The sequence below is a fragment of the Furipterus horrens genome, unplaced genomic scaffold (assembly GCF_987537825.1).
Source record: "Furipterus horrens unplaced genomic scaffold, mFurHor1.1.pri manual_scaffold_1, whole genome shotgun sequence".
Lineage (NCBI taxonomy): Eukaryota > Metazoa > Chordata > Mammalia > Chiroptera > Furipteridae > Furipterus > Furipterus horrens.
Genome location: NW_028327171.1, coordinates 3,066,941 through 3,351,732, shown reverse-complemented (window position 1 = coordinate 3,351,732; position 284,792 = coordinate 3,066,941). Strand labels below are relative to the sequence as shown.

The window sequence follows — 284,792 nt, the reverse complement described above, 5'->3', positions numbered from 1 at the left end:
GAGTGGGTAATTTGGAAATTAAACACAAGCTTACTGTTGAAAGAATGTCTAAATCTGAATAGAATTTCTAAACTCTTAGCTCGAGTCGATTACTTCAAAAACAAGAGATGAATGCCCTGCCTGTGTCCACAAGTGACATTTCCTAGTTTTCTTCTTTATCTCCTCTCATCTTTGGGGGTTTGCCTAAGGTCACCGAGTTTTGAGTAAACCGAGTAAGTATTCAACAGCTTTCTGCTTTGGCAGGGAATGTCTCTGGAGAAGGCAAGAATATTTCCTGAAATCCAAGAACAGACATTAACAATTCCATAATCACTCTTGAACAATCTTTGAAAAGAAAGTACAGGGTAGACAGAGGCCTAACATGTCTCTGAAATCATGTTTTCTCAAGTGACCTCCCAGGGCCCTCCAGTGTCAGTGGCTGAAGCTTTCCTCTCCAGGCGTCACCTGAGGCCCAGAAGCCCCTCTGAGGACCAGGGTCCCGCGTAAGCTCCACTCGAGGTCTGACGAGTCTGTACCAAGTGGAGAGACGCTTGGAATGGGTAGAGTCTAGGAACGAGACGAGAGGGGCTTCCTTGTGCCGTATTCTGTGTGACCGACGCACCTACCCGAACACCCTGCTGGAGTTATGTTGTTTGGGAGAGTAGGAAACTTTCTTCTCGGCCCAGTACATGTACCGGGGACATTTTAACCCAAGGAGCCGCATCCAGGCTCTCAAAGATATGAATATCTCGGGCACGGTCTCTGGCAAACCAGCTTCTCATCCACCTTCAGAGCTGTGTTAGATTCTGAGGCTGTGGCCATGGTTGGGGGGGGGGGCAAAGGGGAAAACCAATGGGCCAGCGGTAACAGCATAATCTATAAAATAGACTTTAAACAATTAGTGATTTCCTCTGTAGATACCAGGGTTGATTTTGCGTTTGGGGCATTAATTCACATAACTGGTCCCTATCTGCAATAATAGTTTAACGGTGCTCTCCGTTTGGGGCTTATTTAGTCCTTTTCTTCTGATGTTTCTTTATCATAACTGGATTTTTTAAAGTTTGACTCAAAGGAGAGGTACCTTGCAAGGTATTTCCATCGGTTTTGAACATGATAAACATTAGAGTGGCTGAGAACAGACCTGGGAGTTGGGAAGTGCTTATCTAAACAGAGGCTGACTCTGAAAACCTTACCACTCTCCTGTTGGAGCTTAATGACGGGTTTTTCTTTCAAGTGAGGAAGACTGTCTGAAGTTTCCTAAGCCAGGGGCGTCACCACTGACCAGGAAAGGAAGGCCTTTCCTTACCCCACCAAGCTGCTGTTTGGAGGACTAAGACCAGTTACGATGTGGACATTTTAAGTTGCAAAAAATAGGCTGACAAGGCTGGATATTGAAGCTAATGTGCCCTTGGAAAAAACAACAGCCTTTTTCTAGGAAAAGAGCTTCAACAAGCCTTATTTTAAAACATAATAATGCTGGATGTATAGCCGTCAGATACCTCTTAACAGATAACATTTGGGTGAGTTAACCACAAAGGTCCCAGCTATGCACTAAACTTTCCTCCAAATTAGAAACTCGTGGGTATAAAAAAATAAGGGGGGGGGAGATTCACAGCTTTTTCCTCACACTATAGAGTAAAAGCCACCCACTCAGTTTTGGGGTTCCGCACCCCTCCCCACCCGCCGTAGATCAAAGAGCTCGAAAACTGAAAGCTGACAATCTAGGGATATTTTTATGATGCAAGGGGGAAAAATCATTTTGCTGTTTCCATCCCATGTGGAAAAGTGAATAATTATATTGGGAGGGGAAAGCTCTAATATTCAAAGAAACCCTACTAAGTGCCTATATTACTTCTCACTTTGTACCTGGTACAAAGACCGAAGGGCTTCGTGGCAATGCGTGGGAAGGAAGCTGCATGGGAAATGAACATTTCCAAGAATCTGTTTCTGAGGTTTATAATTTGTGGGCTTTTACTGAGTTCTCCATGGTGGCCGGGTCTCTACAGGTAAATTCCTGCCTTTGTTATTGATACTAACTGGGCACCCGCGGACTTCAGAAAGACCACGAGACAAAATACCAAGTGTTGCCCTCAAAGACCATCAACAATGAGTCTATTTTGCAGAAACCCCACCCATCTAACAATGCAATCATTTCTATCGACTTTTTTTTTTTTTGAATATGCCTCCCGAAGATGAGGTTGTCCCAACTTGTAGAAACAACAAACAATCTTGAGAGATTAAGATAAATGACTGCAGGCTTCTTTTAATTTTCTGCACACCCTTGGTGAGAATAAAAGAATCACTATCCTTAAATAACTGTACAATTACATCACTGATCAACTATGTCCCTAGTGGATTAGAACTCACGGCGAGACAAGACGTGGGAAAGGGATTGCTTTGGGGTAAAACCCCTCAGCGATTAAAAACTCCAGACGGAGAGCCCCTCTCTCTGCCCCCTGCAGCATCCCACCCCACGCCCCCACCCCCGCCTGGGAAAACACCAGAATGTTTGGTTCAGGGAGCGTGGCGGAGCTCTGGTTGTATTTTCTGTCTCCCTAAGGTTCATCATGAGAACATGGGGAGCTGTGGGTTGGAAGTGGTTGGGAGGAAAGTGTTTTCAGGCCTTATAAATGCTGACTATTTTGAGAAAAACCACACTGGATTGAAAATTCATTCAAGCAGGGTTTTTTTTTTTTTTTTTTTCCTTCTGCTATTTTACGGTGAGCGTGGGTTCATCTTGGAGAGACCCCTGGGGTTGGTTGTGTGTTGAGGTACCTGCAGAGCCCTGCGGGGCAACATCATGATGGGAGAGCGAGCAAGTCACTCAAGGTGTGTTCTGCTCGGGGGACAGCGATGGTCAGGGGGCCAGAGCTGAAGGCTGGGAGCCTAAACAGCTTTTCTCTGGAGAGTGAAGCCTGAATGACAGCCAACCAATAGGATTCTTTAAGGTTTTCTTTGAGCAAAACGATGTTTAAAATTGTGCTTCCGGACTGATTTATTCCGTATGTCACTTTGGAGGACCGGGTGACTATTTGCACATCAGAGTGTGCTTCCTGTAAGGCCTGGGGATGATCATGACAGTGAGGATGATGATGAGCCACCCGTGACCCACAGATGGTGGCGTTTTCGGCAGCCCAGCCCGGGCTCTGCTGCTGCGCTCTCTGCCAGTGGAGAGGGGACTATGAATACCTACAGGGACATTTTGCAAACCTTCCTTGATAAATTAAATAAACTTGGGGACACACACTTCGATAAGGAGGAGCATGCCCACCGCGTCATAGTCTTGCTGAAGGCGTCACCCTCCGCGCAGAGCGATCTGTGGAACGGCAGCGGGAGCGTCCCCCTGAAAGGAAGCCTGTCAGGCGGCCTTACGTGGGGGTCCGCCCACGTGCGGTCAGCGCTCCGCCTCCTCGCGAGCCATGCAGCGTGTGGGGCGTCAGGTGTCGTTTGCAGACGCAGAAGGAGGTAAAGGGGTTTCCAAAGGCCGAACAGTGTGAGATTTCGGCAGCGTCTCTGACATCGAGGGCAGAGCCACACGAATAAGAAGTGAGGGGGACATTTCGGAAGCTGTAGCATTGAAACATGTATCCAGCGGCCTCGCGACAATCGCTTTCTGCTGGAAGGACGGCGGCCAGGTGTTCGCAGGGCACAGCCGGCAGGCTCCTGCCTCCTTTGGACGCCTCCGGCGCCTGCGCAGGACGGGTGGACAGCTGGCACCCTGCGAGGACGCTGGCACTTCCACTGTGCCGAGGGCCCCGGGACCCGCCTTCCGTGGCCCGCAGGCCGACATGCGCCGTTCTGTCATTCCCAGGGAGGGTATGTTTTATTTCTACCCCCCTTCCAGGACGTGGCCCTTCCCAAGGGGCCTGTGGCAACTTCTCGTCACCCGTCACCATCTCTAACCAAACCGGGCAGAGGTCAGGCTTGACCCGAAGCTGAGCCTTGTCAGGGAAACTTCTGCAAAGGGCCCTCTAGACCGACTCTCTCGGTGAAATGCCACCAACGCAAGCCTTTGACTTCAGCCTTAGCAGAGCAGCGGGCAGATGCCCAGTGGGAAACTTCCAGCGTGAGTGTTTTCAGACACGATGCGCTCCCTTTAAAGATTGTTCATAGGCTGCATCCTTCTGATTTGCGGGACGTGGTTAAATGCTTCTGGATCCAATTCTAACATACACTGAACTCATTTTGAGGGATTGCTGCTATTTCTATAAAACAAGGAGTGGGTTTTTGTTTACTCGCTTACCCTTTCTGGTCTTAGAGGTGGTGGTCATAGAAGGAGAAATTTCCTTGCTACCTTTGGTCTGGAATCTAGGTTTCTGCTCATGTCCTGCTGTAAATGTCAGGGACTGACATTCTATGAAAACACTATTTGGCAATCATTTGCTCTGGATACAAGGTTTTCAACCGTGGCTGCCCGTGGTAATCATCTGGGGAGACATTAAAACTCTGCACACTGGGGACACATCCCAGGCCCTGGAAGTCAATATCTCTAGGGTGGCACCCAGGCACCTGCGTTTTCTAAGCTCCCTGGGGATTCCAATGTGCAGCCAAACTTGAGGCCGTTCATCTGTGTGAATGCTGAGTTTTCCAGACGTGCCTGATGATTTCTCTAACTGCTCCCAGGACCCTGGCCTGGGAACTTGGATGTAGTAAGTCTGGGCTGGGTCCCGAGAACCTGTGTTATTAGCAAGCATTTTGACAGTTCTGACTCTCAAGCATTTTGGGTCACTGAGCTAGCTAGCCACGGCTGCTTCTGGCCTAACACTGAGTTATTCTAACGCGCAGTCTTGCTGGACGGGCTTCTCCCAGAAACGGCATTCCGAAGCTGACATGGTCAGTAAAACATTCAGTTCTGCCCGGGGATTAGCGCTCTGACACTTGACTAGCATCCGGAGCACAGTCACAGATTACTGAAACTGTGGGGAACATGGGGAGGATCTATTTCCAACTCCTGAAAAAAAAGGAGGGGGGCACAGTCATGCAGCTGTTGCGTAGCGAAGCCAGAGAGGGGACTCAGGCCTAGGGGTCCCTGATCCAGCCCTACCCCGTGCCTCAGTCTCTCTACCTGTGGGATGGGGGCAGGAGTCCCTGCTTACCTTCCTTTGAGGCGTGTTCTGAAAACAGATGAGGTAATGTCTGCGAGCCTTATGAGCGACCTAGATAAAAAGCCCCATGATAAGGTCATTGTCATGTCATGTCCAATGCTAATGTAAGGGTAACAATATAATATTGCTGCTCCCATGTTCAACACACATGAACGTCATCCCAAGGCTGCAACCATCAGGGTCGGGTAAATGAAGTTCATAAAAGCTTTTCCTGGTCTGTGGGCCTGTGGTTAATTTTTCTTTTCTTCCTACATGTCTCCATTTTAAAGTTTTCTGTAGTGAGCATGTATTGCTTTTATCATCAGAAAAAAGAATGTTTTATTTGTAGGGTTTAATCGTGACCCAAGAACTTGGCCGTCTGCAAGGTCAGAAGGACCCACAGCGAGGGGCCGTCGGGTCAGAGATGAGTCTTCCTCACACGGAACAGTTACGTCCGTGGGAAGATGTGGCAGTTAGACCCAGAGCAAAAATGCCAACGGCGGCCGGCTGTGGAGTGGAAATAATTAGTCCACCAACCCCGTGTTTTGTCTACGTGACACAAATAACTGTTTGGCTTGGTTTTTTTTTTTTTTCCACCCCATTGGCCAATTTAAGCATACTATGAATAGAACACTTGATCCCTCTAGGCTGTTTTTAAAACTCCAGTTTAGTGCAATGTATGGCTGAAACGTACTGTAAATATTCTTGACCTCCATGTGTACATAGTACCCACAGGAAGAAACACGCCACTTAAGCTCCTCTCCCTTCCAAGGGCATTCAGCACTCAGGACGTGTTTTCTTGCTCACAGCAAAGGCTCCTCGAGAGGGCGTGTTGTCTGCCCTCCCCCAGAACGTTTGTTTATCAGGGGAGAGGTTTTAATATATATGCAACGGATGATAATGAAGTGTGTCTGGCCAGAACGTAACCAGGCAAGATTTCCTGTCGCTTCCACAGCTGGGAGTGCCAGGCTGAAGCCATTTTTACCGGAACGCACATGGTCGGGCCCGTGAGGCAGCCGCCCACACAGGAAATGACTCGGAACACGTGGTCCCGGAGCTCGCTGGTCCTGTCTGCCTCCACCGGTGATGCTTGTGGGCTACTGAGTCACTGAATAATTATGAGCCCAAACAAAAGGCTCTCAGATAAGCCCTAAGTCAAGACAGAAAAAGGCAAGGTGTAGCTGGTGACTGTCTTGGCGTGCCAGCTGTCCGATCAGAGGTGACGAATGAGCGTTCCATGGGAGTCATGCCCCGTGGCCTGGGCGCCCTCTTGCTCTCCGAGCACCTGGTGGCGGCGTGACGGGGAGGGACAGGTGAGGGAAGGGCTGTCGCCCACCTCCGATCTTGACGAAGGTAACTGCATTAGGAAATCGACCTGGGGTCCCTGCTCACAGGGACCTTGAGCTCTCATTTCCCTGCCATGCTGGGCACAGACCCATTTTCTTTCTCTCCGTGCCTTCCCGATGGGGAGGGAGTTGGGAGACTTCGCCCCTCACAGCTGAAGGCACGAGGCTGAGGAGCCCCCAGCCTCAGCCTGAGTGTTCAGCAAGGGGGAGGTGTTATAGGCTGAAGTGCACCCCTCTGCAGAGACATTTCCCCGGCCCACCTGCTCGGCCCTCAGACGTGACTGTGTTTGGATGGGGTTGTGGCAGATGTCATCGGCTGAGCTGGCGGCTGCCCCACCAGACGCCCAGAGCCCACACGCTGCCCCAGACAGAGGGGGTCTTCTGTTTAACACGCACTTACCTGCACCCCCGGAGCGCTGGCCCGCCCTCTCGGTCCGCCACGGACGCTAGCGTGTTCTTTCCTCTCGGGAACACTTGGGGATCTATATGATCATTACCCGCTTGTGCAGGTGAGGGGGCCAGGAGCAGAGGAACATTAGGTTAAGGTCGCACCCCTCTTCCGAGTCAGTGCTCATAGCCAGACTGGAGCGGCGTGGCCGCAATCCACTGGGACCAGTGTCCTTACACAAGAGCTTCACGCGCAGAGACCGGCGGGGAAGCCCATGGGCAGACAAGGACTGGAGTGACGCAGCCACCAGCCCAGGAGGCCGCAGGTCACCCGCAGCACCAGGAGCTGCGAGAGGCAAGGACGGAGCCCTTCCGGGACTCAGTGGGGCAGGGAGGGCCGCCTGCCCCTTGCTGGCTAACGCTGGCCTCCAGAACTGCCAGGCACGCGTCTCCGTTGCTGGGAGCCTCCCACGGTGGCGCGTGGCCAGGAAGCCTCGGCAGGCTAACGCGGACGGGGCCCGCCCTCTGTGCCGTCCCGGGCCCCCCTCGCCGATCCCCGAGACCATGTCTGTTACGCCAGGGCTGCAGGCGAGGGGACGGACGAGGCTTTCGGATTCTGCAGGAAGCAGAACGCGGCCTCTCCCGTGGGAACGTAAATCTCCACAGGGTCGTCTTAAAAACACCGTGAGCGGAGCGTGAGGAGTCGTTGCCAGTTTGGGTGCGAGTGATGCGCACGGTGGTCGTGGACGTGGACAGTGGGCGGCCGGCAGGCAGGGCGCGGGGTGGCCGCCGGGAAATGGAGGAGGAGAGAGAAAGGGTCATCGTGCCAGTCCTGCAGCACTCCCTGGGGACAGCGCTTCAGGGCCCCAGGGAGAGCCCCCCCCCAGACTGTGATGTCAGACAGACAGTGTCCGTAAGGCCCCCTTCGCGTTTGGCACCAGTGACAAGTTCAGGGGCTTCTGAAAGCGCCCTCCCTTCCATGATCCCCTAGAAGGAGCCAGAGGCCTCGTTAAACCCTGTCTAGTCACAGTTACACTCGCTAAAGGGAAGGATGCGGACTAAAATCACTCAAGGAAAGAGAGGGTGGGCTGCAGGAAGGTTCTGGAAGCTGGCTTCCAGTTGTCCTGTCCCGTGTGTCCCGGCGTGAGGTGTGACAGTGTGCAGGGCATGACTGGCAGGACGTGCGCCAGACACCTGGGTCCCAGCATCTTTCTGGGGGCCTGTCGCACGCATAGGGCGAGTGAATGACCTCAGGTTCCAGCCCATCACGAGGCAGAGCCGATGCCCTAGAACCCAAACTGCCCCTGGAAGCAGGTCGGGGGTGCTCGCCGGGCCTGCTGTGCTCGGGGGACAAGATGAGGCTCCGCCCAGGAGGAGTCAGAAAGGCCAGGTCGTGAGGGATGGCGCGTGAGACAGTGGGACGCGGGTCTTGGAGGGAAACAGGAGGCAGCAGCCCTTCGGAAGCTGGACCCTCGGGGTCAAGGTCAGACCTGCAGTCCTCAGCAACTGCCCCTGTATTCAAGGTGCCCAGGGGACGAGGGTCCTCCCAGGGGTCAAGCTGGGGCTGGTGACAGGAGGCGTTCCTCTCACCATGCCTGCAACTGTCCTCAGAAGCCTCCGAATTACCCAGAAGGACGAGCGGGGGGCTTCCGACGGCGGCCATGTTTGTCCCCCCGGTTGTGGACCAGCCGGCTCCGCTTCTGAAGGTTCGGGGCGTCTTTGGAAGCACCGCCATCTTGTGCCCACACGGGCATTCACGTGTCGGCCTGATTTCTCAGATCTTACCACCAGACAGGGGGTTCCACATTTTCATCGGGCGTGCAGACATTTGGGGAGCATCGGAAGTATTTTTACAACGCCGACAAAAATTGCGGAGAGGGAAGGAGTTGCCTGAGCGACACCCTCTCCCAGCTGGCACCTCAATGCGACTCTTCAGCTTCTCCCCCTGCACCCTGGCCACCACCGTGTTTTTGATGCAAAATATGCTTCAGGCAGAAGGGACAGCTTTAAAAGGCCAAAAAGAAAAGAAACGGAAAGAAAACAGGAAATTAGTATCATCATTTACAGCCAATCGGAACTTTTTCTCCGTGGCTTTTCAGGAGTTTAAGATTCACTGCATAGTCAGTAACCAACAGAGAAATATTTTTTAAATAGAGCCCTATGAACAATAGACTGAAAGTTACAGACTTAAAGTTATCAAGCTTATTTCCATGGGTGCACGCGACCTACAGGATGAGGGAAATGTGCTTCGATCTTGAGTTTTGAGTCGCCATTTGAAATCCATTTCCGCCGACGTTTTCACACACCATGCCAAGGAAAACCGAGGCGCGGGCCCTTGCCCATCCTGCGCCCCGCCCCCCACCTCGCGCCCGCCAGGCCCTCTGGCTCTCCCGCCTCACCGTGTGGCCACTCAGGTCCTGGGGGTCCAGGGGAATCCAGAGCAGGTCATCCTGATGTCTGTCCTCCATTGAGAAGATCAGGCATTAGCATCACCCCCTGCCAGACTCTGCACTGTATCCCATAATGCATGAGGGGCCCTTTTCCTGAGTTTATTTCATATTCTGGCTGGATCGCACACTGTCTCCTAACTTCAAAGGTGGTTCTCTGCCCAAATAACTGCCCCAAGCTGAGGGGGTCAAAATATGAACCTTTATTCTAAACGGGAATTTACCCATCCAAATGTCTAAGGGAACCCAAAGGCGTAAAGTCCTTGATCAAGGAGTAAAGTAACATAAAACTTTAATAAGACCTTGGATGAAAAAATAAAGTGCTTGCTTTAACTTGGAAAAACCAAGCCACAGCCACATCCTTAGATGGCGGCTAATTACTAAGCCTCCGGGTGCCAGCCCCTGCACACCCGAATACCTAACGCTGGCTGTGAATTTTGGTTTCTAATCCCTGACCTGGGCCTTGCCCGCTGAGCCGGGGCCTCTCCCCTTGTGCACGGGTCCTGCCTTGTACGGGAACGCCGTGCGTAATGTCAACATTTGGAAAAGGTTTGTGACTGACAGGGCTGAAAGGCACATTTCCCCAGCAGCCCGTTTCCATAATCAAAGTCATTCTTCTTCAAGCCTCAGACCACCATATGCTTCCACTTTTTTTTCCTGGTTTTATCAGGGGACCCAGCACACTGGGTTTCGGTATAAATTTTACATATATTAAGACGGTGCTGAGCGCTGCAGCCCGCACGCCCGCCGCGCCGTGGGGAGCCCCCTTCGCGGACTCTCGTCTGCAGCTGAGGTCAGCCCTCGCCCTAAACATAATAGCTGCTCGTTATTGCGTGTTTACTGCACGCCAGGCTCTGTGCTAAGGGTTTAGGGGTGTTGGGATAGTCTGTCCTTCCAAGAACGCTCCAAGGACAGGTGAGAAGACTGTAGCATGGACATAAGTTGAAGATCATGCCCCAGACCCTGGGGTCAGTGTCACCGCCAGGCATCCAGCGTCCAAGCGTGAGATCTTCATTGTCACCCAGCTGGCCCCGCGCCACCACAGCTCACAGGTGCACAACCACACGTGCCCCCACACAAAACCCCTTCTAAATGCCTCCCTCCTGGACCTTTCTCTTCCAGCTGCAAGGGGGCCCTGCATATTTTCCATTCCACAGTTCACGCTAAGCCCTCGGGGGGAAGGGGTCTCTTTCTTGGGCTAGGGTCGTCACTGTCACATGCATCTGACCCCCAGCTATGTCTCCCCAGAGCTTCCCATCCACGTGGTAGGGAGCAATGCAATGCAAGGCATATTTCGTAGGCACGTGTTATTTATAACACTCGTATTACTGTGGCAGAGCCACATGGTCACAGGTGCCTGCCCCCGAGCTGCTCCTCACCCCCCCTCTCATGCTACAACGTGAGAAATTCGAGCTTCTGGGCCCCCAAGCCCCCCGAGGACATTCAGGGTCTGAATTAGAAAGTCAAATTGTGGTCTGGAAAGGGCCCTGAGTCATTCATTCCCAAGAGCAAGGACGAGAGGCATCCAGACGGGGCTGCAGGAGAGACAGAGGAGGCAGGAGGCAGGGTGCAGGAGGAGAGGACCGCGTGTCAGCAGGAAGTTGATGGTCTTCACCGCTCTCTGCAGAGCCTGAGGCTCCTTCCTCTTCCAACTGCCACCTCCCAGGCCCCCAAGTAGAGAGTACTTTGGTAGCTACCGCAACCCCAAAGAAAGTCTTTGGTTTCTATCCCCTTCAAATGCCAGTGCAAACAAAAGATGTTTGTTTCCCACCATGAAAACAAACCTTAGAATCTTTAAGGTCCTCTTTAACAGAATTTTCAAATGTGCAAAAATTCCATTTCGATATTGCAGACAAATCTCAGCCACTTCCCAGTATTTTGTGGGCACCAGCAGCCTCCGGGGCCCACGGAGACATGGCAGAAGGAACCAGGAACCGCCCGTGGCCACCCCCACACCAAGCGAACGAAAAATCACAGGGGCCAAGCCTCCCTAAAAGGAAACTCTGTTTCGAATCTAATGGGTTGGTTCCCGCTTTAGTTTGTTGCTAGGGAGATTGTCGTTTCCTTTCATGCACGGCTACCTCCTGCCCAGGTTCTGGGTGGCATGTGCTTGCATGTGCATTTCCTCGGAGGCCGGTACTCAGCAAACCGGCTTCTCTGAAGCCACCGCGTTTGGAAGGGGCCCGTGAAGGTTACTCTCTAAGGCGGAGGCAGGTGACCTGCATGGATGGCTCCCCTGCCTCCCCTGGGATTAGGGCCAACAGCCCTTCACCCCTGGCCTACTGCTTCCCCCAACTCCTAGGGGTCAGGCTTCGGGTCTTAGCCGCAGCCACCACCACCCGCACCCCCGTGAGTGAGAATAACTTGAGAGAGACCAAGCACACGCTCGTCCCAGGAATCCGCCTCCGTGGACAGTCGGGGGGTGTGCGCCTTGCCCCCTCTGAAGCCTGTGCTGCGTCTCCTTCCCAGCCGGGCACCAACGGCATCATCCCTGGGGCCCTGCTGAGCTCCAGGTGGAAGGGAAAAAGTCAGACAGTTGTGTGGACTCTGCCCTGTGGACCTCTCCAAGTTCGTTCCCATGAGAACGAAGACTCTGTACCTAGAAAGCCTTCGCGGTTTCTGGGTTCTTTCACACGAGCATCTGAAAACCTCATCTCAAAGCAGAGGGCGGAGTAGTCCAGTCCTGGGCCACTCTGTGACATGAGGCGTCCCGGGAATGCGTCCCTTAGGTGACGTCATCGCTGTACAGGTGTGTGGGGCCTCTAGCGCAGACCCGGCGGCCCGGCCACTGCACACCTGGGCTTTGACGCAGCCGTGACTCTGACAGCGGCACAGCCTGTCCTTCTGCTGAGCCCTGCAGACCGCGGGGACACAGTGCTGAGAGCTCTTGCATCTAAACGTATCTAACATAGAGGGGGGACAGCGTAAATGTGGCATCCAAGGTCAAACACAGCGCACGGGTACAGGGCGCGCGCCGTGGGCGGAGCCTGCAGGACCAGACGTGAGTGACGGGGCAGGCCTGTGGCGGTCTGTCCAGGGGTGCAGACTGTGTCACGCTGTGCACTTCAGCGTCGCTGCATTTACAGACAACATGGGAGTGCATCGAGCGCAAGAGAAGACGGTGCCACTGGGACACGCTGCAAACACGGGCGGGAGGAGACCGCGGCAGGTGTCACGCAGCGCACCGGGCACAGCAGGCTTGTTTTGTAAGCAGAGAGCACACTCTGAAGTGACGATGAAAAGCAGAGCCTCGTAAGCACACAGACCAGTCCCACCGTGTTTATTATCACCGTCCAGTAGGGTGTGCCGCATGTATCATACGTGCTGTGCTTCTGTACGGCTGGCAGGCCGTCGGGTCATTACCACCAGCCTCGCCACAGCACAGGAGTCATGCCTTGTGCCGTGACACTCAGGGGGCTACAGTGTCACCATGGGACAGGAACTTTTTAGTTCTCCAATAATCTTGTGGGACCACCGTCATTAGGCACAGCACGACTGTAGTATCTAAGGAATGACAGAGTGTTCCAGAATGCTCTCTGGAATTTCTGGTAGAACCACGAGCTGCCGTCCTATACAGCCAAACCAAAAAAGCTCCAAGTTCTTCTAGGTCTTTCTTTGGTCACCTTGTTAAAGAACCTTATCTAATGTCTTGACCCAAAGTTGCAAGAAGAGTCTGGAAATCCTTGGCCAACAGACATGTAGCAGCGGGGCCCTGAGTCATCATTCTTGCTGATGCGTGTTGGCCAAGGAGATGCTCTCCTGGTCGGTCAGTCGATATGTGTCGGGGAGGTGAACTGAGCTACTTCTAGCCTTTGTAAGAGTCTTCCTTATTCTGTCCCAAATTCAAGGCATGTCGGGAATCTTGGAGAAGACCATTTCCTGTGTAAACAGCACTCCTTATTTGTCCTGCCAGGATCCCGTGAAAATGTCAAGACTAATGGTAATTTACACCAGAAAGATTTGGGTTGAACATTATAGGCCAGGGGGCAGATGACCCCCCAGACCCATTAGATTCTGGACTGGAAGTTTGATAAGTCTCTAGGAAAGAAACATATCAGAAGATCAAGTTTAATTTAATTACACACACCCACACACACACCCCATCAAATAGCTATCAGTAGAGATAAGGCTTTCTGACATGTCAGAAATGAGACTCCAGCATCTGCAGCTGTTCAGTTGCACAGCCCTCCGAAGATTTATGCCCGTGGTTCTGTTGTGATCATTATTCTAGATGATCCGAGATTGTGTTATTACATTAAAGGCCAACGCGATGAAAACATCGGGGCGTTTAATGAAGTGCAGAATGCGTCTCACTTAAGAAAAGCCACGCTTTGATCCCAGGGGGAAGCCAGACAGAAAAATGAGGCTTTTTCAAGAAAGTTATTTGTTTTTGTTTAAAATTTGGGATGGCAGGATAAATCTGTGTCATTTTCACACACAAATATTGCCAAGTGGCAAAAATAAAAAATGAAAAATTAAAAAAAGTTGATTTCTTGGCTCCGTGCCTGACTTTCTACCTGAATGCTTCTTCATTTAACAAGATGCATCAGCAGAAGGCTGCTCACGAGACTGGGAGACAGAAGCAAAGACCTTTAGTGCCTCTCAGGGTTGGTTTGGGAGATAAAACACCTCTCGAGGCCTTCCAAGCTCAGACCCACTGCAGTTCTATCTCAACGAGCTTTCGTCTTAAGTTTGCTACGTAGCTACAGCTAAAATTCCACTTGTTCTTTTAAGAAATACTGTGGGTTTTCTACCCGACATAATTTATTTCTTTTTGGTTGTGGTAAAATACACACGGCATAACATGGATCACTTAACCTTGTGGAAGTGTGCAGCTAAGTGGCATTAAGTACATGGACACATTTCTGTCTTCGTAGAAAGATTGAGGTAAGTGTTAAGGAAAAAAACTGAGAAAGAAGATGCACATCGTATCGATGCTGCCGGGGAATCCGGCCACATCCATTCCAATGGTGACCCATGGGACGGAGTTCTGATAAAATAACTGCTTCTTGGTTGGCTTTGGTCATTAAAAATGTTAAGAGAAGAAGCGGAAACAAAATAACAGGCGCATGGAGACACTGGTCGGTGTACAGAGGAGTCATTCCAAACAGAGTTGCTGAGCGTCGGGCTGGACGCAGGACCTCTCCAAAGTAGGAATCTTGAACCGTTTGGCCACTCGTTTCTTCCTTACAAGAACCAAAGCAGCCCGCAGCGCCATCAGCCCGGCTGTGCTAGAGGCCGGCTCCCAGGAGGACATCGCTCGTGGATGACGGCACCCATGTGGTGGTGACAGTAGCTGGGCACAGAATGTGCTCAAGAAACCTTCGTTCATTCCAATGGAAGTCAGTCACAGTGTTGGATGGGCTCTTCTTCCTGGGGCCTGAAAGTCGCTGTTTCCCGTGCCCGAGCCCGGAGCGCCGAGTGCCCGCCGTTCCCCGCGCCCGAGCCCGGAGCGCCGAGTGCCCGCCGTGTCCCGCGCCCGAGCCCGGAGCGCCGAGTGCCCGCCGTTCCCCGCGCCCGCGCCCGAGCCCGGAGCGCCGAGTGCCCGCCGTTCCCCGCGCCCGAGCCCGGAGCGCCGAGTGCCCGCCATGTCCCGCGCCCGAGCCCGGAGCGCCGAGTGCCCGCCGTGTCCCGCGCCCGAGCCCGGAGCGCCGAGTGCCCGCCGTTCCCCGCTCCCGAGCCCGGAGCGCCGAGTGCCCGCCGTTCCCCGCGCCCGAGCCCGGAGCGCCGAGTGCCCGCCGTGTCCCGCTCCCGAGCCCGGAGCGCCGAGTGCCCGCCGTTCCCCGCGCCCGAGCCCGGAGCGCCGAGTGCCCGCCGTTCCCCGCGCCCGAGCCCGGAGCGCCGAGTGCCCGCCGTTCCCCGCTCCCGAGCCCGGAGCGCCGACTGCCCGCCGTTCCCCGCGCCCGAGCCCGGAGCGCCGAGTGCCCGCCGTTCCCCGCGCCCGAGCCCGGAGCGCCGAGTGCCCGCCGTGTCCCGCGCCCGAGCCCGGAGCGCCGACTGCCCGCCGTTCCCCGCGCCCGAGCCCGGAGCGCCGACTGCCCGCCGTTCCCCGCGCCCGAGCCCGGAGCGCCGAGTGCCCGCCGTTCCCCGCGCCCGAGCCCGGAGCGCCGACTGCCCGCCGTTCCCCGCGCCCGAGCCCGGAGCGCCGAGTGCCCGCCGTTCCCCGCGCCCGAGCCCGGAGCGCCGACTGCCCGCCGTGTTACACTGACAGCACCATGTCACTCCCTCTCGGGACGGGTGAGATGTGTCCTCTTTCTTACCTCTTCGCCCACTCAAGGCCCGGTGTGAGCCATGTCCGTCCTCGCGGCGAGGGGCAAAAAGTGGAAACACTTGGCCAGAATGGCATGTTCCTTGTGATTCGTTGCCTAGGCAATTAGCAGCAAAGCAGGATGAGGCGCTGTGGTCACAAAGGCGCGCTGCGCCCTCACCCCTGGCTGAGAACAAGGACTGGGCGAGGACGGGGCTGGGGGTCGCTTTCTCGTCCTCTTCCCCAACAGCAAACCCAGACGTGACGGACGTTGTCATTTGGGGTCGGTGGTGTTGAAGGTCGGCGTTTGGAAGCACCGCGCACCGTCTGACTTAAAGCCAGATGGGAAATGAAGGGTCGCCAACACCAAGTGAAGGGTGGCAATGGCTTCCAGTTTTTCGCATGTCATAGATGCTGAAAACGTCACTCTTCAGGCATGAATGCTTCGGAGCAGATGTCCCTGCAGGGAGGGACCTCCCCACCCACCCAGCCCAGGGGAAGGAGCCCGGAAGGAAGAGGCAGCAGTCAGCTTGCCCCTGACGTTAATTGGTTGTGGAAGTTTGGACAAGGACGTAAATTCAGTGTCTCAATTCCCCCATAAAACGAGGCCATGTGGGGGTCACAGGGGGACTCCAGCCCCTTCCGCGCTGCGACGTAAATCACAAAGAAGCATGGCTCATCTGTATGCGCTGGACCCTAAAACCCCTCCCATGGGAAGCCTCCTTCCCAAGGCCCCAGGGGACACGTGCACCTGGGGGCACCTGTCATCACTCCCAGAGCTACCCCTGCCAGACTCAACAGGAGAGGCCGGAGCAGCATCTCAGGAGGTCTGGGCTCAGCAGTGTATGACCATTGGGACACATGTGTCTAATGTCATATGTAGCCTTGACTGGCGCGCCCAGACGTTCGGCCAAGTGTTATTCTTCGTGGGTGTGAGAGAGCGTTCCTGGATGAGGTGAGCACTTGGATCGGAGACCGAGTGAAGCGGGCTGCCCTTCCTACTACAGGTGGCCGGCACCCCGTTTGCCACAGACTGAATGTTCGGGGCCCCACACAGTTCTCATGTTGAATCTTCGCCCCCAGAGTGATGACTTCAGAAGGCAGGTTCTCTAGGGGACGATTAGGTCGTAAGAGTAAAGCCCTGTGGGTGGGATTAGTGTCCTTATCAAAGGGACCCCAGAGGGCACCTTTGCCCCCCACCATGTGAGGCCACAGCGGGACGATGGCTGTCTGTGGACCAGGGCCTGCCAGGCCTTGATCTTGGAACCCCAGCCTCCAGACTATGAGAAATCAATGCTAGCGGCTGGATGGAGCCACGCAGCCCACGGTATTCTGTTACAGAAGCTTGAACAGATTACACGTGGCGGACCGGGGTATTTAAATGCCCTTTAATCCTCTGTTCCGGCAGGTTTTTAAGATTTAAATATGGTTATAATATGGCTAATATTAATGAAATGACTTCACGAAATTAACAATTCAGCTACTACTATCCTTAATTAATAAAAAAAAAAGCAAATGAAAAATTACTACTGAATGTCTAAATAACCTTTTTTAATTGTTTAAAATTACGCGATCAAATGATGAGAATTCTCGCCATCTGAACGGAACGTGTTAAGACACAATCCACTGAACACTTGGACAGAAAAGAAAAGTCTGAATAAAGGGGACTTCTCCCACCTTCCTGCTGAGCTAGGTCATTGGTCTTCCCCCTCCTGCAGCGTCTCCCTCAAAGGGCAGCTCTTCCTGCGCCGTGAGCCCCTCGCTGCTTTTGGACGGGAGCCCCCCCATCAGCTCTCCGGGGTCTCCACCTTGCCAGCTGCAGGTGATCGGACTTCTCAGCTTCCACAGTTGCGTGAGCCAGTCCCTGATAACAAAGGTTGTTTCTCAGACGAGACGCACGGTGCCAGCACTGCCGGTCAGCAGTCAGCAGAGGGCAAGTCCCAGTTCAGTGTGGCTCCTGCCCATCAGCTCCCTCCCAGGCCTGGCGGGGAGCCAGGGGTACAGTCGTCCAAGGGTCCGAGAACCTAAGACGAGAGCTTTCCGTTGCACCTGAACTCGGCTTAGCACAAACTACCTCAGAGAAAGAACAAAATCTCAGATTAAACAGGAGAGTTCTTGGTGTTCTTAGCAAGTATTTGGTGCTACCTTGAATGATCAGATAACTCAGGAGAACGGGATGGCCCATTAAAATAAAAAGAATTGCCATGATAATATTATAGACTGTAATCTTTTAAGTCTTGATTAAAGTGCTTTTTAGCCCTAAATTAATAAGTGTATATTGTAGAAACTTTAGAAATAACATGTAACCAAAGAAAAAGGAAAAAGTGTGTTCCATGATTTCCACAGGTAACCCTAGTTAGCGCTTGGTTTATGCCACTCAAGTCCTGCCGCCCTCGCTGGTGTGTTTGCATGTTTAGATGGGCATGCGCACACCTGTATGTATACACACATGTCTGCATACGTGCATATATACCGGGGTGGGCAAAGTAGGTTTTCACCTGAAGCAACCCACGGAGCAGTGACGGGGGAATCATGCGGGACAGAGCCTGGTCGAAGGTCACGGGAGGAGGCAGAGCCCAGTGGGCTGGAGCCCACCCCGCCACCCAGATGGGGGAAGCGGTGGCGGTTCGCAGGTGGGGATCGAACAGCAGCGCAGGTGCCGCGGGAGGAGCCGCGGTGGCAAAGGGAGGGGCGCGCGGGGCGAGGCCCGGGGCCCTCTGCTGGCAAGTGACTGCCGCCCAAAGAGGAAGCAAGGCAAGACCGCTGCTCCGGATGCATTCTGATCAACACGGACGTGGCAGGGACGCTGGAAATGAAACAGAGCAGGCTGCTCCAGAGCCCGTGATGGGTGGCCCATGGTGGCCTAGCTGGACATGCTCGGAAGCATCGCCTGCCTCTAGAAGGCCGAGCTCCGGCCGCTGAGAGCAAAGGCCGGCGGGGTCCAGCCCGTGAACAAAACTGCCGCTCGCCTCGGGAGGGACAGAGTCCTCGCTCAGAGCACAATCCCGACTGGGGAGAAAATGGGGAAGTAGCTGAAGAGGTGGCCAAACAGGAAATCCTCTGTGCAGTCAGATGTAAAAGCACTTGTACATGCACAGAACGAAGGAAGATGAACATAAATGAAAGTAAGAAGTAGTAGCGTCAGGAAGCCTTGTGCTTCGAAGACATTTGAAAAACACGTTAAGGCCTGAAATGAGTGCCAGAAAAAAGAATACGGACAGGCTAGACCTTCCGTAAGGGCAGCTGCCATAGAACATAAACAGGCAGCCGGGAGAGGGATGAAAACTCAACTCAGTTCAACGACACAGGCCTTTCCTGAGTGTCTTCTCTGTCACCCCCCACCAGTGCCTGCCCCCCACGAGCTCACAGGCCTGAAAAAGAACGTGGACAGGTAACTCAGTGATGCAGCAGGAAGATAAGTTTCCCTAGCGTTCGGACCCCCTTCGCCAAGGAAGGAGGTAGAGGTGGGTATTGAAGGGTGCTGAGAGAGGCTAGGGATCAGGGAGGACTAACACTTTAGGGGAAAGCCGAGGAAGAGGAAGCCGTAGAGCAGAGCGAGAAGAAATGGTCAGAGAAGGAGGAGAGACTTTCCAGCAGTCATGCCCCTGCAGAGGCTGAACGATACGTGTGGAACAGACACGCCGATGGGAAGGCCTGGTGACTGAAGGGCGGTTCAGGTCAGGTGGTGGGACAGAAACATGTCCCTGGCAGGCCTGCGAGGTGCGGGAGAGGAGGCCCTTACTTCCAGAAACGTGCCTATCTACGGTGGGGACAAAAGGTCAAGGGTGAATCCTGTGCTTTGTCTCCCATGCTAATTGCTGTTTGTGTGCGGGGTGGGGGTGGGGGTGGGGGGGTGGGGGTGGATAGCTGAGCATAGCGCCATGCTTAGAGGAAAGAGAGAGGAGAACGAGAGCTGCTGCAAATTAAAGATAGTCAGGAGGTAAGCAACACAGAAAGGCCCTGGAGGAAGCAGATAGGGGGCAGGAGCTCAGAGGCATGTGAGGACAGTAACTGAGAAGGGACTGTCAGCCCCCGGGAAGTTCCAGGGCTCAGAAAACAGATCGACCTACAATACAGTGAGTGCTCGGGGCAGAATACAAAGGTGTGACTTCACGTGGCCTCCGTTCCTTCCATAATTAAGAAGCGATGTCTTCCCCTAACAGGGAGAAGTGAGACAGTCCAGTTGCAAGGGGGTTGGAGACTGTAGGGAAACGGCCATTTAGGGGACGGAAGGAGAGAGTGATCGTGGGATTTGTAGAAGGAGAGCTGGGTAGACCTGAGCTCCTGGTGGAAGCCGGAGGCCATGGCCGTGGGGGACACCGATCTACATGGTATGTGAGGTTCGCCGGTACTCCAGGTGCAAGAACAGTGGGTGGTTGTGTTGACCAAGCATGAGGTTTGTTAGGCAAGTGTGGTGGAAGGGTAGGAAGGCCCGGGGATGGAAGATGGAGACAAAGGATGGATTGAAGGAATGAGTCATGAGATCTGGACTGCTTCGTGCTAGAAGTAAGACTAGCAAGGAATCCAAAACAGATCCTCCAAGAGATAAAAGCACAAAGGCAATTGGCATACCGAAGGGTGAGAGCGCAAATAATACTGTGGTTGGCAGAGAGAAGGACGCCTGGGTGTAAGTTTTCATAGAGGAAGACTTCCAGGTTCTATCAAGGTCCGGGGTGTAGCTCTGGGAGTGTGGGCCTGGGGTGGGTCGAAATGAATGGAGTTGAGGATGTCAAGAAGAGTTGACTGGAAATGTTTTTTAAACTGCATCGCTGTGTTTGCTTGCTCTGACACAGGGGAAGAAATTACACACACTTCTAGGCTAAGGGAAAAGACCTGGAAGGGAGAGTGAGGATACAGCAGAGAGGGGCGTGGATGGTGGAACAGGTTCTGAAGAACATGCTAGAAAGTGCAATTCAGAACACAGCTGGTGAGGCTGGCCACAATACCATTCCCTGGGAACTGAGGCAGGAAGCTGAGGGGCTGGTTGCCCACAGCGGTGAGGCCCTGCGCCGGGAGCGTGGAAGACTGTGTGGTGGGGATGCAGGGCTTGGAACAGCCACGCGTGTTTCCTGGTGGGCCTGGTTGGAGGGTCTCGATGGGCTCCATTGTGCTGACAGTGAATGCACTCACCACCAGCAGCTGCCAGATCTGGGCGACCAAGGGGCGAGGGGATCCCCAGTGAAAACCAGCATGTCCTGTAGAGCAGACATCCTATCTAGAGAAGAAGAGACGTAAAGCCAAGGTGAGTCCTGATGGGTTGAAGGAAAAGAGAGGAACCAAAGGCCCGGAGGGACTTCAGGGGACGGAGCGTGGGAGGCAGTAACTCCGAGGAGCACACACTGGGAGCCAGGGCTCAGTGGGACCCGTGAGGACGGCTGGGCGGTGAGCTTGCCTGGAAGCATCTCTGAGTCAACACCGAGATGAAATGGTGGTGATAGGAGGTGACCTCATTACACTTGAACATCACACGCACCTTCCTCCTCTCTAGCAAAGCCGGCGGGCCGGGCAGCCGCCTCGTTCCACCTCTGAGAGGCTGTGCGCAACCCCACCCGACGCACGCCAAAGCCCTGCACCCACACTTCCTATGAGCCCAGACACAGAGCGCTGGCCCCCCGGGGGCGGGGGCTGCGTGGCAGTTCTGTCACGCTCTGCACACTGTCCGTGTTCACCCTGCCTTTTTAGAACTCATCTTATTTGGGGGAAGGAGCAGCTGATCTCCATCCTCATTGGTCTTCTGTTTTGAGACCCCTGCGGACTAAAGGGTCGCAATAAACATGTTCCTCAGGTGACTCCTGTAGGGGTGAGTGATTTCACCTCGGAAATGAAGCTATTTGACAGCCCTGGGAAAGGAGGCTGTACGAAAAGGGCATTATTTATGATCTAGACGACTTTATAAGAATACCATCAGAAAAATAGAAAAAGCCCTGGCTGCTGTGGCTCAGTGGATTGAGTGCCAGTCTGCAACGCCAAAGGTTGCCGGTTCGATTCCCAGTCAGGGCACATGCCTGGGTTGCGGGCCAGGTCCCCAGTTGGGGGTGCATGAGAGATAACAACAGCTTGACGTTCCTCTCCCTCTCTTCCTCCCTCCCTTCCCTTCTCTCTAAAAATAAAGAAATAAAATATGTTTTTTAAGAAAGAAGATATTAAAAAATAAAGTATATTTTTAAAAAAGAAAAACGGAAAAACTATGATGAGTATACTTTTTGACTTAATTTAACCCAAACATATTGGCTACAGTTTTTCTTTATATGTTACTGAGTCCAATTTTACATTCTTATTTTTAAAAGAGGTTTATCTGCCATCTGGACAATGTGTCTGGTGAAAACATACCCCAGAGAAATAATATTATTTCTCTTTAAACTCTCATATATTACAGTAAAACCAGCAACTGAGCCAGAAGTGCAAATTATCCGTGAAAGACCAGTTTGAGTCAAGAGGACCACAGTGGGCACAGGGACTGGCTGTAAGTGACAGATGGGGTGTCATAAAAATCAAGCACATGCAGCCCCCCTTTCTCCCTTCCTCTTTTCATGGCCGAATGGTCACTGCTGGTGCCAGCATAAACCACTGTCCCAAAAGACCCAAAATCACCCCTAGGACGCCAGAGTTAAAACACACCACGAAGTTCCCTCTCTCTTAGCTACAGCCACATAGGAATTACCTCAAATGAGGTCGATGACAGATGGACAGACAGACAGACAGATGTGATGGACAGACACATGAACATAGCTTAAACAATTCACCAAGGGTCCAGCCCTTACCCGGAAAACACAGAGTCATCTGAGACTTTCAGAAGCTCCCGTTTGCTGCCCACCTCCAGGAAGAAACAACGCCTGTGGCCTTTCTTCCTTGGCCTGAAAGTTCTCTGACAATACGCAGTCCCACCAGAGGTTGGAGCCAGGTATGGCCAGGTTTGTAGGTAGCACGAGAGGAGAAGATTTCAGAGTCCTGCTTTTTATTTGACTCATGACCTTCCTGCCTCCTCCACACCCATGATGGTCCTGTCCCAAGGTGTTGGAAAGTGGATTTCCTTTGGTGCAAAGCTGGGTGTTAGGCCCCAGGGGGACAGAATTATAGTTCAAGGCTGACGCAATGAGGGAAGTCCCATCACAGTCTCCCTGACAGCTGGAAGCCTGGTTAGAAGGGGATTATAAACTTTAAATTAATGAACAAGTGAATGGATACAGACGATTCCATTTCCTGCTTCCTAAGCATCCGAACTCAAAATACCATTCAAATAAAATTAAACCACATCTGTTTCAGAAAAAAAATAGAATCTTCTGGAAGGATCTCAGTAACAGGAGGATTCTACCGTCCTGCTTGGGTGTCCTCGTTAAGGCCTCGGGTATGTCACTTATGCCACCAACAGAAGTGGACAGCGCAGTCCAAGTAATGACTTAAAATATTTTTATTTTAATGTATCTGGTGGCTATAAGGTGGACGTTACATATAGTTGAAGACATGAAAGGCGAAGGACCAAAGGCTGCACGTTTCTGTCCTTGACTGGAGGCCAAGCAGAGGCGTGCCAAGGGCATCCTGGGACACCCTAACAGAGAACCCCAGTGGGCAGGATGATGGGCACCAGAGCCCCAGAAGCAGCAGTGAAGGGACCCAGTGGCTTCAGTAAGACAGGCCAGTCAATAACATTATTCGTAATTAGTTTTCTAATTCGGGGGAATGTAGAATTCTAACGCAGGCCTTTAGAGGACCGCGTAAAGCCCGGGAAAGAAGATTTCCTCACAATAGAACGTGGAGAGCGCTGTCTGTAAAGGGCATCCTCAAGGAGGAAAAGAGTTCCGTGGCTAATGGACGTCACAGGCCGAGTGCAAACTGCGGGGACATTATTTCCCTGGGTCACACGCCGAGTAGACACGGGCTACTGTGACCTGGCTCCCTTCCCCCTGCTACCAAAATTAAGTACGAATCAGCAGAGAACCAAGTTTAGGTTGTGTGCATCTATGTCTTGTGTTTGCCCCAAGATCTCTGCATGGAAAGTCCTTCAGGCCGAAAGGAGTTACGTTCTCTGACTGAGTAAGCGCGGGCGGAGTCCTGCGTGCCAGGCTGCGGTCAGCGCCGGGAGCGGAAAGTGGGCCGTGTGGTCCCACCCGTAACAAAACGGACTGTCTGGCCCGGCAGCTCACCGCCTTCCCCGTGCTAAGTGGCTGTGAGCGGTGCGCCCACGTTCTTGCAGGGACCCAGGAGGGAAAAACCATGAATTCTCCCTGATGGAGCTACAGCAAGCTTCTCGGCAGGAGTACCCTAAAGGCTGAGTATGGGGGAGTCAGTGGCATTTTCTAGGCAGAGAAAAGAGGAGGGGGGAGAGGAAGAGAGAGAGAGAGAGTGTGTGTGTGTGCATGCGCACACACGTCAGGTGAGTGAGGAAGATGAGGGAGGATGGTAGACAAGGCAAGAATAGCACAGAAGCTTGTCCTGGCAGTCAGGTCTCATGGTGACTTCTCAGAGCACTGAAGCTCTGTGTGATGTCTCTGCCACCCCATGGCCCTGATGACACAAAGACTAACCTAACCTTGTCCTCCTGGGAGAGCCCCTGGCTGACCGAGGCCTATTCCACAAATGGCCTTTCTTCACTTGAGCATCCCTTGATATTCCTTATGTTGCCATTCCTTCTGGTGAGAGCAGGCTTCCGGATCACACCGGCTGGGCCCGTATCTGCTCCCTGGGGACAAAACCTTGAGTAGCACGTGGCCCCTGACCTCATGGGGCCGACACAGGCTAGAAGCAGCCAAGAAGTATGAGGTCAAATGACATGGGATATGCGTTACCCTAAAGGGAAGCACATTCATGGAGAGAGAGAGCATGCAAAATAGTGACACATCCGTTTATCCAGCCTTCAGACTCTTACAAAAGAACAGAGACAATGAAAACGGCACCAGAGAGATGCTATGAGGGGGGTTTAAGAGACTATGTCAGGATCTGGTGAGAAAGCCCACGACCAGGTAGTTTAATATGGGGACATCATGGCAAAGGTGTTGGCAGAAGTGAACCTCCGAGGGGATGACCTGGCGGCTCCGAGATGAAGAGAAGCCACTGCCACCCCAGAGGCTGGAGGGAAAAGAGGAAGCCGTGGAGTTAGCAGAGCCAGGGGCTGGAACCCCAGGGGTGACCCGCCATGAAAGCGGCGAGAGAGGGAGAAATACTGGCTTCTCCTTCCCCTCGTCCTGCATGCTCCAACCAGAACCCTCTTCTCCAATCACACTGTAAAACTTTCTTGCTCAAAAAGACACCACGAAGAAAACAGAAAGACATACGACAACAGATTGGAAGAAGATGTTTGCAACTTGCATATCTGATACAAGACTTGTATCTAAAATATAGACATAACCCATACAACTCACAAGAAGAAGACCAGTCAGTTTTAAAATGGACAAGGGATTTGAATAGATGTTTCACCAAAAAGGCTATCCAAAGGGCTACCAAGTGTGTGAAAAGATGCTCAGCATCATTAGAGAAGCACAAAGGAAAACCAAAATGAAATACCGTGTGTCATCCACTAGGATGGTTATAGGAAAGACGAGATAAATACAAGTGTTGACAAGGATGTGGAGAAAATTAAATCCTCATATTTATTGGTGGGAATGTAAGATGAAATGTCCAGCTTGTAAACAGCTTGGCATTTTCTTGAAAAGGGCAAAAGCCTAAGCTCGCCATGCGACCCAGCAGTTCCCCTCCTAGTTATGTGTCCAAGAGCAGTGGGAATGCTTGTCAACACCGACACTTGTTCGTGGGTGTTCACAGCGGCGTTTTATTCACCACAGCCAAGAACAGGGAAAATGTAAATGCCCTTCCACTGGCGAATGGACAGACAAATTGCAGTCCGTCCCTACAGTGGAATGCTACTTACTCAACGATGAAAACCAAACCGCTACTGGAATATGCACCAGCATGGGTGAATCTCTTAACAAGCTGTTCAGGTGGGAGAACGAAGCGAGGATCGAAAGGCTCCTTGCTGTGTTGTTTCGCTTATGACAACACGGGAAAGGCAGAGCTATGGGAACAGAGGTCAGACGCGTGGCTTCTCAGGGCATCAGGAGAGGGCTGGCAGCAAAGAGCCAAGATGGAGCAAAAGGACAATGGTGTCTGATGAGGATGTTCTAGATCTAGTTCGTGGTGGTGATTTCGCAGTTGTTTGGCCAAACTCATTAAGCGGCACACCTAAAGATGGTGAATTTTTGTGCATTTTAAAATATATGTCAATACCCCTGACTTGAAGAAATAAGCATTAGACCTGTGGCCGGCCGGCCAGCTGGGGGGGCCTCTGTGGAGGGGAAGAGGAGTGTAGAAAGGGAAAGGGTTTGATGAGGGGAAGCCTGCTGAAGAAAAAGGAACATGATAGAGAGAAGCTTCCTGGAAGCCAACAAGTTCAAGATTATAAATAGAGAAGGCAGAATGATAAAATGCACGCCTAGTTGTCGCAACGGAACTCGAAGTCGCCTCTCAGTAGAAGCAAATACCAGGGTAGAGAGGAGGGTCTGGTAGGTCTGTCATGACTAAGGGGCCAGGCAAGTACGCAATCACTCACTCACTCATGTACTCCTCCATATGTTCATTTGTTCATGCATATGCATGCATGCATTCCATATTTATTTTGTGCTGAGCATGGGGAAAGATCAGGGCAAACAAGAAGATTGTGAGCTGAACTACCCCTCTAGGGGCAGAGTCCCCGGGTGCAAGCCCAAATTCAGACTGGGTCTTTATGGTTTCATGGTTACCCAGTAGGGGTTCCATTCCATTTTTTTTTTTTTTCCAAAATGTTTGACAGAGGTGTCTTCATCCCCAGGAACTCAGGTCCAGCTTGAATTTAGGACGAATCCTGATTAGACTGAACCAGCCATGGACACCATAATTCCCTGGACTAGTGACCAAGCAGAGTTGGGAACATGTCTAATTCTTCCCCCGTGGGACATAAAGGGAAGTATGCTGGAAGACTTTTACATTCTGATTCAAAAGACAGCTTCTCGCAGCAAGGGCCTTTGTGCCGGTCCCTTCCTTCCTGCTGGAGTAGCTGGAATGAGCATGTGTCATCTGGAGCTATGCCAGCCATCTTATGACCATGAGGTGACAAGTCTGAGAACAAAAAGCCAGCTGGCCAAAGAGAAGGAAGGACAGGAGGAGCCTGAGTCCTCGCGGACATAAGCCACCAGCCACACCAAAGGGGGAACCATGTACTACCTGCAAACATTATGGAAGGTAATCAGATGACCGCGTTGCTTGGGCCACTGTTCAGTTACGTCTGTTCCTTCGCATCGTAACTGATACAGGCAGTGTGACCCTGGCAAAAGAGGATTCAGAGACTGGGGTCTCAGGCTGAGGACCTAGCAGTGGTCTGTGTGGTTGCACAAGCAGCGCTGATCCCCAAAGCTCATCAGAGAGGACAGGAACCTACAAAAATATGGAGCAAGGAAAGACCATAGAGTCCCAGGAAAGAGTCCAGTCCTGAAACAGGGACTAGTGGGGACGTGGAAGGTATCAGAAACAAGATAAACATTCATTCTAGTCTCTGGAGCAAATGGATGACGGTGAGAACCAGACATTAGAAAGAGGAAGAACCCATTCGGTAGGAAGGGAGAGGAAGGGAGGCCCAACTGGTCAAAGTATTTTTGCCACCCGTTGAAAACGAACTCAAAGTATCAAAAAACAAAAACAAAAAACCCAAACCCAAAGTATCCCAGCCAGTTCATCCTGCCGTCCCCAAGTTCCCAAGTCCCCAGATGCAAGTTTGTGATTTACAGTCATGCCGCGGCGCCATCCCCCGTCAGGGGCGGGCAGAGCCGGGGAGCCGGGGAGCTAGGAGTGCAGACCTGGGCAGACAGCGAGCCACAGGGGCCGGGCCATTGGAAGTCGGAGATTTTTGCTGGTGCCCTTGGACGCCCTGCAGAAATGAAGTTTCCTTCACACCATCCATCTCGTCCTGCTCCCAGGAAACAAAACATGTTCAGATGGCAGCTCTGTGGGTAATTTCCCAGAAAAGCGGGACTAGAAGGGAGGCAGGGAAGTGTTAGAAGATCGTAAACTTCGGTTTGATGAAACAGTGGGCCCTTTGATGAAACCGATGTGTCATCTCGAAACTGCGTATTCAGTATCTCGTTCTACGTAGTTTTCACATTCTTGTTTTCTTAATAAAAACGATGGTCTGGTGACTTTCCTTTTCCTATTTCTTGGCTTACAGTTTGGTTGTGGGAATCGGGGCCCAGCCTCGTCTCAGTCCAGCTCTGCAGCCATCTCAGCCTCACCCTTCTTTTTATCACCGTTCACCCCCGCCAGGCCTGGCCTGAAACTGCTGACCCTGTTTTCTTACCCCGAATCAGGGCAGGGAGGAGGAAAGGATGAAGTTAGCGGAAAAACACCGGCATCAATCAATGTCGCCACGCTTGCCTCCTGGCCTAGGTGTGCGAGGCAGCCCGCCCTCCCCCTTCTCCTGTCTGCAGGGAAGTCGCCTCTCTTTCCAGTCCCCGTGACCGAGCTGTTGCAGTGATGAATCAACATCGAATTGCCTCGGTTTTTGTGTGTTTTTTTTCTTCCAATAAAGAGGGTCAAAATTAAAGTGAGACTCTGTGCTTTGAACGCTAATGTTACAGAATCGTACATTATCATTGTTAGAGAAGAAAGTCCGGAGCTCTACAGTGAAAAGAACATTTCCGTAAACTGACTCTATTGTTCAAATGAAAGTTTTTTTTTTTTCTTTAAGGACCCAAATTTATCTTTTCTAATTCTTAGTATTCATACCCCACAAAGAGCCAAATCATGCGAATCAGGAAGTGGAACATTGTTGACACCCTCGTAGCCACCTCCCTCTGCTCCCCGAACATGGCAACTACCTGGCTACCCTCACTGTGAGGTGTTGGCCTTCCGTTGGACTTTATATAAATGGAATCACGGAGCTTGTGCTTTTTATTGTGCCTGCGTCTTCCTCCCAGAATTTGATTGTGTGCGTGGCAGTAATTGTGTGTTTGTTTTCATTGCTACGTGGCATCCGCTGCCTGAAGACATAGTTCATTCGTTGTAGGCTTGATGGATTTCTGAGGCTCCTGGGAGGAACGTTGCTATGAATATTTGTCCGTGTGACCTCTGTTGTTCTTCTCTGCAACTCGGTTCTGTATAGACTGCGTCCAATTTCTCGTCCCAGGGTCTGTGTTTAACTTTAGTAATGAGTCCCAAGCGCTGTCCCAAAGTATAGCGTGTACTGATTTACAGTTCTACCAACAGTGGGAGAAAGTGGCAGTTCCAATAAATCCTCATCCTAAGTATCACCCCGTACTGGCCGTTTTGTTTATTTGTTTGCTTCGTGTTTGTCCCTCCGGTGAGTGAATAGTGCCGCTCCATTGTCATTCTAGTTCGCATTGGCCTGATGCTACGGAAGCCGCCCATTTCTGTACACACCCGTTGGCCAGCTAGAGAGCTTCTTTAAGCGTTTGTTCACATCTTTGGCCCAGGTTCCGTTGTGGTTTTCTGTCTTCACTTTTGATTGACTTGTAGGAGTCTCTTGTCAATTACACTTATTACAAGTACCCTCCCCCAGCGCCTGGCGTGCTCTTCCACGCGCTGACCACGTCATGTCAACCACGGGAGTTCTTGGTTCTAACGCTCTCCAGCTCATCGGCTGTTTGCTGACTGGTGAATACGTTTTATGTCCTAGTTAGAAAACCTTTGCCGAAATCATGAAGGTGATGAAGATATTGTCTTGTGTTTTCTTCCAGAAGCTTTACCATTTAACCTTTCCCATTTAGAGCAGCAATCCACCTATGGTTAAATTGTGTGCGTGGAGTGAGGTAGGGGTCAAAATAATTTTTTTTCCATGTGGATATCTTTATGGATATTGGAAAGACGGTCCTTTCTCCACTGAATGTGTTCGGCTTTTTCTTGTTTTTCTTTTTTTTTCTTTTTTTTTTTTTTGCCATTCACCTGTTTTTCCAGACGGTGTTATACTCATTTGTACTGATACCGTATTATCTCAATAACTGCAGCTTTATAATAAACCTTGAAATGTGGTGGTATAAGTTCCTCAAGTTTGCTGTCTGTAAAGCTAGACTGGCGCCTCTTCACCTTTGAATGTCTACATACATTTTAATATCAGTCTGTCAAGTTCCACACACATAAATACAAACTGGTGATTTTCATTTAATAATATTCACCTGAAAATTCAGTTTAGGGAAAAAGAGTCATTTTTATAATATTGAGTCTTCTAATCCATGAAAATTATTTGCGGCTTTGTGTTTATTGTATTTATTTCCATTTTACTTCCTCACAAAAACATTTTGTTCTGCTTCAGTTTGGTTGTTTTCCACTAACATATGTTCCAAATAACTAATCTGCCCTTCAGCTGTGTAATCTGCTAAAAAGCATATCTACAATATTGTCAGTTGTCTCTCCCTGCCCCTCCTCTCTCCTCTCTCTCTCTCTCTCATTTTTCTTATTGCCAGGCCTGGTAATTTCTATTGAATTCCATTGCTTGTGAAAAAAAAATGTAAAATTTCTGGATGATCTTATCCAGCTTCAAAGAGAATGTTCTTTCACCCCTTAGAGATTACCGACCCAGAAGCAGACCCCTTAATCCCGTCGGGACTGGTCAGGGATGAAATGGTGTTTTAGTCTCTGTGAGGCTTTGTCTCAAGCTGGTCCTTCAGAGCTAGTAGCTGAAGCCCTGCTCTAAAGACTGACATACTGAACAAGAAAGTGCTCCTAGTAACTTTTCATTGAGTGTCCTTTTTTTCCCCCTTTAGACTAGCCTGCAAAAAGGGATCTGAAAACAAGTCTTGAAAATTCCAGATTTCCCAGCAGAATCCCATGACAGAGCCAGAAGCGCTGACACATGTCAGGCACAGAATGTGATCTGTGTTTAAAGTGCTTCCACATATGATACCAGGAATTCGCCAACTGTCGTAAATGTGGTAGTCATCACGGCTAGTTTCCAAATTGTCTAGTTCTTCCCCTCCTGGGCGCTTCCACTGCTGGAGGGCTGCCTGCCCTGCTTCCCTGGGTGGGGTGTGACTAGCGCTGGCCACGGTGTTGTGACTAGAAGTTAAATGTGTCACTTTCTGGCTGGAGCCTTTCCTTGCCCCATTGAGACCTTCCCTGCACCCCCACCCTGGGGCTCTTTTTCTTCTGCCACAGTGACCACGCATGGGCCCAGTAGTACTGTGTCCCAGAGTGAAGACCATGACAACATGGAACACAGCTCCTGCCCATGTCTCAGGGGCTGAATAGCATAAGCAAGAAATGAACCTGGATTTAAACCACTGAGATGGTGGGGCTGTTTGTCACTGTGGCAGAACCCAGCCTATGCTGACTGATACGTGAGGGAAGGTAAGAAATATCTCCAGTCCCATTTCACTGATAAAATGAAACAAGACCCAAATTCTTTCCCAGAAAGCTCCATGAACATGAAGAATGTCCTCCTTATTTCTGCTGGCCTTTTACCTAGTTTGGTTTAACTATCAACACAGAAGATGTCTGAAGAATTCTTTTTTTAAGTTTTTTCTTATTTTATTGTTGTTCAATAACAGTTGTCCTAATCTGAAGCATTCTTTAACTGACTAGGCGAATGACCAATTAATCCCTTTGTATGAATCGGTGTATATAACAAAGGAAGGCAGAATAGTATGACCTTAATAGGGATTTGGAATAAGATGAATATGGATTCAAATCCTGGTTCTACAATTACCTATGTGGCCCTGAGCAAGTAACTGAATTGCATTAAGTCTCTTCTTCCTGAACAGTGAAATGAGAAAAACAATACCAACCTCTAGGGGTTGTTATGGCAGTTAAATGAGATAACATTTTCGTTACCTCAGAAATGGCAACTATCATTACCATTAGTTCTCAAAAACTAGTGGGGAGAAAGAAAAATAGAGGTCGGGTATGTCATCCTTCAGAAGTCACTCACATTCTGTCCATTTTTACATCAAAGTCAAAGAAAATAAATCTGGAGAACAAAGAAAATCTAGATTCCAGAAAAAATAAACCAAAAGTGAAGTAATGGAATCCATTAATTCAGTTAAGGAACTATGAAATTAAAATATGAGGCGCTGACTTAGGTATGTGTGGATTAGATATAGAGGAGCTATGTATTTGAAGTCTGAGGTTTGTGATGCATGAGTAAGTAGACAGGGAGCTAGACCTACAGAGAGTAGCTGGAGGTTCAGAAGAAGGGGCGCACCCAAAGATTGGCAAAGGGCTCGTGAACAGAGTCCCCTTGGCGCACATGAGAAGAGCTTCTCCGAAGGCACTGATGGTTATTTGAACACAGACTCAGTAAAGGAAAAGCCTCCATCGGTTCTCCACACCGGTGATGCCGTGACCCTTTTAAAGATTCACCGAAAGACGCCATGATAGAAGCAAATATTTCTGACCACTAACATTAAGAGAGTTTTTCAGAAAAGCAACTCTTTGGTTCCAAAGGAAAGGATAATAAAATGCTCAGGCCATCTTCGGATCGAAGACTTGAGTGGGCTGGACAGCCAAGACGGTTTTCCCCCCTGGCTGGCCGCGATTGCCAGCTGTCTTCCGGGGTCACAGCTAGCACTGTGGCCTGGGCCGCCGTGTGGCCTCGTGTGGCAGCTGGTTTCTAGAGGCCCAGGCAGACAGTGCCGGTCTCCTCAAAGGCTCGGTCCAGAACGATCCTAGCTTCACCCCCACCAAGCTGCACTGACCAAAGGAGCAGGGCCACCTTGTATCAGGCAGAGGAGAAATAAACCCGCCTCCTGAGGTGGCAGGTGCCAAAGAATTATTTGCATTTATCTTTACTTTACAGTCTGGTGCCTACAAGGTACTTACAAATATTATTTTTAACAGGTTATGATTAAGTAGCTGGCTGCCCTAAGCTGTTCCCAATATGCATATTTGCTCCTCCTTTACCTCTGAATGTGTGGATTTCCTATGTTCCAAAATTTTAAATTCTTCCCTCCATCCTCCCTTTGTAGGTTTCTTGCTTTCCTTCCTTCTCATCAGTTTCTCTGTAAATCATCTTTCTTCATTGTCTACGCCCCCACACACGTGTGCACGCCTCTCGCGATGAGAGACGGTGCCAATAACAAGAGAAAGAGACGGAGACTCAAGCCCATGAAGTTGGTGTGGACGCTTCTGGAAGTCATGTGCTTTCCAGTTGGCAGTGCCCCCTTTGAAGCCTGGAAGAGAAAAGAAAGAAAACAGCAGACGCACATTTTTCTTCATTGTACAAATTTGTGGTTTCAAGTCTACACTTTGCAAAATACGATTTTCCTTTTTCAAATTAAAAAAAAAAAAAACCACGGAAAGATCTGTAAATCACAGAGGCATCATTGAGTAACATCTTGATGATTTCAGTGCAAATGGACAAGAAGCATATGGCTCCCATTCCACACGAGCACACACACTGGAAATGAGTTTGGGGAAGGCATCTGCTGAGACATGTTTCTGCTTCGAGAGAATCCGGACGGCTTGGGAGGTGTCGTTCAGGACGTGAGCAGCCCCGGTGCCAAGGGCGGGCTGCGTTCATGTCACCCTGTGGCCACGGCGGAGCTGGCGCTTCGTTCACTTTCCAAGGCACATCGCTTAGAGGTTTGCTTCTTCACATTATAGACTTGGCAAAATTTAAAGATTCCTTCCACTTTGGGATCATGTGAGCTCTGGGTCCTGGCATGAGGAACGTAATCTAATACGAAATGACGTAAAGTTTGAGAATACCGACAATTGGATCTCATGTTCGCTTTAATATGGAAAGGTTGAATAACATGCAATTACGACTCACTGCAGTTTTCATCTTCTCAATGAAAGGCGGGGGGCTGCCGGCGAGAGGTGAGCCAGGGAGGTTTCAGCGTGTGGGGAGGGGAGAGGTGGGGGTGGGGTTCTCCCGAGGGTGTGGACCATCCTGAGTGGGTGAAGAATGTGGGCATTGGACCTGGACATCATCATCTACCTCTCTTCCCTGTGGGGAATAAGTTAATTCACAAGACATGTTTAAAAGAAAAACCACTTGACTCTGATTTAGACATCAAATGTGTGAGAAAGAAGGATTACTGTCTCATTCTGATCCCAAGAATGAAGGCTGGGGAGGGGAAAGCCTGCTGGAAAGATCATCAGAGACGCTCAACTCCATGTAAAGTTGTCAGATTCCATCCCCACGGGAGATAAACGTGAATGCGTGCTCTGCCTGGTGGTCCTCTCCAGCGCCTGCAGCCATCTGTAAGCGGAACAGATGCCATCTTGGCTGACTTGTACCCACGCAGGTACCTTGTGCTAAGCCCCCTCACTGCCTCCGATGCCGGCCATCCTTCCGTCTCACAGGGACCCGTCAACCATCCGGGCCCTGACCGCCCCCTTCAATTCCCCCGCACACAAGACGCAGCCAGCGGCCTCTTCTCAGAAGGCAAGGCCACCCCCCAACTCCCCCAGCCTTCAGCGGCTCCCCAGTGCCCTTAAACCCAGGCGTGGCTTCTGCAGCGTCTCAGAGGAGGGCAGCCCCCTGGCTTGCCCCTTGGGCCTCACTCACCCCCCGTGACCCTGAGCCTTGCACCCTATTTTTCAGCCACCAGGACCTAACGTTACCCTCTCAAGCTCCTCCTGCTTTTCTGACTCCCAGTTTCCTCTGTGCCTGGGACCGCCCCCTTTCTCTGCCTCCCTCCTTTTCCCCAGTTCACATCTACTGTTCTCTAGGCCTGTAGGAAATTTTCCCCAATCCCCAGGCCTCAGTCAAGGTCCCCGAGAGAGTTCTCTCAGCTGTCCCCGTACACCGCCGATGCTGTGACTGCTGTGCTGGCTGCTCTAGAGCGACGGGTCAGCTGTCAGCGCGGTGACAGCAGGCGCCACAGGGTCCCACCCACTCCCGTCGTTCTAAGGCGCAGCACCACACCTGCCACTTCCTAGGTGCTCAGAAACATTCGAAGAGCAGGTCCGAGTTTTAAGTCCACGCACTCCAGTGCGTGGTTAATTTTATGTGTCAAGCTGGCTAGGCGCAGGCTCACTGGCGTCTGGTCGGACACCAGACGAGATATTGCTGTGAAGGTGTTTTTAAAGGCGTGATTAACATTTAAAACAGCAGACTTTGTGGAAAGCAGATTATCCTCCATAATGTGGGAGGGCCCCACCCACTAAGCTGAAGGTCTTAAGAGCAAAGACTGAGGCTCCTCAAAGAGGAAGGATTTCTCGAGACTAACATAGGAACTCTTGCCTGACTCTCCAGCCTGCTGGCTCGTCCTACCAATTTCAGACACGCCAGGCCCGCCATCGCATGAGCCAAGTCTTTAACATAAATCACTTTCTTTCCCTCTTTCCCCTAACAGTTCTGTTTCTCTGGAGAATCCTAACACAGTAAGAAAAGTCCATCTTCAGTTTCTGCCTTGACTCTCTGTTCCTTCAGTGGGACGGAACGCTCACGTCCTCCAATTCGGTAGCATCCTCTTGGCTTGAGTCACAGTTCGGGGCGCTGCTGGGCCAAGCAAGACACAGGGTGCGGAAGCAGGACCTGGGTCTTCCGTGATCGTCTCTCTCCAGGCCTGAATCTTCCAGGGAGGCCGTCACCCCACTTGGCCCTGGTCTCTTCAAGCATGGCCTCCCCTCCCCCCACTGTCTCTCTGACCCTTTGGAAGCCAGAGGCATCATTTTGCTGAATCCAGAGCTCAGGACCTCAGAGACAGCTTGTCTGCCTGGGGAACCCAAGCAGTTCTTTGGCTCTGGGCTCTTCCTTCCTTCCTAGCACTTCATCCAGGGAAAAAGGTTCTGCCCAAAGTCAAAACCCAGGAGCACTTGGAGACACTTTCTCAGGGACCCATCAATACCCAAACTACCTTCACAGTAGAAGGGTGAATGCTAGCCCCCTGAAATATATATGTCCATGAGCTAGACAAATGTGACCTTACTTGGAACAAGGCTCTTTGTGGGTGTCATTAAGTTAAGGACCTCCACAGAAATGATCCTGGATTATCCGCATGAACCCTCAGTCTATTGACAAGTGGCCTTATCAGAGACAGAGGGGGAGAGCACATGACGGTGGAAGCAGAGACCGGAGTGGTGCAGCCACCAGCCAAGGACGCCTGGTGTCACTAGAAGCCGAGAGATGCAGGACAAGATTCTGCCCTAGGAACTGGAGAGGGAGCGTCGCTCTCCTGGCATGTTGATATTGGACTCTGACCTCCAGCGCTCTGAGGGGAATAAAGTTCTGTTGTTCTGAGCCACCCACTTGGTAGTAACTTATTGTTAGCACCCCCAGGAAACCGCTATGCCCACTGGTGGCCTTTCCTTTGGGAGGATCCTTTTGCAGTCAAGGTGCGGAGCAGTGGGCTATTCTTACTCATCGTGAAATTCTTCCGATCTCATGTATATGTCAGGAATCTTTTCTGTTCCCCTCTGGGACAAAGCTCTGGCAACTCAAAAGGTCCTAAGACACTGGCTGACGAAGCCAGAGAAGGGCTGAGTGAAGAGGGTAAAGGATTAGTCCAGGGTAATCGTTTTCAAGGGGTCTCTCCTGCAAACTTTAAGAACACCGTTCTTTTTCTAAGTGTCCTGAGTTCTCTCTCAGAGGACACGCACGCAGTCCAACAGGCGCAAGGCTTTGGAAGTCATCCCAAGAGCTTCCTTTTTACAGACAAAAGCCAATGCATCTCTCGTTCCTGCACGTGCTTTGTATAATCACACAACCGCCTTTGCTAGACTTCCCTGAGGTGCGGAGTCCACTCTCTGTGACCAGAACAGCTCCTATTCACCTGGAAGTGATTTCTGAAGTGACAAATCTCCGGCCCAGAGGTTGTTCCTGGTCGTCACGGGTCACCTCTGCTTCCCCGTATCCCCAGCCCTTCCCGGTTCCATGGACTCTCCTCGCTGCTTTTTCCCAGTGACAGAGAAACTGCCACAACTCAAGAATACTCGGCTCTGAATGACGTGCTAACCCAAGGGCCTTTCCTCAGAGGAAAACAGTAGCTTGTGTCGCGCTGTCGTTGCACACGGATTCGAGTGCAAGCTTTGCCTTTGGGCAGGCCCGGACCCGAATTCCAACTTTGCTCTAGGAAGCGTGCGACTTTGAGCCTCGGTTTTCTTATCTGCGAAATGGGGGGAGGGACTATTTAGCTTGTAAGGCAGCTGTGAGGATGACAGCAGTTACCATAGGAACAGGAGTTAGCACTGACTGTATCATCTCTTCTCTGTGGAACATGTCATTCATTCCCGAAGGGATGCTGTGTAGCCGTTAAAGGTAACGCTTCACGAGGGTGTTCAATAACGTGGAAAAGGACTGTATCATAGGAAGTAAGAAAGATTATTAAGTAGTAGGCATGAGATGATCCCAATTTAGATAAGAAAATATACAAGAATCTCTATAAATCCCTACATAAAAATTTACAGAAAAATAGACTTAGAAGAATATATAGCAAAACTTTCATTATATTTATCTTTAATTGGTGGTATTTAAAAATAATGTTAATAAATTAGTAATATTTTCTTTTCCCCCCTATCTTTCAAATTTTCTATGTAATAACACTTATAACCAGAAAAAAAAAAATTGGTATGGTCATGGCTAAGTGACTTTGCCTGTTTTCTTATTGGCAAGGTGGGGATAATAACATCTTAAGAGCAATGGAGAAAATACATATTAAAGGTCCTTATAAACTACAGAAATCTTAATTTCAGAAATCAGTGTTTTCTCTGCCATCATGTGATGACAGTTACGGGTAATTGGTGCTGGGCTGAAAGGAATGTTTTAGCAGAAAGTGGAGCTCAGTTACCCCACGTGTGTGTTTGCCACGCACTCGAGGTGCGCGTGTGAGTCTGCTCGCTAAGGCTGTCAGGGCTGGCGGTGCGGGCAGGTGACCACCGTGCTTTTATGCTCAGAAGGGGCTCACACCTGGTTTAATGCTCTGTTGTTGCTATTTTGAGATTCTTAATGAGGTTTGAACAGGGGACCCGCCTTTGGACTTTGTTCTGGGTCTTGCAAATAATATACCTGTCTTGAATGTAGGTGACTATGTGTGTGTTGGGGGTTGGGGGGCAGCTTGTGTATTGTTACAGAAACTGAATGTTCTGCAATGAGAATGATAGATGATGAATACGAGGAAGGAAGTGTGTGCCTTGGCTGAGCCTGGAAGGAGCAGCAGGCAGAAATGAAGAAATCAGAGCCTACTGGGAACTAACCGAGTGGGGATGACAGCCGGTTGCCTGTTTGAAATATACAATCTGCTGGCGAGCAGAACTGGTTAATTGAACTCTGACGAACGGGCTTTCCCCTTTCAGTTCGTAGTAAACATTTGAGGATTTGTTCACGCTTTAGATAACATTCTGTAATGGCAGGGACACCTGTAAAAACAGAGGCTGCCTATTCTGGCCTTCATCAGTTGGCCCTGTCTATGAAAGAAACATACGAGCTCCAAAGACACCAAAGTTATGCTATCTACAGGCTCCATTTCTGCCACAGAAATCCTTAACGTGATCTCTTTATCCAGAGATGAAGGTAGCTCGGGAATTGGTGTAAGACCTGGCTGGACGCCCCAGCTCTGTTCACACCGACTCCCGAAGGCTCAGGTAATGGAGCTGGGCGATGGGGGATGGGTGGTCCTGATTGGCTGCGGCCCCTTTATCACAACCAACATGATTGGCTGTTTTGAAATTGTAGTTAGCATCCTGCCTCAGATCTTTGGAGTGATGTCATCTTGACTCACTGAGAGGAAGTTGGTTGGTATCAGTTTTTGAATTAATCAGTTCCTCTTTTAGAGAAGGAACACATTTCATACCAAGTAACTGGGGAGCTAAACCTTTGACAGCAGGGCCGCCGCCCCAAGCATTACTCAGACCATCATCTCCTTGTGAGCCAGAGAGTCTCCCTGTCACACCTGCTAAGTATTACCCTTATATTTTTAATCATAGCGGTTGATTCTTAACTGGAAAAAGATAAGACAGAACATGGAAAACATTCTCCCATGCCTGTATTTGTCTTTTTCATGCTGCCCGACATGCAGAGCTATTTTGAATGTCTTCATGAACATGCTCTGTCATTTGAGATCTGCACCCCACATACTTTTAGAAACTGAGCACCCCTGAAGTTCACAGCTCGAGATGGGGAGTGACCAAAACACAGGAAGGTCTGTTGGTTATTCAGTGGTCACCTTTGCTCCTTGCTCCCTACAGAAAATATAACTATGTCCACATATCAAACAGAGAAACTTTGAATGTTATGATTGTTACTCAGATTTTATACTAATAAATGCTTACTTCCTGCCCTGGTTCAAGGCAAAAGTAAAAATTTTACCCCCTTGTAGGTGGCAATTATTTGCCCTAACATGAAGCGTTCAGAAACTCCAATGTCAGAATTTTAAGAGCCCTAAAGCAGGTCACTAATTTCCTACAGGAACGACTGCAAAATAAACAGTGTTTTTCTCTGGGACAGTGGTTTCCATCCCTATAACTACAACTGTAATTTTCTTAAAACTAGATAGAGGTAAACTCTAGAAGTCTGCACTCCAAAAAAGAAAATGGCTTTGGATTTTTTGGTGGAGGTGATTTCTTTTATTCTTCTTTGCCTGACTCCGTGACTAACTGGCGTTTGCTCAGAAGGGCTGAAGCATATGCTCATTTCTGCGGACCCTGATAACGCTGTGTTCCAGAAGAAGACTGGGACATGCAAAGTGCCATTCCGGGAGTTTGCACAAAGTTCAAAAAATAAGCCAAGCCAATTCCCCGGTGGAAATCCCTCTGTGTTAGTTTCCAGTTGCTGCCAAAACAAGTCACCGCAGACTGGGTGGCTTTAAACAACACAGACATCTTCTCTGCAGATCAGAAATGGGGCTCGCTGGGCTCAAATCAGGCGTCGGCCGGGCTGCCTTTCTTTTCGGGAGGCCAAGGGGAGACAGCACCCATGTTCTTATCTCTTCCAGCTGCTAGAGGCCACCTGCATTCCTCGGCTTGTGGTCTCTCCCTCTCCCTTCAAACCCAGCAATGGCCTGTCTAGTCTTTCTCACAGCGCGTCACTGTGACAGGGACTTTTTGCCTCCATCGTGTGCCAACCCAGACACTCCGGAATAATCTCCCTGTCTCAGATGCCTTAACATAATCACCTCTGTGAGCCCCCTTTGCCGTGGAAGGTGACGTACTTGCCGGGTTGGGACCTGGAACGCGGTCTTCTTCCTTCCATGTTCACTTGGTCCTGCTTTGTCAGACAGGTGCCATGACACCTGACTGCTCACCTAATCCCATTTCCAGTGCCTCTTGGCACTGCCGCTGGTTTTGAACATTTTCATTGTTCTGTGATTTGGGGCTGGATTCGTATGATCGTTCACAAGGAAGTGGAGCAATGGCCCAAAATGCACCCCGGAAAAGTAGCTGTCACCACTCCTCCTTTCAACCCAACAAAACATTTTTTTAAAATGCAGTCCTCCCCAGCCAGTGGCCAGATTTCAGGCTGCGATCGGATGGGAGAAGTCCAATCCTGGGGTCAGCCCCAGGTTCCCATTTGTCCTTCTAATTCGCCCTTTGACCCCAGTGGAGTTAGAGGAAAAGGTTAGAAGCTTACCACACACCCCATCCCTACGCATAGCCGCAGTGAAGGCCTCGTGACTCACGTGTGTGGCCGTGGGACTGATGTGGGCACCACTGAGCTTACGGCTTCTTCTTCCCAGTGCCTTGCATGAGCGGGACCCGAGTCTGCCCAACTCAGAACTGGACCATCAGACTTCAGTCCTCATTTACTATTTGTTATTTTACTGAGCTTTGGGGCTGTTAAGGATGACTTTGACCCCTTCACTGTGTCACTAGTTCAGCTGAGCCAAAGGACTGTCATCTTTGTCAGTAACATTCGTGACCAGGGAGCAGAAGTCTGGGCACCTTCTCCAGGCCCTTCTGAGCCTTGCTAACGAGGAGCCAGGAAGTGGGAGGTGTTCCATTCGGAGCCTGCTTTGAAAATAGCAGTTTAGAACTCTGCCTGTTTGAATAAGAAAAGGATCTTAAAGAAATGATCTCAATTTACTTTTTAAAAATTCTTATATCTATTCAGGAAGGGAAAAGTATCTTCCGTTCTCCGGAATTCAAATGAAGTCCTTGAAAAGTGACAAGTAGGGGTCCAGGAAGTTGTTTCTCATTTTGTCACCCACTGAGGGTCTTCCTCCTCGTGCCTGTAAGCGGGTCTGTATTACCAAGCGGAGAGACAGCCAGAACCAAGCAAAACTGTCCTGTGGTTTATGCTGCATGAACTCACCACAAACAGTGGCCTTTCCAAACTGCCGACGGGTTAGTAAAACAGAGATCTGAGTTCCGTCCCTCCAAGAACCTCATCCAAAGAAGGAACGGGGCGTCTGCTTTCTGTGCTTTCCTCCCAGGCAGGTAGGTCCGCCCGGCTTCCTCACCGAGTCTCCGTGGCCTGTCTTTGCACAATCGTTAGGAGCTTATAATAGAAATCGTTTTGTCTGCCCGGACTGGAAAACGCCAGTTTAAACAGGATGTCGGAGTTCACCAGGGCTGACCCAGAACCCGGGCCAGGGCAGACATGAAAGCGGGAGCCGTCCTTTCACAACGGTTTTCTGGGAGCAGCTCCTCCTTGGCCTAAACAGTCACCCACAGGCCGCCTCCAGAGCGGACGCGAGCGCTTTGAAAGTCCTGCAGGGCCACAGCCCCCGTGGACGGCAGCCATGAGCGCGACTGGGAGTAATTACCAGCTAAGCCGGGGCTCCTCTGCATGCGGGGCCTCCTGCCAGCTACTACCCTTGAGAAGCTCAGGGGGAAGGGGGGGACGGGGGGGAGCCCAGGCCGCCCCGCGCCCGCTTGTTTTCCTTCCCTTCAGTGGGATGGTTTCGACTGAGTTTGATTACCCTGGCGCCAAATAAATGAAAACATTTCATAGACGTATAATCATCCATCACTGTGAAGAAAGGAGAAATGTTTCATGTTCGGTGTGTTTATAAATACACTTAATGAGGAAGGGACAGTGCCGTCCTTCCGCCAGTACATCGCTGATGCTGGTGGCCCTGTGGTCCCGCTCGCTGCTTCAGTCCCCCCTCCCGGGGGCCCCCGCCAGCCAGGCTGCCCTCAGACATCTCCCCGACAGCGTGATGGCACTCAAAGGGAGTCAAGAGGAAGGACCTGTCCCTCAAGGCCACAGGAGAAGGACGTGGGGCCAGGGGAAGGTAAGTGGCCTGTGCGTTGGGAAGGCAGAGCCAGCTGTTTTTGCATCTGGCTTAAGGCAGCCCCAGCGGATGAAGTATGCAGCGCCACTTCCGAAGAATAAATGCTCTGCCTGCAGAATGAACGCAGCCCGTGCCGTGCCTCGGGTCTGGTTTTAAATGAATGGCAGGCTGAGCTTCCTACAGCGTGGGGGGCATGTCAAGGCCAGGAAGAGGGGAAATCTGCGTGGCTGCTTCGCGTGCTGCCTGGGCCCGTGACGTGCCGCGCCGCCCAGGGGGATTTTGGTGGCGGATGTGTGTGTGCGCGGTGCTGCGTCCTTGGAGAACGAACTCGGAAGTGGCAAGGGCTCTCTCTCTGTCCTTTCGCTCGCCCTGGCGAGGGCTTTTAGTTTGGGATCCCGCCTCAGGCATCACGGAGGCCCCCGTGGCTAAGAGTCCTGTAAGCGTGGAGGATGACGTGGGCTGCCCCCTACGCGTATTGAATTAGTTTGGGCTCTTTTTCCTCTAAATGCTATTTCTCGCAATGTGTTAAATATTTGCATTCACATTTGACTTATAAGCAGGGCCAGACCACGGGGGGATGTAAAACACTCCTTGCACGTCATTTATGCAAAACACAACTCCATTTTAATCACAAGGGTTGCTGCAAAGTGAGGGAGTCCGTCCATTCAAACACGACAAAGTACCCTGTTATCAAAATCATCCGGGACTACATCTCCCCTCCACAAGGGCAGTGAAGTCAACCCAGGAAGCTGTGAGAGGGCAGGCCCCATGGTACCCTGATGCCACAAAATCTGGAAGAGGAGATGGTGTGACATTTCTTATTATAAGAACTTCTTAATCCTTCCTGCAGAAACAACCACAGAAGCCGGGAGTTGCGTGTGTCCCCTGCCAGTGGTGCGGGAGCCACCAGAGTGGGAGCAAGCGTCTGCTCTTCCAGAAGGTGTGAGTCACAGCCACGTGGTTGAAGCTCTCTGTGCTTCCCGTGGGCTCCTGTGACACCGTGTACACTAGGTAGCACCCACTCTGATGCTCAGGACGATCGGGTCTGGTCTTGGAGTGCAGCGAGAACAATGTTTATGGGATTGACACGTGCTCTGCAGGGGTGTTCAGGATCTGGCTGTACCTGGACGAGCCGGAAGGCTTTCCAGCCTCGTCGGCTGAAGAGCGCTGCCACCGCTCACACGCACGGAGACTTCCGCTCATAAAGCAGGTCCATGTGCATGTTCCCATCGGATTCTCACTGCCACCTTGGAAAGACGAGAAGCTGCGGTTGAGGACATGATGTGACATGATGTGACATGTTTTGGGGCAAGTAGCAATGGAAAGGATAGGGACCCCTGGACCAGCTGTCGCACCCTTTACCCTCTTTCTGCTCATGACACCATTTGACAATCATCCTCATCCGCTGATTCTCGTTGTGGCAGATGGGTTTCAAACGCAGCCCCAGTTCTCCAGCCCTCCTGCGTAACTGTCCTTTAGAACGTGACTTTGCGGCTCTCCTGTCCCTGGCATCAGAGCTGGCCCTATGACTTGTGCAGGCCAGAGAACACGGCAGGAATGACAACAGTTCCATTCCAAGCTCGGACCTCGAGAGACACTGCACATGTTTCTGCTTTCTCTTGCTGTCACCTCCACATTCGTAAGGACCTGCCTGGGCTGGCACCCTGGGGGATGAAAGACCACGAGCAAGATAGCCCAGCTGAGGCTGTCCTCGACTAGCTGACCCCAAACCGATGAGAGAGGCCAGCCCAGGTCAGCAGAGCCACCCAGCCAATCAGCAGTCAACAGAGGACACATGCGTGAGCCCAGCTGAGAGACGAGGAATTGCCCAGGGACTTGCGGCCAAGACGGAGGCCTAGACAGACACGCTGCATCTCCCTCCACAGCTAAGAAGGAACAACTACCGCAAAACTAGAGACAACCAGAAGTTCCAGAAAATCAAACTGCATGGAAGTCCAGCAAACAAAGACATAAAGAAGAAATACTCACCCAGACAGGTAGGAGGGGCGGAGCCGGGGCGGAGAGGACGCGGTGTGGTGGTGGCAGCGGTGGCGGCAGCAGCAGGCTGGCGGAAAGCACAGTTATATATTTTAAAAAGTCAGGAGGGACCCCTGGGGATTGTTCCCAGCTCCTCACCAGACCTCACAGCTCACGGTCCCAGCCCCAGGGATAATAAAGCCTCATTGCTTCTGACTGTGCAAACCAGTGGGGGTTGGGGCGGAGGCAGAAACTGCCGGTCTCTCAGCAGAGTCCGCTTGTTTAAAGGGCCCCTATGGTCCTAGAACGTCCGCAGACCCACCCTCTCTGGGAACGACGGCCAGGGCAGCAGCTAGAGGGGCACCAGTCTGGTGCAGAAGTGGGAGAGGTGCCTGGAAAGGGGTGAGTACTGGGCAGATGGCATTGTTCCCTCTCAGACCCCTCCCCCACATACATCGCCACAACGTGGTGAAACGAGTCACCCTGTACTGACGAATCCCTAAGGCTCCGCCCCTTACAACGTAACAGGTGCGACAGCTCTACCTGGGACTCGGAGGCAAACACACACAGGAGCCTGTCAGAATGAGGAGACAGAGAAGTATTGCCCAGTGGGGGGAACAGATCAAGGTTCCAGTGGGAGAACTAAGCAACGAGGAGATAGACAACCTAACAGACGTAGAATTCAAAACCCTGGTGATAAAGATGCTCACAGGCTTCACAGATATGCTTGTGTATGGCAAATGCATAAGAGAAGTGAAGGCTCTGCTAAGTGAAACGAAGGAAAATCCACACAAAACCAATGCTGAAGGGAAGAAAACCAGGGTTCAAATCAATGATTTGGAACATAAGGAAGAAAGAAACAATCAGTGCAGAATGAGGAAGCAAGAATTGAAAAAAATGAGGAAAACTTCCCAAATTTTGCAAAAGAGATGGACATACAGGTCCAGGAAGCACGGAGGGTCCCAGGCGAGCTGGACCCAGAGGGGACCACACCAGGACGCACCATGACTGAGATGCCAAAGGTGAAAGATAAAGACAGAGTCCTGAGGGCAGCAAGAGAGAGGCAGAGAGTTGCCTACAGGGGGGTGCCTATAGGACTATCAGCTGATTTCTCAGAGGGCACTTTGCAGGCAAGAAGGGACTGGCAAGCAGTATTCAATGTGATGAAAGGCAACCTGCAACCAGGATTACTCTCTCCAGCAAAGCTATCATTTAGAATGGAAGGGCAGATGAAGTGCTTCCCAGACAAGGTAAAGCTAAAGGAGTTCATCATCACCAAGCCCTTATTATATGAAATGTTAAAGGGACTTATTTAAGAAAAAGAAGATCAACACTGTGAACACTAAAATGACAACAGACTCACAACTATCAACAACTGAATCTAAAAAATAAAAACAAAATCCAACTAAGGAAACCAGAACAGGAACAGAATCATAGGTATGGGGATCCTTTGGAGGGTTATCAGCTGGGAGGGGGGAGGGGGAGAAATGGGGAAATGGTGCAGGGACTAAGAAGCATAATCGGTTGGTACAAAATAGACAGGGTGATGTTACGAATAATATAGGAAAGGGTGAACCCAAAGCATTTAATATGCACAACCCATGGACATGAATTAAAGGCGGTGGGATTGCTGGAGGGGGGGAGGGTACTGGGCAGAGGGGAGCAAAGGGGAAAAAAGTGGAACTACTGTAGCAACATAATCAATAAAATATACTTAAAAAAATAATTGCCCAGCTAACTGGTATACCCAAGAACAATAATAAATGTCCACTGTTAAATGCACTCAGGGTTTTTGGATGTTTTTAATGCATCATGGTTACAGCAACAGATAACTGATGGACCAGTCAAGAAAAAAAGTGATGGGCCCCTACCAGCTTTCTAAGTCCTAAAAGTACCCTAACAACGAAGGAGACGTGCACTTTGCCCTCCGGATTTCACAGTCTGTCAGGGAAGATGAGGCGTGGGCACAGGCAGTGACAATGTAAGGCCATATGCAAGATGCGTCACAGGAGCAGTTGAGAAGTGCCCGGGGCATTTGCAGGAAGGAAAGATTCAAAGATCATTTTGAGTTACTTCACCATCTAGTTCCCTGCGAACTCACGCCATCCCCCTGCTGAATGATCCGAAATGACCTAAGTGCATCCTGTGTTTTATGAAGACGTGAACAGATGCAGGCCTAGGCATGGTCAACTTATATTATCCCTCAAAAAAGCTATTTAAATCTCCAAAGGGAACACATGACCCCTTTGTAGTATAATTGAACACCTTGTAAATAAACGCATATTGTGGAGACAAGAAAGACAGTAAAACCTGAGTATTCCCTCCTACGGACCCTCTGAACTTTAGTGAAAATATTTCTCCTAACCTCAGCGAGGGATCCCAGTTCAGACTGACCAGGCAAGGGAAATCCAAGTTTCTGTTGAAACACATCTCCTCTTTCCTGCCTTGGCTGAGTCTGGATTAAAAGGGGAAACAGAGAGGGAAGGCGAAGGCGGGGAATATTGGGGTGTGACCCTTTGGCTCCCCGACTTGGTGTCTATGTGGCCTTGGAACTGCTGAGTCTCTTCACGCCTCAGTCTTTGATCTGGAACATAAAAATGGGTTTGTGAGGATTGCATCAGTGTGAGGCCCTTGGGGGGGAGGGTGACCAGTTATAGGTGGTGTGATTCTGAACCTTTAATAAATCCCGTCGTTGATGAAGTTAACATTTCTTGATCGTTTGTTCTTTTTAAAAAGGCAGTAGTTTAAGTTATCAAATATCATTAATTTGACAATTAAAATCAATAGATTCATTCTTTTTCTTCTCTGTTTGCATAAAGAAACATCTTTCTAAGTGAAAATATGGTCACCAAAGGAGGAAGAATAGTTTTGTTATTACTGTTATGTTATAGGATTTTGGTTCCGCTCCTTACTTTGGTTGAGATGCAAAAGTCAGTTTGTTCATGTCTACATGACAATTAGGTTTATTTATTTTAGAGCTTAGATCTACTACATGAGTTTAAGACTTAATAAAATAGAGTCATCTGGCAACAAAGAAGGGACGTGATGTACCCAGGATCCTGGAAACAGGGATAATGTGCTCAAGGTTAAGGACGTTTACCCACTTCCTCCTGGGTCCCACGCGTGCATAACCCAAGTGCAAATGGTGGGTGACAAGGACAATAGAGTAGGAGACTGAACCCATTATCTAGAAAGTTCTGGCCAGACCCTAATTATAAATCAGAAATATGTTTGCAGTGTTTATTACCTAGATATATTTTGGAAGGAAAACAGTAGGAAAAAAAAAAAAAAAACATTATCTTCCTTTCCAAAAAAGTAATGGGATGTCAAAATGTGGAGAGATTTTGGTGACTCTGGATATCTGGCCAAAAGCGAAAGCTATTGAGGTGTAAATAGCCAGTAAGAAGTAAGTGACATTATTAAAGAAATAGAGGAGACATGTGGTAAGAGAGAAATTTAATTAAATGCACATATTGAGCCTGGAAAGCTCAGAGGTGAGGGATGTAATTTCCTTTTAACCCTTTAAAGGCTACCAATCAGGGCAACGACTAAGTCAAGTCCAGCTCATGAAATGTTGGAACTCGAGGCCAGGGCTGAGAGCCTCTGGCAGAAAGAGAGCACAATGTTACTGGGAATAGCCTGTGGTGTCTAGAAAAGCAATTTTTCCACTCTTTTGATAAGCCCCTCGGGGACAGCAGCCTGGTCTCTTATGTGTCTGAACTGCCTGCTTGCCCCAGCGCCCAGCCCAGAGAGCGGTACAGACAGGTTACCTTTGAAAGGTCTGTTAAGGGAATATGTAACAGAATGGTGAACTAAGATAAATGTATGGGTGGACCCATGTTAATTTAGTAGGGACATGAGGGTGCTTTTCAATGCAGCCCTTACTTGTTAGTAGACACACACATCCTCATGCTATAAAAACCAACCAGTGAACAAAAAAATCCAAAGCCCAGGAATTGATATTGGAGAGAGAAAACAGTGAAGTTGGGTAGATATTGGCTGGAACCCACATCTGAGTCGGATGGGCTGGGTGAGGACCGCAGAGCACCCCTATCTCAGCACCCCTACATCCACAGCAGTGGGCTTCCCCTCCACGCTCCTGTGGCTGCCCTGGTGGAGTCTGCTCCAGATCTGCTGAATAAGCCATCTGTAGCCAAGACACTGCCAATCTCACGGCAGAAGGACGCGTGGAGGCAGGGGCCTTGCGATGGGGAGGCGCAGGGGAGCACAGAGCATACGCTGGACTATAATGTGGTCCAACCCTCCAGCCAGGTAATTCTGGTGTCTACTTCGGTGGTGGGAAAAGCTCCTTCTGAGCATTTCAACAGGGGTCCCGCGTCATTGAGGCCGTTCTGATGATTTTTGAAGACCTGACTAGAGGAAGAAATGCTTTTGACATTTTGGGACCAAACTAGAATGTGGCAAATACAAACAATTTCTGAAGTCATTCCCCCTCCGTGGGAGGGAGCGTGAACATGACAGTGTGTCTTCCCAGTCTACTCCTAACAGGTGTGAAAGGCAGTATTTATCTCCCTTTCCCCATCGTTCATGCAGAAGTTCCCACAAATGGCGCGTTAATTAGTGTTAAATAGCAACACAAGGTCACCATTGAATAAGAGTTGATACGTATGTACTTAGTACTTCGTATTCGCCAACAATCTCAGTGGTTTGTGGCCATTCACCCAATGAATCCTCACAGCCACCCTCTTAGGTAAGAAATGTTATTATCACCACTTCGCAACAACTGCATACAAAACATACATGTTATCCCCATTTTTCAGGTGGGAAAACCAAGGCACAGGTCAGTTAGGTTGCTTGCCCGAGCATCGGTAACCTGTGAGCGGCTGAGCTGAGATTCAGACGCAGGCAGCGTGGCTCAGAAGTCACGTTCCCAACCCTAGGTCTGCACTGCCTGCCTCCAGGACGTCCGTGGGGCGGGTGTTTCTGCCTGGGCTGCGCACTAAGGCGTGCCTAATACATAGAGTGTGCCCTCAGGTGTGACACGGGACAGGTGTCTTCAAATGTCTCTTCCGACCCTCGCCCCTCGGCCTCCACGGTCCCATGTCCCTTTGGGGTGCTCCTGCCAGAGCCATATGCGGGGGTAGCAGGGAAGGGATCTGCTTCTCCTTTTAACAGTTTCACAATTAAACATTAACAAACCGGTCACGTCCCGCCTCTTTGCCTGTGTTAAGTAGTCTTCCCAGCCCCGTGTGTGATCTGTCCCGTTGTTTACTCAAAATAAGCCAGGTGACAAGCTTCCTAAATGGCTCGTCTTTGGCGGGACTGGAAGCAGCGGACCCGGGACAGAATGGGAGAGGGTCCGACTCTGAGGTCCGGAGCCTGGCTGCTGCTGGGGCCCCTGCGCCAGGAGGAAAACCAGGAGCCAGCAGCAGCCCCCTCCTCGGGAAGCGGGGGGGTAGCTGTGAAAGCGTGCGCCGCCCGCCCGTGGCTGGTAATTGCGGGGTTCATTGTGCTCCTTTGTTCCCTCAAGTGTAGTTCCTAAACCAGCACTAAAAGAAAATGATAAGGGCCAGCGCAGGGGGGTGTTTAGGTTTCCAGCCCCGGCCAATTGCTTGAGACCTAAAACAAAAGTTGTGCAGATGGACGAGGGTGAGATGATACCACGGACTGCGCTGGAAACCCAAACCTCCCCTCCCAGGGCGCGCCCAGCGCCCAGCTGCCGACCACCCCCACTTAGCGTAGCTGCACCCAGCAATTAGCACGCCCCAGCTCTCCTGGGGAAGGGCAGAGGGGAACAATATCGCCGCAGGTCCTCCTGGCCCAGGAAGCAGGTGAGTCCTGCAGGGAAAGCCGCGGTAAACGATCCCTGTCACCATTGTTCCTTACTGTCGGACAAACCACTGGGCAGGTGAGCCTGGTATTAAACGCCCCTCCAGGGCCTTTGAAGGGCTGCAGGAGAAAGGGAAAAAAATAATCCACACCAGCTTGCAGGGACTGAAGTCCACGGGCATATTCTATTATCTCCCCCTGCATACTGAAATGAGCCCCAAAGCTGTCTGCTTCTCAGGCGCGACGCACGCAGACACGTCCCTCCCAGCTTGGCGGTCAGCTAGAACTCCTGGGAAAATACGGGACACCCAGTTAAATCTGAACCTCAGTGAAACAGTGAATAATTCTTTACTATAAGTATCTCCCGTGTAAGACCTGAAGCATTCTAAAAAGTACAGCGGTCCCTCTCTACATCGCGGTTCACTCATCGCGGCCTCACTGTATCGCGGGATTTTTTAAAATATTATATTTAATTATTTATCGCGGATTTTTCGCTGTATGGTGGGAGTTTGCGGTACTGTATATGTGTGTTGTTAAGGTTACGTAGGTTTAAGGGTGTAGAATAAACGTAAGGTTCCCGCTTCGCGGGGGCGTCTGGAACGTCGTACCCACGATAAGTGAGGGAATACCGTACTCATGTTTTGTCTAAACTTCAAAGTTAACAGTGCGTCCTTTTTTGTTTCGTTTTGCTAAATCTGGCATCCTTACCCTCGCTGCATCACAGAAGTGTGTCCTTGGTAGAGATAAACTTGAACTTGAGTGTGAGTGAGGGGCCAACAACATATGACTCCATTAGGCAAAGGCTGGAACTATAGGGAAGTCACCAAGTTGCTCCTAATGTTTCCAGCTCGTCCTGGTGCGAGGTGACATGAGGAACAATGGAAATCTTGGAGTTAAATGATGTGTATTTTAGTAGGTGAAAGGTTGTGAACCTGAAAGAGCTCATCACCTACTTCTCACCGTGTAAATAACCGGGTCCCACGTGGCCCAGGGCAGCACTGTCCCGGGAGTAGCACAGAACAGGGGACACTGTCGTCACCCCCAAATCCTACTTCCTTCTCTTACTCTGAATTCCCGTGGGCATCTCTGAAAAGGGTAACCTGGGAGGCACGCCATTCACTCCGGAAAGGGGAGTAAAACAACTTCCTCCGCACGGCTTCACGCTTCTGTCTGACTGACCCGGGGGCAGGAAGCCTGGAAGGCTGTCGGTGAGGGCTTGAGTGGATCCGGGAACAAGACAGGCGTCCATCTCTGCAGAGTAAGATGCTGCGGTCGCCCGCCTTATCCTTACCTGGCCTTCTGTGGGTCTGCCCTTCGTGTCGCTGACTAGCTACAGGGGCGTGGAATGCTGCAAGACGCTGCTCAGGCGTCCCATCGGTGCCACGTGAGGGCGGTGCACAAAGCGAAATCAACATCCTGGACTCGCGTGCGCCCGCGCGCACCCGTACCTGAGTGTGTGGATGAATGTAGTTTTTAAAGGAAAATATAACACAAGCTAGTTTCTTTGCTGGAAAAAAATACCTTACCAAATTTCATTTTCATCAACTCATTAACAAACAACTCTAGATTCTTCTAGAGCGAAAGGGACAGACTACCATGTTAAGTGAGGCCAGAGTCAGAAGCTTTCTGAAGAATCGTTTACCCAGGCAGTCTTCTGATTGCTGCTGATCATCATAAAAATATCTCCCACACGCCCTCAGAATCGAGCAGTTCTGTGGAATGCCCCGACAGAGAGCCCCCGAGCATTTGTTTGTTTTAAGTAATTTCCTTCTGTTCTATGACAGCAGATGCCGTGTGAATTTTTGTTGAATTGAATTGAAACAGAAAACGCCACGTAGCCAACCTAGATAAATGTGCACAAACAATAAGTAATTTCATAGTCACTTCTTAGCCAAGCCAAGGAGGAGCTGCTTGTCTGCATACCAGCAAAGCTGGATGTCACTCTTCTGTTTAGTCTGCGGAGGCGTCATGAAGGGACAGATCCCAAGTGGCTCTTCCTGGTCAGACCTGTTGACCTTTCCATCCTCCTTCTCATCTCTCTTTTCAGCATCTAGCTGTTCCTCTCCATCCCTTGGGGCTTCTTCCTCGCTCCGCTCTACCACGCTTCCTCTTCCTCTGCGCGGCTTCTCCTGTTGCCCTGCCTCCGGCTTCTCTGTTGCTCCCCTCCCCACTCGTGCGTTCCCCATCTTCAGCTTCCTACCTTCCTTCACTTAAAAAAGGCAGCCTCGCTGCCGCAGCCTGCAGCTCAGCATGGGTGCTTGCTGCGTCTCTGTCTCTTCCCCACCGAAAATGACTGTTAGGAGAATGCAATGTTTCAAACCACCCAAAACTGCACGGCTGAACACGGTTCCACCTATCACTGCTCGGACCTCACGGGGCCGGGGCAGTTCTGCTGCTCATGGCTGGCACTGGCTGGCTGGTCCTTCCTGTTTGGCTGGAGCGCTCTGAAGTCTCTGATGGGCACCTGGCTCCTGGCTGGCCTAGCATGACCTCAGCTGGAATGACTGGCTCTCTTCCAGGTGTCCCAGCTTCCAGGACACCAGTCAGGCCCATTCTAACGAGCAAGTGCTTCTCGAAGCCTCTGCTTTCACCCATTGGCCAATGCAAGTCCCACAGCCAAGCTCAGGGTCTGAGTAGGAGGGGACCTCAGTGAAAGGGGAAAGGGCACAAGTGCAGGAGGCGTGAAAAGCTGGGGCTGCTGTTGGAGCCAACCACTGCCCTTCACTCCCACCGCCCACGTCCCCAGTCAAAGCGCCTGTTACCCCCAGCCAGAGACTTCCAGCCTCTGGTTCTCCTGCTGCCTGTTCCAATAAAGCATCATCCATCCAACTACCCACCCATCCATCCACCCATCCACCATCCATCCATCCACCATCCATCCACCATCCATCCCCCATCCATCCACCATCCATTCATCCATCCACCATCCATCCATCAACCCATCCTTCCATCCATCCACCATCCACCATCCATCCATCCACCATCCATCCATCCACCATCCATCCATCCACCATCCATCCATCCACCATCCATCCATCCACCATCCATCCATCCACCCATCCATCCACCATCCATCCATCCACCATCCATCCATCCACCCATCCATCCACCATCCATCCATCCACCATCCATCCATCCATCCATCCTTCCATCCACCATCCATCCATCCACCATCCATCCATCCACCCATCCATCCACCATCCATCCATCCACCATCCATCCATCCACCATCCATCCATCCATCCACCATCCATCCATCCACCATCCATCCATCCATCCACCATCCATCCATCCACCCATCCATCCACCATCCACCATCCATCCATCAACCCATTCATCCATCCACCATCCATCCATCCATCCACCATCCATCCACCATCCATCCACCATCCACCATCCATCCATCAACCCATTCATCCATCCACCATCCATCCATCCATCAACCCATCCATCCACCATCCATCCATCCACCATCCATCCTTCCATCCATCCACCATCCATCCATCAACCCATCCATCCACCATCCATCCATCCACCATCCATCCTTCCATCCATCCACCATCCATCCATCAACCCATCCATCCACCATCCATCCATCCACCATCCATCCATCCATCCACCATCCATCCATCCATCCATCCTTCCATCCACCATCCATCCATCCACCATCCATCCATCCACCCATCCATCCACCATCCATCCATCCACCATCCATCCATCCACCATCCATCCATCCATCCACCATCCATCCATCCACCATCCATCCATCCATCCACCATCCATCCATCCACCCATCCATCCACCATCCACCATCCATCCATCAACCCATCCATCCACCATCCATCCATCCACCATCCATCCTTCCATCCATCCACCATCCATCCATCAACCCATCCATCCATCCACCATCCATCCATCCACCATCCATCCATCCATCCTTCCATCCATCCACTATCCATCCATCCATCCACCATCCATCCATCTATCCATCCATCCATCCACCATCCATCCATCCATCCACCGTTCATCCATCCATCCATCTATCCATCCATCCACCATCCATCCATCCATCCATCCATCCACCATCCATCCATCCACCATCCATCTATCCATCCATCCACCATCCACCCATCCACCCACCTATCCATCTATCTATCCACCCATCCATCTAGCCATTGCTTAATTCATTCCAAAATTTTCTACATACTGAGCAGTGTTAGGTGCTAGAGATATAATTATGACCACAAGTAGCCAAGAACCCAGTTCTCAAGAGTCCACAGATGAACGGGGTGGTCGCAGGGATGACTGCCAGCCCAGTTTTCCCCAGACTCCAGTTTCATCCCATCATGTTCCCGCTCCAGTGCTTTTGATGGCTCCCTACTGTATGCAGAATTCAAATTCCGCATCCTGGTCTTTCGGGTTCTCCTTTACTTGGCCCAAGCTTTCTCTTTCTAAATGGGTTCTTCTCTGGTCTCCTTCATCAACTCTTCTCTCCCCGCCACTCTGGGCTCCTCACTACGTCCCCAGCAGGCTGAGCTTTTTCCCCACCTGCCTGTGACCTCCGAGTCCTGCCCCAGTTGTATTGCTCTCCCGCCCCTTTACCTAGCAAAAACGTCCATGTCTAATGCCAACAAAACGAAGTGCGTATCTGTCAAGACCCAGCTCGAGCTCTGCTACTTCCTGACTCGCACAACAGCCTGTGCCCGGCTGTGGTCTGCGTTCAGTCCTGTGACACATCCAGGGTCGGGGCTGGGGTGAGGCAGATGAGGCCGCGAGGGAAGACCGTGGCAGGAAGCGTTCGCTCTTGGCCTCGCGCAAGTCCAGGGCTGGCGTGAGCGTCGGTGGGCCTTGATGTTCGCGTCCTCAGTCACGCCTTCCCACTCCCAGCCCCGGGACCTGCTGTGCGTGTCTTCTGGGAACGGCTCAGAAGGTCACAAACCTTCTCCTGAGCGGTACTGGTCCACCTCGCCCGAGGGCAGGAAATAAGTGCTCAGGCGAAGTAGGGTGTTCCTGAGATTTGGCAAAGCCTTAGGGGAAGATCAGAAGCGACAACAACGCAGGGGCGAGGGGAAACTGGTGACGTCTGCCGGAGACCGAGACACGTGACGTCACGCCGTGATGATGGAGAATAGCCAGCAAGCCATGCTCGTGTGATGTGGGGTGTCCTTGGTGGGCCGTCTGTGGCCTGGGCATGCAGGGGGATGAGAAGAGCCTGAGTGGGGTCGCCGACGGAAGAAGAGGACGCTGCGGCCTGAGTGTCTTCGAGAGGACAAAGCTACGTACGTGCACACATGCAGTAACGGCATGTCCACGGCGGCGGGGGGCGAGGAAAGAGAAAGGAGGCCCACTGAGCGCGGAACACGGACGCTTTGAGAGGAGGAGGAACTGACAAATGAGACGAGTCAGGGGGACAACGATGCGCTCCTGTTCGAAGACAAAGGCAGGGCAGGAGGAGGTTAAAGGTCACCCTAAAACGTGGTCAAGTGCACGCTCCCCGACTGTCTCTTCATTGGCAAAGGCGTTAACGTCGACATAAGAAAAGGCAGACTCAAGGAGCTCAGAGTTTTCTCTGAGGGCCCCAGATGGTTTGGGTGCCGTCCCAGGCCTTTTCACGCGTGTCGGGGTGTTTCCTAAACCCCCTGACCTTGGTTGAACAACCGCTCAGAGTCCGACTACGGTCTCCAGTCTCCGTGCCCACCAGGCGGTCCTTGGGGACAGGCACTGAGGCCCTGCAGTCTTCTCCCTTTGTCTAAGTCGGAGCGTGGCCAAGGAGCGGCGGTAAAACCTGAGAAGTCTCAGGGAGACAAACGGCGAAGGATGCCGCCGTCCGTCAAAGGCCATCGACACGCATGTGTCCCCAAGTCAAGGCCCCTGTCCTCTGATGATGGACACCCAGGGCAACTCTTCCTTCCCGCCTCCCAGCGGCCCTGGAGCTCCGTGGCCGCCGGCCTCTTCTCCACACTCCCTCGGCCCCGAGGAGTAGCCTCTTGGACATCCGTCCCGCGTGGGGAAGAGAACCTTCCGGCTGCCCTCCCCCGACGAGCCCAGCCAGTGTCTGTCTGCACCCGCAGCAGGAGGGGCCGGGGACTGAGGGAGGAGGAAAGTCAAGCGCACCCCGCACAACCCTAAGTGTGATAGTCTGTGTTCTCGGTCGGCGTGGCGGTGTTTAGTTTTGACATTTTGAGGTTCTGGGAGAATTGGCGGCCTGTCTCAGTCGGGCGGCGCGATGTTCTTCCAAAAGAACATTTTGTTCCAACGTGAAGTGATGAGCACTCCGGGTTTCTTCAGCATTACGGCGGAGGGGACTTCAGCTCGCCGGGACCCAGCCCTCGGACTGCGGGTCCCGACGCCCTGGGCTCAGGGTGAGTCCAAGGATTGAAATGTGTGTAGCATGTGCTTCCACATAGAAACATGGACCGCAGGTCTCTTTCTGATTCCTTTCAAAGCCACTTTGCATAGTCCAAAAGGTACTGATCCTCGCAGCACCTGGTGAAAAGGCAGGACTGTGCTTTGGTTTGGGAACAGTCGTGTGGACGTTTCTGGATTTGCCTACCACCAGGAAAAGGAGCAGCAGTCACAACGGAAGTCCAAAGTTCTCGCAGCCAGGTGCTTTGATCAGGCTGGGGACCCTCATGACGTGCCACATCAACTGAGTTATTGAAACTTCCCCTATCTAATCAATACAAGTTCTGGCTTCTCCAGCTCAGGGTCATTTTCATTTCCTCATTTCCTTTCGCTGTCCCTGCCTGGATCTCTTGCTAAAATTAGCCTCAAGGTTGGAGGAACTGGCTGGAAGGTTCAGTACCAACTTGAAATATTTTCCATCCTTGGACCCAGCCTCAAATGCTAAACATTTCTAGCATTCAAAGAGGGCTTGTTTGAGTTCCCCAGTTTTACCTTCCTGGTTTCAAATGGCAGCAGCAGCAGAGGTGCCAGGATTCTGCAAGGAGAAACTCTTCCAAACAAGACTCCTGGCCCAACGCAGGCTGAAAGGAGCCAACGGCTCTGAACGGAGAAGTCGAACTTCTGGGTGCCCGTGTAACGCGGTCCGCTGGACTCTGAAAGGGTTTGGCTGTTACAAGTGGGGACAAGGTAAGGCTGGGTCCCCATCTTTCGGAGCAGAGCACAGGGCATGACACTGGCAAGGTGGTGGCCGGAGAGCAGAGGCAGGTAACCCGCGGGGAGGACAGCCCATGACAGGGCTACCAGGACAGCTGCCTGGGAAACACGCGGCCTCTGAGGGAACTCACAGATTGAATGTGTTTCCAAACTGCGAACTAGGTGAAAACTGAGAACCCGATGCCCCTTGAGAAAAACCCTCTTGTGTTTCCATACATGTGGCGGCCACCAGCCACGTAGATGCAGCGCCCTGAAGCCTTCGCTCCTGGTGTGTCAAACGTCAAACTGTGAACCTGACCCAGACCCAGCACTTGAGACGAGCGTGCTGAGTGGCAGTCCACGGAAGCTCTACCTTGGAGGACGCGAGCCATGCCTCTTGGGGATCACTGCCATTTAGAAACACCCAGGACTTCCCAACCCATGCCAAGGCAGCAAGGTGGGAACGTTAGACCTTTCCGAAAGCTTTCTCTAAGTAAAACAGAGATCTCAGGAATGTAGAAACGTATCGTAATGTATGCTCTACCAAATTTCTGCCTGTGCCAGCCTTCCCTTGGGCCATGCTTCTTGGACTTGGGTGTGTGTAGGAACCATCCGGGGGTCCTGGGAAAACCCAACCTCTAGTTCAGGAGTTCTGGGTAGAGCCCAGGACACTGATTCCCAACAGGTCCCTGCGTGAGGCCCACGCTGCTCCCCCACGGGCCCTCCCTTGGGGCAGGGAAGCAGCTAAACCTTTATATTTGAAACAATGATCCTCAAACGGGTTTTCCATCATTCAACAGCCTTCATTTAATGAGTTGCTTTTATTCTTTTTTTCAATCCTATTTCCCCACAGAACAATGGACCTTCCCCTAGGGAGAGGTTAAGAGTAAGAAATGCTGAAACATTTGTCTGGCTATAAAATAAATTCTTGTGGTGATTTAAATTTGAATCAAACTGTTACCTGGAGAGGCAAGAGGCATGTGCTTAAGACAGATGTGCCGCGTGGCGGACACCTTCATGGGGTCCAGGAAGGAAGACCTTTCTGAGCGGGGCCTGCAGGACCCCCTGTCATTTATACCCGCCATCGGGTCATTGTCATTCCATGAAGCCCTGGCGCCCACATCAGGGTTTAATAATCATCCCGATGTCATCGCTGGCAAGACACAGAGGTCTCTAGATGGCACCTCCAGAGATTTGGAAAATAAAGAAAATGTGTGCCGTGGAGAATTTAGCAGCATTTTCTCCCAGGACTTTAGACTACTCCCAGTGTTTCGGGGGACCCTCTCAGGGGCCCTTTTTCTGGCCAGAGACCCTGCTTTGCCATAAACATGTTCGGAGCCGGAGCTCAGTAACTGTGGAAGGAAGACGCCCAGCAGAGTGTTTTCCTTGGACAGGCTGCACCCAGCTCTCCGCACGTTAATTACAAGGTTATGCAACTATGCATCTTCCCACCTCTGCTGGTATTTTTATAGAGCCATTAAAAATGACACCTGAGCTTGCTCCCACCCCCTAGAGCCCTGACATGTGGGAGCTGCAGCCAGTCTGAGCGAGGACGAACACCACCATCCGAAGGCTTGGCAGGGCCACAGTCAGCTCCAGCCGCTCGGGGACGGTTCCCAGGCGGCGGCCCAGGCTCTGAGTCACCTGCAGGAAGTGCGGCAGAGGGTGTGGGTCACTGCACAAACTTGAAGAATCCTAACTAGCCCCCGCTAAGAGAGCATTAAGTGTCCCTCTAGGTGGCTGATCGATGACATACGTGTCTTTTCGTTTTCACCTCCTGAGGAAGTGGTCAGGCCAAGTTCACCAGCGACCGGCTGACTGTCATGACTTGGAGGATGCCCAGAAAGCCTCCAACTGTCACCTCCCCAAGCCGTGAACTTCTGCTGCGGCTGTCGGGGCAGATAAACCGGAGGAAGGCCTCACCGGCAGGGGCCAGGCCTGCGTACTCTGCCCCCTGGTGCCCTGTGGAAACCCTGGCCTCGCCGGTTACAAACGGCTGCAGTGGAAGGTGAGGCCTCAGCAACCCCCAGCCTGACTCACAGGCATCTCTAAACCCGGCCGGTTCTGCAGCCCGGCGCTGGGAAGGAGCCCTGGTTGGCTGCAGCCAAGCCAGCAGAGACAGGCTGGGAATCTGGGCAGTTCGCAAGGCATCCAAACCCCACCGCGGGCATCTGGACGCCTCAGGCCGAAAGCATCTGGGGGTTTCTAGAACGAAGCATGGGAAGCATGTATCTGCCTCCCCACTTGCATTTCTCTGTCATTAGTAAGTCTGAGCTGGCTCTGAAGTGGCAGCTGCATGTCAGAGCATTCAGCTGTCACGACCCGCCCCGGGGAAGAGGGAGAGAGGAAGGGAAGGAACATGCTGTGGGGTGGAACCTGAACTAGGCTTTCCGAGGGACCACGGCATGCAGCGTCCTAACATGCATGACGTTTGCATGTCAATAAAATTCAGGAAAAAAACACACACGGCGATTCTTGTAAATATTAATAAGGTGTCACCACTGGGCGAAGCTAACTTTGCCCAAGTCTGGGAGAAAGCAGACTCTGGAGTTTCGATTCCTGCTTCGGTCAAAACAGGCATCAGTAGAAATCACGTCTGTGACTTTGAAAACACCTGTGCCATTTGTCCTTGAACGTGTTATCCCTGTGGGTGTGGGCGAAGCGGAGTGGCGAGGACGCAGCCAAGGGTGATTCTGGCCAGACGTCCGAGCGCCTTGGTCAGCCCGGGTAGCCGCAGCCCCGGCCGGCTGGTGGGGAGCCTGGTCCCCACTTCCTCTAAGTGCGTCCTGAGATTTCTGCGTCCGGAGCACCACGGAGGATGCCTGTGGAGCCCAGCCAAGCAGACGGACGCGTTAGGGAAGGGGAGCCTTCCTTGGTCTTGGAGCTCTAAGAAGAACAGTCTTTCATTCGTGGGCGGGAAAGAGAGAAATGCGCGTGCCCCGAGTGGCTTGCCCGCACGCGGACTCCCCCCGCTTGCAGCAGCACCTCCCAGGAGGCCTGCCTGTCCTGAGGCAGAGGCCGAGCTAGATCGTGCTCTGTCGTCCGTCCCCCGGGATGGGCTTGCTCCGGAGTGGCCTCTGCTCCCCCGTCCGCCCTGCCTTAGTCCCCGGACGCTCTCCCTGGGCAGTTTCGGAGGCGCCGGGCTGAGTTTTACCTCCAGGTGTGAATCGGCCCATGGATCCGAGTGGCCAGAGGCAGGCACGGCCAGGAACTACCACAGGTGGAAGCAAAAAACTAAGGTCCAGGGTAGCCCCTGCTTTTGCCCCAAATACAAAACTTCTCTTTCTTTTTCTCTAGCTTCCTAATTTGAGTGTGTGTGTGAGTGTGAGTGTGCGCAGGAGAGAACTATGATTTTATCTCTTCCCTGAAAAGATGTCGATGGAGGAGGTATAAAACCACGTAATTTTCTGTATTAAAATGGTCTCTTCACCACAAAATTAAAATGTTGTCCCTCTTTCAGGCTCTAAAATACTGGTGCGTTGCTAGAGCCTTCTAGGGGTCAGACTCTCGCCAGAACATGCCCTTTTGTTTTGGGTTTTTTCCCCGCTTTTACAGTGTCGGGCTGCCACAGGCTTTAGACTTCTCCTGCGCCGAGGGCCAGCGTCCCCAGTGATGGCAGCCACATCCTGTCTGAGCAGCAGCCTGGTGCCAGGCTAGAATTACTATTGAATAAGCAGCAATGAAATCTTAATCAAAATAATCAGGAGTTCCCCAAACCACAAATAACAACAGCAGGACCTGCGTCGCCCTCCATCCGCAAAGACCATTGACAGAGTGAACCGCCGCTCTCTCACAAAGCCTCCTCGGCTCTTTCCTTGCACAGCCGGGTGGGGTTGGGGGGCGGGGAGCAGCAGGAGGCAGGTGGAGGGGAAGAAGGACATTGCTCAGAAAGTAAAAAAAAAAAAAAAAAAAAAAAAAATTGACCTCATTGGAGTCACATGATTGGCAAGAACCAATTAAGAGGAGCTGTGGAAAGGGGAACAGTTAAATTTGTAATTTGGGTTGTGTGAAAACTTCTCTGGGCCCATAAACAACCACAGAACCACAAGTGGGGCAGGCTGGCAGCGGCGGGACGCGCCGCCGCACGGTGGTCAGCAGGCAGGGCGAGTCACAAGGGCTGCAAACCACAGGGTTTCGCAGGGCGGCGAGCTTCACCAACCCACAGCCAAGACGCCGCTTTTTTTTTCTCATCTTTAACAATTTGAATATCTGTTTTCGCAAAGGTACATTTTTCATAGGACTTGGGGAGCCCCAGAGGTGTCGAGGGAAAAAAGAAAAACAACAAAAGAGACGTAGGGAGCCGTGTCTTGGGGGGGGAGAGGTTCAGACAATGACCTTTCTTGGTCTTCCCTCCCAAGGTAAGAAGAAATCAGCGACCCCCCCGCCTTCAGAAGAGGGAGTCTTTGCAGGAGGAAACCATGGCTTCAGACAGCATATTTGAGTCATTTCCTTCGTACGCACAGTGCTTCATGAGAGGTGAGTACATGCCGGTCTTTCAAATCTGCTTTTGCTCAGCTTTGCAGAGAGTGCGGTAGCTCAGTGCGGATCGCCGGCCGGTTCCCTGTCTGTCCGGGGGGGAGGACCTCAAACTCAGGCTTATGATTACAAGGCTATTGGGTTACTTATTCATCAGACAACAGCTCTTCAGAAACGTCTGAATAAACAGTTAAGCTGTTGAAGTGTTAGTCGGTGCGTGAGAGCTTTGGCGAGTGCAAGGAAGCTGGCCTGCCCCCGGTGAAAGTCCTGCGGGTCGTACGGCTTGCGTGGAGCTCCCTGGTTTTATTTTTGCTGTCCCTCGCCCGGAGTGACAACGGCTGCGTTCTCCTGAACTCAGCGTGCTCTGTGGCCCACAGCGCAGCCTGCCCGGGCATAGAGCCGCCTGCATTGGCGGCCAGCAGGGCTGGGCCAGCGTCGGGCAGAGGCTCACAGACAGGCATGGGACCCGCCAAGGACACCAGGGATACAGACAGCGCAGGAGCGGGGCTGATGGATCTGGGCGGGAAGCACCGGGCTGCGGTTCTGTGTGTTGTTCCTTGTGGTCTCGGTGCAGAGGCAGCCGGCATCTTTCAAGAGCGAGAGGAAGCCAGTTCTGTGGCACAGGGAGATCTCTCTCACAGAGCAATAAAGACGTTCCCTGAGCCAAGCATTGTTGCCCCGAAGTCATTAGATTGCAGGCTTCCTAATGGAACAGCTAGGGTGGCAAATCTGTCTGTGCTCTCAGCCAGTCCCCGGAAGTGTGCAGAGCTGTAGAGGTGAGCTGTGAGTGTGTGTGTGTGTGTGTGCACATGTGTGAGCATGCATGCTCATTTGGTGTATCTTTGGGTGCTTCAGCCAATAAAAATGTCACAGTCATTGCGGAGTGTCAGGGCGTGCAGGCTGCCCGGAGCCTGCCCAGTGTGCCTCGATGGTTCAGCAGAGCCGGGGTGACGCCGATGGGTTGGGGGGTAATTCATTCTCTGCCTACAAACTCACGCGCGCTCCCAAATAGTATCTGTGACTCATGACTTATTCATTCAGCCAAGAGAGCCAGGGAATGCAGAGGCCTGCTGGCCCCTTGGTCAGGCCAAACGCCGTTGTGAATGCCACAGGCTTTCTGTGTCTCTGGGTCCCTGAAATTCAAACACTTGACAAAAGGGTGTGTGTGTGTGTGCGCGCGCGCGCACAGGGGGTGGTGGGGCAGGATCTCAGGAGAAGGAGAAGAAAGCAAGTCATTAACCAATTTAAAGCTCCAAATTAAAGGGTTTCCAAGGGCTTCTTTACTGGCAGCTGAGGACATTTTAGTGAAGTTGAGTCATGCGCTGTGTGTGAGTCACATATGGGGAGGGAGGCTGCAAACGGCCCCCTCCCCGGCTGCATTTCCTCTGGGCCGCTAACAGAGCAAAGGAAGCAATATTTGTCGAATAACAGTGCAAGGTCTTCCTGCCTTCACTCGCTCCCCATGGCCCCTGTGCACCGTGATCGTTTCCTATGCTGCCCACCCAGGAAGGCCGAGGCCGGGAATTTTAAACATCTCACCGGGCAGTGAGCTGGGTTTTGGCATGGGGTGCGGGCCTGCCTCTACCCTCACTGGTCAGGCAGCAAAGACAGGAAGGGGACCCGGTGACCTGCACAGACACCGGGGAAGAGAGGAGGTTGGCCGGCCCCGCGCACAGCCCCACAGTCCTGTGCCCAAGGACAGTCATACGCCCAGCCCAGGCTGGAACTCGGGGCAGTTAGCTGTCAAGGGGGGAAGTGTGGGGAGAGTCCTAGGACCCCCCAGCCCGTCGCAGAAGGGCTCATGACAGAAGGTGTTTCCATTCCATACTCTCAGAAAAGAAACTCAGGGCCCTTTATAATCTCTAACTCAGTAACAGGATATTGAGATTTAATTTCAGAGAACTGAAGTGGAATCTTGGCAATTTCCCTGTTAAGTTTATCAAGGTGACCCATTCACGGGCCGGTTTCCATGGTCTGGATTAGCACCGCTCCCTCGAGCTGGGAAGGGGACAGACGTCACGGCTTTGAGTACCCGTTGGGTGTTGCCTCCGTGCCGGGAGCTAGCACAGCCCCTGCGCTGTCTCCCATGGTGTCCTCCCTGAATCCCTAACCCCTGTCCCCAGCCCGGCCATCAGCATGCCAGGACTGTCCCCCTTTCCTATTGCCTGTCATTTATAACGTGTGTTCCCTCCCAGCTGCAGTCATCAGCAAGAGGGGAAAACACCTGGTTTTCTCCCTGGGTTGGTATTTGATCAGTTCATGCAATTCTCACCGAAGAAAGCCCAGAACTCCCTTTTGGTGAGATGCCCCTGTGCAAAGCAGGGGGACAGAGCGGCGGGGGCCCCGCCTCTGTGGCGCCGTCTGAGAGGCTGGCGTGCAAAGAGAGCGTGATCTACCGCAGAGCGCCCGCACCGCGCCCTCGGTTCCTCGCGGCAGCCCGGGCAGGCGACGGAATCAGAACTCCCTGCAGTGATCGCTCAGGCTTCGCGACATGAAACTCTCGCCGAACCCCCACTTTGGTCCCCGCACAAGGTGCCGCAGGCCGCCCCAAAGGCTGCGGTAGCAGAGGTGGAGAGGAAAACGGCGGCTCAGACGTCGCTTTGCAAAGTGCCTCCGCTCGCCTCGCTCTTAGAAGTGGCTTAGTGGTCGGCGCGAAGCCTGACGCTAATATGCCTCCGAGTCCCTAGAACCACGGGTACAAATCTCAGCAGGGCTGCACCACGGCCGGCCTGGGGGCGTCTCTCCCCGGGAATGACAGAGCGCGCCGGAGGCTGGGTGTGGCAAGGGGGCCCCTGTGAGATCAGTTTGCCCGTATTTTCAGAAAGACATTGAATGAAGGCATTTCTGGCTCCGCCGAAGGCTTAAGATCCCAGGAAGGTGTAGCTGAATCTGGGTGTTGTGCACGGTGTGAAGTCTGCGTTATTTTTGTGGGGCTGCCTAACGCGTACCAGAGCCTGGGTGGTTGCAGCAATAGGAATGTATTGTCCTGTGATTCTCGAGGCCAGATGTCTTATTAAGCGTCCTGAGACAGCTTGGTCATATTGCAGGCGTCGAGGGGTTGAGAAGGTTGATTTCCTCTGAGGCCTCTCACCTTGGTGTGTGGACGGCTGTCTTCTCCTGGGGTCCTCACCTCGTCTTCTTGGGGGGACACCAGCCACTCAAACGAATTGAGTTAATGACCTCCGCAGAAAGCCCACCTCTGAATATGGTCACGTTCTGAAATACTCGGCGTTAGGACTTCTACGTAGACATTTAGGGGCAGAGACGGTCCAGCCCGAAGCAGGCCATCTCCCCAAACCCGAGTGCCCCCCGCCCCCGGGCCAGGGTGCCTTTCCTGGGTGCTGTCCTGAGTGTAGAACCAGCCCCTAGCCCCCCCTGCCCCCCTGTGACATGCCGCTTTGCCCTCTGACCCGGCCCACACATGAGGAAACTAAGAAAAGGATGGTGTGGAAAAACCTGTCTAAACTCATAACGATACTCTTTACACGCCAAGAAACCTTTGAAAATGACAAAGCACTTTGGAAATGCTTAAGGTTTAAAAGAGCAAAAAGCTGTCCCCTAAAGAAGCCACCAGCTTGGCTTCATTTCCTCCAGCGCCCTGGTCCCTGTAATTCAGAACGCTCCCAAGATGCACCGTGCCACTGGGGCGGGCTATGGGGTGTGGGGGGGGGCTCACACCTGCACCCACACCCAGGGCAGCCGGGGAGCTGCCGGGAGCAGAGCAACTTCAGAAGCGGCAGCTGACCCAGGAGCGAAAGGGCAGGAAGCCACTGAGCAGCCAGGAGGCCCCTCTTCTTGGAATACATCTGAAACGTGTGCTCCAGAAGTGTCTGCCCCTTGGCTGAGAAAGAGAGGCCGGGGGTCATGCTGGGGCAGCGGGGGGCGGAGAGGGGGGGGCTCCAGGGCCCCTGCCCATGAAGACTTCCCTGGAGAAACCAGGGCTTGGCGGGCATCCGTCCGAGGCAAGAGCCCGGGCGTCCAGGAGAGCAGCCACCCCTCGCAAAGGGCAGGCAGAGGCGGTCCGTGCGGGGACAGCCACAGCCCGTGCGGGGGTGCCTTCTTTCTTGTCCCGTCCCCCTTCTGGCTTTAGTCAAATAGCATAGAGCAGCTCCCCTCTTGGGTCTCCGGCTCCTCCTCTGTCACAGCTGCCATTAGAGTAGCTGCGTGGACAACCTACACGGCCTGCGTCACGTGCGTTGCACAGTGGAAACATGGGGCCGTACCTAGTCCCATGGCTATTGGGGTTCTGTTAGCTAAGAGGACCCTCGGCCAGACTCGGTCCTCCCTGGGAAAGGAGAGGCCGCGGGGGCTGGGAGGACAGCAGGCAGGCCCCTGGAGAAGGTGGCACAGGGTTGGGGGAGGAGATGGGGTGACGAGAGGACACCAGAGGAGACGGAGGAGCCCTGGAGTGGGGGAACAGCCTGGGCGAAGGTAGAGCACAGGGACCCCCATGGGACGTGGGCAGGTGGTGAGTAAATCCGCCCACGTGATGACTTGTCAACCGCCCCTTGTAAGTGTCCGTGGAGAAGACAGAGAAAGAGAGGGGGCGCTTTGTGTAACTCAGCAGGGTCAGCTGTGAAATGCGGGCACGAACGGGGAGTGCGCCTCAGGAGGCTTCCCAGGGGCGTCTGGGGGGGAGTCGTGGGGACGATTCCCTTTCCTGAAGGCCCTTCTCGGTAAACAGGCCCTTCTGCCCGCTGGCCCACACGCAGGTCCTCCGGGCTCAGAGCGATGGCTGATCCCCACGTTTCTCTGCGACATTTTTGACCAGGTGCCGTGTCAAGCCTGGGGGGGGCGGGGTGCAGGTGTCCTGGGTGGCTGGTCTTGCTGGGGAGGGCACAGAGGCCTGCAACGGGACGCTCAGGCAGACTTTCCAGCTGCTCAGGTAACGTCTGGTGACCCAGATGAGTCATTCGATGTCTCTGCGTCTCCTCCGGGTTCTGTAAACCGGGTGAATGATGTCCTCGATGAGCTTGGCCCCGAATCACAGCGCTCCCGTCCAAGGACCCCGAGTGCCTCCGAGCGTGAACCTGAAACACGCCTGCCACGTTTTCATTTAGCGACATGAAGCAGCCAGTTTTTACTGTTTTATTTTCTGAAAGGAAATAGTTACCCTCCCAATTCACGCACGAATGCGGAGCGTTTTCCCACATCAACTCAAAACCTTGCTTCCAAGTCCCGTTCTTCAGAGAACTCTCGGGAAGCTGCTCTGGTGCCTGCACAGATGTCAAAACCTGCAAAACACTTTCCCTGCAACTCCCGTCCCTGCGTGTCTCTCCTCCCATCACCTGGATGCCACCACCCCCCTGCGGTCGCCTTTCTGCTGAGTAAAATAAGCCGCCAGCCGCGTGTCTTTCTCGGCCCTTTTCCCCCCTAAAATATGGTAACTGTGGTGCTCCAGAGTGTGGGCAGGGGGCATTTCCTTTAACAGCTTTGCAGACCATGAGCCTCATCAGGAAGTGCTTTCAGGGGACACAGCGGGGCGAGGGTGGGGGAGCCTGAACACAGAGCAGCCCAGAGCTCGTGGGCAGGCCTGGGGCTCCCACAGGCTTTGCTCTGTCCACTTCCGGAATCTCCACTCGTTCCTATCCCCTGCCCTGGTGAGGCCGGATGATACCTGGGAAGGGAGAGAAGCAGCCAAGAGGGAGAGGGGCACCCTGTGGCCAGAAGGTGATCAGAATGATGCATCTTTGACCGTGGCTCCCAGAGCACACGGCTCCCGTCGGGGTGGGTCCGTGAGGACCATGCCGGCCACACAGAAGGGAAACCCTGACTCCCGTGGCCCACGCCATGGGCCCTAGTCTGTGCCCTGGTCTGTGCCCTGTGACAGGCCGTTCTGGTACGGTGACAACATGCTGCCCCTGTGGCCGGGTGGCCTGCAGCTCAGATCTGTCCGGGCAGGAAGGAGAGGGCCAGTCCCCAGCCCTGCTCCTGGTGGGGCTCTGTTTTTGACGCAGGAAGGGCAGCCCTTCCATATCTCGTAGGCCAGAGCCATTGCACAGGCCGCTGGCTGGAAGGTGCCCAGGACAATGGGGGTGTCGCTCTCTGGCTCACAGAACAGAGGAAAGCAGAGGAAACGGTGGCTGGGAAGGGACATCCAGTGACAAGGTGCAGCATTCGCTGCGACAGAGAGCCCTGTCCTTAGGCAGACTGTGCTTTCCCGGCGATGTTTCGTCCCATGTGTTTCCTGTGTTAGCTGTGCTTTGAAAACACATGCAGAGAAATTCCTAGTTTCTCCTTCAGTCCTTCTTGGAAGTCACGGGTGGGTGTGGGAGGGTGGGGAGGGTGATACTTACCCCCGGCGTACTGAGAACAGGCTGGAGCCCGGGTGGGGTGCGGCCGGGAGCTGGCTGAATGGGAGTCACAGTCACACCCACGGGCAGCGTCAAAGCCCAGGCCCCCGTCTGGCTCTGTCACAGTGAGAGGGAAGCAGACGGCCCCCCATCAGCAGCACACGGCTCTGTACAAGCTGCCACGCCCGGGCCGCGGGCTCCACGTGTCTACGTGTAACTACAAATTCTTTCTTTCTTTCTCTTCCTCATCCTTTCAGATCCTCAAAACCTCGTGGCCCAACACCTTCAAATGTTTTTTCAAGGGGAATTCTTTTCTATAGCATTTCTGGAGTGAAACTTTTTTTCCACTGCCCTCCTTGACTTGGCCTGACGCTGCTTTCCCTCAGACAGAGGTGTGGCCATCGATCCAGGAGACAGAGCCCACATGCACACCTCACAATTCTGCAGGTTGCCGATGGTTTCTGCTTCGTAATTACCGGCCCTGTCTACGTCCTGAGTCTGGATGCAGACCTAGCTCTGCGCAAGTCAATGCCTTATTTAAAAAGAAAACTGTTTGGTTTTTCCCTGACATAAGAAATAATGTCCGCTTTTGGCTTTGTTTTGCGGCAGGGTTGGGGTTCACGTAGAGAATTGCTGGTTTTGTGTCTTGCCCTGCCTCCCAGTTCAGGATCCTTCTGTGTCTTTCAGATGGGCTTCTTTTTAAGCCGTGGGCTCCCCCAGACATTTTAGGGTCACCAAACATAGAAACCTCGGTTGGCTAGTTGGGCTTCTTTAATGGCTCTGCCGATTTCAGGACCAATATTCCTTTCTGCCAGCTTGCAGCCTGGGCTCAGCTGATCTAAGTCCGGGACTCAGTCTGGCCAAGTCTTGAGACCAAGTGTGTTGGGAGAGAGGTGCTTGGCTCTGATACTTGGCGGAGCTTCTGCTCCCCCGCCTCTGCCAGCCCCCCAGATGTCCTCTCTGAAGAAGGCCTGGGGCTCCTAGGAAGAATCTTTTCCGGTCTCTGACAGAGAACGAAATGAAAAGATGTGAGCGAGAAACCAGGTAGCCAGGAGAACCACCTCGACGTTCTATTGCTTCCGAAAATGTGTAGGATTTCAGGTATTGTTTTAGTAGGTCCTAAAGAAACACCTAGAAAATATCGCAGTAGCCCGCTTGCCAGACAGGGCTCTGAAGGTAAGAGCCAACAGCAGCGAGAACGGGGAACACAAGGCAGGGGACGCGCAGTCCCGCGCCGGCGGAGGTCAGGTTCCTAAGGGACGCTGGGCACGTCCTCGGGGCGGCTCTCCCCCCACTCGGTGCAGGGCGAGAAAGTTGAACACGTACGGCCTTTGATGTTATTCTTTACCACAGCCACAAAATGTTCAAAGGCCACCATAGATGAACTACGAACACTGGTCGGGGTGCATTTTCCAGCAGCAGTTTTCACGCCGACCACAGTTTGCTGCTCTTCAGTACACGGCTTCTGTCTGCACTTTGAACTCCGTGCACCCAGCCCCTCCTCCCACCCCACCTGCGGGCTGCATGGGCGCAGCCCCTCACCTCACCAACAGCCACCACTGAGCTTGACCCCAGCCTACCCGACAAGTCTGTTTTCTAAAATCTGAGCGTGCCTATAGGCGCCAACCCAGGCAAGGGTCTGGCCGCACGACAGGGAAGGGGAAAGGTATCCGTGGCTTCGGGAGCCCCTCTCCCTCTCCCTCTCCGGTCCCCGCCCTTTGCAGCGCCTGCGTGTGGGTCACGGCGGGAAGGGATGAGAACAAGGTGACATCAGACTTCCAGGAGGAACAGAAACTCACACTGCTGTTGCATTGCCATTGACCCCGCTGTCTGTACAGCGCAGGCTGGCTGCTGCCCTCAAAGCCCTCGGGGACAGGAACGATTGTTCAACCACCTTAAACAAATATCAGGACTGCGAAGGGTGTGGAGTTATAGAAAGAGGTGCACATGGCAACAATGGAAATGCTGTTCACCTGCCCGTCAGCCCGCATTGTGACTTCATGTTAAAGAAATAAAAATAGAGCCCTGCCTCCCATAGGCTTCCCTCTAGGTCACGCTCACAACAAAGAGAGAATTGTTTGGGAGAGCTGGGTGAATCTGTTTAAATAACAAATGAGCCATGAGACACTGTCCCGTTTCATACTTTCTAAGCTATCTGCGTGGGTGTGTTTTCTCTGTGTAGTTATATATAGTTTTATACAGTTCAGGTTAGCATCTGAAACCATATAACTTTATTTATATGTACATAAACTTTTATATATATATATATATTTTTTTTTCTGGGGTTTTGCCTGGGGCGATCCTAGATACTTCCTTGACACAGGGCAGTAGAGACAGTCTCTTGTCCCATGTCCCTCAGCGGCTCAGTCCCAGAGGCAGCATCACAGCCAGAGCCTGGGTCAGCTCCGCTCCCGCCCCCAAGCGTTTTGCAGACACTGGATTTAGGTGGCAGATTCCACTTGGGTCTTACTAATGAGCAGACAGCACCCCCCCTGCCCAGTGCACCCTTCCTCCGTGGGCAAACAGGACGTGGAGCTGCTTGGCTGGGAGCGGGGTCGCCTGCACACCAGCTCACCTCCCGAGGTCTGTCTAAGCCGTAAACCCAGCGCTGCCTGCGCTGAGCACCCGCCAGGGGCCTGCCGCACCCCTTAGGCAATTGTATGGTTAACCAGGTTGGTTTTGAGGAGCATCTTCAGTGAAATCTGACCGGCCAGAGGACAGCAAATGTGTGTGTTCATGCAGAGGGGTGCAGAGATGACTTTGGCTAAGGTGGCCGGCCTCCAGGGGAGCCCTTGGGAAGTGGGATGGCGCTGTCTTTGTACAAGATGGGGACCCAACAGAGGCATAGGTCCTCATGGCACTTCTGAGTCAAAGCTCTGAAGCTCAGAGGTGGTCTCTGTCAGGAAAAATAAAAGGCCTGCCCTCCCTCCCTCCCTTCTTCCCTCCCTCCTTTCCACCCTCCCCCCATCTTCTCTCTCTCTCGAACTCTCTCTCAGGCACACAGGCCAGCATTCAAAATTCACATGCCTTAGGCCTTAGAGAACCCGGTGGGATTTCTTCCCACGATGTCCCGAACGTGAAAAAACTGTTTCTAGGTGGAGCGAGCAGTAATTTCCAAACTCCTTTGATCATGTTGCATGTATGTAAAACTTATTCAGCTTGCCCCCAAAGCCGTGTGTATTTATTCATATATAAATTACATGCCTGCACTACTGTAGTGATATAATTATAGTATGTGCATTATAAAACACGCTCCAAAAATAGAACTTAAGATAAAAACTAAAACTGCAACTTGTGCTTATTTTTTCCTTTCCCTCCACGAAGACCTCAGTTTGACCTAGAAAAGTCCCCAGAGTCCTACGAGGGCCTTGCCTTGCTAACCAGGACTCAACTTCTAGCAGCGGACCTTTATTCCTTCACCTGCAGGCTTCGATCGATGTTGAAGGAGAAACTCCACTCCTGGGGGAGTCGTGTGTCCTGGACCACAGGTCCTTGCCTGTGAGCCGTCTGTTAGGCGGACCAGGAGGAGGGCAGGCCTGACCGGGGCGGGGCGGGGGAGCAGGAGCCCAGGGCCGTGCGGTCAGGCCGCCGGCTTCTCACCATCCCCTGCGCCGCCGTCTGTGTGAGCTGGAGCCGCTCGCCGCCCTGGCGGGGCCCCAGGTTTCTCGCCTGGGAAGTGGGCACAGTGGCCCCCACTGTGGCTGGCTGTCAGGGGCCCTGAGGTGAGAGCTACCAAGCAGTGGACACCTGGAGGGAGGCACTAAGTACAAGGTGACTCTGCAAAACGCCACCAAGGTGTGTGGAGCGGAGTCTGGGGCGGGAAAGGAGCCTCCGCTGGGCCCAGAATGCGGCCCTGCACCTGCGCTCGGAAGCAGGCGGGTAGCAGCGTGCAGCGCCGGGTCCACCCCTCCCACCAGGTAGCGGTGCAGGCGTGATCTCCGTGCCCTTGGCAGGGGTTGAGCTCACCCACGCTGGAAGTGGTCACATCGAGTGTTTCCTGCACACTCAGCATGGGCAAGGCCCGAGCACGATGCCGGCTGCTTGTGCAGCCTCATTAAAGCCTTCGCATGAGCCCGTGGGCAGGTGCCCTCGCTCTGAGTCCTGTCTGCTGAGGGCAGCGTGGCCCGCAGAGGTCGGCTACGCGGCCAGGAGACGAGGCAGCCGGTCCACGCAGCGGCGTCGGTGCCGCAGAGCCTGTAGGCGCCGGGAGGCAGGAGAGTGCGTGTCACCCTTCTTTCGGTTTGACACGCCAGGGAGCTGAGCTGTATGGAGTGAGGGCCTCGTCAGGGCCCCTGGACAGCAGGTGCTGCCGTGGGGGGAGGGCTGAACCTGAGGTGGCTTGGAGCCTGGGCGTCATCCACTATGGCAGACTGTCTGGGTGCGCTTGGTGGCTTTGGGTCCCCGCGTCAGTGTCAACACTGCCCCTCCCCTCCAGAGATATCCCCCAAGGGAGACAGTCACATGGTTCTAGGACAACCCCAAAGGATGCTCCCTTCGGCCTGCGGTGTTCAGACTGGAGCGAGCCTCAGAACCCTGTTCCCAAGGTAACGGGAGATGCTGGCTTGGGGGTGGGGGTAGGAACCCCCGCCGAACCTGCCCTCCCAACCACTCAGGCTGAGGGTCCGCCAGAGGTGACACAGGGTAAGGCAGCAAGGTGTTGCCCCCAAAAACCTTAGGGACGTCTCTCTCGGGGCCACGAAAGGTTGACCCTGTGTTTACGTGACCTTGAAGGACGGCCCCCTTAAATATCACGGCCTCAGTGTCTCCTTGCCCTGCCCTGGTCTGTGTCCGGGCCCCACGTAAGGAAGAACGCACAGATGACCCCACAGGTAACCCCCCCAAGCCCATCCCTCACTGCCTCCCCAGGGGAGCTCTGTGGCCGCACTGACCCTGGCCAGGGACGCTCCCAGCAGACGCTCAGGTCTGCTCACTCCTGTGGTTGCGATCACCATTCTACCCAGACACAGGTGATTCAGCTGTGATGGCGGCAGGAGGTGGCCTCGGTGCCACTGCACACAGGACCCCCCATGCCGCCAGGCCCCAGGTACACAGCTGGAGACGTGCTCACTGGGGGGCCTTCCACAGCAGCCCCGCCATCCTTCTGCAGAGGCATCTGCCATCTCAGGAGGCCGCGTCACCGGGGCTCCCGAATGCTTTTGACAAGTCAGCGGTGTGAGGTTTTCTTTGCTTTCTCTTTAACCGTATTTGTATAGAAGACATTTTTCTTCTGAGTATTCTACACCCAGTTGCCACAGGAAGTCCCTTGCCTTACCCCTTGGGCTCCGCGAGACCAAGGGACAATAATTCACGACATTTCCCCCAAAGCCAGCTCACAGCAGGGGAAACCCCGGCTCAGGGAGCACGCAGGGAGCCCGCCAGGCCCTACTTGTTACTATGCAAACATCTTCATGGGAACAAATTAAAAGGTGCTCAAGCTAATTATTCTCTGCCAAAGAAATAATAATAAACTAATAAAGCACCTTTGGAAAGGCTTCTGTGTTCCCCCAAAAGAGTTGCTTTCCTTATTCAGACTGTGCAACTGACAGCGACGTAAAAGCTCCGTGCTGGTCACTGGAGATTATATTTTGGGAATTCCTGTGACTCAGAAAAAGCCCTTTTCATGCTGACTTATACACCCCGGGGCCTGGCCCGCCCCAGCCCCCTTTCAGCCCCTCTTCCGTCTTCCCGTGGTGCTCTGCACTTGACCTTCAGTCAGGCTATGGTCCTTCGGCAGGGTCCGGCCCCCGAACCCAGGCTAACGGGCCCGGGATGACCTCTCTCCCAGGTGCTTCTAGCCACTCGGTGGGACAGGTTTCACCTGAAGCTCATCAGCCTGGGATCACACCCGTTGTTTACAAAGTCCACGCAGTCCCACGGAGCAGAAATAGAGAGGGGCCCCTGGTGTCTGTCGCCATAGTTCAGCCTGGACCCTTGGCTGCCTGGGCCTCTTGAGGGGTTCTGGACTGAGAGTCAAGGCCCAATGAGATGGGGAGGGGAGGGGGAGGGGAGGGGAGGGGAGGGGGAGGGGAGGGGAGGGGGAGGGGAGGGGAGGGGCGGGGAGGGGAGGGGGAGGGGAGGGGGAGGGGAGGGGAGGGGAGGGGAGGGGAGGGGCAGGGCTCCACCCCCAGGCTCAGTGGCCCCAGCGGGGTGAGTCCTTTGCGCTGTTCTCGGGGAGGGTCCCGGTTTGTTCATCCAAGTTAGGCCATGATTACGTTACTTTGTTGCTTATAAATAATGACAAGAGCAACTCGCGTGGGCCAAGGGCTAATGATGGGTCGGCCAGGCGCGTTCATCCCTTGTCATCAAAAGCCTTAGGAGCTAATGAGCGCAGCGCTTCATCCCTACTTGATACAAACGGAAAAGAAAGCAGCGCAGGCCGCACAGCCGGGAGGAGGCAGACGCGGGGGGCGTCCAGGTTCCGGCCGGCTCGCCCACGTGGGGCGCGGTGGCCGGGCGGCGCGGGGCTCCCGGCCTGCGTGGTCAGCTCGGCCCTTCGCGCGGAGTCACCCTGGGCAGACGGCCCGCCCTCTCTGGGCCTCCCTTTCCTCCTCGGCGCAGGGCGCTAACGAGGATGCCCACCTTGTGGACCGTGGACCGTGGCGAGGACCTGGCTAGAGCGCTGCCTGACACCCGGGGCCCCTCCAGTTGACTTTATCTGTCACATGGCTCTTCCTTTCCACCGGCTTGATTTTCCCCTTTTCCTCTTACACCCCAGTCCTGCCCTTCCCGCAGCCGCTCACGGGCCCCAATGTGTCCTCGTGGACTGGCCCATGTCCCCGCGGGCAGCGGGAGGCCAGTGCGCGCAGGGAGCGCGGCGGGGGCCAGGAGCCGCCGCAGGATGGCTGGGGTCTCGGCTCCGGCCTCAGCCCGGCACCCGGTTCCGCCCCTGTGCAGTGGCAGGCGGTGCCTGGGATCCTTCCGCGCCGGTGGCCTAAGTGAGGGCCCTCCGTTACCTCTGCCAGCGTTTCTCAGCCCCCCTGCGTTGAGGCCTGGATCGTCCTGCTGCAGGGACTGTCCTGTGTGACAGCCTGCCTGGCCCACACGCGCTAGGTCCCAGTAGCAGCACCACCGCAAGAGGTGATGATCACGGCTGTCCCCAGACATTGCCACATGTCCCCTTGGGGGTCGAATCACTCCTGTGTGAGAGCTGCTGTCCCAGACAAACCTTAGGAACCGGGGCGCTCGGGCTGATTCCCATTTATGCACGGGGGTGACTGGGACCCTCCTCACGTGTGCATCTCTCACACCTAGTTGGACCCCTGCTGCCACCCCCATCTCCTAATACTGGTTCAAGCTGTCCACAAAAACTGGCAGTCCAGGGGTCCTGAAGTTAGGGGGATCAGCCATTACCCCCACAGTGAGGAGCAGAAGGGAAAACACAGGAAAAAAATGATTATGTGCTGTGATTACTCTCGGGAGGAAAGCAGGCCTCTTACCTTGACCTTCAGTAGTTTTTCTAGGACACAGGAGGGAAGACTAGGTACTCCCAGGACAACGCCTCCAGGTGGCTTTGGTCGTGACACCCAATGATTAAGACTCAGAAGAAAGCAGCCAGCCCAGAGGGAAGGATGGGGAAGCACCGTTGGAGTGTCAAGCTTTGTTGGACAGGCCCTACTATGTGGCATTTACCACGGGCTGGGCCCTGTTGTGCGTGCCTTATAAAAAGGAACCCCTGTCATCATCGTCACCTGGACAGTGGGGACAATTAGTCGGGTCCTTTTACACATGGGGCACAGAGCGGCCAGGAGTCCTGTCCAAGGCCACGCGGCTGGGAAGCAGCAGGGCTGAATGGGACTCTGTTTTGGGGTCTTGAGGGCTTAAGCACAAAACTGCACATGCTCAGGGGATGGTGTTCGAAAGGGTGTGACCTGGGCCCTCGGGTCCTTGGGAATAAATCCAGGACAAGTGACCTTAGTCTGTCATTCGGACATCACAGGGAGGGTGGCAGGATGTGAGGTCGGCAGAGCCCTAACCTCTTTTAAACCTGAATTCGAATGGCTGTGATTCTGACCCCTGGCAGTGCCTGGTGTTGAATCGCTCCTTCCCTTTGCATGATGGGACTGCCAGCCTGCCCCGGACGAAGCCCTGCAAGTCTAGACGAGAGGGAATCCCAAGGACCAAATAACAGACACGAGTCAAGGGCCTGCAGGAAACTGAGGATTCAGGGTGAAATGTCAGCAACCCCAAAGCGTGTTCACTGTCACTTTTGTACATGCTGCGTTCACGTCCCCCGGGGAGGCTCCCTCTCCACCCTCTGCCCACTTTCCATTGCTCCATAGTTTCTGGTAGCGAGGTCATGCCGGCCACCCCGTGGGAAGTCACGGTGCAAGTTTATAGGGGCTGGGACATGTGTCTGCAAGGGGTGCTGGGGGAGCGGCGAGCAGGCCTCCCTACGTCCCTGTCACCAACGTGGATGCACCCAGTGTTGGCTCCCTGGAGGCGCAGGGGGACACTGAGAGCCGAGTCTTCCAGGGTGCCCGTGGGTAGCTCACGCTGAAAACCGTGTGCCGGTTCTGGCTCTTATCTGCTCAGTTCGCGTAGCTACTCGGCACTGACGAAAAGGCGATTCAAGTACGTGTCGCCTTCCAGAGGCTCTGAGTGCTTGGGGAGATCACCTCACGTCTCATTTCTCTCTTTATTCACAGCACGTGGCAGGGCGTGGGCACTCAAGTGTGGCATGGTTGGATGGAAGGGTGGATGGGCGGGCGGGTGGACAGATGGACATGGGACTGGATCGACGGCTGAAGCTCCGGCGGCCTGTGCTTCCTGCTGAGGTGGGGCAGTCCCAGCGGGCGTGGGCAGGGGCGGGCACAGTCATCTCTCCACACGCACAGCCGTAGCGGGAGTCAAGCAACGGGGCCTATGCCCAGACTTGCTCCCCCTTCACTCCTGTGACCAGCCGAGAATGGGAAGAAGGACGTGGGGACAGGAGAGCTAAGAGGAGCAGGAGGCACGGGGCTGGCTCCACTTCTGTCCAAAGGGGGTCGGGCTGGCAGCCCGATGGGGGTCCCTGGGGAGGCTTGGCAAGTGCGCAAGAAGCATGTGCAAAACCCCACGTCATCAGAGGGCTACTTCCTGTACCTGGGACTGGTCTGTGCTTAAATCAGACAACTACATGGAAAAATACATGTCATGGCCAGGAGAGGTCACGGTCACGGGACTGACAACGGAGCCCAGGGCAGCTCCCGCGGGTTACCTCCTCTAGGACGTCCAACAAGGAACAGGAAGCATGGGGTCTGCTCAGAGACCCTTCTTCGTGGGGAACCCCACCACAAGCTCTCCTGTTCAGGAAAGGAGATCAGTGGGAAAACAGAGAGGTGTGATGAGTAGCTTACGGCAGATCTGTCATTGGTTCTCGGTCTTACCTGTCTCCGTGAAGTCGCGGGAGGTGGAGGGGGCACAGGGACTGTCCACTGGGTGTGCAGCCCCCTGGGCCCAGCGTCCCCTCAGTTTGTGCCCAGCCCTCCCTTGCTCTCAGTTTAGGGGGAAATTTTCTGCCGTGAAGTGCTGGGCAGGCGACATTGTGTGTGTGTGTCCCCCTGCCATCCTGAGACCGTCAGCCTCTGCTGAACAGTCGTGGGAGCTCATGTCCCCAACTGCCCTGAAGCATCCCCTCAGGAGCCCCTCTTCACCTAAATCCCGCTCAGCCAGGCCTGGGCCTCAGTTGCCTGAAAGGACCCACCTTTGCCTGTGGTCACGTGGGATTCGGTGAAGGCAGGGCCTTATTCTCTTGTTCTATTAAGAAATGTTCCTTAGTGGATCCTCTGTCGCAATAAGTGCCTTCTTATCTTTGCAAATTTCATACTTTTTCTAAAGACTTGGTCTCCTAATTCCGTTTCCACGAGCCTGCCTATTCAATCTCCTTTTTTGTTCACATACATCGTATATGGGGACTTCTTGCCAGAGCAGGCCTTTCTCTTTACTTTTCCCATTTTCTTCTCCGTACTTATCACCTTCACATATTCTTAAATCAGTGGTTCTTGCCTAGAAGCAGAGGGTGAGCAGTGACGGGGGTAATTTTGCCCACGAAATGTCCAGACACATTTTTTGTTGTTACAACAGGTGGCAAGGGGTAGGAAGGGCATCCTGGCACCTAGTGAGTAGAGGCCAAAAAGGATACTAACACCCTGCCCTGCACAAGACAGCCCCCACCACAAAGAATTGGCAGGGTCAAAATGCGAGCAGTGGCGAGGCTGAGAAATCCTCGTCTGGGGTTACGGTTGTCAAGATGGTTGTTGCCCTTCACTCCCTCTTGGCGTTTTACTCTCTGGAAAGTGCAAGCTTCCCCATCCTCAGGAACTGGGGAAGTAATTGTGCATGTCTTCAGCACCAGTGCTGTCGAAGGGTAATCAGAGACCCTGAAAGGTCTTAGAAATGACACTGGCAGTGGTCACTTGGGGACCTCAGGGCCTTTCACGGTCCAGTATCTATTACAGGCCTATTAATATTGCAAAGGAGGATCCCAATTTCTGTGTTATGTGGAGGATGACGGAGCTATCACCTTTAACACGTGGTCCGACGTATCATAAAAACTTGGAGTGTCAGAGGAAAAGGAAGAAGGCAGATAGAATACAAGGGAACCCGGCACGAAAAGTCAAGGCTGGAGAGAGCACTGGAGAGAGGACATGAGGGGAAGGAGTCATGGGAGCAGAGTCAGGGGCCGGCACCACGCTGGTGAGGAGGGTGACCAGGTAGCCAACAGGGATGCACCTGAAGCCCAAGAAGGAAGCTGTTCCCACAGAGGCCAAGAGAGTCCTTCAGGGAGAAGCTAAGGATGAGAGGCAGCAGCGTGAGCCAGTGGGCACGTGGCTGAACTGGAAGCGCACTAGGCTGTGGGCCTAGCCCCCGCATGCCTGCTTCTCCCAGGCCACGGCGCACCATCCCGCTTACCCACCCGGCGCCTTCTGAGCTAACGTTGTTAAGCTGACTCGGAAAGTGGAAACATGGAGGCTCAGAGTTTAGATTTAAGAAAACAAACAAACAAACAAACAAAAAAGAAATTTGAACTTAGAAAGGTAAAGAAAGACCCAGGTTGCATGGCCACCAATCCGAGCTGTGTCAGGGCTACTGCTGAGCTACGTTCATAGCCTTCGGCTCAGTCCCTAACAACCCCCATGCTTGTGATCCGCCGTGTGTGATCCATTGAAGCTGCCCCCAGCATCAGCTTGGAGTTGGGCGTTTGGGTTGGCTCCCAACGGGCAAAAAGGAGGTGGGGAGGCTGGCCGGGGGAGGGGGGGAAGAGACCCCCCGTGGGAAGAGGCCCCCAGAGAGATCCATCGCTGGGAGAGGAGAGGCAGAGCGACACCTATCCTTTGGTTCTTGGACTTGGCGATCTAGATTTCAGTAGAATAGAACATATATTTACCCAGAAGAAATTCCTTCCCCAATTCAGACAGCAGACGAGGAGCTGGAGTCCAGGCCTCATTTTTCCACTTCCTCCGGGTCTTTCATAACCACTCTATCAGATCCTCAGCCCCCGCCCACCACCCCCATTTCCCTGCCCAGCTCCTCGGACCCTAGCGCCGCAGTGCGCCTGGTCAAGCACACTCCATGGGGCGTGTTGGTAAGGCCCTGTCTGTAAATGGCCTGCGTGGGCGATGCGTGCATGATCCTGTGTTAGAAAGTGGCCTGGAATACAAAGACCATAGGGTATGAAACAGCCCCCAAGGAGCAAGCTTACCATCTGGTATGAGAAATAGTGAACAAAACGAGAATGGAAAAAGCCCAAACACGAGAGCCATCACAGACCAGGAAAGTAACTGAGCGTTGCCTGAGAAGCCATGGTCTCTGCAGGGCTCAACGAGGAAGAAGAACTCTTCGTACAGGGCTGGGGAGGACAGAGGAGGTGCACGGGGAGGCCAGGCGGGCCGGCTGGTTTGCGGGGTGCTCAGGGACCACGTGGGGGCCGCCTCAGCTCGCTCATGCACAGCGAAACTGAAACCACATCTCTGAAATGCGGCAGCAAGCAGGCGGGGCTTGCATTTGCAGACCAGGGGTCCTAAGCTGGGCAGGCTGGTAGAAATCCCCCAGAGTGCTGGTGACAGTGCAGATTCCCGAGGGCCCTCTGAAGTCCTTGAGAGGCCCAGGGGCCCAAGAATCTGCACCTTTTAGAGCCCAATGATCTAGGTCGTACTTGAAGAAAGGCTGTAACAGGAAGCCTCTGACTGGGTTTGATGAAGTCAAAGAGAAATCTTCATGAAACGTCTGGGCTGAGCAAAACTGAGCAGAACTCATGTCTGCATCCGACAGCTAGCACCTGCTCTGGTGGCACCCGTACATTCTAGGTGTTGAGACTCCTTGTGATTTACTCACGTACGAAACATTTCCTAGTCTGCTTTCCCTGATCAAAGATCATGCCTGCCGTTAATGCAATGTGAGGCGAAAGCACATATTTTAAGGTGGATGCCACAAGATCTTAACATTGGTCTAGATCAAGTTGGGTCTAGAATATTCAAATACAGCCTCCTGATTCTGTACGCCTCCTGAAAAATGCAGACATGCGGGAGATCTTACTGCAAGAGGCGTACGCTTCCATCCGTAGGAGAGGCCCTGAGTGGGTCGGGGTTCTTGTGCGTGTGTGTTTACCTGTTTGGTACATTTCACCCTCTCCCACTACCTCTGGGCTCAGAACCTAATCTGGGGCCTCCTGAATTCCTGAAGATATTCCCAGTTGGGGTATTAAAGCCCCTTAAGGCTTTTGAACTTCCCTGCTCTCTGGAGCATAGAGGCATTTTCTTTTCCACTTGCCAGGGAGCTGGTGGGAAGCCAGAGCCACGGGAACACATGCATCTCCTAGTGAATGCTGGCAGGGCCTCCATCGGGATCCTGGGAATGTGGGACCCTCTGCACAGGGCTTGCAGACTGGACACGAACACCCAACAAGGAATGTGGGGAGAACGATAGGACAGGCCCCAGCCTCAGCGTGAGCACGCCCTGGCACCTCGGCAGGACTGCAGAATCTCCGGGCCCCGCCAGACCTGCGAAATCAGTCTGCATGGTCACAAAGGTCTCGGGTGATTTGCAGGCACATCCAAGTTTGAGGAGCATCCTCCTGAGTCTCCAAGCTGCCCCATGATTTGGGCCTCTCTGCTGGGAGGCTGCAGAGATGGGCCAGTGGAATCCCATCCATTGCGGGGGGGGGTGAGGGGGGTGGGGCAGGTCTCACCCCACCTCCTGCCCCTCCCCCAACACTTGTAGCTGCTTTCCCGGTGGAGCCTCTAGAAACAGACCCCCGCCCCTGCCCAGCCTCTAGGGTGGGGTTGCACTACCTCCTTTCTCTCTAAGAGCCTGGGATGCTGACAGCCTCAGATGAAGGCATCCTGTTTGTCGAAAAATAAACCGGCAGTTGAAGCCGGGTTGCGAGAGCGAGAAAACCACAGGCCTGCGCGCCGCTGATAACACGCCGGCGCGGCTTTTGCAGAAGTTCCGTCCCTGCAGCGCGGCTCCGGGGCCCGCGCCTCCGCCTCCTTTCCTGTCTCTGCAGCCCTGTCCCCCGTTTCTGGCTGTTGCTTGCTGCGTGTCTTTCAGTTACTTCACCCACTGTTTTTTCTAAAGGATCCCCTCACTTCTGTGCCGGGGGAAGGGACCGACAAAGACCCCCTGGGCGGGTACCCGTGGGTATGTGGCCGGCATTTAGAAGCTGGTGTAAAAAATGACCCGGTGTAAGAAAAGCCGGCGGTGCTTTCTTTTCGACAGTCTGTAAGGCTTTGACCCAGCCAGAAAAAAGAAAAAGAAAGAAGAGACACAGAAAAAGCAATCCAGACCAGGCCTGTGATACCAAAGTGTTGTGTAAAGCCAAAGGAACCCCAAAGTCCACCATCTAGATGGTTTTCTTCCTTGGAGTAGCTGACCTGGCCTGATTCCATGCGGTGAATAACTAATTACCAATCTTCCTCTTTTGGGGGATATTAAAAGCTCTTTCCCCATTTGCCTGTTATCAGATAAGCAGAGCAGATGAGAAGTCCGTGGGTAACCACAGGTACCACCACAGTATTAGCTGGAAACCAAACGACTTGACCCTCCGAGGCAAAGGGTGTAATTGAGAATTAACCTGAAAATAGTCTCCCACAAGCTGTAAAATGCCAGGTTCTCAAATCAGTAACATGGACTTCTCTGAGCCTAAAAAGAACAACCGTACAGAAGGAGAGAGAGAGAAACATCCCCAGGCTCAGAAAATGGCTGCAGGGCGGCTGGCTCGGTCCACAGGAAGGGGCCTGGTCGTTGCCGGCGCCTCTCCCATGAGCCATCCTCAGGGTCTCTCCCCAGAGTTTCAGATTTGCTTCTGCTCTTTTTTGTCCAAAATCGGAGGATGAGAACAGACCATGTGCGTTCCCCAATCGTCCTTGTTCAAAATGAATGATGACCTTGGGTGAGTAAGAACTACCTTAGTTTTATGGATTTCCGGAGACCCCGCTCATGTTCCCATGTCCTCCCCTAGAAAGCTCTCCAGATGCGCTCACTCTCCTGCCAGTGTCCTGGGGAACAGGCCCCTCACCCTTCTTCTTCGCGTCGGGAACCCGTCTTCCCACTTCTGTGACCCTCACCCTTCTCGTAGCTCACACACGGCTGCGTGCTGACCTGCCTGCCCTGTTCTCCTGCTGGGAGTGCCGTTGCGTGATCCCGTGTACTCTGACTTATCCTGGAATAGACTTCAATAATGAATAAGTCAATGTTATGATGAAATAAAGGAGTGACAACTCATGTCAAAGGATGGCTGACACTTTGGGAAGTAGGAGAGGAAGAGCCGGGGCAGCGAGGCCGGGTATGAGTGGCCAAGCGCACAGCCTAATGCGGAGCGGTGGCTGTCTCTCAAGACTGGTGTAGGGCATGGAGAGCCCATGGGAGACGGGAGGCCAGGCCAGAGAGAGCTTGGAATGCACTTACTAAGGGACAGAAGGGACAGAGATGATCCTTAGTGGGCCATGGCCCCAGTGAATGCAGGACCATTTTCGTTATTTACTTTGCATACCTCATTGAAATGTCCGTACGGGGCTTTTCTCATGTAAACATTATGGTAAGTGAATGAAAAGGCTGGGATGAGAAAACCCCAGGTCGGATTTTAACTGTATAATCTGGAGCTTAGCATCTGTCACTGCAGTGTCCTTCAGAGCGGCCCCCCGGGGAGTCCCCATCACGCCGGCAGCTCCATCAGGATGGGAAGCATTCCTGGAGCTGTCCCAGGGCCAGTTTATTGCTGAGACAGGTAAAACAGCCTCCTGCCTCTTAGGCCACACCTCATTTTTGACCAAGACGAGTATTACCAGGTTTCATGAACCACCTCATATTGCCACCGAGTCTCAGTCTTAAATGGCTTCTGGCTCTCTCTAAAATCAAGCCCATCGCTGGTGCTCCAGACCCTGTGATGATTCCAGAGAATATACGCCATTTTTGTCTTTTTAAAAAAGGAGTTCCAACCAGATGCTGAGAATTTCAGCATCCCCGCAATAGCATGTAAAGTTGCAAGGTATCTCGGTTGAGCAAAGCACGCACTATTATCAGCCTGTGGCCACTTACGCAGGGTTCAGAAAGTCAGCTTCAACCTGCAGCCACGCCTGGTTAAAAAAAAGACAGAAAATACAGCCAGCCCGGTGCACTAATATAAGGCAGTGCGTTGATTAGGGACTTAGCTATGTAACTGATCCTCACTATTTGAAGGGTTAGAAGAATAAGATGCAGAGAGTAAATTATAATTCTGTGAAGTCTTCTGGCAAATGCTGGGATAACTCTTACCTGAGACAGACCGTAATTGCTCATAGTAGGCAGATACATACATGGTGTGGTATCAGCAAACGGCTTTGACTGCTGTTGCTGAGAGACCCCAAGTCCCTGGGGCTGAGGGGAGACAGAAGCGCGCTTGCCTCTCGGAAGTCTGGGTTGGCAGGGATGGCAGCTTCCCCATCACAGGGAGCTGGGCCTCGTCTGCCCCAGTGGGCTGCCCTATGGGACACTGGCTCTGACCTCCTGGCTCCCCGTGGCTGCTGCATCCCAGTGTCACCCCCACCTTCACAGAGGGGAAGGTCTGCTCCTTCCCTGTAAGAGCAGGCTCTGACGTTTGCCCACACACTTCTGCTCACAACCCGCTGACAAGAGCCTAAACAAACGCGTGGGCCCCCTCGCTGCCAGAGGAGCTGGGAAATGTAGTCTTTTCCAGTGTAGCCCTGTGCCAAACTAAATATGTATATTTGTTTGTCTAAAATGACTTATATATGATATATTAACAGATAAATATAATATAAAATCTATAATATGCAAAATATATTATCTATACTATGAAAAATATCTATAATAATTTAATATATAAATGTATAGAACATGTTTAATTATATTAACATAAAAACAATTATATTTATAATAGAAATTGTTAATCTGTATAATACAATATCAACATACATAATTACATTTTATATATCATAAAAATATGTAAATTTATATTAAATATATTTTTATTTACTTATGGAAAATAAGTAAAATATAAATATAGAAAATGGTATAAGTTTATATAAATATATATATAAATTTATACAAATACACTTATATATTTGATATATTAACATATATGAATGCATTGTATTCATATGTTAATATATTATCTTTTTTAATATGCTTTATTGTTTATGCTGTTACATTGTCCCAATTTCTTTTCCCTTTGTTCCCCTCCACCCAGTGACGTCCTTCCCTCCAGTTGTCCCCCACCCTTAGTCCATGCCCATTGGTTGTGCATATAGTTCTTCTCATCCTCTTCCTGTCTACTCCACTCCCTATTATGCTTCTTAATTCCTGTACCATCTCCCTCCCTTTCCCCTTTCCCCTCTTCCCACTCCCCGCTGACCTCCCCCCAAAATGTTCCCCACACCTATAATTCTTTTCCCACTGTCATTGCCTACTTAGTTTGCCTTTGTTTCGGTTCCCTAGCTTCTGTTGTTGGTTGTTGTGATACAGTTTTCATTTTAATGTTCATAGTTTTGATCCTCTTTCTCCTAAACCAGTCCCTTTAACATTTCATATAACAGTGGTTTGGATCTGATGAACGCCTTCAGTTTTACTTTGTCCTGGAAGCAGGTTCTCTGCCCTTCTATTCTGAATGACAGCTTCGCTGGATAGAGTATTCGTGGCTGTAGGTTTTTGCTTTTCATTCCTTTGAATATTTCTTGCCAGTCCCTTCTTGCCTGCAGAGTTTCTTTTGAGAAATTAGCTGATAGTCTTATTGGGACCCCTTTGTACACAATTCTCTTCTCTCTTGCTGCTTTTAAGATTCTCTCTTTATCCCTAATTTTTGAGATTTTAATTATAATGTGTCTTGGTGTGGTTCTCCCTGGGTCCAGTTGTTTTGGAACTCTCTGTGCTTCCTGGACCTATAAGTCTATTTCCCTCCCCAAGTTAGGGAAGTTCTGCTTCATTATTTTTTCACATAATTTTTCAATTTCTAGTTCTTCTTCTTCACCTTCTGGCAACCCTATGATTCGGATGTTGGCCTATAGGTTTCTGAGCCTGTCCTCATTTTCCCCACTTTTTGTTTCTTCTTTCTGAGCTGGTTGACTGTTTGTTCCTTCCCTGTATTCCAAGTTATTGATTTGATCCCTGGTTTTCTTGCCCTCACCACTAGTTTCGTATGGGTTTTTGTTCATTTCAGCAGGACTAGCCTTCATTCCTTCCCCATCTTGTTTAAGATCTGCTGTTAGGTCTGTAAGCATTCGTATAACCAAAACTCTGAACTGAGCCTCAGAAAGATTTCCTATCTGCTGCTTCCTTAGATTAGATATTTGCTTCTGGTCAGCTGCGTCACCAGGATCTCTGTCATGATCTGTGCCATCCTGACAGTTTTGTGTTTACCTTTGCTTCCTGGGCGGAGCTGTCACACCTCCTATGCTATAGGGGGTGGAGCCCCATGCACTTGTCACAGCCAGGTGACCTGTCTCACCACACTGTGGCATATTCTGTCAGGGCAGGGGTCCAAGATGGATTCCTGCCGTTCACTGTCCGCTGAGAGACCTCCTCCGTCCCCACGCCTTCTGGGCCCCACAGTCTGAGGCAATGGGGGTCTGTCTTCCCCAGCTTTGGAACTGCGAACTGATGGGTCTGGTCTGCAGCCGGGGGTGCTCCCAGGCGCCTCTCGTCTCCCCCTAAATATGGGTGTCTGTGCTCACCGCCGTCCCACTGCCGTCACTGCTGCTGCAGCCGCCAGCACAGCCTGACTTCTCCACCCCGGCTTCGTCCCTCCTACCCGACCAGACGAGCACCACTTCTTTATAAGTTCATACGTTGGACTTCCATGTAGCTTTATTTTCTGGAGCTTCTGGTTATTTCTGGGCTTGCGGTAGTCATATTCCTTCTCAGTTGTGGAGGGAGACAGGGCGGGTCAGTCTAGGCCTCCATCTTGGCCGGAAGTGAATATATTATCTTATAATGAAGATGTCTCTATATAATATACAGTGTCTTAGTGTATGTTAACATACTGTGTATTAGCATCTAATATGTAAACACACAAGTAGCGTGTTTCTAACGGAGACTTCGCAAGCAGCATCTGTACACACAGAGAAGCCGCCGGGCCATCAGGAGCCTCTGGCCCGCTGATGCCGTCCTGGTCTCTCCCCACGCGTCTCAGTGCTGTGCACTGCCCGGCCGTCACCCTGCGCACCAGGCGACGCTGAGGGGACTCCCCTGCACCCCTTTTCCCCACACTAGGGCCCCAGGCTCATCCGCACCCAGAGGCACAGGCACCTGGGAGCCGCTGAGCAGGCAGCAGGGCCTTGCAGCGGGCCACCGGGCAGGGGAGCTCCACACTGGCCGCAGACCCCACTCTGGTCCGCACGACCCACCCGTGTGCCTGGGGCCGCTCTGCGGGGAGGGGAGCAGACCCGACAAAGCCCCCCTGCTGCTGCCTTGGCTGATCCCCTCACCAGACTGGGAGGGAGAGAGCAACGCAGAGGAGAAGGGAGTCACCGGATCAATTAAGTCAGGAACCTACGTGTTTTAGTAACTTTTCAAGCAAGAGTTCCACCAACGCCTCAGCCTAGCCCAGAGGGGATCCGTCCCAGCTCAGTTCTAAACCTGGGGTGGGGGTCGGGGTTCATGGGTCAAGAAGAAGGCAGGCAGTGGCAGGTGACCTTTGCAGTCTCGTCTTCCCCGTCCCGTCCTTGAGGGGACAGCCTGAGACAGCCGCCAAGGCCCAAGGCCTGCGTTCTCTCTGGTGAACGTGGAGGGTGTTCTTCATAACCGAGCCCTCGGGGTCCCCTGGCCCAGAACTTTCTCCTCCCGGCTCTCTCCTCAGCCAGGAGCTCCAGGGCGTCGGCGCCGGCTCTGCCTTCTCGATGGAGGACTCGGGAACGTCCCTCCAAAATCGGGATCTGTTCCACTTTTATTAGGTGCCACTTTCTAGATGGGGGCAAGCCAGACACAGACCCCAGACTGCTGTGCTTCCTCCCCGGTGCCGCTGCCCCGGGACTCAGGTCTGCTCTGTGGAACGCAGCCACACGTGCCGGAGGCGGTCCCGCGGGGCCCCCGGGCTCTGGTGGGCACGGGCCGGGGGACACGCCGGGGCTGTCTCCGGAGGAGAGGCAAAGCCATGCTATTTCTATTTTTACAAAACGTGTAGCTTTTCGGGATTTCAGGAACACTGTCTCGGTTCTGTCTTCGCTGTATAAATACAGCATCGGATCATTCGGGGGCGAACAAGACTCGTTTTGCTGTCTTCCGTGTTTGAAAAATCTGAAACTGGGAAAGGCCAGGTGAGCTCAGGTAGCCCGAGACCGAGCAGGCCCGGCACCCGCCGGGGGAGTTGGCCCCCTGACAGGCAGCCCCCTGCTCGGATGTCCCGGACGCGGGGGACAGCGGCTGCTGCCTCGCTGCGCACCAGCAGGCGGGCCTCCCAGGGAGCCACCCGCGCTGAGGGCCGTAGGAGCCGCCCGGAGCCTGGCGCTGGGCTTGGATTCTGCGGCTTTGGGGTCACGATTAGCCAGTCCAGAGGCTGGCGGTCAGGTGTCAGCGCCCCTCTTCCCGGAGGTCGCGGAGCGCCAGCTGTCCCTCCCCTCTCCAGCGCGTGGCGGCGCGCGGGGAGGTCCCGGCCTCAGGACGCCGTTCCTGCAATTCCAGAACGCTCTTCCCAACCGTACACACACTGACGGTTTTACAAAGGACTTACACACGGAATCATCGTGACCCCCCAGCAGCGGCATTTTATACCCAACCTGTCACAGCCTTGCGCTGTGCACGGACAACATCATCCTGGAGCTTTACAGACACAAAAGGGAGCCATGTCGCGTCGCCCCACCCCCACCCCCGGCGACGGCACCGTCGGGGACACACGCGTGTGTAATAGCCGCGCAGCGCCCTACAGGTTGGCAGGACTGAGACGCATGGGCGGTAACGCTGGGGCGGGTCGCAGGACGAGCAGGACAGAGGGTGACTCTGCTGGACCCAGACGCGGGCGCTGCGGTGACCGCAGTGGCCCTCCGTCCCCACCCGGAAGGGTTGGCGCCGCTTTATTGAGAGGGCGCATGTGCCCTGGCAAAGTGACTTGCCTCTCTGACCTGTAGTGAGACACACAGATGGCAGGGGCGGGGCTGGGGGCGGCCGAGGGGTGCACCTCAAACACCAGCTCTCCTCTGTGCTAGAGAACTCCTCACGGGGTGCAGGTCGCTGAGCGTCAGCTGCCTGCCGGGTGCCCCAGTGACCCCACGGGGAGGAGGAGGCGAAGGCGCGCCTGCCGAGCGCCGACTGGGTCCCAAGCCCTGGGCCAGAGGAGGGCCCTACCGGCAGCATCTCCCGTGAACCTCACGGCAGCCCTGCGGCGCAGGGGCTGTCGCCTTTTAGAAACGGCAACACTGAGGCTCAGGGAGGTGCGCCTGTCGCCCAAGGTCGGGAGCTTTTCAACAACAGAGCAGAGAGCTAAGTCCCGTCCTTGTGACTCCAGCACACAAGCTGTTTGTCGGACCCCACACTGTGCAGCTGGAGAGCAATTACAGAAGTCGGAACTCATGGTGTGCGTGCGTGTGACGCTGCTGTGAGCTTGCTTTTTTTTAAATTACAAGCGGGCGCCGGTGCAGGGTTGTTCAGGCCTCAGCACCGCTCCTGCAGCCCGGTCACTGCGTCACAGCTGTGGAAGGTGGCAGCCTGGCCGTGGGACAGAGCCGGGCCCCTGGGCGCACTGGCCACCATTTCTGCTTTGCGATGCTGTCTAGGACAGGCCCTGGGTAGAGCTAACTATACTATCATCGCTCTCCATCCACGATGCACACGGCACCGTCTGCCGAGAACCCCGCAGTCCTGCGTGGGTGTGACCACAAGGGCCAACGCCGCGGCTTCTTGTCAATAGCGCCTCTCCTGAAGAGCACTGATGAGTCAGGCGTTTGGAGGCTGGAACATTTTCTATTAAAATCGGGTTACACGTGGGAATTAGGTTTATGGGACGGCCCCTGTCCCAGGCGAGTGGCAGGAGTCATTGAAGAGCTGGGTCCCAGGATGAAGGAGGAGGAGGAAGGGGCAGCCCTCCCTTTCTGGAACCCAGGCAGACTGTAAGGCAGGTAGTGTGAGGCTCTGCCCCCTCTCTTCTTCTCCTGTGCTTCTCCCCCTGCCTGTGCCCCGTCCCGAAGGCAGACGTCCCAGGCCTCCCAAAGGAAGCCACTTCCCAGAAAGGTCCACTGCCTCCCCCATGCCCAGTCAAGGGATTTTGTAGCCCAAGTAAAGGGGCAGATGGGGACAAGCCTGCGTATTCGTACACAGGGATATCTTCTCACTCCAAGCGTTCCCTTGGGAAATGCACACGTTCCACCCAGCGATGACGTCTTCACGGCAAAGAGAAGAGCACGTCACAGCGCTTTTCCATTGAGTTTCAGTTCTGCAACTGACGAGCCGCGTGGGCCTGGTTAAGTTGCTTTACCTTCCGGGGCTCATGTCTCGCCTGCCGTGGGAAGGGGACCTCCCCAGAGTGACCTTTTTCCAAAGAATGTCTCTAAAACATCACTTCTCGAAGTGCTGATGTCACGTAGCTTTGGGCTGCCCACAGAGCTCCCTCCGAAAGAGTCCCCAGGCCCTTCTTGGTCCACCAGAGGCTCTGCCGTAATGAACTTCCTGTTCTTGTTTAACTCTGTTCCTCAAACCCTCCAAGGTTTTAAGTAATGCTCATCATTAATACCTGATGACGCACACACACTGGGATGTGCTGAGCAGATAATATGTAGGGAGGTCTGTGTATGATCCTCTCATTTGGAAATAAATCTACTGGACGTCCTCAGACAGGAGGGGAAGAACAGCTTCCTTCAAAAGGTGATTGATTTTAAAAGTTCTCTTAACTCATTTGGTTCCGAGAACGGACACTATAAGGAATCAAACAAAACTGAGCAAAACCGAGAAATGCCAACACCATCCGCGTCCTGTGTAACCCACAAGCCGCCTGCGGGGTAGACCAGAGGAGGAGCCTCCCACGTCACGGGGGCTGTAGCGGCATGGCCGGCCTCACCGCGGAGCCTCCCACGGTCACTCCTTCCCTTAGCAATTCCCCGAAGGGAAAAGCCATCCGATGCTCGTGTGTCCCAGCCCCTGTGAGCCCATCCGTCAGCTGGTTCAGAGTCCCCTGCCATCTGACATGGCCGACAACTCAGAATAAAGCAGGTGGCCCACGCTTGAGGTCGCTCAGGGATCAAGGGCAGGTTGAGGGTCCTGATTAAAGTTTGGTGTTTGAGATCAGGTGCTCTGCTCCCACAGAGTCAGGGAAGAGGCAGATATTGGAAGATCTGGAGGATTTTTTTTATAATTTATTTATTTGTTTGTTTGTTTTTAGAGAGGGGAAAGGAGAAAGAGAGGGAGAGAAACATCACTGTGTGGTTGCCTCTCACTCGCGCCCCCAACTGGGGACCTGACGTGCAACCTAGTCATGTGCCCTGACTGGGAATCGAACCAGTGACACTTGGCTCCCAGGCCGATGCTCAATCCACTGAGCCACAGCAGCCAGGGCTAGATCTGGAGATTTTTTTTTGCATGTTTGCTGCATGTTAAAACCCTGCCACACAGTGCAGACCAGAACTTGGGAAGCTGGCATGTTTGTCATTGTCACCTGACCTGCTTGGCTCCACCCCCTTGGTCCCAGTGCCACAAGGATCCTGTTCTCAGGGTCCTTCCATGCCCAGGTATCTGGTGACTCATGAGGCCTCGTCCTGGAAGCCACTGTCAACCTGTAGAGACTTCCAGCCCCTGGTGGCCCCGTCAGCTGTAGTCTCTGCATCCGTCCCTCAGCCTAGACCACACTGAGGGCCACCAGCTATGCCCTTGGTCCTCCCTCCATTCCCATGAGTGTCTGCACTTCAGCCAGGGGCCACCATGACCAGCGCCTGCCACCCCCGCCCGGGCGTCAGCCGGAAGCGCTGCAGGGCCCCAGATCAGGCCCCACACCCATCGTGCCTGACTCCAAGGCGGCCCCTCACTCCCCACCACAACCCTTCCAGCCACTCCTTGTCCCCCCGCCGCTGCCCCTCCCCCTGGACAGCCGGGCCTGCGTCCCCAGCTGCAGACACCCCCCCTGCACCCCTAGCTGACCGCCCCTCCCCCGTGACCCCATCCCACCTGCCCTCAGTCACCCCGGCCCTCTCAGCCCACCCATGCACACCAGCGTGCGTGCTGAGCCCCAGACACACGCCCAAACCACATAACACTCCTCAGTCCCCCTCTCAGCAGCGACAATGGCCCACGCTGATCGGCCACCTCTCCCGAGCACCTGACCCACGTACATCAGCGTGCCCGATCCCCCCAGCAGTCCCACGCGCCAGGTAGAATCAGGACCCCGCTCTGCAGGTGAGGAGCCTGCACTGCGAAGAGGTCAGGGTCCCCCTGCCCCCACTGGGAGGGGACGGAGTGTGGACATCTCAGGCGGTTCAATGTCGAGCTTCTGCTCCCACCCACTCCCCCCATTAGCTGCTTCCTCTCTTTCTTCCCCAAACCCGAGAAGGGTTACCTCGACTCTTCCTCGCGTCCTTGGTCCCCGTAGGAGGGCTGTGTGAGGTGTGTGGCATTCTCTCCACTGCCCAGGTCCTGGGGTGCTCTCAGGAACCCCCTCCCCCACCGCTCTGGGTGGCTAAGGAGACACACGCGTGCACGCACAGGACAGTGTCCAGGCCAGGGCAGCACTTCACGAGCCCCAGAGCAGCTGGGGACCAGAGCCGTGGTCGGAGGGCAGAGCTCCAGGGACACGCTGGCCGTGCCCGCAGGAGGCTCACGTTGCTGAAATGCATCACTGTGGCCAAAAGCCTGTGTCTTGGTAACTCTTGGCCCAGTGTTCCCTACCGGCGTCGCAGCCGTAGCATGTCATGGCTCTGGTCTTTCAGTGCCTGGTGAGAGCGCACCAAGCCTGACGGCTCTCTGCTGCAGGGCGGGGCTGGAAGCTGGTCAGGACACTTGAGAGGCACGGTAAGAGGGACCAGAGACATGACCTCCCAGACCTTTTGGGGGCTGGTGAGCTGGACTGACTGTCTTTGCCCGTTCCTACCACCACCTGGTGACCGAGGCAGCTCTGTCAGGTGCCGGGGTCTCCCTCCCGCCGCAACGGGTCGTGTTCTCCGTGCTGAAATTTTGGGCAAATTGTAATTACCTGGGCTGGAATTTGGCCAGGAGGAGGTTGAGTTTACCATTTTTACCCTCACAGACGGATTCAAGGACAACATAAGTCAGGGTCCTGGAAGGGAGTTCTGATTTCCAATGGTCCTCATCAGAGTAAAACCTCCATTAAATAGGAAGTTCAGGGAAAGAAGAGTCTGGCAGATTGGATTGCACAGTTGACTCAGACTTAACCACAGAACTCCTTCTGTGTCTGCTTTATGTTTCTCTCTCTCTGTCTCAAATCGTGAAGTTCATGTCTCTGCCTCAGTAATTATACAACACTGTTGTAGTTGAGAACGCTCATTTTTAATTCTACATCTTTTTTTACGTTTGTATACATATCATGGTTGACCTTCCTGGCAACTCTTGGAAGGTAAACTGAGTGAAGACGATTGAGCTGTTTTTATAGGTGTGGGACCTGAGACTCGGTGAGTTATGACATGTGCCCGAGGCTGCAGGGCCGAGTATTGACCCTGGACCGGAAGGCAATCTGTCTGATTCCTAACCAAGTCCGTCTGCCTCTCCTGCCTCCCTGGAGCAGGACGGGTCCCTGTGGAAGTCCGTAGCGGCCCGAGGCTGGGCTGTCGGACTGATTCCGTGTGGCGCCCAGTGACAAAACTGGGCTCTCGGACCCCTTTAAAAAAACCAGTTCATGAAAGTTCAGCTACTTCAGTTCATCAAGATAGTGCTTTTAAACTAACCTTTGCTCTTTTCTTTCTTATTTCAAAAACTTTAATTTGAAAATCATAAAAGTGTAAATAAGAAGCTTGCATCATCCATAATTCTAATAATTATTCCAGCCCATTGTTAATATTCTGGTGTATTTTTTCTATACTTTTAAATTTTCACTGACACCATATTTAAAGTATTGTTTAATAATCTACCTTTTTCGTCTTAAAAAAATATTGTCAGCACTTTCATGCCATAAATAATTATTCTACGATGTTATTTTAATTGTTGCATAGATTTTCATAACACAGGAATTTAGTTATCCAACTTTAAGTCTTTGGCAATTTAGATTTTTCCAGAGTTTTGCTCTAAGGATCAATGCCACAGTGAACACACCTGAACGCCATCTTCGGGTGCATTTGTAACTCTTTAGGATGAATTCCTGGACTTGGAAACACAGGGTCAGAGGCCATGGGCATGATTAAGAGTTTGGATGGTGACATGTTGACCTCTGGGAAGACTGTGGCCACGTGCATTCCAGCCCCCAGTGGCGTGGAAGTGGCGGTCCCCCAGCTCTCAAACCATCACTGGACGTGGCTTTACCTTGTTCTATTCTTTCTTGAGGATAAGCCATCTCCAGTTGGGGGGCTGAGGGAGTTTCATAAACTCTCACCTCCTGTTGGAGCTCCTCAGAGAAGTCTCTGATTGGGGCAGCCATCCCTTCCTGTTGGTGGACCTGAGGGTGGGTGTGTCATGAGCATAACAGTTGTCGTGGTCTTTTCTAGACAAGCCTTTAGAACATGCGAGCGCAAACTCCGCTGTACCTGCGGGCCTCCGTGCAGGGTTCCCTGTGTATGAGCAGGTGTGTGGGCAGAAGGCAGGGCATCTATGATGCAGAGCATCGATGCTGCTGTGGTATTGCTGCTGGGATAACGTATTTGCAAACACGCTCCCCTGCGGGCACTTGCGTTGTGCAGTCCTGGTGGGAGTTACTATTCCTATCAGGGGACAGCAGACGGCGGGCTGTGGACCAAATCTGTTCTCCACCTGACTTTGTAAATAAAGTTTTATTGGAACAAATGTGCTCATTGCCTATGGTTGCTTTCTTGCTACAATAGCAGAGTTGGGTGGTTTTGATAGAAACCTTATCCACAAAGCCTAAAATATTTATTGTTTGACACTTCATTAAGAAAGTGTTCTGACCCTGATTTATATCCTACTTTGGGATGTACAGGGTTATTTTTTGGGGGGGTTGTTTGTTTTTTACCAGAACAACCTCCTTTATTCCTCTGTCCTGCGAGAGACATTGGGCACTATCATGCATCTCAATGTATAGATGTGTATAGAAGTCTCTTCAAGGTTAAAGTATTGTCCAAGGTTATGCTTAGTTTCTGTGCGAAGGAGCTAAAAGTCTGAATTTAGACCCTTAGACTTGGAATCTGGGGTTTTATCACTTCTAGGTGCAAACGGCTACCATCTTCTGTGCCATCTTTAGTCTCTTACCAACACATGCCCGTTGTTCTCTCCCCACACTCTCCCTTTGGCGAGTCAGGCGGTGCGGTGCTGATCACTGCCTGCCCACGTTCTCCCCAGCCCACAGCTTGTGTGCAGACTGGGAACGTGTAGATGACCAAGTCTGATTCACTCGGTCCTCAGTGTATTGCGGGAGTCAGCGCCCCTGAAAGCACATGCCATCTGGGTTCCTCTTTCCTCAGTCAATCCAGAACCCCAAACAGCTTCAGAAATACCTGCGAGTCCCCACTTAGATATCTGCTCCTTCACCATGGCCCAGAATTACATGCGGGGGAGGCTGTTCTGAATCCCTATAGACCTTGTATCATCCCTTAAAAATCACTTTTAGAAGTCCCCGCTGTCATTTTATTAGTATTCCGCTTGGTTTCCTTTCATAATTACAGAGAAGGAAACATAATGTGGATGTTGGAGCTTTCGGAAAGCTTGTATCCCAATAACTAGAAATGTACTAGAAATTTCACCATGAACACTAAAACGTAACTCTTAGAGAAAAACTGAGAGAGACCTGGACACGAATAATAGATGAACAGGCAACCAATACTTTTCAACCTCACCATTAAACGTGAACCTCATGTTAGACACGGGGGATTAAGCCAGCGATCGTCTTTACTTGGATAAACTATTTTTTTTTTAAAACCCTCATTCAGAGTTTGTTTCTGACCTTCATCCCAGGCTCCTGCCAGAAAGCATCCCATCACCCACGGTTGAGGTCAGAGAGAAACACCCAGAAGACAAAGCCCTGGCTGGAATGACTCAGGTTACAAGCCAGCTGCTTTCCAGAATCCGTTAAGCTTTAGGGTCCAGATCTCCTTTTGTGGCTTTTTACAGACTTGATTTGAACAGAGAAATTACAACAACCTTGCCCACATAAAAGCCGAGGAAAGAAGCTAGTTGGGGTAGAGAGGGTGCCCAGCGTTTTACTAGACTTTCAGACAAGATGGCCAGGGCGTGAGCAGGTTCCCTCTTTTGTTTCACGGTCACGAGTGCTCCTTTGCTTCCACCCACTCCTGAAATGATGAGATTTTCACGCAGTAGATTCCACTGGACAAGCAATGGAGACTTTTTCCTCAGGCGGTGACTTGCTAGGCCACTAAAACCTCATCTGGCACTTTTTCGGTGAATGTAGGTTAATCACCTATCTTTCTCCGCTTCTTTTGGCCAATGCCAAGTTCTTTGGGGTTCTTCTTTTCCATCTCAATCCACTGCAGGATCTGACCCCAAAACGTGATCCTATTCTTTGCCAGTGGGAAGCAGTGTCTCATCCGGATGCTGATTTTACCCCAAGGGACAACCCCTAAGTCAGTAGCGGCCGTCTCGGTGCCTCGGAGCTGGGAAGAAGGGTTTGGGGCAGGGAAGTTGCCAGAGTCAACTGTGATGTGGCCGGGAAGAGAGAGAAGGCCCAAGGCAGGGAATTATTTCAGGCATCCCTGAACTGCAGTCTCCTGAGACTGCTTTTCCCATAGGGCTGTGTGTGTGTGCATGTGTGTGTGTGTGTGTGCGTGCGTGCGTGTGTGTGTGTGTCCGGCCATCTTTTACATCCATTCACTCACTGACTCATTTAACAAAGTCTTGCTGAGCATCCTTCTCTACCAAGAAGCCTTCCAGAGGCCAGGGATAGAAAGAAATCCAAGATACAATCAGATAAAAGACAATCTCATAAACTAAGGCTGTGCCTTTATATGATGTGCGTAGTAGAAATGTTCTCAGTAATTGAATTGTTGGTGCTTTGGGCTTCTGCTTATTTAAACATTAAGATGGAAAAGATGCTGAAAATATTAATGAACAGATTAAATTCCTAGCAGTGGTCATCAGTGTCTCCAAATCTGTGGTTTGGGGTATTGTTTAAAAAATGATTTTCCTGAAGTTTGTGGGGCAATAAGGCCTTGTTATTGGTCTCAATGTAGGCGGAAGGGACCTGCAACCAGACCCTGCAATATGGGTTTCATGTCCCCTGAAGCCAGAGAGGGGACAGCTGCCAACCTAACGTGACCAAGCGATCTCCAAGCTGTCGCATCCTGAAGCGCTTTCCCTGCGCGTCACTCTTCATGGGACTCCGTGCGAACACTCAGGAGGGCCTTCCATCCGGAATATTTATACCAGGGTGTGGTGTGTCTAACGTCTCCGCGTAAACTCGTAGGTCTTGAGGTCTGGAAGTGACAGGCTCTCACGCTCACGTACGGCACACAAGGGACCTGAAGCACGGGACTGTGACATTATTTGGCCAAGACCCACATTTAGTTAGTGTCAAAATCTTAACCCAACCTGGAAAATAAGAACCGAGAAAGGGTCACCCTTGAAGCATTTAACTCCCTTTTTTTTTAACTCGATAAGCTCCATTCTGTGTAACCCAGAAGTGCCACGTGTCCCTGTGGCCGACGCAGACCAAGACAGGGGTGGGCAGAGGCCCAGCCACACCATGATGGCCGTGGTGGCATGACCATTGCTCTCCAGCCGGCCCGCCGAATGGAGCGCGTGGGCCGGCTTGGTCCCCTGACATCCCCACGGGGCAAGTTCAGGTGTCTGTCATGCTCATCGGTAACTGGGCCGCCCCCAGCGATAGAATGAAATGTAATTCATACTGCACTTGCCTTGACCAGGTGCCGTTTTCTTTGAAGAATCAGACCAAACTCTGTGGTCTTGTACCTCAAGATCATCACTGTGAACAACACGTGGTTGGTTTGTGCAAAAACAGTTGCTTCCTTGCTGTGGCTGGTCTGCTAGACAGAGGGGAAGATGCTGAGTGGGATTTGTTTAGGTCTTCACATCACTCAGCGTGTCCAAGAGAAATGTATCCTCACGTCAACTGTCCACAGCGACTGTGAGATGTCCCGCCTAAAATACATCATGGAAATAAAATGCACCATCAACCCAGCAGAGCTGGCGCAGGGCTCAAAGCCGCGGCAGAATTTCCCTTCTGATAGATCAGATCTCCCTTTGATGCAGCTCTAAATTCTCCAGGGCCCATGAGGACACCCCCGATAATTGCCTGTAAGTCAGCGTAGGTAATAGCCCAGAGTTTTTTAGGTTCTCCTTTAGCCTTTATTTCGACCTCTTTGGAATGGTAGCTCTTTTCAGGAGCAGTATGTTTGACACCATCATGGAAGTGTAATTTCATCTTTCTCCAGAGCCTTCCATGCTCACGGCCTCTGAGGATGACTCCGTGGTGGTTGTGGCTGGAACCGCTGAGCGCGCCTCGGCCTCTGTCATATCTGTAATGAAGGAAATGACATGTATGTAGTGGCTCTTCAAGGCTCATCCTGGGCTCACGGCTCCTGAAGTTTGGTCTTGATATTAGATATTCTTGCAATGCACTCTCTACAAATATTTGGACACACAGGCAGTCTGCCTAGAAGGAGGTGCACGACCTGATTTTTTTTCCTTTTTCGTCTTAAATGCTGCCATCCTCTGGCCCCTCGTTATCCGTCCTTGAGGAATGCTCGCAGGCAGAGTCGTGGCAGCGAGCCCCCCAAAACACTGGATGAGCTCACATCTGACGTTGGCATGACTCATCCTCACCTACTGAGCACCTTTCAAATGACTGTTGCAAATTGGGGCCCGTTGTCCACGGGGAAGGGAGAGCTGGGTCAGAAGATGACTGAAGAGCCTACATATTAAAGACGTCTACCTCTGGGTGGGAAGGAGACGCTCACATGCGTGACAGTGAAACAGAACCCACTGAAATGTGCTCATCACGGCGCCAGGAAGGAAGTGCCTTTGGCTGTGGGAGGGCAGGTCGGCTGTGTCTGGGGCAGCGTTTGGGGAGCGCAGATCCTCACTGCACCCTTGAACCACACAGGCCTGTCCAAGGCAGGCGAGGGAGGGGAGGTGGGTCTCCGCTGGCAGCGAGAAGCGCTTCCGATTGCAGGCCGAGAGGCGGAGGGCACCAGTGTGTGCCACCAGCATGGCCCAGGGGTGAGAAGTGGGGGTGGGAGGGGTGGAGAAAGCGCAGGGAATGAAGCCGGAGCCAGAAAATGGGGCTGGAGTCTGAAGGGCTTCGGAAGCTGGGGCGAAGCCCTTGGACGGGAGGACATTTTTAAAGCTGGGCCACGAGCTAGCTCTGGGTTGTAGAAAGGCCTCACCGACGCTGCATGGAGAGGGTCTGGCGTGTGGCGCAGAGGGGCGCGAGGACCGTTTGGGGAGTGTCATGCAATAGCTGTGTAAGGAGAGCAGGGCCTGAACAAGGGCGGGGGTGTCAGGGAGGGAGGAGAGGTGGCACGAGACGTGACCCGGGAGCCTGGCAGTTGATTTGCTCTCTGGAGAGCAGACGTGAGGGCCGGCAAGAGGACAGGAAGGCCTGGAGTCCGGCGGCTGACAGAGGCGTTACCGGAAGACCAAGAGGTGACCAAGTGGGCCTTGCCGAATTCCTGCCCTTCCCAGACACTCATGGGATGACATGCAGCCCGGGCACAAAGAAAAGGTGCTGCGTGAAGAGAAGTCAGGACTGGAGGCAGGATTCAGGGGTGGAGACCCACTCGGCCACGGACATCATGGGCAACCCTGTGGCCAGTGGGGGGCAGGGGGTGGCGTTGTCCTGCAAGGCCAGAGAGAAGTGTCAGTCGGAGGTGCCCTTCTGGGTGCGCTGACCGCAGGCCTAACTCCAGCGCGTCCCATTGCGTAAAACTCAAGCCCACGTATTAAATTTTCCAGTAGCCACAATTTAATTGGTAGAAAGAAACATGTAGAATTTGGTCTCCCTACATTTTTATTTAGCCGATAGAGCCAAATACTAGCATTTCAACATGCATCCTCCATAAAGATTATTAACGTGGTCCCTTACACGCTTTTTCATGTGTTTGAGACCTGGTGTGTATAATGTACCTACAGACATCTCAGTCCGGGCCAATCACTTTTCACGTGCTTAGGAGTCGCAGGTCACTGGTGGCGACGCCACCGGACAGGACAGCCCTAGAAGCTACTCAACGTAGCGAGTACTCCTCCCAAGGGGAGCATGTCCGAGAGTGGGGAGGTATGTGACCACGGCGGTGACAGGGCTGTGCCAGTGACCCAGGATGGTGTCTCCTGCAGGAGGCCCCCTGGGGAGGCCTCGCTCTCATCACGCCAAGCCACAGCCAGCAGAGGCAGGCTGGCTACGCACCGGCTTGGCCGGAGGCCTGCGCGCGGCCGCCCTGAAGCACCAGCTGGGCTGGACCGGAGGGTTTGCCGACCCCCACCCTTCTGCATGCCCCTCGTTCCCACCCCGAAAAGGGCAGCGTTGGTAACGACAGTGTCACTACACGTATGGAACATGTCTGTGTCCGGTGCTGGGCTAGCCCACCCTGTGTGACACCCACGCCACTGGTGCTACCGGCGTCCTCATGAGGTTTGGATTGGTTACCCAACCCACCCGAGGCCACGCAGCAGGACAGGGACTCAAAACCAGGCTTGGCTCTCCCTGGTTCCCGGGCGCTCGGCGTCCGCGCCGCACGGACAGAGCTGTGCTGTTTGCCGGAGGGAGGGAGCACACACAGCGCTGCGGGAGGCTGGGGACGGAGGGCGGCGTGGGGGCTTTCCCGTGCCAGCCGGGGCCGTCTCCTTCTGCCGTGTGCTTTCTGAGGAGAAGCCTCAGGTCTGCGTGCCTACTAGAAGCTTCTGTGGAGGCAAGCGTGTTTCATCAAACCACGGAGGACACTTCAGGTTTAAAACTCCCATCTTCGGTGTGTGCGTATTTTCATTCCCTTCGGTACATCCCGTTCTCAGACCCAAGGCGCCAACAGCCCCTGCGGAAGGCACCCTGTGGCTCCCTGACTCATGAAGAACATGCAGCAATAATGGGGAGGCCTCCCTCCTGTGGGTCTTGTCTTAGAGGATGAGGTTAGCCTGGTATCGGCCTGCCTGCCACGGCTGATGTGAGCAATGTGCCCGCCGTCGGAGACCCTGGGGAGACGCTTCCCAGCCTGGAAGGTGCCAATCCAGTAAAACCCAGCCCTGGCGGTCCCGTGTGTTTTCGGGGGGGGGGGGGGTGGCTGGCCGCTACATGCTCTAGTGCGTCAGGGAGGAACTCCCAATGGGTCAAGGCCATGTGGCTGTCCTGCTGATGCAGCAGAAAGTCCCCTAACAGGGTCGCCCCGCACTTCAGGAGCTGGCCTCCAATTCACAGGGAGCTCAGAAGGAAGGACTGGGATGGGAGGCCCCAGCTGCAGCCACGTGCATGCAGCCCCTACACAGGGAAAGGTGCCGGCTGGTGAGTGCCGAGGGCGTGCGTGAGCATCCTGCCCACCGGACGCTGGGCGGCGAGAAGGAGGCTCAGGGGCAGCTGGAGCAATTAGTGTCCCCTAAGGGGGTGACCGTCAGGTGCCAGGGGCAAGGATGGGATTGTGGAGACAATCTGAGAAGCAGTATAATATGTTTGGAAATCTGGTTGTTTCTAGGCTCTAAAACAGAGAAGATCTAATGTGGAGTTCCTCGGTAGAGATTAATGAAATAATTGGCGAGGTCTGGCAGGGAGGCTTGGGTTTAATATGACTCCAGCTGGATTCCAGTCTGGAATTAAATGTGGTGCTTTGGGCAGCAGAAGAGACTGTTTCCTGGGAGACAGAGTCAGCTGCACAGAATTCCAATGCTGTTTATCAGACTGTAGACATCCTGATGGTAGGTGTTTGAGAAGGAAAATGCCCCCCCCCACCCTACTAAAGACCATGATTTAGACTTCTGTATTGATCAATAAACTCTACCTGTGACTTTCCACAACTGGGCCATGACAGTGGGTTTAGAAGTTGAGGCACAGCCTGGGAAAAGCAGGCGTGAAATCACTTCAAACACTTGGGCACAGAAATTGAAACCTAAAGTAAGAATTTTCCAATCCCACCCTGGAAGAGGGCACATCGAAGGCCCTCCATGATGGGGAAGTGATGGGAATCTGAAGTACGGGCATCGTGTCCAAGGCACGGCTGGGTTTTGGTCCAGGGCTAAGTCCAAGCTGAGCCTGAGGTCACGAGACCATCATCTTCCCAGGAGGCACAAAAGCATCTGAGCTCCGAGCTGCCTCCTTCAGAGCCTGAAAATGGAGCATTTTCATCATCCCCAGACGTGATGAAATCTGCTGCCGCAGCAACAGTGGGGTGATTTGGACATGAGGTGGAATCGGGAGGGTCCCATTTCAAGTGATCCCTGGTCCATTGGAGAGAATAAGCGATTAATTCTGCAACAGAGAGGGTGATTTTAAAAAGCAGAGTTGAAATTTCTGGGATCTAGTCTGACCTTCACTGACCTTACCCAGGACATACCCACAGCTCTGCCCTGAGACAGCCGTGATGTCCCCAGGGGAGCACACAGACTGCCTGCAGGGTCATTTGAGAGTCTCTGTGACGTGAAGATCTATAGCTCAGAGGCTGTGGGGGGAGAGCAGTGGAGGTCTTTGTTATTCTGCATGTGAGGTTGTCCCAGTTTGAGGGAGGATTTTTTGGTATGATAAAATTCTGGTACAACCAAAGGCGGAATGGAGTGGCACCATCGTGGGGGTGCCTGGAATCCAGTCCGTCCCTGGGCCCAAGTTTAGGCAAGTCATCAGTGGCTGTCAGACCAGCATGGACAGCCACAGTCCTCTGTTTCCGAGGTCTCCCTGCTTTGCCCCGTTTCCTGAAGGCCACTACCATAGCTTATCTCATACGTTCATTTTTCTCAACCGCGATCGGCAGTGAGAAAGGTCTTCTGCTTTAAAGAAATCTCTTACGTGTGGGATTAGTGAGTGTATATGGATTGTTTTGAGAAAATGTTGAATAAATCAATAAATAAAAACTTGGAAGGTACACCCCTGTGCTCTACCAAAAGCATGGATTTGAAAAATAATCCCGAAACATACTTGTTTTATTTTCATCGACTGAACTTTGTGGGTGTTTTGAAGATGCAGTTCCCTTGGCTAGGATGAGGGTGTGCACTTCAGGCACGTGAGCCTCAGCCTCAGCCTCAGGGAAGGAAGCGTGGCATCTGATCTCAGGGGAGCAGCACAGACCCTGTCCTAAGGGCAGCAGCTGCCCCCCAAGACTGGAAATGCAGGACTGGAGCCTGCAAGAGGGGCCAGCGCAACGGCTTGATTCTCAAGACAAAGCGGTGGCTTTGTGCCATTCCTTTGGAGACCTCATAGATCCACGAGGTTCGGTGATGTAATCCAGGAGAATGCTCCCAAGACCTATTTAAAATAAGACATAGATGAGTCACCGCTTGTAACAGACAGCTTTTCTCCTTCTTGTTCACTCATCATCATCAAAGTGAGAATCTTAAGTGAAGAATGTGAAGCTGTAAGTTGGCCTGGCGTGTAGTTGTGTCTACGTGGACTAAGTCTCTCACTTGTGGGAGTCTCCCGTTACCGTTCGCCCCGTTATTTTCCCAACAGCTGTCTGCTGGCTCCCTTGCTATCGAGACTTGCTCTGAACCCCGCCAAAGTCAGGCTCTTGGCAGCCTCACACAGTCATAACTGTATCTCCGCTCACTCCGGCCCTTTGCCATCGAAGATTAAGATGGATTAAGATACTCTGATGACTTCTTCAGACTGGGAAGTGGTTTTACATGTATTGGGATTCGAGGAGCAGGACGTTGGGAGGGGAGCTGATGATCTGAAAAGAGCCCGCTGTGAACATGGTTTTCAGGAGGGAGGAAATATATGACCTCACACTTCTCTGGGCATATAAATAAATAGTGTTGTTCTTGCACCAACGTGCTTTGCCGGGGTCCTACATTCTGCTAAGAAAAGCATGAGGCAAATGGCTGATTTGTAGCCATTTCTCTGTATTCTTTCATCACAACGGCAATAGATGGAAATGTATTTATTTTTCTTGTATGTTTTACATCATTCTTGCACTCCATGTCTATCTTGGGGGCCTACCACGTGTGTGACATGTTCTCGATACTTAAACTATAACCGTGAACAGAGAAAAATCTCTCACCTCATGGAATTTATATTCAGAAGTGGAAGTCAAAAATGGATGAGTAGGATACCCGGGGGGAGCAGATGCTACAAAGAGCAATGGAGAGAAAGAAGACAAATGAGAGGTGATAGGGAGTGACATGGTGGGGAGGGCAGATGCAGAGAAAAGGTGACAGGTGACTGAGGTGGTGACGTTCTGTCCTGAAGGAGGTGAGTCAGGGAACCACGCGAGTGTCTGCTACAAGAGCACGCACGGCTGCAGAAACAGCAGGGACAAAGGCAAATTAGGATTCGGGCTGGGTTTTTCTATTTTGGTAGAAACACCCCTGGGATTTTAATGGGGATTTCACTGAACCTATAGGTTGCTTAGGTTAGGATCATCACCTTCACAACATTACGTCTTCTAGTCCAAGAATGCAGAACATCTTTCCATTTATCTAGGTCTCCTTCCATTTTTTGGAGTTATATTTTTCTAGTTTTCAGTGACCAGGTCTCGGTTCCCTTGGTGAAATTTATCTCTCAGTATTTTGTATGCGATTGTAAATGCAATTGATTTTTAAATATTCTCATTGAGTTGCTCAATGCCAGTGTAGGCATGACAACTGACTTGTGTGTGTTGGTTTTATATCTGCACTTAGCCAAATGCGTTTACTAGGTGTCACAGTGCTGTGGATGCTTTAGGGTTTTCTGCGTGTAAGGCTGTGTTATCTATGAATGGAGACAAGTTTCCATCTTCCTTCCCAGTGTGGATGCCCTTTATTTCTTTGTCTTGCCAAATAGCTCCGACTAGAACTTCCAGTGCTGGGTTATGTTGAGCCGCGAACCTGAGCTTCCTAACCTCGTTCCTGCTCTTACAGGAAAAGCTGTCCATGTCTGACCATCAAGTACGCTAGGAGCCACGACATGTTTTTCGTGTGGCCTTGGTCACGCAAAAGAAGTTCCCTTCCGTTTTGGTGTATTGGGTGTTTGGGGTGACAGAAGCATTGGGGGTACACATAGGGATGCTGGTCACACAAACTCATTGTCCGTGACATTCAGGCCACTGAGCTGGATACATAAAAATCGTTGAAATGGGATACTTTACGTTATACACCAGTCCCCCTCTATATCGCGTCTCACTTATCGCGGCCTCACCGCATCGCGGGGTTTTAAAAAATATTATATTTAATTATTTATCGTGGGGTTTTTGCTCTGTCGTGGGATTGTGCGGTACTGTATACGTATGTTGTTAAAGTTACGCAGGTTTAAGAGTGTAGAATATGTTTAAGAACATAAGTAGTGTTTATAAAAGTGTGGAAAAGGTTAATAATGGACTGGGAACGATTTATAAGTGTGTGGGAAGGGTTTTTAAGCCTTAAAATATATATAAATACTGAAATAAATGTAAGGTGCCTACTTCACGGGTTCTCACCTGTCGTGGGGGGTCTAGAACGTGATCCCCGCGGTGAGGGAAGGAATACTGTACATATTTTACCACAACTCAAAAAAATTAATAATGCAAGATACCAAAAAGCATTGCATTTCGTACTTTCAGTAGGTCAATTGTGTGGTCTATGAATTATATCTCAAAAGAGCTATTTATATAAAGTAAAAACCTTTAAAAATCCAAGCAGGAGACTATTGCAGATGGAGGGGAGACGTGAGGGTGACTTCTGGGGAAGACGAAGGGACTGTGTTGGAGGCAAAGGCGGCGTTACCTGAGAGACAGGTGGGGGGCGGGGAGCGCAGAAGCAGCGAACGTGCTTTGGCATTTGGCACGGGCGAGCGGGACGCACCGGCTGCCGCAGAGACAGGGAGGACCGGGAGAGACGTGGCTTTGGGAGGAAGGGCCGAGGCTTTGCACGCGGACACACGAGGGCTTCCGTTTGCTCTCTGCTCCTTGCCCTCAGCTCACCCCAGCCCTGGTCCTAACAACTCCCTGTACGTGCAAGGTGGTCCGTCACTGAGGGTGACCCTCACCACCAGCCCCCCTGGGACAGAGCTCGGGCTAGGATGTCACGCCAGAAGACAGAGATGTGGGAGAGAGTTCAGAGAGATGAAGACCTTCCAAACACTGCACCTAGCTGTTGCTACTTAGAGACGTGCAGAGAGCAAGAACCATGAACCCAGGGAACACGCATGAGCTGCCTTCTGCCCTTGCAGAACCGGACACGCGGCAGGTGTACGGGGAATGCGGGCTGGCTGCTGACTCGGCCCTCGTTTCCGATGAAAATTGTGGGGCCTTCTTCCCCGTAGGTTGGAAAAAAGCAGCAGACATGAGTGTCCCTTTTTGGAATTGCTTATGGCTCTTTCCTGAGGTACGAATCCCTCAGGCATCCTTCAGTCTAGTGTTTTGAGATGTTTTGGTCTCGCGTGTGGCTGGTTCTCACCCTGGAAATCATTTGCTTTCATTTGGATTATAACTAAAGGATCATTTGTGTGGGGGGGGGGGGGGGGGGTGGTCAAATATCAGTGGGGCTCCAACGTCTTCGGTGACTTCCCGATGAAGGTAAAGCTTATCTGGGTAAGGAGAGCGCAGAAATGTCACTTAGCAATAGTCCCACGGGACTCTGAACCTTTCTGACGGGTGACAGCGCTGGGGAGTCCTTTTGAAAGTTTAGCCTGATGATACGGTCACGTTTTTAAAAGTAAAAAGTGTCTACTTGCTCTTATGCTTCCTGGGAGAGAAGAGGTGGGTGAGGAGAAGGGGCCAGAACCCCTACTCATTTCCCTGGGCTTCCTACGGGGAGAAGTCCTGACCACGCATGAGCACAAAACTCAGTGCCGAGACAGCCGGGCCTTTCATCTCGGTCCCCACATGGTGAACACTACCTCGGATGTGTGGTTTCAATACCACGCTCTCTTCCAGGGAGTTCGGAACACACGTGTGCCTTTTAACTCCCACCAGACCCTGAGATCTGCGAGCCAGAAAGACGGTTCTGGACGCAGTTTGGAAAGGGCAGGGGAAGCCGCTGTTTGCTCGCCGGGGACTCAGGAAGCGCGGGTCTCCGCAGGCCGCCGCCGAGAGCTCACGCTCGCACGGCAGAGCGCAAAGGCCTTGCTGGGGCTCGGTGTTGCGGCTGTAAAACACAGATAGTAACACTTGCAAACCAGACCCTAAATGGAATGCGTTTTGTGATCTTGGGAGGAAAGGCGGCCTGTGAACATGTGCTCGCAGTGTGTGATTCCGGGCAGGCCTGGAGCCCCAGCCTCCGTCGCCAGCAGAGCCGTGCCGGAGCCGGCGCCAGGAAGGGCCCCCGGACGGCAGCCCCGAGCCACGTCCCTGGGCCCAGTTGGCATGCGATCGAGGGCCGCCGTGCCCAGCTGCGGGCTCCCTGCTCGCCCTCAGGCCTCAGTCCGGGGTCCCAACATTTGACGACCACTGGAAGTCACCCGTGCAGCCTCACGAGGGGCCTGCTGGCCACCGCGTACCGGTCTCGGGCGAAGCCCACAAACCTGCCTGTGTGTGGGAAGGGCAGTCGAGGCCGGCTCCTGCCGGGAGAACCGTTCCGCTTTGCAACACAGATTTCTCGGTGGCACCTCGCGGGTGGATATTTAGTGGGGTAAGGGGCTTTTGTGGTTTGCTTTGGTCTTGAGAAAAAAAGCGGCTGGTGCGCTGAGACGGGGATTGGACTCCCAGGGATCTGGCTCCTTCTGCAGGCTTGAGGTTCATGGTGCCCAAAGCCCAAGGAATGTCCTCCGGGGAGGACAGATGGTGGAGGGGAGGGAGGGGCCAGATGTTGCCAGGAACTGCCACTGTTATCTCTGAGAGTCACACAGCGGTGTCTGGACACTGTGCGGTCCTCCTGAGGAAGCCACAAGGGACGGTCTCAGGGACATGGGCTGATCTCTGTGGCCTCACTCAGGCCCCCTTTCCTAAGCCTCTTTCTTCTTCTCCCCCTGCCCGCTCCCAGCCCAGCCTGCTTCCCTAACTATCTGCTAGAGAGGAAATCAGGGTGGCAAAGATATTAATTTGAAGGGACTTCACCCTTTCCTGATGGACTCAGAGTTTAAAAGAGAGACAGAAGAGAGTGCAGTTCTCACCCCAAAGCGTAAATCTCAAGTGGCAGACACTCAGATAGTGTCCCCAGGGCAAGGCGGGTGGAAAGGGGAGATAAGGGGGTGACCACACGCTCAGTCCAAGTGCGAGGCGGGCCCCGACCCTCCCCCCTCCAGGTGCACCCCAAATGCACAGAAAAGACCCAAACGAAGCCAGTAAGACAGCCTCCCAGATGAAGGGGGAGGGCCTAGCGATGGCCTCAGATTATAGGAACCATCCTAGCAAGCCCGGAGGGAAGAAACTGTGCCTGGCTGCTCCCCATCTGCCCCAAGCCCGAAGCAAGAGGAAATTGATTTGAATATCAGCATGAAGAGTTCAAGACAGACAGAGGGAAGGATCTCCTAACAGAGAGACATTCCTGCCTGGCCCTTTGAAGGTCTCGAAAGAAGTCAGGGTTCTATCATCGATCGAAGCAGCAAGATCCCTCCCCACGCTGAGTCTACCTCACCCTCTAATTTTAGCCATTCCTCTGGGCCAAGGGAGGGATCCCCCCTTCCTCTGGCTATCTGGTGTTCCACACACCATCTCCCGCAGCTTCCTTTGATGTTGGCGGGGGGCTCTGTGGACTCAAGGCCAGATAGACTGCAGGAAGAAACACGCTCAAAGCCATGCAGCGACCCTATCTCACTACAGCAAGAAGAGGTCTGTTTTTGTTTTCTTTCTTTCTTTTCTTTCTTTTTTTTTTTTTATTGTAAAGTTGCAGCACTCCGTTTGAAATTAAATATGGGCTGTCGAGTTTGGGATTCATACCCAGAAACTGTTGTTGTTATTTGCCATCCAATATCCTCTCTTCCTTTGCAGGGGAGGATGTTGGAACCATGACTTTATTTTGACTAATTTAGAGATTTCATTCATATTTTTCACTCATCCTCGATGAGTGCCGCTCAGGTCTGCCACGTAACGACAGCATCGCTGAAAGCCACGGGAATGTGTTTCTCATTGTGGCCCCGACACGTTAGTCATTTTCTTCTCCCAAGTCAATTTCTTCAGCTGGGGGAAGGAAAAGTTTTTTTTTAAAGAAATCATAACTTTCAAATTAGTTTTTCATCTCAAAAGTTAACCCTACGGAAAGTGTGGCAATGTTTCTGAATTTTTGCAAAATGTTTTGATAGGATCTCTGCTCTGTTGCTCAAGAGCTAGAATCCTGTTGTGCTGCCGCTGTGTCCTGTGTGTTTTGGCCGAACGGTGTGAAGAAAAGTGACCGGCTCGGGGGAAACTGGGCAGCAGAAACGCCTGCGTTTCTAGATAATTCACAGCCACGTTTTCTGTAACGAGGATCCTTGTGAAACTGACATTTTTCCTCTTACGGCCTTAATAGAGCCGAGGTGGGCTGTGAGGTCAGGCGGGGGAGCACAGAGAGAGGACAGAGCTTGGTCCTCTTTTTCAAGCTAGCTATTATTGAAGATGTGTTGACCTTGTTCCCGGAACTCTGTTTTCAGGCCAAAGCGTTAGAGTTGGGTCCCCGCAGCACCCTGCTGTGCAGACTTGCCCTCAGGCTTCAGAAGGAGGCACCCACGGCAGGAACCTGGCGGGGGCGGGGGCGTCTCCACAGCTCGCTCTCTTCCTTCTTCCTTCTGGAGCAAGTTCTCCCAGCCTCTGACCCAGCCCCACACGGATCAGCCCCCTGTGTCTGCCTCCGCTGCATTTCCTCTCCTGCAACAGACAGTGGGCCTCTCCCTGCTTCCCTGCACCGGAGCTCCCTCCTCGTCACCTCTAGCAAAGCAGTCCCATCCGAGCCCCACAGCCAGGCTGAGCGATGGAGGCAGGGACGGGGCCTCCAAGTCAGGCCTGACCTCTGGGGGCACTCCCAAGAGGTGGGCCTTTGGGGAGAGTTCCTGCCGCACGAGGTAGACAGTTCAAGTGCACAGCTCTATGGTCCTACCAAGTCAGGGTTCCATTGTCCTGTACTCCTAGGGGCAGGCTGCAGACATGTGTCAGGTTCAGGGTGCAGGTGTTAGGAAACTGTGCAGCAGAAGCGCCTAAGTTTCTAAATAATTTACAGCAATGCTTCCTGACCCTTTTTTCCCACTTACGGTCTTAATAGAGACGAGATGGGTCAGCCACCCAGAGTCTGGCTGCTTGCTCGCTGCAACCAATTAATTCTCAACATCCAAAACTCGGAAAAGCAAGTCTACGCTGAAGGTGGGGGAGGGCCATTTTAAAAGGTAGGAAAACAAAACAAAAAGTACGCAAGGACATACCTCCACGTGCACATCTGCATACCTTCACACACATGTACCTGCACACGCACTCCAACAGGCAGAGAAGACACACAGAGAGGAACTAAGAGACCAAAGCTCCCTGAATGGCCTTGGCTGTAAAGCCGTGTCTCGTGTTAATACAGAACAATGCAAATGGCATTTAGATGTATACATCTGGGTCTCAGATTCTCTTCCAGAAACTTACAGTCTTTATTCCAAATAGGTCAGGTCTCAGAGAATTGCAATACTTCTTTTCAATTAGGGAAAAAAATGATTTCAATGTATTACTCATTCTGTTATTGCTAGGTTGCCAAACCACGAGAAATTAGTTCCCCGGTCATTAAATTCCACCCTGCGGTCAGAGCTTGAAGGGCCAGACCGTCTCTTCTGGGAAGGGTGGAGCGCGGCGCGGGGGGCCCTCACGGTGCCCGGGTTGAGCTTCCCAGCATCCCACACTTTGCCCCATACCCGTTGTTGACTTCGGCCGCTGGTCAAGTTTCCTTTCGGGCCCTGGTGGCCCGGGGTGGGGGTGGGGGGGGTGCTACGCTGACTCAGGCCTTCCTGGACTTCCTGACACCCCGGTCACAGGCTCGTCTGGAGCTGCAAGACGCTCCGCGTCGGGGTGTTGCAATTCCAGCCAGGAAACCAAAGTCACCGCCCAGAGTCTGGCTGAGGTCTGAGGCTGTGCGGGAGCAGAGGTTCCCAGGCGGCGGCTCGGCTGGACACCCATCGTGGGCTTCTTTGTTTCTTTCTCCGTTCTTCGGAGCCGTCAGTGACACGCAGCACTGTGTAACTTTGAGGGGTACAGCATTAAAACTTGACGTGCATCTGTTGTGGAATGATGGCCACAGTGAGTTTCGTGAACATCCGTCCTCTCATATGACGCAAAAAAAAATGCCAAGGCCATTGTGTTTCTAGATCATCCTCTAGCTATGGACCAATTTATCTATAAGCATGAAAATGTCTATGTGTACATGCGTGTGCTTATACTATGAAGCCCTTCTTCGGGGAAAAGACGATCGATCATTTCATTTAGATAGTCGGCATCGTGGTTAAATATCTTATCCTTCCACCAAGTTTATAAATTTCTTCAAAGAGTTTTTCAAATTTTTTTTATTAAAAATATGGATGGCAGTGATCAAGAAAGCCTGGCTGCCTTGGAGCCATGACATGACCCAGTGGTTGTTCGGTCCGTGTTGATTGGGTTAGGGTCCCAGCCTCTGTCTCCGTCTCTGCTCACAAAGAGAAGATGTGCTTCCTCTGTTGCTGCAAGAGGCTCCGAGACAATTCAGCCTGTCACCGGCCACCTCAGCAAGAACAAGACTCCCACCAAAGTCACATGCCTGACTTCAAAGTTTATGAGAAAATCCACTGTTAGGAAAATGAGTGGGTAGGGGACTCTCGGAGAGTGACGTGGAGGAAATCACACCATTTATTCCAGGACTCTCTCCGCCCCCATGTTCCTCAGTCACTTGTGTGTGTGTGTGTGTGTGTGTGACACTTTTGTCTGACTGTCTGTCTAGAAACAAGCAAACAGACCAACATTCTGCTCCGACCCTGCGCCGACGCAGAGTTATAGAGTTTGACCTGTGAAGGCTGGTCAGGTGGAAAGTCGCTGAAGAGCACAGAAGGGGCCAGCAGTTTGACTTGCCCCCAGAAGAGCTCCTCCTTCCAAACAGTTCCTTGCAAGGACTGACTTCTGTTGCCGTTGCTCGCACCGCCCGGTGTGTTACTATCTTATTCCACAACCAGGTCACTTTGCTGGCATTTAAAACCACGCATACAGGGGGTTTGGAAAGTCTGCCTCTTGTTCTTCCTGGAAGTTTGAAAAGCTCCTGAACTGGAGTCCGTGTGTCTTTTGCAAAACACCCACCTGAGAGGCACCCCCAGGGCTGACAACGCCGGCCTGACCGGAAACGGGGAGCACCCCGCGCTGTGCGGTGTGACCCCAGGGGTCCCGGACTCTCTTCCTGGGAAGAAAGGAGGTGGGGCATGGCCCGGGGAGGCTCCACGCCTCTTCCACCAAGGTCACCCCTTGCGCCAGGCCCTGTGGGGCAGAAACTGGGCTGGGACCCCCTAGCCCTGCTGGCCAGCCCGAGGACCGTCTGAGTCTGAGCTCTCGGGGGGCCACCGGGGCCGTGCTGCGGACATTTGTGTGGCTGTGTGATCGTTAGCACAGGCAAAGCGCGGCCCCGTCGTTGGGTGCTTTGTTTTGATTTATGATGTTGCATTGTGTGAAACCTCATTATCTTTTGGGCAAGGGCTGTTTCTTCACATCCATCATCACTCCCTGAAATCATCACGTGTTTGTCAGTTGACGCATGGCCTGTCACCCCCAGAATGTTAACCTCATGGAGACGGAGGCTGAAGCCAATCTCACTGCCTCTTGCGTCCCTAGTGCCAAGAGCAGGATCTGGCTCCCGTCTACTGATGGGCCCGCCCCAATCCACTCCTTCACTAGGGGCCTCTGCAAAGACTCCTTGCTAAAGAGGGTCATGTTCTGAGGTTCTGGGTGGGCCTGAATTTAGGGGGACACTACTCAGCTCAGTTTAGGCCCTGTGGGCACAGGAGCCATTCCCTGTGCGACCTCAGGCAAGTCACATAACTCCTTGGAGCCCCCATTTTCTCACCTGTGAAATAGGAATGAAACAGTTGTCTCTGCCTGCTTGGGTTCAAGGGCTTGAAATTTTCCCTTTGCCTAGAACATTGACTGGCACATGGTGAGAGCTATATAGAAGTTGGTACACTAACGTCAACCAAGTGCCCATAGATGCTTTACCAAGGTCAGCTGGACAGCCATGTCTTCAAGAATCCGCTGGGGGAGACAGGCAAGGGGACAGGTCTTCAGGGCCAATCAGGAGGCACGGGCAGGACCCAACCTGTCCAGGAAGGGGAGGGCAGACGTGAGTGTTCTTCCCCTAGGAGGAGGAGTCGAGGGCAGAGAGGGGAAGGGGGTTTCAGGGCCATGCCCAAGGACACGGGCGCAGGAAGAGACCGGGTGTGTTCAGAAAACGCCCAGTCGGCCAGGGTGGCTGAAGCCCAGGTGAGGACGCAGCCGGGCTCCAGCGAGAGGGGAGGGCCAGGTGGAGGCCCTGCAGCCCACGGAGGCCTCCACGGTCTCTCCTGGCTTTCAACTGTCTTAGTCTGTTCAGGATGCGCTAACAAAAACACCAGAGACTGGGAGGCTTGTAAACCGCAGCGAGGCATTTCTCACAGTCCTGGAGGCTGGGGAGTTCAAGATCAAGGCCCTGGCAGATTCGCTATTGTTGCAGCTGAAGGAAGAGGAGAAGCCACGGCAGGCGACCACAGCTCAGGTTCGGAAAGCACTCAGGGGCCCTGCAGCACGTAGAGAAACACACAGGCCAGGGCTACGGCTGCAGGGCCAGGACTGCCCGCATGTTCCCCGGGATCCGTGCCCCCCGGCCTCCCCCACCACGCCCTGGTCTTCCTCTGTGGCCTGTTTGCTAGCAGCTGTGACCTGAGTGCCCTGCGGACAGGGGCGTGCGAGGGGCTGCCTGCGGCGTCCAGGGCCCAGCCTCGGCAGGTGCCCATCCTTCTTCGTCTGTATTTATAGGGTGCTTAGAAGTTTAGCATGGGCTCACACATGTGTCTCCTCTGAGCCGCACATGGTCCTGCAGGGGAAAACAGGAATCCCCTCCATCGAAAAGTAGGAGACGGTGCTGAGCGTCCCCGAGACTCACTCAGGGCCACTGAGGCCCTCGGGGTGGGAGCGCTCCCCACACAGGACTCTCGCTCCTGGAGCAAGCCTGCCCGCAAAGGCAGCATTTTCCGAACCCTTCGAGAAACCCTCTCTCGTTTCTCCTCCTGGTTGCCCTCTGGCTCCTGCTTCGTTCCCTTATTCTCTGGGGCGCTCCGAGCCCAGATGAGATGCTCTTTTTCTTTCCTTGTTGTTTTTTTCTTGGTGACTTCAGACTTCAAAGGCAGCCTCCCCCGGGAGGATTACGACCAGTGCCCCTTTGTGGTTCCTGCTCATTCCTGCGGCCAGGCCCCGGTGTGAGCACCCGTCTCCGCTCCTCGCTGGACACTCAGTCTCTTTTAAGTGATTTAACAAAATCTCTCACTTTCTCTTTCGGGACCTAAAATAAAGAGTCAGGAGTCAGCAGCTTCCTTCCAAGCCAAGAAGCCTGAGCTCCTGGTGACTCTATTCATCACGGCCGGCTGGGCCCCCTCCTCTCCGTCTCCCTGCCTGGTGCCGGCACGCTGCTCCCCCCCACACACCCCATGTCTGGCTTTCTTCAGACACTTGCTAAATGCCCCTGTTCTCCGTGAACCCCCGAAAGCCTGGCCACAAGGCGGGGAAGCGAGACGTCACTGGATCCTTGGGCAGTGATGCCCCGCACAAAGCCTGCTGTCTGACCTGGAAGCACACAGCACGGGGGTTAGACACTGTCAGCGTAGTCACAGCAACGTTCCTGGTCCAGCCAGGGACTGAAGTTCAAAGGAACGAAGATGTAAGTCAGAACGTCATCATGACAAGGGTGGACCAAAGCAATACACTTAACCTGGGCACAAAGCCTTCTGGGGCCAGGCTCCCGGACTTGGAAATCACGTTAGCTACACTGGGACAGAACCCAGGGACATCGTGGCCTGCAGCTGGGCAGGGAGAAGCTAAGAGACCAGGGTTGGGGGCTGCGTTAGTTTCCTGGGGCTGCCGTCACCAATGATTTACAAATGGGCGGTTTAGAAAAGCAGAACTGGGCTGTCTCACAATTGTAGAGGCTCAGCCTCCAAAATCAAGGGGGCAGCAGGGCTGTGCTCCCTCAGAGGCTCCAGGGAGGGGGCCTTCCTTACTGTCGGTGGCTCCAGCGACCCTCGCGGTCTTTGGGCTGTAGCTGCATCGGCCTGACTTCCGTCTCTGTCATCAGTCACGTGGCTTCTCCCTGTGAATCCCCGCATGCCTCCTCTTCCCACCAGGAGACCAGCCATTAGATTGAGAGCCCACCCCGATCAGGTAGGACCCCAGTTTAACATAAACTGCTCCCACTGATGGAGACCGTATTTCCAAGTAGGATCCCGTTCCGAGGCTCTGAGCAGACAGGACTGTCTGGGGGGCACTGTAGGGACCGTGGCTCATCTGCTGTCTCCACACACCGCCTCTGGCCCGCCTTGTGGACTTGGTCACACCTGGCCTCGGTTTTGGAACTGCCTCCACAGAGAATGTGGACTCTAGACCTTTCAACTTCCGTGTTTCAGAAAACAAAGGGACCCGGCCTGTGACTCGTGACCGAGCTCGGCTTGATGGACAGGGCATCGGTGTCCATGTGAGGAAATCAAGAAGGTCTCCATGCACTGTGTCCAGCAGTGTCCAGGGTCACCATCATGAGTCCGAAGGGTCCAGTCAAAGAGTTAGGTCCCAGGCAGACACCTTTCTCAAAAAGCATTTCTTACACCTGACGCCACCGCCCTGCAGAAGGAAATGCTGGTTCAGTGAAATATGACTGAATGCGGTGCTTGCCCTGCACATGAGAGTCTGTCCCCGGGCGAGAGGTGTCCCAAGGCCCCCCTGCAGGCTGTGGAGACCAGGATGGGGAGGGGCACAGTTAACCTCAGAGTGTGCTAATGCGCACCACAGGCTAACAGCTTTCTGAGCAAAAACGGTATCATCGGCAAGATCCCACATTCCAGAACATTCCGCCATCCACCGCTTCCACTCCCTCCCGACGACCGTCCTCACGCCAGTGGCGCCATTTGCCCCCTTTGTGGTCACTCCAGACGCCTATGGCAACCTCTGCGGTCAAAGCAGGCAAGACCTTGATGGCCGTTGTCCTGCCGGGAGGGGCTTGACACAGACCCCGCCCTTCCATGCGGTCTCAGCAGCAGCCCCGACCCCTCAGTCCCATCAACCCCACCGCAGGACACAGGGCTCAGGCCGGGGCGAGGTGAAGGGCTTCCCACCTCACGTTCCTGTGAGACCCCTTCTGCCTTCCCGGGCTCCCTATTGGTTAATGTCACATCAGAGAGCACAGGGGTCCTCCCTTACAGAAACCCCGCAACTTTCTCTCTCTGCTCCCACCCTGTCTTCTAGGGATCCCTGGAATCATAAAACCACTGCAACCTCGCACCCCTGTTTTTTGAGACAGGTAGTAAGTGCTTATAAAGCACCTGTTAACCTCCCCCCTCCTGTGACGAGATGTGTGCCCCACTGAGGAAGATGGCATTTGCTCCCCGCCCTCCCAGAGACGCGGGGCTGGCTGCGCTCCCGGCCCAGGGCACCTGCTCCCTCTAGCGTGGCCGCCTCCGTTCTGGCCTCCCCGCTTCTCTGCTCTCCTCCACCCCGGCCTCTGTCCTCCTGCTGGGCGCGCTCTCGTCTTAGAACGGCCTTGTTTTTATTCTGCCACGTCTGCGAACTGTCACCTCACGTCTCCTCTGCCTGCTACACATGCTTCAAGGGGGTTGCAAACCATCTTTCCTGCCCGGCGCCCCAAAGAGCTGTAGGTACTCCCCCGTGGATAAGTTCTAGGGTGGACTGCGCGTGATTCAGGGACTCTCAGTAAGTCCCTCCGTCTCTCCTGCTCTCGTGGAGACAGACTGAGATTGGGTCCTTGATACTCGAGGGCCTGGAGACCATCTCACCCTTTGAAAACAGGGTACCCCGCCCCTCAGCTCTGCTCTTCCTCACTGCAGTGAGTTGCCGGTCTCAGTATTCCTGCGCTTTTTCCACTGGTCCTCCTGCGCCTCCTCCCTCCTTCCCGCTTCCCCACGTGTGTCCCAGCCTCTTTCCAGTCCACCCTGACCCTCCGCACACCACGCGCCTGTGGCTGCCCTCTCGGGGCCCCTTGGGCAAGCCTGCCTCTGAGTCCCGGCCTCCTTTTCAATGTCCCCTGAATCCATCCACCAGGATATCACCCCAAGGAAGCTTGAGAAAGATGTGTCCCCAATTGGATTTGTCATCTTCTCAGACTTGCCAACGTTCCTATTTAAGGTCAAGGCAGCACCACGCCCCTTGGTCACCAGGGTTAACCTTCAGAATTGACTTTGAGGCCCCCCCCACCCCACACCCAACCACTCGCTAAGATCTATCTACATCCGCCCCACCCCACCCCCGGCCACCCGAGAGCAAAGGCGGCTGTAGGCCCAGCACACAAGCGAGGTTGTGGGAGGCGAGAGGGTCCAAAGCTTGCACGTTGTTACCATTTAGTGTAATTGGCATTTTCATACCCAGAGCATGTGGTAAAGAATCTAACATATTGACAGTAACTTTTCTAAAAACGAAAGCTGTTTAGTAGTATTAGTGGTCACAGTAGTGAATACATTTGAGTACTTATTTTTATTAGTAGCAATATTAAATTTAAGTCACTTTGCTTCTACCCTTGTTTGTAAAAGTCGGTCAAGCGTTTTGGAGAAAGAGAGGCCACTGTTTCTGGAAAGAGTGACTCATTCAGTGTTTTGGCTCAGGGCTTCCTGTGAATCACTCAGCACGAGGGCTCCTAGGGCCTCATCTTCCTAGAAGCCCTGCTGAGGGACGAGACAATGCCTGGGGCGTCCAGGGAGGCCGTCGTCCTCTGAACGCTGCCCTTCCCGCCCTTGCCGGTGGGCAGCACCTAGCTCAGCGACAGACCGCCCCGCCGCAGCCTGACCCGGTGCGCGTCGCAGCCCTGGGGCCTCACCTGGGAAGCAGCCGAACGGACTGCGGCCCCACCTGCCTTCCGGTCCAGGTTCCAGCACCCGTTGGTTCTGAGGTCTTGGGGGAGGGCTTGACTTCTCTGAGTTCACTTCTTCATTTTTTTAAAATTGGAGATAACAATATCACATTTTTTCATGAGGCTAAATGTTTTTAAGTGTAAAGAAAAACACGGACAGCTAGCCTGAGTTTAGTGGGTCGTAGCTTTCCATACCTGTCTCTCTCCCTCTCCCTCTCCTTCTCCCTCCCCCCAACGCCCCCCACACACACACATGCACGCACCCCCCTTCTGATGTCATAATGACCCTGGGACCCTCATAAGAGCTGCCCCTCCGTCGGCAGTAACCCTTTTACTTTTCCTTCACATCTGACAGCAATGGCAGCTCCATGAGTAGGCTGGATTTTAAGGTCTGTCTCTAGGAGGAGAGGTCTCTATGCCTCGTCTTTGGCAGAAGAGACTTCTAAAATCCTTGGTAGGAGAGGGGACAGCAATGTACAGTTATGATGATTCCAGCAGAGAAGCTCTAATGGCCGCGAGAAAGGAAATGGAACAAGGCACTTGACAGGTGCCGGGTAAAGCGAAGCACCTCCTGCCTGTATGGCCGCCTTCAGCAGGGCCCGCACCCCGCACGCACCCCCAGACTGTGGCCCTGGGCCCCTGCAGCCTGGCTTTAAATCGGCCGATTTGAGACCCATCCTTGCAGGCTTTTGTTCAAGCATCAACCCCATGTAAAGAAAATGGATTTGAGATGGGGACTCCTCGTGCACTGATGGCAATAAACCACAAATAACAAATAACAAAACAAAACAAATAACCAGCCAGGTCTCAACACCATTCTGTCGCTAAGGAAACAGACACAGTAGCCGTGGAAACTTACAGCCATATTAACATGGTGAACGGAAATTGAAAAAAAACCAAAATCATCCCTTGGTGATTTGGAACATCTACATGATCAAACCAAATGGATCAAATAAATCTACTGTGAAAAATCAGTTATTAAATAGGGCAGGAAATAATATTCTTCAGAATTCCATGGCTCATAGGGACCTAAATATTTGTAAAATCCAGTCATTATTAAACCCATAAATAATGCAAGGATGGGTATCAAATTAACAATTAAATCTATTTTAGGCTCTCCAATAAACTTCCAGGAAAAAAATAAATCCATTCCTGGGTAAGCTGAGATGATCCACACAGAATCTATTCATTGGTGCCAGGTTCAAGGCTCCATATTTTCATTGGTTGGTTGTTTACTGTTTAATAGGGAGTTAGAATAGAACCAGCAGAGATTTTCACACCGGTTTTCAGAGGGGAATCAGAAGTTCAGTGGCATGTCTCAGTTACCCCACACAACACAGATCGGTCACTTTGACAATTAAATGTGTGGCCCCGGTGTGTGTGGCCAGACAGGGACCACAAGAGGAAGCAAGTGTCTGTTTTTCTTTTCTCACATCAGACGAGTGGAGGGTCAAGGGTTCGAGACTCACCCCCCGAAGAAAGTTAGCGCAGCGGCTCTCCCGAGTTGAGACCCTCAGCTGCCTCCGCCCTGAGCCCGGCCTTTCTGCAGACTCTCCATCTTCCCCGCTGATATTTTAGCCTCTTCGTCACCTTAAGTCAACAACCCACAGCTGACAGTTTTGCTGATAAAGTACCTTTCTAATGACAGACTTGGTGTTTAAGTTTCCGCCCACGTCTTCTCGAACTTGGTGACCGAATTGCAGCGTGTGCGTCCAGGAGAAACACTCGCTCGGTAACCTCAAGTTATTTCTGGGCACAGCTGCGCTAAAACAAATTGCTTTTTCAGCTTCTGATTCCAGGTTCTGTGTCTTATTTTCCATTCCTTCTCGTCCATTTTTCCATGTAGGTTTTATCTGCTACCTATAAACCATGAAAAACAAACGATTTTGTTCAAGTCTTTGGAAAGCGCTGTTCGCTGGCGCCGAATCCCGTGTCTGGTGCGTTTTCTTCTGCTGAATTTCTGGAAGGGAACTCCTCTTGATGAGGAGTCTTAACTTTCCATCAGTAATGGGAAAACCTGCGTCTCCTGGGAGGGCGGGGAGCTTCAGAAGAGAAAACTCAGCAGAAATAAAAGGCCACACAACAGATTTTTTTCCTCCGAGTCTGCTTTTCTGCTGATGTGCGGCCCTGGTCTGCCTGTGGGTGGGAACGAACGAAGAGGGGCATGGAAGAGAGAGACTGGGTGAGGGGTCCCGGACCCTCCGCCAGCGGTGTCGGCCGCATGCTATTTACATGCCACCCTGGACATGATACACTCACCCGTCCTGTCTTGCGCCCCGGCCTGCATGGATCCAGACAGTGCCTGCCACGGGCGGGGGACCGAGCTGGCCTGGGGTGTTCCCCTCGTCCTCGTGTAGTTCTTCCTTGTTGATCGCTAAACAGTGTCCTGTTTTAGGTGATACATTGTATGATCCCTTCCTTCCTGTGGCTTCCCCCGGTGTTTCCAAGATGCTTTTATTCAGAAAGGAAACGACAGACCGCGCTTTCAGAGAACCGAGTCCGTGGTTCATAGGAAGGGACTGGGACCCAGGAGGGGTCAAGGCCCTGATCCTGGAGGACAAAGTCAGGTTCAAAGGAATCCTCGCAGCTCGGGGGGCACTTTCCCGAGTCCTTCGCGGGCAGCGACTCCCTTGACCTCCCCGACCCCTGAGGAGTGGGTGTGTTATCCCTGCCTCAGGCTCAGGCCCCGCACCAGCAAGGGGCCGGGGGTGCTCGGAGCCAGCCACCTGGTTCCGTACGCCCTGAGCTCAGCGTGTTGCGTGACCTTGAAGAGCCAGCGCAGCTGACGGTTGGTCTTGCCCTTGCTCTGTCTTATCTGTATTATGTTGCTTTTGAACCAAGTTGGAAAAAAAAACAAAACACCTTGTTAGTGAAAACTTAGCCCAAGTGTTCGAAGCTGCTATTTTTATAGCGCTGTGAACATCACCGGCCGACGACCACAGGCTCACGGGAAAACCAGATGGGGCTTAGAAAGAGACATGACAGACTTACTCAATAACATGGGTTTTCAGGAAAGATAACCAAAATATTGATCAACACACGCGGCGCAGATCACAACCGTTCGGAGAGGGAGGCAGACCTAAGATGGCTGGGATGGTCCCCCACCCCCACCCCGTCAGCCTGGTGGTTTGTGTGTCAGGGTTTGTGTGGGGGCCTGCCTGAGCAAGGCCGTCAGCCCCCCCAAATCACGTGTGCGCCTGTACAACCCTCTTTGGAGCACAGCTGGTAAACCCCGTGGGAAGGGTTTCCTTAGGAATAAGCATCGTTTGACAGTGGTTGCACACAGGGCTTGCATCTGAGCTGCACGTAAGTCTGGCGCGTACCTGTAAGAGCAAAGCCGAATGCGGAGAGAGTCTCTCCGTCACTCTGTGACCTGGGTGGGTCACAGGTGATATTCCGGAACTCACGCGTGGGAACACGGGCAGCGTACCTGGCCTTCACAGCTGCCCGGCAGCCATGGCCGCTGGAAAGAGTGACCGTCAGGGTGGGCCTTCACTCTCTCCCACTCCGGGGAGAGCGGCCTGTCCTCTGAACGACACGCAGGGCCTCCCTCGCCCAAAATGGAGATAGGCGTTCTTTCTGTCTGAGAACTCTGGCAGGGGAGACCCCACGGTCCCTTAAAAGCTCCTTTTTGCATCGGGTGACTTAGCAGAACATGCCTCAGCCTCAGAAAAGGGAGCCTCGAGCACACAAAGGTTTCAATAACAGCACAGCCCGAGTTTATCAGCAGGCCTGGCAGGGACATCAGACGATCCCCTGATTACCCGCCACAGCTGCTCTCCAACATGGGCATTTCCTCGCCCTGGTTGGGCTCGCGAAATGAGCACCAAATGTTGAAAAGTTCAGTTCTTTTTAACCGGGAACCACACTGCTAAGGGACATGTGAAGCTATTATGGGCAAACAAAACAGAAAACAGACCAAAAAAGCTTTCCAATAAAGTAACTCCCAGTGACTTCTTGGTATTCCAGGAAAATATAGAATTCTTCAGTTTGAAAATATTTTTTCCTCCTGGGAGAGTACAAATAACAACACAGCCAAATGAGGCTTTTTGTCGTATCTGTGAGGATGGTGGGACGGGAAGAAATGGTTACGTCTTTTCTGAGTAAAAGAGCATCAGTGTGCATGTCCCCGTGAGGGCCACCAAAGCTGGAGTCCCGTAGAAAGCTGACCTAGAAGTAGCACCCTGATACCCATCCAGGGAGAGTAAGTCGTTGCAGAATTTGGCTCATTGGACATAAAGTGGTCTTTCCTCGGACATGGCACGGGCTCGTAGACCCACGGCAAACATCGCCAAGTAAGTGGGGAAGCAGCCACGTCCCACTGGGTCACACAGGAGGATGTGGGGGTCACAGATGGAGTCCGTGTCCAGGCCTCTCTGTGCACCCCACACACAGACTGATGGCCAGGTGACCCTCCGGGGTGCTCCCCAATTCCAAACCCCTTTGCAGAAGTGACTTCTGAAGTACATAGAAGTTACGCGTAGTCCAACCCAGACCAAACACCCAACGATCCCACTTCTGTGTGCACGCGTTGGAACGATAGCAGGAAGATGTCATAATCCGCTGCCTATCCCTGCTAAGCTCTGTGGTTGTAGAGTCAGAGATGGTAAACCATCAAACTGGAGTTTTGATTGATAAGATGGTGTCTTGGAACGATTTGAGCAAAGTCAGATTTTATAGACTTATCAATCCGCTCAGTACAGTAGCACCCCCTTCTCTATGGGTTATATTCTAAGGTAGCAGATGGCACTGAACCCGGCATACCCTATGGTCTTTCCTGTATGTACACATCTGTGATAAAGTGGACGCAGAGGGAGATGCGGGGCAAAGGGAGGATTTGTGTCCTGGGCAGATGGAGCCGGGCGGCGTGAGGTTTCCTCACACTTCTCAGCATGGCCTGCAATTTAAAATGTATGAATTATTTATTTCTGGAATTTTCCACTTAATGTTTTTGGACCCTGGTTGACCATGGGCAACTGTGCCCGTGGAAAGGGAAACCTTGGATACGGGGAAACTACTGACCTTAAATCTAGAGCCCAAGCTAAGGAGCCAACATAATCCTCCAGGGGTAGTTTCTGGAAGCTTTTGAAAGAAGTAAGTGTTCTCCCCTAAATGAAAGACCGTTGAAAAATAGTAACACGCTCACTCTGCATTATTATGTCGGCTCATAACGTGCATTCTTGGGAATGACGACCAACTGATCCTTGGGGATGGTGGGCCACATAAGGCCCCTCTTATTTTCCTGACTTTCCAGTTTTATTTTAAAGACGAGATGGATACGTTTGACTGAAAAATTGTTCTTCAAACAATAGCCACAGTCAGTTGAAAAAACAACCAAACAGAAACTATATGCTCCACCACTCTGATCTTTTCAATGACCCATGTTTTCTCTCTTATTATTTTACCTGCGGTGTCTCCCTCTGGTTGGTGACAATGGATGTTTTCCCAGCTATGGCTAAAAGGAGCATTATCTGTATACACGAGGCAGGCTGGAGAGGCATTGTAATTTCAAGGCTTGAGAAGAATATCACATGCACAGCCCCCTCACATTGTATTTTATGGGGCCTCACACAGCATTTCCCTGACTTTTCTACCACCATCCTCTGGCAGGTAGCACAATCAAAAAAATAAACGTTGTTGTACAGGAAGCATTGCGAGCCAGAGGGGAACAGAATCAACAGCATGTGGCCGACCATGATGCTCTGGGTCCTCTGACCTTGGCATCTAACCTTTCAGGTGGCATTTCTGTCAATTGTCAGCCTCTTGGGCTTGGAGATGCTACCTGTCCTTCCTTCTGTGATGCCGACTTCACTAGACATTAGCGCTTCCGTCATGTTCATCGGAACCACACGCCAAAGCAAGCCCAGGTCTATATCGTGTGCTCCCAGCAGAGGCGACACTGTGCCCAGAGGGACCAAAACTGGTCCTGGGAGGTAAACACCGTGGGTCCCCCCGCGGCATGTGGCCCTCCAAAGCTTGATGCTTCCTGAAAACATCTGAAGTGTTTCATTTCTCCCATTTGGGAGAATTTCTATTGAATTTCGTTCTCCTGTGTCAGGGGAGGGGGGCATTATAGCCATTTTTTTAAATGTCCCATACATTTGTAGAAATTTTTAAATTTGGGGAAGTAGGCATTTGACAGTCTATTCATGCAAGGCGTGTGCTAATAACTGCTGACTTCAAAATTCAAGCGAGAGCTTCGTGATATTCTGTAATTTCAAGTATATCTTTTTGTTGAACTCAACCTGTAGAAGGATAATTAGTTTTCCTTCAGTAATTTTTTTTTGAAAGCCAATTACTGCATTTTTTTTACCTTGTTTGAATTTTTAATAAGACACAAGTAACTCCCAGAGGGAAATCCGAGCTTTTGCCTGCATTCTGCCCTGACTTTGTCTATTGTGAACTCCAAAATATTCAATGGCTTCCCTCTCTAGGAGGAACACAGCTCGTTGGCATAAAGCAAAGACCCTCCAATACTTAGCACCAACCTCCTTTTCCAAAGTTATTTTTCTCGGCTCTTTTTTGTAAACTGCAGTCCAACAAATACACCTCTCGCTTCTGTGCTCATCCTGCCCTTTCCCAAGACTCTTTGCTCCCTCCTCCCTGCCAACCCCATGCCCAGCTGCCCTGCGGGGACCCCCAAATGGCACCACGTTCACAAAGACTGTTTCCCAGCCCCGCTGAGGCTGACGGGTAACAATGCCGTGTGAGTCTCAGGTAGGAAACCGCAGGTGACCCTTCCTCTCCTGCAAGCCCACCCAGCTCGCCAGCTGGGCAACTCTCGGGACAGTCAGCATTTCCCCGTCCATAGTATGGTCTTCGGTACATAGTTTGGCTCCTTCTTGAAGTTAAAAACTCCTGAAGGGCAGACCGTTGGTCTGCTTTCTGGGCAAGCAGAAACTAGAATTAGAAAGCATATTAAGTACATCCACATGTATGTAATGTCACAGTCTGTTGCTTAAAATGTTTGCCCCCCAAATTTCAGTGACTGACCTGGAAAAACAGGTTTGGTTGTGAATCTATTGAATATTAGAAAGAAAGAGAAAAAAAAAAGAGCAAAATCAGCTTCCCTATTTTTGTATAGTGTTCATAATTCTTCCCCTTGAAAGAAAACCCTGGGAACTATTTAGCGCGCAGGAGATCCTTCCCAGAAGGGATGTTGAAAGAAAACAGGAGCTGACAGTAACCCGGGAGAGTGGCGTGGCCCTTACGAAGCTAATGCTGTCTTCATCTGCGACATACCGCAGGCCACCTTCACTTCATTCCCTCGGCCCCCTTCATCTGAGCCCCAGATTTCAGGGTTGAGAAATAGAACCCGGTGGGATGGGAAATGTAACACAAGAGCCAGCCAAATGCAGTGAGCTCTCTCTGGCTTCGAGTCAAAACGTGGCTGAACCACAAAGCTTCACCTGGTTTTGAGTAAAAACCACACTGAACCACCATTTTTTTTTTCATGGTTTCGGTTTGAAATGGGGTTTTATGCAAAGCTTGCCCTAGTTTCAGAAGAGAGCCTTGGCAGAGTGCAGACAAGTCCCCCCCACATGTGGACGCTGCTGCTCAGCACCCGGCAGCCAGCGTGGAGGTGACGGCTCCTGCCTCTGCCCACAGATGGGCCAGGCCGTGAGCATCTTGCTCATGAAGTCATTCCGATGACTAAAATCCGTCAGGCCCATCAACAAGAAACATAATCAATGAGGCCATCTCTTCGCACTTAGCTTTCGCAAAAGCAGAGATGAACATTTTTGAAAGGAATGACTCAGAAGGGGTAGACGGTCTGAAGCTCTATCTCTGTGTGGAGGCAGAGGAGAGACTAAAGCCATGCTTAGCATCATTGGGGGCAGGTTTTCACGTTCATTGGAAAGCCTGAGATAACAAAGGCAAAGTGAGCGACCCGAGGACGTGGAGTGAGGCCACTCTGTTCTCCCTCCTGAGAAGGAGATTAAGATCCTTCTTAGAAGCAAACAGTGTCCTATGAGCCATTGCTCTGGGCGGTGATGGCATCTGGATATAGAACCTAATATGAAGAAACTCCAAGCTGAGTTTCCGTGACATCAAAGGAAGTCACCTTTGTTTTCTTGGTAAATTAACTAGTACATGGGATTTATAAGAGGACTATAGTAATAAACACATAAAGAATGCGTTGAATCTGTAATAAAACATTTATTACATCAATAAAGAGGAAGTTTAAAAGATTAATAATAATAGAAAATAAATGGCTTGTTAAAAATAGCTTATATCTGTGTAACATTATAAAATTAACACATAAAAATGTCCCACACATGACCACACTGGATTTCCAAAATGACACCCCTCCCCCAAGAAGTCATCAGTGCACATCCCAGGGAGATGATGTGACTTGTCCAGTCCAGGGCTAGAAGCCAGTAAGTGGCACAGGTTTGACTTCCCCTCAATTATCCTCATCCACAGACAAGAATCCGTCCTCTGCATTAACTCCTATCCAGCCAGGGAGACGATGTGCACCAGCCACACAATGTAACGCCTGGGAGCCAGGGGCAGAGCATCTTCTAAGGAGCTCAGGGGAAGAAGTGACAGATTTCCCTTGCACATCCTCCTTTGTACGTAATACCATGCAGCTCCAAGAGCCAAGGGACATTCTCGAGGAGATGAACCTCCTGTGGGGTCATGCAATAAACTCAGGGACCCTCCCAAGTGGTGGGCTTTTAGATAGAGTAGTTTTTAGGGTCCCACAAAATAGACAAGTATAACTCTCAAAGCCCTCCAGAAATTTAGGTCTAGAAATTCAGGGGGACAGTTCTGGGCTAGAGCAATGGATTTGGGGGTCACTACTGTCAAGGCAGTAAGTCGAGGATAGCACTTAGGGCAGCATGCTGAGGGGTCATCGGGATCTTCGGACCATGGATTCTGTGCACAACTAGATAACGTGGGGCCACGATCAAGAACAGGCCAAGCGAATAATGACTGTAGGGAGCACCACACCCCACCCCCGGAAAGGGGGGCTCTCCCTCATTCGGCAGAACTGATCCATGACAAATCCCAAAGCACTGCCTTTAAGTAGAAAGTCACGCCTTACCCACTATCAGTAGTTTAGAGCCAATGAACCCAACATATAAACATTTTGTTTACACAAAAGATCGATCAAGGCTGCTCCGTTATTTCATGATAGACGTCACAATGGGATTCTATCCAATAGCAAATGTCTTTAGTGGTGGTAAATACGACTCATTTCGTCAGTCACCAAACAAAAATTTCACTTCCCTACACTTCGGGGGCACACAGGTTTGCATTCGGTTATTTTTGTTTGCTCGCTCTTTAGGGAAATGCATACTATGAATTTCTTTGGTGTGTATAAGCAAGTGGAGAAATGGCGCCAACAGATGCGATCAATTTTTTTACTTCCAAAGGTTCTTTGGCACAGGGCCTAGTAAAAACTTCTATTTATTTAATTACCATGGAATTGGAAGAAGTTTTGCTATAGATTATTGATGAAGAGGCAGAAACGCAACAGACATTTCCCTAGATGAGAAGTATGACTCCCAGGCCCCCTGGGAAGTTGGGGCACTAGGTAATAAAATTGCCAGGTTTCTAGTGAGAATGAGCTTAGCGGGGTGCCATGCATGGGGAATAAATTACATAACTATCTGGGTAATGCACATAAAAATGCCATGTTCAGGTGAAAGCCTTCTAAACTCGCTTTAGAAAATGATGGTCTCTAACTGGTCGCTTACAGCCCTACAAAGGGTCATTAAAATTGCCCCGAGAGTGTCCTTCCAGGGGCACCTGCGTGTGACGGACAGCCCCGCCCTGGCAGGCTGCAGGGGCCTCCCTGAGAGGCTGGCAAACCACATCTTATGCTACTGTGCTTGTCCTGTGAAATATGTGGGGCTTGAGGTTTGATTGCTGTAATTCATGGGCCTCATAAAAGAATCTTTTCGTCCCCTACTGATCCGCGGGAGTCCACCTCTCTATGCATCGTCCTTTCACGGAACTGTTTCCTGCCTTCTGGTGTGGTTAGCTTGTATCTCTTTCTTCATAGTGAGGGCCAGACAGGCACCTTCCCTTTGAAAAAGACCTGGTCGTAGGCTGTGCGCCATACATGCTGGGTGGTGGAAGGGTGGATGGATGGATGGACAGATTGATGAGTTATGTGTGGCAGGCGGAAGGAAATAATACAACAAATTTAAATGTGTCTGGGAAGTGATTAAAGTGATAAAGGTAATAAGTCTTTTGAGTTAAAAGAAGAGTCGTTCTTAAACTGTGATGATTACAAGGGAAGGATAAAATTAACAAAATTCTAAATGTTCAGCTTTCTCTGGATTCTCCTTATGGATCTGTTGTCTTGAAATCAATTAAGAAAGGAATTTCAAGTTATATGCCACAGTTTTAAGGTCAGACAGAGTCTTGACTGGAATCTATTCTGTGTTCCATAAAAAAAAAAAAAAAAAAAATTGTTGTTGAAAGATACTGACCCAGCCTTGTATTTCTTCAGAGCTCCTGGAATTGAACGCTATGTTCACAGGGCAGCTTGAACTATAACTAACCCAACACTATATACATGAGCACCGGCTTTCCTGACATGGTCTTCAGCCTCGCCCAGCCTCAGTTTCCTCGTGAGCCCGCTTGGGTTACATATATAATGCCTTTCTCACCTTATAGATAGAATTATGAAGATCAAGTGGGAGGATACATGTAAAACCCTCAGTCTGCACACAGGTGGTAAGTGGCTGAGCCAGTACTGAAATCCAGAATTACCTAACTCTCGAGACTTTTTTTTTTTTTTTTTTTTACTGTGTTTTGAAATGACTCGAACATACAGGAAAGTTGCAAGAGCGCCACCCAGGACTTCTGTACACTCTTCTCCCAGGTTGACCAATTGTTCACCTCTTGCCACATGCGTGTGTGTCCGCCACCGGGGCACGGTGGGTCGATACCAGTCTGCAAAGTGGGTGCAGGGATGGGTGCCTGCCTGGGAGGGGCATCACGGGGACCAGATAGTCCCCAGAGGTGAAAAATGAGACACATAAACACACAGCAGGAACAAAGCCATAACGGAACCACCGACCGACTTGGGAGCCCAGCCTAGGGACAAAATAGAAAGGGGGCCTCCTCTCCGGGTGGAAGGGAAGTGGGGGCGGGAAAGTCCCGTGGGCGCGGTGACCTCTGAGACCGTGCTGAAGTGCCCAGCCACAGAATCAGAAAAAAACAGTGATTTCCACGTCCTGCCGCCTTGCCATCTCCCAGGAAAAGGGCTGAACTTGAAAAATGATTATGAGCTGATCCAAGCTGCAGAAATGAATGTGTGTGTGTGTGTGTGCAGCTGCGCACGACCTACGTCCACGGTCAGTAGGGGAGAGGGGTCCTCCACGCTGCCTCCGGACCTTGTCACCGTGAAGCACAGAACATCCTTCGGCCCCAGCTCCTCGCAAAGCTCCAGCCGGGAGTGGAAGCCAAGCTCTGCCCTTTCTCGAAAGAGAAGGGACTGCCCGGAGCATCTGTGTCATTCAGCTGCCTGGAGCCAGGGCCTTTTGAACCCCATACGGAGCCCACGGGCACCCCCTCCGCACCCAGCAGCACGTACTCTGGGGTAATTCTCCCAGGGGGCGACCGCGCCGGCTCGCGCTAACGTCTGCCCTCCAGGCCACCGCGAGCCACGTCAGAATCCCAGAACAGACAAGCTCCGTACCTTGTAAAAAGCTCTGTAGCCCATAAAACAACCCGAAGATGATCCGTTTTGCCAAGTATGCGTGACACCAGCCTTTTGTCCTTCTTTCAATTCTCATCCCACTTTTGACTTATGGGTGGAAAGCTGTAATGAGACCGTGCTCCGCTGTTTTCCCTTGAACTGATCAAGCGCCGTAAATCCTGGCCCGTCACCCACGCGCGCAGTCACTTACGAATCTCGCTGTGCTTTGCACATGGCCCCATGTGCAGGCCTGGCCGGGAGGCACGGCTGCGTAGTCCTGGCATGCAGGAGAGTCACTGAGAGATATCATATGGTCTCCTGGCAGAAGTACAAAGTGCCTCTCGCTGTTTGATCTTCTGTCTTAAACTGAAATGCAAAATCTGATAATTGGGTCAGGCAGGAGAAGAAACTGAGCAGTAAAGTTCTTTTCATTTCCTTTTTGCGATTTCTCCACGTTTCATCTTTTCTTCCTTTTCTGCCCTCTCTTTCTCCCGGATCCCTCTGCTTTTTTTTTTTTTTTTCCCCCAGCCCCTGAAAGAGACAGACTGCCTTGTGAGTAGAGTGGAATGGAAGAGGAGGTGGGCTTCCGGCTGGAAGAGCCGCCAGAGGGGCCGCAGCCCCCTCCGTCAGCGCCTCGCTCGCTGTACCTTGGACGTCTGCTCCCTTGGCCACAGCCTCGGGTCCCCAACCTGAGCTTCACAAACGCCCAAGTCATGGCCGGGTTTAGAAATGTTACCGCCTTCCCAGACAGGGCTGTGTTTAATGTAGAAGGAATCCACCGTTGCCTCTCTGGGTTAGGGCATGAAGCAGACGGGGCTTGCCCTCCAAAGGCAGGAGGGATGAATGAAAACCAAGCCTCCTCCCAGGCACGGGAGGCAGCAATCGAAAGGCCCGGCCTGGACCTGCTGCCCAGCGGCTTCCGAACGGGAGAGAGGGCCCTGTGTGGCTGGCGTGGCCACGCCCAGGCCCGTGGCGGAGTCGTCTGTGGGGTTACCGAATGGTTTTCGCTGGATGTAAACCCGCACACGGCTTCCTAATGGACGCGCATTCAGCCTTCGCTGAGGAGGGGGCAAGTTCAGAGATGACAGGGCCTTCTGGGAGCGTCGCTTTGTCGGAGCGCAAAGGGCCGTGACTCACCCTCGTGGGAGTCACTCACATTTTATTCAGCTCAGGCCACCTGCCCGTGGTGGTGAGTGCTGCAGGGACACCCAACAGCAGCGTTAGAAGGTTCCAGAAACATCTTCTCCCTGAAAAACCACCTGAACTTGGGGGAGGGGGTGGGGACAACTGGAAGCAAGTCATACTACAGCTGTCCCCATACCAGTGATATCAACGGGACTCAGGATAAAAAAAAAAAAAAATTCTAGACAGTCTTCTTAGACAGTCTAGACAGTCGCCGAGCGGGCGAGACCAAGAGGGGGGTTCGCCTCTGTGAGGATGTGGGGGGTGAGTCTTGCCAACTGTGGAGCCACCTCCTGCCACCGGGGCCTCTCCATGCCTGGCTCCGCAAGTCACTGCTTTCTGAGCATCCTGTCCCAAACTCAGACTCTTTAGAGGGTCACGCCAAAGGGCCCTTTTCACGAGGGCCACGGTTTCTGAAGTCCTCAGCATCCCTGGTGGTCCCCGAGACCTCTTGGCCAGCCCAAGGGTTCCTGCAGCGACGTGCGATGCCCTGGGAGAATCACCCAGCTCCCGAGCCCTGCAGAGGGCTTAGAACCAGCTGGCTTACTCAGACACGGGAGACAAACCAGGACACAGACCCAGGCCCAAACACCCCTGCAGCTGCCTCCTGGGGACGCCCTGGGCCCCGGGAAGGCTGCTGAGGGCTGGATCCCAGGAGGAGGGCCCCGAGGGGGTGTCAGGTGCCCAGGAATGCCGACCAGTATCTTTCCCAGACTCCAAGAGGCGGGGAAAAGCGGGCGTGGAGCAGGGAAGTGGTCCACAGGCTCGCTCCTGTGCTCCACCCCAGCACCCTCAGGGTGGCTTCGACTTGAAATAGACAACCAGCGATGATGTCACAGAGACTTAGCAGCTCCCCTGCTGGGCAGGGACTGCTGTGGAAGAGCAGCCCGCACCGGTGTCAGTTAGACACCCTAGCTCTTGTAGTCACGTCGCGCCTTGTCGTTTACTCCATGTGACCGGGTGTCACTTGTCACCACGAAGTGAGACCTTTTCAGCAGAACACCAGAAATGACTCTTGCCCGCCATGTGCTCGCCCACAGAGAGGCTGGTCTGGGGCCGCGTGGGGTCCAGCTTTCGGGGGCTCCTGGGTGAGCTCAGCCTCCCCCACGGATGCCGCAGCGACACGTTTATTCAAGTGACGGACAGGCCGCCGTGCTGGTGAAGGGCCACCAGCTTCCCTTCAGCTCCATTCAGCGCTCCAGGGAAAGGCAGAACGCTGTATTAAAAAGCATGTGAATTTGTTTTCCTTACGCCGCCACGTTTCCCCTTTACTGGGGAAACTAGATATATAGTCTGCATAGCCTTTTAGCGCTCCCTTCCCCCTGCACTCCTGCCCGTCGCTTTTCCTACTCGTCCGGCACGTTTTAGTGACGGGGACGACCCACGGCAATGGCCGCTCCCTCGTTCGCAGCCTCCGTCTCCAGGAAAAGGGAAAGTCAAAGACTTAGGTAGGAATTAACTTAGAAACTGCACGACTCTTCGGCTGTAGGTGCCCAGCAGAGCAATTTCGGTGGAAAAGCAAAAATAAATAGAAAGGCCAATGACACTGATTTGCATTTGGAGCAGCAAACCCCTCATCGGATAATGGTCTCATCCTCGGGGAGGAGCCCTCTGTGGACGTGCGTGATGCTGTACCTGGCGACCCGGCGGGGGTCGGGGCCCCGGCACCCGCTCTGGCCAGAAGCACGGCTGGACCAGAGCACCCACTTCTCCATCCCCTGGCGTGTGGTTTGGGCCAAGTCACCTGCACCCGTGGGCCTCTGTCTCTGCGCCTGCTCACTGGGAGTGATACCGACACCCACCTCGTAGGCCTGCGAGGGTTACATCAGCTGATCCACACAACGTGCTTCAGATGCTCCCAGGGACTTGACAGACCCTTTAGGAATATTAGCTTATGATTATTGATACAATGTCTTTTGATTATTATTCGTTACCCATGGTGCCGGGGGTGGGGGGGTAAAAGAACTACATTTGTCTTAGAAGATACAAATTCAGGTAATTCAAGTTTAATCCCTTTTACTCTCTTGCCGCATTGTCTTGAGCACACCGGCCACACTGAGCCTTGATTTCCTTACCTGTGAAACAGGGCTCTGTCTAATTTGCATGAACGTGTGCAGATGACATTGAGTGAGAAATGGAAAGCACCTTGTCATGGAAGGTGAGGCCTTAGAATCGGCCTTTGTCTAGGGGACATCCGATGGCCGTGGAGGGAACAGCCCTAGCATGGCGCCCTGGAACATGGTCGGCCAGCGCCTGTCCTGGTGTGAAGAGCCGGGCATGCGCACGCGGGACACTGGCATGTCCAGGTGTGAGCTCTGGGACTGGGTCGCCAGTGGGGAGGAGCTATGCCTAGATCTCTGCCGGGGGCCCAGCCCCTGAGGGGCCCCCCGGTGCACGTGTGAGCCTCCGGGGCTCCGTTCCCGTCGGAGGAGCCTGGAACTGGTGAGCATGGCCACCAGGAATTCTAGGGAGGAAACGGGGCATCACAGGAAGTAAACAAGGACATGTCGTCCTTTACACAAGCCTTCTGCAAGAACACTGCACACATCCGCCCCCCTCCCCGTGGAGGGGAGTGGGAGGCTTTGTTCCTTGTTCTCTTCATGTGAACTGGCTTCCTCTGGGCCTTCTCGCTCACGCCTTGTTTCCTTGAAAGAGGTGCCGGCGCAAAACCCGAAGTAGCTGGCCCTGCGCGGTGGAAAAGGGGACTGAGGCAGAGGCAGCAGGACACCAGGGGCACGTAAAGATGCGCCAGATGATTTTTATTTCAGTTTCCGGACGGGTCTGTTACCACGTTCTAGAAATGTGGAGGGGAAGCATGCAATGCAGACGCGGCGTGGAATATGTGCTCAGATCTGCGTGCAGGTGTGCATGTGTGTGCGCGTGTGGGTGTACATGGAAAGGAGTGTGAGTGCCTATGCATATGCATGTGTGTGGGCATTGCATGTGCACAGAAGTGTGTTCTGTGTGAACATGTCTGTGTTCACGTGTGAGTGTCTACACACACGGATGTATGTGTGCACTACATGTCCGCGTGTGCATGTGTTTGTGAGTGTGCCTTGCACAAGCACATGGGTGAGAGTGTGTGTGCTGCATGTGAGTGTGTGCGCGTGTGAGTGTGTGTGTGTGTGTGAATGTGCCCTGCACAAGCACATGGGTGACAGTGTGTGTGCGCTGCATATCAGTGTGTGCGTGTGTGAGTGTGCGTGTGTGTGAGTGTGCCCTGCACAAGCACATGGGTGAGAGTGTGTGCACTGCATGTGTGCACGCGTGTGAGTGTGCGTGTGTGTGTGTGCCCTGCACAAGCACATGGGTGACGGTGTGCGCGCGCTGCATGTGAGTGTGTGTGGGTGTGTGTGTGTGTGAGTGTGCCCTGCACAAGCACATGGGTGACAGTGTGTGCGCTGCATGTGTGTGTGCGCGTGTGAGTGTGTGTGTGTGAATGTGCCCTGCACAAGCACATGGGTGACAGTGTGTGTGCACTGCATGTCAGTGTGTGCGCGTGTGGGTGTGCGTGGGTGTGAGTGTGCCCTGCACAAGCACAGGGGTATGAGCGTGTGTGCGCGGAGCACTCCGGGTGTCGTCGCCAGATGTCACCTTAGACATTTTTCACTCGATTCGTGGATGAGGAGCCTGAGCCCTGAGAAGACGCTCTCACCTGATCACAGACCGGACTGTGGCAGGGGCTCCGCTCCCCTCCTTGTGCTCCTCCTCCTCCTCCTCCTCTCTGCTCGCCTCGGAGACACCACCACCGGGGGCTCTCACCTCCCCCGCCTCCCGGGTGCCTTCAGCCCTTGCTATGGGGGTCACGCAGGCAGGCCCAGAGAGGCGTCTGTCCCCCTCGGTGAGCACTAACACGCCCTGCAGGCCGTTACACACACAGCCTCCCGCGTGGGTCCCCACCACGGGAGGGGGACAGCTCCCCCGGTGCTCATGGGGGACTCACAAGTCCCGGGTCAGGGGTCGCGTTCTTCGGTTCCTCTGTGCCCCCCAGCGGTCAGCATGGTCCCCTCGCACTCCAGGCAGCTCTGAGTGCAGGGGCGGGACCTGGAGTGAATGACTGAGTAAATGGCTGTCCCGTCTCCCATTATGTACTCACCTAAATAAGCCGATTTATCGGAAATTGAGGGAAGCAGGCTCCTGGGTCTCTCAGAGACCGAGAGGGTGCTCGGCGTGCAGGCTCCGTGCTCGCGGAGAAGGGTCAGGCAGGGCTGAGTCCCTCAGAGCTTCCCTATATCTGCTCTCCAGGTCATCTGCGGGCTCTGCATCTTCCTGTCCTGTCACAGGTGATGGCAACAGCTGTCCAACGATGCCCTCTGATACCCTGTTCCGGTCCACGTCCCGTCTGGCCCTCATCTCTGCCTTGCTCTGATACTTCCTTAGGGCAGAGGCGGGGGGCGGGCAGTCTGCCCCTCGGACAACACATCCATCATACAGGAAAAGGTCAAAGGCTGTCCCTAGCTGTCCCCCATTTCGGGTCCACCCTTATGGTTGATGGGCCAGCCTGGCATTTTAGCAAATGGAATAATGGATTCTTAACAGGGCAAAGGGCCTTAGAGACCATCCGAGTGCCAGCAGCTCAGGCATTCGAGGACACTGAGGCTCGGGGAAACATGGGTGCTAAGCCCGCCTCTGGCCAAGCAGGGTTGAGATGCCACACTGCTGGCGGGGATTTTCGTCCTCATCTGGTAGCTCCCGGGTCTCACACCAGCGCCTCGTCCCTGCAGTCCTGGAGAGCCATGGGCGTTTGCAGTGCTGGGGTGTCGGGACAGGGTGTCTTCCACACGGGCTTAGTTAGAGAGCATCCCATCCACCCCGCCGAATGGGCCCTGTGCCCAAAATACAGCACTGTCAGGACGTGGCCCTGCCCTCAAAGGAACCACAGCCCAAGCTGCAGACATCGGACACTCTGAAACCACGGCTCTCGGCCGTGACTGCACCTGAGAATCACCCGGGAGGTTTTCAGAGGTGTTGAGAGCCAAGTGCCGGTGTCTGCGTGACTTTTACTCCACTCCTGTTTGCTGTGAGCTGTCTTGGGGGATAGCAGGGCAGGCGCCTTTTTTGACTGGCAAAGTACAAGAACCTGCATGCAAATTGTGTCCCCACAGCAAGACTCCGAGGTTGTCAGGAAAGCAACCACACGAGGCAGGAAAGGGAAGCCAGCGGGTCAGGCTTTCTCAGCTGCGCCGCAGGAGGGAGGCCACGCTCATCACGGAGTTAGTCCCACTTTGCAGAACGGCGGCGGGGGGCAGGCGCGCGTCTGTGGTGGAGGGCGTGGCACGGTGCGTGGCCAGAACCCCTTGGCTTCAGGATCCAACCCCGAGCAGCCCAGAGACCAACCCACCAGCAGCAGCAATGACGCCACCAGTGGGTGAGGCATCTCCCCTGTTAGCAAGTAAAGAAACAGGACAGAAACTGCCTGTGCGTTACAGATTTCTGTAAGTCATTTCTTCAGTGCCCGCGGGCATCAGAAGGGAAGAGTTAATAGGAGCATTAAAAGCAGAGGAAGACGTTTCTTTCGGTCCAGCGGAACATTCTGCTCAGCCCTTTGCCTTGGGCAAAACACAGCCTCTTCTGTCTACATGTTTTTAAATGTTTAGTCGGAGCAGAAAGTGCAATGAACTTCTCAGACTTCAAAACTCCCTAAATAGACACATAAATAGAACTTCCATTAAACTGGATGAAAACTTTGAAATGCAGAAGAATGCATATTTAGAGAAGTATGTGAGCTCAGAAACATAATTACTGAGAAGAAAGCTAATCCGTCAACACCAAACATGTCCCCGCCCCCCCCCCCCCCATTTCTCATGGAAGGTTTATTTGGAAAAAATATTGTCTGTGTACCGTGACTAAAACTGTGGTAATACCAGGCTGACTGGGGTCCCGTGTCATTATTGGGAAAACATAGGCGCGTCCCTGCTGGCTCTAAGTCCTTCATCTCTGTCCTGCTGATAGGTCGTCAAAAAAGTCCCAGTTTCAGGATCACTAAATTTCAAAGCGTATTGTGGAAACGCCACCCACTCTCTTCGTCACAATTTGGGACTGTCTTGAGTGATTAGTCAAAACACTTAGGAATCGGAATGTCCTTGTTTCTTAAAATGTATCAGGTTTGGTTAACATCCTGTCGCTAACTAATGACTTCTTATGGCTGCCGTGGCCTCTTGCACCGGAAGGGTGTTTTTTCTTCATAGCTGTCGGCTAATCTGGAAAGGAGCGAACTGGTAATATGTCTCCCGGATCAGAGAGGCCTTTTCAGGATGGTCCCCCACCTTCCCCCGCTCCTCTGCCCATCGTCCTTCCCCCAAAGACATCAGTGATGTCCCTTTGTTCCTACCTCACTCAGGACCGCCTCTCCCATCGTCCATCTCCAATGTGTTCACAGACACATCCGTCCCCACGGTCATGGTCAACAACCCAAGCAAAGGGCGTCGGGGTTAAAAATTATACACAGTCCATGAAAAATAAACTCTCCCATAGAACTCAGCCAATTTACAGGGTAATAGCCACGAACAGAAGGGCCATCTCTGGCTTCTTAAGGGTGAGCAGACCTTAGGATGTCTTGGACCTCAGATTGGCATTATCCATGGGAGCCTCAATTTAGTGGTTCAGGGAGCGCCCGCTGATATAAAAAGAAACTCACAAATCCGAGCAGTTTCTGATGCTAAAGTCCAAACTAGGCGTTCCCGATCAGATCCGGTGACCCAGGCTCCTTCCGCCTCGTGGCTCTGCCATGTTCCTTAGGTTGAACGTTGGCCCCAACTTTCTGCCCGGAACCCCACAGACGAAGCCACATGGTCCCCTGTCTCCCCTACCTGTGCTGTTAGCCAGACACACCGTCCGCGTGGCGACTCCAGGTGACCCTGGAAAGGCTAAGGACTCCTGAGACCAAAAAGCCCAAGTTTGTAAACAGAGTCCAATGAGGGTCACTTGGTCCCAGAGCCCTAGGCAAGCTCAGGAGCTGTTCTAGAAGGTGCGGCTGTCTGAAGGACCCGAGGGGCATCAGTCCATTGTGCTGCTAACCCCAGGGAATGGCAAGTGGACGAGGAAGCGCTTGGCCCCACCCCACACGGGTATTCCTTGCATGGCACCGTGGGCTGGTGCAGTGTTCCAGACATGCCCAGAACCCCATGCATGCTGAAGCAGACGGGCATCCAAGGGAGCTTCCTGCCACACTCCCCCCCCCCCCACCCCCCATGACTACCTCAGCCAGGGAGCACTGACTTTTCAAAGGCAGGACCGTTCCTGGCTGGCGCCGGTGAGGGCCCCGTGCTGAACTCTTCCCGTCCCACAAGCCCCCGGCCCCTGGCTTCCTGGCCCAAACATCTGTATTTCCTGCTCGTGTCTCCTTAGCATCCCAGGGAGCTGCGCGAGGCTTTGTGATTGATAATTACCACTCAGCGCCCCATGATGCTCTTCACCTTCGCAGCCGTTGGCAAACACCCGCAAACACGTGCAGCACCCGCCCTGGCCAAGCCGGCCTGTTTCTCCCTATTTGGGTGCTGAGAGGCAGCCGGGCCAGAGGTCAGACAGGGGGCGGCTGGCTTCCTTCAGATGCCGCCTTTCCCCGGCATCCCTTTGGAGAACGCCGTCCTTTCAGACCGGCGCAGGACACAGGCCTGTCCTGGTGGCACACACGTGCTCCGTACCCGCTGTCCTGCCATGTGGGCGGCGTTAATTTATCATGAAGCCTTTTTTTCCCACCGGAAGTCTGGTGGGCACATCCGAAGCTGAAGGAAAAGAGCAAGTGTAGGTCACGCACAAGCGGAAGTAACTTTGAGGGCTGCGATGTCCCTCATGGGAAAACGGCCTGTGTGTCACTCTGTGGGCAGGCGGGAGCACGGAGGATGAGAGCAGGAGAGTGAGGGGCCTCAGGACCAGGCCGTGACAGTGGGGGTCCCCCACCCCGGTGCGAGAGCACACGGAGTCACTAAGCTGTGTCTAGTGTGTGGCATGAAAGCGCCACTGATGGATGGCCTTCGGTGACGCACAGGCCTAGACAAGAGGTCGCCGTGGTGTGTAACAAAATGGCCCCGGAACCAACCGCATTTCCGCTTTCAGGGGCTGTATGTTTCTGAAAGTATGCACGTAGACGTGGCCTTCAGGAAACCCAAGGGGTGGGACAGCCTCCTGGCAACGCCAACGAAGAGTGGCAATTCTTCTGTGTGCGCGGTGTGTGCACTCGTCATTCCCCTCGGCTGATCTTTCAGAGGGGACCTTTCTGACCTTGTGTTGGGAAGAGCGCCGTCCACGGGAAGCACCTAGCTGGCAAATGTCCCCCTCCACCTGCCGCGTAGCTTGGCACGCAGTGACGGCCCCCCAGTACGGGCCGGCGCAGGGCTGCCCGCTCTGGTCATCGGGAGCCTCCCACCACGGTCCCGCTGTTGCTCCGTTCAGGGCTTAATGCTGGCCAAGCCCTCCAAACAAAGGGGGGTGGGGAGGAAACAAAAATACTCCTCTGGCTGAATTTTCTTTTGGAAACGCGGGATTTATGGCAAGTGTACCGTTTGGTCTTGACTCTTCATTGACTTTAGTTTTATACTTTTGCTTGCTTATGTATGAGGAAAACTATGTTATTCAAACTAAAAAAAAAAAAAAAATTGAGCCAAACTCCACTTGACAGTTAACTTGGCCAGAACACAGCTGCCTTCACCCCAGCATCCTCAGTAGCTCCTTAACGCGACGGCTTGATTGGGGGAAGGCGTTTCATGTCTCAGCCACGGCGGGAATAAGCAGTGTAACTGTCAATGATTTTCCAGCAGAGCTCCAGGCATGGCGGCCACCAGCCAACCCCACTTTTCCGGGCTCATTAACGCATTTCCATCGATGCTTAAAACTCACCTTCGAAAAGCCCAGGAGTCTGCCGGGATTTTGCCAATAGGACAATGACCTTCCCCTTTGTCTGTTCCCAGGTTGTGACTTTGTGGCCTGGTGTGCGCGCCATCCCTGCCTTTTGCCTCCGTGCTTTACCTCCATCAAATCAGGTTCCCCTCAGCGTCCTGCCCTCCTGGCTCCCGTGGAGGCCAGAGTGGTGAGCCGGGGAACAGCGCACCCCTCATGCACTCGGCCAGGCTTTCTGAATAAGCTGGCGACTTACACCCCCACGTTCCCACCGATAAAAGCAATTGCTCCCGTTTATTGACACTTACCACGTGCCAGGCATTATCCCAGATGTTTGTTCCTATTATCCGTCGAACCCTCACAGACTGTGACTGCAGTCCTGCTTCTACTTCAATAAGGGTACAGACCACCCAGGGAGCGTGTTTAAAACACGGACTTGCGCACCTCCGCTTACCCTGCAGGTATCTGGGTCTGGTAGGTGTGGAGGGCACTCAATGCCTGACGATTTAACAGGAACGGGGGGATGTCTGGCTCAGGCGCTCTGGGAGCCCACGTACTGGAAAGCGCCACCCTAGGAGCTGGGCACAGCTATGAGTCCCACTTTATAGGTACAAATCTGGGGCTTGAGGACGTGGGAAACTTGCCCACAATGGCCCACGGGAGGTGACAGTCTATGAGGCCGGGCTCCAGGGTCTCAGGTGCGCCCTGTCCCACGCGCCACAGCATGACAATGACCTCCCGGACATGGGCAAGGGGCCGCGTTCCCCACAGCACTTTTATAGAGACCTCAGAGGAGGCACTGGAATGAAAGTGTGTGCTTATGTGCGCACGCCTGGGAAGTCCCTTCAGGCAGGGGTGCGACTCCGAGGGCAGCGCAGGGAGGACCCCTAAGGCTTGGCTTCAGCGGTGTGTGGTTTCGCATGGTGGTGAGGCCCTGGGGGAGGCTGTCATGTATGAATGCATCAGGATAAAACGCGCGCAGGAAAAAGGCGTGGGCCGCCTTGTGATGATGAGCATGTCCACTATCAGGAAATACATGGACTGTAGCACGTCACTTGTATTTATATAAATACTAAGGTTTGCGATTATTCAGTCAGTCACGTAGGGCCATGCACATGGGTATGTATCTTCATCCCCAGAGCTGCCCTATTTGGGGTGTCAAGTCCAGCACAGAGACTATAGTCAATAATATCGTGATGACTATGTACGGTGACAGGCGGGTGCTGGAAGTATCAGGGGACACTTTGTAAAGTCCACGATCGTCTGACCCCTACGCTGTATGCCTGAAATTGATACAAAATAATATTGAATGTCGACTATACGTGAAACATACATTTGTTTAAAAAGCTGCCCTATCTAGAAGCTCCATAAAAAGTCGGTAATTCTACACTGGCAAGCAGCTTCCTGTTTATCTGGGACTCATGTACACATGATTCTGAGAGTGATGATAGACCGAAGGACCTGAGATGTCCCCCTTCAATTTCTATTCAACGGGCACGTTGCTGTGAGCAACAGACTGGTTCGGTGCTGCGGTAAGGGATGAGCTTCAGGATTGACTACAATGCTCATAAGCTGTGCGGTAGAGAACACGTAAAATAAGGCAGTATCGTCACCAAGCAAATGGAGGCACAGCTCTGTCATCATGTGTGGTCAGCGGAGGGCGGGAGCGTGAGTTCGAGGAAGACCGTGGAAATGGGGCCTCTGGCCGGATGAGCGGGCCTGGCTGAAGCCGAAGGCAGGTGCTGCCTCCCGACGAAGGGAGGGCCAGGGACAGCGCACGTGGGAAACGCTGAGGGCGGAAGAGTTTGCCTTCCGCTGGAGCTCCACTGCCACTCATATGAACAGTGAAGGTCCAGTTTGCCAGGTGATGCTCATGCTAGAGAGGCGGCTAACCCTCGGCCAAACGCCCAAAGCAAGGCGACATTTCGCTGCGTGTTTCATGGGCAGGCCTGCTTGGGCCCCCAAAGAAGAGCCAGTGCAGAAGAACACTCTTCCTGCCTAACCCCCGCCCAAGCAAAGACGTGTTGCATGACCTCAGTCAACACGATTTTACCCAGATAACGATGAAATGCAGAGAAACGCGCTCTGTTCAATAAGGTTGAGAATCTCAGAGAAAAAGAACCTTGTTGGGGAGGGCGTGGTAAGCACACAAAATAATTCCTTAAATCTCCTTTCTTTCTTCCTGCTTTTATTTTAAAAAGGAGAAAAGACTGGGGGTGGGAGAGGGGAAAGCGTGTAATATAAGTGAGCGTTCCGTTTGGGACAGTCTCCCAGCTTCCGCGCCGCGATGCATCTCTGGTGACTCGGAGTGAAAATACTTGATGCGCTCACATTTGTCTGCAGTGGGGGGGCTGCGAGGGTCGGACTCATCCCAGCAGTCCCTGTGCAGGGGACTCCGGCTTACGCACCTGGGAGCCTGCCCTGAGAGGTGGGGCATCCACTCAGGGAGCCTGTGGAAGGTCGCGGGGTCCAATACCTGAACCCACACTGGGACCCGGTCCGCGTTCTCCTCCCACACCCGCCTCGACCTCGTACAACCCTTCCTCTCTGTTGGAGCAAGTCAGTGGGTGTTCGTGTAACACCTGGAAAACAGGCGACTTGTGCAAAGTGTTTTCTTAAGACGGCGTCAGAGGGGCTTCGTACGCTTGCAGGATCCGCGTTTTGCTCACGTGCGCTCCACGGTGTGGCTCTCGCCGGAGCCTGGGTGGGACACCTCTGGTCAGTGCAGCAGAGAAGCCCAGGAGAAACATGTTCCTCAGAACAGATTCTTTTCTGGTTTTCGTTCCTGGGCAGCTTTTGTTTTGTTTTGTTTTGTTTTTTTGTCTTTTTCCCCACAGTGTGAAAACACAGCCATGCAGCCAAAACCAGTAGAACAGTCCGAGTGAAATTAGTCTGTTTTCACTCACACATTTGTGGTTGTTTTCCTCTGAATCGGGTCTGATGACATGTTGATGGGCCCCTGTGGACCGTTCCCATTCCTGCTTCCCACGGATCCCAGTCCCAGGGAGAGGCGCAATGTGCCGGCCCAGCCAGCAGGGAGGGGCGGGGATCGCTGAGCAGACTCCCGTGGGGCTCTGACCCCAGTCCAGGGGGCGCCGGGACAGCCCGCAGAACTTCGGGGTTCACCCTTGCGGGGCCCGACTGGTCTGGTCAGGGGAGGAAGCGGGAATCTGGCCTTCACCCTGATCCAAGGATTCCAGCCCATCTGCTGCCCCACCGTTTCATTTCAACGACAGAAAGCTGTGCCGTTGCCGGATGGGGCCCCGGGGGTCTGACCCCAGGGTGACTTGCTGTCTGGATGAACACGGACATGAGCGTGTAGCCAAGGGGCCTGTCATCTCTGCCTGGAGAGGGGCCGTTCGCCCTGCTAACTGTCCTCCTCGCTTTGCCTCAGAAACCGTGCTCACCCTCCCACGTGGACGTGAAGGACGCCTCATGTTCAGTTCATGGCCCATCCCGGCCTTTATGCCATTTGTAGTCACGACACTAATGGGAATATCAATTAACATGACCAAGAGGAGCTCTGAGAATAGCAATAGACACTCACCCAAACCTGGGGCACAGCGAGGAAAGCGGGGCCCCCCGGAGGCATCCAGGGAGTGATTGTCCTGCGCCATGGGCCCGTCAGTGACAACATCTGCACAATCACACGTGCCTAAGTCTTGCCAGCCAGACATGGTCATCGATGTATAAGTGAAGGAACATAATTTTTACTTGAGTGCATGAGAGCAAGTCTGAAGATGCTGTCTCCTAAATCTGGGAAAATCGCAGCGTCGTGAACCTGTGGGTGACCCCCCAGCCTAATCACGGAGGCACTGCTGGAGCCCAGCGCCGCGTCCCGTGTCCGGGCCCCAGAGGCCCAGCCCCCGTAGGTGGATGCTGCACAGGAATGATTTCTAAACATCCACGCCCACGCGCTCTCTGGCTTTTGAATCTCACTCATCCAGTCCTGGATTGGGTACCAGGGAAGGGGGAGCACAGGGCTCACAAAATTTGAAGCTACTTTCCTTTATTGTTTTCTAATTTCCCTGGAGGAACAAGACCATATTTTGCGTTGTTCAGCACACTTTCTGGAAGGAACCCGTGGTTAAGGACTTTTCTGCTTTCCCGAGCTGAAGTAAGCGTGCATGCTTTAACTTGCTTCATATGTCTCTCGTTAAATAATCCTCAGGACTTCAAAAAAAAAAAAAAGAAAGAAAGAAAGAAATAGAAATCATCATCTATAGCTAAACATCAAACAATAAAAGCATTATTATCCTCCTATGCCATTAAGAAATTAGATTCCATACATTCATCTTCCAGATAGCGGGCTTTAGTAAAATGACCCTCAAAGAGAATGTGGGTGACTAGAGCCGAAACATTTTCTGCAGAGTATAAGGGATGACATTTAAGAGAATTCTTTAGTAAAAGAGTCTTAACATGTCATACCTGAAAAGACGAGAGTTTTGAAAGGCTGGTTAGTGGATTATGTTATGAATCACCAGGTAAAGCTTGTTTCTTTGGACTTCTGTTGGGGGAGGTCTTTGTGTGTCACATTCAGATTCTTCTGTGGAGTAAAGTCACATACCTTGCTTGGGATGCCTTGAACTGAGTGTGGATCCGAACCGATATCGAAAAGCAGGTCGCTGTTTGTATAGACTACTTAGGAGGAGCCCCCGGATTGGCTGCGGGAACAGAACGGCTGCAATTCCAGAATGAACGGGGGTGGGGGGGTGGCATTGGAGTCTTGGGACACAGTCAGCATCCGCAGGGAACCACCTGCCCGCTTGGTGTCCGCCACAGGTACCCTCCGCAGCCAACCTCTGCTTTCTGCCGCAGACAGGGCCGACTGCGTCAGCTTTACTTGCTTCTCTGAGTCAGTCACATGTGTGGGCACACGACGGTGATGCATTGCCGAGGAGTGCACTGCAAGAGGACAGCGGAGTGGTGGTTCGTGGCTGGCATCGGCTAGCCTTCATTTTAAGAATGTAGAAACCTGAGTCCCAAAGGAGGACCCAGGTAGTTGCACAGCTGGGAGGAGAAAATTGGTTTAACCTCACAAGTCTGTGATCTTTCTTTCTTGTCATTTATTTAGACCAATGTCCTGTGAGCTGATCAGCCTCCTCCAGAGGTACCATAGTGCACCCTTGAGCAACCCGTTACTCTCGTTGGGACCCCCTGAGGCTCAGGGGTTAAAGGGAGCCGGATTGACTCCTAGACACCAGAGTGAACATGGAAATTGTCACCATTCTGGACTGGGCTTGTTGGGACGCGACTTGGTTCTCACATTGATCAGACGATTCAGGCTAGAGAGAGGGACAGACTAGCACTCAGCCAGAGCTTCAGAATGCAGGGACTGAGGAAGCGCGTCCTCCTCTTGGCATCTCTGTGCCCTGGCCACCACACTCACCCTTCCGGGCCGTCACGGGATCAGACACTTCCAGCTCTAATTTTTCTGAGGAATAGTGCTGGGTCATCGCCCTCCCCAAGAAGACAGACCAGGTCTGCACGTACTGGATTTCAGGTGGAAGAGGGCAAGGCTACTTTGCAGGAGCCAGAAGCACACATCAAAAGCGTCCAAGCTCAGTGGCAGAGACACCTACTAATTATCACTCTTTAAAGCACCAGAAAGTTCTTACACTTCCTTAGGAAAGTTGGAGGCAAAGCCTCACTCACTTCATCTGAGAAGGAGAACAGGTCCAGACTAAGCGGGTCGGAGGGCTGGTGAGGCTCCTGATGAGCCCGCAGGCCTCCTGCTCCAAGCACAAACCTAAGTGCAGCCACGTTCACTTCCTCCCTCTGCTCTGATTGAGGGCTTAGGAGCCAGTTGGGTACAAAGTGCTCTGTTCCATCTGTCTCTGGGTTAGACCGTCTGTATTCTCTTGAACTAAAGCTGTCAAAGAACTGATTTTATCATAGGATAACTGTTCACTTAATGTGCCAGTCATTACTTTCATCTAGAAAGTAATTAATCTAGAATTTGACTTAGGAAATTCTAGACTTCAGCCTGATGGGGGTGGCTCAGTTGGTTGGGCATTGTCCCCCAAAGTAAAAGGTCCCCGGTTTAATTCCCAGACAGGGCACATGCCTGGGTTGCAGGTTTGGTTCCTGTTTGGGGCACATTCGAGAGGCATCCGATCATCGATGTTTCTCTCCCTCTCTTTCTCCTCCTTGCCCCTCTCTAAAAATAAATAAACACAATTTGAAAAATAGAAATTCTAGATTTTGATGATTAGCATTAAACACATTGAACGGGGACACTAAAGAACCGATGTTGTATTTATGTTGGCCAAAGGCTGCTGGCACCAATTTAGTGCCAACAGGTATCCCCAGTCGGAGGAGTGGGAATGAAGGAAACTTGATTCAGTGCAGACCAGCTCGGCTGTGATACAGCACTGCTGGGAGGTGGCCCGGGGCCAGGCCCCCGCAGCTAGCCAGCTCTGCCCTGCTCCACACTGGCCTGCTCTGGCCCGTGTCCGTCTTCTCCGTTCCATGCCAGGCTGCCCTGCCCCGCTCAGCCGGACACACAGTCTTCAGTGCGGAGGGAGAGTGGGCTCCCAGAGCCAGAGGGGAGCTGTGGACAGATGGCCTGGCCCCTGGTCCCTGACCGGTCCGTCCTCATGCAGATGAGGACTGACTCCGAATCCTCACAGTTTGATTGGTCCAAAAGGCACTCTCCTGATTGGTCAGAACGGAGCCACTGTGATTAGTTGGTAAAAGGTGTTGATGGGGAATATAGCTGTGTAGCTTCAACTGGATAGGGAAGGGCTGAAGGCAAAGATCACAGACTTTGAAACGCTGCCGTTTTCCAAAGCACCTGTGCAGAAGCTGGTCAGGATCTAGCATCCCCCACTCAGCCACTGCCTCCGCAGGCTCTTGTCCCAGCAGATATGTTTGGACACCCTGGGGAGAAAGTTTTAGGTGGACTCTAGGTAGCCTTTGCATGGGGGCAGGATGCTCGGGGCTCATGTTTTGTGCCTTCCTGGGGGGCTGGAACCTGGGGCCCAAGTGCCGATGCTTGTCGTGGGTGCTCAGGGCTGAGACCCTGTTCCTGCTCTCAGTTCTGACACGGCGGGTGGGCCTGCAAGGACCCACTCGCTCTTCCGAGGTGCATTTGCTCTCATCTGTTCTCTGCCATGAACGTGTATCCGCGCCGTCCGTCACACGTGATCACTGCGTTCTCCAATGGGAGGACTCAAAGTCTGTTTCGGCAACGGATGAGGCAGTTCATGGACAAGAGATGCAAACTTGTACTGTTGGCAACTGGCAATCCCGCAGATGTGGCCTCTGGTACGAAATAATAATATTTGTTCATTTCTGGTTGTCTACAGAAGCAGCTGTTAAAATAAGAAAGGGGATCTGTTGAACCTAACAAAGTATTGTTATGTTTCTTGAATTCTTTGTTCCCTGGGATAAAAAAAATTTTAATGGAAACCCCCTCCCCTAAGATCTATTAGTTGTCTCAGTATAGAAAGCACCTGTTATGTATATTAGCCACTTACTGGCTTTTTTGAAGTATCAAATGCTGGCACAGTGTGCTCATTGATTTGTTTATAAATTTCATCCATAGAACTTTAATGAAAGAAACACTGAAAACATGAAATTTGCCTCTATAAAAAGGGAGACTGGAAAAATCGTACTAAATATGTTTTCCTTAAAATGATTTTTGCCAGTAGAAGATGTAAGTCCCTTTGGTCCCGACATTTTGCCAGATGAGCACCAAAACCAAGATGGCCCCTTACCCTGAGCACATTCTCAGGGGTCTGACTGCAGGTATCATCAGCAGGTTTCTCTCCCTGGCTACTCTACAGGTAGGCCAAGGCCTAACGAAGATTATTAAGCATGGTGATACCAAGCCCCAGAAATTGTCGGGAAGAAATAGAATGGCCTTTGTGGTAGAGATTTTAATGAAAAACCAGTTTCCAACCTTTTTAAAATTATTATCAGTTTATAATTGCTTTTTTTTTTTAACTTAAGACTTTACCTGTTTCAAACCATTTTAGGCTCACAGCAAAGCTGAGGGCATGGTGCGAGACACGGCACACCCACCTCTCCCACTCACACACAGCCTCCCCAGCATCCCCCCCAGAGTAGCACACGTGTTACAGCTGCTGAGCCTGCTCTGATACATCGTGACGTCCAGAGTTTACGTCAGGGCTCACTTTCAGTGTTGTGCGCCTTACGGGTTTGGACAAATGTGTCATGACGTGTATCCGTTACGGTGCCATACAGGGTCTCTTCACTGCCCTGAACACCCCCTGTGCCCTGGCTGGTCTTCCCTCTTTTCTGCACCCCACGCCCCATCAACCACCAATATTTCCCAGGAAGTCATGTAGTTGGAATCATACAGTATGTAGACCTTTAACATCGGCTCCTTTCACTTAGCCGTATGCGTTTAGGTTTCTCCCATGTCTTTCTGTGGCTTGATAACTTACTTCTTTTTAGTGCTGAGTGATGTTCCGTGGTCTCGATGGGCCACGTTTCAGTCTTCACCTGGATCGCTTCCAAGGTTTGGCGATTAGAATAAAGTTGCTATAAACGTCGTGTGCAGGTTCTCCTGTGGATTTAAGTGTCCGCCTCCTTTGGGTAAACACCGAGGAGTGAGGTTGTTGGCTGTCAGGGCAAGAGCGTTTTGGTTCCGTGAGGCGCTGCGGAGCTGCGTCGCGTGCCCACCAGCGCTGACCAAGAGCCTCTGTTGCTCTGCGTCCTTGTCAGCATCTGGTGCCGTCAGGGCTCCAGGTTTGGGCTCTTGCAATGGGTGGGAAGCGTGTCTCATGTTTTGACTTACATTCCTCTGATGACACGTGATGTGGAGGACTTTCTCATCTGCTTAGCTGCCAAGGTGTAAGTCTTCTTGGGCGGGATGTCCATTCAGTTCTCTGGCCCATTTTTTGAACTGGGCTGTTTTCTTGTTGGGTGTTGCGTGCTTTGTATATTTGGGGTAACAGTTCTTTATCACGCGTGTCCTGGGCAGAGAGTTTCTCCCCAACTGTGTTCTCATTCTTGACATCATCTCTCACAGAACAGAAGTTTGAATTGTAATGAAGTCTAGCATACGAGTTATTCTTTCATGGACTGTGCTTCGGTGTGGGTTCTGAAACGTCATCACCACACCCAAGGTCCTCTGGCTTTTTCCTAGGAGTCCCGGCGTTTTACATTTAGGTCTGCGATCCCATTTGAGTCCACTTCTGTGAAGAGCATCAGGTCCATGTCCAGACCCATTTCTTTGCGTGCCCGTGGCCAAAGTTGTGCCTTATTTTTAAACAATGTGTGTTCAGCGTTTTGGCAGATGTGGCCTGCGGCAGGTCAGAAAGGGCCCCACAGGTAGGAGAGCATTTAGTTCCAAGGGGAAAAAAAAAAAGGAAGAAGAAGAAGAGAGCAAATCCAAGGCTGGAACCAAACAGACAGGGGCTCGGGAATGGACGGAGCTTGTGCGCGCTGGCCCGAAGCACCTGCCGGCCGAGGGGGTCAGCTAAGCTGAAGGGGGAGCCAGAGCGTTCCAACCGCTCACTCTAAGGAGAACCCATTTGGTCCCACGTTCGAAACAGGAGTTGTTTAGTTACCTAGGAAGCTCTGAGAGAGGATTCCCTTGCTTTCGGTTTTGTAAGAGATTCCCCCTCAGTGAAGGAAGAAAAATACAACTTCAGTTCTCTCAGACATGTAATTGGTATGACACTACTTGAAAAAGAAGCCATGTATGATATATACATGTGTGATACATGTGTGATACATACAAGCATTTAACATCTCAATCTCCTCTTGGTTATGTTGGGGCTTTTCACGGTGGGTATTTATATAACTCGTGATACATAATTAATTGCTCTACTGGTGACAATGTAAACCTTGGAAGCCCTGAATTCGCAGCCAGTGTTATGAAACGCAGGCTTGCCACACAGTCAAAGTCCCCAAAAGATGGCATCCTGAGGTCTGGCATCTTGGCAAAGAATTATGTTTTTAAAACAGTGCACGTCTCATGTCTTTGGAACATGGAAGCCTTTTGTGTAACTGTTGAATCCATGAATCAAAGAGAAAGGAACTCAACCTCACCTGGTGCTTTCTATTGAAAAACAAAAATGTGGGGTCACAGCAAGAGCCCTGACACAGCAGGGGGCTTTCCCTCTGCACCCCGACACTCACATGGCAGACGCATTTTTCTTTTTCTTGTTTTACCATGAACCCACATCATTTCACGGAATGAAGTATGACGTAAAAGATGGACCCCAAAACCTGTACTGAGCCTCAAAACGTTTTGGATCCAACTTTTTGGATTTTTCTTTCCAACTACAGAATTCCATTTCTAGAATATTTAGAGGTGACCTCAAATAAAACATGACTGTTAATGAGGTCTTCTGACACGCTGCTTGTTGGTTATTTCATTCATTATTAATTTATTGAATGTGTTATTAATTTCTTTATCATTAATAATAAGTTGCTTTCCTGTATTTGTACCAAAGGAAATAAAGGGTGGAAACTGAGGAATGAAAGCAGACCTGGTCGATTAAGTGATTGGGAGGGTTTCAGATCCTTTGCCCCGGAGCCTTTCTGCATCACCAGGGTGCTGCCGCCTTCAACAATAGAGTATTGTCGTGTTTTTGGCCGCCGGCCACAATGTTCCCATGGCACACTACCAGGTTCATCTGGGTTTGAAAAATATTACAGTAACAACAACAATAATAATAATAACTGTAATTGTTTGAGTATTAAGAAAAGATGCATTAAGCGAGAATGTTGCATTAGTCAGCCTGGCAGAATAAATGATAACCTGGCCTTTGATTCAATGAGTCTTTATTAGGTGACAAAGATTGGACCCATCTGTGCATAATCTGTCTTGCTCTGGGCTAGGCCCTGTGTCTGCACGGAGGAAGGAGACAGGCACACCTAGGTCACTGGGACAATAGACCCTTTGTCTCTCCCAGTTCTATGTAGGATCCTTTTAAATACTTTTCTTGAAGCCAAACAGAGAATCATTTTTAGTTTTTAAATTAACCTCTTTTCTCCCACTTCATGGCCATAAATGGAGGTCTGAACAGGGAGAGAAAAAAAAAAAGATTTTCTCAACCCGCAAGTATATACATAGAAATACAGAAGATAGTGTATGTTCTGCTCAAATCAGGGAGCCATGCGGAAGGGCCCTGGCGCAGAGCGGCCCTTTTCCACGGAGCGGGCATTGTTAGCAAGCGGACCGACCGCGCTAAGGCAGCAGCCGGCGGCCCAGGCGCTCCCGGGGTCACCCGTCCCCCCACACCCCCTGCCGCGCCGAGACTTCTTTCCCCCCTCCTCTCCGGTCCCACCTCCAGACAGTCAGAGAGAGGAGAAGGCGCACCTGGATGGGACGCGTTCGTGGGCGCCGTTTCCAGACCTTTAGCACCGGTGCCTTCCACGGGATGCCCCTCCTGTTTCCACTTAAGTCCGTGAACATCTGTTCCCCAGGAGATGGGTCAGCTACCACAAACTACTGTTAGATTTCTCGCCAGCAAGTCTCATTCCTTCATGTGGTTTCTGTTTTCTTCTTTAAACAGTTAACTATGTTTTATTCTTTCTTCTATAAAAGCTAAATTTAGCCAAGTTTTAGACTAATTTAAAACATTTTCTGGAAATGACAGAGTGCTGTTGTTAAAAAAAGAGAGAGAGAGAGACAGGCTGAGTTCTAAATGGTTATCACACACGAATAGGAAAGGAAAACGGAACAGGGCAGCTTGCGTCTTTAAGGCTCGGCTTCTATCTGGATGGACAGATAGCATTGGGATTGTGAATCAGTTCGCGGTCGGGACTCACATGTGCATTCTGACTCAGAAGGGGCTCCTTCCAGGGGGTCTCCTGGCTTTTGGAGCCCTCACGTTAGTCTCGTCTCTGTGTGGACTGGCAGCAAACCCTGAATTCGGGGTGTGGCGACTGCCGCTCAGTAGGGGTCCGTGCTGTGTATAAACACTGTCCAACATGCTGTGGTGTATACCTGTGGCCAGCCACACTTCTGTTTTGGGGGGTATCCATTATGCTGGCTATCTAAGCTTTTTTCAAAACATTAAGACAGGGAGGGAGACTCTAGCCATACCGGATGCTGTCTATTGGGAGTGGCTTCGTCCAGCAGGGGACATGGCGCAATGTCTGAAGACGTGTGGTTGTTATGGATAGGGGATGCTAGTGGCATCTGGTAGCCAGAGGCCGGGGACACAGCTCTCCATCCTGCTGTGCACAGGACAGACTCCATGACAAAGAATCGCCCAGCCTAAACGTCAGTACTTTCATGATGGAGAAACCTCGGTTGAACCAGTTGACAAAAGAATCTCAAGCCTGTTCACTGAAGTGTGTAAAGACCCCAAACCATCTCAAAATTCTTTTTATACACTCATGGGGTTCTGGGCGCTAATAATCGTGCACGAATGTACTCAGAGATAAATTAGATAAATTAGACATCAGGCAACAAAACCCACCTGACTCACCCAGACGACAAAGGGTGGACTGAGATGACGCGCCTCTTACCAGTTCCCCGCCGGCTCTGTTCAGTGCCTCGGAGGCTGCCTGGCAAGCTCGTAGGATAATAAACATGAAACTTCCTGAGCAAAAAACTGTCATCTTCTTTCTAAAAATAAAGAAATGGGTATGACCTTAGACTTGAGTAACTGCCTTAAGATATGGGGCATCATTTATCCTAAAGAACAAAGAATTATGTCTCATGCTTCTTTTGTGTCTGCTGCCGTGATTAATAATTCCAGGGGTCCGGGGACACTTAAATCTTAGGAAGGTTTCAGAACTTTCCAGGATGACAGCGGTTCCGTGAAGCCCCAGGTAGCGCCGTTCCGCGCTCTCCGGAGCCCACTGTGACACCCCACACCCACTCACGCACGCAGAGATCAGAAAGGACTCCGAAGCCCACCCGGCTGCCGTTCCTGTCATCCCTCTCTTCCTGCCACTTCCCAAGGCCGAGCTGCCGTCCTCTCAGCTCTGGTCTTGAACGGGCTCCCTTTCCCCACGAGTTTTTCTCCCTGCTCTTTCAAAGAGGGAGTCACACTTTCTGAAATGCTCAGGTTCACAATGCTGTCCTCCCCTAGGTGAGCAGGCCGCTGGCCCTTCAGAACTAAAAGCCTCCCTCGGGCCACAGACGCTGGGCAAAGGGAACGGCCCTGGGCTTCTGGGGGCGACCTAGGCAGTGAGAGGAACCCCGGCTGCTAACCACCGCTTACAGACAGTCCCTGCCTCTCTCCTGTCCTTGCGCTTCTCCAAGGAGCGTGGATTTTCTCTGTGAGGGTGCTGATGTCTTCAGGGGACCGCTGTCTTATCTGTCTGGCCACTAGTAAAAGGGAAACTCTTCATACAAGGAATGATTTAAAAATCTGCCTGACGCTTTCTGTACTTAGGAAAGAAATCCCCTGTTAAATCTTCACTTCTTGTCGCATTGTGTAAAGTCCCACTGGGAGAGGCTGCTTCTCATACCTTAACCTGATACATTCAAAGCCTCGGATGAAAAGCCTGCTGTGTGGGAGGGCCCACAGAACTTTAGAAAAACCCAAGTTTGTGTTTGCTGTGGATCAAAATGCTGACAGATTTAATCAATCAAGAATAAATACGTGTTGTCCTTTGATATTCGGCACACAAGATATTTGCCTTCTTAAAAAATATACCCTGCCCCGATCAGCATGACTCAGCAGGTTGGGCAGCCTCCCTCAAAGCTAAAGGTTGCCGGTTCGATTCCCGGTCAGAGCACATGCCTGGGTTGTGGGTTCGGTCTTTGGGGTGCATACAAGAGGCAACCAATCAAGGTTCCTCTCTCACATCAATGTTTCTCCCCTTTTCTTTCTCCCTCCCTTCCCTCCTCCCTAAAAATAATAAATAAATAAAATGCGTAAAAAATACAAAATACAAGCTGTAGTATTAAAGAAATGAGGGTGCCTTTTATTTTTTCAGAACTAGAAAATACCACCAAGCTAAAAGTTGATCCAAAGTCCTCAAACAGCACTGCCTAGAGAGAACAGCTGCTAGCAGTGACGGTGATGCACCTGTCCTGCTCTCCGTTTTGCTTTTCACGACCACGGGAGAGGACAGGGTCAATGGAGAGCCCACCGTGTGCTGACATTTGGGGGAAACAGATGACTGTGTCCTCCTGACTGCTGTAGCCCCCACCCCCACGTCACGCCCCTCACCGACAATCCACCGGTAGATAGTTCTCGAACGCCTCTCCAAACTGTGCTCTAACGATGCTGAAATATTCCATCTGTCCTTGCTCGCTAAGAAGCTTACATTTCAGTTGGGTGTATTCATGTCCTCGGGCCGCGCTAACGAGGTTCTGCACACCGTGTGGCTTACGGCAGCAGAAGGGTGTGGTCTCACAGTTCTAGAGTCCTGAAGTCCAAACTCCAGGGGTCCGCCGGGCTGCGCTCCCTCTGAAACCTGTAACGGGACTCCCTGTTTGCCTCTTCCTGGCTTCTGGTCGTGACCAGCCAGCCTCGGCTGCCCCTTGGCTTGTAGACGCATCGTCCCGATCTCTGCCTCGAGGTCACATCAGCCTTCTTACTGTGTCTGTGTCTCCCACAGCACTTTCCTCTGTGCATAAGGACACCGGTTCTACTAGACGAGGACTCGTAATAATGGCCTCATCTTACTTTGAGTTATAACTCCCCTATCTCCAAATAAGGCCACATTCGTAGAACTTCAACCTATCTTTGGAGGGGCACACGATTCAGTTCATAACATTGGGGAAACGAGAAAAGAAACCCACATGAACCAGCAGAGAATAATAAATACCTGTATAGTTAAGTTTTCAGGTACATCACCAAACTAGTCACAGAGTTATTCCAGAGGGCGAAGTCGTTTGAGGGCAGCTTGTGGGTTTTACCGCGCTTAGATGGAAAGGCGGGTGAGGAAAGAGGTGGACGTCCCAGGAAAAGGAACAACGTTTAAATTCTTTAGCCTAATAAACAAGATCCTTGTCCATCTGGCTCCTGTCCTCTTGTTTGGTCTCCCATGTTCCAGGAGACTGGCTCAGTGACAATGAGCCACACAGGAGTCCCGGGGCACCTGTGGCTTGTTCTAACTGGGTGTCTACTCTTCGGTTCCTGCCACCGCCCATCAATTTCCTGTTTGTCCTTCCGTCGTCCTGAGCGTCACACCATAGCTCCTGGAATTCTGGACGCCCCAGGAGGATTAGCTAACTAGTAGCCAGGTGTGCCTTCAGGACAAGTACTGTTTCTTATTCCTCGTCATGTCCCCCAACAGCACGGAGCCTGGCACTGTGAGCGGCCACCAAAGGTTAACTGAGCTTTCGTTGACCTGAATTGTTTATGGAAAGGGAACGAAGAGCCTAACTGGGACCTAGCAAAGGGCCAGGGTCTGCAGATGCGCAGGTGACCTAACCACTGGGAAGAGAAGTGAGTCACCGCAGTGCAAAGGGGTAGGACACAACGGGGGTCCCCATGTGAGAACCCTTGCTTATTAAGTGGCCGGACATGCTGGAAAATACAAAAGCATCAGTACAACAAGAGCATGAGATTCAGAGAAGAAAGGCATGGAGGACAGAGGCCCCATGAACAGGACCACGAGGCCGTGGGGGGTCTAGAAGTATTTTAAGCAGGGAAATGGGTTCAAGCTTGAATGTGAGAGATATGGCTGAGCGGCAAACGAATGCTGGAAAGTAGTGGTCAAGTCCAGAAGCGGGGAATACAGCGACGAAAGTCTAGAGATGACACAGGCAGGCAAAGGAAGCATGGCTGGGAGGATGGAGATAATGGACATGAGCCGAGAGGAAGAAGAGCTTTTCGCCTTTCCGACAGGGCCGCAGTGTTGGAGAAGAAAGAGTTGAGATCTCTCCCTTCGGTGGTGGGGGGCAGCATTGCTGTTCATTGAAACGGGGACCCTAGGAAGCTCAGTAGGGGTGGGGGTTGACCACAAGTTCCGTTTTGCACATGAGTGCTTTGAATTCCCATGGGACATCTAGGTTTTTATAAAGTTAACAAGTAGGTTGTGGGTTTGGGGTTTTTAGGGGTTTTTTGTTTTGTTTTTCTTTAGTAACCACTATAATTAGAATTTCATCTGAGATCAAGTTCTGACCCTTTAGAAATGCACCTCGGGCTTTTATGACATCATGACTTAAAAATGTGCTTAACTGACATCCCGGGCGGGCTCACCCCACTCGGTTCTTCAAAGCCCACCCGTGACCTGGAAAGAAATGGAAACCACAAGGCTAACGGACCGCGACAGCTCATCTCGTAAACAGCACAGTTTACATACAGGCATCTCACCCTCCCCGTTGCCCAGGAGAAAGAGGGTCGAGAGCCCCTGGGTGCTCGACGGCCCCTGCTGTTCTCCTGGGCCCACTGAGCTGCACAGCCACCTGCCCCACGGCCAAGGGTGCGCAGTCTCAGGGCCAGCGCTCAGGGACCTCCCTGCACTGCACAGAAGAGCGAAAAGGGACCTGTAGGGTCTGATGCATGGGGAGGACATTGGTGACGTCCATCTGTGGCTTTTTCGCTTCCGTGGCCTTGAAGGTCATGGCACACCAGTGCCTGGCTGTGTCACCGCAAACAATGCCTGTCTTCCTCTAAGAAACAGAACGCTGTGTACCCGGCCAGGACAGGCTGCTGCGAGGAGTTAGCATGTTGACATACGTGAAGTACTTAGAATATGCCCAGCTTAGGATAGGCATTCAGACAGTGGTGGGTATATGTTTATTCAATAAAACGGAGTTCCATGGTTTCTATGCATTTGTGCCAGAAGCTTCCAACGCCTCAGGGAAACCATCCTGTGCTTTCCTAGCGTCCAGTAGCTCTGGGCACCTCATCCGGTCATCCCCCTTGGAAGGACAGTAAGGTCATACCCTGGGGGTCCTGCCGGCAGGAGCAGTAACCCTCTTTGGAAGCCGCCCAGAAAGGGCGTCTTGTGATTTTCCAAATCCCCCCCTGCTCCTTCGTCAGTCCGTGGGTCCAGCTCACCGCTTCCTCTCTGGGAACGTCTTCAGCCCTCCTCTGCCCCACCCCGTCAGCGCCCGCCTGAGTCCCTGGGGTGACGGAGCAGGGAAGGGCTAGAAAGTAACCCGCGCTTCTTACGAGGTTTGTGACCTTGGGCCAATTCCCTCATCTCTCCAAGCCTTGATTCTTTTCTTTGCTTGTTTTTTTTCTTTTTTCTTTTTAAAATATTTTTATTGATTATGCTGTTACAGTTGTCCCAATTTTCCCCTTCGCTCCCCTCCACCCAGTACCCCCTCCCCCCCAGCAATCCCCCCCTTACTTAGTTCATGTCCGTGGGTCGTGAATATAAGTTTTTTAGCTACTCCATTTCCTATACTGCTCTTTGTAACATGGAGACAATAAAGTGCCTCGCTCGTAAAACTACTGAGAGAATTGCATAAAGTCACACGTGTTAAGTGTTTTTAGCCCAGGGACATCACATGTAAGAGACTCCTCCTTTAGGTCTATGCCACCCCTGGTCAGACCTAGCCGTCCAGGAAGGGGGCGGCCAGCGGCTCTCTCCTCCTTTCTAACCAGCATGCACCCTGTGGAAGGGGGCAGAGCGCCGTCCTGGCGGACAGCGGAACCCCTGGGGTCCGGCAGGGTGCTTAGCACACAGCGGGCATGCATCAGATCTCCGCTGGACGAGTGCATGCGTCTATCTAAAGGGTGAAAAGCATCCAAGGAAAACTAGGTTAATCTGACCCTGCCACAGGTTTTCAGAAGGGTTGGGTCGCAGGTGGGTCTCTCACATTTTACAAAATGCCGTTTATGTCAGAAGAGTGACTGTGTTTATCGAGGTACAGCGTTAGTCACAATAGCCCGAAGGTGGGAGCAAGCCAAGCATCCGCCAGCAGATGAGTGGCCATACGAGACAGGGCGCACCATACAGTAGAATGTTATTCAGCCTTAAAAAGGCTAACAATTCTGGCCTATGCCACAAAGTGTGGGCACTGCGAAGGTAACAGACTACGTGAATGAAGTCAGTCACAGGACAGGGGACGTATGGTTCTGTTTGTAGGTTCCTAGAACAGTCAGATTCATAGAGACAGGACTTAGAACGGAGCCTGCAGGGCTGGGAGGACAGAGGGGTGAGGAGTGAGGGTGTCATGGTGGCAGAGTTTCCATGTGGGATGATGAACCCTTTCTGGAGATGAGGACGGTCACGCAATGTAAATGGACTTAAACCCATAGAAAACTGCACTTAAAAACGGTTAAAATGGCAACTTCTATGTGGTGTATATTTTATCACAATAAGAAGGGGAAAGGATGCTTAAGTAGCTCCATTTCTACAAAAGGATTCTTTAACACATCTGTGACTTGCCCGTGTGGACATGTATAGAGCTGCTCCAGCCACCCCGCCCCCCGGCATCACTAGGGGGGCCAGGGGGTAGCCCCAGAACCCAGGTTATTAATCTGAGATTTTAGGAGGCAGCCCGGAGAGGGCCATCACTCGGCCAAGAGTGAAGACCTTCCCCAGAGATTCACGTGAAGAGCTGTTGGCTAGTGTCCCCAGGAAGGTCATTGTGTACGTCTTAAATAATACTATTGTTTAACTTGGTCTGAAACTGGTAAACTTCTTCGTGTGTTTCTGCTTGACAGTTGTCCCCTCGTTGGTGACATCAGAAGCCTCAGGTGCTTTCGTTCTTCATTTCTTTGGCCTGAGACTGGGGACAGTCACTGTCCAGGATGGCATCGCCATGATTTGCATCGGGAGGCAGGAAAACTAAGTCTTGGGGAAGCCTTTGGTTGTGCGTTCAGAACACACTAAAAATAGGAGACATTTATGAGGGGGCTGGGGGTGAGGCCGCACAGTGGGCTAGGACATGTCCTTGGAAAATCACGGGAGTCATCAAATTGGGTAAAACGGTGTGAAGACAAGGCAGCAAACTTGCAGGTGTATCTGTAGTTAACGGCGGTCATTTTGCTTTGTCCGCACGTCTGACGTGGAACTTGAGTCCCTCCCAAATGCCCCATCCACCTAGAAGTTCAGCTTCCCAGAGGAAGAGCTCTTTGCGTACCTGCTCCTTGCTCTCGTCCGAATTCCTAAGGCAGTGCCTGGCCAGGAGCATCCGGTCACATTGACGTGCTGAATGAACAAATGCTTAAATCTGGTTTTCAAGTATGTTCAGACACGTAACACGAATACAGAACGCACATGTTCTGTTTATAATATGATTCCCATCTGAAAATTTTTATCTGAAATAGTCTTTCCAAAAGGTCTACAAAGCTGATTTAGGGTAAAACACCTGAATCTAATAATACTCAATTATCAAGCGTTGGTTTCCAAAATACCTGCCACTTCCTGGATCTAATTTTGTTTCAGTTCTGTAAGGAGACCACCCCATCGGAGAAGGAACTATTTTTATCCCCGTGCTAATTTGGTAAATTATTTTTTCCCCCGGAAGAGTCAGGCTCTGCTGGGCACAAGCCAGATCTGTGGTAAAGAAAAGCCATGAAGGAGAGAGGGCAGCCCCCCAGCTCACTCAGCGAAGCCAAGGACAGGCCGGCCGTGTCTGGTGAAGCCCACGGGCAGGGGCGTCCGCGCAAGGCTGGCGAAATGGCGCCGAAGGGCAGCGGACCCAGAAGTCGTCAGAAAGACTGGGCAGGTCCCTGGCCGGGCTGCAGCAGAAGTCATACCTGCGGAATGTAGTCTGAGATGAGTTTAGTGGTCTGAGTTCTCACTGTCTCTAGATCAGTGGTCCCTTCTCCCCAAAGTCCCTCTGACCGTGGTCATCTTTTAAAAGCCCGTAACTGCACGTGCATGGAAAGGATTCAGTCTGGGTGCCAAGAGCGGACATTTGGGAGACTGGTTAAGAGCATGAGCCCTGGAGCCAGACTGTCTCTCAGTTCAGGCCCTGAATCTGCTTGCTGTGTGATGTTAGGCAAATTAGTCCACAGCTCTGTGCCTCAGTTTCTTCATCTATTAAACAAGGATGATAATAACAGTACCTACCTCATTGCATTGATGTGAAGGGATTGATATATTAATTTACAATGAATGGGTATATCGCAACAGTGTCTGGCATGTTCTAAGCATTATAATATCACTCAAAATATTATAACTTAATGTATATAATTCATGCATCTTATTTCATGTAACTTGTGAACTATTTACAGTACCGCCCTCATGGGTATAAAGCTCTCCTCATAAAGAATAAAATCAGGACATCCATAAGAGAACACAATATAAAAAATAAGGAAGTTTTTTAGATAATCTGATAAATAAAATAGAATAATCTGATAAATGTAGATGCTTTCCAGGACCCTTGCCACTGAGTGCAGTTGTTAATCTGTTCATGCTGGTGACCCGCCGGATGTTTTTCAACTCACAGGCCAGAGGACAGGTGTCATCAGCCTCCGCTGAGATTCCTCCCCAGGATGGTCTCAAGGGGACAGCTGTCACCATCCACTGTGCTCCCCATCTCCTGAGCACCCCCAAGGGAAAAGCTCAGACCGTTGCTCCAAGGTTCTCAGATCAGCCTGACCTTAAAGTACCGCAGCGTCGTGGCCTGGGTTAGAGCCGAGGGCTCTATGACCCTCTCCTCGTCTTCTGTCCGTGCGTCCGGGGCCCAGTGGAGCCGGCGTACAAATTGATTCCAAGTTTCTGTGGGGGTCAGGCACTTGCTTTGGTGCCTGCCAAGCTCCACATGCATTTCAGCGTTTATATGAAGGCTGGACCTCCCCTGCTGGTGCTCGCTCTCTCCCTCTCTCTCTCTCTCTCTCTCTCTCTCTCTCTCTCTCTCTCTCTCTCTCTCTCTCTCTCAGTGACTGCCCACCTGCCACTGACCCATCTTTCTCCTTCTTTCTGCCAAGAAGGAGAGGAGGACCAGGGATGCCCTCATACATCGTCCTTCCGACACTGCACAGGTGTCCTCAGCGGGACCCAGTATTGCAGCTCCGCCCAAGGGCTTCCACTGCCCGAGCACCCGATACTCGTGCACGCGGACTTAGGATGCAGAACGCTCACAGAGAATTCAGATCCTTTTAGTTCAGCTGAAGGCCACTTAATGGTTTGTAACGTGGGTTTCTTCAGTCGCCTAGACTGAGATCTTGGCCATCTCTCCTAGGCCCACTCCAATATCCAGTTCCAAAGTTCTGAGTCTTCTCTCCCACCTCATCTTCTCCGTCCCGGGGCTGCCACGGCCCCCTCACCAAGACAGTTGTCCCATCTCCTCATTGGTCTGCGGGCGTCCAGTCCCAGTCCACGTACTGACTTGACCCCTGGCGCTCTCCCTGGAGCACGGCTGTGCCCGGGACAACGACACGACGAAATGTCCACCTGCTCTGGGAATGTGTCTCCAAACCCCTTAGGACTTCTCTGGTATAGGAAACACTTGTGTTCCAAGCAGGAGTTGGCTGCTGGTGGTCCTAAGTCTGGGTCTCAGCTCTGCCACTTACTGTCTAGGTGGCCCTGGGCGTTACTGAGCCTGCCTGAACCTGCTGTTTTATTTATAAAATTAAGAGCAATCGAAGTGACTTTCTCAAAGGGTCCTTGTGAGCATTCCGTTGGGTAGCATGTGTACGGGACTGAGCCCTAACCCTTGGGCGATACCCCGTCATCACATTCATTGCGTTCTGCCTCAGACCGTCAGTATTTGGTGACCGATACACCCCCTCCCCTGGACGGTGCGTTTGGAAAGGGCTGGGGCCACGCCTTCATCAGATCTTACCCCCCTGGGTATCCGGGACAGGTCTTTGCACATGGGAAATGCCTACATTATGTTATTGAATATGGAGTTTGTATCATTTGATCGCTTCAAGAACTTCATGGGATGCACTGACTCTCCAGCAGCAGAAGCCACCGCTGCTGCCCCGGCCCCGGAGGCACAGACTTTAGCACGCGGAACGCCACTCTGCGTTTCTCGGGAGCGTGGGTCTGACACTCAACCCCATCGGGCCGCTGGGGTCTCATTTCCCTCCCTGTGTTGGAAAATCAATCCGTGACTTCAGCCAAATCTTGAGACTTTCTTCCATCTCTCGAGCCGTGGTAAATTATTCATGTCCCTCTCCCCACTCCCCCGACAGGGGACTCTTCTGTCCTTAACCTAAAGAACCCTCAGAATGCGCATTGCTGAGTCTGCCTTGGGTCTCTTGTGGCCACGCTTTTTAAGAGTACGTAACGGAGGCACCTGCATCTCTGGAACAAGCTTTTCCCTCCCCGCCATGAAGGATGTGAAGAAGCTGCGATGTTTTAGACCCCCCCAAGACACTTTCTGCATAGTTTTGTAGGGTTGACTTCCGCTCAGCAAAATAACACTGGCCTAGAAAAACGGGCCTTGCAAGGGCTAAAGTTTGAAGAGCATTCTGAAAGGAGTCACCCAGACCACAATGATCTCTCTCCAGTCTGACAATACATCCCGCTTTGCCAAGACATGACACACACGGTAACAGACACGGGCAGAATAGAGCCGTGTGAACGGCAGGCAGGACAGTGCACATTGGCCTCTTCAGTGATTCTAAAAGGCTCTTCCGCTCTGCAGCTCATCCATCAGCCATTCTCCATGCTCCGAGGGGTACTCCACGCAGGGGACAGGAGCCCCTCGGCCCGCCTGGATGGGGCTAGGCAAGGAGGAAGGGATGCTGCCTCAAACAATTGTCAAAGGGATGTCAAGGTTCATGCTTAAGGACCGGACCACTGATGAGCTTGACTTTGCCTGTGAGGTGTCTTTCCATCACTTCTTCCTCTTACCACGTCCACTGCCTTCTCCCCTTGTGGTCTTCCCTTCTTCCATTAAAATCTCTCCCCCGTGAGTCTCAGTCAGAACTTAAGATGGTCTCAAATTCGTGAAAAGGAAATAGCACTCCATGAAAATGTTTTCAGGTTTTTAAATACTTTATATGTCTTTCCTGGTACTTTGCAGTAGAAAATAGTTCAACTCTTCAGTGGGCAACAGATAGGCCAAGAATCGTCTGACAGGGTATCTCCCCTAATCCTCATAACAGAGCTTTAAAGGGGCAACTACCGTCCTTCTGTCATTCAGGAAACAGATTAAGTGACCGCCAGGAAGCCAGGCCCAGCTCAAGTTCAAGTGGGCTTGCTCTACCCACGGGTCCCAGCTTGATGCTCAGACCCCTTTGCTGAAGACTGAAGCAGGCCTAGCCAGTGGCAGCCTTCCTGAGGTCCAGCGCAGTCGGGAGACACAAAGAGCAGTGAGGGGCACACAGCTCAAAGGGACACCTTTACCGCCGCGCAGAGAGCCAGACCGCAGACCAGGGCTCAGGCGTGCGGCAACCGGGCTTCCCAAGGCCGGACTCCCACGCTAGATCGGTTCATCCATCCGTCTGCAAAACACATCATGTGGAGACACAGACCAGAGTATGTGCCTCCTGCTGCCCCCAGCCCCCAGGAGGGGGAGGGCGGAGGGGCCCAGGTCCCAGAGCGGCCACTTCCTTCTCCCAGATTCGCCAACCAGGAGCAACGCGCCCCCAGGTGCCGTCCATGTGGCGTGGCAGGCAGCGTCAGGAGTGGGGAGACACACTGCTCCCTTTAAGAACACCCTAAGGAGTTCCGTCCTGCGGGCACAGTGGGAGCTCAAACACACACAGCGACTTCCTGGCAGTTAATATCACGTCACCCTCATCACAAAATTTTGACCCACACATCCCAGCAGAGGCCAAGCTGTCAGGAAGCCTTTGCTTCCAGAGCTTCATGGACTCGCTGCCTGACCTGGGGCAAGACTCTTAACTAGTCTGTCTGGCCGTCTGCATTAATAACATCTGCACGGCGGACGGGGTGTCCCCCGCGGGGAATTCTTCCATCGCGGGCGGCAACGATCGGATCTTGCAAACTCAGCCACAGACACGGAGCCAGGCCACCAGGGGACATCACAGTGTGAGCCAGCCTGCCCTGCCCCCAGAGCCCCCAGCCAACCACGCTCCAATGTCCAGCCTCCTCTCGTCCACCGACTGAGAGAGAACTGCCCCCGCAAAGCCGGGGTGGCTTTTCATTTCGCGCGTCGAGCGTATTGCGTAACAGTAGGTTACTTCTCGAATGTTCGATGTCTGAGCAGCTACACGCACTCAAATCTATATTTCACCCCATCGACAGGCCCGGAAAGGACACATGGTTTAGATTTTTGGACTTGAGCCTCTCCTTTTAGAGAGTCGTATTTTTAGAGTCTCCAAAGCTAAACTCTGGGCTGAATTTAATCCATAGAGTCCTGCAGCCCAATCAAGAGCTTGGACAGGACTTTGGGTCAGTGTATACGCTGTTAACTGATATGTCAGAAAATCAATTAATTACTTTTAAGAAGCAGTTAAGAGGATCCCTACAATGCTGCCACATGAATTATTAAAGAAGACTATGTCAGGGTGCCCACCCCAGCCCTGAGCTGAGGCTTTGTGTCACAATGCGGGGGAGGGGGGAAAACCATTCAGTTGGCCCTGAACCCTCACTGAAGTAAGGAGAGAACAGGATAAAGCGTGAGGGGCGTGGGGTTGGGGACGCCGGACTTGCCTGCTGCTGCAGGTCGTGTGCGGCCACCGGGGTGGGAGGCCCGGGGCCTCCCTCGTGCCCTGGGTTGCTTCCATTTGGAATGGTTAGCTCAGCCCTGGCCAGGTGGCTCAGTCAGTTGGAGTGTCATACCTTGTACCGAGAGGTTGCAGGTTCAATTCCCAGTCCGGGCACACACCTAGTTGGCAGGTTTGATTCCCAGTCGGGGGTTCGTAAGAGAGGCAACGAATCAATGTCTCTCTCTCATTGATGTTTTTCTCTCTCTCCCCCATTCTTCTCTCTCTAAAATCAATAAACACATCCTTGAATAAGGATTAAAAAATTGTTTAGCAGAGATCCAAACACATTTATCCATACATGTCTGTACATCCGGGGCCAACTGTAAGACTGACTGGAGTTTCAGATACGAAGCAGACATGGAGAGAATCCCTTCCTGCCTCACTCAGTTATGAACTGGGGGGCGGGGGGGCAGGGGCAGCCCTGGGGGCCTTACAGATGGGTATTCCTTGCGGTGTGCCTTTGGTTTTGATTTGGCCAGAAATGTTTATCACGTGAGTGAGAAAAAGCCCGTCCATTTGCACAATTGAAGCATCGGGAGCTCTGAGTCAGGAAGAGGACCCCGACCTCCCCTGCCAATGTCCTGGGGCCTGTGTCAGCTTCGAAAGCCCTTGAGGCCCCCAGAGTCAAAAAACAGAGGCAAGGGTCCCCAGTCTCTAGACTTGACTGGAACCCAGCAATGAAGAGGCCGAGTTGCAAAGCGGGGTGTGGGGCATGTTTCCATCCGTTACCACCTGTGAGCAGTGAGCGCCTCGCTCACGGTGGGAGCTGGGCTGACTCGGAGTGCAGTGGCTGGAGAGGGTGGCTGCAGTTCATTATCGCTCTTTCCTTCATCCACAAAAAGTGTTTATTGGCGTCTGCAGAGCTCCACGCACTTCCCTCGTGCCAGGTGCTCTCCAGCACTGCACGGGGCAGCCCCTGTCCCTCCCAGCACCCACCCGCTTGGGGGTGCCAACAGACTATAAGTAAGGGGATCCGGAGATTCAACAAGACAAACAGGCCAATGGAAGTGAATAAGGGTGTGTGATGTGACCCCTGGGACAATGCAGGGGTAGGGAGCGGGGTCGCTCGAGCTGTTATTTAATAGGTGACATTTGTGCCGCTGTGGGGAAGACCAGTGGGGACAAGAGGTCCAGGCGGAGAGGGAAACCCCATGAAAGGCCCTGGGGCAGGAAGAGCTTGTCTGAGGGACAGGATGGCAGCAGAACGAGCCGTGGGACGCAGGTGCTCTGCGAGGCCAGCCGGGTGGGCCAGGCACATGGGTCTCTGGCGGGCTAGAGGGGTCGCTGCCCTTCCTCCCCACAGCCGGCCGCTCCTCTGGCAGCATGGGTCCACACGTGACAGTCAGACGCCTAACCCCCACAGACGCCCCGTCTCTCTGTGCCTCACCCGGTGACCAAGAACAAGACCCCTCCCAGGGCTGCCATCTGCAAGGCGTCTGCTCCTCAGGGTCTCGCATCCTAGACCCTGGCTGCTGCTGCTGTTACCATCCCCTTTATTCCCTGCGTCAGCCCCGTACGCATGTTTTTGATGGTGACGGTCACCCACCTTAGTTCAGCAGACGGTTACTGGGCACCTACTCTTTACCCCCTGGGGCCTGCACCACCTTGAGGAGGGGGCGTCTATAAGCTGAAATCAGCTAGTGTCCTCCCCCAACCTGACAGCTCCTACGGCCCCCAGGAGACCGCAGCAAAGCCTCGCAGGTCTGGTACTGAAGTCTTGTGCAACGTTTAAGCAAAGTGCCACGTGAATATTAGGGGTCCCAACCAGTGTGTGATTCACGAGAAACCCCCCCACCCCCCAGCGCCCAGTGCCGGCCAGGGTGAGGGCGCTGCCCACTCAGCAGGCAGCGTCTGGACTCTGCCCACCCAGAGTGCGAGGGCTCTGTCTGGTGCACGCAGGATAAATGGCAGGTCCCCGTGGGGAAGGGGAGCTCTACCCTCGCGCCGAGGGCTGGCACAGAGAGGACGAAGGGCCGGGGGGGAGGTGGGGGTTTACTCTGCACCTGGCTTTTGTTACACAGTTCTTGACTTCAGAAAGACAGCCCGTTTGTTCCGAGTTCCCAGAAACCTAAATGAATTCCCCACGAGAAAAAAAAGAAAAGTTTTGAAAATTATCTCTGTCAGTGATGATTCTGTCAGGAACTTATGAAAAAGAGAAAAAGAGGGCCTAGGAGAGCCTAGTGCCCCGAGGCTGGTGGGGAAGACGGAAGGCGGGGAAGCCCAGCCGTGGCTCACTCGCCAGGCCCCGGGGCCACGAGGCTCATGGACGCAGGCCCACGGGGCGCCAGGCGGAGCGACCAGGAAGTCCCTGAGCCCACCAGGGACAGCACACATCGGTGCCGGTTTGTGGAAGCTGACTTCAGGCCCAGTTTAGGTCAGTCCTGTTTGGTTTAAAATGGAACTTTCTGGCTTGTCCCAGCGGCCACGCTGGCCTGTGGGTGTCCACACAGTGAAAACCCCACACAGTGGCTCCTTTGCAACCTGGAGGGTGTTTGTTCCAAAAAAGGAGGAGAGGAGAAAGAGGCAGAAAACCAGAAAGACATGGTGTGAGCTGAGGAAATTTGGTGAGATGATCCAGAACCCTGAAGGTGTACCCGCTCCTGTCCACTTTCCAACAGGGACAGAGTTGCTCTCCTGTCCCAAAGGAGATGACCAGCTCAGCAGGCAGGTCATCGCCCAGGGCATCATTGGTTTTTTTTAGAGGTGCACGGAGGTCTCCGTGTTTGCGTGCATGAGTGGCATTAAGAAGTTGCCTCTGTGCTCCGAGGGGAAGAGCACCAGCTTCTTCGTCTGCCCGGTCTCCCTTCCTTTCTGGTCTGGCTTTCACTGCGGGGCGGTGAGGCTTGTCGTGAGGTGTGCAAGAAATGCAAAGGGGAGGGCAAGGTTGTGGGCCCATCTGACGTGCCCCGCATGGGTTCCGTCTGCTTTCCCCATAAAGAAGATATCAATGCCATGGGCAAGCATTCATGCCTCTCAACAGGAGTAGCACCCCTGTCAGGTGACAGCAGAGCCAAGGTCTCAGTGAAAACCTGGCCGTCCTCTGAGCAGGATCAGAACCAGGAAGAAAACAGAGTCCGCCAGGTATGGTGTTCACGCAGGGAGTCCAGGGAACGGAACCCCGAAGTGGGTCTTTAGTGCGATCCCAGGCAAATTGGCCACCATGTTTTGCATGACCAGGATCCAGAACAAAAGGCATACAATAGTTGCATAGGGTAACCCTAAAGAAAAAGAGCAGGCTTATACCTCCCGTCCCTCGGCAGCACCACGCCTGTGTACACACAACCCTGAAGCCCATCAGGGCAGGAAGACCCTGATTCTGTTCCTCTTTCTGTAGAACAGCAAGATAAGCCCTTCCCATCTCCCCAGTGGTTGCCTTCAATGTATATGCAAAAGAAATTCAAAGGCTGACTCTGACAGAGGGCCTTGGGATGATAAAGCGTGTCTGATAACACCCTCGCCGAGTACTTGAGCAATAAGAGCTACACGTTGGGAAAGCAGGACGGGCAGCGGTGTGCCGCTGTGTTATCTGCAGCCTCAGCACGGACAGATAGTGGCCCCACACAGGGCTTTATCTGGCCTGCCCAAGAATAGAGATCGCACCTCCCCCGAGCCAGCCGGCCGGCGAGGCCAGGAAACACCTTGCCGGGGAATTGATGCAACAGCTGCCGTGACAGCCTCTGTGACAGTTGGCACTGTGTTACGACACAGCATTGAGCAACGACCTTGCTGTCTCCTCCACGTCTCTGTGTTACACCCCTCTCTCCCCTGCAGAGACTGAGGGGACACTTGGGGGGCACTTTTTTGCTTCCCCCGTTCCTTCCAATTTAGACTGTCAAAGAAAGGAAAGGGACATGCTTCCTCCTTCCTCTGCAATTCAACTGAAATCTCCTCTCCCGACGGACACGGCAGGTGGGAGAGGCGCGCTGGCGACCCTTCGCATGTTCTTGTTCCTTGAGACTTTCCAAGCCTTCTCCGTATCTGTTCTTGGAGATTTATTACTCAGTTCCTGCGACGTCTTCTCGGGGGCTGGTGTTTAATTTATGTGATCGCAATCAGGAAACCGCTTTGAAGGGGAAGAAATCAATTAAGCTTTTCGTGAATTGTAAGTTTTCTGAAAATAAAATTTCACAAGACCCCCCCCCTTTTTTTTTTTTTCAAGAAGTAACAGCATGGCAGTTGAGGAGTGGCAGGTTTGGGGTGAAGGACACTAATTAACAGGTCAGGGGTTCCCAGAGCAGCCACTGGTCCAGGACCTTGGGAAAACCACTCAGTTTTCAGAGCCTCTCTTTCTCTCTCTAAAAGGAATGGATGGTGTAAAGCGTTTGCTAAGACTTGTCACCTCTCAACATGACTTGATGCTACTCCACAGAAGGGTGGCCTTCAGAAGAGTGTCACTCCGCTCTGTCTTCTACTAACGCTCTCCCTTTGAGGACTGGCTTTTCAGAGTGCTTCAGCCATCAAGATTGACTCAGGGCTTCTTGGGAATCTTGGGAAACAGCAGAGCTCTGGACGTGGCCAAGGAGGAAACCGAGGCAAGGAAGGGTTAGGGGACCTGCACAGAGTCACAGGGCATCACACACCAAGTCGCCCCTACAGTGAGTACTAAGGGTGGGGGGCATTTTAGGCATCAGGCTTCCCAACGTCTCAGAACAGCGAGAAACGGGAAGCAGTATATTGCCCATGGGACTCGGGAGACGGATGTCGCCATGGGACGGGGCTCCTGGAAGCCATACTTGCTCTTTCTACCGTAGAAACACTCTGTTTCATTTACTCTCTCCCACTTCTTTTGCTTCCCTGTCTTTCCTTTGTGTCACAATAGTCTCTGCTATTATTATTTTTAACCTACAACCAGTGAACGGGTTAGTCTGTGGTCTGAGAGTCAGTCACTGGTCAGCGACATTCACAGGGCAGCATCCTGCTCGTTTCTAAGCCGGAAGTCAAGATGTACTTCTTGATCTTTGGGTCAATGCTGAGCAGGGTTCTCCTCGCTCTGTGAGGAGCCCCCCAAGTCCGTACCCTGTCCTTACGGTCAACCTTCCGCCGTAGGTGGCCCATGACCTCTGGCCTTGAATGCACCATGCAGTCCCAATAAATAATGAATCCTAATGCCAACATCAAGACACCCACTGGCATTGTGCTCCCAACAAAGTCAGGAGAACCGGGGCTGTGTCCTAAAAATGGCCCATGGGTCTCTAAATAAAAGGGTTTAATGCGTTTTCTATTTAAACCAGAAGGCCATGGGCTCCAACCCAAATTGAGATGGGCTCTGCTCCCTAAGTACCGTTCTGGGGAAGTCGTTGAAATATTTATCCACCTCTCCAGGTTCCGTATTTTTAACGCAGCTCATTTGCTTGTGGCGTACTTCTAGAGGGGACCTGCCACAAGCCCCCTTGGGCCAAGGAGGAGCGCCCTGAAGCAGAGGTGGTTCTTCTGCAGTCACGTCTCTGTGACTTCTTGAATGAGAACTATGAAGAACAACATTGTTCTTAAACCACGAATAGCAATTCAAAGAGTGGTGTCTCCCTGCACCCATCCCAGTTCTCACGTTCACGCTCCGTCTCCGCGTGACCCAGGGAACGTTGCTTGACCTCTTTAACCCTGAGCGGGTAGAGTGAGTGGTAGCTCCACACTTAGTAGAATTATCCAGAGGATTTCATGACCAGAGGCATGGTGCACCCCGGCTGCAGTACCAGGAGCTCAGAAGGAGCTCAGTACATGTTGGAGATCATTATTATCGGCCCCCTAAAAGTTGCTCAGCCATCATCACCCTGAGAGCCTAACTCAGGATCTCACTTTTGACACATTAATTCCACGGCTTCCTCTGGTTCTCATGGATGAGGGACCCTTAGTGGGTCCCCAGAGTCAAATGACCTTGTCTCTTGTCTTTGGGTAGATGAACCCCAAACCTGTTAAAATTGAACAGGGCCCCAATTCAGTGCATTGGGAAGCTGCTGTCAGGCTGTCCCTGATGCAATGAATGATTTCCTTGACGCACTAAGCCAATATATAAACCCTCATATATTCGTTTTCTTTTTAAAAAAATAGAATAGAACCATATTTACTTTTCAAGATCCAAAAATTTGTCTCAGAGGGAAATGGAACTTTGTGCAGTAATGCTGGCTTACCGCACAAGTCAGGGGGTTCCTTCCCTTCTTTTCAAATAAACGGCCCTCCGCACAGCGGAGATTCTCCTCTCACAGGCTGCTAGTGAGGAGTTGGTTCAGGTCTGGGTACTTCGGGCGTCCACATTCCAAAATCTGAAAAACCGGCAGAGAGCGGATACGTTCCTCTAGGGGGTTTTATTTTTAGTGGTTGCAGGAGGAAGCTACGTGGTAAGCTACTGGTGATCCTGCAGTTTCTAGATGGCCATTGTCCTTTCTTCTTCAGCTCCAGGCATTGCAAGCTTAGTAAAAAGCAGGACAGGATGCCCCCCCTCCCACCCCAGGAGGCTGCGCAGTGGCCGCTTCAGTCCCGCTCCCCAGTCCGCACCTGCCTCTGTGCCCAATTCCGCTCAGGAGAATTCTAGAACACTCTTCTGTGTAAAGACAACAGGGCACGGAGTAGCATTCTCATTAAAGAAGTTTTTCTTTTGCTGCCTTACCTTCAGGCAAGACCCCGTTTTCCCTAGAGGGGCATCTTTCAGAGAGGCTATGATTCATTCCACCTTTACTTTTCATGATCAGAAACTAAAAAAAGATGTATATGTCCTACGCACCAAATGGAAAATAAAACCTCCTTGTAACTTTCCTTATTTCTCATTCCTAGCACCCAAGGGGCTCACCTGAAGTCTTAATCATGCCCCTCTAACTGGGAAGGGAAGGGGGAAATCACTTCAGTAACGGAATAGGAACTGCCAGCCTATGTAGGCCCAAGGCAAAAGCAAAGCAGTGAGTGTTCCCGTGAGCTTGGTTAGCGATGGGGAAAGAACCGCCATCCTGCACTTGACTTCATGCCATCGTGGGTCAGGGCAGAGGGAGGGCACAGCCAGGCGCCCCCCGCGGCTCGCAGTCAGCGGACCCTGGAGCGAGCGGGCACAGTTTGACCACCCCCCCACCACCACTCACCCACTCACCCGGTGCTTGCGGACCCGGAGGGGAGCCCTGCTGGCATCTTCCTTAAAGCTTCCTTCTTTCCCCCTGGGAATCCCCGTCTCCGGGCGAGAGAGCGCTGCTGACTGAAGAGAGTTCTATACAATTTCAGTGGTAAGGAAATAGACTGGACCTGGGGTATTTTTCTCTAAAAACTGAGATGCTCCCTAAATCGAGAACTTGAGAACTACACAACTTCTTAAAGTTGAGTGCTTCTGAAAAATTATTTTAAAGCCACATTTATGTAAACATTTGCTGCCTGCCCATCCTCCGAACTCACCCTTGAGGGCTGCATGTCTCCAGAATGGTTTCTATGTATCGTCAAGATGCATGTCTTCGTAGGCACTCGAGCTGTCAAAGTAGCCAGAGAGGCCAGGGAAACAGAAGTGCTCCAGCGTCACCGAACAGGGAGTGCCCCTTGGTCCCTCATCCAACCAGACAGGAACTCGCATTGGTCCGGGGCTTATTTGTCATCACATGTGATGATCACCTGTTCCTTTGCTCTTGCCACAAAAAATAAATAAATAAAAAATATAAAGGCCTACTCTACACAACATGTGACAGAGAGCCTACGGAGCGGCTTCAGGTTGTGTTTCTGTACTTAATCTATTTCTAATAATATCCTATTTGGATGCTCTCTGTATATCACCTTCATTGTACATATAGTATAAATTGGGACTTAGCTGAGAGATAATATTTATGTCCAGGTGTTTTGTTTAATTTTGTTAAATAGCGTTTTCATTTTTCCTCTCTACTTTTCAAGAAGACGTGAACCCTAGAATTGGCGCCATTTATTCATTCAAAAAAGATAGCAACATTTGCTTTATATTTTGGAAAATAGATTTAAATTACAGCATTTTTCTAAGCAAGTCCAAATCAATCATATCGAAAATGCTTAAATCTAACTTAACCATTGCTTGATTGAGAAATAAACAATATGTTTCAAAATAAGTCTCCACAAAAAAAGTTTAACATTCCATTTCATTGCATGGGACATTATTTATAAAAATGTAGTTATTACTACAACATCAATTATATAACATTATTAATGTAATCTGAAAACATGTGATCATTATAATGCAGATCTTAGGACTTTTATGAACCCTAAAGAATGTAAGCATGCCGTCGTCGTCGGCAGCCGTCCATCTCGAGAGACGATGGTGTAGCTTCTTAAGAGTCTATCTGCACTGCCGAGAATGGCTGTGCAGTCCGACTCAGGAGTGACACGGTATCTGTCTCCTCCCGTGTTGAATCGACATCCCGCGATGACGCTGAAGCTACAGAGCCTGGGCAGGGTAATATGGAGGGTCTGCTGTTGCCCATGCAGCAGACCCCCCCTCTCTTCGCAGCTGAAGGGTCCAAGGGAAAGACGGAGTCAATACAGCTTGGCTTCAGGTGCGCCGCAGGAGTTGCCGGTGTTGACTACAACGTCAAACCGCCTTAGGGACTCCGGCTCCGGATTTTCTGTCGGGGTTTACTCCCTTAGCCTTTCCCCTGAAGAGGTATGCCGCAAGGCAGCGGAGGTTTTTTGGAGTCAGAGTTTTCCTTCTCTGATGTGCCCTGATGTGCATGTAATTACATGGAATCATCACTTCCATTGTCACTGACTCTTTTTTTTAGCTATTTTTTATTTCACACTACAACATGAAATTTTAAAGCTTTTGTGGAGGGTGATAATTCCAGGATCTCCCAAGAAAGCAGGAAAGGGATAGCCTTAGCCCCTTCTTTCATATAAAATTCTGTCTTCCAAACTTGAAGAGAGCAGGGTCGCTGTGGAAGGGTCTGTCTTGTCTGCAGGCCTGGGGAACACTCGGAGGGCAGCGTCTGAGGATCTATTACTTAACTGATCGATGCGGCTACCTCAGGAATTCCTTCCCAGAGAAGCCAGACAGCTTGCTCTCGATCGTTAGGTAGACTGTCCACGTCCAAGGCAGGTGGGTGATTCAAACCCAAGATTTCCCTCAAGCTTCTACTTTCCCTTTCTGCTATATTTGGGGCAAACTACTCTGCAGTTTATGCGGGATCACAGATAGGAAAATTTTTTAATTCTGTGAGGAAAGAAAGCACCAGTTGGAGCTATTAACACGTTGCGTACCGGGGTATTTAAATGCCTTTTAATCCTCTGTTCTGGCAGGTTTTTAAGATTTAAATATGGTTATATGGCTAATATTAATGAAATGACTTCATGAAATTAACAATTAAGCTACTACTATCCTTAATAAAAAAAAAAACAAATGAAAAACTACTACTGAATGTCTAAATAACCTTATTTGTTTAAAATTACGCGATCAAATGACGAGAATTCTTGCCATCCAAATGCAGCGCGTTAAGAGTTTTAACAACAATAATAAAGAGCCTTATAGCTGTTTGTTCCAAGGACAAAGTAATTAAACTGTGTTGTACATCCATATATTTTTTAAATTGTTGTTTTATAATATAATACTTAGTGAAACCTCACTAACTGGGTTGGCATGGAAAAAACAATTAGTGAAGGCTGAATATTAATACTTCTAAATACTTGTGGGAATAAAATGCAGGTAACATTGATGAGTCACAATTTGTTTGCCTCTAATCTCAATTTTATGGAAATGATAGAACAGAACAACAAAACACTTGTTCTTCGTTCTCTGCTGCGTTATTTCTTCTGAGAACCTGGGCTCCACTCTGTAAAGCAGACCAGAAGCCGCCTCACCGAACTGGGCTGTTTCTGCGCTCTAACTGGCAGGCTGCTAGCAAACTGACATATTGGGTGGGCTTTTGAAAAATCTATATGTTACCTTTCAAAATAAACCTATTCATTTAGCCACTTTGCAACTCTATCTTGAACTCATGGCTACTGAAAAGGTACCTCTTATTCTAATCTGCGTTGTTTATAGGAATTTCATAGGACACTGGCTTTGCCGGAAAAGAAAGGCGTGGGAGATGCTTTGGTCAATCCCTGCAGAGCTTGAAGAGACTGACTCACTGTTGCCTCGGCTGAGCCGTCAGGGCTGGGGGGCCTGGTGTGGAAACGAGCAGTGTGGGGGTTGGCTTGTGGCTCGCTGTGGCTGGGACCGGGCATTAGTGGGGATGACGGTGGTCAGCTCAGTGGCCGTCCCTGGGTACGTGTGTCCTTCTGCCTCGGAGTCAATCAAGTGCTGCTGTAACAAAAATTCTGGACTTTGCTCAGGATAGCTGGGACGGAAAATGTGAGTCCAATGGCCTTCACGAACAGCAGGTGACGCACAGGGCTCGTGGGCTAATTACTGCGAGGGGTGAATTGTGCTTGGAACGGTCACCGGAGAAGGTCAAAGGGAACATGGCCTGCAGAGCGCAGACCGTGAGTCTGAGTCAGGACGCACCGGGCTGCTGTAGCAAAGCACCACAGGCTGGGTGGCTTCGGAAGCAGAGCGTCATCTTCTCCCGGTCGGGAGGTCTGAGAGCAGAACGCCAGCGTAGTCAGGTGCGGGGTCATTAACACCTTCTTCCGGGCGCATACGGGCTGCCTGCTTGCTGCGTGCGCTTAGGGCAGAGAACGTGAGAATGAACAAAGAAAGCTCTCAGATCTCTTCTTAGAAGGGCACTCGCCCCCTCTTGAGTGCCCCACCCTTGCGATCTCATCTAGATCGAATGCCCTCCCAAAGGCCCCACCTTCTCACACATTACACTGCGGGTTAGGGCTTTAACATATAATTCTGTCGGAGAACACAAACGTTGAATTTAAAAATTCCAATCAGAGGTAGCAATTTGGCAATGTCGTTTATGAAAACCTCGTAGACACCACAGTCTAGTGTGTGTTGGGCACAGTTTTTGCTGGATACTGAGCAGCTGCCCTTGGCAACTCTGAGTGTGGGCCTTGAATGACTAGACGCAGCATCACTGTCACCGTGAGCCTGTGGGAAGGACAGGATCTCGGGCTCCACCCCAAACCTACTGCATCAGAATCTGCCGTGAACCAAGCCCCCAGGGCTCCAGAAACACATGCTACTGAGGCAGTGCTGTCTGAAGACAGCCGTGTGGGCAAAGTGTCCAAATGTAGTGTTTATGTGATTATGCAGGGTGTAGGGTGAGCCCCTGAGCTAGACCAAGGGGTCACGCAGACAGGGATTAAAGTATCAGCTTTATCCCTGATAGAACTTTTGGAGACCATGGCTTAGGTACACGGCCTTCTGGGGTGGAAGATTAACCTGAAAGTACCGTAGGGCATTAATGAAAACCCCTTCGCAAGAGACCCAGTGAGAAACTGTGAGAACTTGGACCAGAGTGATAGCAATGGGGGTGGGGGGTGGTGATGGGTTATAACAAAAAGACACAAAAAGAGGACTTGGCAACAGACGGATGTGGTCACAGACGAATCCGTGGATCCAACTCTGGAACCCAGGAGAGTAGTAGGGAAAGAAAGCTGGTTTGAGACCGGGGCTGGTGGCTTGGTGGTCAGTAAAATGCACACGGCAGCTGCTGAAATGTTCATTTTCTCAGGTGCCTTCCAGCGGACACACGGTCACCTGTCAAGGCCAGGCCTCCCTCTCCCGCCACGGTGCCCCTCCCTCCCCTGCCTCCCCTTCCCTCCATCACACTTGCGTTCCCGTCCTCTGCTCCACCGCCTCTTCTGACCAAGGTCCCCACGGCTCCCCTGCAGGCAGAGAGAACGCGGTCTCTGTGGTCCTCACGGCCGTAAGGACATGCCTTTCCCCTCAAAGCTCCCATCTCCCTCTGGCGTTTAAGACACCCTTTTCTCCTCTTGCTCGCCCTAGCTGCCTCTCCTCAGCTGTTCCCTCTCCTTCCGACCATCCCTTATGTTGATCCGAGACTCTGTCGATGTTCTTCGGTCCGTGGACACATTCCCTAGACAATCTGAGACTATGGCGGGTGCGTGGGGACCTCTGCACCCGTCCCCTGGCTGTCCCATCTGCACCCACGGCTCTGTTCCCCACACCCCAGCTGAACCAAGACTCCCTCCACAGCCCTCCTCGTCCGGTCCTAACCGCCATGGGTAGCTCCTGGGCCACGGGCGTGGGCCTCGTCTCTGGCCCTCCCCCGCCCCTCGCCCCTCTCCATGTTTCCGCCTATTAGATGCTCGGGAAGCTTGTCGGACCCCTGCAGTAGCTCTGTCCCCACAACCTCACGCTCCCACCTCTGACAGATTTCCGTTCCCAGGAGTTGTATGGCTTTTGATATTTCCCAGCTCGCACAACGCTGGTAGAACCCACGGCCCTCGTGTTGACATTCAAATGTCTTCAGTCTGTGTCAGCTGCGTGTGACCTGTGTCCCTGTCTGCCAGCGCGATGTCACGTGCGGGCTGCCACGCCCCAGCCCGTCCCAAACCGTGCTCCCACTCTACCAGGGCTGACATGCGGACCTGTTTCTCAAGTTCAGGACTTTCTCATGCTGCTCCTTCAGCCCCGAGCGGTTCTCTAGCAACTCCTTCCCCGTCTCACTAAACACGTCCTCCCGCCTCCCAACCACCTGGTCAAGATCTGCTCCACCTGCAGGATTCAAATCACTATCACCTGGAGGAGGGAGGCAGTCTCTCCTGAGCCCACCAGGCGGGCCCTCCCCTCTTCCTTCTGCATCTCCTCCCACCACTGCCCTGGAGCCCCGCACACGCGTGTCCATCAGCGACCGTGACTCCCATGAGCCCAGCACCCTGCCTGGTACACGAGAGGGATGCAGAGGGAGGAAAACCAAATACCTTGTGTCTGGGACTGGCCTCAAGAGGCCATTTGGAAAGAGTGGAGGCAGGAAAAGAATAAAAGTCCACATTATATACTTATTCTGAATCCCAAAGCCTCTCAGTCAACCAGACCTCGGCTGGCTCCTCAAACTCGATGGAAGGCCAGGAATAGCTTCAGGATAGGACTCCTGAAGATTTGCGATTTGCATGGTGAAGAATTTCAGGAACATTTTCCGATGGAGACCGTGAGACAGGGGAGGGTAAAAATGAAGGATGAGATCAGAGTTTAATTTTTCTGGGCTCTAAAATACATTGTTGTGGTGGAAAAGAAACATAGCTCCTCGTGTGTGCAGCCCCCATATGTGGACACATATGTGTGGATGTGTGTGCATGTGTGTGCATGTGTGTGTGCGCATAGAGATCAAGTGAAGTGATCTTGTCAAGTTTCCTAAACTCTCCAAACATGAGGTTCCTCATTCACAAACGGAGACGGGAATGGCGGTGTTGCAAGGACTGGATCAGGCAAGGCACCGAGAAGCGCTGCCCTTGGCAGTGTCCAAGGAGAGAGAGGAGCAAGAAGGATGGGGGCGGGGGGCGGGGGTGGGCTAGAGGACGAGAGAGCAGGTGCAGGTGCTCTGGCAGGAGCACGCAGACCCCTCCTCTCTCACAGCTCAGGTTCCAGCACCTTCAACAGCTCCCAGGGCAAATCACTTCCGGACCTCTGCAGTGGCAGTCCCACCTAGGGGACCCTGTCCCCTCCCCCGTCCTCTCCCTCTCTCTCTCCCACCAACAGCTTAATGATGTGTGCTATGTTTTCAAGACCCCCGACACAGGACAAGCTAAGAAAACCAGCAACAGACCATAGGCACACCTTTCCAAATACACTCCCCTTCACCTTTTGTAGGTGTAAAAAAAGTCTTGGCTTTTCTCTCAGATCACTGAAATGTTAGCTCTATAGAGAAAACACCTCTTTTTCACTCTGCTCCTCCTGTGTCTCCCATTGGGCATGGAAAGTGCTCCTCCTGTGTCTCCCATTGGGCATGGAAAGGCTTCTCGGGGTCTCAGCGACAAAATGTCCAGGGTGGCTGGCTATGCTGGGTGTCCGCACCGTAAACCCAGCTGCCCAGTCCATCTGACTGGCCTGGATCCCTGCTCTGAGCCCTGACTCTCAAACTGCACTTCCTCACTTCCGGGTGTGTTTGGTAGCCTTCCCGTTCTTAAGTAGGGCAAATGATTCTTTCCCTGTCCTGATACTTTTAAAAATATATTGATGGAGTCATTTTAGGTATGTGTCAACCACAATCCTGGGTTTTTTTCGGATGCTCCTTTGAGAATAGACATATTTAATTCCTTTAATCTTCCATCACAGGGCAGTCCTTCAGAACCCCTCATTATTTCAGTAGCTTTTTTGCTTTGGCAAAAATAGAAGACCAAGGAGCTGCCAATCTTGTTCGCCTGCCTATTTAAACCGCGTCTGGAAATCTGAAATAATTACCTCCTTTCTTAGTTTTAAAGGTTTTTAAAAGCTATATTATACTAAAATTATGGAGTGGAGTTGAAAGCTTTAAATCTGCAGTACTGGAAATGCTCAAATTCTAAGGCTTTGAAAAATGATATTTCCTCCACGTTCCTCCCTGAGTGCTGACCATTATCAATATGCAGAGCTGATGGAGTAATTTCAAGTTCAGAACATTACGTGTAGATCTTCAAGGGAAAGAGGAATAGCTTCCTATGACTTTCCTTAATGGGTTTAGCCATAACTGTCCATACAGCAGTATGTAGTACGTGATTCATATTTAGAAGTTGCCATCGGATAATTATTTTCAATAATAATTGATATCATCTGTTATTTCAAGAATGAGAGATTTCAATACAAATAATCTGCCCTCCTAGCAAAGGGAAAGAAAGGAAAAGCAAGCAAGGAAGGAATATTTCTAAAATGTCCTATCATTGGAAGTAAATGATTTAGCCTCTGCCACATTGCAGATTTGGAACTGTTTTTGTGTGATTTCACCTAGCATTCTGTCATTCCTACACCCTCCAAATGTGTTTGTAATGGCCGTTAAATAAATCACAGGTGATGCTCTGAACGATAAAGAGGCAGCATTAGCAAGCAGTGGAAAACATTGGCTGAAGGCACCTAAAACCATACGCATTTGTAACAGTTCATTTTTATTTGCTGATTTACTGTTTTAAGCTACTTTTGTGCCAAAGCTGGACGACATGCTATAAAAAATCCCCAGTCCTAAAAAATGTAAGAGGAAATAAGCTAATAAGAACATGAGAGGGGGAGTTTAGTTTTTAGACTTGCATTTACTGCAATTAGGATGAAATTAATCAACTATCGGGCAACTTGGCGTATGCTGTCAGCATAGTCATACAATTAGTTTTTATTTCTTTCCTTTCTGTTCTTTCAGAATGCGTACATGGAATGAATCCATCTAGAGACGTTCACGGTATGTTAGATTCCCAATTATACTCATAAAATATGCACGTTCCTATATATGCATCTGTGTGATTTTATCTATGTAGCCTATAAAAAAATGTATGAGATAAATTAACCAAATAATTAAGGCTCTTTTTTTTTGCTGATTCAAAAAATACTTAAAAGTTGTTTTCTATATTGTAATTGTCAAACCATATAAAACATTCCAGTGAAACCCTCAATGATACCCTCAGTGCCACCGCATTTGCCACGGGTACAATCTGCTGTGACTCAGTGACCCAACAGGGCTCTGGAACGAAAAGAGCTTGGCTTCTGTCTTTTATAACAGAGTTTATTACCTTTGTTATGGAAGTGGCAATGCAATCCCTTTATGAGGGTAAAATGTTTACTAAGCATCCCTCAATTTACAGAAGATTAGTTTTGACATTCCCTCAGTGTGGCCAATTGCAAGCCGCACGGCTGAGTTATGACTGTGAAGTGAGACACACATCGACCACGGGGACCCATGGACACAGTCACGTGGAGGAAGACGGAGCGCAAGAACTGTGGAATTAGGTTTCAAAAGGGAAATCGTCTCAAAGCCCCTTCAGAGGGAAAACATGTTTCCTTAAATCCCAATGTTGAAAACTGGATGGTGGGTATTGCAGGTCCCACATGGTCCACATGTTCACAAAGTTACCCTTCTTCTGAAGGTCCCCTCCCCGTGACATTAGCACCAGTGCAGCAAGTGAGTTCAGAACCACTAACAAAATACATTCTCTGGTTTTTATCTTCACTTAAATGGTACTGAAAATAGAAATAATTCTTTTAAAAATATTGACATTTCAGAAAGATAATTTTAGAAATATATTGCTCACGGGGGTGGGGCAGGATTTTGATCAGTGAAGATTCCAATCCCAACGTTCTGTATATTTTGTTTTTGAGGGGTTTTTGAAAAGGAAAGATGTAAAATATTTAGATATTTTGACACACCTATAGTTACACATTTACCTGAAATTTTGGCAGAAAAAAGTCAATGAGCTGCTACTGTTCTCCAGAGAAATTATTTTCCTTTCGACTAACCAGATACGATTTTTAAAAATTCACTGTGAAAACTTACATTCCACTCCCGTTAGGAGCCTTTCTGAAATTTCCCTTGTGGAGCAAACTCAGAGGCATCCGCCATGCAGCACCCACCCAACGTATAGCTTCTCTGTAATTTAATTTTGTGTTAGGACACGAGTAGGTTTCAGGATTATCCCAGGGGAGCACGAGGACTGAGTGTGGCGCGTCGCCTTTCGTCCCTCCCTTGGAGAGGCAGAGGAGGGAAACTCCGCCTCGCCGAGCGCTCTCGGTGGAAGGAACCTCTTCCTTTCGCACACGCTCTTACCGGATTTTATAAACTCCGTAAAAAGCCCTTCACACTAAGGGGTTCCCGGTGCCCCTGAACTGAGCCCCAGGCGGCCTGCTTCCTATTCATTTTAGTTCCTTGATGAGGAAGACACCGCGGTTTGTCTCCGGTTTTCGGGTGTGCGCAGCGCGGCCACAGCCTGCGCACGTCCCGGGAACCCCGAGTGCCCGGCGGGATTGAGAATAAATCGGCGAGGCTCTGCCTCGCTGTTACCCGTGCTCCTCGGCGTCGGCCTTGGGGACGTATTTATTGGTTCAGAATCTCAGCAAAGTAGCGCCCAGGGCGCTCGCTGCCCTTGAAAGGCTACCCTGCGAGCCTCTCCCGCTGACCCGCTCTTCTGCCTCAGGAGGGGAACTTGACCCTGGCAGGGAGGCTGCGGCCGAGAGCCCGACCCACAGCCCCTCGCGGGGTTTAGGGTTTCAACCCGCCTGAGCCCAGGAGGGGCCCTCTCCAACCTCTCCAAGGCGTGGGTTACCCCATTCCGCCCGCTCCCCCCTGTCGGAGCCCATTTGTGCCTCCCCCGCCCTCCTGAGCCGCACCCGGCGCCCGCGGGGGTCCCAGGGGATGCGCCTGGCGGCAGCCCCCACCACTCCTCGGTGCGCTCGGAGGGAAAGGCACGTGGGCCCGGACGCTAGGGCTTGACTCGCCCCTACGTGGCTCCTGAGCCCGCCGCGGGGTTTGTCGTCTTTGGAATCACTCCGCCCATGTGGACAGCGGACTTTTGGGGGTCTTTATGCTTCATATGGGGCTTCTTCAAAACCACTTTTAAAGAAAAATACAAAGGCGTTTTCCACCTGAGACCCCAGATCCAGAAAAACAAACAAAATACGGCTGCGCTGGCCGATCCCTGAGTGTCTCCGAACAGGAGGACAGGCGCACGGGGACGCCCCCCTCCCCACCCCGGGAGAAGCGCGGGAGGCAGGAGGTCGTCGGAGGCGCACTGACGACCTGGGGCCGGCCCGCCGGGCGGCCGCCCTGGCCCTCAAAGGGGTGTCGGTGGGAGACCCCGACACGGGCCAGTCGGCACAGCAGGGACCCCTGCCCGAGGGTTCCTGAGCCCCGGCTCCGCGCTGGGGCCGCGGGAGCGGGACGCGACCGCTCCGTCCAGCTCCCTTGCCTGTGTCCTGCCGATTCTCCCCGAACTTAAGTTCTTACAAGACTGACCCAAAGGCCGCGGAGAGGGCCGGCCGCACCCGGCGCCGTCGGGGGCGTTCCCGGGCGTCCCGGGCGGCGAGCGAGGGTGGCTGCTGCCCCCTGGCGTCCGCATGGAGCCCCCGGCGCGTCCTCCGCCGGCTCCGCGCAGCCCGCCTGGCCTCGCAGGTCCCGGCGCGAGGGAAGCGGCCTGGGCGCCCGCCACGCCCCCGCCTCCGGCAGGCTGGCCCCAGCCGCGGAGCTCGCAGAGGGCGGGGAGGCGGCAGCCCCCCAGCCGCGGGTCCGCGGGGTCGGAGAGAGGCGGCGGGAGGGCGGGGCCCGCGGGGGGCCGGCGAGGGACCCCCTTCTCCATGGAGCTGAAGTTGAGTTGAAGTTGAGGGTTCCGTGGGGCAGGTGGGGCCGGGCTCCGTGTGAGCGCCCTGCCAGGAGGTGAGGGACCCCCGCAGAGGAGGGAGGGACCCTCGGCTCCGGGGACAAAGCGCCGGGGCGGGTCCCCCTAGGCTACGCGCAAATGCCCGCGGCGCCGGGCACAGCGGGAAGTTCCCGCCCGCGCGCAAGGCCGGGGTGGGTTCGGCCCCGGGGCCGCGCGCGCAGGGGCGGGGAGAGGAGCCGGGCCGTTTCCGGGGTGCCGTAGGTGGGTGCGGGGCTCGAGTGACCCGGCCCTGCAAGAGCTTTCGCCCCGCCGCTCCGAGGACGGGGAGCGAGCCCAGCGGATGCTTTCAACTTTCTTTCCAGTCGCAAGTTCTTTGGGATCTTTTCTGAGTGGGAAACCCCTTCGCGGGCCGCTGAGCACCTTCAGCCGGAGCGAGGCTCGCTGCGTAATTAAGCCGCGGCCCAGACGCAGCGAAAACACCAATTAAAGAAAACAAGCCAAGAGAGAAAACTAAAAACACAAAAACCATGTTGTGGAGACCGAGAACCGTCTGGCCTCATTAAATGAATCAGCGCCACTCCGCCGCTGCCAACCGGGCCTCGGGGCCGCGCAGAGCAGCTCTCCGGCCGGGCCCTCGGGTCCCCTTGTGGTCGAATCGCACCCACGCCAGGGAAGCGGAGGCTCGGGCGTGGGCGCCCGCGCAGGGGCTGGGGTCGCCCGGGGGCTCCGGTGCCGGGAGCCTCGCGGCGGCCGCTGCACCTCCAGGGCGTCTCCCTCTTGCTGGTCTCCGGGCTGGGCCACTCCGGGCGCAGCTCGCGGCCCGAGTCCTCCCGGCCGGCGGGCCTTACCGACCGGCCTCTTCTTCTTCCAACCACCTCCTTGGTCCCGAACCGCGGCCGCCCGTGGGGCCGCAGCGCACCGCAGCCCCAGGGACCACGGCCGCGCAAGCGAGCGCAGGTTCAAAGCCGCAGGGCCGCGGGCCGCAGCGGGGCGGGGCCTCGGGGAGCGCGTGAGCCTTTGCGTGTGGACATGGATGCGGGCGCGCGGGGAGCGCGGGCCGGCCGCGGCGGCCGCTGACTCTCCACCCCGGCTGCGTACAGTAGCGCGCGGCGGGGGCGCGCGGGCCAAATCCAGGAGCCCGCGGCGGCGAACCGCGCCCTGGCTGATACCGGAAAGGCCTGTGATTGGCCCGCGGCCGCCCTATGCAAACGAGCTGAGGGAATGGAATTCCTCGGGCCGGGCTTACAGTAAAAGCACGTTCATTTCCAGGCACTCTCATTCATAGAGCCAGCGGGCGCAGGCGGGACGGGCGCCCCGCGGCCGGACCCAGCCAGGGCACCACGCTGCCCGGCCCTGCGCCGGCAGGCACCTCTTCCCGGGGCTCCCGGGCACGCCAGGAGGAAGCCAACCTCTGCTGCGTCTCCTTGACCTGCGTTGGAGCTTCGATTTTTTTCTTTTCCCCTTTTCTTTCTTACTTTTGAATGAACTGGCTTCTTGGCTGGATGGTTCAACTACTTTCCTGGCTGTGAACTTTTCCCCGGTTGTTTTTGGGTTGTTTTTTTTTTTTTTTCTTGACAACTGCAGGAGAAAGTGCGCTGTTTCGAGGCGAGCCGCGAAGTTGCCTGTGCGTGGCGGGGTGCGTGGGAGCGTTTGCGTGGGTAACTCGAGCGGCCCCGTCTGTTTAGATCTGCGCGGCGGTGCCTCCTCGGAAGGCCCGCTCCACCTGCTGCGGTTACACGCGGATCGCGGGCGTTGTGCGTCCCGGCAGTTAGCCGGCCGGCGCTGGGGCGACGTTGGAGGAAGATCAGCTCGCTACTGCCCAAGTCTGGGCTGACTCACCGCGTCCGTGTAGACAGGGGCTGGCTTGGGGCGAGTGCGTGTCTGCGTGCGTCTGTGACTCGGCTGCTCTTCAGCTGCCACCAAACCGCAGGATCAGCCACAAACTTAACCAACGTCCCCAAGCCCGAGTTCTCGGAGGTGGAGAGCTAACTCTGAGTGTCATCAACTTGGACTTTTTTTTTTTTTTTTTTTTTTTTTTTTTTAAGATTAGCTTTTCTTTGAAAAGCTGGGTTTTCTGAACTGAGCGTTTTGCCAGAACTTATTGAGAGACTATGACAAGTATTTCTAGCCCAGGCTTTCTCCAACTACTGAAGCTGATTTTCAAAGCTACTTAAAAAAAAAAAACTGCAGCGAACATTAATGGATTTCTGTTGTGTTTAAATTCTCTACAGATTGTCTTGTAAATATTTTATGAAGTAGAGCATATGTATATATATTTATACGTGTATGTATATGCACATACATTAGTAGCGGGACCTTTGGAAGTCACAGCTCTTGCTTTAAGGACTGACACCAGTTTTGCGTGATCAGAGGGGCGATGTATGCGGAAGACAGCCCTGTGTTTTCCGTTGTGTTGGGACTTTAGGCAAAACTCACCTGGAAAAACTGACAGGCGGTTGACTACTGGAACGTCCAAACTATGTGTTTGCTGGTCCTTTTCCTCTCCGCATCAATATTTTAGGGAGTATGTGGGAATTGTGCCTCCCCGGAACTTCTGTACCTGCCAAAGACTGAACTGACACTCTCAGAGCAAGAACCAGAAGAAAATCAGTCTCCCTTGGCATTTGGCTCTGGATCCTGGTCGCCCACTCTTTAAAGCGCTAAGCGGCCGGACGCTGGGAGCCCTGCCCGGGTCTGAGGCCCACCGGCGTCACTAGAACTTTCCCCCTCCTGGACGGCTAGGAACTTAAGTCAGCCCCTTCCCCCAACCCCCGCGGCAATAAAGGCCCCTGAACTTGTATGTTGGTCTCCCGGGAGCTGCTGGTGGAAGATCCGCGCCCCTGTCGCCCTCTGGTAGGAGCTGTTTGCAGGGTCCTAACTCAACCGGCTTGTTGTGATGCGTATCCCCGTAGATGCCAGCACGAGCCGCCGCTTCACGCCGCCTTCCACCGCGCTGAGCCCGGGCAAGATGAGCGAGGCGCTGCCGCTGGGCGCCCCGGACGCCGGCGCCGCCTTGGCCGGCAAGCTGAGGAGCGGGGACCGCAGCATGGTGGAGGTGCTGGCCGACCACCCCGGCGAGCTGGTGCGCACCGACAGCCCCAACTTCCTCTGCTCCGTGCTGCCCACGCACTGGCGCTGCAACAAGACTCTGCCCATCGCTTTCAAGGTACTGGGCCCGGCGCGGGCGGCGGGAGGCCGGGGCGCCCGGGAGGCCCGGGGCGGGGGTGCGGGGAGGGGGATGCTGCGTTGCCGTGGCGACCCTCCGAGGGACCCGCCTCGGCCCCGCGGGGCTCCCTCCCGAGAGCACTGCCGAGCTCAGCAAAGGGTGCGCCCAAAGACGCCCACGGAGGGCCGGCGGGGCCCTCCCCAGCGGGGGTCCTTCGCTTTGACAAAGTAGGAAGAGTGATAACGCGGCAGGGACGAGGCCGACCGCTGCCCAGGCGCCGGCGGCCACCCCGGCCCACCCCCCACGCCTCGATGGGGCGCAGGGGCGTCCAGCGCGTCCATCCCTTCGGGCCCGCGGGTCTGCACCGCGGGGGTGGGGGGGCCCTGCCGGGGCTCCCCGCCTCCCCGTTGGCGCCCCTGTAGGCATTGGCCTGTCCGAGGCCCCCCGCGGGCGCGCAGTTCAGTTTGCAGAAGTTGTTGAAGTTTTTGCGAGCCGCTAGCCTGAGCCTGCGCGAAGCCGCGAGGGGCGACTCCAGTTTCTCTCCCTGGGACCCCCTGAGCGCTGCCGCGGCCCCCCCAGGTTCAGCCCAGCCCGGGCGGCGGGAGGGGGCCCGGCCGCGCTCCCCCGGGGCAGCCGGCGGCTAAGCCGCCCGGGTCTGTGGCTGAGAACCGGCCGACCGCAGCTGAGCGGCCCCAGCCCTGGCTTTCAGCTGCTTCTAAAAACCTTGGCCTTCAACGGGCTCCATAAACAACCCCGGGAGTTTTTAAACAACCGCTCCGCCTCCCTGACAGCCAACAGCAGGGGTTTAGTTTCGGCCCTGGGGATTCTGTTCTTCTGTCCTGGGTGGGTTTAGGACGGGCCAGCTTTTTGGTGCGGTCACTTCCTGTTTATTTAAAGGGCTAAGGCAGGCAGGTGAAAAAAAGCTGTAAAGATCACCTACTCTTTTTGTTGTTGTTAATCTGGTTAAATAATTGTTCCCTTTAGGGGGAGACCAATTTAATATAAGGTGGTTTTTTGTTTTTTTTTTTTATGGTTCCAGGCCTTGGTGGGATCGTGATCTAGTTACAAGGAATAATGTTTACTCTTTTCAAAAGTATTGTTGGAGTTCTTTATTTTTAAGCCTTATACACCTTCCCCACTTCGATTATGGTTTCTAAGTCAAAACAAAAGGTACAGTTAGCAGCGTCTCTAGAATTGCCTCCTGTCCGTCTGTATTCTGAAAGCAAGGGTTTTTGAGGGGTGTGGAAGTGAGGAGAAGGGGACCAGCCTGGGACTCTTCCTCTGCCCTCGCTCCATTTGTGCAGCTTTGCTTTGGGGCCATTTCAAAGGGAAATCATTGTGATCCCTTTGCATAAAGAGACTGGGCTCTCAGTGAGTACTGAGTCCCCCAGTGAGAGGGGGCCTGACATCGTGGGCCCTCAGGTCACTTTCAGGTAGATGGGAGGGGACAGGCCAGTCGTCAGCCACAGGGTCATTTAAACCAACGCCCTTGACCCACTAAGGGTTCTGTGGCTTCCTCTGGGGTAAATCAGGGTTGCTTCTGAATCTGCCCTCCTGCGCCAGGAAACCCACACCCAAGACACGAACTGATGAATAAAGAATCTTCAGGACTTAAAGAGACGGTAGTTTCTCAAGCCACCACATGAAAGTATTTATTTTCTTCTGCAAGAATGAAAAAAAAAAAAATCATATAAATTGCTTTTATGAGCCATCAGCGAGGGTTTTTTTTTTTTTTTTTTGAAAGAAATCTTAATAACCATAGAGGTTTCCTTTTAAAAATGACTTTTGACTATTTGCTCTTCTTAAAAAATCTTATTTGTTTTCTTGAGTGACGGTTTTGTAGACCACTCAAAGATCAAGGTAGAAAGCTCTTGAAAAAAGTTCAGGTGGGTCTTGAGAACATTTGGGGGACAGGAAAGGACAGCAGAGAAATCAGACCACTTGATTGGTATCTGCCATCACCTCAGTCCCCACCAAGAGTGGCCTCTTCCTGAAGGGAGGCTGCTCCTGTGTAACTGGGAGAGCAGATGGACTTTCAGGAGGGGGTACCTGCAGAGAGCGGGGACGAAAGCAAGCTGGACTTCCAAGCTGCCCGCGTCCTCGTGGGTTCGCTCTCTGTCCCTGGCTCCACTCCCTACCAGCCACCCAGCCACCTCCCAAGCAGTTTCTACAGACAGTCCTACTTTAAAATTTGGATTTTTAAATAAGCCTCAGACAATCTCTTTAAGAAGTTAATCAGTTAAGAATTATTATGCTCCCTGTGCTAAGGAGGAAAAAATGGGAAATGGTGATAATGTCTGATGATATTGATGAAAAGAACAGTTAAGTCACTCTTTAAGAATCTTCTGAAATTCTATGTATAAATCCTCTGCTTTAATCTTTGAAACCAAAGGGAGATTAAAATTATGAATTTTCCTTAAAATAGATTAAAATCCTTCTAAATGCTGATCCTGGACCCCAAAATGCACCCTCCCTTTCCCATGGGACACCTTTATTTTAGGGTAGGAGAGATGTGTATACTTGACTATTAAGAAAACCTTAAATTTGCTACACGTTACCCATTATTTCCTGAAGCAGCCTAAAACGCTGTTTGGGTGACTTGGTATATGTTTCGCAATACGGTGCTGTTGCAGTTTATTTATGCCCCGGTGTACCAGAACCCAGAGGCACAAAATAAACATGCCTTCAGCCAGTTCAGAGACCTTGGATACCGATAGAAATATGTTTTCGTGAGGAAGAAAGAAGTCACGTCGCTGCCGCTGAGACTGTGGTCTTGAGCCTTGCATTAAATGTCATCTCGGCTGAACCCTAAGTTCCACTCCAAAGCTTTCTCTGAAACACTGGAAAATTAAGGGATTTGAAGTAAATGAATTGTAACCGTAATTTCAGCCTAATTAGAGCTGGTTTAAATGTCAGTTTGAACTGTGCACAGGCTAGCCAAGAGCAGTGTGGGTAGGTCCTTGTATAGGAGTTGATCTTTTGCCCAACTTCCTGATACTTTAAAAACAGAGAAGTAAAACAAAATATGAGATGCCCTTTAGCCAACAAGTCCCTTCTTGCCTGTTTGGTCTCTTCCAAAACTAAAATGTTTGTGTTTCCTCACCTTTTGTTTATGGTTTTTCATTCCAGTTTCTTTTTTTTTTTTTTTTCCTTCTGTTTAAAGTTACATTTTGACATTCTCTTTATATTGCTTATTCATGATCAAAAGCTTTCAAATTAGCAGGCATGTTAGTTTTAATTTTTTTAAATTGTTTTCCCTAGTCTAAGTGTGCTTATTGATCATTAGATGTTATACGTTATCTAAATTAATGTAATTCTCCTGGATTTAATATTCTCCTTCTTCCCCACATGAAAAAAAAAAAAAAATCCCTCCAAGATCAATAAAAGGCTAGGTAAATTCTATTTGAGCACCCAGATAGCTTTGATTCCTGCTGCATTTTTTTTTTTTTTTTTTTTTAAACAGAGAGGCAGGAGTTAAACCCCTAAATGTTTAAGTCTCCAGTTCCAGCCCCAACACTCTTTCCGCTCCTCACCGCCATGATCCTTCTGCTCTGGTCGGTGGCGACTGGGTGAAGGCCCCGGGCACTTGCACGGCCACCACTGAGGGTGGAAGGTGCCGAGGCCTGGGCAGGGGCCCCGTGGGAGCAGGAGCCAGAGGAGGAGAGGGGTTTGGAATACGTTCGGGTGCTTATAAAACCAGAGTTATTTACTTTAACCTCTTCACACGAGTGGTTCGGTGTGAACACCATGGGGTCGCTCCTGACCGAGTGTTGAATTAAAATGGAGAAGCCAGGTCGTCCCAGGAAGAGGGGGATGAGGAAGTAAAAATATGTGTTCAAAGGGGACATTTCGACACTGGGAGCTAATTTTACAGAAGGAACTGAAAATAGTGAAGAAAAAAAAAAAGTGGAAAAAATGTTAAGAGTCTGAATTTTTTAAGAGCAAAATAAAGCAAGCATATTTTGTGGGAATAGGAAAAGTGACAGCAATAACTACATAACCGATCAGGGAGATTTCTTTCAGTGATGTTTTTGAAACAAAAGGGAATTGTCGTTTGACTGCTCTTAATTAAACAGCAACACCACACTTATAATGGGAACTAAATACCTAATTAGAGGGTGCTTGGGGAATAAATAGCTGTGTTTTTAAACCCCCCTGCTAAAACAAAACAAAACAAAACAAAAACAAACCACGTCCAACAATTGGGTGGAAAGGATTAGGAAGGAAGATAAAAGACCAGACCTTGTCTGACATCCCTGGGAGCCCACGCTCCCGCGTGGCCCACCCCCCCCTACGTAGCAGGCTGGCTCCCCGTCACGCTCCTCGGAAGCCCAAAGCTGCAGCACCGTGATGGCTAAAAACGACAGATGGTCATCTCATCGGGAGGCCACGGGGAAGGGGCGGTGACGAAGCAGGCCGTGCAGAGGGAACTCTGAGAAACATGGCTTTGCGTTTCATACAGGGGAGCCTGTGGCAGCCTTACTTACAGACAGAAAAGAACTAGAAATATGGGTGTCAGCCAAAAAAGTCCTGCAGCCATTATGAGGCAGAACCTGGGCGGTGGGGGGCAGGAGAAGAGGTCATCATTGCAGAATGCTTTGCTATCGTGACGCAAAACCAAACCCGAAATAGGTCCATATTGTGTCCCTGGAATGAATAGCACCGATTTCCCTACTGATGAGAAAGAACCATAAGAATGATCAGATACGACAAGAGCAAGTAAATCTGGGGACATTTTTGATTTGAAATTCTGTGATCACTTGAAAAAATAGAAACAATGGAAATGTAGTTCATGATAATTCTCTAGTCCAAGACAATTGTTTCTAGAAGCGTCAAGTGATGACCAAGAAATGGGTACTCCTCCACAAAGCACCTTCCTGCCCACCTCTTTAGGGCATTTTACTTTGAAATGCCTTGCTTTATTATTACTTAAGCATCAAAACTAGGTATCTACCAGTTTTTTTTTTTTTCATTAGCCCTGATATGAGACCCATTTCTGTTCGATTACATTAGAGTCCTCTTCACGAGGCAACCTCAGTTGCCTGTTAGGACGTAGTGAACACAACTCTGGGACTCACAGGGGCCCAGGGCAGGGAGCACACTCTTCCTCGAGGTGTGTCAGTTTTGTCTTGAATAATCAGCAAAGGACACAGTTCTGGTGTTTTCCCTTGTGTGCCAGGACTCACAGCCCGTGAAAATCGAGGCAGTAGACGTGAGGAGGTATTTCCGAGGTGGACGGCAAAGGGACCGTTTCAGGTGCTCAAGAATCGTCAGCAAGTCAGGCGTAACGGTCAAATTTAATTTTAGCAGAAAGAAGTTTAAACACCTAAAAGTCAAGTTGGCCCTTTGGGGCCTGTCATGGGAGCACTGGACAAGTAAGAAATAGGTTAGGTTGTAAGCTTACAAAACCATTTTCTTTTTCAAACCTGAAGAATTGAGAAGAGATGCGTGTTTGTGAGAAGGCGTGGCTTGTCTAGGTCCTCGCCATGGTCAGTCGTGCCCCAGCTGAGCTGCGGGACATTACGTGGCTTTCTTAGGTGAATGATGATTTGAAAATTTATATTTAGCTATGCATGGTGGAATTAAAAGTAAATCTTCTGTTGTTTTGCTTAATTTAGGATTGCTATTCTTTCACAAACCTAACATCAAAGCCTGTGACATTCCTGATGTGTGTGTTTGTCCCTTGACTGGCGTGTAGGTGGTGGCTCTGGGGGACGTTCCAGATGGCACTCTGGTCACTGTGATGGCCGGCAATGATGAAAACTACTCAGCCGAACTGAGAAATGCCACCGCAGCCATGAAAAACCAAGTCGCGAGGTTCAATGACCTCCGGTTTGTCGGTCGAAGTGGAAGAGGTAAGTAGCCATCAAAACTAAACTTGAAACACAAGGTATTTACATGGCAACCGACCCAAATTTCAGAACTTCTAGAAGTTTCTGTGATGGGACATCAAGCTTTTTAAAATATTTACTTAAAATTTAATACTTTTAATAGAATCTAGCTTTAGGTCATTGCTTTCTGATTTGCAACATGTAAAACATACATTGTGAATTTCAAGGAAACCCCAGTTCCTTACTAAAGCGTAAAAATATAAAACTTACCATCATAGAAACCTGGATTACACACCTGGGGTTCTCTCTTTGATCATTATCAGAAATCTACATCCTGGGCACCTTTAACCTGGGATCCATGTACTATCTATGGCAAGTGACCAAGTTTCAAATTACCACCTCCAATCATTTTCAGGGCTTTAGAGTATATGATTATTGAAACACTCTTTCAAGTAAGCTTCCCTTTTGGCGGGAGAAGATGAAGAAGTGGTGGGAGGACCATTCCGGTTGGGTACTTCTGTCAGCCAGGTGACCTTCCTAGTAAATGGAATCGGGACGCCTCATTGTTATTTGCGGGGAGGGATGGGGCCCAGTGAACATTCTAGGTACTAATGACATTAAAGACTAGATTATCCAAGAGAACCGTTTGCGTTAGGGCAAGTCCATGTGAAGGGCTATTATTTTTTGCCCATCATCAGAGATTAGAGCAGAAGGGGGACTGACTGTCGGCTCTCTGTTGTAAGAACCAACGCCAGTCTTTATGACTAGCAATACGTACTACAAGTTTAATTGAAAGAGGTAGGATAGTTTGTTTTGAAAGTATCATTTTTATAATAGAAAATAAGTTATTTTGAATAAAATAAAAAGGCATGATAAATACCCCAATAACAGTAGATGACTCCTTTATGGTAAACAACAGGAGTACAACCAGTGGACATTCAAACGAGAGAGTCATCATTACTCTTTGTGAAGGCATTCAAAAGTATAAGAGAATCTGTGTTCTTAGGGAATTTGATTGGTCGAAGAGAGGAAAAGGGGACAGGTGTGTGGTTTTGGTTTGGTTTGGTTTTTGTTTTATTTTTGCTCTCCTAGCTGTCTGGAGCATTCTCAAAATAGAATCCTAGGTGGGAAAATTTAGAAAACATAAAGTGATTGAAAATATATGTTTATAGTACTAACTATCTTAATAATAGGGTAATGCAAAGAAAATTATATCCACTTATTGAAAGCATGAGGGATGCTATAAGTTATAAAAGCGTAAGTCGTTAAATGGGTTCACTTGTTGTATTAACAGTCCCCACCTTTCAGTAAATGGAGTTCACATTATGATTCAGAGATGGGTGTTTAGAAAACATCTTGAAGGCTTCGGATGAGTAGCTGGCAGAGTGGGTGAGAAGCCAATAAAAACCCAAGGCCCCACCCCCTGGGCCATGCCTGCCGGGCAGGCTAACGCTCTGAGTTCAGTTCTTGTGGATTTCTGCTCCCAGACACTGAGAGCTGAGGCTCATCGGGCTGCCTTTCCGGAGAAAGTGATGCTGTCAACACACGCCTCTATGTGGGCCTCTGGGTCAAGTTTACGTTACAAAAGTTTCGGAAACTATTTAGTGGCCAAGGCCGGTGACACTTTTCCAATAAGAAGTGCTGTCGGGTCGTGGCTTTCGGGCAAGGCCCAGTTAAGTCGGGGATAATAAAGAATGGGGTTTGGAAAGCAGCGTGCTTCCTTTTCTGGCCTTGGGGGCTGGTCTCGCGTCTCATTGGCCATTTCTGTTTTGAGTGGGTGAGTAATAGGTGCTGGTGTTTACTCGGGTAACAGTGCACTGTTTCCCCAAGGTGTGGATTGTTTGTGCTGGGCTGCCCGATCCGTGCCAGTGTGCCCTTGAGTTTGCATAAAACCCAAAGAGGAAAATAGCTACAACAGGGGCCGGGCTGTCTTCTGATAACCTGGAATGAGAAAATTAATTGAAACGCCGTAAGGGGCAGGATCTGTTTTGGAGAGTCTCTGCCTCCCGCCAGCGATAACGGGGCTTCCAGACGGCAGGAACCCCGAGTGAACGTCTGAGCCAGTTACGGTTATGTGTGTATTGTTGGTCTTGAGTGATTTTTTATTTTATTTTTTTGGTCAGCACCGCAAGACAGAGCGAGCTGTCAGAAGGCCCTGTCTGTCTCGTCATTTCTCTCCGTGGTCGGGAAATGCAGCTTGATTTTACTCTTTCAGGGGCGTGGGGCAAAATCAAAGCCTGCCGTGTTGGTTTTTTGTTGGTTTGTTTTTCGTCTTTGTAATTCGCTGCCTTTTGTGGAGACAGCCAATGATTTGCGCTAATTTTGACAATTAGCCTCCATCTGCCACACGGAATCTCATCCTTTAAAAGCTTCGTTACGTTTTTTTTTTTTTTTTAAGTGATCTGTAAGAGGATTTTCTATCCCGTTTTCTGTGTTTGAGCGTGCGCCTGTAAACATGTGTCGGCACAGACAAGCCCCGCAGCAGCCCGAGGCCCTGGCTGCCGGCTCACTGGTTCCCTGTGGTTTCATACTCTGCCCCGAGGCCCCGGTCTGGCGGATTCTCCAAGGGGCCTGGAGCTCGGCTCCCCGTGAAAGGGAGAAAGAAAAACGACCTCTTCTTTTACCAGCTGCTAGTCTGTGGGGCTTGTCAAGCTTGGAGAAATTGCCAGAGGTTGAACATGGAAGGGTGTTTTTTTTTTTCCTTTCTTTCTTTTTTTTCTTTCTGTTTTTTTTTTGTTGTTGTTGTTCTGCAAAACTGATTGGTCTGGGACTGGCTGATGTCCAGATCACAGCTCCTAACCTCAAGTTCAGCCTACAACTGGGAAAACCTGCCCGTCCGGCTTTTGCGGCCTTGCTGACAACACAGTCCCTAAACCAAGTGCTGAGGGCGTCCGTGGTCTGAGCCTTCCTGCTCCCCAGCCCTCCCCTCCTTCCTCGCCTGCCAGCTTTCAGTCTTGTTCGGGGCATATTGAACCGCTGGCGTTTTCTTGCCGTGATGTGGTGTCCCCACAAGCAGGGACTGTCCCTTTGCCAAGGCAGAAGAGAGGGCACCCCCAGGCGATGGGGGGTTGTGCTGAGCACACGGGTTGCTGTTCAGAAGCACTCACACTTACCCACAGGGTCTGGGACTCTCCCGACCTCCAGAAAATGGAAGTGCGGGGTGGAAAGGGACGCTCTTGGGCACCGTGGATTCGCAGTTTACACCAGCTCTTATGGCAGGTGCGACGGATATTTTCAGTTAGGACAAAGTGTACCGGGGCTGCAGCAGAGAGACATTGAAGAGACTTTAGCAACGAAACCCAGCAGTGCGTCTGGCCCTGTCCGTGCCCTGAACCAGTCAGAAAGAGATTGATCGATCAGGAAACAAAGCTTTAGTTAATTCATTTTAGAACCAGAGAGGAAATCCACCAGACTGTATCCCCAACCACACCGTAAACCAGGGAAGAGAAGCCACTGCACATCCTTCCTACTTCTCTGAGAATATGACGTTTCATCTTTGGGGAGCATCACAGATAATTCTGAAAATCCTTTCGAAGCCTTCTTCCTCGGGGAAAAAAAAAGCCGCACGTGCACTAACACAGTGTCATGTACAAGTCCAGTTGCCGGGGCCCATGGAGCTTATGTACGGACCTTCCAGGGATCCAGGTGGCCCCCACGCCAAGAACCTGTGAACATGGAACTTCCCCTGGCCGTGGCGGGCCAGCCTAGCTCCGCGCTGCACCGTGTAGACCCCTGGAAAGGCAGAAGTAAGCGGACCAGGGAGGCGGGCCTCCTTCTTCCACCCCGTGCTGTCTCGGTCACACCTGCTTTTCCTGCGGCCGGGACCTGGCCTGCATATTCAGGGGAGTAGATCCCATTGAAGCTGCTGGCTCAGACCTTTGAAAGGCTGTCAGGTGTGCGTGTGCATCGCCCGTTTTGTCACTGAGAGGGAAGCCCCTTTTCGGTGACGTTCTCGGACCCAGCTGCAGGTGGCCACGGGAGACCCCATGTGCCCTCTGCAGGCCTGGGGCTGCTTTTCTTGGCAGATCTGGGTTTGTGTTGACTACCCTGGGAACTTTCAGGCTGCCCGTGTTCAAACGAGTGCCTCCCCAACACTGTCCTCAAGCGAAATCCCTGCACTGTGTTCGTGCGGCGGACGTCTTTCCCAGACACGATAGTTACCCATCCCCTTCGGGGCTGTTGCCTAGCTGTGTAGTGCTCCTCACTCAAGGCACCCTCATTCTGGTGGTTTTGCGTTTTGGGGGGAACTATACGGGGAGGTTGCCTCTCCGATGAGCGAGAGGTTGGCTGAGAGGAAGAGAAGTCCATACGTTTAGAAAAGGTTCTGCAGATGAACAGAGGCGTGGCTTCATGGGGCGGGGATCACTGAGAAAGGCCTGGGTGACTCTGTTATCCGGGGATCCCAGACATTCTCTGTGCCACAGAGACGCACATGGGGCAGGAAGGCAAAGTCCCCTGGCACCCCCAGATTGTGGCACGGGTGGCACTGAAGAGGTAAGGCTTACAGGGAAGACAAGGAACGGGGATCAGTTGTACTACAATGAATTCTCCTGTCTTTCCCCCTTTTTGGGTTGTTGTTGATCTTCCCTTTAAAATAGCATATATGTGCCCTGGCTGTGGGGGGCTCAGTTGGTTGGAGCATCATCCTGTACACCAAAAAGTTGTGGGTTCGATCCCCGGTCAGGGTGCAAACAGGAGGCACCCTGTCTAAAGTGAATAAAAAACATATCCTCAGATGAGAATAAGAAATAAAATGTATATGCTGAAATCGTTTTTCAGACTTCAGAGTGGGCAGATATGGATGGAAAAAAGTCCCAGCCTCTGATTCACCGAGCCTCAGGCAGCCTTAGCCAATAATTTTTTTAGATGGCAGGTCGAAAGCTGGTGTCAAGATCTGATAGAGAATTCATCCGCAGAGATCAGGTTTCCCCTTCAGTTTTATGGTTCTCAACAGAAGAGTAACAACACTTTCCTAAAGCAAGTTGCTCTCCACGCCCAGCCACCCGCCCGAGCAGTGCCTGTCCCCTTAGTGCCCTGGCGGGGACCACAGCCTCACACTTGAGCCCTTCATGGTTTTCTTGCTGATTTTACCAAGTGCCAGGCATCACGGAGCGGGCTAGACAGCTTTTTAAAAACTAAGGTTATGTGTACGCGCAATGCTTTAAGGTGGATGGGCAGAAGCTAGGCCTCTCCTCACCCACCCACCACCCCTTCCTTGCCAGCCAGCCTTCGTTTGCTGGGGACAGAGACTGTCGGTCGGAAGGTGCCTGGGAGAGAAGTAATGGCTGGGTGAGTTTAGGGCTTCCTGTTTCAGCCGCGGGCATCGCAGACGTAAACAGAGACCCGGCCAAGGGCCGCAGGGCCGCTCTGGTCCTCATAAATCAGCCTCGTCTTTCCTTTCTGTGCCGGTTGGCAAGGGGCGAGGGAGGGCGGAGACACTTGCTCGTGGAGGACGTGTCCTGGGCTTCTTATATTTTTAAAGAAAAACGACTTGTTGAAAAGAGAGATGGTGTCTCGTCTGACGGCTGTTTTCTTTCTGCTGACGATCAGAAGGCAAGTTCCGTTCAGTAAGGGGACACGCGTGGGGGACGTGGGCTGTCAGCCTGGAGGACGGCGTGTTTCTAAGGGGGGGCGTGGGCTGTCAGCCTGGAGGGTGGCATGTCTCTACGGGGGGTGCGTATGTGTGCGCTTCCGCCGAGATGACTTCTTGGATCCAGCTGCCTTTGAGGGCCCAGCCTGTGCTAATAACGTCTTCCCCTCTGAAGCCCAAAGAAAGTAATTAACAGAAATTAGGGAGCAGCGTGGGTTTAACGAGCTGCCCGTGGATACTTTCAAACGTGCCGGGGTCTCTGCTGGCTCATGGGGCGTCGGGGGGACGACCGCCCGAGACCTGTGTTTATACGTAGGCACGAATGGGCTTCGGGCGGAACTGAGCCCCGCATTCAGCAGAGACGCACCCGGGTCTGCGTCCAGACCACAGGGACCGTGGGCTCCTTCCGCTGGAGGTGGCACCCCGCCAGTCCCTACGAGTCCATGGCGGCCAGGCAGGTACCCCGTTTAGGCATTAAGTTTCGTGTCACTGAACTTTCTCCGCGAGGGCTTCAGGGGGTTGAGGACCCTTAGATCATAAAGCGGTGCCCCCGGCCTCCTCGGGGAGGCTCAGTGGCCTTTCTGACGCGGGCACGCGCCTTCCCTCCGTGAGCAAGCCTTCGTTGAGGGACCAATTAAGCTGCGTTTTTCTCCAAGAAGATGTTAGTAAGTTTCCTGTTGAGTTTGCAACTTAGATTAACGCCTGCTTTTACCCTGAGATTTAAGACTGTCGTTAGGGATGGGGGGAGCCCCAACGGAAGGACCCTGTTACCTGCCCAGCCTCCGGATCCGAGGAAGCTCCAGGGCCTGGCTCCCGGGATGCCGGCCTGCACCCTCCCGGTGGTGTGTGGCCCTGACCGAGTCCCCTTGTGGGGGAACAAAGGAGCCGTGGCTGGCTCCGACAAAGTGATGTGCACGGACAGGCCTTGCGATCTGCGTACCCCGGGGGCCTCAGCACGCAGGGCGGGGAGGGAGGGCCCACGTGAAGAAGGGAAGCTCCGCTTTGCTCAAGGCATGGGTTTGGGGGTTTTTACAGATGTTTTCCCTTCCTTCTATGTGACACCGCTGCATGGAGCCCAGCAGTATCTGTCTGTCAGTCTGTCTGTCTGTGATCATTAACAAGGAATGGTCTAAACCATAGGGCTCTGCCTGCCCCTTTAAGGGGGACATCTGCAGTACCTGCAGCACGTTCTGCCTTCATCCTCCTGTTTGAAGCCGCAGGGCGGGTGGAGTCTGTCTTGTAGATCCAGCTGCTCATCATTTCTATTCAGCTGCAGCTGACAGGGACTCTTTGTTCTGTCAGGTTCAGGTGTACGGCCTCCTGCTTAGCAGTTTGGATGGTGGTCTCAGTGCGTCCCAGCTGGGGACGTTTTGACACCCCTCCCCCCAGGGGACACTTGGCAATGTCCGCAGACAGTCATGGTTGTCACAGCTGGGGTGTGGGTGGTGCTCCGTCTCATGGGTGGAGGCCATGGGAGCTGCCCAACACCCTCCGTGCACAGGACGGCCCCCCACCCAGACCAACTCGACCCAGAATCTCAGGGCGGGGTCGAGAAACCCATCGAGCTCCACTCTCAACGCAGGAAGCTATAAAATGCCCCCGTTGCCTCTCGGCCCTAACGCGTTCTGCCTCTCTACAAAATTTACAGAAAAAAAATATTTAAAGTTCACAGACAGTAAAAAATTAAAATTAGAGATCATCCCGAAATAGGAAAGTCCTCTTAAAAATAAGAAAGCGTGCCTGTGTTCTGTGTTCAGCGTCACCCCGTCCTCCCCTGTTCCGCAGGGGACAGTGTGGCGGCTGCAGGTGGGGGCACCCCACAACAGGGACCCTCAGAAGCAATACAAGGCCCTGATGGCCCCGCTGGGGTCAAGTGTCCCACCCGCCCCCTACCCAAAGCTTCCGTTGATGGGTGATAGATCCACAGATCCAGGGACCCTAATGCCTGTGTGTCCCCACGAATAAAATACTGAAAACAAGACCCTGGAATGTCCCCGACAGATACCTAGCAGGCACCCGAAAGGAAGTAGGAGTGGAGGCACGGCCCTGGGACAGTGGCCGACACAGGCAGAGGGAGCTGGGCTCTTTGGGGCCAGGCTCCCCCACCCCCCACCTGCCCACACAAGTGTGTGTTCTTTATCACCCGTTTTCCACACGGAGATCCAGGGGAAGATGGCTTTGGAAACAGTCTGAAACAGGGTGCTCTCCCTGCCCTGGGGAGGGCCGCAGCTAGCTGGGTGCCTTCACTGCGTTCAGCGGGGGCTTCCGTGTGACTGCTTATACTCTGCGTGGAGACCCTCGCCCCCAACTCTCTTGCTTCCTTGGAGCTCCTCGTGGTAAAGCACCCAGCTCTCATGCGACAAACCGTTTGAGACCAGGGAGAGTTAGTGGGGTTCGTGGGCGGGGTCTGAGCCTGGGCTGCGGGAGCCCAGGACTCTCACCTCGGTGTGCTCGGGGGTCCCTGGGGAGAGAGCCGGGGAGCATGCCCTGCACGATACTCTCAGTGGTAACTGAGCCCCAAGCCTGCGGCAGAGACAGGAACACGTGCCCGGAGCCCCTCAAAGGTGGACTCTCAACAATTCTCAAACACAGAGGGTCCAGCTCTTAACTTGGAAAGTACTGTGTGATCTCACCAGTTACTAGATTAGCGCCTGTCACAGAGTGGGGACTCTTGACATACCTTCCCGTGAGTGACGACCCCAGGACTCTGTGCGCTGGCCGTGGAGCCTGGTGGTCAGCCCATGGCCTTGGTTGGATTCTCCCCTGAGAAGAGGGTGTCCAGCCTGGCTGCCACCAACCTTCAGGGCTGGGCATTCCTGTGTGTCGCTTTCCCTGTGGGGCCGGCCCGTGCAGCACTGGGTGGTCAGCAGCACCCCTGGGCTCTGCTCAGTAGCCAGCTGTGCCCCCACCCAGTCATGACAACCAGAGATGTCCTTAGACGTTGCCAGATGTCCCCTGGGGAGTGGTTGAGAGCACCGGCTGCAGCTGTGTGTCCCTGGGCAAGTTGCTTGACTTGTCTGAGCTCGATTCTGCCTTTGTGCAGGGGCTGGACAGGCGGTGCCGCGCGATTGCCCTACGTAGGACACCCTGGAGGTCTTGTTACTTTGCCTGGTCAGAGCTGTCATGGTGCAGCACTAACTTTGCAGGGGAAACAATAGAGGCTCCGTGGGCCCGCAACAAGTAACGACCGGGCCCTGCTTTTCTGTGTGTCTAAATGGACCCGTTTCCAGGAGGGAACCCCCACCCTCATCCTGATTCCTCTGCCCCACGGAGCCGTCAGGTTGCGAAAGGGTTATGCACAGCGGGCAGTGAGATCTCAGATTAGCGATGGCGGAGGCGAAATTAAATATGCTCTGTAATTTGAAGCACTGCTCTTCATGGGAAAAGAAGTTCTCCCAGCTTGGCCCTTCCAGCTCTTTTGTGCAAACATTAACGGCATGCAAATATTTATGATTCATACATGCCCCTCACTTCCCGGTCGTATTTTAGCAGCCAACACCCCGATTCCGCCCTGAGGCCGAGCCGCCCCCGGTCCTGTCGCAGGGCCGCAGGCGGGCAGCCGGCAGCGTCGCATTCTTCCTGCTGGAACTGCGACGGCAGCCAGGTGTCGGGGAGCCGACCGTGGGGCTGAGGCAGCTGGCCCTGGACCATGTGTCAGGGCGCCCCGGCTGCTCCCCGGGGGCCAGCTAAGGCAGTAACTCGGCATCCGCAGAAATCGCAAGTGGACACCGCGCACTTTTGTTTGTGGGTTCTTGTTTTCTTGCATTCCGTCCAAATGCACGGCCCGGGTCACAGTACAGCCGTTGTGTGCCGGCTGATACCCGTCCGATTCATAACAACAGAAAAGAAACACACGTCTGTCTGCGACGAACCTGGGGTCTGGGGAAGGAGAAGTGGGCGCGCCAGCGGGGCTCGCTGAGGGCCGGCCGCAGGCTGCCCGTCCGCGCAGTCGGCGTGACGGGGCTTTCCCTCTGCGCCTGGAAGGGCTGTCGGGATGATTACCACGAGGTGACGGGCGTAACCAGACTTCGGAGGGGGCGCGGCCGCTCGCTCCCTCTGCGCTGTCCCTCCTCCCGCGGGGAGCAGGGACCAGAGCGGGCCGGAGTCAGCACACGTCTGGCTGATGCAGAGCGTCCGGGGCTCCGCGTTTTCCACTGTCTGCTCCTCCACGGCAAGGAAGCTGTATTCCCTCCTCCTGCCAGGAAGCTTGTGTCAGCAGAGTGCGATGACGTGGCAGGAGCTTCATAAATATTCATAAACACACGCGCGAATGATCGTTCCGGGCGCTCCCTGGGCACTGATCACGGGATGGACTGAGTGGTCCCTGGGCCGACGGCTGAGCCTCAGGGCTTGGGCTCTTTCCGATCAGGAAGCCGAGCGCCCATCGCTGAGTTATGACAGCTGTGGCCTCTCCGCAGAGGCCGTTTCATGAGGGCATTTCATTCATTCATTCGTTCATCAGTTCATTCATTCATCCTCAGATAGGTGCAGTGCACCTACTGTGTGCCAGGCACTGGGCTGGCCCCGCTGCGGAGAAGCCGCAGCCTCGAGGACTAGAAACGGGGCTGACAGTGAAAGAGGCCATCGCTGCTCTGAGTGGTCAGCACGGTGGCAAGGGGACAGGTGTGACCTCGTAAAGAAGTTGGGGTTCTTCCCGGACAAGTTGTCATCTCAGTTGACTCATTGGTGGGTGATGAGGCTGCCCGAGTGGAGACCTCAGGACGAGTGTCCATGCAGAGAAGACAGAGCAGAAGGCGCAGCCCGCCAGCAGGAGAGGGCTGGCGAGGGCCGTGACATCCGCCTCTGGGATTTGCTCTAGTCGGAGTGACGTGGACAACCGCCCACAGCTGTGAAGCAGGGAAGTGTCCAGACTAAAGAATGGGAAACGTGCCTGGCAGGTGCTTGGGGGCTTAGAGACCAGTCATGGAACCGGCAACCCCCGTTGCTGCTGTTAGACAGCCTCAGGCAGGTGCGTCTCCAGCTTGCAAACCCCCACTTGGAAGATGTCGCTACACCTGGAAGTCAGCCTCTGCCAGGCCCCGCCGACCACACCCAGCCTGGCCTTAGCTTCCTTCTTCTTCCTGCTCAGCTCCCACGCCCACAGCTTCCTGCAGCTGCGTCCGTGGGTGTTACATCTGCTCAGTGGGACCTGAGGACCCCAGCTGCCTTCCCTTCAAAATGTCCATCCTTTGGACCTCTCTGCCCCAGGCTGGTGCTGCTGGACTGTGTGTTTGTGGGGCGCTGGGCTACAGATACAAGCAGAGTCAGGACTAGGACCCCTGGGAGGGGACTTTGGTCCCCTGTCCTGCGTCATCCTAGCCCCACGGGTAGCGACTGGGGAATTTGGTTGCACCAACCAGGAAGCGAAGGGCAGCCAGTGTGGCCTTGGCCTAACGAGGACTGTGAATTCAGGGTCTTGGGGTGTCTGCACGTAAAGGATTAAAACTTGGTTCCTCCAGCAAGATCCTCAGCTGTGTGTTTCCAAAAGAAAAAGGACGATCTGAAAGGAGCCGTGAAGTCTGGGGACGGGAAGTACAAAATCGCACGACGCGCCGTGTTCCTGGTTCGGCCCATACCCTTCGTGAACAGGAAGGCCTGCCCCGCTCTCCGGGCGTGAAGCTGCACTCACACCTGTGCCACGAGGGAGGTGCGCCGAGCCTCCGGTGTGACGTCAGACGTCGTAAAGAACTGCCTGGCGACGGGACACCCATCAGACGGTCTTTTATTGCCCCGGATCAGGAGATGCAGAGCAACACAATGCCGTCCTCATCCTCAAACCACTCCTCGTAGGACAACTAACCCCAGGGCAGATACTCAGCTCGGCTTTGGCTTTCTCTGCGCACAGCCTGCTCTGTTCCTCAACCTGCCCGTCAGACCAAACACGTGCTGTTTTTATGGAAAACTGAGGGCTGTATTTTAAGCTCCCGGCTTTCGGTTGACTTTTGCGGGTTGCCCTGGTGCCGTCTGCCTTCTGCCCTTGTGGACGCAGGTGGAGAGAGACGTCTGCAAACACCGGCACTTTGCACACAGGAAATTCCGTGCAACTTGAAGGATTCGTACCCTACTCAGAAATCCCCGGATAAATAATTATACAGCTCTGCTGTCAAAACTAGGGGTGGGTGTTTGGTTAAGGAAACGGACGAGGAGAAAAGCGTGAATTTTGGTAGTTAGGTCGTTCCAGTGGAACAGTGAGACCTACCAACTAGGAATGTTTTGTGAAAAAGCCCCCAAATTCAATTTTCTCCTGGAATCTGGAGGGAGCATTAATTTTATTACTGAGATCAAAATTAGACCGGGCACCACTGACATGAGAAAAGGAGACATCTCCCTGCAACATTCCAGAAGCTGTGGGATTTCCAGAATTCGCGAAGAGCAATGCTTGAGCATTTTTTTTTAAAGCTTACTTTTCCCCCCTCGCTCTTTTGCCTGTTTCGATGGTGAGCACAAATCTTTTCCTGCCAAGGTGCATGAGCGAGCAAAGGATATGGAGACCGAGGGCCCTTAGCCAATGACCCCAGGGGCAGACGATCCTCCGTGAGTTCAGTCCCCTTGCGTGACCAAGGACAAGTTTCACATCCCCCAGAAACGGCCCCGAAAGAAGAAGGTGACGCAGGGATCCAAACCCCCACCACGCAGAGAGACAGAGGCAGAGTCCAGTGGCTCCGTAGCCAACGCAGGGGGACCGGCAGCCAGGAAGCCACCGGGGCGCCGACCCCAAGAGGAAAGGAGTGGAGGGAGGCCCCTCAGATGCGGTGCCCAAGAGAACGGGGCGGGAAGGGGCGGGACTTCTAAATAGGCTGTTGCTCCCCCGGGCAAGAGATGGTCGAGAGCCGCCTTTTTCCCTCCCATTGCTCTCGCCGCGCTTGGCCCTTTGGGGAACAGTGCACTTCTGCAACCGTCCTGAGGTTTAGCCACAGACGTGCTGGGGAAGTGGCATGTTTAGGGCCCTGGTTTTATGAGACCACAGTGGCTGCAAGAGGTCACCAGCCCTGGGGCCCATAAACATGGAGACTAACAAAGCTCAGCCCGGGGCCTCGTGGCGCCTGGCCCCGGGGAGTGCGTCAGGGCCACAGGTGCCCGGGCCCCTTGCCGTGACCTTCTTCCCAACCCAGTAAAGCAGTTAGTATTTAGCTCTGGCATTTGCACAAATAAACGGTCACTGGGGGGGTGTGGTAGCAGTTCCAGCGGGAGCGTGTGGCCTGGCTGGTTTAAAAAGCCCATCAACCAGTCACCCTTGTGCCTTACAGAGGTCGCCAGCTGGCAGGGCAGGTGTGAACTTGAACTTCAGGTGCGGTCGAAGGCACAGTTTTCCTGGTGGGTCTTTCTTCAGACCCCCGTCCCACCGCTGTGCAGACCACAGCGCAGACCTCCCCTCCCAACCCCAGGCCCTCCTCGCACGCGGTCCCTGGCTCTGGGCTCGGGAATCTGCTAGTCGCGTCTTGGATGATAACGGAATTGCCGTTTGCTGGTTCCTGGTTCCACTTAACGTGCCCAGCGGCACTATGAGACGGAAGGACCGTCCTGACGCCCGTTTCACAGATGGCAGCGCTGAGGCCCAGGGAGGGTAAGGGGCTTGCCCGCGGCCACCCAGCCGGCAAGTGGCAGAGGTGGGACCGGAGCAGGGGCAGCGCAGCCGAGGGTCACCTGTCCGCAGGCACCCGGGCAGTCCCCTTCCACGGGGTCACGTGACCAAGTCCTAAGTCATGCCACACGCCTCCCGCTTGTCGTTCCTTCCCACCTTTATTGAGCCCCAGCATGTGTTTCTCTACGGCGTTCTTCCTGGAGCCCGGCTGCCGCCGGCACCGCGGGTGGGAAGGGAGGTCTCGGTGGCCCTTTCCTTAGCTGCCCCCTCTGTCACGCCCGCGCAGAGCAGCAATGACCCCGCGCTGTGGCCCCTGGGGCCTTTCAGCAGCACGCCAGGGTCATCTGTGCGCTGGCCTGGCCTCTGCTGCTCTCGAGGGGCCAGAGTTAGGGCCTTGGAGCCCGGGAGCCCCACCCACACCCACACCCTGGGCAAGGACTCGCTTCAGGCTCCAGGGCAACTCTGGGGCGGTTCTCTCGGGCAGTCCCGTCCCTCAGCCCTGCCTTTGGTCCCGCAGAGCCGATTGGGGGGTGGTTTTGTCGCAGATCTGCTCCCCTGGCTTCTTCCTAGTCTGGCCGCAGCTTCCTGAGAAAAACACTTGACGGCCTTTCACGCGCCACACCCACTCACTTCAAATACCAGGCCCATCGGTCATTTGGATGAGAGAAGCTGGCTAATAACACATGTGCTCCAGGGCATCGCTACCAGGGCTGGGGGGGCCAGCCGAGAAGGGCCGGGTCCCAGCAGGGGTGGGCCGGGGCGTGGCGGGGGCAGAGCGTGGCCCGAAGCCCACAAGGAGCATCAGTCCGCCAGTCCGTGTCCCACTGGCTGGCTGTTCACAAAGATCAAGTTCAGAAGAACACAGAGAAGTGGAAGGCAGAGTTCTCCCGAGGTGGAAAAATGTCACCCACACCTGTGAGCCAATGTCATCACTCACTCCCTGTGTCTGTGAGCGAGACAGACGTCCTGGTCCCCACAGGAAACAGGAGCCCACTGTGACGGAAGCTACCGGAATAGATCCCCCCGTGAACCACAGGACTGTGGCCAGAACACCCCAACCGGTCACCTTGGCTGGACACACGTTTCTTGTGACTTCACCAGAAAGATGGACAGAAGTAATAGAATTTTCATTATGAGCAATGACCTCACAGATATTCACTTTGGTTGCATTTCACTCCCGATGAAGTGGGTCAGTCTGTGGTTGCCCGGAGGTGTGACTTGGCGCGCAGCCGCCAGGAGCCCCGCTTCGGCTCAGGGAGGCCCTGCTTTTGGACTGGAATCCAGGCTTCCCGACAGCGGTCAGGTGCAGTGTGGGTGCCTCAGGGTAGCAGGGACTGTTTTCTCTCTGGGGGCTGTGGGGGGGTGGGGGGAGGTCCCAGAAGTCTGGATTCCCGGGGCTGGTGCCTCTGGGTTTGCTGGTAGAGACTGAGGGCCTTGGGGCAGTAATGGGAGGGACAGTGAGCGTAAAGCTGGGAGGTGGGGGTTCCGCTTTGCATATGAGCCGTGTGACTTGGGGGAATGACTTAACCTCTCTGAGCCTTTGGCTTTGGGGCCTATTCATTGAGGACAGTAAAATCTCTCTTGCTTATTTCCTGAGACCAAATGAAGTCATACGTGGGAAAGTACGTGAAAGGTCGTACGTTCCGCACAGACCCCAGATGCCACTATCACGCAGGCAGCGACTCTTCGTTGTCGTGTAGGAAAGCGAGGGCAGGACGGCCGCAGGAGCGGGGCCATCGGGAGGAGAAAATGCGCAGGTGCCTGCAGAGCTGGAGAGCAGCTCTCACTTCGGTGCCAGGACCTGTGTTTGTACCGGGTTAAAGGTCAAATCTTAGCGCCCTGTTGTGGGCAACAGAGAAGAAGAAAGAATAAAAGTGAACCAACACACACACGCCCACCTTCGTAGCCGTGCGTGCGCGGGATACAGTTTTGACGGTTTTACTCATAGTGACTCATTTAACCTCCCCTCAAATTCAGTGAGGCGGGGTAAGTCCTAGGCACCCACCTTCTGGGTAAGGGGGCTGAGGCACAGGGAGTGTGTGTCAGTGAAACAGCCAGATGGAAACTTATGTGCACGTATGTGTTCATAGAACCAACCGAATCTCGATCTGTCAGGTGCATATCCGTAAGTCCACGTATGGACTAAGTTCTCTTGGCCAATCCCTTGAGTGCCTTGAACCAAATCGAGCATTTAAAATTAATCCATAAAATCAATGAGCATTTATTATTTTTGAAGTACAGAGAATAATCTTAATTTAGCCTCAGACTTAGGAATTCTTTCTTTCCCCATCCTCGGAGGCACTGACAGCCCCGGCGGGGGAGACGGATCACGTGTCTTTTACCCCTTCTTGCCCTGAGTTTATAAAAGGGGAGCCAGCCTGGGGAAGCAGGGGGTAGCTGTGCCCCTGACCCTGCAGCCCCTGGGGGCTGGACGCCAAAGGAAACAGATACGCACCCCCTTGATGCTGTGTTGTCTGTGGATGATTGGGCAGAAGTCACAATTACTCTCTGACGTGGTAGATCTAAATGGACACCTTAGCATGCGCTTCAGAATTTAAGCAAAGCCAGACACAAAGGTGCGTCGGAAAAGCCAGGAGCTGCTGCGGCTGTGCTGCACCTTTCCGGTTCGAGGGGGGGACGAGGAGGTGCGTTGGCTCGGTCGCCCAGCAGGTCCCTTCATTCCTCTGTGTCCTTCTCTGTCCGACAGGGAAAAGCTTCACGCTGACGATCACCGTCTTCACAAACCCGCCGCAAGTGGCCACTTACCACCGAGCCATCAAGATCACAGTGGATGGACCCCGAGAACCTCGAAGTAAGTGGGCCCCCTCGGGGCTGGCACCCTCAGACACCGGGGACCGTGTCTTACAATCCTTGGGGTCGGTCTGGCATCGCTGACAGGTGGCTAGAACCTCTGCCGGGGGGCGGGGACGTCAGGCCCCCGTGGGGAGAAGGAATTTTATCGTGGACACTCTTGCTCCTCCGCGGTTGCCTCGGTGCCCTGGGCTCTTTCTGAAGTACCCCCCGAAGGGGCGGGGGGATGTCAGGCTGACCCAGGCGCGTGGCAGAACCGTTTCAGGCCATACGCAACTGAGGACTAGGCCCTCAAAGACTTGGTGGGTCCGACAGGCTCAGAACCGAACTGAATGGAAGGCCGGGCAGGCCCTGGGGTGGCCCAGGAAGGCCTGAGTGTCGGCATGGGCCACCCGGCCTTTTATTCCTACGTTCAGGCTGGAGACGGAGACCGTGAGAATGACCATTTTCTTCCCGTGGCCCAGATCAAAATCTTAGTGCAGGATTGTTTAAAATAGGGGATGGGAGGGTGGAAGAATGCCTGGGTGGGAAACCTGTAAATATAGAAAGATGTCACCAAAAAAAAAAAAGCTTCTCTGAGGAAGCTTTTAAAAAAGGAGCGGGGTTGTTTAGTCTGCAGGAAGATGTTTTCCTGGTGACTTAATGACTATCTTTGAGTAAACACAAGAGTAACACTCTTCCAAACCACACCCTTCCCCGGGACGGAGGCAGCGTCACACTCCCAGATCTGGGGAGCTGCCGGGAGGCCCCGCCCAGCACCTGTGTGCCCCCAAACCGCAGCGGGGTCCCCAGTGGGAAAACTCATCCCCTCTTCTCAGGGGGGACAGGTTTGACAACAGGACTCCCCTCTATTCCCGGAAGTTGAGACTCATGGAGGCCAGGAACGTAGTGATAAAGGATGTGGGGGCAAGCCAGCGGGGCTCTGGGTCAGGCACTTAGCCTACAGCACGTCACGGAGCCCCTGTGACCTCAGTGTCCTCATCTGTAAAACGGGGACAATGGGGAGGGCCTCTGTGTACGTGGGAATGCACGGGGCTGAGGCTCCCTGCCTGCGTCTTCCTGGCTTTGCTGGGGACTGGGCCTCCTGAGCACTTTCTCATGGTGGGGGCACCTGTGGGGTCTCTGAGGTCGCCCTGGGGCGTGGCTCTCTCTCTGCGTGTCACCCTGGGATCAGGGCATCCTGAAGCGATCTTTCCTGCCGTTCTGGCCACAGCCTCGCAGCTGCTCGGCCACCTGCTGGAAGCGTCTGGGGGCGGCCTCAGCTTTCCCAGAGCCCCAGGGCGGGCAGGGCCCTTAGGCCCATCTGGCCTTACTTTTCCCCGTCAGGTCAGCTTTTTCTGGCCCTGCCCAGACTCCGGAAGCTCTGGGACTCAGCAACATCCCCCGATTCCAATTTATCTGTGAAAAGCAGGCCATGCCCAGAGGACCGCCCAGTGACAACCCAGAAGGACCGGGAGCACTTCGTAGGGTTCCACAGCAGGAATGGCGACCCTGCTTTAAACACAGCAGGTGCCGTGGGCTCTCCATGGAGGACCAAAGAAGAAGCAGGCTCAGAGTACAGCAGGGCCCCGGGGCGGGGCGTGGGGGCCGTTGTGATGCATAAGGAAAGTGACTCGGAGGGTAACCAAACCACTGGAAAGGCCCATCGGGGGCTGTGGGGTCTCTGTCTTTACCAACAGAAGGAACAGTTAGTTCCCAGAGGAAGAGGCCCACACCACGGGACCCCTTGTATTGCGTGAGCCCCGACTTCTGCCCTCCCACACAGAGAAAGGGCAGGTGCTGCCCCGTCGCTAGCGTTTTCGGTAACGTTCAAAGCACCCATGAGGCAGCTGAGATTCAGAACCCAGATGGGGGCTGGGGCTTTTAAGAACTGCCGGGGGGCGAGGGGGAATGTACGCACTTGTACCCGCCGGCCTGTCCGGGCGGCCTCCGCCGCTTCCCGCCGTTTCGTAGCTTCAGAAAGCAGTCATTGTAGAGAAGGGCACTCCGAGCACACGGAGGGGTCCACTCCGAAGAGGCAGCTATTTTTATGGAGTCTTTCCTGCCAGATGGAATGTGGGCTCAGGACCATTAAATTGAATGAACAATTGTATGTGGGGTATAAAGAGGCGTGATGGGCCCAGGTAGAGAGATAGTCTCACATTTGACAAGGGGCTTCTGGGAAAATGTCAGAAGCGCGCGGACTCCGGGTGACCCGTGATGCTGGCTTTTCTCTTCAGCCTGTGAAGCAGGGGCGTGGCGGGGGGCGGGGCATGGCTGCTAAATTTAGGGTTTGGTCTTCTTCTTTGACCGCCTTGATTCCAGGGGGCAAATACTTCTTTTCGACGAAGCTCTGCTCGTTGTCCCTTTTTTAAGAAGAGGAAGCTGACCCTTTTTTCCAGCTTTGCTGAGGTAGAACTGGCATGTCCGTCTAAGGCTGACAACATGATGACCTGACCCACAACGTACAGTGAGCCGGTTACCTCCACAGGGTCAGGTAGCACAGCCGTCACCTCCTCGCAACCGTGCGTGTGCGTGTCGAGCACTTTTTAGATTTACTCTTCCAGCAGCTTTCACGTGCGTAATACACGCAGTCCGTCGCATCCCCAGGGCGTTCTCCTCTTTCCGCAGAAGTTGGTCCCGTTGGACCCATTTCACCCCTTTCCTCCCCACCCCCGCCCCGGCCGCCACCCACCGTTCTCTGTTTCTGTGAGTTCAGGTTTTCAGATTCCACGTACTTGCCTCTCTCTGCCTGACTCCTCTACTGGGCCTAATGCCCTGGAGGGCCAGCCATGTGGCTGCAGAGAGCAGGGTTTCCTTCTTTTTATGGCCGAGTAGTATTTCATTGTGTGAGAGGGACACACACACACACACACACACACACACTACATTTTCTTTATCTGCTCACCCAGCGACAGACACTCAGCTTGCTTCTGTGTCTGGGCTGTTGGGATTAATTCACAGTCACTTCTACTGTCATGTTCAGAGAGGTCACTGCATGTAAACCGGGATGCCCAGACAAGCTCAGATCTATGGATTAATAAGACCTCCAAAGTCCCTTCCTCCTTAGGGTGCTATGAATTCTCGGTAATTCTTGCAAAATGGCCCTGGCATCGCCAAGTCAAATGGTTTTGAAAAGGTCTCTCATTTCCTGAAATCAAAGACTATGTGAGCTAGAAGGAACCTGAGGGCCTTTAGATCATAGATCAAGGAAAGCAGTCCCAGAGAAATAAAATGATTGGCCTAGATCGAAAAGAAATAGTTGGGGATGAGCCCGAAACACAGTGTGGAGCTGCTGATACCTAATCCTCCACTCTTACCCGTCCATCCGTCCGTCTGTCTGTCCATCAGTCACCTCTCTGTCTGTACCTGGCCTGTACTAAACTCTCTGACTAGGCCATGGTCACCTGGTGCTTGAAATAAGGTCATGGCTTCATTGACATTTCCAGTCCTCCCAGCTGGAAGGTGGTCTGGAAAGGGGAAATGGCTGTGTCTTTGCCGGCACGAAGCCTTCAACTTGAAGCATGTTGGGGGGGTGGGGACCGGAAGGAAAGGTTCTCTCATGTTAGGTAATTAACAAAAGGACTAAGAACTGAAGAACATGCCACAGCCATCTGTTGGCGGGGCTGATGGGAAACCTGATGTTTCAGACCAAGGAAACTGTTAATTGTGGAAAATTAAATTTATTCTGGAGAAGGAGTTCCAGCAGGAGGTATTCTCTGCTGGGGTCCACTCTTACATGTAGCAATTAGACAAAGACCACGCGGTGGCTTGATACTGTATTGAAAGATAGTCTTCTTTAAGCCAGAAAGAAGGAAGGAAGTGAAGGGTTTTTTTTTTTAAGGATATTTGAGAGTTGTTTTTATGTGGTTTTGTACATGGGGAGGCCCTCATGGAAAACCACGGCTCAGTCCGTGTGTCTGTCCCTCAGTCTGCGTGTCTGTAACAGGATGACATTGAGACACCAAACACTGTTCTCTGCGGATACTCCATGGAGTCACTGGGACGTGCAGATTAGCTCGGTGCTGCGCAGGGAGGCGTTTTGCTAAGCAGACGGCGAGGCGTGTGAGCAGTGGCCAGGCTGGGGGCTCCAGGGCTGTGGACTGGGACAGTCACCCTGATGTCATGAGCTGTTGTCTCCTGTCTAGCCAGGGATGTGATGCCTCTGGAACATTGAGTAACCTAATTAAAAACTGAGAAGGTGAAGAAACCAAATAGTGGCCATTTCGGGGACGACATCTGGCTGCGGGGGGCAGGGGTCCTGCGCTGTGCTTGAGCCCCAGGCGGTCACAGGGACAGGCAACGAGGCGGCGCCGTTCCCTACAAACTCTGGAACGTGCTCTTTCCTGAGGCACTAGTTCTCTGCACCAGCCAACTTTTTTTTTTTTTAAATAGGGAGTTATAGTTAAACACAGGCCGACGGCAGGGCCCAGCTCTCCGTCACCCAGCCGCTCTGGCCAGGACGTTGTTGAGAGTGCATCAACAACGAATATCATTTTCTTCTACGTTTTGAATGTAAATAGCAAACCTATCATGTACATACAGAGCAGAAACAGGATCTTTATATAATAAATAGCCAGTCTGTTTCAAGTGGAAGGAGGAACCTGTAAAGTGTCCCCATAAACTTAGGGGGGTGAAAATGGACCTAAAGGTACTGAAAGTCAAGTTTCCCCAGAAAAGTGTGGGATGAGGATTGTCTGCAGACTGTCCTGGTGATTGACCTCACATACAGTTATTCTTCCACGTGTTGTTTTCTCTTAATCATAAAAACACCCAACCGCTGGCACATGGGGGCTGACACCGTCGTCGCCAGAACAGGGGAGAGCCGCGGAAGCAGGGGGAAAGTAGGCCCCTCGCCGAGGTCACGTGGTTAGTGAGCAGAACTGAAGCAGAGCCGTCCAGACGCTGTGATCCAATGTCCGATTTCAAGAACTGCACCGGTTCTTCCTTGAGCTTCATTGTATGGGAACGTCTGTGTCCGGAATTTTTTATTAGGAGAGTCCATCGCTCCAGTTGTGGTTCAGGCACAGCTCTCTTGGAGCAGGCGGAGCCTTGCCGCCTTGGCAGCGGTCACTCTGGTCCCGGTCCGCAGTTTCCTGTGGGCACAGCTCAGGGAAGTGCGCGCTGGGGACCGGGGGCAGCGGCGGGTCACCAGATGAGTGACAGCTGGTCCCGCGTCTGTCGCCAGGGTCTGTCTGCCTGCGGGCCTGGCATCCGTGGGCACCTGGGGGGGCAGCGCAGAGCAGACACTTCTCCCTTCAGTGCTGCATGTGGGAATAAGATGGCAAGAATGACCACCAGGTGCGTGCGGGAATAAGGTGGCAAGATTGACCGCCAGGTTCGTGCGGGAATAAGGTGACAAGATTGACCACCAGGTGACTAGTTTGAGTCGGGCCCAGCTCTGGTGAGTCTTCCTGGAGGGCCCGGGTGTACAGTCTACGGCCCGACGCGGGGTGAAAATTTGGGTCGCTCATGCTCCTGGGTGGTCAGTGGAACGCCAGGCAGGTGAGACCTCAGGGTTGTCACTTTGCTCGACACGTCATCTCCCAGCTAATGAGTCTCACTCTGCCTAACGTCTTTTCCCTTCGATCCTCCAAATACTGCATTTGGACTTCAGTCCTTTCTAGACAAAATCCCAAAGCACAAAAGAAAAAGGGCATAATTCTTCCTTCCCTCCCACCCAGATAGAAAGTAGGAGACAGAGGGTCAGCGAGGAGAAAACATGTTGACTTCTATTCCTCTTCCCATGTTGAAGGGCATTTTGGTGCCTAGACAGACCTTCTGGAGTGACTCCCCCCCGCCCCCCAGCCCTGTGGTGCCCTTAGGGCCGAGCTCCCCAACTGCTTTGGGACTTGGCAGGAGCCGTTCTTAAAGCATGGCTTATATTCCTGCCTACGGGGGTCCAGTGAAGTTGAGAATCTCTCTCTGTTTATCACTTTAGTAGCATCCAGATAGACCAGGAAGGATTTTATGTGCATCAAGATTCCGCTGACCCTTGTGTCTGCGGTGGGGTGAATGCCTGCGAAGATCCAGACGGGTCCTGGGGCGGATGGGAACGTAGGACGACTCTGCAGGGAGAACGCTTCTGCCCCAGGAGCGGGAGTGGCCCGTCTCATGAGGCTGTGACACTTGGGTGGGCCTGTGACCCCTTGGTAACTGGCCCCACCTTATACAGCAGTCACTTGGCATTTGTATTACTGCCGAAAGGAAGAAAAAATTCCTTCCAGGGACAAGTGACCCTAAGAGAGGAGCTAGGCCCTAGGCACCTTCTCAGCAGGGACAGGCGCAGGGGGCCGGGGTGGGGAGAGAAGAAACAGAATGAACCTTAAATCACTCCCCTGCATTTCTCCTCCCTTGGGGACCACCGGGGCCTGCGATCACACCTCTGAGTGGCACCCCATTGAGGGCAGGATCCGGGTGCGTACACTGCGGTCCATGCTGGAACGTCCTGTACGAAGTGCTGACAGGAAAAGCAATCCCGGCTGCATCTGGGCTAGAGTTTCTCCATCTCGGGATCCTGAGCCGGCGCTCGGGTCTCACGCTGGTGCCTCGGGGCCAGTGGGTGTGAACATGGGCAATTTAGAGCCTGCCTCCTCTTTCCTCTTCGGTCAGCCTAGGCAAAGGGATGAGATAATCTCTAAATTGGTTCCCACTTGGAAGGAGCAACAAACAAATGTTGCCAGAAAAACAGAGCCATGGTTTCCCCACAAACAGGGCCCCTGAGGGCCGGGCTCCCGGGGCCTCCCAGTCCTGTTTACACAGACGTGTCCACATGCACCCACGTCATACTTCAGGTATCATTTTTTTTCCACCGTAAATTTTTAAGAGGGCTTTTATCATTTGTTTTTGAAATTACCTGGCTCTGAGTAACTCATTTAACTTCCCGCAGTCCTGACTTCGTGGCCATCAACTTGTAATTACAATCAGGGGCTGGGATGCCCATGTGGGCTCTTGCTGGCTGCGTGGGCGACCCTACCTGCGGGCGGGGGGCCGGCTGGGCCTCCGTAAACAAGGATGGGCGCTGTTCTCACGGGGCTGGAAGGCGGCACAGAACATCGGGAGCCACGCCTGGGACGCAAGGAGCGGTGGGGACTTGGGGCAAAGGCTTGGGAGCCTTTGGCTGTAAGAAAATTAAACAAACAAATGGCGAATCCTAAGTTTAAAAACTCATGAAGTTGCGTACTATTGCATCATTTTAGATGTTTAATTAAACATTTGTAAATTTTGATTTTTTTTTTTTTTTCTGTTTTCCTTTTGTATTTAGACCCAGTACAACTTCTTTTCTGGCATTTTTAGGGACACCCTTCCTCAGCCCCTCGGGGGTGAGACGGCCTTGCCTCCCAATGTCAAACTTTGTGAAACACTCGGGGGGGAATTCTGGCTGAGTAACATTGCAAACTGGCATCTGATACCTACCAAGTAGGTTCTTTCCCAAATATGCTTGCTGCGGTTGTAGGAGGGGCTGTTCCACTCTGTTCTAGAAAACCGACCCAAAATACGCCCCAGTCTCTTGGGGTCCGGACAAGTGCAGCTCCCCTGCTGGGGCTGCGGGGACCGCCAGCCACCCCCAAGCTTTGCAGCCATGAAAACGCACTCAGCCACCCTCTGAATTTCTGAAACCGGCGCGCCTTTCTGCACGAGCTCTGGGTGGGGGTTCTGTGTGTTCCGTGGGTACCTATCTGTTCCGTAGGCTCTTCTTCGCCCCCCGCCCTCCGCCGAGGCCTCAGGGCCCAGAGGTCACCATACAGTGCTGGCGCGCCTGTCGTGCCGGTGCTGCGCCTCGGTGGCCTGCGGCCGTCCCCCTGGTGGCCTGGCCCCCCACCCCCACCCCACCCCCGATGGCTGGGAGTGGCCCAGCCGCGGTCCATGCGTGCCATCTAGTTGCATTTTAGGGAGAACTGGAGCTGCGGCGTGGGGAGCCCCAGGGGCTGCAGGAGCCGGTGGCCCTGGTTTGGTGGCATCTCCACGGCGGGCGGGCGGGCGGACCCACGGCTGGTGGGCGGGTCTCGGGGGCATTGGTGTGAGCACTTGCCGCCCCTCGGGGCACCACAACTCATCCGGTTCTCGGCTCTCAGGCTCAGAATTTTTTTCTGAACACGAGCCACTTTTTGTTTTTCAGTTAGAAAAAAGAAAAAGCTTTTCTTGACTTTTCCCAAAGGCTTGGGTTTTTCCCTGTAAAGCCGTATGGCTAAGAAATCCATTAGCAATAACTGGATTCAGTGAGTCTCGTGAACTCCACAGCTGCCGCCCCCACCACACACACACACACACACACACGCACACGCACGTCTCCCAAAGATCAGCTTCCGCAAGCCCCGTGGGAGCTGTCCCCCGCTCGCCCCCAGCGCACAAGATCTGTGTCTGAGTTCCTCTGAGCAAACTGGTAAACGGAGGAGGTTCTCTCTCTCTTTCCGCGGCCTTTTTGCTGTTTTGCTATGAAACCTTGGCCCTAAAGAAGGAGTAAATTAAGCGTAATCTATTACTGGACATTCCAGCTGTGTTACCAGACACATCACAAGACACTGACATTTGGTTGGACGTGAAATGACTTTTTCAAAGTGTGACTTACGTGTGGTCTATTTATATCAGGATCCACGTATAACTAAGTCACGCAGTGTTACTAGGAAAATTCGCCCTGGCCAGTAGCTAAACCCTCTGGAGATGAAAGACAAGATAAAAAAAAAAAAAAAAATGGACGTACCCAATGCAAAATTCTTTCCTAGTTGCCCTTTTGGTTTTTGGTTTTTTTTTTTAAAGCAACACAATCGAATTAATCTGCCAACTCCCTAACGCGTGAGTTTGGCGCTGCCATCCGTTCTGCAGACTCAGTTTCCATGGAATCAAGTGTTGACTAAAACTGAGACTGTCACTGACATCCCTCAAGGTGCCTTCGTGCCCCGAAAGGCCGAGCCCCTGAGATGGGGGTTGGTTGGCTCTGGCTTCGGTTCGCCGTGGCTTGGAGGGGTTCAGTCTCTGGCCCCTTGAGATGAGCAGTCGCTCTCTGGACCACGTGACTTCTGTGCTAGGCGCGTAGAAGGCCCTTTCGGGATTTGCTCCTGAGCTCACCTTGTTTTCGCCCAACTTTGCCGTGGCTTTATGGTCTTTCTGGTTCGCTCGCTTTGGAGGGCCACGGAGAAATGTGCACCGTGACCTCCTCGCTGTCGGTCCCGACCTCGCTGGCAGGGCACAGCCCAAGTTCCAGAAGTGAGGTGGAGAGCTGGGGGGTGTGAGGCAGCAGCGGGGGGCTGGGCCGCCCGGCGTCACCCCTGACCCCCTGCCTCCTCCTCCTCTCTGTGGGTCAGTGTCCCCATCGGCAGAGTGGGCTTACGGACACCCCCTTGCGGGGGGGGGGGGGGGGGCTGAGGATTAAACGAGACAGACTGAGAGGCAGACTAGGGGGGCCGTTGGCCCGCCCCCAGGGGGAGAGCTGGCCGCCTGATGCAGCCTCACATCACCCCGTGGTGGGTTGGCCTCCCCCACGCTCAACGTCCTCGTCCTCAGGGAAAAGACCAGGAAGGTGATATCCTTATCTTGGAAGTGTCTCATGTCATCGGATGGGGGAGCCCAGGTGCTCACAGCGCGGAGCCGGGCACAGAGCGGCCCCTGTCAGCGGCTGTCACTGAAACGCACGCTCTGGGCGCGGGGCGGCCCTTTGGCCTCGTGCCTTGCGCTTCCCAGGGGGACGCCTGGGACTCGGCCCAAGCCGGGCCCAATGTTTGCCATTGCCAGTTACTTCTTTAAACAGCCCTGGCAGATCGGGTCCTCAGCATACAACACAGTAAGGGCTTTTTCTTCTTTTTCGTTCACCCTGTCTATTATTCATTCCAAACCCTGAATCCCTGAAATGACTTCAACGGCTTCTCTCTCAGGAAGATGCTCTTTTCTTTCAAATGATGATTTTATCAAAACATAGTTATTTCTTAACTGCACATTAGTACTCCTGCTGCTCTGGAACCTGGCAGGACTCTTAGCATCTAGAAGCTTCCATGGGCTCATCTGTAAGATGAAGATGGTCGTATGAGCTCTGTCTATGCACAGGGTTCGTTGGGGTGAACGGAGATAATGTCCAGGGGTGGGAAAAAGTAAGTTCACAGTTGTAATACAAATAACACAACAGTGAATAAAGAACAGCACAAGAATAAAATCTGTGTGTCTCCTCCAACTGTGACCTCCTTTTGCCCAGCCCTGTCTATCCAGGTGCTCTGTTAATAGTCTATCAATTAGATAATAGGGATGTAACAGATATGTAATTAGATAATAGAAACATTTATTATTGTTGTTGTTGTTATTTATTATTATTATTATTATTATTATTATTATTATTATTATTATTATTATTATTATGGTGTGTGTTATATAAACACCCGAGGGATGTTAAATAAAATCTCATTGGCTTCTTGAAGGTAGATTTTATCTTATAATGGCTTTTGGGATTGAGGAGAAGAAAGCTGGAGAAAACATAAAGGCATTAAATAACCCCCACCCCAAACCCATACTTTCAGGAGTTTTACGTTTTGTCTTTACAGTGTATTAATATTTTCTCTCCTGGCTGCTGGGCCCCCTTGAAAATGACGGACCAGAAAAAAGCGGCCTTGAACGCTGAGAGCCGAGTCTTCTTTTCCGAAACAAAACAGGATTTTTCCCTCTGGTTCCATTTCCTTTCGATGAAAAATTTGCGCAGCGTCTAAGATCTCACTGCTGCTTTCTTAGTCCTTACACACACCCCTCCCAACTTTTTTTCTGCATGTGGTGTTGTAGGCAGGCTGCTCGCTGGAGGTTTCCGGGTAAGATGCCCGGGGGTGAGACGCGCTGCTCCCGAGCCTGGTGCCAGCTTCCCAGGGGATTCGGGACAGCCGCTTCTCAGAGGTGACCGCCTTCCGAGGCCCCAGACACGCTGTGGGAGCAGCTTGGGAGGAATGCGCTCCATTCCGTGGGTGATTCAGCCAGTCTCAAAATAAACAGGTAGCTGAGGGCCGGGAGGAAGAGCTAGCAGATGCTGAAATTTGGGTCTCGGGGGCTGAGCTTTTCTCTGGAACTGCTGCACTGAACTAATAAGAATCCTGAGCCGTGGGCTAGGGGGCGGCCAGCCCAGCAGAGGGACCCTGGGCCTTCGAGTCTGGGCTCCAGCCCAGGCTGGCTCTCCAAGGCTCAGCAGCCCATGTCCTGGGTCAGAACCTCAGCGTCCGCATCTGCAGAATGAGAAAGGGGGAGAGAGAGAGAGAGGATTCGATGATCTGAAGATCCTTAGCAGCTACCCAAAGTGTGACCTGACATGCGTGGGAGTGATGGCATCTCACACATGGCATTTTCTCATCTAGAAAAGAAGGGCCGGGGGCCTCCTTGCTGCTGCCCACCTGGGGAGACCAAGACCCAGGCCTGGGTGGGGGGAGGGCCGGGTAGAGGAAGAGGTAGGCAGGGAGGTACATCTGCTCGTTCCCCATGCTGGAGAGGGAAAGAATGAAGGGTCCACCCCAGAGTGGCAGGCTCTGACTCAGGGAAATCACCCTCACCAGATTTCCCAGGGCTTTGGCGTTATTCTTTTGAGACACCCGTAGACCCACAAAGTGCTCCGTCTGAGAGCCGGCCGGTCTGAGACCCCCGTGGTCACTCCTCCGCCCACGGGAGGGAGATGGCGTGAGCCCTGCTGACGGGGTGCTGGGTGTTTCTGAGCACGGCTGTCCCCGTCCTGGGCCTCCCCGCAGTATTATGGGCTGTTCTTCATTACCTGGCCTACCTATCTTCACAATCTAGCCGCAAACAGCTTTGGTTGACCAACCACTTCCCTATTGAAAGTTAATACTGTTTGACTCATTCCGTGTTACTAACCTGCAGCCAAAGAAAACAAGCCAGAGAATAACCGGCCTGTGTGGAGTTGGGAGAGCTCTCAGGGGCCCCGCTTTCAAAACCCTATACAGTAGCGTTACTATATCTTGCGGCCGCAGCTGCAGAGAAAATGAAGGAAGCAGAAGTGGTTAAAAAAAAAAAAAGAGCTGGGGGTGGGGAAGACACAGGGAAGGGAGTGGGGCGGGGGCCCCCTCGGGCTGCATGAAGACTCAGCGTAATCTGTAAGCCCTGATCACGGCCCGCTCCCTGAGCTGCGACGTGGCTCTTACACGCCCGAGGAACCACACAGGACAGGGACTGTTGACGGAGTTAAGTGGAGAAAGCTCCGAACACTCTCTGAGAAGGCGGCATTGCTACTGCCTTCCTGGTGGAGAGGGGCTGGGACCCGGTGCCACCAGGCCAGCGGCCCTGGGTAGGGACGGGGGAAGGTCTGCCACTTTCTGACTGGACAGGATCTGGGCAGGACAGCGTGCCCGGGTTTGCGAGGGAGGCGTGGTCAGCCTTGTCGTCCTTCGTGCCTTAACTGGCTGAGATGGGGTCACCGGGGTGGATAGGACCACTTGTGCCTTGGGCTAACGCCACCTGGCAAGCAAAGGGCCTGTACTTTCCTCACCATGCGGGGGCCCCGGGGAGCCCCGGGCAAGGCACCACTTGCCAAGTTCAGGTAGCTGGCGAAGGAGCCTCGCTGGCCCCCAGAGCTCCTTGTCAGGTGCGGGCTGACCGCAGCGGATAGAGGTCAGCGGATAGAGGGACGAGGCTGCCATCCCCGAAGTGACCTGAAAGCAGTTTCCCTGGATGGTGTGAGGTAGGGCTACAGCCCATTAAAAAAGGCTCGTTACTGTTCGTTGGCTCTGATCAGGCCGCGCTCTGGAGCCATGTGTGCTCAGGAGGCCGCGGTCACTCTGCGCCGGCCCCTGGGTCCCCTGCTCCCAGGAGGCCAGCCCAGAATGCGGATGGCATCTGTGACGCCGGAGGGGCGTGGGCACCAGATGCTCCAGCCCTGCTGCCGAAGATGGCCCGGGCCGGCGGGCAGCGCGCTCGGGAACGGGAGGGAAGTTTCTGGCCTCCGCGGAGCCCCGACAGCAGAGGCCGCCCCGCAGCTGCCGGGCGGGCAGCCCAGGGTGAGCGTGGCCCGGGAGAGGGGCGTTTGTCCACACGCTTGCCCCTCCGTTCCCCCATCCCCTCGCCGGCGTTACTGGCCACCAACCAGCCTGGGAAGGACTCTCGGTTCACCCGGGTCCTGCCGGAACACGCGCGGCGCCCCTGCCAGGAATGCGTGGTATGAGCCTTGCGCCAGCACGGGCCGGGGGGGGCGTGGACACCCGCAGGGAGGTCAGGGGCCTGTGTGGACAGAGGAATGCCCGGCAGTGTGACCACGTAGAGCAGGCGGAGCCGGCAGGCCTGGGGGCCATTCTGTCCTTCTCTTTGGAACGTGCCCTGGGGCCGGCCAGCCGCCTCTGCTGAGGGCCTGACCCGAAGGCCAGGGCAGAGGCCCCAGGCAGCCTCCCCGAGTCCATTCTGTCCACTCCTGCTGCCCCCCCAACCTAAACCTACCCTTCCGAAGTCACCTTCCATCCAGAGCCCTCTGTCCGTCTGTCCGTCCATCGTCGGGACATCAGCTCTCAGATAAATGAACCCACATTACCATCACCTGGCTCTCAGGTGACTTCGTAATTACTCTCCCACGGGGTTTTGGGGACAGTCCCTCCCCCACAGCTGGAAGGAGTTGGAATTACAGGCTGGGGGAGGAGAAAGATTCTTGAACTTGGGAGCTGTCTGCACCCTTCTGTGGGGGCTGCCTCCTTGTCCCCTGAGGGCCACCCCTGGTCAAGAGGAAGAGAAACCAGGCGGGTTCTTACCCTAAGCTGCAATGGCCTCCTTAGGCACCTCAGAAACAGGAAGGAGGGGACCGGTGGCAGCCGATGATTTCAGCTACTCAGCCTCAGGGCGCCTTCGGTCTCAAAGAGCTCCCGTGAGTGGGCTAAATGCCCCAGTCTGTCGCTAGGAGTCCTGAGCTGCGGGGGCTCAGTTTTGTTCCTGGTTTCGTGCCGTGGGTTTTGGGGACGTGGTTCAGGGCGGGTGGGCCTTCGCCTGCAGCCCGTGTTAGCTGGACTTGCTCTGGCCCCCGTGGGCTTAGCCTCCCCAGTTCCTGGTGGCTTTCTGCACCTTTCCTGCCTGTGTGTGTCTAGCAGCCATCACGGCCTTGCGTCTGGAGGACCCTGTGGGTCACTGCCTGTGTGCTTTGAAGACTCACTTAACTCCAGACACTTCTCTGTGAAACTCCGTGTGCTCAGTTAAGGTGTTTTTTCCCTCTGCGAGTGGTTTTTCTGATCCTTCTACAGTTTCATTTTAGCTGAAACCGTTAATTCGAACTTCTGTTGTCCCCCGTGAACTCCACCGTCCTGAGGTCTGACGGAGGACGGCCACACGGGATCGGAGCATCCTGTGGTCAGTGGGCCATTCTGTACGTGCCAGGTGCTCTTACAGGCACCAGGGGCCCAGCCATGAAACACAGAGACAAAACCCCACAGTCCATTGGGCACAGAGAGACCGTGGTAGCATTAATTTGTGCGGTGCAGACAACGAAAGCTAAAGCAGGGGCCGGGTAGGGGACAGTTTGCAACTTAAACTTGGAAGTCCCGGGGAGAAGATGAAATTGAAGCGAAGACTGGAAAGATCGGGGGATCCAGGCCACAGGGGTCGGAGGGAGGTTGTTCTGGGCAGAGGAACAGCCCGTGCAAAGGCCCTGAGGCAGGGTGGGGAATTCCGGCCGCCTGCCTGCTAGCTTCAGGTAGGGGCGTCGCCTTAGAAAAGGATCAGCCAAATGCCAGCCTGACCTCTAATGTGTGTGCTTTATGCACGTGATGAGGCCGCTGCTGGGCCGTGGCTCGGGCGGACCCAGGGCAGGGAAGCCCCTGGTACAGGCAGACTTGGGGGTCACTCACTTACCTGCCGCCACCTGCAAGCAAACCAAAGCTCCTCCCAACCCTCTCAGTGTCCCCTGATCATGTCCCCAGGGTCCCTCGGTAGAAACACGTGGCCTAGGAAGGAGCAGCATCCCAGTGGGTTTCCCCGCTGGTCACTGTGAGTTCTCTGCCAGTAGGAAGTAGGAGGGCAGATCAAGGGGACAGGAGCTCCCTTGGGGTGGTGGGTGCGACCAGTTGTACAGGTAGGATGATGGCCACTAACCTCATGCTTATGGTCCTCTTGCCACTGATGGGCGGGAGCACACAGGGGACCAAAGAGGATCATTATTTTCTAACCAGTAAGAGAAGCAGAGAAATGAGACCCCAGGTTAAGGTTTGGCAGAGTGACTTTCCTTCCGGCCCCGGCCCCTGACAGCTTCCCAGCAGGTTTTAAGGCGAGGTGCGCAGCCTGCCCAGCCAGGATGCAGCCCTGGGGGGCTGGGGGTGGGGACAGTGGGGAAGGGGGAGACAGACGGGAGGTCCCAGTCCGTGACGGGGCTGGACAGCTCAGTGGAGGCTTGAGGGGAGGGAGGGGCGGGTCCGTGAACACTGATGTCTCAGGTCACTGACGACACAGGGAGCGGCCACCTCGGGGTGCGCTGTGCGAGGCTGCCCACCCCCGGCCGGTGCTCACCAGCAGGTAGGGCAGGCCAGGCGGGGTCCCGGAGCTGAAGGCAGAGTGGGTTTTGGACCAGCTCCCAAAGGCCCAGGTGGCTACCCGAAAAAAACAAAACAAAACAAGGAAAAGAACATCGAGAGTCTTAATGTTGTACGAAGCTGCCCAGGAGAGCCTGCGCTTAGAGTCCGGGACGGGAACCGGCTGAGGGGCTAATGGCCACGCACGGAATTGCCGTCTTAACCCTTAACCCGGCTCAGCCCTTTAATCCCAGCCTCCAGATAAGGGGGCTGGGGGAAGAGGCTTGCTCTTGTCCACAGGAGAACTGGGTGGAAGAGCAGGTTCAGAACGGAGAGTCCTTGACGTCCAGACTGGCAGCCCCATTCCCAGGGGAGAGCAGTTCAGTGTCTGCTCCGACACCCGTACTGACAGGGCCCAGGGGCTCCACCTCTGCCTTCCCTGCCGTGGCCCCAAGTCCTTCCGTAAGGGTTTCGGGTGGCAGGGAGGGAGTCACCTCCCACTCGGGAATGCTGGCCTCACTGACAGATTGGCCTGGTGACCGTGACAGGGCCTCCCTGACATCTCAGGGTCGGTGGGAGAGAGACAGTCACCACCCACCTACCTTCAGGGCACACTTGGGGCGTTTTCACGGACCCTACATACATCCAAGGATTAAAAATTTAAGAAAAAGAGCAACAGGTATTCCCCAAACAAGGCCATCACTCTGTGCCCATGGACACTTAGTCTGAGCACAGTCCTGGTACGATCGGTGGGTGAGTTTCCTTCCCAGGCCAATGAGACGCCCGCGGAGAGCCCTGTGGGGAGGAGAGGCCCCCCCACTCACACTCACGCCCCTGGGGCGCTCATTCCTGGGACCAGCGGCCACAGCAGCACCTGCACCTGAGCAGACACCTAATCCTCGGCCCGCCCCGCCCCGCACCTCGCAGGCCAGGGCTCCAGGTGACGCTCACGGCTACTCTCTCTGCTGCCGTCACAGGGGCCCTGGCTCTTGTATGCTGAGCATGAGCTGGAGCAAAAGTGGGGTTGTGAAGGCCCCCCAGTAAAGCGCTACCGCGTCCCCATGAGCTGCTAGGCCACACGGCGCGCCTCCCTCTATGTACCTGGCGTGCGTGCGCGGCAATTGGTGTTTGTAGGTGCGCTCAGCATGAGTGGGGAGCCGCTGCGGGGCTGGGAGTGTGTCAGCCCCGCCCCCTTTCTCGCTGGCTGGGTGACATCGGGCAGTCGTGCAGGTTCTCGGAACCTCACGTCCCACACGTCAGGGAAAACGGGAGGCGGAATTTTCTGGCCCTTCTCCAGCTCTGCAGCACTCCAACCTCGGCAGGTCGCCTGCCTTACTGATACGGGAAGAGACGGGGTGGAGGGGTGACGCCACTTTGTTTATATAACATTGGATGATATGTCAGCGTGTCTATATGATGTGCATTCTAATATATAATGCATGGACATACATGTCATGTATTTTATATAACATGGGACATACATGTCATATGTTTTATATGACGTTAAATTAGCCAGCAGATGGCTAGGTCTGCGATTAGGGAAGTTTACTTTACCACTTGCCAGGTGCTTTAAAGACAGGTCACGTTCGGTATCGTTGCTCTAACGTCCTAACGACTTGAATGGTCCCAAAGCCTCGAGAATAGACTGTCGTACAAGGAAGCATCAGCTGCTCCCTACCACACATAAATTTCTTTTCCATAGTCAGGCAGCAGGAGCAAACTAAGGAAAGAAAAATCCAGGTTTTTATGGCAGATCCATGTCATTAGTATGAGACTGACAAACATTTTTGAAATCCCCACATCCTTCTGAAGAATGTGACAGGTAGATCGATGATGAATGGGCGGTAGATGGTGGAGTATACACACATGCACCCGTATGTAGATAGATTTGGGGGTATTGCCATTTTGCATGATGTTCGTCAACTTCTCGTCATGACGGTGCTTTGTCTATACGCCTTCCTAATTTTTCTACTGAGACTTTATCAGGAAAACCAGTAAACTTATGTCAGAAACATGGACTCCCATGTTGACTGCCCGAAAATTATTCTCACTAGCCTCAATTTTCCAAGAAAAGGTGACCATTTAGCCTTCTCTGTTGCCTTTGATGGAAGACCCTAGACCTTATTTCAGGCCCACAGTGGTTCCCTGCAAAAGGCAGCTCAGTTTTTAATGAGATGCACACCCCTGCTCGGTCTAGTTTCCATCTCAGAGAAAGGCGCTCTCATTACCCATCACAAATACCGCAGCACAGAGGTGCCATGTGGACCCCCATCCCCCAAAACTACAGAACATCTCTCTTTGGAATGAAAAAGTAAAATGTAGCGGGTGGGATGAATTTCTTTATTCTCTTCTTCCTGTTGGCTTTTTATGGCTGCATCTATAAAAAAATTCTAATCAAGTACTTTTTTTCAAAACTCTGAAAATGGTAACAGAGAAACATAATGCAGTGCCCTTTCAACTCTACCGAGGATGCACTGAGATTCAGTGGGAAATCTTGAGGAAGCCAATATTTAGGGACCGACCATGTAAAACAGTCACAACGGACACCCAGTGTGTCCAGAAAGCCAGGCTGTCCATGTGTGTGTGTTTGGGGCTGCCTCGTATTCTGCCAGATGTTCGATCCCGGATCGAGTTCTCTCTTGCTCTCTGCAGCCCCGTGCTCAGGAAGAGGGAAGGAAAATGAATTTGATCGTGAACATTTTCCACTCTCCTGTATTTAAAATTCAAGGGGCAAAGTGGCATTTTAACTGCACCCAGACGCAGGAAACTGGAGACAGGAAGCACTCCGTCCCCCCAGCCCGCAAGTTTGTATGGGAAGCTTCTCTGTTTCACACCAAGTCCTGCTCCGTGGCACGTGAAACCTGATGGCTTCAGAGAAGAAGAACTGGGAGTTCCCTTGCTCTCGCCTGTAAATAACCACACCTTCGCTTTCTTCCCCGGCCTCGGAGGTGCAGGCCTTGAGGACCTGGGTGAGGAAGGGGCTCCGAACTCCCTGCAAGGCTCTAACTCTGGGGGTCACACGTGGGCATGAGGAGACTGAACCCCCCCCCCCCACACACACACACACCCCTCCAGCACTGGAGCCAGCCCACAACTCTGGGGCTTAGGAAAGAGCTTAGGCTGGATCGTTGTTTTCTCTGAGCGTTGGGCCCAAACATTCCTGCTAAAGCAGACAGTCATCAGCTAATCTCTGTAAATGACTGTGATTTGGGCAGGTGTCAGCTGGTACAGAGATTGCTCACATGTTAAAACTTTTCTTTTTTTAAGTAGAGGGCAATGAGAGGGGACTAATAACACAAAGACTCGCCTCACACTGTGCCTGGCCACAGTCGTGGCTTCCCTGAAATGAGGCGTTTGTGTCTGGTTGCTCGGTGGCCCGTGGTCCCCAAGCTCGGTGGCTGAGGCAGGCACAACGGATGGCCTTTCTGTCAGAATGCTGGATGCCACATATCCAGAAGGATCTCGCACAGGACCTTCCCCGGGTCCCCTGACCACCTTGACACAGTGTTTTTTAAAAATGCTACTGGGTGCCCAAGGAACGCGAAGTTTTCAATTGGACGCAAAGCCTGCCAGAATTCTTTCCACAGCAGAATTCTCCAGAAGCCTTTGAGCTGCCTTCTCTCCTGGGCTCCTAGTACCAGGCGTGAGGCCATGGTAGGCATTGGAAAGGGCTCGATTAGTCTGCTCTGAGTGGCTTTTAAGCTGGAATTGTTGGTTTTTCTACAAGAAAACTTGAGGTTTTTTTCAGTCTGACTGTCAGAAAGCTGAAAATGTGTCACCAAGCTACAAGGAGGGAGGAATCAAGGAAGGCTCCCTCCAGAGACACTGAATTATTACTCCACGACTGACTGAAATAGAATGTTCTAGAAAAAGACGTTTTTGTACTTCTGAGGGAAGGAGATGACAGGGGTTGTTCTGGGACCTGGCCCCACGGCCTTTCGCCCACAAGGCCAGGGCTTAAAATACTCAGCTGTAAGAGGCCACTCACATGCGCCGGCCTGCGTGACTCAGGCTGCGGGGGCTCGGGCCGGGCGTGGGGGGCTGCAGGGCTGAATCAGAGTCCAGATTTGCTGCGGTGACACATGAAAAGAGGGCGCGTTACAGTTGAGCTGCACAAATATTATGCTTAAGTATTTTTCCTTATTTTGGAGCCAAGCGGGTCTTGTTCATGATAAAGTCACTGCACTATAGTGGGTTCTTTTTTCTGCCCTGGAATCTGACACGGCGGTTGCCGTGCCAAGGGGCCTGGCAGCTGGAGGAAGTGCAGGCCACGGCCATTCGGAACCATAACACCAGCTCTAACGTGTAATTTTGTAATCGGTGCGACCGGGAGCCCGGCTCAAATGCCCTAGTCCCACCTCGTCTCCAGGCCTGGGCTGCGGGGCATGGGGTCCAGGGACCCCCTTTCTAACTGAGGGTTGGGCATGTGGACAGAACTTGGTAGTAGCCACAAGCCAGCTGCCTCTGCAGCCTTGTTTTGAGGCCACTTAACAGCCTGGGGGTTTTGTGAGATTAGTCAGTAGCTATCTTTGAACCCCAGGGCTGAAGGAGGAGCCCCAAACGGGCCCCCTGGGCTATGTCAGTACCTTGGGGCACCAGAGCTGCTTGACAGGCCTGAGTCTCCACTTTCAATGTATTTTGATGGGGAATCTGGGGGGATCTGGGGAGGAAACGGGAGGTCCAGCCCTCCTGGCCTGTCCTATGTGAGTGGCCTCTGCTCCCTGCATCCTGGTGACAATGATTTGGACAAGGAGCAGACACAGAGGGGCTTCCTTCCCACCTTGGGTTCCTGAGCCCCTGGGGAAGCTCCCCCAGGCCACGGGTGACACCCTCAGGGCTCCAGGGGCCGGCCTGCCAGGAACACCAGGCTGCACCTTCCAGTTAGCTCCCTCCTAGGAGCCTGCCTCCTAGGTAGTGGGCCTCGGGGAGGGCCGCGTTCTCCTGAAAAGCTTGCGAGGAAAGGGAGACCCAGAGGGGCGGAGGGGCCGCCGTGCCCGGCATGAGCAGGACCCCGGCCTCCCGGGGCTGTGGACGTGGAGCCCCACCCTGTTTCCTGTTGGGAGGGGGGGCGTGTGCCCACTGCCCCGAAGGCTCCCTGGGCTGCCCGTGAAACCGGCCCCAGCGGTGGGTTTGCAGGGAGGAGCTGCTCACCCCAGGAGAGGGCCGCTCCCTGGCCACCACAGTTTAGCCCACAGCATGCGGCCAGGAGCCCACAACAAAGGCCCCGTCTCCCTCCTGCCCCCTGCTCTGCCCCCAGCTCTGCCCCCAAGCCCTGCATACCCCCTCCTTCTGCCCCGTGCAGATGGGTGCAGAGGGTCGGGTGGCTGCGGTGACAAAAGGACCCCAGTCCGCCATGGCGACAACATCCCCAAATTCCCACTGGGAGCCAGGCCCGTGTGCCCATCCCCAGCGAGTCCCCCAATGGGGTGAGGGGAGAGGGAGGGGAAGGACAAGAACACCCCCAATTTTAGAAAATCCACAATACGTTTTCTGATCTCTTCCCTCCCTCCTTCCCTGCCTCCCCTCCCCTCCCCACCCCTCCCCGCACTAGGACACCGTCAGAAACTAGACGATCAGACCAAGCCCGGGAGCTTGTCCTTTTCCGAGCGGCTCAGTGAACTGGAGCAGCTGCGGCGTTCCGCCATGAGGGTCAGCCCACACCACCCAGCCCCCACACCCAACCCTCGGGCCTCCTTGAATCACTCGACCGCCTTTAACCCTCAGCCTCAGAGTCAGATGCAGGGTAAGTACCTGGGCGAGCCCGCCGCCCGCCCCGCGCCCGGGCAGAGCCCCCCCCAGACCCGTCCTGGCTTCCCCCCTGGGCTCAGAGGGCGGTCTACACGCCAGCAGCCTGGGAGCTGGTTCCACGCGTGGTCTCGGGCGGTCGAGGCCTGCCAACTTCGATCTGCGTCGTGGGGCCCCCCAGGTCGAGAGGTCCTGCTGCACAGGGTACAGAGAGACCATGGCGAGAGAGAGCCACAGATGAGGGCTTGGCTAGCTGTGCTGTCTCCCACCTGCCTGTTCGGCTGGAAGACAGAGACAGACACACACACACACACCACACCGCCCCCCAACCCAGGCGGGTCAGGCTTTTCAGGTTCTTCTTATCTCCAGCTTATTTGGGGGAGGGGGGGCGGTGTATCTAATATACATTCTTTTGAAAATAGAAAGAAATCTGTTCTTTGGAAAATATAAAGAAGTAGGAGGGCCATCTGGACGCCATCCCAGCAGAGGGGTGATTTGCAATACATAAATTTGCAATCACCCAAGAATGCAGGTTCCCCGGGGCTAGCTGGCTATTGCAAAAACACTGTAAAATACAATAACTGCATAAAACCCACCGGGCCAAATTAGATAATGCACACGGAGAACCGCTGACGTCAAGGAGTGTTTGCGCTGCGATACGGTTCCCCGTGTCCGAAACGCAGAGTCTTCTCCGGACCGTGCGGGCCCCTGCTTCTGTGGCGGAGTCACAGTAAGCGCCCCAAAGCTTGCGTAACTCAAAGGAAAAGATAAGCCCGGAGGAGCGGGCAGGTGGCCAGCGAACTAGCCTGGGGCAGCAGAATTCGCTCCTCCGGGCGTTTTCTCTGTGTCAGCTGTGTTGTGGGATGTGTTAAGACTTTGGGGGTTGGGGGAGGGGGGCGCTCCCTCTTGGGGTTAGCATGCGTGGCGCTCGGGAGGCAAGCAGCCTCGGTGGCTCAGAGCCTGGCGGCCCCCACCATCAGTCCTCGCAGTTACGTTTCTGGGGAAGGGTCTTTTATTTGAGTGTAAAATTCCTAGGAAGTTTCTGAGAAGGTCCTGTGCTCTGGGCTGGGAAGTGGCCTCTCGGTCGAACAACCCTTTTGTCCACAAACAGAAGCCAAAAGCTTGGTTTGGGGGGGCTACCTCTCCTCCACAGCCTCAGGTGTATTTAGGAAGCGGTCCCCCAAGACCGTCGGTTTCCTGGTGCTTAACAGTCATGAATACTGATTCAATGTGGGCGCGTGGGTTTTTGTACAACAAACGCAAGTGTGCGTGGTCAGGTAGGTCTGATGATGCCTTCCGTGGGAAGCGATACTTTCTTCTAAACGCTGAATAGAGTGGAATGCTCACGGCGCGCCCTTGATCTCCTGTGCAGGGCCACTGACACGAACCCACGTCGCCATCGGGACTCCACGTGTGCGCCATGTGCTCCCTCTCCCGTGCCGTAACTGACCGCGCCCCTCGCTGACCCACAGGCCTGGTTAGAACGGCCGCAAACATTAAGCATTTATAGAGGTGGCAGAAAACTCAGCCGCGTGGGGGCACGTGGAAATCGTCCCCGTGAAGCCAGCTCTGTTTTGCGTGGCTCTGGTGAGGGGTGAGTCATATGTGACTTCCCCCCCATCAGCTATGCTCTTTTGACCAGAAAGAAGAAAGGGCAGGGGTGGGGCGGGGGTGGATTCCTGTCCTCCGCCGTCAGCGGCCCCTGGGCGGGGACACGGTGTGGCGTGGCCGGGCATTCCTCAGCTCTTTGGGATGCTGTACGCTCAGCAGAGGATCGGAGTTAACAGGGAGCATCACCCTTTCTTGTCCTTTTTAACAGCGTCTTGGCCCTGCGGCGTCTAAGCTCTAATAACTGGCTTCAGCCTCCCCCGGGGGGCTAGTGGCTGCGTTCTCCTTCCGAAATATGACCTGATGGCCAGCGTTTCCCTTGTAAAATACTAAGAATGAATTTTTAAAAATAAGTACCCGAGATATTTTTATGTAGAACTGCTTTCCTTTTGGGGGTGGGGGGCGGGTAGGCCTTTGAGAATTTTTTCCCTGAAATTAGAAAGTTAACAGGGATGATAGTAAAGTCTCCTTTGGCCAGAACCTTGGGTTTGTCCTCGACAGGTAGGAAGATGGTTCTTTTCCCCAGCTTAGCTCGCGGGCTTCTGTACTACATTTAAGAAGACGCTTTGCAGTAACAATCAGCATGCGTTTATGGCTCTCCGTGACGTGGCAGCCATCCCTGTAAGAAAAGCAGCCCCAGGCAGTCAGGGCAGCCCAACAGTGGGGACAGTGACTGCAGGTGTGTGCGTGTTTTTAGGATGTGGGCGTGTCCACGGCCAGGGCCTCGGAGAAAGACTGGGGACCCCTGTCTTGCTGGGACTCCAGCAGGAGGTTTACGCTTTTCCCTTAGACTCTGTCGGTAGGAGATCACAGGTGCGTAATAAGGCCTCGACTTACGCAGAATCAGATATGGCAGAGGATCGCTCTAAATAGATGTCTCAAGCTGTCTGAAGCGGGGTACAGGAGAACAAGGCGTGGGGGGTGGGGGGCAGGTTGCCATGCCACCAAGCCACTGTCAATGTGTTGAGGTTGTAACCATAGAAGGGCTGACGTGCCTTTCAGCTTCCTGTTGTACCAAGCCTTAAAACCAAACAGAAAGTCATTTTGTCACGGGCACACGTTCATGCAAGTCAAGACATTATCACGACCATCTACGGCCGAGTCTTAGAATTCTTTTGCAGTCATGGGAAGGAAAAAGGACGTGTGTCCTTTTGAAAGATGAAATGGGGCCGATGCTAGAAAGATAAGGCACGCCTCCTCCCCCACAGAGATGGCTTCGGGCAGCCGGGCCAGCATGGTTTCCCGCCCGCGATGAGACACGTTTGAGGCCACGCCTCCCCCACCTTTCTGGGAAAGGGGGATGGAAAGAGGCCAGTTTTGTGGTTCTTGTGTGTGTTACTCTAAACATCAAAGCACGAGATTTAACTCTTTGATCTGACCGGGTATGATAGATTTTAGCACAGGTCCGACTTTTCTATACATTATTCTGTTCTCGCCATAATTCCAAGGTATAGTTTATCGACAGAGAAACTGAACCTGAGGTTGACAGTTGCTCCACATCTCCAAGGTGGGAAGTGATGGACAGACTCACACGCAGACCTTTCTGGCTACGAGCTGGTGCTGACGGGCCCGCACCCCAAGACCAAGGGTCCTTTAGCCACATGGCTGACCAGGGTCAAGAGGAATCCCAGAAGCCAGCAGGTCGGGGGGAGCCCTGGGTTGCTTACTCATCTCACAGCCCTGTATTGACTATGTTCTGTATCATGTGATGTTGATGATGATGATAATAGCTTTAGGGCCAGGCTCTGTGGCGGACACCTTAATAAATCATCTGCTTTGGGGACACGGACATTTGTTTTCACAGATGGGGGAGAAGAAAGCTTAAAGCATGAATGGAGGAAGGATGAGCCGGAGCGGAGAGGTCCAGCCACTCTTCGCTCTGTTTTGGGGCAACATGGGGACCCAAGCCTTCTTAACATCCAAACCCAGGCAACATCTGCTCAGTCTTTAGGAGTGCGGGTGCCTCGCTTTGAGAGACCCACAGGGCCGGGGAACCCGACCTTTCCGATCACTTCTGATACTTAGTGTTCCAAATGATTGTTGTTTTGGGACTGATTTTCCCCAAACGTTAAAGTAACTTTGGAAAGACCCCACTCTGTGTGCAGTTCTTTGAGACAGGGAGTCGACTTTGCTTCTCAGCTACACGGGGATCACGGAGAGCATCTGAATCAGCTGGGTTGACTAAAGGAGAATAAATCTTCCTATTTTTTCTGGAGGAGGAGATAAAACTACCTTCCAGCATTGGGGGGTAAAAAATCAAACTGTATAGCAACGCTTTCTCTCTCTCCCTCTCTCTTCTTGCAATGCTGAAAGTTCACAAACAAACTGGGGCCGGGGGAGGCTGCTTGATTGCCTTGGAAGTAGAGGCTGTGATCAAACACCGGGACTTCTCAGAGATAAATCTGCAGGTGGTCATTTAGTGGTTACACAAAGCAAACTCATCTGTGTGCTAGAAATCAACTTATAGACAGGCTGTAAACAGGAAGCGGGAATGATATAAAAATCACCCTTACCTAGGTGTAGCAGAGTTCAAGGGCCTTTCAAGGTCAGCATTGGCATCTTACCCTGAAAACAGGCCTGAGTCAGGCATGTTCCCGTGAATAAATAAAAATAACTAAATAAATGCAAGAAGGAAAAAAGGGAGGGAGGAAGGAAGGTGGAGCGGGCTGGGGGCCCGCAGCTGGGGGCCACGGCCGGGTCCCGCCCCAGCGCCTCCCAGCAGGCTGAGAGGTGGCAGCTGGTAGGAGAGGAACTCCCTGGGGCAGGACCTGAGACCTCCGTTACAGTTTTCCGTGTTCTTGGATGGCGCATCAGGACCCGGGAGCTTAGCAGCCTCGGAAGCACTCGCATTAACTCACGGCACCGCAGACGCTCAGCCGCGGGGAGAGAAGGGTGGCGGGAAGGGTAGGCCTTGGTTCCCTTCCTTACACAGAGTGGCGGCGGACTCACGTGTCCTCTCCGTGCTCTGGCCGTGGATAGGAGTGTATGGCACCCACTCCTATCCACGCTCAGGCGCTGTGCTGCGTTCACGAGCACCTCATGGCGGGGGACGTCTCAAACGGACACGCCCCTCAGGGGCACCGCCACCTCGGCCAGCTGCCAGCACTCCAGCAGCCACGAGCCGCGTGGTCGTAGGCTGCGTTTTCTGACCTGGCGTTTTCACGGATGTGGCTCAAGAGGATCAGAGCAGATTTTCCAGAGCGTTTTATCAGTGCCTGGTGGACCTCTTTTCTAGTTAAAAGAAAGAAGGGTTCACTTTAGGGCTCAATCTTCATGATAAAATGCTCCTTCTATGGATTTGGTACGTTCTGAGCTTTTCCCTTGTAAGCTGTGGGCCACAGCAAGGCACTCACATACACACACACACACGTAACTTTTGTAAAGGCTTAGTTGGAGCGGTTATTTGATATTGATGGTTAAACAAGAGGAGGGTTACGCTAAAAGTCTAACCATCAAGAACAATAGAAGAGCCAGTGCCCAGGAGCGAGGGCTCCACAGGCAGGCTGCCCCGGTCAGAAAGGGGCCCCCACCATGTGGCTACAGAAATCTTCACAAAGGACTTGAACTAAAACCTCAACGTCCTTATCTGCAAAACAGGAGAAATTATATCTGTAGATCCTCGGACCATGGCAAAACATGAAGGCCAGCCCGTGATCGATATCGACGGTACCAATTCCTGTGGCCGCCGTAACAGATGGCCACAACCGGGCGGCTTTTAAAAACAGATCTGTAGCATCCTGGAGGCCGGAAGTCCAAAATCAAGGTGTCCGCGGGGCTCAGAAGGAGCCTTCCTGTCTCTTCCAGCCCGTGGTGGCTCCAGGCGTCCTTGGCTTGTGACCACATCCCTGTAACCTCTGCTTCCGTCTTCCCACGGCCACCTACTCTGTGTCATCTCCTCTTTGGCCTCCTACGAGGACACTTGTCATGGGCTTCAGGCCCTGCTCAAATAACCCGATGTGAGCTCATCACATCCTTCACTTCGTTACATCTGAAAAGGCTCTTTTTTTCCAAATAAGGTCACACTCACAGTTTCAAGAGTCGCGACAGAAACATATCTACCCAACACGCCAAAGTAGAAAAGGCTAGGGACGTCAGGCATGTCCACCCCCAGAACCGATATTCAGCGGAAGCAGATGTGACCTCAGTGTCCCGGGCCTGAAAGCCGCAGTCACGTCTGCCGGAGCTCCCAGCCGGGGGGATAGATGATTTCTCTTTTCTAGATGAGAGCAGGCATTTCTCGGTATTTTCTAGAGCATCGATGCCGATGGTGAGTGTCCTGGGAATAATGCTGACCAGGAGACGGGAGGCCTGGGGGCCTCCTGCCCTGCCCCCCAAAAGCTCATGACATCATGGGCGGTAGCAAGCACAGGGACAGAAGAGGGCGCAGAGACCACAGCCAGCCAGTTGGGATAGACTCTAGAATTTGACCTCCCAGAACGAAGCATATCGTTGTTGGGAACAAGCTGCCTGTTTGGGTTTGTTTTTAATTAATTTATTTTTAGAGAGGGGGGAGGGAGAGAGAAAGAGAGAGAGGGAAAGGTCGACAAGAGAGAGAAACATCAATCGGTTGCCTCATACGCACCCCAATCGAACCCGCAGCCCAGGCCTGCGCCCTGACCAGGAATCGAACTGGCGACACTTTACCTTGCGGGATGACACCCCGCCCACTGAGCCCCACCGGTCAGGGCCGTTCCGGGCTGTGTTGAAGTGGCTTGATTGCCAGGCGCGGTTGACCCGACACCCAGTTGGAAAGGCTGGTGATTCACTTTGCATATCTTTCAGTCCCAGCTTTACACGTCTCTGGAAGACAGCCTTTCAGGTGTGGATATTTAGAACACACATGGGCTGCAGTTGTGAGGGAGAACCAAAGTTTACCGACAGTGTGAACCGAGAGAGGAACTGATCCTATAGTGTATGCTAAAGGGAAAAGCAGTCTGCTAAGGAAAGCACTCGTGTTTTCTTGTGAGTGGTACATCCCCACGCGGAGCGGGTCTTACTCACGTGCGTGTTTTCCTGATGCCGTGGAATGCAGGAGCAGGCCTGCCATGACCCCGTCCCTCTAGGGCTCTCTGACCCAGCGCGTGCGGTTTGGGACCCTCTGGGGCACTGCCAGGGCTTCTGCGTTGTTCTTCTCCGGCCCTCGGAGCACCACCGCCCGGCTTTGGGGGGAAATGTCCGGAGACGGGGGTTCCCTGGCCTCCGCCGGCAAGAGCCCCCTTGATGTGTATCGGTATGACATTTTCACAGTGCAGTTCAAAGCCTGAGCCCCACCGGAGCGTTCTTATTATTGCCCTCAGCGTGGTAGAACAGCCCGATTGTTACGGAGATTAAATACACAGATTGCAAAATGCTGGTAAATAAAATCTTCACTGGCAAACCAGTTTCTAGCCATAGACTTTCCTTCCCTAATCTCTTTCTGGCAGAACATTTTCTGTTTTGATACCAGAGATTCAGTTACCAACCACAGTAAATAAAAAATATAAAAATAATAAATTTTAAAAAATACTATAGAACTCACCCCAAAGACAAACATCGGCCAATCCTGTGGACGGGAAACGGAGTGCAGCCGTTCTTACCAGTTCCTTTTTGATTTTTAAGCTCTGGAAAGCATTCAGATGGAGCTCGCCAGTTCAGGCCCTCCTCAATGACACAGAATATAACATTCCTGTGTAAAAGAAATAAGCATTTTCAAGAGAAAACAGAACCATGGCCCCAAGTCCCTGAACGAGCCAAGAGCAGGAGACGGGGGGCAGGAGAGACCACCGTTTCCTCCAGACTCGGGCTCCAGGGCCAGCATCCTGGGCCCCAGCTTGCCTCGCACCACCCCAGGGTCATGGTTAGGGTAACAACCCTCCAAAGTCAGGCCCAAGATCTTGAAAGACACCTTCGGTTGTAATCAGTAGCAGGAGTCAGCTACGCCTTTGATGAAGGTGACTTCCCTTAAGGCAGAGCCTGAAGGGAGTGTGGACAGAAGAGAAGGGGCAGCGTTGGGGACTTGGACCCGTCACCTCATGTCACCCCACAGCTACTGGGAGCCCGCGACCCTGAGCCTTGGCGCGCACACCACAACCTGGAATAGGGCTCATCGCTGCGCCGTGCCTTGCTCCTCCCTCCCCCCACCACTGACCTGAGCCTCCCTGCGTGAAAGCAGTCGCTTCCGATGACTGGTGCACAAGATCTGGGCCACCGTGGTGCTGAGCCGAGCCCTTCTAGGAGCATAAGGAGGGTGCTCTGCCACCCTTCCGCTCTGGGCTTTGGGTGTGTCCCCTGGGAAGGCCTCTGAGGGGCCCACGGAGTCAGCACCGCCCTGGGTGTCGGCAGCCCACCCGTCTGTCCCTCCCTCCATCAGTCCAGAGCTGTCAAGTCCCCCAGGCCCATCCCTTCTGGTGCCCTCAGGGGAAGGCGTCCGCTCTCCCCGAGAGCTTTCTGTGCCCAGCCCGAGCCCCAGAGGACTTCTGCTCTGTGACTCCTCCTTCCGTCTCTGGGCCCGCTACCTGCATACCCTTACTTAGAGGGCTTTAAAAGAACATCTCGGAGCAAAAAGGGGGGAAGAAACCATCTGACTTGCGGTTGCACTTCCTGGAGTTGTGGGTCATGCAGGGGAAGGGAGCGTGCTGGGCCCGTCCGGTCTCCCGGGCCGCTGCCCTGTTGTGGCCACTCACGCTCCATTAGTACATCTCTCTGCGTGTATCAGATGGCTGATTCCGTAATCATAAAGTTATTAAAATATCCATCAAAGTCGGCACAAGCTCAGGGGCCCGACGTGGCATTTCTGCCCACTAAGTGGTTTATCGGGATCGCTGCTCTCCGCCTGTTCATCCTCCTCTGCACATTGTAAATTGCCCGCTCTGGGGACAACCGTGATGGCCTGCGATTTCAGCCCTGCTTCTACGGGTCATCCAAGACGGCTGTTCGGGAAGCTTTGGAAACATACGCTGACGACCCCCCTCCCCCCGCCCAGGTTTGAAGCCGTAGCCTGCGTTTGGATGCTGTCTCTCTCTCTCTGGGTTTTCATGGCAGCTGCTGCAGGGAGACAGTGACGAGGACACTGCCTGGCCACGTTTGCCAAAGTCGGGAGCAGGATGATGACATCTCACGCTGGTAGAATGGACCGTGGCTGTTGGTTCCTTCAGTCCCCACCAGCACCCACCCACAAGCTGCACGACGTGGCCCTAAGGGTCCTACTTGCAAGGCGCTGGGTGGCCACGTGACCTGGCACTGTCCTGTCTATTTAGCACCAAGCCGTGCCCCTGACCAGCCGTGGGAGTGATGGGCCGGGTAGCTCCCGAACTCTAATAGTGCGTCATTCCAGGTAGTGCATTGCAGTGGCTGGAGATTAACCGCCCGTTGAGCATTCCCAGGGGACCCGGAGGGATGGCCAGAGCCCATCCCTCTGCTGCCCCTGACTACAGGGCTCTTCTTTTGCTGTGTGGTCGGCTCTTCTGCGCCATCGTATGTTGGTAAATGAGAGAAGCCATTGCCCGGGTGTGCGTCTGTTTAGTTTAATATGATTTTCCACAAATTATGAAGCATGACTTTAAAATTGAATTTGTACTGAATTACAGATGGCCAGTTCAGGTGGGAAGGAGCCGAAATCTTGTTGTCGTCACTCTAGAATCTCCTCCTGGTTTCCTCACTGGGTTCTCTCACGCCTTGGGGTAGGCAGGGGGAGATGCCTTAGACGGCCTGTAAGGGGTGTTCCTTCTCTTTCAAGCCAGCTCTCTGGTCATGCCCGGCTCCCTCAGAGGGAGGCACAGGGGTCTGGGGGTGTCAAGGCAGAAAGCCAGTTCCTCTGCCCCCCATCCCACCAGCCAGGGAAGCCATTCCTTCTGCTGATCATGAGAAGGGACTCAGGAAAGACATGGTGGCCCCCAGAGCATATTTCTGAGCAAAGCAGAATCTGGAGCCGTAAACTGCTGCCGAAATCTGTGTGGTGGACCATGGCGGTAGGTTTTGGAGCACAGACCCGGGGTGACCACTCCCGGCTGGGTGGTCTGCGAGGGTCGCCGGCGTCCTCTGCAGCTCTGTGCCCGTGTGCGAATGGGCCTGGGACCAGTTACATCCACCTCGCTGAGAGCCGCGAGGACGGCCTGAGTTAATGTACGCAAAGCCCCGGGCGCCGGGCGCGGGGCGGGCGTTGCTCGTGTGTCGCCCCCATTGCCTCGTGACCTGGTTGCAAGGGTGCAGGTGTACTTCTGCCAGGTATTGAGCGTAACGCGGGACCGCTTTAAATTCTGAAGAAACGGTCGGTGTCATGATTTTTAGTGTCCTCGCTGTTCTTGTGCCCCATGCCTGCAGCAGGGAGCTCTCGCCAGGGTGTTGCGCATCTGTCCAGTCCTGTGAGCCCCAGCTACCCGGAGACACCGCCCTGCAGGGCCTCCGTATCCCCGGAGTGCTGCTGGCCCGGGGTGGGCCAGGGCCTGCTGGGGCCCTCACTCACGGTGTGTTCCCCTGGGTCACCTCTTCCCCAGAGCCGATGGCCACGGCTGCACAAGATTGCATGGGGATGGAAAACTGATGAGCTTGAAAAGGGACCTTACATTTCTTTGCTTGAAGCCCTTTAGTTCACTCCTGAGACACTTGAGGCCCCGGTGGAGGCAGATGTGACCTCCAGGTCTTGGGACTGCAGGTCCAGGACCCCGACGTCCCCTTGGCCTGCCCCCCGGCCACAGAGGTGGCCACTGCATGTGCGTTCCCTGCCATCAGAACAGGACCTGCGTTAGGACATTTCACAGCCCTCTGCCTTTTTCTGGAAGCGTGCTGTCTCCTTGGTGACGTGATCGTGGTCGGCTTCCATATCATAGCTTCTTTGTGTCTCTGTTTTCCTGTCCAGTCCCATGCGTAAAGAGTAAGGATGTTCAAAAGGCCAGGCTAGAACACCCCCATCCTTCTCAGCCCAACTCCGTGTTCCCAACCCCCAGCCCCGCTGCCTGTCGGGAGCAAACAGCTATGGGGAGGGAAGGGCCCTCCTGGCCGGGGGACCATGTGGGCAGCAGCCAGGGATGACCCCTGACCGGGCCCGTGACTCACATCCTTTGGACATACTCAGAGAACGTGAATGGTCAGCCTCTTTGGCATGTTTAAAGGACCGTCTACGTAAGGACTTCTTGAACCGAGCGTCACCCTGCCTATGTGATTTTAAGTCCACGCCTCCCCGTGCCGATTCTGCCCACAAGCCCGCCAGGGCCTCGAGAGCTGCCGTAGTGTGGGCCGGAAGGGTGCGGGGGGCTGGCGCTGAGTGACAGGCTCCTCCTCCCACTTCAGGGTGCTGCTGCCGGCGTCACTGACTTACTCCCCAAACAGCGCGTGGCCATGAGAACCAGGGCACTGGGGCCATCATGATGTAGGTGTCCCCATGATGGCCATGGACTTGTCTGTGAATGCAGGTCAGGGGCACGAATGGCAGCACCGGCACTACCCCAGGAAGGTCAAAGGTCACAGGAATCCCACGAGCAGAGACCAGGGTCCCTTCTGTCCTCTGTACTACCCTGACCCGTGGCCTCTGGCCTCACTTCCTTTGCTAAGACGTGGCGACTCCGTGGTCTCCGCGCCCACATGGAACTGAGTTAGGAGTTCGTCAGGAGAAATGGGGGCCAGCTCCCCACGTGGGCCTGTCCTCTCCATCTTTGCCTCTCACAGCACGCGTGGCTCTCGACCTGTCTTGACCACATTCCCGGGGTCTTGCCTCGGTGGTCTGAGAACCATGCGTATCTCAAGAACAGAGAGGAGAGGGGGGAGCCGATGAAGGGGAACTGGCCTTTGGCTGTGACGTGGCCTTTTCTTGCTCAAAGAAACAGATCCACTCTGGAACAGAATTTCGTGGTGTTGCAAGTTTGTCCCCAGGGGAATGATTTCCCTGACTCAGGCCGTTCTTGCCGTGACTTTGAACTTCTGACCACTGGACAGGAGTGAATCATAGAAAGCTGGACCAGAATGAGGTGGCCGGCCCCCTCATTAGTTACACAGGACGTCGGAAGCCTGCAGGGGCGAGGTGACTTGCCAGAGGTCACACCGCCAGCTTGCAGTTTTTCTCCGCCCGTCCTCCCGGCTGGAACACACGGCTCGTCTCTGGACGCAGCAGAGTGAACTTTCCTGAGCAGTCCCTTCAAAACAGCATTTACGGGAAAGGGGGGGCCGTTGGAACAAGACGGGGCAAACACCCGTGTGCCTCTGCGCGTGCTCCACCCAGTTCCTCATCTTTTTATTACCAAAAAAAAAAAAAAAAAGTCTCAAATAACCCAAACAGGCAGAGTCTGATGTGCAGACAGGCTGCAGGCGTCTGCCCAAGAAGCTGCCGGCCGGCTGGTCCATCCTCCTCTGATTTATGTTGTGTGTGTTAAGCCCTAAATTGTTGAGACGCTGGCTGGCTACAGTGGTATTACTGGAGGGTAGGAGCATGTTTTCGGCTCCCAGCGCTGGCTCCGGTGCCGGGGCTGCTGGCCCGGAGTCAAGTGCGATCTCACACCTGTCTGAGACAATGAGGCCCTTGTTAGACGCATCTCCAGTCGGGGCCGTTCGGGCTGCTTAGTTTTCACGTTCAGCACAGGGAGGGGCTCCGGGCCGGGGAGAGGCCACAGGGGGATGGGGGGCGCTGCGGTCGCTGCCTCCCTGGCCCTGGCCCTCTCCTTTCCTCTCCTCCCTGCTCCCCCTGCCCCCGTTTGGTCAACTTTTCCTTCTTTTTGGAAATTAAAAAGCAAACAAACAATACCAACAGTAGCTCTCTTGTGAAGGAGCATTCCCTGCTGCAAAGCGAGGCGCTCGGGGCCTGTGGGATAAACTCACCATCGCGTTGGGGTTTGAAGCGGGTGCATAGTGGGGGTGCCCCCACCCCCAGCGCTGAAACGTGAGCTCTCTCCACACGGACGGGTGTGTCGGTGAAAGTTCTCGGTTTTCCTTCCATCGCCGACATGTCAGTGAGCGGGGCAGGAAGTGGGGGGCAGGGGGGCTGTGTCAGTCACGGCTAAAACAGCAAACGCCCCGTCCCACCCGCTGCAGCCCTCCCGTCCCGCGTCATCACTGGGGAGGACAGGGCTGGCCGCCGGAGCCTCTGCAATCCCAGCGCTCCAAAGACTTGGACCAGAGGCAGCCACCGGACACGGCCCCTCGGGTCCAGGTCAGCCCCCTCAAGGCCAGTGGCTTTGCATGCCCATTATTCCATCAAAATGCACCCCCCCTCCCAAATAACTTTCTTTTCCTGGGACTACACAGTGTGGGGGTCCCTAGGACAAGAGTCAAGAGAAGTGTTTCCCAGAGTCACCAAAGCCACTCTAGGGACCCGGCCACACCACGCGGGGGCCCCGAGCCGGCACTTGGGGCCGAGTAGCGGGACCCGCCTCCCAGCTGCCTTCTTGGTGAGGGAGGCTCGTACCTGCCAGGGGTGGTCGGGGGCCGCTCGGCGCTGCCCGTCCTCACGCTTCTCACGTGCAAACTGCTCGGGCACTGCGCACTGCCGTGACGCAGCTTCAGCCCCGGGACACGCAGGGGACTAGGCACGCTGTCCATCACTGTGAGCACAGCCACCTGGTTTCTCGTTGTGCCTGTCAGCCGACGTCCCCCGACGGACACAAGGACAACTTTGTAGAGGTACTTGAGGAAGCTGTGTCGCATGGCAGTGAGTGATGGAAAACCTGGGACCTCTGGACCCCGCTGCAGCTGGCGTTTGAACGCCCTCTACGGGCCCTTGAGTGACAGCACCGGGAAAGACCCCGTGCAGTGGGAGGTGGCGTCACCGTTGAGACCGTGGCCTTGAGGGGGGCCGGGGATGGCTTTGCATGGGTTCCCCTCAGACCTGTGCGCCTCCTCGGGCCCACTCGGCCTAAACACGTGCCCTGTGGGGACCTTGGCTGCAGAAGCACATGTTGCCATTTCAGGCCATCTGATGGCCAAGGAGGGTCCATACGGGAATGAGACGCTCCCTGCTGAGGCCACCAACCGCTGACTGTAGCTCCTTCCCGGGCCAAGCCCGCTGCCTTCCCCTGGGCCGTGAGACTCTCCATCCTCCCTCTGGCCTGTCCCTGCTCTGAAATGACCAGAAGTCAAGCAGACCCGCCGGAGGGGCCTGGGCACGCAGCGGCTGAGAGCTGCTAGGTCCTCCCTGCCTTCTCCTCTGGCCTCTGAGCAGTCCCCTGTCCCCCGTCCTGTCATCCTTCAGGGCCCCGCTCCTGCCCGCTCTCCTTTGGGCCTCTCACTTCGCCGCCACCCCACATGTGGCCCAACAGGGCACTGGTCTCCTGTCCCCAGTGGTCCTGAGCATTAGCAATATCATGTCACGCTGCATAGTCAGCAGGGGCTCCAGACCCGCTGAGAGGGTGCCTTCCCGGCACCCTGAGCCCCGCGCCTGCTCCTGCCATCTCCAGCCACACTCCGAGAAAGACAGGTTCCCCTGGAAGGGCCGGGAGGGCGGGGCCTCTCTCTCTGCTCCCCCAGACCCTACACCGAGGCCTGCAGGTAAGGGGGCGGTGTGTGCAGGGGTGTGAGGTGGAAGGAAGCATCTTCCCTGCTCTTGGTTCCAAACTGGTTTCTCAAGGGTTTCAATCCCCATTTCAAAATGTCCTGCCCCAGGCAATGCTCGTCCCCCAAAGCCCCACCTCCAGGGATCAGCCCTGGCTCTGCCTCCCAGAGCCCAGCGGGTCCCACCGAGGTGACAGCTTCCCACCCCTCCCTGGGCCCTCGCCCTTTGCCTGTGTGACGCGGAGGAAAGTGGGAAGTCTCTGGGCTCCCTGACCGTACGGCCTCACCGCCTTCCGCGGCCTCTGTCAGGTACAGCGAGTGAGCGTCCCTTCCCTTCTGCGGCCCCCCGCCCCCCGCCACCGGGCCACACTCTCCCGTCACCTCTCCTGCCCGCCTGCCTCGCTCCTCAGACAGCTCACCTGAGGCTGTTGTCCAAACACCCGAACCCGCTTCGACACATTTATTTAGGGATTAGGACCCAAAGGCACGAACTGGTTGTATAATACCCTTGTAAACTGCCCCCGTGCCCCCCTTACTTCCCTTCGCGGGCACCGGCATCCTGCCCCCGCCCTGTGTGTTCAGGGGGGTCCCTGCGCTGCCTCTTCTTTAGACGCTTGCCTGGATCCTTCTTGGTCCCGGCACTTTCCAGACCCATCTCTCCGAGTCCACTCTCCATCTTGCTAGCCCTCCTGCCTTCCTGCCCCTAATCACAGCCTCTCTCCCGAATGGACCCCATGAGCCCCTCAGCCTGAGGTCCCAGCACTGCCACCGCCTCAGTGGCTTCTCTCTGGGCCTACCATGGGCGAGGAAGCCCGGTGCCCCCCGCCCACCCTGCTCATCAGCAGGGGATGCAGCCCATTCCAGCCCAGCTGTGCCAGCCCTCGGGTCCCGATCAGAGATGAGCAGCAAAAGTGGACTCGAGAAGCGGCCATTTGACACCCTCCTTGCCATGGTCCTTGCCATGTTCCTGTTCGCTTTCTTCACCTGCTCCCCCCGGGGCTCCTCAGAAGGCTCTCATGTCCCAGTCAAGGGGAAAGGACTTCAGATGTGCTGTTAAGACGGGTTTGCTGGGGGGGTTTGTTTGTATTTTAAAGATGGGAAGCTCCCGGTTGTTTGGGAGGGCGATGTGTTTCCAGCGACGTTGCAGAGACCTGCAGCCATAGGCTGGTTTCTCGCTGCCCCTCTTCGGGGTAGCACACGATGCAAAAAATGAAAAAGGAAACCCGGGAGAGCAAGCGGGTCCGTGAACACAAAGGGAGATGCTATAATGGGCCTTTGTCGGTGCTTGCACGATCTTGTTGGAACGCAGAGCAAAGGCCCTGCGGAGCTGAGGACAGGAGGCTGATGTTATCGGCCCCAGAAATCCTGCCTGGAGTCCAGCGGCGGGCCGGATCCAGACCGGGAAGACGAGCACCGGGGCCTGCCCAGCACAGACGGCGCTTTGAGTCTTTCGTAAACAGCCTGCGCTGTGCCCCAGGGCGCAGATCCTTCAAAAGTTTGCCTGGGTAATTGCGTCTCACCGCGTCTGGCACCGGCGCGGGTCTGATCCTGCGGGTTTAATCCGCGCGGCCGGCTCGTTGTTTCGGGGGATGTGGCCGGAAAAGGGTGTGGCACCCCCACATGCGGGGCCCGGGGGACAGTGTGGCCTTGCTGCCCCTCCCCAGAGCCACCTCCAAAATGGAGGTGGAGAAACGGTCCCCTTCTTTCTGCCTAATTTTGACTCAGGTCAGGAATTCAGTGACAGACACTAACTTATATTTGAGGTTTGGGGTTGTCCAGGCTTTGTTTCAGGGAATGAGCAGAGAGGAGACTGGACCGAGAACATCCCGGTGAGCCCCCAGCCTCCGGGCCCACCAGCCCCCAGCCGCCAAGGCTCAGGACCCCAGCCCTGTAACCGGGAAGAGGCAGCTGTCCCCAGCGTCCAGCGGGCACGGTGCTTGGGGGTGGCTATGTTTTCCTTTGAGATTTGGATCAGTCTTTTCATGGTGTCCGTACGTGGTGACCGGATTAAGGGGGAAATGGCTGCCATCGTCCTATAGAGAAACAGGATTTCTGTCCCTCTCGCTTGCCACCCTTCTGCCGTGTCCGAGATGGGCTGGCCCGGGGCCTCTGAGGGGCCCTCTGCTCCCTCATTCCCTGGGAAGCTAGAACGGAACCGTAGACATGTCGACAGTGATTTGCCTCATTATCTAGTTACATGTGACTCATGCCCGGGAAGCTCAGGGGAGACAAGCACCAGCCTGTCGCCTCCCAGGTGGCAAAGCCAACGGTCAGCTCAGGAGGCATCTTCTCGGTGGTTCATGGCTGTGGCTCACCCGGGCCCCGGCCTGCCGGCTCCATGCCTGGGCGCCGGGCCGGGAGACCGTGAGGAAGCCGTTGTCCCAAACCCTAGCGGGCACACAGGTGCTCCTGGGCACACGGTGACTGCTGACACCACCAGGCAGAGGGGTGGCCTCCAGCCACCATTTCCCACAGAGCTCCAGGGGGCCCCCGGGACGTACCTCACCTCAGCTCCACCTTTGCTTTCTGCCCAGGCCTCAGCGCTGCGTTAAATCTCTCAGTGTCTGGGGGCACCTCTGAGGTCACGTCTTCCGGATTGTCACCGTGGTTTGACATGACTGAAAACCATTTGCCCACCAGGGCTGGGCTCCCTCTGCTGGGGGGCGGGGGGGCCTGTCCTGGGATGGGGGGATGTTAGCAGAACCCATGGCCAGTAACACCCCCTACACCCCAAGTGGACAACCAAAACTGTCTCCAGACATCACCAGTGCCCCTGGAGGACCAGCCGCCCCTGGTTAGACCACTCCGGGGCGTTCCCAAGGCTCCGGTCCACCCGAGACCTCAGCGCCCTTCACAGATGGCAGCCCCTGGGTGTCATCGCCTGGCAGTGAATCACTTCTGACCTTTGGCTTCCTTAGGTCTCTAGGGTCTGTTCTCGACGCGGTCATCCTTTCGTTGAGCAAGAGCTGAGAGTTATCTGCTATCTCAAACTCTACTTTTAATCTTTAAAAAAAAAAAAAAAAAACTGCTTCCATTTTCGTCCAAGTCACTGGAAACCTATCTCCTTTCTGAGAAAGGCTTCCTTGACCTTCTAAATCAAAGCGGCCCTGGAGGGAGGTTTCCCGCTGTCGGCTCGGTGTCGTCTTTCTCAGGGTGACCTCATCTGAGGATGACGGCTGCGTTTGAAATGCCACTGCTTTCCCCAAGTCTGTCAACAGAGCTGAGGACCTCTGGGTCACTGGAGACCTGCCCACTGCCAATGCTTGTGTGTGTGTGAGTGTCAAGCCAAGATCTGTGTCAGAGTTTCAGAGCAGATGCCCGCCGATTTCCACTTGGCTTCCTGGACCAGAGTTCGGGGTGATGCTCCTGTGTGAGGCCAGGTCGCCCCGAGATGACTCTGACTTGACTGGTTTGCGTCCTTTGTGTGGAGCCCCAGGGAGGAACTTAGGGAAGCGTGGCTGGTGCTCCCCTTCAAAGGTCTTCTTCCTGCTTTAAAGCTGCCCCCGGCCTCGGCCCCCTGCGGCCCCCGCTCGCCCACCCCGAGGTCTGTGTGCCAGGCTGTGCGAAACAGCTGCCGACCTAAGGGGACAGGCTCCTCCCGCGTAGACGTCACGCCAGGGCGGGACCAGAGCAATGAGGCAAAGGGGGGGCTGCTTGACAGCACAGACGCCATTGAGAGCGGCTCCCTGGCCCGAAAGCCATGGACACCCAGTCGCTGGAAGAACCCAAAGCTAGCGGAGGAGCCTGCCGGCAGAGGAGGGGGCGGTCTGGCCTCTTCTTCCTCTCTCTGGTGCTCCAGTGGAAAATCCAAGTACTTCTCAAAAACTAGAGAGAAGTAATAAGGGAGCCTTTCCTTGGGGGCTTTCTATGAATGGAGAAGCCTTGAGTTCAATAAGTAAATAGGCATGACTCCTCCCCAAATCTGCCGACTGAGCAGCAGCCGGAGCAGGCGGGAGCCCAGGGAGTGGGCTCATCGGAGGGGAGGACCGCGCTGAGCTCGAGGCTGCCTGTCCTGCGTCTCTGGGCCACCAGCAGAGCAGACGGCTAGTGTGTGATCGCATGTCTTTTGTCTCAGGGTTGGGGGGCCGAGGGGCTCCCAGGTGAAGGCCAGAGGCTGCTGCCCGGACCGCCCCTGTTTCTGGTAGAGCAGAGTGGCAGGAATGATGGCAGCGCCCTTTCAGAGGGACAAAGGCGTCGTGTGTACGCTCAGAGGCTGTCCCCGTGTGTCATGGAAGCTCAGGAGTTGGAGGGGCAGGTACACAGCCAGAAACCACAGAGCTGGCCGCGTCTCCACACCGCGCTGTGCAGGGCAAAGTGCTGGGGTGCAGAATGGGCCCCTCCTCGCGGGCTCTGGCCTCCTGGCTCCTGCTGCTGAGGGTCGCGGGAGCCTGGGCCTGATGCGTGGGAGAGGGTTGGCAGAGGGGGGACAGCGTGACAGGACCGCATGGATGGGGGACACTCAGTCACCCCTGAGGCAGGCACGCCATAGAGGAAGGGGGCCGGGCCCCTCGGGCTGGGGGACTGCCTCTGCTTCCGCGTCTGAATGGCCTTCACCTCGGGGCATGGAGTGGACACTCTTAGAGAAAGACCCGTCACCCTTCCACGTGGGTCCCTCCTCACGAGGTAAGAACGGTGCCCCTTGATGGCCGCGATGCAGCTGCCTTGGGTTAAGTGGCCGCGTGACCCGGTGGCCGTGGTCCTTTCTCTGAAGGAGAGGCTGTGCCTGGTATGGGGGGGCCTATACAAAGAATTAAACCAAAGTGTCCAAAGTAATTACGCATCATTGAGCCCCTACCTCACGTGCACAGTCTGCTACTGCCCTTCCGGAGCACCGCACCCGCGGGGGTGAAACCACGGTGGCCCTGCTGGGGGGCTTGGGGACAGCTTGCACCCTGGAACTCGGGCTGGCTGAGGAAGGGCTCCTTTCCAGTGGCTCTGCCCCCACCCCTCATGGGGGGCACTGTCGAGGGCAGGTGAGAAAGCCCCACCTGGCAGCACAAGGGCAGGGACTGGAGGACAGGCGACGCGGGTCTTCTTCTGGGGGTGGGGGAGAAGGCCGGCCCACAGGGGGCAGGCACGGACCCGGTCAGCCTCCCAGGTGGGGAAACTGAGTCTCGGAGGGGCGTCATGGGTGAGGAGGGAGCGGGGGCTCCGTCCTGTGCTCCCACGCCTGCCCTTGCTGCGCCTTCCTGGGACAGCTCGGGGACGGGGTCCCCAAACACCAGCCACAGCGGATCGAAGCGTCCCCCGGGCTCTCCCGCGAGGCCCCCATCCCCTTGTGCCGCGGCCCATTCTCCCTGTTCCTGGGAGCCCCAGAGAGCAGGGGGCAGGAAGTCTCTGCGGGAGGGGCGTCTGCCGTGCATGCTTGCTTGGCAACACGCAGGGACACTGTCTGTCTGCGGGAGGACAGAGACCAGAGGGCCCCTCCACCCCGTGCAGGCGAACGGCAGGGAGACGGGCCTGCCCAGAACCCCGGTGTGACCCGCACCCCCGGCTTTTCTAGAAGCCAGGGGCTCCCCCGAGCCTCTCCTCGGGGACGACAGTGCCCGGGTCCGGAGGCTCTCCAGACGCGTCCCAGACGGCAGGCCCGTGGGGAGGGCCGCGCCGTTTCCCCTGGGAACCGTCTGGCCCGCTGATGAGCAATGGCCCGCGTTTATGGAGCGCCTTTCATCTGCGGTCTCACGGCCGCGCCACAAACACTAATTAGCCCTCACACCTGCGAGGCAGGTGGGTCTGGCCGCCTCCCTGTGCGGAGGGGAGGAAGGGGAAGCTGGGGGGGACAGGGCCCCCGGGGAGCCACCCGCGTGGGCGCGGCCCTGCCGTGGGGAGACCGCAGAGCCACGAAGCCTCCCAGGCCCGTGCGGAATTCCGGTCCCAGCGGCAGCGGGGGCGGAGGTGCCCTCGCGGCTCCTGCCTTCGTCCCTGTGGCCTGCGGCCAGCGGCGGCGGTGCAGCCGGTCCCTCCGAGCCCGAAGGCCACGGGGACGCAGGAGCCCCGGGCAGGTCTCCGCCCCAGCCTGGGGCCGGCTGCCTGGCTGCAGGGTGACTGCGGGAACAAGGAGCCTCCCCGCCGCACGTGACTAACTGGACGCGCGGGGACCCGATGCCGGGGCGCTTTCACAGCCCCCCTTCCAGGATCCAGGGCCGGTGGGGACTGACTCACATCGTCACGGGGCTTCGCTGATAGCAGCGGCCTGTGCTCAGCCCGGGCCTGCTACCCAGGGGCACCCCCGGGCGATGGCCTGCCCCCCGCCCCCCACTCCGGGGCCGTGCTGTGTCGCACTTCCCCTGCAGAGGCCGGAGGGAAGCACAGGGGGACTTCCAGGGGCCTGGCTCTTTCAGAGCAGAGTGACCTGGCGCGTGGGCCGTGAAGGCAGATGTCACGCAGCTGTGAAGGTGGCGGCAAGGCATGGGGGGCGGGGGGCGGGCGGGCGGTGCCCCTTGTGCTTGCAGGGAGCCCAGCTCACCCCTCCCAGGGGTCCCAGACGGGAGCTGCCAGCCACCCCTGGAGCTCACCCTGACACACATCACCCTGGAAACTGACTCAACATCTCTGAGTCCTGACTCACATCCTGTTGTGTGCTCTGAGGCATCCAGGAGGGCATGACACCCGCTACCCACGGCCGAGGTGAACTGGGAGGACACCCTGGGAAGGGCCCCGGCGGCTTCCAGGCCGAAAGAGGGGAGAAAATCCTCCAGGAAAAAACCAGGGCGGCCCTGGGGGTTTTTATGGTCACCAGGCAGGTCCTGCTCTGAAAAACAGACACCCGGGCCCCGTGGCAAACACAACTGTCTGGTCCTTGGTTTTACAAAAGGCCCAGAAAGAGGACTGCCTGGTCTTCTCAGGACACCAGCCGAAAGCCCGAGGAAGGGCCTGCTCCCTGCGACAGCCGGGGCCCAGGGCGACCGCCCAGTCCCAGCGGTGCTTTGGGGACCCAGGTTTTGAGGGTGGGAGTTAAAAAGCCCACAGAGGTGGATGTCAGAGAAGAACCCCGTGTCTCTGGCCACCCTCTCCTGTGGCCTTGTGGGGTCTTGAGGACAAAGTAGGGCATTTTAAGCTTTTCAGACAACAGCTTGTGGTTTTGTTGATTTTCATCTCTGTGTTGTCTTGAGGTTCATTGATCCCTACTCTAATGTTTATTATTTCTTTTGCTTGCTTTAGGTGTATTTTGCTCTCCTTTCCTCCAGTTTCCTAAGGTAGAAACTTCGTGGTTTTTTTTTTTAATTGTGGGTCATTCTTCTTTCCTAATATATGCAAATTGCCCTCTGTGCACAGCCCTCACTGCACCCTGCAAATTTGGATGAGTTGGGTTTTCATTTAGTTCAAAATATATTTTCACTTCCCTTGAGGCTCCTTACATGACTCAGGGGTCACTTAGGAGGACGCTGCTGAAGCACAAGTTATTCGGATATTTTCCAGCTGTCTTCCTGTTACGGATTTTTTTTTATTTCAATCCATGTGGCCTGAGAATATACTTTGTATGATTTCTATTCTTTTGAATTTCAGGTATGATTTATGGCCCAGAATGTGGCCTGTCTCGGTGCTGTGCCTGCACACTGGCGAGGAACGTGTGATCCGCTCTTGTTGGGGGACAGTGTTCCGTCAATGTCAGTGAGAGCACGTGGGCTGGGAGGGCTGTGCCGGTCGGCTCGGCCCAGGTCTGCTGCCGGCTCAGAGTGCCGAGGGGCGATGAAGTCTTCGTCTCTCACAGTGCTTGGGTTTGGGGGGTTTTCCTTGTGGTTTTAAAAGTTTTTGCCTCGTGTTTTTTGACGCTGTGGTGTTAGGCGTGTACATTTTACAGATTATTGTGTCTTCTTAAAGAATCGACTCCTTTATCATCATGGGTTTCCCCTCTTTACCCCTGAACTTGTCCCTTCTTCTGAAGTCAGTTTTATATAAAATTAATGCAGCTACACTGGCTTTCTTTGGATTTCTGTTAGCTTAGGCTTGATCCATCCTTTACCCTTAGCTCGAGTCTTTAGATTGAAACTGGGTTCCTCGTATACAATACAGAGTTGAGTCTTGATTTTAATTTACTCTGACAATCTTTGTCCTTTAATTAGTGCATGCAGACCGTGCATATTTAAGGTGCTTACGTACATAGGGGTGTTAATATCTACCACATTTGTTAACTGTTCTGTAGTTCTTGTGCCTGTTTCCCCCCTCCCCCGCCTTTTTCTGCATTCTCTGGCTTTAACGGCATCTTATGTGATTCCATTTTATCTCCCCCGGTAGCATGTCAATTATACTTTTTGAGTGTTTTCGGTGGCTGCCCTGGAGTTGCAAAATACACATGTAATGACTCTTAAGGCACTATCAGTCACACTGCTCCACTTCCTCCTTCCCGTTTCTGTTGATCAGTTCACTTGACCATGCATTATAATTACCCAACACAGTATGACTTCTACCACTTTAAACAGAAAATAATTTTTTGGATCAATTACAAATAAGAAAAATAAGGCTTCGTTTTGCCTTCATTCTTTCTTTGCTGCTCTTTCTTTACATGGATGTGAGTTTCTGACACACATTATCTTTTCTTTCCCTGAAGAACTTCTTTTAACATTTCTTGCAGGGCATGTCTACTGGACACACTGTCTTAGCTGTTGTTTGTCAGAGTGTCTTTATTTCTCCTGTACCTTGGAGGGCTCATTTTCTGTACAGTTCTAGGTTGGTTTCTCTCAGCACTGTAAATACTCACCACACTCTTGCCTGGCTCCTGAAGAGAAGTCCGCAGTAATTCCTACCTTGTTACCGTCTACATAACGTGCCCCCTTCTCACTCACCTCTGGCTTCTTTCAAGCTTTTCTCTTGGTCGTTGAGTTTTCTGCGGTTTCGGTGCAATAGGCTGAAGTATAGATTATTTGGTATTTAGCTTGTTTGATGTTTTGTGAGCTTCCTGGGTCTGTAGCTCATTTGAGTCTGTCATTAATTTTGTAAAATTCTTGGCCATTAATACCGCAAACATGTCTTCCATTCTGTTCTCTCTTCCACCTCCTTCTGGCATTTCTACTATGCATACGCCACGCCTTTTAAAATTGTCCCAGAGTTCATAGAGCTCCCCTTTACCTTTGCGTACGTTTCCATGGACACATTTTCAAGCTCGTGGATGGCTTCCTCGGCATGCCCAGTCTACTGATGACCCCAGCAAAGGCATTTCTCATTTCTGTTGTAGTGCTTTTCCCTTCTAGAATCTTCTTTTCAGTCTTCAGGTTCCCATCTCTCTTCTCACGCTATTTTCTTACATGCTGCCGTCTTTTCCCATTATTGTCCTTAACGCATTACTCACAGTTAAATTCCCTGCCTGGTGATTCCAGAATCTGTGTCATATCTGAGTCCAGTTCTGACGCTTCTTTTGTCCCTTTGTGCTGTTGTTTCTGGCCCTCGGGTGTGCCTTGCTATTCCTGATGTGAAAGCCGGACAGGATGTATCAGGCAAACAGGCCTTCCGTGGGAGGTTTCACGTTCATCCAGCGAGGAGTTGGGCTGTTTGACGTTTGCTGTAGTTGTAGGTGCCAGAGGCTTCAAACGCCCCTGGTGTCCTTGTTTTTGTCCCCATCGCCGTCTTTGGGCTTCCCTACGGACTCTCCCTTAAGTAGTCTTGCGGCTCCTTTGGCCGTGGCCCATGGTTGTGACGCTGGGTCCGTGAAAACCTGGAGGAGCTCCTGAATGGAAAACCCGTGGAGCGCTGGCTGGTGCGGCTCAGTGGATTGAGCGCCGGCCTGCAAACCGAACAGTCACTGGTTCGATTCCCAGTCAGGGCACAGGCCTGGGTTGTGGGCCAGGTCCTCAGTTGAGGGCATGTGAGAGGCAACCACACACTGATGTTTCTCTCCCTCTCTTTCTCCCTCCCTTCCCCTCTCTCTAAAAATAAATAAATTAAGTCTTTAAAATAAAACATGGAAGCATCTCCAACACACATACACCCCGCCCCCCAGCCCCACACACGCAAGACTATAGCCCCTGGAGCTTCTCTTTCTCACACTAGACTATCCTCAGCCTCCAGCAATTGGTAAAAATTACCACTGACGTGTCCCCACCAGTTTATGGCCCCGGTGACTCCTGCTCCCAGCAAGGAGACCTCAGTGTGACTTCCTGTAGCCACCTGCCTCTCAAGGAAGGTTACAGGGTGGCGGTCTGCCCGATGACCTCAAATCTCACATAGACCCAGGAAAAGTCGTGGAATATCAGTGTATTTAGCCTTTTTCTTATTGTAAAGATGAGAGCGATGACATTCAAGCCTTTTACGTTTCAGAGTGAAAATGGGACGCAGCAGAGCATTTGACATGAATTGTTGGATCGGGTCATTGTTAGCTCTGGAGATGTTTGATGTTGTTGCGTCAGAAGTTAACGCGCCCTGCTTCCTTCTTGAGTGATTCATGCCCTGCACACCCCTGAGCTCATGGCTGGCCTCAGCCCCACCTGGGCCCTGACCCAGCCCCCTTGGACCTCATTTCCAGGGAGGAGGGCTCACAGTGTGGACGGAGCTCGTTTTACCCACTGTCTGAAAATCCAAACGCTGAAAGTAACCCGTCATGACATGGTCTCAGTAACGTGGCTGCATCAGAACTTTCTAATCATCTAACTTTTTAAATCGTCTAATCCAGTCATTTTGTTTTTGGTTTTTTTAATGGAAAACGTGGACTGGTTGAGACCGAATCCTCGCCTTCTCCATCCTCACCTCCAGTCCCCCGTTTTCTGGGCTCTCCGCTGCTCCCGAGCCCTTTATCAGTGAGCGGCCAACGTTGCCTGGGCACCCCCTGGGCAGGGGCGTAGCCGTACCAACAAATATCAGTTAAGCGCCTTGGCATGGAGTGCTTTTCCTTTCTAGTAACGTACCCGTAAAAGCTAGACTGACTGTGCATTTAACGTGGCCTCACGCTGCGATACATCCGCAGGGTTAAGGGCGCAGAATAAATGTAAGGTTCCCGCTTCGTGGGGGCGTCTAGAACGTACCACCCGTGATAAGTGAGATAACACACGATACTTGGTTATGTAGCTTATCTTACCTGTTCCTCACTGTTACTCTTTGAAGCAAGAAAACTACATCTCAGAGAAGACAGGCGACTTTCCCGAAGCCATATAACTAGTGTACGGTGAAGTCCGGCCCGGGCTGAAACCTTTCCGTGACTTCAATGAGTGGCTTCCCCTCACTTGTTCCTCTCGGGGGCAGCACATAAGCATGTAATAAATGCTGTCGGGGCTCTTCTCTCTGGCCTGGGAACAGCCGCCTGCAAATCCAGACGAGCAGATAATCCAGCAGTTCCCGCGGATGCAGTCCAATGTCCCCCACTAGCTCCTACTCCTGAAGGCAAGGACTGTAATCTGTTCGCTACTGAGTCCCCAAAACAGCGGCCCAAGTAAAGCAAGAGCTTTGCTGGCAACATGAGTGAATGAAGAAATAAGTACTTCATGAACCTATGAAGGAAGGAAGAAGGGAGGGAGGGAGGGAGGAAGGAAGGAAGGAAGGAAGGAAGGACAGGGAGGAAGGAAGGAAGTCCCCGCACGATGGATTAACGCAATAGAAAGAGGTCTTTCCAGGCATCACACAGTCCTGGGATTGTCACTAACATCAGACTGTCGGCTCCAATGGGACAGGGACCGGGTAGGTCTTTTTCAACAGGCTGTCACCTGCTAAATTAGCACATGCCCGGCACATAGCAAATGTACAGCTGGCTTTTGTTCTTTCTGATGGAGGGTCCCATCAGAGGCGGCCCCTGCAAGGACAAGGCGCCCCACTCTGCACAGTGACAGCGGCTCTCTCCAGGGGCTTGGGGCATTTTTTTCTGGGTCACCCCCATGCCATCCCCGCCTCCTCCTTCTTCCCAGGACGCACACACTCTCCCAAAGCCCTTCCTCAGCCCTCACACCCACCAGCTCCTTCCCTGACTGTAACACGCAGCGCGGGCAGGGAAATGCTGCCCGGGGCCTGTGTGAATGCAGTCCTGCTCCAGCACCCCTGGAAGCTGTCATCTCCGGTCACAGATGAGAATAAGGAAGTGTAAGCAAGGGGGCCAGGGTCGCCGCACTGACACTCCTCCCGACACAGTTCCGCATCCGGCGGCCCACGGCACGGGCGGCCCCGGCAGAGCAGGGGTGGCCGCTGGACTCTAAAGTTCGGATTTTCTTTTTTATCAGTAAGACACCTCGAGGAAGGAAACCACCAGAGACCTAACACGAAAAGCTCGCCGCCACCACCTTCTGGCCCACCCCTGGCAGTGAAAGCAGGGGCCGCTCCCCGGGGTCCCAGGGGTGCGCACGGACCACGGAGACAGGGGTGGAGGGGCCCTCTGGGTGTTCTGTGCCGTCGCCCCTCTAGCACTGGAAAGCTGAGCTGTGGTGTGAAGGCAGAAGATGTGGAATCTAAAACCCCGTGTTAAAAAAAAATCACAGAACTCAGACTTTAATCATAAAGGTATTTTACCAAAGCATATTTTTAAAAGGCTGTGAAACCTTATGCAACGTTCGCAGGGCTCAATTATGCCTTTAGAGGAGCCTAGCGCAACCTTCGCGCGGCAGGAAAGCGTGTCAGAGCACGCAGCACGGCGTAAGGCGCTGGCCGCGGGCTCGGGGCGCAGGGCCGGCTGCCCACGGCTTGGGCCCCGCACAGCAATGCACAGCCCGGGGGGCCTGGCGACAATTATAAAACGGCTTTTGTTTGCTTTTTAAATGATTAAATACCTGAGTACTACAGAGTCACTTAGCAGATGTGTGCAGCTAGGACATACCATGTCTTACAGAAAATATCTGAGTATACATTTTTGGGTTTTTTGTTTTTTTTTTTCACCTGAACCAAAATACTTGTAGTCATATGGGGATCCAGAACAATCTGCCGTTAGCTGTTTGCTTTCGATTATTGGGAACACTGTTAGCTGTTAAGATTGTGCAAAATCTCTGACTGTAGGTGAACATGTATTTTCCATGGAGTTTATAATGGACCAGCTTATTCTTTGCCAGCTCCTCAAATTCTCTAAAATTCAGCATCAAATGAAAACCTTACTTTAAAATTAATTTCAAAGAGTCTAAGTGAAACTACCTGGTCAGGTTTCTCAAACTTAAAAATTCAGTTGTTTTAAAGAAAAGACAGACGTGGATCGGTATGAGGGAGAGGGGAGGGGCCGTCAGGAGAACGAGAGGGAAGACGTGGTCCTCCGGCCGGTTCCCTCCTGGAGGACGGGGACTCGGGGAGACCAGCAGGAAGGCCCGCTTCTTTGGGAAATGGCAGCCCCTGGTGGGCAGATGGGAGTATTTTGTCCCCGGGAGGAATAGCTCACGTGCATGTCATGGCACGTAGGACACTCCCGCCCGGCGTTTTCCTCTGCAGCTTTGTTTGGTCTCCGTTAACTCCCAGCCGCAGGGAGCCCCGGCTGCGAGGACCCTGGGGACTTAGCCTCGTCTGCTGTCCCTTTGGGGGGCACAAAGCGAAAATTAAGGTTCAATGCAAAAGAAACGTAAAGCTCTCTTGCGGTGGTACAGTGTTCAATCTCAATTTTCTTACCTATTTTGCCTAAAACTAAAGAGGTTTTTTGCTCTCTCCTCCTTTTCGTCTGCAAACAGCATGATGCTTTTGAAAACAGACTCCTATGAACGCTGGAGTCAAATGTACAAAACCCTCTTTACCTGAATCTTCTGAAGTCTGACTTCTTTTGTATCTTCTCTATCCTGGTCCTCCACGTCCTGCCCTTGACAAGAGGCAGGACCCCCGTCTGTCAGGGGTGAGGGAGCCGGCCAGCCTCCCCGCCGGGCCGTCCTTTCTATCTTCCTTGGCAGAGAAGCCACCTGAAAGTACAAAACTAAAACCAAGCTTCGTTGTTCCTTACCGAGCACAGAGAGACAGGTGATCGTCTCTGACGGTGGTGACTGTGATCACCGGTAAAGCTGGGATTGTTTGGGCAGGCGATCCAGGCTGTAGTGCAACCGTCTGCACATGAACACGTCTACCCGGGAAGCACACTCAGCCCGTCTCATCATTACTCACGTGATTAAATAAAACCTTTGGGAGGAACAGTTATCAGAGTGAAATCTTCAAGAATCAAGCATAAACTAAATTTCAGTATCTTAGAGGGGAGAAATCATCAAATACAAGCAAATACTTGGACTCCAGGAGGCTTAGCAGACACTGGTCAGCAGGGCACACACGCGTGACACAGTAAAACAGAAGTGACTGGTTTCTTCTTACAAGACTTTGTTTTTATATCCCTCCCCACGTTACACACCCCTGACCTCTCTGATTCTCCGCAGATACCAGGCAGATCCAGCCTTCCCCGCCGTGGTCCTACGATCAGTCCTACCAGTACCTGGGCTCCATCAGCTCCCCTTCCGTACACCCAGCGACGCCCATCTCGCCCGGACGGGCCAGCGGCATGACAACCCTCTCTGCAGAGATTTCCAGCCGACTCTCAAGTAAGCTGCTTGGGGACACACTCTGCAGTCGAGCCCAGAGGAGAGGCGTGGGGGGTGGGCAGGATTTTTAATCGGATGGAGTGTAAAGACGAGGCTGTGTAGCTCAAAGTCCCAGAGCTGTGCGCCAGCTTCCCCTGACACCGGAGGCAGAGCTCCTGGGTCCAGAGGGGGAAGTGGCCTGGAGAAGTGGACTTTTGGGGCACTTCGGGGTTGCTCATGTTTCGCAAGCAAAGGTGGGAGCTGGAGGGTTAAGAATATAGGAGGCCGAGGAAGTCAGCTTCCAGAACTCAGACAGGACTGGCCCCTCTGGCGTGGGCGCCTTTCACAGGTCACGTGAGCAGCGCCCCGGGGTGCCTGTGGAATGGAAAGCAAACACACCCCAAATGAGAATCTCCAGCTACCCGCTGCTCATGCCAGGTGGCAGGAGCGGTGTGAAAAGCTCAGGTGTGGTGGCTCCCGTAGCTGTTGTTCACGCGAGCTCGTTAAATGTTAGTCATTTAACCTAGGGGACCTCTGGGCTTGGCACTCACCTTGGCTCCTGGGCAGGGGAATTGGAGATACAGAGAGAAATTCCTTTGTTGAAAGCAAAAGGAGAAACTGCGTTTGGGGCTTTGAAATTGGAGCCGGACCAAACTAGCAAGTAGCTCAGAGAACCTCGGCATTATGCAGCCTGCAGACCACTTCCCGGTGTCGGGGGGGCGGTCCTTCTGCTTCTCTGTCCTGGGGACCAGGTTGTAGCGGCTTAGGGGGCAGCGGCGTCGCGTCCGGCGTTTTGGGTGTTGTACGATGCTGTGCTGGCCTGACAGTGTGGGTGCTGGGGTCTCACCAAATGCTTGGGCTTCTTCTCGGGGCTCCTCAAAGGTAGCACCGTCGACACTGGGGGCCAGACAATTCTCGGTTATGGGGGCCTGTTTTGGGTGACGCACAACATTTGGCAGCATCTCTAGACTCTGGATCCCAGTAGCACCCGCCCCCCATCAGGACACACAAAAAGTGTCTCCAGTCTTTGCCAAATGTCCTGAGGGCCAAAACTGTTCCCAGTTGGGAACCGCAGCCTTCAAGTGTTCTTGGCTGCCGCAGCGAAATAGGAAAGCCAACTCAGGGGCCCGGTTTTTACATTATTTTCGGCCATTAGTGCCAACGATTTCATGGCACCTGCTGGGCCTGAGGTGAGGAAGTGGCACCGGAACCAGGACGTCGGTCCTGCTTGTTGTTTCAGAAGTTCGGTTCCCTCGGGAGCAGTCTGACTCCCACGGCACTTGTCAGCTTTTATTGATCCCCCACAGTGGCACGGCCCCGCCCACTGGCTGGCTGTGGTCGACGTCTGGAACGATCACTGTTTTCCTTGGATATGTCCCCGCTCTGGGTCCGTCCCTTAGAATTCATTGCATAAGTCTTTGGGCTTGGTCAGCACCCAAGATCGACACCTTACGGTCCAAGAACCCTAGGGGCCAACTGCCCCAACTGCCCGGTGACCAAATGTGAGGGTGACTGCTTTTCTAAAGGAACGAGCACCCCCAAATCCCACATCACAGTTACACTTCTGAATCGCCTGGCCTTCAGGCACCCAAGCAGTAAGGATGGACGTTCCGTGGCATGAGGGTGTGAGGTAGATACAAACCAGGTCCCACGGCCACACCCCCGCGTGACCCTCCACTGTCTTCGGGGGAGGACCAGAGAGGATGGCAGACAGCAGCCTGGGCAATGATCCCCCTCTGAGACCCCGAGCCGAGAGCACAGGCCTGAGAAGCGTCACCACTGCCGGGGGCACGAGGGGGCCGCCTGGCCCTGGCTGTGAGCGCCCAGCCCCGCTCCGGCCTGCTTGTCCCATCACCCCCGCCCCCCGGGTCCGTGCTCCTCCGGCCCCCCTGGGCTGCCTTCCGCAAAGGGCTCTCACACTCTGTCTCTCTCTTTCCTTGGCAGACAGACTCCACACCTTGTCTGAAAAGAGTTGTCATCTGGAGGTTTTGTTTTTCCTTCTTTTTTAAAAAGAAATTAATGTTTAGCTGCCAACCTGGGTGACAGACAGCGCGCATTATTCTGAGTCATGCAGAAGGTCCCGGTAAGGCGGCCATGATCCGCTCAGGCTGTGTAATCCTTCGGGGGCGGCGGGAGGGGCCCGCAGCGGGGCTCCTTCATCCATGTCAGACTGCAGAATGGAGGCTTGCGCTGTCATGGCAGATATTTAGCCCCATCGGCGGGGAAACATTCCCAACGAAAACGCCTGAACCTCCTAATCCGCAGAGCTCCTCCTCTTTACAAGCCCCTGCGCCCTCCAGGGGTCTGCCCCCTCCGGCCACACTGGTACTGAGCGTGGGGGCACCAGGCCCACGAGAGGGACAAACGAGCTGCCCCAGGTGTGCGGCTGCTGAGGTCTGGGCGGGGGTGTCAGACTGGACGTGAACATGAAAACAAATATTTGAACAGGTCGCTTGACTCTGAGCCTATTTAAAGGGCCTCGGCTGTTTTACACTCAACATGTGTATAGAAGGGATAACCTGACCGCAGGAATGGGCTTTTGCAGAGCTACGTTGGCATTACAGGGACAGAAGGAGAGTCACGGGCAGTATTTAAGATCTTTCGGCTGTTCTGCCCACAAGTGAAAACCGCTTTTCCCCCGATAGCGCGGGCCACAGCATCGTCCCGTTACCAGGGCAGTGCCAAGCCTCGGGCTCGCTCGGGGTGCCGGGAACGGGGCGCCGTCCCCGGGCTACCACGCGGTAGCTGGAACAGACTGGCAGGGCATGTCCGGGCATCGCTGGGGAACAGGGTGACCTTTCATTCATTTTCCGGTGGAGTCCCCTTTTCGTCTCAGGGCGGAGGAAGCAAGAGGAGTAGTGGGCGGAGCCGTCACGGCCTTGTGGCCGGAGGATTGCATCAGATGGAAACAGATTGATTGTATTTGCCTAATGCTTTCGCTCGGACCCCGGCTCCTCCCTAGGCCATATAAACCTTACTGGAAAAACGGAGTAAAGCTTCCTGGTAACGCTCAGACACGTCACGGCTCCCTGCGAGCAAAAACAAGTGACACACGGCTTGCTCACAGATGGCCCCCGCGCGCGGCGAGCAGGGACAAACCCCGAGCAGAGAGGCGCGGCCTGGCTCCAGGGCAGACTGGAGCGCCGTGGGAGGGCGGCCCTCGGGGCGCGGGCCGCGGACTGTGTCTCCCCTGCCCGCAGGTCTGACTCGCTTAGAAAAGATGAACAGGACTGTGTGTGTGCGAGTCAGACTCCTGGCTTCCTCGTTAGGACAGAGAGTCGCTGCAGACTTCGGTGGTTTCTATAAACTTTAATTACCTCTCTGATGAGAAATATATCCCCTCATCACAGTCACCCCAAATTTACAGAGGAGGTCATTTTTTAAAAATGTGTTAGAGCAATAAAACACCACTGGAGGGTCGGGGGAGGGAATGGGGAAAGGGGGGGAGGGGAGGGGGAGAGGGGGCAGGAGCTCTCTCTGCCCGCGGGAATAATCAGAGGAAGCCCATCAAGGGCCCATGCCTCCCTAAAACAGATTAAACCCCCCTGGTAGCTTCCCCTTTACGGCAAGCTCTTGGCCGCCTCTGGCTTCTCCATCGGCCGGAACAAGGGGGTCCCCGGCCACCTGCCAGCTGGCACTCGGAGCTCCTCTGGATGTTGATTTGAGAACTCACAGATCCCACAGCATTTCAGTCTTGCCTCCGCTCTGCTTTGCTGCTGTCTTCTGGGTTTGCTAACATGGGGACCGTCGTCCGGGCCCCGTCGTTTCCTGACTAATTCTGAGAAGGAGAAACTGCCCCAGAACACCATCCTGAATCGACAGTCTGGGTTCTCAGAGGGGGGTGGGGGGCTGCCCTCCTACCCCCGCCCCCAGGACATTCGGCAATGTCTGGAGACTTTGTGGGCCGTGACCGTTCCGGGAGTGGGGACACGGCTGGCACCCAGTGGGCAAAGGCCTACAAAGCACAGGACGGCCCTCACCTCCCGACAAGTAACCACGTGGCCCGAGAGCGGTCAGTCGTGCCCCTTCCGAGACGCTGTCATCTGCAGGCACAGGGACGCCGTCCTGGCACACAGACCCCAGCGGTGCCCCAGGGTGTCCTGGGGTTGAGAAAGACGCAGAGGGACCCTGGTCCACGGAACCGTAGACGCGCAGTTCTGACACGGCGAGCTTTATAGCCGAGGCTTCGCCGTTCCTGGTAAAACGTCATCGTGTGCAAAACCAGCGAGCCAGTGCGGCGCCCAACACACGCCCCCGGGGAAACCGAGGCTGCACTGTTCCCACCCGCGTGGCCCGGCCGCAGGCAGCTGTGGGCAGCAGCAGGGCCCGGAGGCTCCCGCTCACAGCCGCCAGCGCGGTGTGCACAGGGCGGCTCACAGGCGTGAAGCCCCACGAAACGGCATCTTCCTAGGACTCAACCCAAACCTCCTGTGTAATGTACTGTCATGTTACATGTTAGTATTGTCATGACACAGTATTGTGCATGACATGACCTGCTCGTATGAGTGTGTTAGTGCGCCCATTGTATTTGCTGTTATAGAGTTGCAGTGTGGGATCCGCTCTGTGTGCATGGCGGTGGGAACCCCCGAGTTCAGTTTATAGGAATATTGGTGCCTTCATATACTGATGATCTGGGGGGTGGCCACTTTTGTCTGGGAAGGGCCAGAAACCAGATGCAGTGCTGTGGGGTACTCCAGCTCCCTGGACAGCAGCATTCTGGGTAATCCTGGCTCCTGGGCAGCAGCATTCTGGGTAATCCTGGCTCCTGGGCAGCAGCATTCTGGGTAATCCAGCTCCCCGGGCAGCGGCATTCTGGGTAATCGTGGCTCCTGGGCAGCAGCATTCTGGGTAATCCAGCTCCCCGGGCAGCGGCATTCTGGGTAATCGTGGCTCCTGGGCAGCAGCATTCTGGGTAATCCAGCTCCCCGGGCAGCGGCATTCTGGGTAATCCAGCTCCCCGGGCAGCGGCATTCTGGGTAATCCAGCTCCCCGGGCAGCGGCATTCTGGGTAATCCAGCTCCCCGGGCAGCGGCATTCTGGGTAATCGTGGCTCCTGGGCAACAGCATTCTGGGTAATCCAGCTCCCTAGGCAGCAGCATTCTGGGTAACCCAGCTCCCTGGGCAGCAGCATTCTGGGTAATCGTGGCTCCTGGGCAGCGGCATTCTGGGTAATCCAGCTCCCCGGGCAGCAGCATTCTGGGTAATCCTGGCTCCTGGGCAGCGGCATTCTGGGTAATCCTGGCTCCTGGGCAGCGGCATTCTGGGTAATCCAGCTCCCCAGGCAGCGGCATTCTGGGTAATCGTGGCTCCTGGGCAGCAGCATTCTGGGTAATCGTGGCTCCCGGGCAGCGGCATTCTGGGTAATCCTGGCTCCTTGGCAGCGGCATTCTGGGTAATCCAGCTCCCTAGGCAGCAGCATTCTGGGTAATCCAGCTCCCTAGGCAGCAGCATTCTGGGTAATCGTGGCTCCCTGGGCAGCGGCATTCTGGGTAATCGTGGCTCCTGGGCAGCGGCATTCTGGGTAACCCTCTGACTCGGGCGGCAGCGCCCAGGCCCCTGCCCTGGGGACTGCAGGCCGGGGGAGGCGGGGCCGGCCCCCCGGGACGCCCGTCTCACGTGTTCTCCCGCCCCCGCAGCGGCTCCGGACCTGACGGCCTTCGGCGACCCGCGCCCGTTCCCGGCGCTGCCGCCCATCTCGGACCCGCGGATGCACTACCCCGGCGCCTTCACCTACTCCCCGACGCCCGTCACGTCGGGCATCGGCATCGGCATGTCGGCCATGGGCTCGGCCACGCGCTACCACACGTACCTGCCGCCGCCCTACCCCGGCGCGTCGCAGGCGCAGGGCGGCCCCTTCCAGGCGGGCTCGCCGCCCTACCACCTGTACTACGGCGCCTCGGCCGGCTCCTACCAGTTCTCCGTGGTGGGCGGCGAGCGCTCGCCGCCGCGCATCCTGCCGCCCTGCACCAACGCGTCCACGGGCGCGGCGCTGCTGCACCCGAGCCTGCCCACGCAGGGCGACGCGGGCGAGGCCGAGGGCAGCCACAGCAACTCGCCCACCAACATGGCGCCGGCCGCGCGCCTGGAGGAGGCCGTGTGGCGGCCGTACTGAGCGCCCGCGCGCGGAGACTGTGAACGCTTCCCGTTAGCAATGCTGTGAATAAAGGAGAGATTTTCTACCCCGGCCTCACTGCTCCCCACGTGGTCTGTTCCGGAGAGCGGGCGCGGTTCCGGGCGGGCGGGCGGGCGGGGCTGCAGCTCCGGGTCGGCGGCGACGCCGCTTCCGTGTTCGTGTCCAGCACCTTGTACGTTGCGAAGCGCGCGCGCGCGCTGGGGGTTGTTTTTGTGTCTGTATCTGTACGTGCACAGACCTGCGCTTGCTTCTCTCCTGCTGCGGCCGTCGGAAGAGCTGCGACCCCTTCCCTGTGCGTTTTATGTAACTTGCCTCTCGGACTTCGGGGCGGCTGTTTCTCCCGAAGGAGCAGCTGCGGCTCCGGGGCGTTTCCGACTACTGTACCCCGCGCGCGGAGCCCCCGCTGTTTGTGCGCCGCTGTGCGGACACCGCTCCCGTGTCGGGCCTCCTTTACTGTTCAAACGCGCTTCTGTCGGGAAGAGGAACGCCGAGAACGACGTGCTGCGCGTCGGGCCGCGGCCGGGGGTACGCGTGTCGCCGGGAGGGAGCCTGGGAACGGGGGCGGCCGATGCGATCGCGGGGTTACCTGAATATTGTTTACATTCGCTTCCTCCGAGGCCGTCGGACGCGTTGGGAGCCGGGGCGGCCCTGTTTCTAAGAGGCTTTTTGGGGCTTGGAGGGGCCCCCCGGAGATCTGCAGCGTGGAGTCCTCCTCCGGGCCCCACCAAGGGCTTGTGGCTGACGTGCCCCCCGGGTCTGGGCCGGCTGATGTGCCCCCCGCCCCCAGGGTTGATTTTCCGCGAGGGCTCTGCCCTCCGCGGCCTGGGGACCATCTCAGACGCGCTTCGTCAGCGGGCACATGCGAAGCTGGCTGCGGGGAGCAGAGTCCCCGGGGAGCCGAATGAATGAGTGACTGGGGAAGCGGGGTGTCCTCAAACGCTGGCCCTGGGCGAGGAAGGAGACGTCTGAACCCAGAGTTCAGGCTTCCGCCCCGAGGCAAGACCCCTGTTCGTGGGCAGAAGGGGCCGCGTGGCCCGTCCCGGAGGCATCAGGCGCCTCCGACGCCGGGGTCTCCCGCGGAGCTGGCAGAGGCGGGGCGTCCATCGGCCGCGGCCCTCGGCCTGGCCCACCCACGCGGGACCCGCCCTGCGCTGCGCCTGAACCCTGCCTGGCGTCTCACCAGGCGGACCCCGCCCTGGGGGGGGGCGGGGCGCTTCAACCTGCGCATCGCAGGACGGGAAGGGGGCTGTCACCGCGGCCGCCTGCCGTGGCTGCAGTCCAGGCGCGGCCGCTGTCACTGTCGGCGTCACGGCGCTGGTTCCCCCGGCGGACCGATCAGAGCGCCGTTGTCGCCCCGCGGAGAGCTCCTCACTGCTGATGTGATCTGGGGGTTACTTAACGTACCTCTTCCGTTGGTTGGAATGATTTCAGGTCAACTCTGAAGAGTATTTGAAAGCAGGACTTCAGAACAGTGTTTGATTTTTATTTTATAAACTTAAAGATTCAAATTAGATCTTTGGCTGCAGGCAGCAAAACAGCTGAACTTATTTAAAACAACTTGTTTTTGAGTTTTCTTATATATCCAGGGGTGGGCGAGGTAGATTTACAGTTGTGAGTACGTGAAACGCAGAGTTTATTCTTGTATTATTATTTATTAATTATTGTATTGTTTTCCATACGAGCAGCTGTAGACCCCCCTTGCCCGCCCCTGCGTATACTGACTGTTGGTTTTACGCGGATGCAGCAGCACTTTGGTGAGAGTGAAGAGGAAAGCCTTCTGTGTGGTCAGGTCACGTTGTTACCCGGGAAAGAGCTAAAGCAGATCTTGGAGAAACGCAGAATATATTCCTTTTCCTTTTAGACATAATTCTCCCTCCACCGTTCAATTTCATGTTTTATTCTGTATTACATGTTTTTGCAGCAAGGTTATCTCGAGATGTCAGTAAATTTAGAAACTTTCATTTCTGGAACGAACCTTTCACCCATTTACCCCAAATTAAATGTAAATGTTCTGTTCAGCACATGTTACCACATCTGACCTGACAAAATGGGGGAGGGGGGGGAGGGGGGAATGAAGGAAAAACTTTGTCTTTAGTTCAATTCTGGTACCTGAAGATATTCCAGCTCACAGTCAGCCCAGGTCCCTACGAGGGAGTCAGATCCTCTTTCACGGTGAAGCTTCACTCTCAAAGCCATGGGTGCGGCCAGCTCTGCCCTTGGCCGTAGACCCACCAACCCCAGCATGGCTTGGCCACTCCGTGCTTCACCGACCCTTACCGGCATTTAATGGCTCCAGAAAAACCTAAATTGAGGTTTAGTGATTTGGGAGCTGGGTGTCACGGTTAATGAATTTTCCCCCGAGGAACTGCATCCGTGGCCTCTAGGTAAATTAAGGTGGCCTAAGCCAATCCTGTAAACCCCCGAGTGTCTGGGTGCATTGGTCCAGGAGAAGAAAAATGAAATAAGCCATCTCTACTGCTTATTCAGGCCCTTATTTATAATTAAAACATGGGCACAGGTATCATTTCAGTTTTTTCCTTTTCTCGCTAACAGTACTTACATTTCTCTCCCCCTCTGCCCCTTAACATCTCCCTGGCTCTCTCTCCCCCTCCCTCCTCCCTTTGGGTAAGGACATAGCACCCCACCGCATCCCCTGCTCCCCCGCAGCCCAACACCACATGTCCGGAGCCGGAGGAGTTGCTCTCCTCCCTTTGCACTGAGGACCGTGGGGAGTCAGCTTTCTCCTGCTGGGGGTTCCCTCCACAGCACCAGGGGCCTTGCCCGCCGTCCTGGATCTGCTTGCTGTCGGAGCACAGCAGCGGGAGCCTTCGTGGGCCCACAGCCTCGCTGCTGCCGAGGGCTTCTGTGCAGGTCAATAAATACACTGATGAGAAGGGAAATGCGCGGTTTTCCTCAACTGTCCCGCAGTTGCGGGGGACGGATTTCTGTCCTGAAATACCCGTGTCCTGGGGACATTCCATCCTGGTGACTTTCAGTTTGGGCGTTTAGTTTTGTTTTTTCAGGGGTTGGGGGCATGACATGTTTGGGGTCTTTTACACATCAAAGGTCAGTTTGACAATAATCTCAGAAAACATGTTTTACATCTGAACAAAATGTTTACCTAGAGTATACAACTGTTTGGGGCTTTTTGTTTGTTTCTTTGGAGTTCTTCCTCTCGCCTAGGCCAGGTCAGTCCTGATGAGGCCGATCAGTTGGCATATTTTTCCTTCCAGAAGAGTTGCATCAACAAAGTTCATTGTATTTATATGTGTAAATAGATTTTTAAGCTTCATTATAAAATATTGTTAATACCTGTAATAACATTTTTCAATTTTTTTATGTGTTTCTAAGAACTTTTATGTTTGCTCAGTACAATAGACAAAAATGCTTCTTTCTACTTGGTTTATTTTACACTTAAAAACGAGCTACTTTTTATTCACTTTTGTAAAGCGCTAATAGCATGATTTCCATTTTTTTTAAGTTCACTTTTTGTTCTAGGGGAAATGAATGTGCAAAAAAAAAAAAAACTGTTGGTTATTTGTGCTTCCCTCTGTGTAATAAAAATCAATGGAAAAAAAATAAACTTTCACATTGAAATGACAGCAGAATGCATCTCTTGAAAAGGTCACTGTGGCAAGGGCCCCCATGCCCCGCTAGGCGCCACCCCATGGCCTCGCCTGTGGCCATGGCTGGGCCTGTCCGCAGAGCGCCCCGGCCACGTGGACGGTTTCCTTCTCCCACTCACACGTCGCACGGTCCTGGAAGGGAGCTGTCGGTCTCGCGTTTTAAAGGCAGAGAGAGTGTGAGAGGCGCGCCAGGAGCCCCTCTCCAAGGTGTTTCTAGATAGCACAGGGGACGTGGTTCTCTGTGTGGCCCCGGGCCGCCTCCCCTTCCCGGGGGTTGGGGGTTGGCTCCCAGGGTGCAGCGTGCCCAGCCCGCCGCTGTCCGGGAACCATCAGAGCCTTCCTTTCTCTGTACCCCAGTGTCCCCTGTAAATCCGAGATTTGAACTAGTGAGTGGCAAACAGGCAAGCGCGCACACCAGGCCACGGTGGTCCTCAGCTGCGGGGGGCTGGGCCACCAGGCAAAGCCCATGTGACACAGGACAACACCATCAGCAAGCAGCCGCTCCCAGCAGCACCCCTGCTCAGAGCGCCCCGGGCCCAGCGAAGGCCCAGGCTCCCGGGGTTGCACCCTTGGGTGCGAAGGAGCACTGAAGCGCGCTTCGATGCTTGCCTTTAAAAGAGAAGTGGAAAAGAATTACGTGGCCTTTGCAGCAGACACGGCGTGGGAAGGGTCTGTGTTCGGTCTTGAGGCCGGTCACCCTCCTCCGCCTCCTCTTCTGTCAGTTACGGGGGCAGCCTTGGCTGGGGCAGGCAGTTTTTAAAGAGAAGCTCTTTCCTCCCCACCAGCCCGTGCAAATGATTATTAGTTTTCAGTCCCAAGGCCGTGTGACCGGGGCTAGCTCCCAGCCAAGACCCACGGCTGAAGGCTCCTTGCCAGGCCTGGTCTTCGCCATCTCGCGGCTCTGAGTGGGCTGCCCAGCGCCCACGGGGGCGTCCGGAGCCGGAGCCAGTGGGATCAAAGGCAGTCGCTGGCGCAGGAAGTCGTGGCTCACGAGCAAAGGCAGGAAGCGGGCGGCAGGACAGGGTTATCTGTGTTCAGAACGGAAGGAGCGGCTGAAAGCGTGTCCCCAGGAGCCAGTCAGCCTGGGGGTGAGTCCCCGCTGTCTCCCACGCGGGACCCGATGACACCGGTGCCCCAGCTCTCCTCAGCTGTGAGGCAGAGACAATACTGTCTCCCGTTATGGAATTGAAATAAGTTCATGCATGGCAAACGCCTTAAACAGGGCCTGGCACAGAACACACGCTCAAGCAACGTGAAGTGCACACCGCGCTTCTACTCATCAAAAATGTAAACGGCCACATGATCTCCCTCACATGTGGAATCCAGTGAACCAAATAATCTAGCAAACAAAATAGGAACAGATTCACAGGTCCGTCGAACAAACTGACAGCAGGCAGAGGGGCGGGCTTTGGGGGACCGCATGAAAAAAAGGGGAAGGGATTAAACAAAATACACACATACACACACACACATATGACACGTAGACACAGACAACAGGGTAGTGACGGCCAGAGGGGAAGGGGGCGGGGGAGGTGGGAGAGGGCAACGGGAGGCGCATGGGGCTGGAAGGAGACCTGACTTGGGGCGATGGGCACAGGAAACAGGGTGCAGATGATGGCTTGCTGAGCCGCGCACTTGCCAAACCAACGTCACCCCAATAAATTCAATAAAAAATAAAAACAGAAGGTAACTAATAGGATATGAAAGGTTGAAGCGTCTTCCACATCTTCCGATGCACGCCTTGCTGTGGCGGTCAGCTGGGCAGCGCTCCCCAGTCCAGACTGTCCCCGTGCCCACGACACACGACGCACGTCTGATCGGCTGCCCTGCCAACGGCACAGCACTTTCACGCAGCACGTCAGACCGGCCTGACCCACGGCCACGGCCGCGCCCGGCCGCTCAGCACCGCTCCCGAGGGGCACCGGGCGGTCTCGGTATCCGGTTCCTGTGCTCGTCCTCTGCACACAGCTTAGGCTACAGTTCTTGCACACGCAGGAGGGCCTGCCGGTTCGAAAACTGTCACATGGTTGACAGATGGCTCTGTCAAAGGGTTTTGTTGAATGAGATTTCTTGGGCCAGGCCGAGGACGGGGAAGAGGAAGACAGACGTGCCTGGTAGGTGCTAGATTATCGCTGTGTCCAGCAGGGTTTTAAACCGGACCTCAGGGTCGGGGACATGCCAGGACCTTCTGAAGGGCTCACAGTGCGGGGCCCTGAAGAAGAAAGACCCACCGGTAAGCATAGGGTCCGAGGTGCCCACTGCCAGCCAGGCTCTGTGACCAGCATCTCACGTGGCCTGGCTTGCTCCGTCTGTACAGTGGCCCTACATCCTGTTCTGCAGGTACAGAACCCAGGGTTCGGTGAGGTTTAGCGAGTCACCCATGTGGCCGCAGCTACTGGCGGAGGAACGGTGGTGTGAGCCCCAGAAGTCAGCCCAGGGCGCCCCGCTTTTAACGCCTTTCTACACCGAAGCTCAGAGCAAGGTGACACATTCAGTGAAGACGAGAGAAGTGTCTCCATCCTCAAAGGTGGCCTCTCTTCCAATAATACCTCCTTTTACTAGTCTGAAAAGCAGGAGGGGGCGCTGACTGTGTGAGAGTTTCTAGAAAAGGTGGGGCCATTAGGGCTTCAGAGTTCAAGGTCATGGAGAAGTTCCAGGTCCAAAGTGCCCCCCCCAGCCTGTCCGCCGGTGTCAGACCCGGGGACTTGGCAGGGGAGCCTGGGAGCAGTCCCCCGCGCCTCCCCAGAGGTGGTCTTCCCTTCTTTATGTTTCACTCATAAACTTTGATTTTTAGAAAAGTTTTAGATGGACAGGGAAATTGAGAAAACACAGCCTCCCCTCTTACTGATATTTTAAGCATTAGTATGGTGCCTTTGCAGCAATGAATGAACCAGTGCGGATGCCCTATTATTAACTGAAGTCCATAGTTTATTCGGATGCCCTTAGTTGCCACCTCGTGTTTTTTTCTGCTGCAGGGGGGTCCCACGTGACATGTAGGGGTCACGCCTCCTCGGGCTCCTGCTGGCTGTGACGTTTTCTCAGCCTCCCCTTGTTTCTCCGGATCCTGATGATTTTGAAGAGTCCTGGTCGGTTGTACGGTGGGATGTGCCTCTATTGGAGCTTGTCTGGTGCTTCTTCTCAAGCTCAGACCTGGGTCTGGGTGAGGAAGGCCACAGAGGTGGGTGGCACAAAATGTCACTTTTATCATGTCCTGTCAAGGTTACATGCTACCAGCATGATTCATGTTGATGTTGACCCTGGTCACCTGGTGGAAAGGACGTTTGGCGGATTCTCATCAGTGAGGTAAGCCTTTAACGCCACCCTCCTTCCTGGGCTCTTGGGGAGGCAGTGACCACGCCCGGGCCACAGCTCATTAAGAACTGGGGAATCGGTCTCTGTCCGCCTTCAGGAGGCAGGAGGCCCTGACTGAGAGCTGGGTCCGCCCCCCACGCTGGCGCCGGCCCTGTGGGGTGCAGAGGCCAGGTGGTGCCTGGCGTGCACTGCTCTCTGCTCCAGAGGGGCTGGGCAGGGCCTCCCCATGTCAAATGCGTGAGCAGCGTGGCCCTGCCCCTCCAGCCTGGAAAATTCAAAGGTTCAGTGTTCTAGAAGCAGCCCCGTGGCGCCCGGTCACTCTGGACCCACTGACTGTGTCACAAGCTGAGCTTTCCCTTAGGCCGCAGGTGATGCGGTCAAATCGTCACCGAGTTTCCAAGTGTGGCTCAAGAAGTCCCCCCCATTCGGTTTAGGCTGGGGGTCGCGGGCTGAGCCTCTCCTTCCGACACAGCAGAATTCCCCACACGTCGGTTCCGGGCCAGCCCACCCTGCATCCGCGACTCCCCTGTGCTGGGGTCTCAGGGTCCTGGGTCCTGGGGTCCCTGAGCTGAGGAGTGCTCGGGCTGGTTCTCCGAAGGGGCGAGGAGATGGCTCAGAAGGTGTTTGCTGCCCGGCAGGAGGGGGGTCACGTGGGTACAGAATCTCGATATTGGTGATTCAATTTTGCGTACCTGGTATTCTCCCCCTAGTTTCCATTTCATTGAGGCAGTTGTAAGGGGTAATTAATGTTTGGAAAGCGTTTTGAAGATGAAAAGTCTCACACTCATACTAAGTATGATTCTTTGTTATTACAAATAATTGCATGCGGCCACTCTTCCCCCACCTGGCTGATCACGTGAGGTTTCCGCAGGCGATGAAATGCCACGGAGTCTCTCTTAAAAAATGGCCCCCGTTCATCAAAAATGGATTCGATGGCCGAGAACAAGGCTGAGTCTTTTCTCTCCGATGGAGGAGGCGGAGACACAAATGTTTATTTCACTTAACGATGGTGAATCACAAACGTGTTTGGCAGAACAAGGAACAGGAAGGCACTGGAATGGGTCAGAGGGGATGAGGAGCAGCGAGGACTCTCGCACTTTGCGCGGGAGCAGGACTCAGTACATCGTCGTCGTCGTCGGCCGCCGTCCGTCTCGAGAGACGATGGTGTAGCTTCTTAAGAGTCTATCTGCACCGCCGAGAATGGCTGTGCAGTCCGACTCGGGAGTGACATGGTGTCTGTCTCCTCCCGTGTTGAATCGACATCATGCGATGACGCTGAAGCTACAGAGCCTGGGCAGGGTGATATGGAGGGTCTGCTGTTGCCCATGCAGCAGACCCCCCCTCTCTTCGCAGCTGAAGGGCCCAAGGGAAAGACGGAGTCAATACAGCTTGGCTTCAGGTGCGCCGCAGGAGATGCCGGTGTTGACTACAACGTCAAACCGCCTTAGGGACTCCGGCTCCGGATTTTCTGTCGGGGTTTACTCCCTTAGCCTTTCCCTGAAGAGGTATGCCGCAAGGCAGCGGAGGTTTTTTGGAGTCAGAGTTTTCCTTCTCTGATGTGCCCTGACTGGAAGATCGAACCAGCGACACTTAGCTCGCAGGCCGACGCTCAATCCACTGAGCCAAACCAGCCAGGGCCTAAGGACTCAGTACAGCCACTTTGGAAAACGATCAGACGTTCCTCTCAGAAACCCGAAGACGCGCACCGTAAGCCCCAGCGTTTCCACGGGTAGGAGAATATTCCATAAACTCTCTCCCTCTGCAGCGGGAGATGCGCACCAATGCTGACAGCGGCACTGACTGTAATGGCAGAAACAAGCCACCCAAGCGTCCTCACCAGAAGGATGGGCACCTAAGCTGTCAGGCTCTCACGATGGAATAGAATGGAGAGAGGAGAGTGAGCGCACTGCCATCGCACGCACGTGGCAAGATAAATCACAGGGACACAGATCTGATGAAGATCCCCGGGGAGAAGGAGGAGGGGCCAGAGGAGGAGGTTGCTGAGGCAACACAAAGCAGCCGAGGAGGGCAGTGGCTGAGACCCTGGATGCTCCAGAGCCAATGGAAGTAAAAAGAGGGCGGGCTCTGTGGCTCCCTGGCTTTTCTGGCTCCTGACGGGCTCTCTCTGGCTCTCCGGCTCTTCTTCCTCGAGGATTCCTGGGTGATGGCGCTGCAGCTGCCTGCGTTTCCCAACGGATGGTATGTGGGATGGGAAGCAACTCCGGGGCAGCCTAGGGCCGGGCTGGGACGGCAGAGGGTGGCAGGTGTATTCTTTGGGTGTCCTAGAGGGAACGGGCTGAGGCAGAAGCCTGCCATTCTTCCAAAACTATGTAGCGTTTGTCTTATGTTTTTCAGTTTATAACTAGCCCTGCAGAAATAAAACCACCAAACACTAACAGGAATGCTAGGAGGACCCAGGTGTTAGAGTTTGGCCTGGATCGCTGGGCTTAAGTGATTGAAGCTGTAACTAAAGAGCGAACGAGCTTAGCTTGAATTGAAGGCCTAAGGGACTCACTCTTGCGGAAAGCTGTTGTTCCAAAACTGTGAAGCTTTTGACTAAAGACTCCTTGCCTTTATCACCAAACCTTTGCTGCTGGGATTTTGCCTAGAGCAGTGGTTCTCAACCTTCCTAATGCCGCGACCCTTTAACGCAGCTCCTCATGCTGTGGTGATCCCCAACCCTAAAATTATTTTTGTGGCTACTTCATAACTGTAATTTTGCTACTGTTATGAATCGTAATGTAAATATCTGATATGCAGGATGTATTTACAAATTGAACATAATTAAAGCATAGTGATTAATCACAAAAACAATATGTAATTATATATGTGCTTTCTGATGGCCTTAGGCGACCCCTGTGAAAGGGTCGTTCAACCACCAAATGGGTCGTGACCCACAGGTTGAGAACTGCTGGCCTAGGGGGTGGTGGCAGTCAGCAGGACCCCAACTTGCTGTTTGGTAACAACAGGGGGAAATCATAATAATATATAAGGCATAATTCTATTGATATAAAATTCAGAAGCAGGCAAAACTAAATAATTACTTTTCAAAGACGCGTACATAGGTGTTTTAAAAAAATAGGGGCCCTGGCTGGGGTGGCTCAGTGGATTGAGCACTGACCTGTGATCCAAGGGACTGCCAGTTCAGTTCCCAGTCGGGGTGCATGCCTGTGTCACAGGCTGGGTTCCCACGTGGGGGCGTATGAGAGGCAAACACACATTGATGTTTCTCTCCTCCTCTTTCTCCCTTCCTTCCCCTCTCTCTGAAAACAAATAAAATATTCAAAAAAAATAAGGGAATGATTAACACCAAGTTGAGGGGACTCGGTTCCATTTGGTGAGCGAGGGAGGGACAGAGAGGAGTCCCTGGGACACAGGCATGTGCTGTTTCTTAGCTGAGGTGATAAACGCACGCACATTTATTTGATCATGATTCATAGAACTTGGTTCCGGCAGACAGCCAATGAGATCCAGGCTCGCTCTTGGATCCATAGAGTCTGCTCCGGCCCAAGGTCCCCTTGGGTTCCATGAGCAAACAAATGCCTCCCTGTGGTCATCTTGGGATGCAGGTAAGAAGAGTAAATGGCTGCTATTTGGGACCACAACTCAGAGACCACATTCCTGTGAGTCTCATATGCACGGTGACATTTATTTCTTCTCAAGAACTGGATCGTTTGGGTCAGAGAGAGAAAAGCACTGATATTCTGTTGAGACTGAAGGTGTCCGTGGGTTTATGTAAGCCGCACAGTTATCTGACTCCTCTTGAGTATCTCAACAGCGGCCACTCTCAAAGCCCTGACAGTGTCCCTGGCTTTATAACAACCCTCTTGTCTCCCTTTAGTGACATCTGCAAAGACCCTGTGTGCTCTGTAGATTAACTCCGCAGATGCGGTCCACAGTCAGTACTAAAGAGGGGGACACCCTTCAAGTGAAATGAGGCAGCAACCACAGATTTAATTCAGAAAGAAAACATTCTTTCTCTGGGTCTCCACTGTCTCTTCCTCTCTTCACATTATCCCTTACGTCTGTGTGATGATTGGTTCGAGCCCCAACGGAAAAACAAGTCTTCAGCAAGATTCCAGTTCACGGGTTAACACGGAGCGGGAAGGCTCGCTCCCTGCTGTAAGCGTCTGATGTAATTCCTCCCCTCCTCTGGCGTCTTTTCTGTGCCAACGGCAGGCTCCTGTGGCCCTGAGACTTGGCTTGGGTTTTCTCCCAATATCAGAAGACATAAATATAGGTCTGCGAGTGTGCTGCCCTGTTTACGAGCCTTTTAAAGATCAAAGAGTCACTTTCAGCTCTTGGGCTTGTCACTTTAAGAAATGCTATACCATTTTTTATTATTTTTTTATTGAATTTATTGGGGTGATATTGGTTCATACAATTACATAGGTTTCAGATGTACACTTCTATGATACATCACCTGTATGTTGCCTTGCGTGGTCACCACCCCACGTCACGTCTCCTTCCATCACGTTTCTCCCCTCCCCTTTACCCTCCCCCTCCTCCACCCCCTTGTCCTCTGTAATCTCCATAGAATTGTCTCTGTCTATGAGAGTTTTCCTTAATCCCTTCATCTTTTCCACCGAGCCCCCCCCCCAAAAAAAACACCCTTCCCTCTGCCAGCTACCAGTCAGCCTCTGTATCTATGAGTCTTTATTTTGTTCATTAGATTCCACATGTAAGTGACATCATATGGTATTTGTCTTTCTCTGACTGGCTTATGTCACTCAGCATAATGCTCTCCTGGTCCATCCGTGCTGCCCCAAAGGTAAGAGGTCCTTCTTTTTCATGGCTGAGTAGTATTCCATTGTGTAAACGTACCACAGGCGTTTTTATCCTCCCATCCACTGCTGGACACTTGGGCTGCTTCTAAATCTTGGCGATTGTGAGCAACGCTGAAATGAACACAGGGATGTTTATATTCTTTTAAATCAGTGTTTCATATTTCTTCAGATAAACTCCAAGAAGTGGAATTACTAGATCATTAAGGCAGTTCCATTTTTAGTTTTTTGAGGAAACTCCATACTGTTTTCCACAGTGGCGGCACCAGTCTGCGTTCCCACCAGCAGGGCACCAGGGTTCCCGTTTCTCCACGTCCTCGCCAGCTCTTGCTGTTTGTTGATTTGCTGATGACGGCCATTCTGACAGGTGGGGTGGGGGTGGTATCTCACTGTGGTTTTAATCTGCATCTCTGATGCCTAGTGATGTTGAGCATCTTTTCATATGTCTACTGGCCCTCTGTGTGTCCTCTATGGAAACGTGTCTAGTCAGGTCCTCTGCGCACTTTTTAACTGGATCATTCAGTTTTTTGGAGTCGAGTTTTACACGTTCTTTATCGTCGTCGTCGTCGGCAGCCGTCCGTCTCGAGAGACGATGGCGTAGCTTCTTGAAACTGAAGCTACAAAGCCTGGGCAGGGTGATATGGAGGGTCTGCTGTTGCCCATGCAGCAGACCCCCCCTCTCTTCGCAGCTGAAGGGTCCAAGGGAAAGACAAAGTCAATACAGCTTGGCTTCAGGTGCGCCGCAGGAGTTGCCGGTGTTGACTACAATGTCAAACCGCCTTAGGGACTCCGGCTCCGGATTTTCTGTCGGGGTTTACTCCCTTAGCCTTTCCCCTGAAGAGGTATGCCGCAAGGCAGCGGAGGTTTTTTGGAGTCAGAGTTTTCCTTCTCTGATTATAAGTTCTTTATAAGTTTTGGCTATCAGCCCCTTGTCAGATACATCATTGGTGAATGTAAGTGGCAGTCCTTTGGGAATGGCTCGCTAGGCTCTCCCCGCCCTGCACTGACGCCCAGTCCTGTTGTCTGTGTAGAAAAACACCGCTAGCGCAGGAGTCAGCTCCATTTCCAACATGTTGAAAGGCTCAGCACCTCCCTCTAACGAGGCTACATTTCAAAGGGTGCGTGTCTCCACCTCTGTGTCATCCTGAACATGCCATAACTCTGATTCAACATTAGTTGGTCACTTTGATGAAAGAAGCCATCAAAGTGTCAGGAACAAAATGAGAGCCCACGAGACCGCCTTCCCTGGGTGCTGCCAGAACTTAAGGATCAAGACTGACTCCAAAGTCCCGTGCAGCCGGGTCCAGGCCGCATGGCTCACCCGCCGTGCTCTCTGCAGCTTTGCCTGTGTCTTCCCGGCACACCTGTAAACTCAACACGGGGTTCAAGTCCGAGCTCTGGGGCAGCGCCAGCGCTTCTTACACAGACCAGGGTGACTGTGAAACAGATGAGAATAAGGAAATAAAATGCCAGAAACGTGGGGTCCAAATCGGTGCATTTCCTGACGTAATACACCCAAGTTAGCTTTCCCAGACTTGAGTCTCAGGAGCGTATCGGGCTGCCTATCCTGAGGTCAGAAAGTTATGCGTCTGGTACATGAGAAGCGGGTTTTGAAAGCTTTCTGCCTCTCGTGGAGTAATGTGATACAGACACCACAAGGAACAGTGACAGGCTCTTCAAAGAGCGTCTGCTGATTTGAAGACGTGGCAAACCAAGACAGCGCACACTTAGGAGCCAAAATCCTAGAAAGGACGGGAAGGGGAAAGAAGTGAGGCATAAGGTGAGGCTGACATGCGGCACTGCTGCTGCTTTTCCTCTCCAGGTGCTATTTGGTTTCTCAAGAATTCTGAGAAGCTAGAAGACGTGCTAGCCTTACAGGGTGCAGGGACACAAGCTGGGGTAACGGGCTCCTTAAGGAAGAGAGGGAGAGAGATGCCGGGAAGTAGCCCAGGCTTCCAGCTGGGACGTGCAAAGAGCGGTACCCGGGAGCGCCGTCTCACAAGCTCCGAGACCCAGACTCTAGCCTCGGTGTCTGCTTGGCTTAAGGTCGGTCATCGTCGTCGGCAGCCGTCCGTCTCGAGAGACGATGGTGTAGCTTCTTGAGAGTCTATCTGCACCGCCGAGAATGGCTGTGCAGTCCGACTCGGGAGTGACACGGTATCTGTCTCCTCCCGTGTTGAATCGACATCTTGCGATGAAGCTACAGAGCCTGGGCAGGGTGATATGGAGGGTCTGCTGTTGCCCATGCAGCAGACCCCCCCTCTCTTTGCAGCTGAAGGATCCAAGGGAAAGACGGAGTCAATACAGCTTGGCTTCAGGTGCGCCGCAGGAGTTGCCGGTGTTGACTACAACGTCAAACCGCCTTAGGGACTCCGGCTCCGGATTTTCTGTCGGGGTTTACTCCCTTAGCCTTTCCCCTGAAGAGGTATGCCGCAAGGCAGCGGAGGTTTTTTGGAGTCAGAGTTTTCCTTCTCTGATGTGCCCTGACTGGAATATTGAACCAGCGACACTTAGCTCGCAGGCCGACGCTCAATCCACTGAGCCAAACCAGCCAGGGTTGGCTTAAGGTAAGTGACTGTAAAGCCACCTGCCTTCCGAAGCGGACAGAGCCTCAGAGTCGCTCTGCAATTTTCCATACACGGTGCTTGCTGCTCAGTTAGAAGTGACTTGGCTCACCAAAAGGCATGAACAAAGAGCTGAAACCCAAGCAAAACCATAGATAAAATAAACAGTCCCCCAGGAGTTACTAGAGATGGACTTAAAGAGAGATATAACTAATAAAGGCAAGAAGCTTATATGGCTCTTTGTAGCCCCTCAAGAGAGAACATTAAAATAGAAAAAGAAAAACGTGGAAACACCATGATCGAAAAATACTTGAACTGAAATTAAGAACTTATAAATTTAATAGTAAATGAGAGGCAGCTGAAGAGAGCATTAGTGAACTGAAATATGGGTCAGGAGAAATAGCCAGACTAACAGGTTTTGTTTTTTGAAGTACATATAGAAGATAAAAGAAGACATTTCACACCTTATTTCATGAAGCCAGCATAACCTTGATACTAAAACCTGAAAAGAACATTGTAAAAAAAAAAAAAAAAAAAAATTATAAACCAATCACTCTCATTCGCACAGAGACAAAAGGTAGAATAAAATATGATCAAACTAAATTTATCAATATAAAAAAAAGATAATGCATCAGGTCAAGCTGGGTTTGTTCCAACAATTCACTGAATGGGTGTACCACTCAACAATCAATAAATCAATTGGAATAGTATAAATTGTCTATTTATACAATGGGATACTATACAGTAATGAAAATTTGTGAACTCCTATGTCAGCAATAAGATCTTTCTCGCCAACCTCAGGTTGGGTTAAGGAGCTAAATAAAAAATACGTACTGTATGATCTCATAAAGTTTCAAACAGGAGCAAGCTAACCTGAGGTTATGAAGGCCAGGACAGTGATTGCCTCCAGGAAGGAAGAAGGGGATCGTGATTGGGACTGAACATAAGGGGGGCTTCTCGGGCCCGATAATGTCCTCCCTCTGGTTCTGGCTCATCAAACTAAATTACAAGTTATCATGTGTGCATTTTTGTGTGTCAATATATACCTCAATAGAAAACGGCTACATGGATTTGAATATTGGAACTGAAAGTTGACATTTAGACTTCCAACACCTAATAAACCAAGTTATAACAGATCAAAATTGCATAACATTTTACAATTCAACAAAAAGCACATGTGTAAAGGACCTTACTTGCTCTTTACTTCAGGCGTGAGGGGGGTAGGGTTGGGTGTGTTGGTGGGTGTGATTACCATCCCCAGTGCACAGATAAGAAACTTAAATATTGAAAAGTTCAGGGACTCATCCCGGATGCTATCTCGCTACCACAACGCCGAATCGTCTAATAGCGTCCGTCCTTGCCCTTCGAGTCTCATTTAACAAAGCTTGTTTAAAACACCAGAGTGAAATTCATGACCATGGCTGCCCCAGTCCCCCCAGTGCCTTCCGAAGCCAGAGCATCCTGTGTGGAACGGGAGGTGGGGCAGACACTGAAGTGCGATCGGATCTGGGGGAAAGAAAGTCCGTGCTCTGTCGCAGATTAACTCTGTAAACATGGACATGGCGCGTCATTGCTCCAAGCATCGCCGTCCGAACCTCCGAAACGGGCCTGAGAATACAGGGAGAAGCGGCCAGCGTGGTATCTGAAAGCAGCTGGTGCTCAGCACTGCCGGGCCACCCCTCCCAGCCACCAACTGCATGGGGAACGCTGAGCCATCCGCCTGACGGAGAGCAACCCCAAACCCTTCGATAATGGCGGGGTAAAGCATGGGGGGCCCCTGCGTGTATCTAATGAAGCAGAAGCCCTTGCAAATGAACCGACGCGTTCAAGGTCATTACTTAGTCAAGCACAAGCTAGACTTAAACCCACTTGGGCTCCCCAACCTCAGATAAATCTATGCCCTCCCTCCACCACCTCCCTCTTTTGGGGAGAGGGGCTGGCTCAGCTTTCGTCCCAGCCGAAGGCAGGCGGGGACACCAGCTTTTACCTAAATCCCCCAGGCGTGGGCTATGCTCATAGGGGGCTCCCCAGGGGCAGAAGCAACCACTCCCTCCCCCTTCCTCCCAATGCTACTTATATTTAATCTTCCTGTAGTGCATAGTCACACTTCATTGTGACCATTTGCCTTGGTCTTCCCTTGGGAACTCAGAGGAACGGGTCTGTGTATTATTTATTAGTTTATGTCCAGTACAAAAAAAAAATGCAGTGAGACCAAAAAAAATTATATAAGAAAGGAAGGCAGGGAGGAAGGAAAGCAAGGAAGGCTGGGGGCAAAGGAAGCAAAGGTTGTCATTAAACACCCCGGCCTCTGTCTTGGTCCTTCCCCCTCACTACCTCGGGCACCTCACGCCGCTGGAGCGCAGCCCGCTCTCCGAAAAAGCCCCCAGACAGCGGCTCACATGCTCATGTGAGTAGGAATTACTATATTGTTGTTTACTTGTTTGTTTTTTCAGGTGGGATAAGCACCTCAGGTGTCCCCTGGAATTACAAGGGGCTTGGTCTCTTGTTAAGAAAAACCAGGCGAGGAAGGTGTGGGGACGGAGACAGGAGGGCTGTGAAGCTGACCCCGTAACTCATGAAGAAAACTAAACCCAAGGCTGCTGATTTAGGCGGGAAACCGTGGCTTCATTCCGCTCGCCTCCTTGGATCTTACCCCTGACACCCAATCTACCCCCCCCACCCCCCAGCCACCTGTTCCCTGGAGACTCACCAGGTGATCAGTGTCTCGCCACAGGTACAATATGGTGGCTGGCAGCCACCTCCCAGGGATCTGCTGCTGAACGCACCCACGTGGCCCAGCCACCTCAGACCTCACAGTGAGGAAGTCTGGGCGGTGTATCCCCCCTTGGTGAGGCTGGGGGCCCCCCCGAGGCGCGGAAGCAGCAAAGTCAGCCAGCCGTGGATCGGGGCAGCTGATGGTCACAGGGGCATTGGAGGTGGGACTGGAGGCGCCGTTCCCTTCTTTGGGGAGGATTCAGACAGACGCCCTGCGGCAGGGGCCCAGAGAGGAGGGATGAGAGGGGGTCCCGTCTCTCTGGTGGACGCCACCTCAGCCGTCACCCTATAGCTCACTGCGTGGTGTGTGACAAGCACTCCCTCCACAGTTCCGTCCCCCCGTCGTGCCCATTGTCCTCATTAACTCTGTCCATACGCAAGCGCTACCTGGCAGGGGGCCAGCCCCACGCACTGACCACGGGCGTGGGCGGAGGTCCCTGGGGTGGGAACCTGGCTCTGCCCCTTACCAGCCGTGCGACCACCAGCCTCCCTCGGGCTCAGGCGCCCCATCCGCGGTGGGAAGATTATAACCACTTCTCACATGGTTTCTGGAGAGACCGAGGAGCTGGCCCACGCAGCGCTCAGCCCACGTTCACCGCGGGTGATCATGACGGCCGGCAGCACCGGCTCGCTGACATGCATCTCATTCAGCGGGAGTTTGGGAGAGCGTGTCCAGGCCGTGGCCCCAGAAGGCCCGTTGCCTCTTTTCTGGAGCATCAGCCGCCCCCTGCCCCATCTCATCTGCTTCACACAACGAGCTTCCAAGCTCGCGGTCCCATGTCCATCTCAGAAACAAGACCCTGGAGCCCAAAGGGGTTCGTTGGCGCAAAGTCACGGGGATACTCGCCACAGAGCCAGGACTGGAGTCCAGGCCCCTCCCTCCCCAGCCGGGAGCTGAGCCTGGAAAGGACACTCTGACCATTTGTTTGCTTGACCAGCAGGTTGTCTGTTCCACACTCTGTCCCAACCACCCGCGGAGAGCGCTTCCCACGCCCCAGCGCGCCCCACTCACCCCCCACCCCCAGGCCCCGCCCCGTCCCTGGGCACGGCTGGATCAGATTAGCAAAAGCAACAGCCTTCTCAAGATTGCCCCAGTTGGCTCCAGTGAGCAATTAGGAGCCGTCTGAGAGCCTGCAAAGGGCCTGCAAGCTCCAGCAAGATACGCGCGCATAGTTTAATCCCAAATATTTGCTGTGTTTTCCCCTCGCTGGGGAACCAGTCCGTGCCTGTTACCTGAGCCCGATTGAATTTCTCAGCCGCTCACACTCGGTGCCAGCCGTGAGCCAGCCTGCGGGCCACGGGGAAGGCGGGGAGGCGGCTGGGAGCCTGTCGAGGAGAATAATTGATCGGTTCGAACATCGCGGTGTACAGGCAGCGCCGCAGGGCGTCGGGAGCTGTGGCAGCAGCGCCGGGCCGGGTCAGCGCGGCCAGGCTGTGGGAGGGGCCCCAGAGACCCGGCGGCCTGGACAGTGGCCCCTTGGCCCTAGAGGCTGCTGGCCCTCGGGGCTTCTGTGTCTCCCTGAGTAAAAAGGGAAGGAGGTCATCCCCCGAACTATGAAAAAATACAGATTACTGGGCCCTGCCTGGGACTTACTGAGTCAGGAGGTGAAAGATTACACATGTGCATGTGCCCCTGGGCTGTATCTTTGGGGACAAGAAAGGCGGCACCTACAAACTCCATGTTCCCCGCACTCTGAGGACAAACATAAGCAGTTGCTAACCCCGGAAGCTGAGGCCACATGAAGGAATCCCATGTCTTGAGTTTCAGAAAGCTGCTAATGAACGACCAGAGCAGGTCACGAGAACGGCTCTCACCGGATCTCAGAGCACCTACAGCGGCCTGGGTCGACCACCCTCCTGCTCAACAACACCCCGTGGGGTCACCGCGGGTTCCCGGGGGAGACCCCAGAGCCTGCCGCTCTCCCCTCTTCTCACACCTAACGCGTCGCCAACCTGGGATTTGACCCTGAGCTCCCCACTTTGGACTCAGTCTTTTTTTCATCAGGGAAGGATTTATTTTGAACAGTTTCTTCAAGAATGAGCTGGACAGTATCAGTTACTGCAGACTCCAAATTAGTGGACTCCACGTGAGTGACGTTAGAGCAGCTTCAGTGGCAGGTTTGTGCGAAATTACAGTTCTTTAAAAACTTCCTGTCGCTACAGATTTTTACTGAGAAGACGTGCCGACTTTCCACTTGCTCAGGGTGGTGTGCTCCCTGCTCACGTATCCAAGCGAAGTATAGAATTCTGCAGCCAGACTTCTGACGACTGATGAGAAGGAAGAACAGCCCCACGGTTGGACCGTTCCGCCTTCTCACCTCTGGGCAGGGAGGGCAGAGTGGGAACGCCCACCCACGACCACGTCTGTTCGTTCACCCAGCCACCCTCCGAGGGCTCTCAGCCTCGATCTTGGGCAGGTGACTTGCGTCCTGTCTCCCACGGTCACCCGAGAGGCAGGAGCCGGGAGCTCAGCAGGACCCCTGTGACTGCGGAGGACATGAGGCCACCCAGGGGCATGAGGTCGACCCATGGGCAGTTGTTTGTCTCAGCTTTGCACCCCTCCGGGGCTTCTCCTGCAGGAGAGTTGCCGGTCGGCAGGCACCTATCAGCACCCAATCCGTGTGCCGGGTGCCGAGAACTGGGCACCAGCCTGGTCCGGAGCTGACATGAGTGAGGCAGGTGCTGGAAATTGTTCCCAAGGCATCTTGGTTTTGTTGCGGACATCATTACAGACTTAATTAACACTTGGGACGCCACGGAAGACCCACATCTGTATTCCCTTGTCACGTAGGCTTGGAATCACCCCCCACGTTTCACTTCCTCCAGCCCTGCCACCACCCTGCGACCTGTCCGCGGAAAGCGGGCCCTGGAGGGTCCTAGGATCTGCTCCTCATGTCCCATAAAGCATTTGGTCCCAATCTTGGCGGCGCGCCAGAACCACCTGGGGCGCTTCACAAAATACAGACGACTGGTGGCCCTCCCAGAGGCTCCAGCTTACATGGTCTGGGAGGCGGCCCGGCCATCAGGGTTTCTAGAAGCTTCCGAGGGCTACTAACATGCAGCCATGGTCAGAAACCTGGGCTCTAAGCCTTTTCTAAGCCAAAGACTTATCATTCAGGAGGAAGCGATTATGGCTTTTATCGATGTCGGAAGGCAGCAAATACCGTAAAATGGCTGCGGTCACCGCCCTCCCAGCTCTCCGGCCATCAGCACCTTGGCACCGCTCCCCGGAGTCCAGGCCACCCCCGAAGTTTCCTGTACAGCGTGGGTTTTGAGGTGGTGCAGGCACATGAACACACACCCAATGCACTGGAAACAAATGAAAACTTCTCAACTGAATGGACTGAATGACTAATTTAAAAACATAACGGTGAGCTTGTTGGTCTGCGGGAGAAAATGATCTGGGCTGTATTTTTTCACACACACACACACACACACGTAACACAGAAGCTGCCTGAAAGGCAGGTATTCATTGCACATGTTTAAGTCTTTCAAATAGATTGTCAAGGGATTTATGACTATATTCATTTCCTAGGGCTGCCCTAGCAAATTATCACCGACTTTGGTGGATTGGAAACAACGCAGATTCCTTCTCTTTCCGTTGCGGAGGTCAGAAGTCTGAAATGAGGCCCGCGGGCTAAAATCACGGTGTCGGCGGGCAGCACCCCTGTCTGGGTGTTCCGGGGAGAGCCATGTTCTGGCTTCGGAGGCCGCCCTCGCTCCGTGGCTGCGGGCCCTGCCGCCAGCCTCGAGGCCGGCCAGGGCGGCTGAGTCCTGCTCACCGTGCCATCGCTCTGCCTCTGACTCCCAAGTCCCTTGGGTTGTGACTGAACTCAAGGGCGTTGCTGCTTAGACTGTTCTTTTTAGGAATGAGACGTGGGTAGCTGTCGTCGGGTAGTTTTATGTACTTGCAGCAAGTGAAGAAGCTCCCTCTCCTGCGGGAGGCTTCGCCCTTGCTGCTACGCACTGTTTGGTCAATGATAAGTTGATTTCTTCTTTGCAGCTGCCTCCTTTCATCTGGTTGAGTTCCTGTGGACAGCTGGTCTGCAAAACTGTGCTTTGTTTTAACATCTCTCAAGAATAACATTTAGTAAGAACTTGTGGAACCGCCTACACCCGGAGACCCTGTCCTGATCGCAAAATGCGGACCACTGGTAGAATTCCCAAAGACTGCAAGTTATGTGGTCTGGGATGTGGCCTGACCAGCAGGGTTTCTAGAAGCTTCCGAGGGGCACTCACAGGCAGCCCTGGTCAGAACGATCTCTGCTGTATTAACGTCGGCGGGTTAGCACCGTGGTTCCGTGTCCAACCGAAACGCCCCTGGGGGTAACGCAGCATGGTCTCGGGTTCTGGCGTTTAGGACCCGGACCGACTCAAGGGGCCGTCATGTCCGCCTGCTGCCCCAGTGAGCCCATGACACCTGGCATGGCTTCGGGGCAAGAAGGCGCCCACCCGGGAGGGTGACTGAAACAGCCCTGCGGGAGGCGCCCACCCAGACCAGGCAGAGCTCCCAGCGTGGCCGGGGGGCCACAGTGTAGCACATGCACACGACGTAACGCGCTTTCCCGTGAAAACGGCATTCCCAGTCGAGGGTGCCTAGCCAGCTCATAGAAGCCAAATACACAGCCACAGTGTGTAAGGCACTGCAGCCGGCCCCGTCTTGTGCTGTGCACCTCCACAGGAAAAGTGGTTTCCAGTTCCCCATTGCCACCAGAACGTCCACAGTGTGACAACATGGAGAAGCTACTGGTTCTCTGAGGACACACATGCACACATATGCACACACATGCACACACTCACACACATGTACTTTGACCCCATTGATCTCATCAGATCCAGGCTCCTGGACCCTGAGGTTGGACCCAGACACCAGGAGACGGGGGCCGAGCCCTCCAGAGAGAGGGACAGCTGGGCGTGGGAGGGGCCCTCAGCGTGCCAACGCCCTCACCCCCGAGCGCCCAGTTTTAGTGATGCTTTGATGAAACTGATGAGCCAGAACCCCTGTCTGCGGGTTGTTCCCTAAAGGACCCCAGGTCGCCCAGCTGTCGGATGAGCTGGGCCCTGCCCTCTGCCCCCCACCCCCTCCCCGCAGGCCCTCGCTTTGGTGTAGAAAACAGGCCGAGGGTAGACCGCTGCACTTGGCCCTGTTTGGACTTTCAAGTGGAGACGGTCAAGGCCCTGACCTTCGGTGGTAATGATGCAGCGCAGGGAGCCGGGCGGGTTCTCGGGAGCCTGCGTGAATCGCCGCGCTGGGCCTCGGGCTGAGTGCAGAAGGAACCGCACAGAGGGAGAAGGCACGTGCACCCAGCGCGGGAAGGACACCCCCACCCTGGATCAGGGCCTCCCGCTCTCCCCGGCAGCCTTTCACGGCCAGTCGAGGCTCTTCACTGTCTTCGGGGACTTCTCTTGCTCTTCCGTCTGGGTGCCGAGGAGGACTGTTGGCAGCAGCGGCTATGAGGCTGACCCAGGGCAGCAGAGGGCGGTGCCCACCTGCTCGCTAGGGATGGGTGGGGTCCTGCACAGAGGCCGGTGCCTTAGGGCAGGTCCCAGTGTTGGGACATCTGCCTGTAGGACTGACTTGGCCTTCCGTCCACTTCGGCACCCCTGAGTCCAAAGGCTGGAGGGCTGCAGGGAGCCCCCCGGAGGGGGGAGGCTGGGCTGTCCCCCCCCACAGCCCCGCACCTCTCTTCCTTCCGCAGCCAGCCTTCCCACACCCCAGCTGCCTCGTGGGGCCTTCCGGAGGCTGCGCGGAGACCCCGTACCGATGTGAAAGCTCTTCGTAAACTAAAGCATCGCGGCCGCCGTGGAGTGTCTCCACGGTTACCTGTGACTTCCACTTGTGGGGTGACTACCTCGTCTTCCTTCCCCGGACCCCATTCCCACGGAGGTTGAGGAGCGGCAGACAGAGACCCAGCCGGCACGGCGCTCGCAGCCGCTGCGCAGTGGTGTGGCCGACACCGTCTGGCCTGGACAGAACCCCAAAGCCACCAGGGCGCCTGGCCCTCTGTCTCAGCCAAGCAGAGAGTCTCCGGTCAGCCCAG

At 53.4% G+C, this 284,792-nt stretch overlaps 1 protein-coding gene across 2 annotated transcripts; it reads left to right on the top strand.

Moving 5' to 3' along the window:
* The first annotated feature begins 60,476 nt into the window (after positions 1 to 60,476).
* Positions 60,477 to 261,743, top strand: RUNX1 (RUNX family transcription factor 1). Of its 2 annotated transcripts, XM_090271638.1 has the most exons (9): positions 60,477 to 60,668; positions 60,804 to 60,921; positions 178,028 to 178,066; positions 183,884 to 184,137; positions 189,836 to 189,992; positions 205,848 to 205,952; positions 226,928 to 227,119; positions 255,417 to 255,578; positions 261,194 to 261,743. In XM_090271638.1, the coding sequence occupies exons 2-9, from the start codon at positions 60,864 to 60,866 to the stop codon at positions 261,667 to 261,669; spliced, it is 1,443 nt and encodes a 480-aa protein (XP_090127764.1). In that variant the 5' UTR covers positions 60,477 to 60,668; positions 60,804 to 60,863; the 3' UTR covers positions 261,670 to 261,743. The 2 variants fall into 2 exon arrangements, with proteins under 2 accessions (XP_090127764.1, XP_090127769.1); XM_090271643.1 differs by lacking the exon at positions 226,928 to 227,119.
* The last annotated feature ends 23,049 nt before the right edge of the window (positions 261,744 to 284,792 follow it).

What these genes read in the sequence shown, in the direction of transcription:
- RUNX1 (XM_090271638.1), top strand. Translation starts at nt 60,864, where the DNA reads ATGGCTTCAGACAGCATATTTGAGTCATTTCCTTCGTACGCACAGTGC. An exon ending in CGCACAGTGCTTCATGAGAG is followed by an intron (nt 60,922 to 178,027) that starts GTGAGTACATGC and finishes CTGTTCTTTCAG; the next exon opens with AATGCGTACATGGAATGAAT. An exon ending in GCCTCAGAGTCAGATGCAGG is followed by an intron (nt 227,120 to 255,416) that starts GTAAGTACCTGG and finishes GATTCTCCGCAG; the next exon opens with ATACCAGGCAGATCCAGCCT.